We start from the raw sequence: 261,770 nt of genomic DNA, 5'->3' as shown, positions 1-261,770 counted from the left end.
GCATTAAATGTATAAAATTATAGCAAAGTAAAAAGTCTTGGTAGAACTTTTGTTTTCCAGTTCTGCATGTAGGAAATTAGAAGTAGCCACTGTGATCTAGCAACAAGTAAAAAGCAGAACACACTGAAAAAGCAACAGCTCTCCTCAGATCAATGAGGAAGGAGAGGTCCCAGGGCAGACTGATGCCTCCATGATTGGAGGGACAGGCAGGCAAATACCAGAGCAGAGACTCATGTGCAGAAGTTGCCATGGGAACCAGCACGGGTAGAAAATCCCAAACTGCAAGTGAAAATAGCTGGACACTCAGTGTGGACAGCTCTGAGTGTTTATAACTCCAGGGGGTGTATGGGGCATCTCTTTACATTCCTCTCAATATTGCTGTGAACCTGCAACTGCTCTAAAAATAAAATCCTTACAAAAACCAACTCTGCGGGACCCAGGCATGGAAGAGGGGCCCACATTATTGTGAGATTTACCTCCAGAAACTTGACTAGATTTCCATGTTAAATACCAGAGTATAATCTCCCCAGCTTCTGTCAGGGGCAGGAGAGAAGAAACCACTTAGAAATGTGTCTGATAAAGTTCTTCTTCTTAACAAGGCCTGCCCACAGGGGAAACTAAATAACAAAAGCCTAATCTGCTGGGGTATTATCAGAGCCTAACTGCCTTGTGGGAGGGGACATACCCAGTCCAGCCCCCTCCTGCCATCCTGTCCCACCCGAGGGAGGAGGAAATAAACCAGGAAGTCTTGCAAAGTTCACAGTCTATAGGCCCAGGCTCAACAAAAGACCAAGACCAAATCACACAGCCATAGAACCCTTCCTCTCACGCCCACACCCTCCACCACTTGACTAAAGGCCTATGTGCAGCAGTGTCTTTTACCCAGTACAGCATGAGTGTCTATTAAGAGAAAATTACAAGCTGTTCTAAAATATAACGAACACAACTTGAAGAGACAGTGAAAGCATCAGAACAAGACATGTAAGGAATGTTAGAATTATCAGACCAAAAATTTAAAACAACTATGATTAATAGGCTAAAGGCTCTAATGGATGAAGGAGCCAACATGTAAGAAAGATGGGAATGTAAACAGAGAGGCGAGAACCCTAAGAAAGAACCTAAGAGATGTGCTACAGATCAAAAACATTGCAAGAGAAATGAAGAATGCCTTTTATGGGCTTGTAAGTAGGCTTGACACAGCCAAGGAAAGATTACCTAAGCTTGGTGATAAGGCAATAGAAACCTCCAAATGTCAAAAGCAAAGAAAACAGACTGAAAAAAGTAGAGCATCCAGGGACTGTGGACAGCTACAGAAGGTGTAACGTGAGCATTCTGTGAATACCAGAAGGAGAACAAATAGAGAAAGGAAGAGAGGAAAGAGTCACAACAATAATGACTGAGGATTTCACCAAATTAATGTCAGGCACCAAATCAGACCCAGGAAGCTCAGAGAACACCAAGCAAGGAAGAATCAATAAAACTACACCCAGGCATGTCATCTTCAGACGCAAGAATATCAAAGGAAAGAAAGAATGCTGAAAGAAGACAGAGGGAAAAAATGCCTTACCTACAGAAAAACAAAGATGAGAATTCCATCCTACTCCTCAGAACACATGCAAGCAGGAAGAGAATGGAGGCAAAGATTTAGTGTTGAGACAGAAAAAGAAACAAAACCTACAGTTCTGTACCCTGCAAAGTTATCCTTCTAAAGTGAGGGAGAAATTGACACTTTCTCAAACAAACAAAAATTGAAGGAATGTGTTGCCAGTAGACCTGCTTTGCAATAAATGTTAAAAACAAGTCCTTTAGAGACAAAATATAACATAGGTCAGAAGCTGGGATCTACAGAGCACTGGAGAAGGAATAAGGGAAGTTAAAATGAGAGTTTTTTTCTTATTCTTAATTGATTTAACAGATAACAGTTTGTTTAAAATAATAATACCAGAAATCTATTTTTGTATACGTATATGTGTATATATGATATATATTATATAATATATCTGTGTGCATGTGTGGGTGGGTTTATGTACAACTGAAATGAATGACAGCAATGATACAAGGTAACAATTCTGGTCACAAATTCCAATATGCATTTCTGTGTAGGGGGTGTTCCCCACACCACCGAGCAATTCTTGGACACCTGCTGGGTGTCCTTCAATTCAACGCAATTCTGAATCTATTCACCTGGTAGGCATCAGATCCACAGGTTCGGGGCTCAGACCTACAAAACTGACCTCCACTTAAGATGTCAATCACAAGTCCAGACTGTCACCTGTGCTTCTAACCAACCACCTATAGATCAGAGGTCACAAAACACCAATTCAGAACAGCTCACAGAGCTCAATGAAACATTCTGCTTCCTGGGTTACCAGTATAATACCGAGAATGTAACTCACGAGCAGCCAGACAGAAGAGGCGCATAGGGCACCGTGTGGTGAGGGCCTCAGAGCTTCCATGCTCTCTGACCCTGCTACTGTCCTCAGATCTCCAGGTGTTCACCAAGCCAGAAGCTCTCCACATCCCATCCTTCTGGGTTTTTATGAAGGCTTCATTACACAGACATGATTGATTTAAAAATGTGCCATTGGTGATTGAACTCAATTGCCAGTCCCTCTCCCCTCCATGCAGGTCAAAGTTTAAGGGTTGGAACTGAATCTTCTAACCCTCTAATTACGTGGTTGTTTCTACTGGCAACCAGCCCCCATCCTTAGGTGATGCAAGAGCCTTCAAAATCACCACAGTAACTTTAAAAAAGACACTCCATTGTTCTCACCACTTAGAAATTTCCAACGGTTTGAGGAACTGTGTGCCAGATATGGGAATGAAAATCAAATATATATTTCTTACTGTAAATCACAACATCACACAAACGATGGGAGGGAGGAATTAGGAGAATATTATTATTATAAGGAACTCACAATACACAAGTGTTATGAGAGGTTCGGGGATTCTATCAGAGATGTAAAAGAAACTTTCCACTCCAAACAAATGGGCTGAAGGTATGTTTTATTATATAGAGGAAAGTAAAGGCAATAGTCTGCAAACAGATCTGAATAGGTCAAATAATAAGATGGAAATACATCAGCTCAACTGGAAAGGGAAAACATCCACATCAATTGAGATAGCAGCAGATTCGAATAGGTCATACAATGAGAGGGAAAAACATCAGCTTGACTGGAAACGGAAAACATCTACATCGACTGAAGGAAAATGACACAAATCAACCAGAAAGAGAAACACCAGATTGACCGAAAAGAGAACACATCAATTCGGTTACTCACAACATACATGCCCCACTGCTGGGGGGGAGTCCCTTCAATTGACGTGGCTGGGCGGGATTCCAATCATCAGAGGTCCTGGGCCAGTTGTCCCCTCCACAGGTGAGACTCTCACCAGGCCTCTGTTTCCAGCAGTTTATATAAGCCGTTACAGAGTTTACAGAGCAAGCATTCAATGTTCCCATGCATAAATGGTTATCAGTGTTGTATGTGCACCGAGCCTCTTGGCTATCGTCCCAGACCAGCTGTTGTGTGTGTGCATTGTTTTCCCTGGTTATCATCCCAGCACCGCACAGAAGGCCAGTCTGCCCCAGGCCATGATGCCCAAAGTACTTTGAAAGATTTAGAAATTGTAATTATCTCCATGGGAGAAAGGCCAGTTCCCGGGAAAAAGGCCAGATGCCACCACACAGAAAGCAGCGTTGTATTTCTTTGTGTGCTGGTGGCTGTAGGTCAATGGAGTGGCCAAATATGGCTGCACTCATGTCAAGACAGCATGAAGTGGTATACTGTTATTTGAATGTGGACTTATATTAGCAATAAATGTATATTGCAAACTCTATAGCAACCACTAAAAAAAAAGGAAGAAAAAAAGAAGAGGAAAAGCAGTACATTAATAAGAGACAGAAAATAGTATCATATGAAATGCTCAGTTAAAACCACAGATGTAGATAAACAGTGCAAGACAAAAATAGGAACAAAGAACAAAAGCAACAAATAAAACAGCAAGGACTATGGTAGAAATTAAACCAAATGTATAACAGTAAATCACTTTGAGCATCAACAGTCTAAATGCACCATAAAAAACACAGAGATTATAAAAGTGGATCAAAAAATAAGACACAAAATTTGTTGTCTACAAGAAACCCACTATAAATAGAAAGACAAATATGGAGTAAAAGTAGATGGATGGTGTAAGATATTCCATGCTAACACTAATCAAAAGAAAGCAGGAGCAGCTATATTAATTTCAGTTACAGAAGAGATCAAAACAAACTTATCAGGGATGAAGAATGATCAAGGGTCAATTCTCCAAGCAGACACAATAATCCTTAGCTTGTGTGCACCTAACAACAGAGAATCAATATATGTGAGGCAAAACACAATAGAATTTCAAAGAGAAATATGATAATGCTTCCATAGCTGGAGACTTCAACAACCCTCTCTCAGAAAGGGTTATATCCAGTAGACAGAAAATCAGGAAGGATATAGTTGAGACGAATGACACCATCAATTAACTGGATATAACTGACATCTTCAGACAAGTTTATCCAACAAGAGCAGAACACACATGCTCGTCAGCTCACATGGAACATCCACAAATAGAGCACACCATAACACATGCAAAAGAGTAGAAATCATAGAGTGTCTTCTCTCAGAACACAGTGCATGACACTAGAATCAATAACAAAAGATAACTGGAAAACTCCCAAAACACGTGGAGAGTAAACAACACGTTCTAGTTAACACATGGTAAAATAAGAATTCTCAAAATAAATTTAAATTTGGAGTAAATGAAAATGAAAACACAATTTATCAAAAAATGTGGAACGTGGCAGAAGCAGTGTTTGAGGTAAATTTATAGCATTATATGCATATATTAGAAAAGAAGAAAGTTATAAAGTTAATAATCTATGTTTCCACCACAGAAAACTCGGAAAAGAAAAGCAAATACTAAGTAAGGTGAAGAAAAGAAATAATAACAATAAAAGAACAGAAAGTAACAGAAGTAAAAATGATAAATCAACAGAGAAAAATCCACAAACCAAAATTTTGTTCTTTGGAAACAACAATGAAATTGAAAAACCTCTTGCTGAGCCACCTAAGAAAAAAGAGAGAGGACGCATATTATTGTTATCAGAAATGAAAAGGGGACATTGCTACAGATTCTGTGGATATTAAGAGGGTAATAAGGGAATATTTTGAATGTCTCTATGCTCCAAATTTGTTAACCTAGAGGAAATGGACCAAGTCCTCTAGAGACACAATCTGCCAAAACTCACGCAAGAAGAAATGGACAATATTAACCAAACTATATACATTCAAGAATTGAATCAATAATTCATAACATTCCAAAACAGAAATCATCAGGCCCACATAGTCTTTGATGAATTTGGCCAAACGTTTAAGGAGTAAATTATACCAATTCTCTACAATCTCTTCCATGACAGTAACAGAGAGAATACTGGCTAACTCATTCTACGAGGCCAGGATCACCCAGCACCAAAACCAGACAAAGACATTACAAGACAAGAAAACCACAGGCCAATATCTCTCATGAGCATAGATGCAAAAGTTCTCAACAAATATTAGCAAACTCACAATGTATAAAAAGAATTATCCACCAGGACCAAGTAGGGTTTCTATCAGGTCTACAGAGCTGGTTTAACATTTGAAATAAATTAATGTAATCGATCAATACATAGTAAGACATCAAATGATCATGCCAATAGAGGCAGGAAAACTATGTGACACAATCTAACACCGCTTCAGGATAAAAATTCTCAGTAAACTAGGAATAAAGTAAAAATTCATCAACTTGAAAAGAAGATCTACAAACAACCTACAGCTAACGTCATACTTAATGGTGAGAAACTAGAGCTTTCTCTCTAAGGTCAGGTGATATGCAGGGATGTCCACTCTCACTAATCCTCTTCAACACCGTCCTGGAAGTTTTCACTAATGCGGTAGGACATGAAAAGGAAACAAAAGGTATACGGATAAGGAAAAAGATTGTGAGGTTTTCAAATACATTAAAAAACTATCTGAGTACATAAATCTAATTTTTGACACAGTAAGAAACAATAGAAACTGACGTAGTAGAAAAATCACAGAGAGATTTTGAATGCTGTGTTGCAGTGACTAAGGCATACAGAGGTGTCGTCCCAATAATGACCAAAATACTTAAACTTGTTTGAAAAAGAAAAGGTCACTATAAAATTAACAAAAAGTCGGTGTAAAATTAAGAAAGACATAATGCACATGTACTCACTATTGATCAGGGAAATACTAATGATGATAACACATGTACCCGTCACATAAAGAAAGACATAAAATAAATGTATAAATAGAACTCCGTCAATAGAGTGTAGGATTAGGAGCTTTATGTTTATTTCTGAACAGATATGTATTTTGTCACCTTCATAGATGTTCATTTGACATTATCTCCTCAAATAAATATTAAAAATTTAGGTTGTAATACTATCATTCTCAGAAATCTATTCCATAAGTTCTCATGACTTTTATTTTTGAAGGTGGTCTCTACGTATTACACACTTTTGATTTGGAATAATTACATGTTTACAGATAATTGTAAAGAAAATACACAGTGTTCCCATATACCTATCTCCAAATTCCCTACTGTTAACATCTTACATAAATAAGGTACATGGTAATAACACATTTACATCAGTGCATTTCCTACTAACCCCCAGACTAGATCTGAGTAGCATGTTTCAGTGGAGATGAAGACAGTAGGAGAAGGCAGTGGAGTACCGGTCCCAGTCTGACCCCACAAGGGTCCAGGAGTGCCTGGGTTGTGGTTCTGTCGGGACCCAAGAAGCCCAGATGCCCAGCCTCAGGAGCAGGCATGGGGGAGGCTGAGGAGGGAGTTTCCTCTCAGTGTGGGGCTTCCTTTCTCCCTGCACGTCCACTGCCTCAAGATCTGGGGTGACTTCTTGTCTTTCAACTCAGGACTTTGATGCTTTAGAGTGACCATCTCTCTCCTGTGGGCAGAGGACAGTGTCAAAAAGAAGTTAGACACCGTGACTTTCCCTCTGGACTCTGGTCAGTGTCCTGGGAGCCCCTGGAACACCCCAGTGTATTTCCATCAGAATCAGAGAGCTGATGGAGATTGCTGAACACTGTGACTGTTGAGTTTCGGGAAAGAACAAAGAGATGTTATGTGGTGGATTAGAGACATCAAAATGGTGAAACATCCTTTCTGTTGACTTTAAAAATCTCTCCTCTTCATTCAAATCATCCAGATGGTGTCCAGAGGTTACCATGAGAAACATGTGCTTTCCCTTTTTCTACTCACCTCTAGTCTTATGTTTCTAACAGCTCCTTCTTCCCCTGTTTCTAGTTCTTCAACCAGAACAGAGGTGGACGGCTCTCCCAGGTTCATGGGGCTGAGATCTAAGCACCAGCCCAAGGCCTGTGTAACCTGGGCTCAAATTCTGTTCATCTCCCTGAGCAAGGAGGAGTGAGACCTGGCTTAGTCCTGTCCTAGGATGAGGTCACTGCTCTCCACTCCATGTTGGGAATAGCTGTGGTGATGCACTGCCAACAGAATGGATCCATATAGACAGTGATCAAATGAGGACCGGGCTGTATCATCATGAAGCATAAACCAGTGAAACTCAAACAGCCTCATGTCCACCTCCCCAGAGTCCCTGACTTCCAGGAATGGTATCACTTGTCTTTTGTTTCCATCAGCAACAAAGGATGGAGAGACCTAAATCCTCAGAATAGGATGTGTGCTGCCTGGTACCTACAACAATGGTTGAGATGAAACAAAGATTCCATCTGCAGCCCTTCTCAGGGCCCTCCAGAAACACATTCCCATCAACAGGTTTTGTCATTTTTAGATATTATTGAAGATCTTGTAAAAGTTGGAAGACAGTTATTATATAGCTAAAATAATTAGGACCATGGGCATTGGTGGGGAGATAGAAAGATCAATGGAACAGAATATATGTGACTTGGATAAGCCTAGTGTTTCTTAGATATGACACAAAGAGCACAGATCTTCAAAAAACGATACACTGATTTCCATGCAAACTAAAAACAATGATTGAAATTTGAAAGTTTATTTTAAGAAAATTGATATAATGTAACAGATTAGAAGAATATGAGTAAAGCAAATATAGTTTATAAGGAATTTGAAACAGACTATATAATTAACATTTACTACACAATAAAAATCAACAATCCTCAATTATTAAATTTAAACATCCATAATCAAGCGTCTCTGAGCCTGCCTATGATTTGAAGATAGGTACTCAGATAAAAGTAAAGCCGTTAAGTTCTTAAATTAAAGTAAATAGAAGCTGGGAAGAACTGTCTTTCAGTTTGCAATTTTATTTACAAGAACTTGATATCAAAATTTGTATATGAAATTACGACTATAAAATTTGGTAATCGTGGATATCTTTTGTGTTGGGTTTCAGAGGGAACTTGGGCATAATGCTGATCTCTTGTAATATCTACTTGAAAAATGCAAACATTAAAATATGTGCAGTCTACTCATCTAGTCCCGTGTTTATTCTTATGCTCAGAAAGGCAGGGTTGTCCTTTGATCTGGTTCCAATGCATCATATAAGCTAAGTGCTCTCCCGTGTCAGACTTACACACTGCTTGTGTTCAAGAGAGGGGAACCCATTCTGGCCCCTTGGAACTCCGGGAGCCTGACCTCAGTCCCACCTCCACTTATAAGGACAGGGCTCCCCCACATGCAAATTTCTCTTCATGTTCTGGGGTAAAATCCACTCTTGGGGTGTGAGAGCTCACAGCTCTCTCGTCACACAGGGCAGAGGTCTCTGGGGAAGGCAGAGCTGTGGTCTAGAAGAAGATGAGACTGTTGGGTCTTCTCCTTTGCCTGGTGACGGCTCCCCAAGGTGAGTGTCTCAGATGTCAGACCTGGGTCTGTGGGGACGGACGTGACTCCATGTGATTGACAGAGACTGATTCTCCTTGTCCTCAGGTGTCCTGTCCCAGGTGCAGCTGCAGGAGTCGGGCCCAGGACTCGTGAAGCCCTCGCAGACCCTCTCCCTGACCTGTGCTGTCTCAGGTTACTCCATCACCAGTGGTTATGGTTGGAGCTGGATCCGCCAGCCCCCAGGGAAAGGGCTGGAGTGGATAGGGTGCATAAGTTATAGTGGAAGCACTTACTACAGCCCGTCCCTCAAGAGCCGCACCTCCATCTCCAGAGACACCTCCAAGAACCAGTTCTCCCTGCAACTGAGCTCCATGACCACCGAGGACACAGCCGTGTATTACTGTGCAAGAGACACAGTGAGGGGAAGTCAGTGTGAGCCCAGACACAAACCTCCCTGCAGGAGACAGGAGGGGCTGGGCTGCAGGGGGCACTCAGGACCCACCAGGCACAGAGACCAGACCCAGGCCCAGGTGCAGAGGAGGATGTGGAAGTGGCTTCCTGTGGGATCAGGGATTTCCTCTCCAAGCTCTCAGCTGCCCCCAGGGACAATTTGTGTGTTTTTTTTTTTCCTGACTCTAATTTCTCATATTTTCAGTGCAGCCAACAAACAAGGAAGTAACATTGTCTGTTTGCAGATGTGATAATACCAGTGAAGAGGGAACTTTCCATCAAGTTCCTATAGGTTCTGTTTTTCTCTCTTGACAAAGACAACACACTGAGGATTCTCATCGTCCCTGAGAAACACCAGCACATTCCAGGCACTCGGTGTTCTGAGCTCATCTTCTCTGCCCTCAGATAGGCACACACTGACTCCACAAGTTATGAGCATCCCCCTAGGACATCTGCCCTGTGGGGTTCCTTGTTCTCCCTATTACAGGTTAAGCTCTCACTCCTGTTCCACTTCGGTGGACACTGATGATCAGGGATTATCCCCTCTGTATCTGCCCCTCCTTCTCCTGGATGGAAAAGCAGCCCACCTTAAGGGAATGCAGCTCTCACATTTCCCCATGAAACAAGCAGGAAGATACACACAAAGATAGGAACCCATCACAAACATGTTGGGTCGTGTTCTGGGTGGGTCTCTGAAGGCAGCCGCAGGGCCATGTTTCAGCTTCCACAGTAGAATCCACCTGGATAATGAGAACCACCTGGACAGAGACCTGATCCCTGCCCACCCTCTGCTTCCTTCCAGTTTCCCACAGAAACCCACCCAACCATCACCATTGTTTTATTTTCCTCAATTCTACCAGTGTCCTAGATCCTTATTCCATCTGGATGGAGCCCTGATCACTCTTCCCAGATCCCCCACCAAGTGCCAGACACAGAGTGAGGCTCAGTAACAGAGCTCAACAATGATGGCGGAGACCTGCAGTGGGACTGAAAGGGGATTCTGTAGCTACAAATATGTTTCAGAAGAAAAATGAAATATCAAACAGAAATATGACGATGAAAAAGCATGAACCTTGAAAGAAACGTTAAGTTGGACTTAAAAGTTAAAGCTGTTGCTCTGGAAAAGACACTGTAAGGAGGATGAAAAGACACACCATAGTCTGAGCTAGTATGTCCTCTGTGGGGGTTTCCTCTGTTCCTTTCCCAGTAACTACTGGTTTCCACTAGAGCCTTACGATGCTGGTTTGGTGGCTTTCTCCCTGCAGATTTATTACTTAGTACTTAGTGGTGATCGATGAGGTGGCTCTGGGTGCATCTCAGCAGTAGGTGCTGTTCCTCCCTCCCAGACAGAACAATCTTGGGGGAGGAGCTCTGTGGGATGTGTCTCCAATCTCGGGGGACAAAGCTTTAACGGGAATAGATATCTCCCTAATTATGTGGCCCTGAGAATATCACACAATAGCACCTTCTCCAAACTCTGCTTCAAGTAATCCATTAAATATTTCTCATTTATTCTTGTATTCATACAAATTAGTAGAAAAGATGTCTTACAAAAGGCGTCTGGGGGTCTCTGCCCCAGATAAGTTGTTGTTCCCAGACTGCTTCTCCTGGAAACCACTTGATTCTCTCCAGATTTCAGGTTTCTTGTTTGCACTATAACGTCAATTATCTGATGTATTGAAAAAAGGTCAGTAATTTGCAGTTTATCCAGTATAGTTGTTGTTGGTGTAGTTGTAATAAGAGGAACAACTTTTCCTCAGCTGTGTACATCTCAGAGCTGAGCAGCAGTTATGTTTGTAATTCCCAGAATCTGGAAACAATCCCAGTATCGATCAGAAGATTAATAGACAAACACATTGTGGCACAATCACTAATTGGAATACTTACCCTCACTACAATCTATCAACACCTCACACACACAACAGAATGGTTATATTCACAAGCCTCATGAGTGAAAGAATACAGACAAATAAAATACATATTATAGGATTCATTTATACACATTTCAGTAATTGATAACTAATCTAATGTAACACAAAGATCAGGAGTTGACTGTCTACAAGTTGGGCTAAACGAAGACGTGGGAATCATACCTCCTTAAAACTATTACAAATAAATAAATGGATAATTAGGAGGGAAAGAGGGATAGAGACGTGGATAACCATCCATGACATCTTCCTCACACTTAACATGAGGGAGGTCAAGAGAGGGTTCCCACTCAATAGATCCCACACTTTCCAGGTGGATTTGGGGAACGAGCTGTGGGGGAGGATGCTGGTATGACTGCACAATTCTCTCCACACCACTTCAACTCTCTATTTTATTCTCTGCTGTGAGTTTCAGGTAAAAGGATGGTTCCTAAGCAAGAAACTCTAACATACTTTTAAACCTTCATGTCAGAAGTCCTAACCTCCTCATGGGAGGTGTTGCTCCTTCACACTGTCTGACAGAATTGATGTCACCAGTGAATGCAGCTCCACTGCCTAGTGGTCAAGATAGCCCACTCCTTCCGTTTCTGTGTAATTCTACCCCATGTGGATGGAATGGACGTAGTGGGAAGATCTTGCTAGACTGGAAATGCTTCCAGTGGGTGTCTGTACCACCTCTTCCAAAGTTGGAAACTTGGGGTTAAATTCCACGACAAATCAAGAGAAAGGGAAATGGTGGCTGAGGGTGGACACATGAGTGGATGTGTTACACAAGGAAGGAGACCCAGTGCTATGTTGGTGCCTTGAGAGAGGCACAGAGCAAGAGGACATTGTCTCTTAGCACAAGTAAAGCTGATACCACAGGGTGAATCAACATTTCTCCAGACCATCACTGATTTTAGTAGCTGACTCAGCTGAATGGAATCCAGCAAACCCGACTTGGGAGAAATCTTGGTCACATAAATGATGGTGAAATATATCACTGTGTGATGACTGAGAGGAATTCTAGCAACATACTAGCATCTTTTAACTCTAGCAATTTTTTATTTTTCAGTTTACTTTTACTACAAAGGAAATCCTCAGGGAAAAAATTTCTGAGAGTTGCTTCCCACAAGGCCACGGGACCCTGCATTGTACAGTCAGCCGACTATCAGTGTACAAGTGTAAATATTCACGACTGAAGGCTGAGACAATTCTCCAGTTATACTGGAGGAAACATAGCCACTGCATGCTCAGCATGACGCAGTGTCCCGTTCATAGACTCAAACACATATCACCATTATTCTTCTGGGCGGAAACCTATTAAGCAGGGTAAAAAAGATACCAAATTTATTTAGTCTTCCAATACAGAGATTTGGTGTGTCTCTCTATTATTTCCATATATTTTTTTAATCTTTCATCACTGTTTTTTTTCCAAAACAACTTCATAAAGAGTATGCTCTCCCAGTGAGACCAGCTTGCCTTGTGGGATAAACAAAGGGATACCCTACAGGGACTCTGGAAGGACTGTGCACGCTGACCTGAGTCCCTCCCCACTTACAAGAACAGGGCTCCCCACATGCAAATTTCTCTTCAAGCTCTAGGGTAAAATCCACTCTTGGGCTGTGGGAGCTCACAACGCTCTCCTCAGACAGGGCTGAATCTCTGGGGAAGGCAGAGCTGTGGTCTAGAAGAAGATGAGACTGTTGGGTCTTCTCCTTTGCCTGGTGATGACTCCCCTAGGTGAGTGTCTCAGATGTCAGACCTGGGTCTATGGGGATGGTTGTGACTGCACGTGATTGACAGGGATTGATTCTCCTTGTCCCCAGGTGTCCTGTCCCAGGTGCAGCTGCAGGAGTCGGGCCCAGGACTGGTGACCCCCTAGCACACCCTCTCCCTCACCTGTGCTGTCACTGGTGACTCTGTCACCAGTGGTTATCTTTTGAGCTTGGTCCGCCAGCCCCCAGGGAAGGGGCTGGAATAGCTGGGAGGTGGTTACTATACTGGATCATCATGGAATACAAACTACAGCCCCTGAACCCAGGGCCACATCTCCATCACTGCTGACACATCCAAGAACCAGTTCTCTCAGCAACTGAGCTCCGTGACCACCAAGGACAGAGCTGTGTATTACTGTACAAGAGACACAGTGAGAGGAAGTCAGTGTGAGCCCAGACACAAACCTCCCTGCATGACACAGGAGGGGCTGGGCTGTATGGGGATCATGACCAACTGAGTGCAGGGCTGACCCCAAGAGCAGGTGTAGAGGGAGGCTGGGAGAGGTTTCCTGTTAGAGTCTGTGGTTTCCTCTTCCCACCCAGGAACTCCACCAGAGACACTCTTCTAGGTCCTATTTTGTCAATGTTGTGTTTTCTGTTGTCTTCCTAAGATAATATTTTTTTCTAAGTAATTAAGTTGGGCTGTTTCCCCTTATTTATCTTCTTCTTGAAGGAGCTACATGCAACACTAAGGTAAACATACTTTCCAATTTGAGTCTGAAGTCTTGGAGCTTGGTGAATGTCCTGAGAAGCCTACGGGATTTTACATCCCATGTAAATTGTTCTTCGTTTCTGTTTATGTTCATGAGGAAGGAGGGTCCACACCCTCCAGCACTGTGAGCACTGCACACATAGGTTGACAATTGTGCAATATGCACTGTCACAGACTTGTAATGCCAGAGTGCCCCCATATCGGGTACACAATCAGCCTCGATATTCACAAGTCCCATATTTGAAGTGACCACTTCACTAAAATCCGTTTGCTCCCCTAAATGAAAACTGTCCTTGTTTCTGCATCATTCATGGCCATCTACAGTGTGGACAGCATTGTGAGTCACTCAGCACACATGTTCCCAGCTGAGGTCACACAGCGTGGTCTCTGCCTTCTTGTTTCAGCTCCATCGTGAGCTGAGGAGTTGGCTGCTGGTCCTCAGCACAAGTGGCCGTGAAGAGCCTTAAGGAGAAAGTGTCTGCGATAGACATGCCCCATCCAGACATGAGTTATGCTGCCCTTGGTCGTGAGCTCAGTGCCAATGTATCAAACAGAAACCACATCTCCACAAAGGGAAGACAACACTCACTGAAGGGGCTGTGAGGCCGCCCTGAGAGTCCTAAGGTAACATCTCAGGTGTGTGATGAAGCTACGGAAGAGACGGAAACGGGGCCAAATCTGTGGATCGTGAGGTGATGACCACACAGAAGTGCAGTGGGCAGCACTGAGTGACACTGAAAGATGAGGAAACGTACAGTCGTGTCACCCCAGGTCAGGACAGTCTTCACCCCTTTTGGCTGGTGCTGGGTGGTTCACACATCTCAAAAGGTGAAACAGTGAGAAAAATGTGAAACTTGCAGCTGAGGCAGGTTCTGCAGGTCAGGAGGCTGTGGAAGCGTTTTTGAAGCATCTGCTAAGAGAGGAACAAGAAAATTAGTACGTGCAAGAGCCAGTTCCTAACCTCCGAGGACACTGGCTTGCTTTACACGGGTGTCGGCAAGTGAGCACATTTAATGCAAGCGGCCTGTTGTGTGAAGAAACTGTGGTGACCAGAGGCTGACAAGAGCCTCACCCTGAACTTCCACCAGGAGCAACAGTTCAATATTCGCTAATACAGTGCTCACAGCAACTCTACAGGAAAGGACCAGTGTTAACAAAGAGAATGAACTGTGTACTTCACTTTGTGCATTCTGTTTATGTCATAGTGAAAATCATTTTATTTCCCGCATCTCATTTTCCCCATCATAAAAAGGAAATATAACATTCATGTGTAGAGCTGGTGACTCATTCCATCTCACTTAAATACAATTTCTGATAGTTTTCAACATAAGATCACTTCATGAATCCACTGTGTAAGTCACCTCTCACTGTGACGATGACGTAAAGGAAGGAGACCTCCAGCCCCATCACGCACACCAGCCTGCATTACCTGCCACCTGGTCTGCAGCTGCACTGGCTCTGCGGCTCTCGGCTGGGGTTAGCAGGGCTTAGCTTTGGGCTGCAGGGTAGTGCAGGGTCTGCCTCCCGGGATTCTCACTCTGGATTTGGCACTAAACCTGACCACAGCCCCCCAGTGTGGGTCAGAAGTGTAGAATCAGTGAGTGGAGTCTGTCCCCACATGGACTCTTGGCCACTTCTGCTCACATGTGTTACTAATGACAGTCACCTTACACAACATGATCAGAGGGTGGAAGGAATAAAGAGGGTCACCCTGCAGGGAGTCCCAGACACCTCTGTGCCCTGTGGCCCACTCTCTGGTGTGTCCTCTGGATGGGTTCTGACCCCTAATCTCAGATGAGACGTTAGATTGAAGTATTCATGAGAAACTAAAGGAGGGCTGTGGTTCTCTGCTGTTAACACTTGGTTTGGTTTCAATATTTTTAAATTTATTATGAATATTTTGTGTCCCGATATTTACTAGGAATAGACTATGAACTGGATACGGCTCCCATGACAGTACAAGGACAGGAGAAGGGGCAGCCAGGCAGGCCAGTGTCAGGGAAAAGGCACTCCAGGTGTGGGGGGGTCCATGAATCTGTGGAAACCAGGGAGAACTCTGTGAAGGACAGTCTCCTTCTGAGGGCGTATGTCATCAGCTCACGGAAGAACCTTTAGTTAAGTGGATTTTGACTGTGAGGAACACAAGAGGAGGCTCCTAGACTTGAAAGCTCAGAATGGAGGACCATGTTGGTGTTGATGCAGGACCCGAGGCTCACTATGGCACCATAACAGGTGGCTGTAGGTGACCCAGAACACAGCTTGTTCGTGATGGGACAGTGATGCTGGCGTGTTGGATAAAAGCTTCTCTGAAGTTTGTTTGCCCTGATCAGGAGAACTGCCCTTCCCTTTCCCTAAACTCCAACTGGAACTCCCAGATGAAGAAGCTAACACTCTGTGGGTGTAGCCCTGCTGGACTGGCTCTGTGATGGCCAGGATGCCTGTCACTCCATGTGCCCCTTACCCAGGTCATTGTGTGCATGGTCACAGGGGCAGCTTTTGCTTGGGCACCTGCCTCACTGCTGCAAATCAGGCAACTTTGTGAGAAGTTGTAGACGATTCGTCGTCTCAGCTTCTCCTATAGGTGTTGGGGATGGTGAGAAATTACAGTGGTTCACAGAGAATGGAGAAAGGAAGAAGGAATTTTCCAGGAACTCCTCCAGTGTGGTGGAAGCCTTTACATGGTTATTAAGGAATGTTGATTGTGTCAACATAATGGTCCTAATTCAGCACTATCAGATGGTGAGTGGATCAATAGGGAATGCTTCTGTTTCTCACATTTTTAAGACACTTGAGAGCACATGAATGTGAACAGCCAGAAATTTTAAGAGGAGAGATTTAAGAATGCATTTTGCAGTCCTTACTTTTAAAATTATGTTTTTGTTCCTAGTATGTAGAAATAGAACCATTTTGTTTTTTTCCACTTTATACCCAATTTTCCAAAATACATTACTAATTCTTATATATTCTACATTTTATTATTTTGTGGTGAGAAAACACATGTCACATCCGAATAATGTGAGTTTGATTTACTCCACTAATTTATTTTATCTATTTCCCCTTGTCTCATTGAAAACATTGAAAGGAAAGCATGCTAGACCATTCTTGTCTCATTCACCATCTCTGTGGGATGCTTTCATAATTTACCATTAAATGGAATGTGCTTTATCTGGAGACAGTCTTTATTTGATTAAGTAAGCTTTCTTTTTGAGTAATTATTATAAGAATTTTCTCTTCTTTAGGAAAATTGGATTGGTTGAATTTTGAAACGATGATTATCTCATTGTCTGAATAAACAGCACTCAATTGTAGTACATAGCCTTCTATATATAATTGCATTTTGTTGGTCAGCATTTCTTTAGGAAGTCTGCATGTGTCTCCATCAGACACACAGGTCTGTAATTTCTTATTCTTATGACACATTTGCCAGTGTTTGGAGTCAGAGTAACACTGGACACAGGAATGTTCCCTTTATCACGCCTCCAACACAGGTCTCAGCAATGATCTGCCAAATGCGGGAGTGATTCCAGGTGGACTGTTCCCAGGAGATCAGGGTGTCCTTCATCCCTGGTACCACCTGTCCCTGCAGGAGGGGACACAAGTGGCAGCAGCATAAAGGGCAGGTCACATCTTTGTCACCAGGATGCCTCAGATTCTTCTCACAGACATGTTGACCCTTCATCACCCATGTAACACACGGCACTGGGAGCAGTGCAGAGAGGCACATTAGGGTGGCCTGACTCTGTGACATCTTGTGAGACAAGATGACAACCTGAGCTCAGGACACTTAGAATCATGTGTTCCAGCCCTCACCGTGGTCAGACCTGCATTCCTTTCATTCTAACAGAACTCTGACCTCATGAAGAAGACGGTGGTTTACAACCCCAACCAATATCCTGTCAGGCATCCATTTCCTCTGGAGGAGTTTACATTTAATGTCCTTACTGGATTTCACTGTGCTAAGAGTCCATAGCGTGAAGATACCAGACAGTAGGTCCATCTTAGGAAAAAGTAAGATGTGATGGACAGAGAACCCCTGAGCATCCGGTCCCAGGAATATTTTCCACCCATCCTCCTCACAATCCAGGGCAGGGGAGTTATAAGCCCCATTGGGCAGCTCACAATGGGCACAGGGGGAAAGACATGCAGGTGCGCCCCCTCCTCTGCTCATGAAAAGCAGCCCCTCTCCAGTCCCTGCAGATGCTGATGAGGAGCCCTCCCCCTCTCTGTGTCCTTCCTCCGTGTCCACACCATGGGGTATGTGCTGACCTGGGCTCCCCTTCTTCTCACTGTCAAAGGCAACGTCCCTCTTGCATCAGGATCAGCTGAGACTGCCCGACATGGGGCTGTCCTCAGTCTGTCTTCTCTGTTTTTTCAGGAGTCCTGTGTGACGTTCAGCTGGTGGAGTTGGGGAAGATGTGTGACAGACATGGGGCTTTTCTGAGATTCTCCTGAAAAGCCTGAGGATTCACCTTCACTGACTGGAGCATGCACTGGATCTGCCAGGCTCCAGACAGGGGCTGGAGTGGGTGGAAGCAGTGAGTAAAACAAGCAGAAGCAATAGGGTGTGCTCCTTCAGTTCAAGGAAGATTCACAATCTCCAGGGACAACCCTGTGAGCACAGTCTCTCTTAAAATCACCCAACTGAAATCTGAGGACAAGGCCGTGTATTACTGTGTGAGCCACTGTGAGGAGAAGTCAGTGTGAGCCCAGACACAAGCCTCCCTGCTGGAGACTGGAGGGGCTGGGCTGCAGGGGGTGCTCAGGACCACTAGGGGGCACTCAGGACACTAGGGGGCACTCAGGACCACCAGGGGGCGCTCAGGACAACCAGGGGGAACTCAGGACAACGAGGGTCATTCAGGACCACCAGGGGACACTCAGAACAACGAGGTGACGCTCAGGACAACCAGGTGGCACTCAGAATAACCAGGGGGCCCTCAGGACAACCAGGGGGCACTGAGGACAACCGGGGGCGATCAGGACAACCAGGGGGCGCTCAGGACTACCAGGAAACGTTCAGGACAACCAGGGGACACTCAGGACAACCACAGGACACTCAGGACCACCCGGGGACTCAGGACCATCAGGTTTTTTCATTCCTTTTTAATTCAAAACCAAGAACTAAATGCTTGTATTTGGCAATGGCTTCTGTGCAACCCCCAGAGATTTACCCCTTGAGGGTGTAGACGGCTCTATATCCATGTCAGGGCTGCACATTTGGGCTCAGGATGTGCTGCAGCATTTCCTTAGCTTCCACATTGGCTCTTTTAGCGTGGGTGTTGTCTTGTGTATCAGCCACACGTCTAGGAAGCAGGCACGCATCTAAAAGCTTCTTAACTTGTTGTCCATCACTGTGTGTGTTCCAGAAGAGGTGAGATATCACTTTGTTTACAAAACACCACAATGCCATGCACTCCTCCAAAATGTACCTGCTCTCAGCATACGTGTTCACTGTTTGGCCTTTAGCTACGTTCAAGCTCTAGTAAATACAATAAGTCCTGCAATCTGGGGCACTTTACCTCAGGTCAAGGACTGTGCACAAATCAAAACCTGAATGACTCATAATTGATAACTTTCCCTTTCAATTTTGAGGTATGAGCCATAAAACATAACTTTATGTTATGAGATGCCATAACTGGGCATCTCTAATAGATTTGAAGGATATGCAGAATGTCGCATTACGAAGATAAGACAATGTGAGCACAAGCTTAGCATTTGGTAATTTCCACTGCTCCCCTCACATCTAAACACACACTCATTGAATGCCCCCTGCCAATTGTGACCAAGTTAAAGTGAAGGAGGTTCACCTGCTTATATTAAAGCATCGGCCTTAGACACTCCACACTCTGGGACTCTGCCCTTTATGTGGGTGTCCAGACCCAGAGCCTGCTGCATAGTCAGAGGACATGCAAATAGCGCCATCCCTCTGCTGATGAAAACCAGCCCAGCCCTGACCCTGCAGCTCTGCAGAGGAGCCCCAGCCCCGGGATTCCCAGGTGTTCCCATTCAGTGATCAGGACTGAACACAGACCACTCACCATGGAGTTTGGGCTGAGCTGGGTTTTCCTTGTTGCTATTTTAAGAGGTAATTTATGAAGAACGAGAGACATGGACCATGTGAGAGGATGTGAGTGAGAGAATCAGTGGCTGTGTGAGAGTTTCCTGACCAGGATGTCTTTGTGTTTGCAGGTGTCCAGTGTGAGGTGCAGCTGGTGGAGTCTGGGGGAGGCTTGGTGAAGCCTGGGGGGTCTCTGAGACTCTCCTGTGCTGCCTCTGGATTCACCTTCAGCAGCTATGCCATGAACTGGGTCCGCCAGGCACCCAGGAAGGGGCTGGAGTGGGTCTCAGTTATTAATTATGATGGTAGTAGCACATGCTACGCTGACTCTGTGAAGGGCCTATTCACCATCTCCAGAGACAACTCCAAGAACACGCTGAATCTGCAAATGAACAGCCTGAGAACCGAGGACACAGCCGTGTATTACTGTGCAACAGACACAGTGAGGGGAAGTCACTGTGAGCCCAGACCAAAGCCCAGGAGGGCCTGGGCTGCAGGGGGCACTCAGAGCTCAATGAGCACATGACCAGCCCCAGGAGCAGGTGCAGGAGGTTAAGGGCTGGGTTCTGTTGTGGTCTGCGGCTTCCTCTCTGTATCACAATTTCTTCAGCGAACTTCTCTAGGTTTGTGATTCTGTGCCTACTATTAAAGTCTCTGAATACAAAATGTTTTCTGTTGTGGTTGCAACTGGAAGACACATTCTCACCTGCACAAAATTCAGAGTGTCCCCTGTGGGGGCAGAAGTGACTCTGCCAGTGGTCCCCAGGATCTGAATCTTGAGGACAGGGAGTACAATGGTGAGTCTCTTCGAGCTTGACTCAGGACAGAGACCTCAGTGGGATTCTCTGTTGGGACACTCACTGGGATTCAGGCTGGAACCAAGGGAGAGACCAGGATGCTGACAACCCGTATAGCCTAGTGACTCCACCTCTGTCCCTCCTCCTCATGCAAAACTGTGCATGTCACACTCAGCACTGATCAGTCCTCTGTTTCTGCTAATTCATATTCTTGCTTTCTCCCCAGGCTTTATTCTCTCTCCTCCCTTTACTTCTTATGCTTCCAGAAAAGGGAGGATGTGGTTTCTATCATCTAAATCCCAGGTCTCAGGTCCTTTACCTGGAGCTCAGTTGTGGCTCAGGCTGTGGCTCCTGCAGCACCTGGGAAAGGCTGATGGGACTTTCTCACTCACCATTGACCTGGACCCTCCCCCTGTCCTCTGTGTGTGGACTCCTCTGGGAAGTGCAAGTGCACATGAGTAGCCCAGGGGACAACGTTTTTTTGTTCAGAATGGGGTGTGGATGTAGAACTGATCTTGCTTTGCTCACATTGTCACAGAGTCGTCTCCCTCAATTCTAACTTTGGGGAGGGCTGCTAACGGGCACTCCAGTGGGCTGTGAGCACTGGGGGAGATTATTATAGGGCTGTCCAGTCATGTCCTGTGTCCACAGAGTCGGCCATCATGGAGGTGAGGCTGGAAGTTTGGGAAGAGCTGAATCTGCTGTCCACCATGTAATTCCATATTCTCCCGTTCTCTGCTTGAATCAGGCCCAACCAGGTTATCTAGGACAATCTGCCTGACATGAAGTCAACTGATGACATACTTGGTAGCATCTTCAGAAGATCTTCAGGGTAACACCTAGATTAGTGTTTGACTGAACAACTGTAGACTATCGCCCTGCCATTGACACATGAAACTGACCAGTGGCATCATTATTTTGTACTTCAACTTTGCCAATAGAGGCAAGTTCACACTATCAACAACTCTGCTGAAATGTTGCCTCCATTAGGGCCTTCTGGAGAAGCAGACATGGGGATTGTATTAAGTCTCTTTGGAATTTTTTTTAAGGAATACACCTGTTCTTTGTGTATGTGTGTGTGAGCAAGACTAGCCATGAGCTAACATCTGTTGGTATTCCTCCTCTTTTTGCTGAGGAAGATTGGCCCTGGGATAACATCCATGCCCATCTTCCTCTACTTTATATGTGGGACACCTGCCACAGTATGGCTTGATAAGTGGTGTTTAGGTCCACACCCGGGATCTGAACCTGGGAACCCAAGGCTGCTGAAGTGGAGCACACGAACTTAAGCCACTATGCCACCGGGCCGGCCCCAGGAATACACTCATTCTTGTGAGAGCAAATACAAGAGGCCAGGTGCAGCTGTGGAAGCTGTTATTCAAGATGCAAGTCTGACCCTGGTGAAGGAGAGAGGGAGGGAAGGTTGCGTGGAACATTCTGAGACTTCCATGCTGACCAAGGAAGGTCCAGGATGACCATGGGATTGTCCTGGAGACAAAGGTACCCAGCAGGGGACCCCACATGTACCAGCAATGACCTGCCTCAGTATCCCTGCTGACCTCAGTCACTGTCTGGATGTCCCCCCAGGACGCCCGTCTTCAGCACAAACCAGGTGATGGATCAGCGAGCATCATCTGGGAGCCTGGTCCATGGTGGCCCTGCAGTTGGAGGTGAGGGAGGTGCATGCTCAGGCCTGACACACTGCTTATGGGTTTTATATAAGAAAACATGCTTCTACTTGATTCTCTCGGCATAAAGAGATAAACACAAAGACTGCAAACAATTGTAATTCCCACATTAACCCCAAATGCATTACTCGTTAATCTGTAGCTGGTCCTGGACCCTCAGAGCCTGCACAGACCCCAGCTGCAGTGACACCTGTCACTCCCCCTCCCACTGCACCCCACCCACTGGCTGTGCATGGCCACTGCCCCACATCCCCCAGCGTGGCCCCTTCTGCTTTGGTTCTTGGGAACACCACTGTCCTGGTTGATCTCATGGCTCTGGTCTGCGTGCCGGTCCCTCCACAGCCTGTCAGTAGACCTCCTCCAATCCATGCAGGGCCCTCTTGGATCCACCCTTGTCCATCTCTTCTCTCTCCTCTCTCCTGAGACGGACACCCACTCTGACAGCCCCACTGCCATGTCATCTGGACTTCTGTGTGAGCGAGTCTTAACACAGCAGACCTGGGTTGGTATAACTGTAAAAGTTCCAAAGAAAGGGTTGTGTTCACTTCTGGCCCTTGGTCAGCTCCTGGGAGGTGACCTCTGAAGCCTCAGAACAGCTGCCTTTTAAGGGTCTTTTTTTTTTTTTTTTGAGGAGATCAGCCCTGTGCTAACATCCGCCAATCCTCCTCTTTTTTTGCCGAGGAAGACGGCCCTGGGCTAACATCCGTGCCCATCCTCCTCCACTTTATATGGGTCGCCGCCACAGCATGGCTCGCCAAAGCAGTGCGTCGGTGCGCGCCCGTGATCCGAACCAGTGAACCCCGGGCCGCCGCAGCGGAGCGCGCGCACCCAACCGCTTGCGCCACCGTGCCGGCCCCTAAGGTCTTTTTTTTTTTTTTTTTTTTTTTTTGTGAGGAGATCAGCCCTGAGCTAACATCCGCCAATCCTCCTCTTTTTTTGCTGAGGAAGACGGCCCTGGGCTAACATCAGTGCCCATCTTCCTCCACTTTATATGGGACGCCGCCACAGCATGGCTTACCAAGCAGTACTTCGGTGCGCGCCCGGGATCCGAACCAGCGAACCCCGGGCCGCCGCAGCGGAGCGCGCGCACTTAACCGCTTGCGCCACCGCGCCGGCCCCCCTAAGGTCTTTTTAATGCTGATACCTTGGGGCATTTTGTACCAGTGTGATCATAGGATGATCTATAGTGAATGCCTGATTGTTCTCTGGGGAGCTTGAGTCTGGTTATCAGAGGGCATCACACAGTCTCTAAATGCCTACATGACCCTGGAAATCAAGGCTCTGGTTGGCTATAAGTGATATACCAAAAATGCTTATATTTAATTTATGCAATTTCATGAGTTTGCACATAAGCATACACCGGTGATACCATCATCACAAACAAGATACTAAACATAACCATAACTTCAAAAATTTCCTTATGTTCTTTGGTGAGTATGTGTGTGTGTGGGGGGGTAATAACACTTAACATGAGATTTATCCTCTCAACATATTTTAAACTGCTCAATACCGTGTAATTAACTATAGGTACCACGTTATACAGCAGATCCCTAGAATGGATTTATATTTCATGACTGAAACTTTATCCACAATGAACAACAATTCTCCATTTCCCCTTCTGCCCAGCCACAGGCAACCACCATTCTATTCTCTGCTTCTATGAGTTTGAGAATTTGAAATGATTATTTCTTTCCTTTTGTTAACTTTGGGCAATTTTTTTCTTCTGAGTCCTTGAGGTGTAAAGTTAGGATGTGTATTTGAAATCTTCCTTCTTTCTTAATGCAGTCATTTATCACAAAATTTAACTCATTGTTCTGCTTTTGCTTCTTCAGAAAAGTTTTGGTATGTGTTATTTTATTTTCATTTGTATCCAGATTTTTTTTCAATTTTCATTTTTATTTGTTCTTTGACCTATTGATTATCAGGATGTGTTGTTTAATTTCCACATATTTGTGAATTTTCCGGTTTTTCTCCTGTTATTTATTTCTAGTTTCATACCATTGTGTTTGGAAAAGATACTTGATATGATTTCAATCTTCTTAAATGTGTTAGGATTGGTTCTGTTCCCTAAGACGTGATCTAGGCTGGGGATGTTCCATGTGTGCTGAAGAAGAATGTATAAATGTCTGTTAGGCCACCTGGTCTCAAGAATAGTTCAAGTCTAAGGTTCCCTTGTTGACTTTCTCTCTGCATGGTGTATCCATTGTTGATGGTGGGGCATTGAATTCTCCTATTATCACTGTATTACTGTCTATTTCTACCTTCAGTTGTGTGAAAATTCACTTTATATCTTTAGGAGCTCCAATATTGTGTTCATACATATTTGTAGTTATTATATCTTCCTTATAGATTGATTAATTTTTTATTAAATAATGATCATCTTTGTCTCTTGTGACAGTTTTGACTAAAATTTTTGTGTAAGTATAGACAACCCTGCTCTCCTTTGAATACCATTTACACAGAATATCTTTTTCTATTCCTTGAATTTCAGCTTTGCTGTATCCTTGAATCAGATGTGAGTCTCTTGTAGACAACATATGATTGCATCTTGTGTTTTTCGTTTTCTTGTTGTTTTTAATCAATTTGAACACTCCATGTTCCCTTATTGGGGAATTTAATCTATTTCTATTTAAAGCAATCATTGACATATAAGGACTTACTCTTGCCATTTTGTTAATTGTTTTCTGTCTGTTTTGAATTATTTTGAGGGCCAGTCCGGTAGCATAGCGGTTAAGTTCGCATGCTCCGCTTCAGTGGCCCAGGGTTCGCAGATTCAGATCCCAGGTTCAGACTGATGCACCACTTGTCAGGCCATGCTGTGGCAGAATCCCACATAAAGTAGAGGAAGATGGGCACGGGTGTTAGCCCAGGACCAATCTTCCTCAGAAAAAGCGGAGGCTTGGCGATGGATATTAACTCAGGGCTAATATTTCTGCCCCAAAAAAGCAAAAAATGTATTTCTTTTGTTTCACTCTACCTCTCTTGCTGTCTTCCTCTGAGGAAGGACGATTTTTTTGGGAGTGGTATGCTTTGATTCCTTTCTGTTTACTCTTTTGTGTATTGAATTCACAGTTTTTATTTGTGATTGCCATGAGGCTTACATAAAGCATCTTTAGCAATAACAGTCTATTTTAAGCTGATAACGATTTAACTTCACTTGCATACAATAACTGTAATCTCACCCCATTATGTTACTGATGTCATAATTTACATTTTTGTATTGTTTATCCATTAACTAATTATTGTAGTTGTTGCTATTCTTAGTAGCTAATTTTTTTAACATTTGTACTAGAGTTAAAATTGATCTGTGCATAATTATTACAATAACAAGATACTCTGTATTATTTACATATTTACCTTAACCAGTGAGTTGCATACTTTCACATGCTATGTTGAAATTAGGACCATTTTGTTTCAACTCGAAGAACTACATTTGGCATTTCTTGTCAGTCAGATCCAGTAATGATGAACTCCCTCAGCTTTGTTTATCTGGGAAACTCTTTGTCTCTCCTTCATTGCTGAAGGTCACCGAGGCTGGGTGTAGTATTCACAGTTGGCAGTACTTTTCTTTCAGCGTCTTGAATATATCATCCCGCTCCCTCCTGGTCTGCAGGCATCTGCAGAGAACTCTGCTGTTCCACTTACGGGGAATCCCTCTGCGTGATGACCTGACCTCCTCTTGCTTCTTTAAAAATCCTCGTTTCGTCTTGGATTTCTGACAATTCGATTATAATGTGTCTCATTGGAGACTTCTTTATATCCATCTCATTTGGGAATCTCTGGCCTTCATGTCCCTTATGTCCACTCCCCTCCTCAGATGTGTTTAAGTAGGCTTTGTGTCCCTTTCCCTTTCTCTTCTCCTTTGAGACCCCCTTAATGTGTGGGTTGATTTGCTAGATGGTGTCTCATAATCCCCTTAGACTTTCTTCACTCCTCTTCAGTGTTTTTTGTTTTTTTCTTTTCTTTTCTGGTGGAATAATGTACATAACTTCTCTTCAAATCTACTTATTCTCTTTTCTGCATGATAATGTTTTCAGTTGAACCCCCCTTCTCAAGTTTTCACTTCAGTTATAGTATTCTTTAGTTACAGTATTGTTTTTTTTTGTTCTCTTTTCATAATTTTTATCTTTGTTGAACTTCTTATGGTGTCCCTGTATCATTTTCAGGATTTGGCTTAGTTGTCTATCAGTGTTCACTCGTAACTCACCGAGGTTCTCTAAATGCTTACTTTGATTTCCTATCAAGCAAATCATAATCGCCATTTCAGGCTCAGCTTTGTAGGCTTGTATTTTTCCTTTGCTTGTTTCACGTCTTCTTGATTCCTCGTGTTCCTTGTTGGCTGCCTGGGTGCCAGTGTCTGTGAAGAAACAGCCCCTTTCCCAGCCTCAGTGCTGGTTGTAGGAGGATGGCCTCCCCTCCTTTGCCCCCAGGTTTCCCAGGCCTCTGGGCTCTGCTGGTCCATATGGGGAGATATAACCACTGGCCCTGCTCGTAGCTCACTGGGAGGGTGCAGGTCAGGCACTGTCACTTCCCTCCCTGTCTTCCTCTCCTTTCCAGTCTCACAGAGCAGTGTCAGGGTAGAAGGGCCTCCAAGCCTTTTCTTTGTTCTTATCTGACCCAGGCATCCAGGATCCAGCAGTCTTTCAGTGCGTAATATGAGATGAGAGATGATGCAGCCCCTCAGGGAGCACATCAAAAGGTCAAGAGGATGGGCAGACAGATGAACACTCCCAGACCACAGACAGGCCGTGTGTCAAGATGACACTCTTGGCTCTGAGCTAAGCTAGTTTGAAGCAGAGTCTGATGTGGACAAAGTGAGTTTTCTCCTCTCACCTATATTGGTGTTCATTTCCTCTACTTTGTACTCATCCTGGCTGCTGCAATTTTTTTAACTGGAATCTGGATTTATGATAAAGGTATTCTGTTCTGAGTTTTTTATGTAACTGTTTTCTTTATATCAGTGTTTTTTATATCAATGTTGCTGTGAGAAGCAAGGGTTAGGACTCCACAATCTGCCACTCTAATGACGTCACTCCCCCTGCAGGGCTGCTCTCTGCACGTGTCATCACTTGTCATTGCTGGGAGATTAAAACACGTCCATGAGACTCCACTGGGAGAGGAGACGTGGAAGCTTGTGCCTTTTTTCTCCTGGATTTCACCCCCTGTGTCTTTTCTCGTTTCTGGTTTAATTGTGTCATTTTTCTGTAACACCCTATAGCCCTAAACATAACAACACTGCATGAATTCTGTGTGTGTTTCTATTAGTTCTTGAGCCTGAGTTTTGTCTTGATCCATCACCTCAGTTACATCAGAAGCGGTGATTGTAGAAACATCCTGACTTCCTGAAACATGGATAAACTGTTGGTTGGAAAAGAATGAGGAAGTGGGGATGGTGAACTCTAGATATTTGGATGGAATGAGGCACAGGCTGCCCTGGAACAAGTTTCTGTAGGGAAAGGTACGAATGGAGTTTAGAAATAATAGGTGCCTTAGTCAAATGTGGTAAATTGAATAAAATATACAAATATTGTGACATTTTATAAAATCCATATTTTTTCAAGTTTTAAAAATTCTTATTTTTTCATTCAAGTTTCTCCAGGGAAACAGAATCAATAGGAGACATATGCACTACATAACTATATGTATTTTTCAATGAGTTGGCTTAGATACTTGTGAGGTCTGGATAGTTCAGAATCCGTAGGTCAGGCCAGCGAGCTGGAAATTCTCAGGCAGTCGCTGATGGTGCAGTCTTGAGACATATTTCTCCCTCTCCAGAGAAACTTCAGCCTTTCCCCTGAGACCTTTTACCTAATTGGATGAGATCCAGCCACATAACCCAGAAGAATCTCCTTCATTCAAGGTCAGCTGATGTAGGTGTTAACCACACCACAAAAGGTCTTGACAGAAAGACCTAGACTAGTGGATAGTTGAATAAATAGGTACTACAGCCCAACAGCTGACTCGTAGAAGTGACCATCAAGATGCACCCCTTGTTGACTGGGGACCCATATGCGTGTCCTTAAATTACACCTAATATCCTGATAAACACAATAACAAAGTTTTACTTCTGCCTAACATGATAGAGCCATCCACCATACAAGCAAAGATATGCTAAACCTTTCCCAATAAAAGGATGTAAATTCCGTGGGTGTGACCACTCTTCTCCTTGATATTTTGTCACTTACTCACTGTGATGTGAGCTTAACAGCTTTTATTTACTTATTTGTTTATTTATTTGTGAGGGAGATCAGACCTGAGCTAACATCCATGCTAATCCTCCTCTTTTTACTGAGGAAGATGGGCTCTGAGCTAACATCTATTGCCAATCCTCCTCCTTTTTTTTCCCCCAAAGCCCTAGTAGATAGTTGTATGTCACAGTTGCACATACTTCTAGTTGCTGTATGTGGGACATGGCCTCAGCATGGCCGGAGAAGCAGTGCGTCGGTGAGCGCCCGGGATCCGAATCCCGGGCCGCCAGTAGCAGAGCACGCACACATAACCACTAAGCCACGGGGCCAGCCCCTTAACTGCTTTTAATACAACTTCTGTTAGGTGGTAAGTAAATAAGAGAAGGAAGGAAATACAGATTTATCTTCCTATTCATTAAGAATTGATAAATATAGTTTGAGAAGAGTTGTTTACGTATATGAGCATATTAGTAACAAAATAAGAAAATATATTCCTATCACTTACAATCCTCATTTCTATAACTGGTCACATGGTTGTAACTTGTATGGATAACTACTTCCTTTCACTATTCAATCCATGTTCTCTCTGCCCTCAGCAGACATCTCAGTGTCTTGGCTCTTTATCTGTAGGGTTTAGGCCATAACTCATCCTTCCTGAATTGGGTTGTCATGGTTTTCCATTGACTTTAACTACAGGGCATAGTGATACTAATAGATGCCCTGAGAGATCTCCTGTATTCCAGACACACTCTTTCTTACCTTCATGGTGGAACAATGGTCCGATTCTCTCTTGATAGGTAGAATCAATTACTCCTGCCAACACTGTAACTCCATTCTTTTCTTGTTGATTCACAGACACTAGGAGCTCAAAGTGGCAATCTTAACTTCCAGTTACACGGAATTATTGTTGTGTGTCCAGGTGGAAATATCTCTCCCTTTGGAACTAAGAACTCTAGATCAGCAGAACAAAAGTCTGCAGAGACAGGAAGCAAGGATTATGCTAAATGTCCACAAGGGGAGATAGTAAGTGTTTCCTTTCCCATGTCCACCCCATGATTCCTTGGCCTGTGAATCCCCCCTATGGGAGAAAGAGCACTATATATTGGACACTGATTTAGAGCATATGCAGCCTCTGGAGAACCTTGCCCCAGCCATGTAAGCTTTTCTCACTTTGTGGTCACTGTAACTGAGTCTCCAAAGGGCCATTTCAAAGTTCCATCAAGCCTACTGCTTCACGATGGTGGAGAACATGGTAAGACCAGTGAGTGCCATGACCATGGACCCATTACCACATTTCTTCTGCTGTGAAGGTAGTTCCTTGATGAGATGTGATATGTGTGCAGTACATATTGCACATGGTGGATAATGAATTCTCTAAGTTCAGGGCTAATAGTTTTAGCAAAAGCATTACAAGCAAGGAAGGCAAATCCATGTCCATAGTAAATATGTATTCCAATAAAAGGAAAACACTGCCCCTTCCATGATGGACACAGTCCAGTGTAATCAACCTGCAACTAGACAGCTGCTTGACCACCCCAGGAAATGGTGGCAAACCAGGGACTCAGAGTTGGTCTCTGTTGTTGGTAGATTGGGCCCTCAGCCATGGTAATATGTAGGAGGACTTAGTCAGTGGAAGTCCATGTTGCTGAGCCCACACATAACCTCCATCCCTGCCACCATGGCCACTGTGTTCATCAGCCCATTGGACAACGGCAGGGGTGGCTGGGGAAAGAGGCTGACTGCTATCTTCAGAACTGGTCATCCCACCCACTTGATTAATAAAATACTCCCTTCTTGAGGTCGCCCTTTAAAGAGCATTCTCATGGGACACCCATATCTTCACGTTTTCTGTGTATTTAGAGATCTCTCCACATATCTATTCCCTAAATATGGTCAGATGTGTGTGAGCTAAAGTTATGTAAAGAAACATGAAGCAGGACTGAGACTGGAATCTACGACTGAATGTATCTTTATCAGAAAATTTATTAAATACAGTAAAAACAATTGAGCTAAGTGCATTTAGGAAGTTGGATAGTGAATAAAAAATAACTGATTACTATTCTTATAGAAATATTTTAAAAATATTATTTTCTTCCTTTTCTTTATGCTCACTAACATGCTCAAAAAATATTAATCAATTTGATGGTACCCATAAGGAGCTAACTGCACAAAAACTTGCACACGTTGAATCAACCAGCTATCCTCAAATTTTTCCAATTAAAAAGGACGTTGTAAATGCTGCAAGGTGTTCGCGTTATACATCCTCACATTCCTGTTCTCTTCTTAGAGCAAAACGCTGACATTAAATGTGAGCTCTTTCCTCCCCAAGTCTTTGATGGATGGAAGGAAATCTCGATGACTGTGTCACAGTCATGCAGCCTGAGTGGCTCCGAGTGACTAGTAGGGAACACACCACTTCCACAATCCCTAACCAGGATATCTGACGGGATGAGGCCTAATTTGGTATTACAAGAGAAAAAGAAAACACTTTCTTATTGCAGAATTAGGCTAAAGACTTGGAAGTGTTTTAAGGCCATTCAATCAAAGAGAATTCAAAAACAGGAATTGTGCCTTACTTAGAAGTGTGATGTTCTGCTCTTACTGTCATTAAATTCTTAATTTTTTAGAATGGACCCTCTGGACAGGCCCGGTGGTGTGGTGGTGTGGGTTCATGTGCTCTGCTTCTGCAGCCCGGGGTTCACAGGTTTGGATCCTGGGCACGGACCTGCACACCAGTCCTCAAGCCATGCTGTGGTGGCGTCCCACATTTGAGATGGAGGAAGATGGGCATGGATGTTAGCTCAGGCCCAATTTCCTTACAAAAAAAAAAAAATATGCACCTTTCCTATTTATTTTACACTGGGCCCTGAAATTGCATAGTCAGTTCTTCTGGTAGTTTTAGCTTTAGATCCGTTAAAAGAATCTTTGATGTAATGCCTTGTTGTATTTGAGGATATATGCATTCAAAGAGCTAGAACCAGTGTGTGTGATGAGAAGGCTTGAGATTTATAGTTTAGGTAACCCCATGTGTGTGGATTTCTCTCTGAGTTGGAAAGAATTAGGAGCTTCTTGAACTTCCCACAAAAGCAGCCTCCTCTTTTATTCTGAAGAACATTTTTATATCCACTGCTTGTGGGGATGGTCCGGGATCCCTACTCCAAGATGAACAGGGTAATTCACTATATCATGTAAGCCATATCACCTGTTTAGAAGTTTTTTATAGAAGCTAGCATACTCTAGTCCGCTCACATTATGTCTTTGATAAATATGAGTTTATCTATGGTATCAAATGAAAAAAGATCATATGGAAGTCTAGAAGAATTCAGACTAGATCCACTAATTTATAGATGCCATCAGACAGCACACAGTGATGCAGTTCCCCAAAATCAAAGCCTGAAGCCTGATCCAATAATAGACGGTAGCTGAACCCAGAGTCTAGTGAGGAATGTTGGTGCTCGTGTCCTGGTTGCTCAGGAGTTCTGAACAAGGAGCTCCCTGTGGTAGGACGATGTTTTACAGGCATCCCCATGATTTGTACAAGAGGATAAAGGATGTAATCATTTCCCTCATATAAATTAGGGACTAGAATGTGGCAAGGTGTCGCTGGTGGGCATGCAAAGAGGCCCCCCACTTTAGGAAAGTCTGCCCCTTTCTAATAAGATATAACATGCATATTCCATGTGACACAACCATTGTTATTCTTGTTACATAACTGGGAAATAAGAACTATGGTGCATATAGTTAACAATACTGCACTATATAGCTAAAATTTCCTTAAGAGGATAGTTCTTATGTTAAATGTTCCTTTCACAAAAAAAGGAGAGAAGGAGGAAACTTTTGGAAGTGATGATTTTCTTGATGTTTTTGGTGGAGGTGATGGTTCCATGGTGTATACTTACCTCCACCCCATCAAGGTGTAGACATTAACTATGTAAATTTTGGAGTAATTCAATCATATCTCAATAAAAAAACTTAAAAATTATGTTTAAACAAAAACCTGTATGCAGATATTAACAGCTGTCTTAAGAAAAAAATGATACATGCAAGAGCATGGATGAATCTCATGTGTAGTACCCTACATGAAGGAATCCGAGTTCAGAGTCTACACACTGTGTGTCTCCATCCATACACTATGGGATCTGCAAAACTAAAGTGATATACAGATCATCGGTGGTTGCCAAGTATCGTCGAATTGAAAAGTGATTGACTAGGAGTGGAAATAATGTATTTGTTGGGGTGATGGAAGAACCCTCTAACTTCATTGTGACGTCGGTTACATGACTGCTTTTACTTACCATATTATTGTTATACTTTCCTAAAGGACTAATTATCTTGCTTATACGATAAATATGTTTTGTCTCAACACGATATTCTTGTCAGTATTACCTTGGTGATTTTTCAATGACTATGGATACGGTATTCTTCTATAATAGATACATATTTAGTTCAGTTAATGAAAACAACAATTTCTTATGTAGGACTATAGGGTTGAGTGGGTGAGATGGTTAGAACTTACAATCATTAAGAAAATGTAATCAAGGTTATTGATGGCTATATTTTGGAAAATTTTATCTGTGTAGTTTCTTTAGTCTTTACAAATTATTAGGAGTATTGTTGACCAAAGGACAGCGGACTCGTTGGTAAATCCTCAAGGAATGACAGGGACTTACCTGAAGGAGGACCACGGATGATGGACACAAGGACGCTCCTGGATGGCAGAGGGTTGCCTGGCATGAGATTTAAAGGAGCCGTAATATTCAAGTAGAGGGACAGTGATAAGGACACACAAGGACAGAGCTCTTGCTCTGGAACATCCCAGAGCCCAGGACACTCTGTGATGTAGGACCCTGAGACCACCTAGCAGAGGAAGCAGCAAGAAACTTGGAGGGTGGGATATGAGTCATGTGCAGGAGACACCTGACTCTGTGACCACAGGGATCTGACTGAGGGGCAGCAGCAAAGGGAAGCAGGGGAGTGAGGGGTCTGCTGTCGGGGTCTGCAGTCTCCTTTCTTATAAGCAAATCAACGCCTTGAGCCTGTCTCTACTTTCTTGCCTCAGAGACACAATCTCTCATATAACACTAGAAACTGAGGGTATGGGGCAATTACTACCGTGCCGTCATCATTCAATTTTAGGAAGATGTTCAGTTTTACAATAGTCCTTGTTTTTATTTTTATTTTTTTATTGATGTTTTAATGGTTTTTAACATTGTGAAATTTTGGGTTGGGCATTTTTGTTTGTCCATCACCATATATATGACTCCCTTCACCCCTTGTGCCCAGCCCCCACCCCCCACCCCCACTGCCCCTGGTAACCACAGTACAGTTGTCTCTGTCCCTGTGTTGGTTTATATTCCACATATGAGTGAGATCATACAGTGTTTGTCTTTCTCTTTCTGGCTTATTTCACTTAACATACGCTTCAGGCCCATCCATGTTGTTGCAAATGGGACGATTTTGTCTCTTTTTATGGCTGAGTAGTACAATACAATGGAATTCTACTTGTTTTTATTTTTATATCCTTGTTTTTATTTTTATGTGTTCTCCATTTAAAAAAGTGTGATTCTTTCTGTCAAAACTAGTTAGGGTTCCCTGACATATGGTGTGGGTTGTCTTAAGGGAAGTGTGTGCACAGAGCCGTAGACAAAGTTATACAGACTCCAACTTCTAGAATGAGGCATCTCTCAGTCGCCTATGTGGAAAATGTAGCTGCTCAGATAAAATTACTGTCACAGCACTCAATACGAGGGGAATACAGTCATGAGGACTCTCTGCTTTTTCACAATTATGTATACATATTTGCCAAAGTTGACACTGAAGCATCCATTTCTGTGTGAAAATATGACTTTGAAAAATGTAGTGATTGTGGATATCTTTATGCATTTCTATGATTTTGATGAAGTGATGAATCATAATACCAAACCCCTGAACTGTCTTTGCAATGACCCTTAAATGTGTTTTCACGAGTATGTGGATTCTACACATCTAGCTCAGCATTTACCTTATCAGCCTGTGCCCTTCAGGACTATGAATGTTGTCTGGGCAATTTCTCGTTAGATGCCTAAAGTTATATTGCAATACCTTTCAGTGTAGCCCCCATTCATCTTTGACAAGGCAGTTGTTTGAAAATCATCCCCTCCCTGCATAGTTACCAAAGGCCTGTGTTGCATCAAAATAATCGTTATGAAGATTTCCTACTGAACAATTCCCTCCAGCCCACTTCCCCGCCCTCTGTTAATTGCCTTGTGTCCTGGGACAATTCTGAGTTGCAGAATAGGAGAAATTGATTCTTGTCCAACCAATTTACAAAGATCGCTCCCAGTAGAAACAGTCAAGGATGTGAGGCCAACAAGGCAGGTGAGTGGAGGGAGATGAACACAGGTGTCATGTCTACAAATCCCCAGAGAGGAGCCTCAGCCTGCCCTGCAGAGGGGCTCTGGGGGTGAGGAGGGCTCAGGGTTTCCATGCCTGAGACAAGGGAGCTGGGGATTCACATTGCTGCTCATGTGGCTAATAGTGAATGAATGCTGACCCTGGGTGGGGCATATCCCACTGAGTGTGTAAAGAACATACACTGAGCTCAGGTGAGTGATGGATCGAGGATACCCGCGGGTCCACCTGAAATTTGCAACATGTGGCGTCTTCTCCACTCACAAGTGCACAAGACGGATGGAGCACAAGGCTCACCTGGAACTCACATGTCACAACAATACAACAAGGTAACAAACTTTCAGTGTGACGAGAACCACATCACAGAGGAGATTCCAGGGAAAGAGAGCAGGAGCTGTGCTGGGCTCAGTACGGGGGAGTTGAGACGTGGATCCTGAGTGGATGGCGGAGGGTTAGGCAGGGGCCAAGGTGAAGATGGAGGGGCAGAGGCATGAAACAAGGCAGCTCTGGCCTCGGAAAGGTGGGGGTCTCCTCAAATCTGTTTAAAAAGAACTTCAACGACCAAGTTTCCTCCCATCCGAGACACAAAAAACAGCTAAAATCAGGAGAAGAGTTGCCCACAGAGTCCCTGGAAGGACTGTGGACACTGACCTCAGTCCCTCCCCACTTATAAGGACAAGTCTCCCCACATGCAAATTTCTCGTCATGCTCGAGGGTAAAACCCACTCTCGGGCTGGGGGAGCTCACAGCTCCCTCCTCAGACAGGGCTGATGTCTCTGGCGAAGGTAGAGCTGTGGTCTAGAAGAAGATGAGACTGTTGGGTCTTCTCCTTTGCCTGGTGATGGCTCCCCCAGGTGAGTGTCTCAGATGTCAAACCTGGGTATGTGGGGATGGTTGTGACTGCATGTGACTGACAGAGACGAGTTCTTCTTGCCCCCAGGTGCCCTGTCCCAGGTACAGCTGCAGGAGTCAGGCCCGGGACTGGTGAAGCCCTCGCGGACCCTCCCCCTCGTCTGTGCTGTCACTGGAGTCTCCATCACAACCAGTGGTTATGAGTGGAACTGGATCTGCCAGCCCCCAGGGAAGGGCCTGTAGTATATGGGGTGCATAAGCTTTAGTGGTAGCACTTACTACAACCCATACCTCAAGAGCCGCACCTCCATCTCCAGAGACACATCCAAGAACCAGTTCTCCCTGCAGCTGAGTTTCGTGACCACCGAGGACACAGCCGTGTATTACTGTGCAAGAGACACAGTGAGGGGAAGTCAGTGTGAGCCCAGACACAAACCTCCCTGCAGGAGACACGAGGTGCTGGGCTGCAGAGGGCACTCAGGACACTAGGGGGCACTCAGAACCCACAGAGCACAGAGACTAGACCCAGGGCCAGATGCAGAGGATGGTGTGAAAGGGGCTTCCTGTGGGATCAGGGATTTCCTCTCCAAGCTCTCAGCTGCCCCTAGGGACAATTTATGTTTTGTTCCCCTGGCTCTACTTTTTCATATTTTCAGTGCAGCCAGCAAATAAGAAAATAACATTGTCTGTTTGCAGATGCGATATCACCAGTCATGATGGACATTTTCATCAACTTCCTATAGGTCCTGTTCTTCTATCTTTACAAAGACAACACCCTGAGGGATTCTCATCATCCCTGAGAAACACCAGCACAGTCCAGGCACTCTGTGTGCTGAGCGCATCTTCTCTGCCCTCAGCCACGCCCAGGCAGCTCCCGGTGCTCCTTAGAGCACCTTGCTGCAGCTGCAAACCACCCACCCTCTGGCGCCTTTTCTAGGTGCTGCAGACGGGACTTTCCACCTCACCCACACCCTTCTCCTTGTAAAGCAGGGTGGGCACCTGCTGCACATGGTGCCCCCTGGTACGCAATGTGGGGGTCCCTAGTGATCTGATCCCGAAGTAGAAACCCCTCGTGTTCTTTTTGTGTGTGTGTGAGGAAATGGCCCTGAGCTAACGTCCATGCCCATCTTCCTCCACTTTATATGGGACACAGCCACAGCATGGCTTGACAAGTGGTGCATCTGCGCGCGCCTGGGATCCAGACCTGCGAACCCCAGGCCACCGCAGCAGAGCGCCGCGCACTTAATTGCTTGCACCACCAGGCCGCCCCCCACCCACCCGTATTCTTGCAAACTTTCAGACCTCGCTCTAGCAGGTCTCAGGAGTGAACGTGTCCTGGAAATCCTAGACTGATTCCAGTTCCCTGTTGCTGGACGTTCCACACCACCCGGGACTGCTGACACTAAATGACTTCTTATACTGAAAACTCTTGCATAACCATTCCATCTAGAAAATCAACTGTTTAACCTGGAAATATTCTATGCTCACTTTATGAAAGTTACAGTGTGCTGATTCTACTAATAAAGAATGAAAATTTTTCAAGTGGAGATTTGTCTCACCAGTTATTAAATGTATTAATGTCACATATTTGGCAACTATTCTGATGGCTTTAATGTGAAATTATCCAACACACAGCAGAGAAATAAATACTCTCACATCAAAATAGTATATTTGGAGAGACTGACATTTACATTCAGTTGTTCCAATCATGGGTTATATATATTTGTTTATTGAGATTGGAATAGAAATACACATGAAAGAACATAATTTTGGAGCTCTACTTGACACTACAAGCATAAGAAAGAGATGCCACATTAATATCTATGAATGGATGTATGTATTAATGAATACCTAATAATTAATGTCTATGAATGAACAAAACACATAAATTTGTTTGAAAAAGACATACACTTGACAACGTCACTATAAAATTAATTAAATATTGGTATGAAATTGAGAAAAGCATAATAAACTCATACTACTATAGATCCAGGTGATTCTACTGATGATAACTCATTTCCCCCATCATCTAGGAAAACTAAAATAAATGTGTAAATATGACTTCTACCAATGCAGATTAGAATTAGGGGCTTCACAATTATTTCTAACACAAGTGTACATTTTTGTCTCCTTTTTATATGGATATTTGACAGTATCTCCTCAAATCAATAATCATAATCATCGCTGAAATACCATCATTCGCAGACATATGGTTCATAAGTTCTTGTGATTTGTATTTTTGACAGTGTTCTTTTACCTTTTGTAAACTATTGATTTGCAATAATTTTAGATTTACAAAAGAATTGTAAAGAAAATGCAGAGCATTCCCAATTACATCTTACATAAACGTACTGCGTGGTCCTAACACAGTTACACTCGTGTATTTCTGCTTTCAAGTTCCAAACTTTAATCTAATTTTACCACTAATCTTCCAAGGTGTTTTGTTCTCCCAAGAACTTGTCCAGGACACTACATGGCTTTTAGCCATCGAGTTTCTTTAATCTCCTCTGGTTGGTGACAGTGTGTGCATTCTGCTGTCCCCCAGCTGAACGTTCTATAAAGAGCAGGCAGTTAAGCTGGTTGACAGTATTATTCAGGTCATTCATATCTTTACTGATTCTCTCTTGACTCATTCAATCAGTCACAGTGAGTGGAGTGTTGAATTATCCAACTACAATGTGGGATTGTCTATTTCCTGTTTTAGCTCTATTTGTTAGTCATTTCATGTCTTTTCGGGTAAAGGACACCTTTACCCTCTGTAATATCCCTCTTGATTCCTAATCGACTTCCTTTTTTATTGATGTCTACTTCCACTGAAAGTAACATGGCTACGTAAGTCGTTTCTTGTCTGTTTCTGTGGTACATGTTGATACATTATTTCTTTAATTCTTCTAATTACTTCTCTCAAAATTGGCCTTCTTATAGGTAGGATATGCTTGTGTTCTGGCTTCTTACATCTAGTGTATTTTTAAGTGGTGATTTTTGTTCATTCCCATATATTATTTTGGTAAAATTGATGGAAATTTACCCTCTTGCTAGTTGTTTTCTATTTGTTGTGATTTCTCTTTGCTCCTTTTTTCCACTAATTCTTGTCTAATTTACCATTTTTATCATAGCATTTATCTCCTCTATTGACTATTATTTTTTTTAATTCTTCTTTGATTAACAATTTGTTTGCTGTAAGGTTTACAACATGAATTTTAAGTAATCTGATTCTACCTCAAATATTATACCCCTTCATCAGTAGTGTGAAGACCCTATAATGTTACCCCTCCACCTCCCCACTCCATTCCATTGTCTTTGTCTAACCTCCAGTCAGTATCACATATGCTATAAAATACAACATGTGGTTATTATCATCACTTTACACAGTTATATTTGGAAAGATTACATGTACACAAATATTAAATTTCACCTTCAGTTTCCCATTTTAACACTCTTCATTTCTTTCAATAGATTCAAGTTCCTGATGTATATCATATCCCTTCCGCCGCCAAACATGTTAAGTCATTTATTGAAGGAAAAATGCGCTGACAGTAAATACCTTGAGGATCTGTTTTCTGGTTACATATTTCTTTGTTTTTGATTTTAAATAATTTCAGTGGGTATCAAATTCTGTTTTGACTTTTCTTTTGGTCAATACTTTCAGGATATCATTCTATTGTTTTCAGGCTTGCATGGTTTTGACAAGTAGTTATTTTCCTAATCTTTTGTAAGGAATGTATCCTCTTCTCTCCATAGGGTGCCATCAAGATTTTCTCTTTGGCTTCAACTTTCAGTACTTGTAAGATGGTTAGTCTAGGTGTGTGGCTGTAGTTACCATGTTTTGTGTTCTCTGAGATTCTTGGATCTGTGCTTTGGTGTCTATCATTAAGTCTAAAGCGTTATTGACCATTATTTTTTCAAATATTTATTTTTCCCTCTCTGTATTACTTCTCCTTTTGGTATTTCATTTACTTCTATATTACGCTCTGTGATATTGTTATTTTTCACGTTCTTCTCTCTCTCTCTTTTTCTCTTTGTAGTTCAGTTTTAGTAATTCCTGTTGGTCTAAATTCAAGTTTGTGGTTTCCTTTAACAGCTGAGCCAAATCTGCTGCAGAGCCTGCCAGAATCACTGCTCCGTTCTCTTACCCTGTTGCATTTATTTCCTGCATTTCCACAAGAATCTTTCTTATAGTTCCCATTTCTCATCTGAAGTCATGTGTCTGGTCTGCATTCTGTCTGCCTTTTCTTCTAGGATTTTTCCATATTAATCATAGTTTTTAAATTTTCTATTGAATTGATAGATTCAGTGTCTGTGTAATACACAAATATCATTCTAATAATTTGTCCATTATAACATTTGTCTTTCTCCTTGGTAGGCCCCGTAACTTTTGTTATTTGTCAGGTGTGTTGGATTTCACAGTTGATATTGGCTTATTGTTCTATTTTATGCATCTATTCTTCCTGTAGATGATCACACCCTGTCTTTATTAGGTCTTTGTTGGGGAAGTCTGTGTGAATCTGGTCCTGCCTGCATTTGAACCTTATATTTGCAGTGGCTTCCCGAGGGGAAGTGTGTCTCTGCTGTGGCCACCAGAAAGTTCAGATTCCTCCAGTGATTTTTGTTTTCTGCTAGGATTTGTGTCATCATCTTGCCCTCTCTTACAGAGAATCTATTTCAGCTCTCTCCAGTACACCTCAGGGCCATTTTAACTTGAGTTTGACAATGTGGTGCACAGGGCTGGAGGAAAGTCATCTTCTAGGGCCATCTGACAAGACCTTATTCCTGGTCAGGCACTGTGGCCCTGGGTCTGAGGTGGGGCCTTGCACTTCTTCTTGTTCCTCCTCCCGAGGTGACGCTGGTCCTTGTATTCTCCCTCCCTCTCCTGGAGAGAGTGTCTTTGTTTCCTTCCCAGGTGTTCACTCCCACGGCTGCCATGGTGTTCTGAATGTGTGCTTAAATGACTTCAAAATTTGGTGCTCCTTCTGCATGTTTAGACTTTTATTCCTTAGGGACAAGGAGTGAGAACTCAGCACAGAGCTGTGGGAGTTTCCTCTCTTCCTCTCCCAGTTAATATTGGTTTCCACTAGAGCCTTAGGATACGATTTTGGTGCTTTTGTACCTGAGGATTAATTACTTAGTTCTTAGTGGTGATGGGTGAGGTGGGTCTGGGGGCATCTCAGCAGTAGGTGCTGTTCCTCTCTCCCAGACAGAACAATCTTGGGGGAGGAGCTCTGTGGGATGTGTCCTCAGTCCTGGAGGACCAGGCTTTAAAGGGAAGATATATCTCCCTAATTAAGTGGCCCCTGAGACTATCACACTATAGCACCTACACCACACTCCACTTCAAGAAATCCATTAAGTGTTTCTCATGTAATCTTTTACTAGTTCATAAGCCATCTGGTAGTCTCTGTCCCAAATAAGCTATTACCTCCATAGTGTTTCTCCTGGCAACCATTTGTCTGTCTCCAGATTTCAGTTTTGATATTTGCACCATAATTTCAATATTCTGAATTCTTGAAGAATGGTCACTAATTTAAAGTTTATCCATTATAGTTGTTGGTTTTGTAAGAAGACGAGCAAATGGGGCTGGCCCGTCGTGTACCAGTTAAGTTCACGCATTCCTCTTCAGCGGCGCGGGGTTCTCCAGTTCAGATACTGGGCGTGAACCTACTCAGCACTCATCAAGCAGTGTTGAGGTGGCATTCCACATCGAAGAGCTACAACCGTACGACTACGAAACACAACTATGTACCGGTGCTTTGGGGAGAAAAATGCAAAAGTGGTATATTGGCAACAGATGTTAGCACAGGGCCAATCTTTGTCAAAAAAAAAAAAAGCAAAGAAGAGGAACAACGTTTTCCTCAGCTGTGTACATCCTGAATCTGAGTAGAAGTTATGCTTCTAATACCGAATCTGGAAAAGCCCAATATCAAACAGAAGCTTAACAGATGAACACTGTGTGGCATAATCATTCACTGGAATACCCCCCATAGCTACAATCTATGAATGCTGCAAACACAGGAAAAAATGGTTGTATTCACAAGCAATGAGGTGAGTGAAAGAATACAGACAAAAAGTTCACACTATATCATCCATTTATACACATTTTAGCAATGAAAACTCATCTAATGTAACAAAGATCAGGAGTTGGCTGTCTACAAGTTGGGTTAAGGGTAGAAGTGAGAGGGAGGAATTACAGAGGAATAAAGAGAGACTTTTAATGGTGATGGGTTCCTTCACAACTTTGGTTATGATGATGGTTGCACAGGTGTGCACATATGTCAATACTCATCAAATTGTACACTTGACATATATGCAGGCTATAATATACCAATTACACCTCCTTAATACAATTACAAATAAACAAATGGATAATTAGTAGGGAAAGAGGGATAGAGTCATAGATAGTGACTCCAGATATGTTAGAGCCTCCGGGGAATACACACACACATGAACCCTGGTTCTTTCCAAGCTCTCTCAGTAAACACTAGAATGCAGCAAAATCACACCACATTCTCATCACAGGAAGTGGTTCTGCAAACCTCGCTGGGCACATCCAGCTCTGTCATGGAGCTGGTTCAGGGGAGCTGTCAGGTTCAGTGAGGAGCACAGACCCAGAGACTGGGCTCAATCTGACCTGATGTGAGCTCTGTGACACATCACACAAACCATCTCGTGTTGCAGTTTTTCGTCTGTGAAATGGAGGTAAAGTTGAGAGCAACATCATGTTTTGTGTGTATATTTAAAAATGAATGAGAATAGATACTAAGGGTTTGTCACAGAACAATCTAATAATAAAATACTATATTTTCCAAAATGTTCTCATTGAAACCAAATTCCCTCAGGACACTCTCATCTTCTGTGAGGCACTGTCCTCTCTTAGATGTCATACCCCAGGGCTTCATATATATTCAGAGGAAATGCAAATAGGGCCCTCCCTCTGCTGATAAAAACCAGCCCAGCCGTGACCCTGCAGCTCTGAAGAGGAGCCCCAGCCCCAGGATTCCCAGGTGTTCCCATTCAGTGATCAGGAGTGAACACAGACGACGCACCATGGAGTTTGGGCTGAGCGGGATTTTCCTTGTTGCTATTTTAAGAGGTAACTTATGCAAAACAAGAGACACTGAGTATGTGACAGGATAAGACTGAGAGAGACAGTGGCTGTGTGAGAGTTTCCTGACCAGGATGTCTTTGTGTTTGCAGGTGTCCAGTGTGAGGTGCAGCTGGTGCAGCCTGGGGGAGGCTTGGTGCAGCCTGGGGTCTCTGTGACTCTCCTGTGTATCCTCTGGACTCACCTACAGTACCTATGCCGTGATCTGGGTCCGCCAGGCTCCAGGGAAGGGGCTGGAGTGGTTCTCATCCATTATTAGTATCGTTGGTAGCACATACTACGCTGAATCTGTGAAGGGCCAAATCACCATCTCCAGAGACAGCTCCAAGAACACGCTGTATCTGCAAATGAACAGCTTGAGAACCGAGGACATGGCCATGTATTACTGTGCAACAGACACAGCGAGAGGAAGTCAGTGTGAGCTCAGAAGATGATGGAATAGGAGCTTGTGAGGAAACCATCTGGAGCAAATCAGTACTATTCTCTATCAGTTAAAGGAAGAGTGACTCTTGTCAAACACAAGCTTAAGAGGACACTGTCTCTTAAATTGACCAAACTGAAGAAGAGAACATGGGTCTGCACTACTCTATGAGAAACACAGAGAGGGCAAGTCCGTGAGAACCCAGGCACAAACCTCCCTGCAGGGAGACAGGAGGGGCTGGGCTGCAGGGGCACTCAGGACACCAGAGGGAGATCAGGACACCAGGGGGCACTCAGGACACTGGGAGCACTCAGGACAGCAGGGGGCGCTCAGGACATCGGGGGCGCTCAGGACACCAAAGGGAGATCAGGACACCAGGGGGCACTCAGGACACAGGGGGCACTCTGGACACTAGGGGGGACTCAGGACACTAGGGGGCGCTCAGGACACCAGGGGGCGCTCAGGCCACCAGAGGGAGATCGGGACACCAGGGGGCACTCAGGACACAGGGGGCGCTCAGGACACCAGGGGCGCTCAGGGCACCTGGGGGCGGTCAGGGTACCTGGGGGCGGTCAGAACCCAAGTGGTGCTCCGGACTCCAGGGACACTCAGGATACCAGGGACACTCAGGACACCAGGAGGTGATGAGGACACAAGGGGCACTCAGGACCACCAGGGGGTGCTCAGGACCCACCCATAGAGGGGACCAGCCCCAGGGCAGGTGCAGTGCAGGTGAAGAGCTGGTTTCCTGGCAGCATCTGGGGCTTCCTCTCGTCTAACAATTTTCCCAGAGAAGTTTTCCAGATTTATGATTCTGTGCCATCCACTGATGTCTCTGAATTCAAAAAGCCTTGCTGTAATAGGATGAAACATCTCAAATGCGTAAAAGGCAGAGTGTGACTAAGAGAGTCATACATACGTAATTAGGTTCTCTTTTTCTTTTTAATTCTATTTTATTTCCTTTTTGATGGTTCCTGGTTGGATGCCTCCATCTCCTCCCCCCTGCTCTGCCCTCCACCTGGGAAACAGCTTTCTCAAGGGTGTGTCTTGTGTTTGACAAATGAGAGTCTCTGTTCCCAATTGTGAGGTTCCAGGTGCACCTACTGGGACCCTCCAGGGGCAGGGATGCCCTTCCAGACCATGGCATCACCTGAGACTTACCTGGCTCCTCGCCTGTTGGGCTTGCTGAATCCCAGCTTCCCGGGAGAGGCTTGAGATCACTGAGACTTTCCATGATTTGATGTCCAGTGATGTCTGTCCAGAATCCACTTACACTTGGGGAGGTTAGATTCCTGCATCTGGTAACAGGTCAAAGATGACCTCTGAGGGGACTTCCTCCGACTGTCCAGCCCTCCTGGTGGTGGGAGTGAGTCCCAGAGCCTGGCCTGGGTTTGGGGCAGAGACACAGACCCCACATCTTGATGGAGGGGCTGTGAGACCACCTTGCCCAGTGCTCTGTGTATGGGATGGAGGATGGGACACTGTTGCAATAATCTGAGTCCTCCCCAGGTCACAAGCAGCACATCCTCATCCCCCGGGGAGTTCCACGAGACCCTCCACGGGCAGCATCAGGCTTAAGTCTGGAGTTATTTTAACCAGGCCAGGAAGGGGATGCATCTCCACATCTGAGGGTTTTTAAGTACAGTTCCTTTATTCCAGAGACCTGAGAGCTAAAAAGATAAGTCAGTGCCCCCATGGAGCCCACCTGCACAGGTGAGACAGGGATTTGATGACCAGGAGAGATGCCCCCACTGGAGAAGGGGAGCAGCAGAGGCCTACCCCACACACTGGTCCACAGGGACTCTGAACCCCCAAGCTCGCTTTTCTGGGTCCTTGTTCCTGCGTCAGCCCCTGCTTCTGCTCCTGGGGAAACTGCCCCGTCCAGTGCCCTCCATGGCCCTGCCTTCGGGGCTCCTGGCTGTGCCTTCTGAGAACGGGGACCAGCTGGGTGTGTAGGTCTAGTGAGACCCTCCCCACATGTCGGGGGCTCAGTGTTGGCGGACCTGACTGAGCTGATTTGGCCCTGGGTCTGACCTTCCAGAGAACAAGCCTGGACCCTTCTCACTACAGCACGTGCAGGGTTCCAGGTGCTGGGAGAACAGACAAACCAACGTGTGTGCACTTTCCAGTCTCCACTGGCATTGAGTCTCTTTTGTTCTGTTTGTCAAAGCAGGTCACATACCCAGGCCCAGGTCAGTGTGGGCACTGCCCATGTGCCAGGGACAGGGAAGAAGGGCAAATTGGAGGCCATTACCACAAATATCAGCTACAGTGTGTCTGTGTGTGTGTGTGTGTGTGTGTGTGTGTGTGTGTGTGTTGTTGGATAGTGGGTGTGGATTGGACAGGGAGCCCCACGGTTTCTATGAGCAAGTACTCTCTGATGTGATGATCAATCAGAGGAACGTAAAGCAGATGTGAGGCTACTCCAAAATCCCCCAGGGTTTGAGGACTCACAGTGAATGTGGACTGTGTCAGGGCATCTGGCAGCTCCAGGGAAGGGGCTCCCTAGTGTTTTCATAATATCTTTGTTTGGGGTCTCACTGCAGAGCATGTGGGTTTAGTAAGACCAAGTCACTATTTCAAGAGACAATGTCAAATAATGCGGTGACACTGAAGGAGCATCTTGCAGTCAGGGCACAGCCACTAACATGGGACTAGAGACACTGAGAGGTAAATGCCCTGTGAGCTCAGATAGGACCCTCCTTGCAGGATGGGGGCTGGGCTGCAGGGGGCACTCAGGACCACCCAGCACAGGGCTGGTCCTGAGGAACTGGGTTTTCTTTTTTTCAAATAAAAAAAATATGTCTATACAGAGAATTTGACAAGGACTGTTGCTATGTCTTCAAATATGGTATATTATTGAGAGCGTTTACCTAACTCCATATGTCAGTGAAAACAAGATTCAAATGGAGAATTCTAGGGATTCTAGATATTTGAATAGTAAGGATCTGGAGGACAGAGATGGCTTTATTTATTCATTGGGTGCTGCATTTTTGGAGACACTGTGATCCCAGGAATAAGACATTCAGATATCAAAGCCCAGAACAGATTCAGGTGGTCTCTGTGCCATTGAAAGGTTCACAATGAGGAGCACGTCATGTGGGGACTTGTTCCTCAGTGTGAGGAACGCTGTCTGAACAGAGTTCAGGGACCCGGCAGGCGACACATACCCTTAACAATGATTAGGACTTGGACCCTCCAGCATCCCACTGAGCACAGTCCCTGTGCCATCGATCTTCTCTCAGGTTGGTCAATGTCGAGTGTGAAATATTTAGCCTCATGAATGTGCAAGTTAACTGAGGTGTACTAGGTTAAATATGTCTGTGTCCTATGAGCATCACCCAACAACCAGCCCCTCCTCAGAAGCCTTGAGAGCACAGCCCGTCACCATGGATTGGACCTGAAGAATCCTCTTCGTGGTGGCAATGGGTAGAGGTAAGGGCTCCCCTGTCTCTGGGGTGAGGAGGAGACCAGAACCAGTGAAGAGGCATTCTATCCACTCCAGTCTCCTCTCCACAGGTGTCCACTCCCAGGTCCAGCTGGTGCAGTCTGGGGCTGAGGTGAGGAAGCCTGAGGCATCAGTGAAGCTCTCCTGCAAAGCATCTGGATGCACCTTCACTGCCTACTATATGGACTAAGTGTGACAGGCCTCTAGCTAAAGGCTTGAGTCGATGGAGGTGGGCCAACCCAAGCTGTGGTGCCACAGCTGTGCACAGAAGTTCCAGAGTTGAATCAGCATGTCCATGGACACGTCCACGAGCACAGCCTACATGGAGCTGAGCAGTCTGAGGTCTGAGGACACAACAGTATATTATTTTGTGAGAGACACAGTGTGATAACCCACATCCTGAGTGTGTCAGGACCCTGAGGGAGAGGGCAGCTGTGCTGGCTGAGGAGATGCAGGGACCATGATTCTCCTGACTCCTCAGCCCAAAGAGTCAGAAAACTGTGACAAAGGACAACGCTCTAGTCCTAGTCTTTTTTTCCCTAAAAGACACTAGTTTTTTAGGGAAAGGTTTTAATATCATAGATGCTCTTTCAGCAAGATCCAGGAAGATGATTTTGTCTCAAAAGACCCTTGTCATTTATTCTTGCTTTCCAGTGGGGATAATAAGTCCTTTTCTTTCTTGGAAGTGCTAGTTGAGGGATCATCTGGAAGTATTTGGTTGGTGTCAGATTTGGAATTCCTGGACAGTAGAGCTCCCCCTAGCAAGTTCTCTGAGTTTCACACTATTTTTAAAAACTGGCATTGTGCTTGGGTAAAGTAAGTCCAGGATGGATTTCTGTTTCCAGCCTTTGGCCAGGCATCACTCACATGACATCCTGGTAGGATAATCATGAACACATGGTGACAACATCATGGGTGGACAGGTGTGCCAGGTTCAAGCACAGTCTATGTCAGCACGTCATTCTTTCAGTCCTCTCATTCAGCGATGAGTCCCTGGAGAGGTGCGTCCACACAGACCACAGCCGAGAGTATCCCTATCCCTGGGGCAGTGCTGATGATCACCACAAAACAGAGAGCAGCATGTAGAGAATGGTGACAATGTGAGACTCACCTCCCACCTGTACCACTTCCCCCTGATCACTGTGTCAAATCACCACACACTTGTGGTCAAGTCAAGACATTTCTTCTCTTACAGTCTGGAGGTCAGAGCCTGAAATTAGTTTCACTGGGTTGAAATTGAGGGGTTTGCAGAGCTATACTCACTCAAGAGGCTCCAGGGGAGTGCTGTTGTCTGGATATGTGTGTCCTCCAAAATCTGATACGCTTAATCTTTACAACCAAAGCTGATGGTTTTAGTAGGTGGGGTCACTGTGAGGTGCTTAGGTTGTGGGAGTGGAGCCCTCATGAGTGGGATCAGTGCTTTTCCAAGTGAGGCCCCAGAGACCTCCACTGCCCCTTCCACCACATGAGGACACGGCAAGAAGGTGCTGACTGTGAACCAGGAAGAGGGCCCTCCCCAGAAGGTGAACATGCTGACAATTTGATCTAGGATTTCCCAGCTTCCAGGACTGTGAAAAATAAGTGTTTGTTGTTTTTAAGCTACCCACTCTGTGGTATTTTGTTATAGCATCCCAAATGGACTTATACAGGGAGAGTCTTGTTTTTTGGCCTCTTGCAGCTTCTGGAGCTGCATTCCTTGCATGTCCTGGGCCATGGCCCTTTTCTCCATCTTCAGAGCCAGGAGTTAATTTCCTTACATCAGTGGTCTCACTGTTTTCTTATTCTGCCATCTAGTCTCCCTGTGCCTCCCTCTGACACAAACACTTGTGAGTATATTAGGTGTCAACTAATAACCATGAAAAATTTTTGGAAATGAAGAATTGTATATTATACAAGTATTTCAAAGTTCATTTTCCCATACAGAATACCATCCACAGATTCAAAGAAAGACTCAGACACCCACAGTCCACGCTCAGCCCTCAAGGAATCATATCCACTTAACAGTCCAGTTACATATAGCTCATCACAGCGTCTCCCCGAATGCCAACCCTTTAAAGTGTTATCTCAAGAACAAATCTACCAAATACCATCATCTCAGAAGCTTCAAATCTAATCATCTAAATCAAGTGAGGGTGAGAATTTGGGTACCATCCATGCTGGGGTAAATCCTCTCCATCTGCAGACCTGTGATACTAGAAGACAAGTTATCTTCTCCTAAAACACCACTGCAGGGCAGGTGTTTGATCACAGTTATGGACATTTCCATCTGAAAGAGAAGAAATGGGAGTTAGAAGGAATCAGCAGCCTGAATCAACTTTGAAATCCACCCAGGCAAACTCTATGAGGTTTCAGGGCTCGGGGATAATCTTCTGTGGTCAGACTACAACCCTGGGCCTGTTGTTCTCACCTTGGCTCTAACTTCATTTCTCTTGAAGGATGGCACAGGTTGACGCTGAGCACTTTCACCAGCATGTTTCCCATCAGTGGAATTTTGAAAGTTCAAAAACTTTCCTTCAATTTATTTTCTCTGTTTATAAAGAAAAAGTTCTTCTGGCAGTGGGTAAAAAGGTGAGGAAGACTTTCTTCAAGACTCGTGCAATAGGGGTCCTGCAGTCAGAGAGAAAAATAGACATCACCTCTGAATACAGCAAAGACAGCTGGAGATTTATAGCCAAGGAGCAGAGGGAGGGGTCAGTTGATGGGAAATAACTAAGGGGAGACATCCTTTGAACAGGAATGCATATAGTGCTTATGCTGATAGTGTCCACCATCGTATGTTGGGTGAAGGGGAGGGGGCAAAAATGAGTGTTATTTCTCTCCAGGGGACTTAGGAAGCAAACAGTGCACTCAGGAGCACCAGGTGGCACACAGAAACAGCTGAGCTCCTGTCTTCCTTGAGGAGGTGGGTTAAGGGCTCATTTCCTTTCAAGGGATTTTATCTCCATGCTCTGTAAACCTCTTCCTGACATGCGGACAATACAAACAATTTCCTAAAAGCTATGGAAACACAGAAGTGTCCTCACTTTTTAGAATAAACTCTCATACTTGTAATAACCCAACTGGCCAAGGACCAGGAACTAGGATAATTTTAACTTATATAATTGTGATAATAACTTTATGAATTTAGAAGTGCATTTATCTCCATTTCATGGATGAGAAAATTGACCTTAACAAAGAGCATTTTTACTGATCTTATGTATTCTAAATTTAATTTAAGTAGTCATTCTATTATTTTATATTCTTTAACATTTACCCGTGATGTCTATGTGGAGAGATCATGTGTAAATGGCCCTTGTGGTTGTTGAAAGCCCACAGCCTCTCCATCAGCTCCATGTCTCTCTCTCAAGGCTTCTCAGTATCTCCAAGTTCCAGTGACAGGAAAGAATGGTCTCAACACTTCAGTCCTGTTGGTCTTCTTGAAGGCCAGAGCACACTCAGGGGCGAGGGCACCAATGTCAACATTTACACGGGATCCACTCTTACAGGGTCTGCAGCCTGTGGGCCCTTTTCCAGGTGCATCTTTGTCTCCAGACCCTCGTGCTCATCCACCCCATGAAGAAGAGATCATCCCCCGTCACTCCACCCAGCTGCTCAGGTAGCTCAGCATCTGCAGGTTCAGGAGAGGGACACACTGGGATCTGGGACTGAAGGAGATGGAGGTGAGGTCAGGTGTCTTCTCCTCAGCATCTCATGATGAGGATGCAGTGGAATATTTCCACTGGGGGACGTGGTGTGGAGATGCTGCAGCCCGGGTGGGGTGGATCATGTGGTTGTGCTGAATTGACATCTATTTTAAAATGAATTAGGGGTCTATTTTGGAATAATGGAAGGTTGGAGCTTCTGAGGGATTGGCAGTTGGCAGGTGACAAAGAAGAGAAACAAGAGTTGGTTTTAGTTTTCTTATCCTAGGACCATGGTGTATGGTCATTTCATTAAATATCGTGTGAATGACGACATAGACTTGCATTTAGCTTTGCTGTGTTCACACAGCAATATATGTGATTATCATTCACTCAGTTATGTATTCAGGTTTGAACTTGTGCATATGTTATCAAATTGAGCAGTTCCAAAGATACCCTAGTGGGTTTACACAGAGTTAAATATATTCTTCCTTCTCCATAATGAAATCACAGCCCCATCCTAGTTGTATAGTGCGTTGTCCCAACCAGGAATGTGGTTCTTTGCTTCTCTGCTCCTCACTTACATGAGACCCTACATGAGCTGGGCTGCACCACAGGGTCCTCAAGTGGGTCACAGGGCATGACGCCAGTTAGAGGGGAAGTGGGTGGGGCTGTCCCTACTGTGCTTCTTGCTTCCAGGACCATAAAATGCCTGTAGATTTAGATAATACCTGCACATTGTTGTAATGTGCAGTTTACTACATGTCATTTATTCTTCACTAAAGCTATTACCTGTAAAAAAATGGATCATTAGTTAGTAAAGTTTATATGCAGATGGGGCCGGCAGGGTGGCATACCAGTTAAGTGCGTGCGCTCTGCTGTGGTGGTCCGGGGTTCAGATCCCGGGCACGCACTGAAGCACGCTTGTCAAGCCATGCTGTGGCAGCATCCCATATAAAGTAAAGGAAGGTGGGCATGGATGTTAGCCCAGGGCCAGTCTTCCTCAGCAAAAAGAGGAAGATTGGCAGCAGATGTTAGCTCGGGGCTGATCTTCCTCACACACACACACAAAAAAATTTGTAGGCAGATGGATAATAATGTGAAATTTCAGGAACTTCTGAAAATACGTCTCCATTGCTTCAGTATACATTCTTAGGTAAATAGTAGGATGCATAAAATTCACACGTTCTCCTTACAGGAAAGGGGTTCTCCAAACCCCAGTAAGCCTGCCCAACTCTGTCTTGGAGTTTGTTCAGGGGAGCAGTCGGGTCCAGGATTGAGGAGCAAGGGCCAGATAACGGGGCTAATTCTCACCAGATATGTGCCCTTGGATACATCACACACTGGGACTCTGCCCTTTATGTTGAATTCCAGCCCCAGAGCCTGCTGCATAGTCAGAGGATATGCAAATAGGGCCACCCCCTGTGCTGATGAAAACCAGCCCAGGCCCAACCCTGCAGCTCTGGAGAGGAGCCCCAGTCCCAGGATTCCCAGGTGTTCCTATTCGGTGATCAGGACTGAACACAGACCACTCACCATGGAGTTTGGGCTGAGCTGGGTTTTCCTTATTGCCATTTTAAGAGGTAATTTGCGGAGAAATTACCGTATGTGAGTATGTGAGAGGATATGAGTGAGAGAATCAGTGGCTGTGTGAGAGTTTCCTGACCAGGATGTCTTTGTGTTTTCAGGTGTCCAGTGTGAGGTGCAGCTGGTGGAGTCTGGGGGAGGCTTGGTGAAGCCTGGGGGGTCTCTGAGACTCTCCTGTGCAGCCTCTGGATTCACCTTCAGCAGCTATGTCATGCACTGGGTCCGCCAGGCTCCAGGGAAGGGACTAGAGTGGGTCTCATACCTTAATAAAGATAGTAGTAGCACAAACTACGCTGACTCCGTGAAGGGCCAATTCACCATCTCCAGAGACAACTCCAAGAACACCCTGTATCTGCAAATGAACAGCCTGAGAACGGAGGACACGGCCGTGTATTACTGTGCAACAGACACAGTGAGAGGAAGTCAGTGTGAGCCCAGACAAAAACCTCCCTGCAGGAGGGGATCGGGACCACCAGGGGCGCTCAGGGCCTGCACACAAGGACCATCACAGAGGCAGGTGCAGAGGGAGGTTAAAGGCTGGTTTCTTGTCGTGGCTTCCTTTTCATATAAGAGTTTCCTCAAGACAAACTCTCTGGATTTGCAATTCTCTGCTTAACTCTGTATTTTCTGAATCAGAAAAGTCTGTTGTAATAGAAGGAAAACAATCTCACATGGAAGGAAGGCAGAGTCTCTTACAGACTCTCTTGTGTCTAAATGCCAATTTATTACCAAAGTTTCTGATAAAATCCATCTAAGTATATTAAAGGGGCTCACTTGGACCCCACAATGCAGCTCTGCACAGCAAAGCTCAGTGCACAACCAGCCAGCAAGCAGCAGCATACAGTGCAGGCTGGACATCAGGCAACAGAGGAATTAGAATCCAAAGCAATAAAAGAAAGAACCCATGTAGCGATGGTCCTTGACTTACCATCACTCTGATGGCACCGACAGCAGTTGACACCATGAAGGACAGAGGGATGCCCACCAAACGTTGCATAGGTATCTGGGATAATAATTAAACAAACACGCGTAGAAAATATGAAAAATCTACCATCTCCATAATCGGGATGTGTGTTGAGAGCAGGGCAGCCCTTTCAAGCACATCAGAAAGGGTTCATAGAGACTGGGCAGGAGACTGGCTCGGGGTTTCCACTGTATTTCAGTGGTGGGGGAGGGGATTGTCCTGCTCACAGGAGAGGCCTGTGTGGTTTCAACCTCCCGCCACCACCAAAGGATGGAGAACCTATACTTTCTTATAAGATGTCCCATATATGGTCAGAAGGAGAACAGGAAGGGGATGAGCCTTAATATATCAGCATCAAACATCAAAAATTAGTCTGACTGCTTATTTCACTTAACAGCTATCAAAATGAATGAAAAAAGAGATAAATAACAATTATAAGTAGAAATCAATTTGAATCCATAGAACATGAGAAGAACGATTATTTGTAATCAAGCTGAGTAATGATAAAATAACAGAAGGAAACAGAGATCTCAGACCAATGTCGTGGGTGGAAGCTGTCCGCCATCCAAGGTCGTCAGCTTGTTCTGAAGGTCTTGGGTCTGCTTTCTCCTCCAAGGATCAGAAGCTTCTCCAGGATCTATGAGAATTCTGTTTGAGGTGCTCTGTTGGAGTAGGCTTCCAAGCGTGTGGAATTATGAACTGATTCTTTAGTTGCTACTATGGCTGAATGCTTGTGTCCCCAAACGTGAGATGTTGAAACCTAATGCCCAGTGTGATGGTATTAAAGGCGGGGCCTTTGGGAAGTGCTTGGTCATGAGGTGAAGCCCTCATGGATGGGATTGCTGCTCTTACAGAAGAGGACGGAGTAAGCTCTCTTGCCCCTTCTGCTGTGAGAGGCTACAGTGAAAACACAGTTGTCCAGGAAGAGGGTTCTCACCAGACACCAAATCTGCTGGAGCATTGATCTGGGAGTTCGCTGCATCCAAAACTGTGAAAAATAAATGTCTGCTGTTTATGAGCCACCCAGTCAATGTAACTTGTTATGGGAGCCCACGTGGATTAAGACAGTTGCCTAACATGAATGCATGGATTGACTCCTTGGAGTTCCACTGCTGCATCTGTTGTATAAAAATACATGATGAGATTCTATCCATGATTCATGGACAATTTTATCTAATATGTCTTGCAATAGACAACAATTCCTGGTTGGAGATTGTAGGAGCCTATCAAAGAGAGGCACTGGATGACAATCTTAATCTATTAGTGATAGGAGTGCGTACAATTCATAAATCCTTTTCAATATCTTACCACTTCTGCATGCAACAGTGCAGAGGGAGTATTTCTCTAAGTATTCTGTTTTCTTTGGTTTGGTTCTGGGGTCCGCTTTGCTGAATCTAATCTTCTGAACTAGTATTAAACTATACTTGAGACCTTCCTGGTGTCTCCAACCCTAATCCGACACCACAGGGACCTCTCCAGACTTCCTCTTTGTCGTCTGAAATGTGCTACTCCAACAGCAAGAAATCTGGCTTCCATAATAAGCCATTACTTTCCTATTCGTCTTTCTATATCTGACTTATTTTCTTAGCACCATGCTCTCAAGTTCTCTGTATGTTGTTGTAAATGACAAATCTGTATCTTTTTTATGGCTGAGTAGTATGCCACTGTATACATATACACAAACCCTTGCCTTTGAGAATATTGCTTCAATGAACATGGACGTGCATATATCGTTTTGACGTATCACTGTCATGTTCTTTGAATAAATATTCAGACGTGGAATAGCTGGATCATGTGATATTTCTAATTTTAATTTTTGGATGAATCTCCATACTGTTTTCCACACTGGCTGCACCAGTTTGTGTTCCCACCAACAGTGCATGAGGATTCGATTTTCTCCACATCCTCTCCAACACTTGTTATTTCTTGTCTTTTTAATAATAGCTATTCTGATGGGCAGCTTGTTAGAAACATCTTGGACAGAAGTGTCTTTGTACATCTTATTGCCTGCATGGAAAAATTACTATAACTTAGTTTCACTAAAATAAGTCTATGTTGAATGGCTCTAGCAGGTAGCTTGTCAGAAACCTGTTTATTACTATGGTCTTTAAACGTGACACTACACGCCTGACTGAGTGAGTTTTACTTAGATTCCTGAAATAAGGCAGGCCAGAGTGTGTCATGGAAGTAGCTTGTGAGTTGAAATCTCACTGTAGTTTGGATTTGCATTTCCCTACTAATTAGTGATATGGAACATCTTTTTGTGCGCCTATTGGCCACCTGTATGTCTTCTGTGGAAAAATGTTTGTTTATATCCTTTGGCCATTTTTGTTCATTTTTTGTTGTTGAGTTGTATCAGTTCTTTATATGTTTTTCATATTAAAATCATTTTAATATCTATTTGAAAAATACAAGATATTAGAATAAATTGTGATTTACTCATCTGGTCCAAAACTGATACTTACGCTTAGAAAGGTGACACCATCTTTGGACCTGTTTCCACACTGAGTTCATGAATAATGTCCTCCCTCATTGAGACCTACATGCTTTGTGGGTTAAAAAAAGAGATAGCCTACAGGGGCGCTGGAAGGACAGTGGACCCTGACCTAGTCCCTTCCCACTTATAAGGACAGGGCTCCCCACCTGCAAATTTCTCTTGAAGCTCAAGGGTAAAATCCAGTCTTGGGCTGTGGGAGCTCACAGCTCTCTCCTCAGACAGGGCTGAGGTCTCTGGGGAAGGCAGAGGTGTGGTCTAGAAGAAGATGAGACTCTTGGGTCTTCTCCTTTGCCTGGTGATGGCTCCCCAAGGTAAGTGTCTCAGATGTCAGACCTGGGTCTATGGGGATGGTTGTGACTGCACGTGACTGACAGGGACTGACTCTCCTTGTCCCCAGGTGTCCTGTCCCAAGTGTAGCTGCAGGAGTCGGGCCCAGGACTGCTGAAGCCCTCACATACCCTGTCCCTCACCTGTGCTGTCTCTGGATTCTCCATCACAAGAAGCAGTTATGGCTGGAGCTGGATCCACCGGCCTCCAGGGAAGGGGCTGCAATGGCTTCCAGGTGGTTACTATTGTAGATCATCGTGGAATAAAAACTACAGTCCCTCCACCCAGGGCCGCACCTCCATCAATGCTGACACGTCCAAGAACCAGTTCTCCCTGCAACTGAATTCTGTGACGACCGAGGACACAGCCGTGTATTACTGTGCAAGACACAGTGAGGAGAAGTCAGTGTGAGCCCAGACGCAAATATCCCTGCAGGAGGGGCTCAGGACCACCAGGGGGCGCTCCGGACCCACAGATCACAGAGACCAGACCCAGGAGCAGGTGCAGAGGAGGGTGGGGAAGGGGTTCCTGAGGGATCAGGAGTTTCCTCTCCAAGCTCTCAGCTGCCCCCAGGGACAATTCATGATTTGCTCTCCTGACTCTAATTTCTCATCGTCTCAGTGCAGCCAACAAACAAGGAAGTAACATTGTCTGTTTGCAGATGTGATATCATCAGTGACGAGGGACCTTTCCTTCAAGTTCCTATAGGCTCTATTTTTCTGTCTTGATAAAGACAACACACTGAGGATTCTCATCGTCCCTGAGAAACAGCAGCACATTCCAGGCACTCTGTGTGCTGAGCTCAAATTCTCTGTCCTCAGACGAGCACATGCTGACTCCACGTGTCATGAGCATCCCCCCAGGACATCTGCCCCATGGGTTTCTTTGTTCTCCCTGCTGCATTTTAAGCTCTCACTCATGATCCAATTGGGTGGACATTGATGGTCAGGGATTGTCCCCTTCTGTAGCTGCCCCTCAGTGTCCTGGATGGAAAACCAGCCCCCTAAGGGGATATAGCTCTCATATTCCCCCATGACACAGGCAGGAACATAAGCAAAGAGATAGGAAACCATCACAGACATGTTGGGTCATGTTCTGGGTGGGTCTGGGTAAGTAGCCCTGGGGACATGTCTCAGCTTCCACAGTAGAATCCACCTGGATAATGAGAACCAGCTGGACAGAGCCCTGATCCCTGCCCACCCTCTGCTTCTCTCCAGTTTCCCACAGAAACCCAGCCAACTGTTGCCTTTGTTTTATTTTCCTCAATTCTCCCAGCGTGTCCTAGACCCTGATTCCCTCAGGATGGAGCCCTGGTCACTCTTCCCAGATCCCCCACCCAGCGCAGACACAGAATGAGGCTCAGTAACAGATCTCAACAATGATGGCAGAGGCCTGAAGTGGGACTGAAAGGGGAATATGAAGCTTAAAATACGTTTCAGAAGAAAAACGAAATATTAAGAAGAAATATGATGATACAAAAGCATGAACTTTGAAAGAAACATTAAGTAGGACTTAAAAATTTTGCTCTGGAAAAGACACTGTAAAGAGGATGAAAGGAAACATCATACTCTGAGGTAAAATTTCCTCTGGTAGTTTCCACTGTTCCTCTCTCAGTTCCTATTGGTTTCCACTAGTGCCTTGGCATACTGCTTTTGGTGGCTTTCATCCTGCAGATTAATTACTTGGTACTTAGTGGGGATCGGTGAGGTGGATCTGGGTGCATCTCAGCAGTAGGTGCTGTTCTTCTCTCCCAGACAGAACAATTTTGGGGGAGGAGCTCCGTGGGATGTGTCCTCAATCCTGGAGGAGCAGGCTTTAAAGGGAATAGATATCTCCCTAATTATGTGAACCCTGAGAATGTCACAATATAGCACATTCACCACACACCACTTCAAGAAATCTATTAAGTATTTGTCATTTATTCTTCTACTAGCTTATAAGCCATCTGGAGGTCTCTGCCCCACATAAGCTATTATTTCCATGCTGTTTCTCATGAAAACCACTTATTTCTCTCCAGATTTCAGGCTTGTTCTTTGCACTACAATTTCAGTTATCTGCTGTGTTGAATTAGGTCACTAATTTGCGGCTTAGAGTTGTTGTTGTTGTTGCTGTAAAAAGAGGAACAACTTTTTCCTCAGCTGTGTACATCCCAGAGCTGAGCAGCAGTTATGTGTGTAATTCCCAGATTCTGGAAACAATGCAAATGTCAATCAGAAGCTTAATAGACAAACACATTGTGGTATAATCATTCACTGGAATTTCCCATCATTACAATCTGTGAATGCTTGACACACACAACAGAATGGTTGTATTCACAAGCAGTGTTGTCGAGTGAAAGAATACAGACAAATAAATTTCACACTACATGATCCATATGTATACATTTCAGTAAATGAAAATGAATCTAAAGTAACACAAAGATCAGGAATTGACCAAGTATAAATTGGCTTAATGGAAGTCGTGACAATTATACCTCCTTAAAACTATGACAAAAGACAAATGGAGAGATAGACAGACTGAGACATTGGTAATGATCCATGATATTGTCCTCATCACTACATGAGGGAGGTCAAGAGACGGTTCACACTCAATAGATTTCTTCATTTTCAGGGGGATTTGGGGAAGGAGGCTTTGGGGAGGATGCTGGTATGACCACACAATTCTCCCCACACAACCTCAACTCTCTCTTCTCTTCTCTGTTGTGGGTGCCAGGTAAAATGATTGTTCCTAAGCAAGAAGCTGTAATGTACTTTTAAATCTTCATGTCAGAAATTCTAGCCTCCTCATAGGAGGTATCGCACCTTCACACTGCCTGACAGAAGTGAGATCACCACTGACTGCAGCTCCACTGTCTAGTGGTCAAGAGAGCCCACTCATTCTGTGTCTGTGTAACTCTACCCCATGTGGATGGAGTGGACAGAGGGGGAGGAACTTGCTAGACTGGAATTGCTTCCAGTGGGTGTCTGTCCCATCCCTTCCAAAGGTGGAAATTTGGGATTGTAATCCGTGTCAAATCAAGAGAAGGGGAAATGGTGGCTGAGGGTGGACACATGAGTGGATGTGTTACACAAGGAGGAGACCCAGTGCTATGTTGGTGCCTTGAGAGAGGCACAGAGCAAAAGAAATGAAAATCTCCTAGCACAAGTAAAGCTGATAACACAGGGTAAATCACATTTTTCCAAGACTATCACTCCTTTTTGGAAATTGATGAGGCTGAAAGACAGTGGACAAACCTGACTGGTTTTCCTCTCGGAGAAATTTTGGTCACATCCATGATGATGAAATAGATCAACGTGTGATGACTGAGGGGAATTCTAGCAATATGCCATGGTCTTTTAACTCATGGCTCCTTTTTCTCAGTTTACATTTACTAGAGAAGAAATTCTCTGGGAAGACATTTTTGAGAGCTGCTCCCCACAAGGCCATGGGACCCTGTGTAGTACAGTCAGCCTACTATCAGTGTACAAGTGTGAACATTCACGACTGAAGGCTGAGACAATTCTCCAGTTATAATGGAGAAAATATAGCCCCTGCATGCTCAGCATTACACATTGTGCTGTTCACAAATTCAAAAACACATATCACCATCTTTTTTCTCGGTGGAAATCTATCAAGCAGGATAAAATAGGTAACTTATCTTTATTTACTCTTCCAATGTGGAGATTCAGTATGCGTCTCCATTATTTACATTTTTTTAAATTTTTCATCACTGTTTTTTTTTTTCTTTAACTTTTCTTCATATGGATCCTGTACATGTGTCTTAGATTTCAGAACTAATTTTTTTGGTGTATTGTAAATGGCATGGCTTTTTAACTCAAATTCCAGCTATTCATTTCTAGTATGCTGCAAAGTAACTGAAATGGCAGCCTGCATCCTGGCTCATCTCCATGATTACTTTCAGGGTATTGTGGTAGATACTTTGGTGTTTTCTACAATGATAATCCTGTGGTGTGTAATGAAGACAGTTTCAGGTATTTCTTTTGTGCTCTTGAAAATTTACACTAGAGTACTAATTCAGGAGAGAATGTGATTACAACTTACAGCAAAAGACTGGTTTGCTGAGCAGACAGCTTTATCTGCACAAAACTCCATCTCAGGAGTGGTGTGGTCATCTAAGATTTTCTGCCACTTCCTGCCACACTGTGTCGGACATACCTGCCAGTTTCTCTGATATGTTTTCCTGACCTTAAGGTGGGGTGAAAATCTAGAGGCTCAGGAGGGTGGGACCTTTATGAAGAGGAGGGTCTGTATTCTCTGAGGCCTGAGCAAGGACAATCACCCCAGAGACGAGCCTCAGAGGCACAGGATCCCCTGTGGTTCCTTCCCCTAGTGAGGTGAGGGCTCCTGGAACAGGCAAATTCCTCTCCAGCTCTCTTTATATCACAGTAACAACGTGGAGTGTTGTCAGCCTCTCTCTGTCTCGATCTCTCTTGCTTTCCATCTTTGGCTGAATAACTCTAGGAAAGGTGTTACACTCTCCCTGGAGAAGATGAGATTATTATGTTTCCTCGTTCGTCTACTGACAGCTTCCCAGTGTTAGCAGCTCAGGAACATCTGAAAAGAGGTGATGGGGAAGAGTGTGCTCTGTGTGTGGCACACAGTGATGATTTTCCCTCATTCCATGTGTCCTGTCCCAGTCTAAGTTTCAGGACTCAGGTCCAGGACTGGTGAAGCCCACAGAGACCCTGTCGCTCACTTGCACCTGCTCTGGTTACTTTGTCGCCAGCGGTGAATCCTGGAGCTGGGTCCGCCAGCCCCCAGGGAAGGGGCTGGAATGGCTGGGACGTGGTTACTATAGTGGATCAACATGGAATAAGGATTACAGCCCTTCTATCAAGGGCCTCATCTCCATCACTGCTGACTTGACATCCAAGAGACAGTTTTCTCTGCAGCTGAGCTCTGTGACCACGGAGGACACGGCCGTGTATTACTGCTCAAGACACAGTGAGGGGAAATCAATGTGATCCCAGACACAAACCTCCCTGCATGTAGACAGGAGGGGCTGGCTTCAGTGGGTGCCCAGGAGCACCAGGGGGTACGCAAGACCTACCAAGTAGAGGGGACCAGCCCCAGGGCAGGTGCAGTGGAGGGTAAGAGCTGGTTTCCTGCCAGCATCTGTGGCTTCCTCTCATCTAACAGTTTTCCCAGGAAACCTTTCCAGATTAACGATTATGTGCCTTCCCGGATGCCTCTGAATTCAAAAAGATTTTTCATAACTCATTCTCAAATGCACAAAAGGCAGAGGGTGACTGAGAGGCATAAAGTAGTGGTCACGTTTCCTTTTTCTGTTCTCACTTCTTTTTTATTTCCTTTTCTGGTGGATCCTGGTTGGATGCCACCATCTTCTCCACTCTGCTCTGCCCTCCACCTGGGAAGCAGCTTTCTCATGAGTGTGTCTTGTGTTTGAGGAATGAGAGCCTCTGTTCCCAACTGTGAGGTTCCAGATGCACCTACTGGGACCCTCAAGGGGCAGGGTCGCCCTTCCAGACCATGATGTCACCTGAGACTTACCTGGCTCCTCGCCTGTTGTGCTTTCTGAATCCCAGCTTCCCGGGAGAGGCTTGAGATTGCTGAGACATTCCGTGATTTAATGTCCAGTGATGTCTGTCCAGGGTCCACTTACACTTGGTGAGGGTAGATTCCTGTATCTGGTAACAGGTCAATGGTGACCTCTGAGGGGACTTCGGGTTCCTGCTCTGACAAGTAAGATCTTGGAAATCATCACTCTTATTCTCACATACACAAAAATATCTGGAAAAACTGAAAATTGGTGACTTTTCCTTTACTGATCACAGTAATTTCAGGGAAACCTCCACCTCAATTACTGGGAACACAGGCTCATTCAGAACCCCAGGTGAGATCAGCTTCCTGGGACAGAAGCTGCTGGAGGCACAGACAGGGGGAACGCTTGCAGGGTAACTGTGAACGGCTGGAGGACAAGGGTGGATGGTGTGAGGGTGAGAGGTCCTGGGGCCACACCCCACACTTTTGTGGGTTTTCTGTCCAGAAACCTCCAGGTTTCAAGGTGAGGATCCATATATAGCCACTCGTGGCTCTGACCGGGGGAAGGGAGGACTAGTCACTGAGAAATCCACCCAGAGCCTTCTCTAGGCAGACTTTCCAGGGGAAGGACTTTTCCAGAACTTTATCCTGCATGGGGGAGGGAATTATTTAACTTTCCACACCCACCCCTCAGGATTTCTGTATCACCTAATGGGTGAAGGATTGTTAACAGGGTCAAGAGATTCAAGGACAAAGACTCGGGACACTGCAGCCTGGGAAGGGAGTGTGGGAGGGGAAATGTCCTGCACCATTGGAGACCCTTGTGAAGGTAACAGGTTAGAGACTCAACACCACAACATCACCGAGAGTTTGTCCAAACAATACATTACACCTCCTCCCCACACACGACCACCACATCTGGATCATGAGAGTGGATGAAGTCTGCAAGTACTACGAGATGCAGAATCTCCGAGGAGGAGAACTGAGGGACGCTCAGGGACGTCAGAGGAGACAAGACGGGCACAGGAGAGCAGTTGAGCCTCTGATGCCTACGTCCAGAAAAGCTCAGGACGGCTCTCTTGGGGACCAGACTGTTCCTTTCTTTTCCTTAGTGCCTGTGACAAAATGTCCCTCTTTCTCTTGAAGTTTTTGTTGTATCCAGTTGTATCCCTCAGGATTCACCTAGAGATGCAGATCCAGGAGGAGACAGGATGTCCCACAGGGAACTGGCTGGCGTGGGAGTGGGTGACTGAGCAGTGGGTCTGTCTCCACGTGGGATGTGGGGCCTGAGGACCACGGGCAGATGGTCAGGAGGGACGATGACCAGCAGGATTGAGCCCTGAGGATGGGGATCCCAAGTGAGTACTGGTGACCAGGTGTCCTGCGAAGGCCAGGGCACCCTTCACAGGACTGACCTACTCACCTGCTGGTTGCCGCCCCGCCCACGAGGAGACTGTGCAGAGAAGCCTCACCTGAGTCCACTGACAATGGCACTGCCTCCTCCTCCTCTGTGTTCTCAGGTCTCCCCTCCTGCAGGTGTAGTGTCTCCAGGTGACCCCCAGTTGCAAACCCGAGACTGGTCGGTGGGTGACTCTGTCTGACTGTGTTCAGACCCAGCCCCAGGCTCAGGCACCTGGTGGTGTCCACAGTGTCCCAGGAAGCAGCAGTCACAGCCCAGAGTCCCTGAACTGTCCATCCCTCACACTTGGTTGGAGTCTGTCCCAGGGCCCAGCCTGGGTTTGGGCAGAGACACAGACTGCAACTCTTGGTGAAGGGGATGTGGGGCCACATTGCCCAGGGCCCTGTATATATGGTGCAGGGTGGGACCTTGTTGCAATCATCTGAGTCCTCCACAGACCACGCACAGCATGTGCTCATCACACAGGGAGACCCAGAAGACCCTCCACAGGCAGCATCAGGGATCATGTCTGGAGTTATTTTAACCAGGCCAGGAAGGGGATGCATCTCCCCACCTGAGGCTTTTTTAAGTTCTTTTCTTCTGTTACAGAGACTTGAGAATTTAAGAGACAAGTCAGTGCCTCCACTGAGTCCACCTACACAGGTGAGACAGGGACTCGACGACCAGGAGAGATGCGCCCACTGGAGAAATGGAGCAGCAGAGGCCCAGTCCACACACTGATCCACAGGGACTCTGACCTCCCAAGCTCGCTTTTCCAGGTCCCTGTTCCTGCGTCAGCACCTGCTTCTGCTCCTGGGGATACTGCTCTGTCCAGTGCCTTCATGGCCCTGCCCTCAGGGCTCCTGGCTATGCCCTCTGAGAACAGGGACCAGCTGGGTCTGTAGGTCTAGTGAGACCCTCCCCACGTGTCAAGGGCTCAGTGTTGGCAGCACTGACTGGGCTGATTTGGCCCCGGGTCTGACCATCCATGGGACAAGCCTGGCCCCTTCTCACTGCAGCACGTGCAGGATTCCAGGAGCTGGGAGAACAGACAAACCAACGTGCGTGCACTTTCCAGTCTCCACTGGCATCGTGTCTCTTTTGTTCTGTTTGTCAAAGCAGGTCACATACCCAGGCCTAGGTCAGTGTGGGCACTACCCATGTGCCAGGGACAGGGAAGAAGTGCAAATCTGGCGCCGATGCTGCAAATACCACCTCCAGTGTGTGTGTATGTGTGTGTGTTTTATTGGATAGTTGGTGTGGATTGGACAGGGAGCCCCGTGGTTTATATGTACACGTATCTCTCATGTGATGATAAACCAGAGGAACCTAAAGGAGATGTAAGGCTCCCTCAAAGCCCCCAGGGTTCCGGATTCACCGTGAGTGTGGACTGTGTCAGGGCATCTGGCAGCTCCAGGGAAGTGGCTCCCTGGTGGTTTCATAAAATCTTTGCTTGGGGTCTCCCTGCAGAGCATGTGGGTTTAGTAAGGTCAGTTCACTATTTCAAGAGATAATGAAAAAGCATACGGTGACACTGAAGGAGCATCCTTGAGTCAGGGCACAGCCATTAACACTGGACTAGAGACACCGAGAGGGAAATGCCCTGTGAGTCTAGACAGGACACTCCCTGGGTCTGGGTTGGGGCTGGGTTGCAGAGGGCGCTCAGGACCACCCAGCACAGGGCTCCACCCCAGGAGCATGTGCAGCAGGGGCTGGGAAGGGGCTTCCTCATACGGTCTTAGTCTCTCATTTTCAAAAAACAATCTAAATTAGGAGTTGGACAAGTACTGCTATGGTTTCCTTCATTACCTTAATCTATTTAGAGAATTTATCTAACTCAAGGCAGTGAAAACCACATTTAAAAGGAGGTTAGCAGGACTCATGAATAATAAGAACCTGGAGGACACAGATGAATTTATTAATTCACTGGGCACAAGATTTTGGGAGACACTCTGATCCCAGAAATGAGACATTCAGATACCAACACCCAGAACACGTTAACGTGGTCTCTGTGCCGTTCAAAGGTGGGTTCACAATGAGGAGCACGTCCTGTGGTGCCTTGTTCCTCAGTGGAAGGAGCTCCGTCTGTACAGAGTTCAGTGATGTCGCAGGGGACACATATCCTCAAGCAAGGATTAGGACGTGGGCTCCTAGCATCCCACTGAGCAAGGTCCCTGTGTCATCTATCTTCTTCTCTCAGGATGGCCCATGTTTGACTATGAAACATTCTGCCTCATGAATGTGCAAATGACAAGTGGAGTACTTGGTTAAATATGAGCATGTCTGTGTCCTGAGAGCATCACCCAGCAACTGCTCCCCCTCCCCTAGAGAAGCACTGAGAGCACAGCCCCTCCCCATGGACTGGAGCTGGAGAATCCTGTTCTTGGTGGCAGTGGCTACAGCTAAGGTGCATCCCATTCCCTGGGTTGAGAAGGGGACCAGGACCAATGAGGGGAGACTTTATCCATTCCTCTCTTCTCTCCATGGGTGTCCACTCCCAGGTCCAGCTGGTGCAGTCTGGGGTCGAGGTGAGGAAACCTGGGGCATCAGTGAATGTCTCCTTAAAGACATCTGGATACACTTTTACCAAGTACTATACGAACTGGGTGTGACAGACCCCTAGACAATGGCTTGAGTGGATGGGACCAACCAACCCTGAAGATGCTGATACAAAATACTTACAGAAGTTCTGGGGCAGAGTCACTGTCCGGTACTACGGACACATTCATAAGCACAGCCTGCATGGAGCTGAGAAGTCTGAGATCTGAGGACACGGCCGTGTATTACTGTGCGAGAGACACAGTGTGATAACCCACACCGTGAGTGTGTCAGAACCCTGAGGGAGAGGGCAGCTGTGCTGGGCTGAGGAGATGCAGGGATGATGCTTCTCCTGACTCCTCAGACCAAAGAGTCAAGAATTCGAGACAAAGGATAATGCTCTCATGGGCACGCTACTCTTTTCCACAAAGGTTTTAAGATTCCAAGTGCTCTTTGAGCAAGATCCAGGAAGGTGATGTTATCTCAAAAGAATCTTGTCATTTATTCCTGTTTTCCAGTAGGGATAATGAATTGCTTTGTTATTTGGAAAGGCCAGTTGAGGCATGACCTGGGAATATTTGGTTGGGGTCATATTTGGGATTCTTGGACTATAGAGCTCTCCCTAAAAGTCCTCTGACTTTCACCCTATTTTTGAAAACTGGCATTATGTTTCGGTAAAGTAAGGACATGAAACTCAAGAATGGGTTTGTCTCCCAGTCTCTGGCCCAGCATCACACACACGACATTCTGGTAGGACAATCATGAACACATGGGGACAAAGTCAGGGGTGGACAGGTGTGCCAGGTTCAAGCACAGTCTATGTCAGCACATCATTCTTTCAGTCCTCTCCTTCAGGCTGAGTCCCTGGAGAGGTGCGTCCACACAAACCACAGCCCTGACAGTGTCCCTGTCCCTGGGGTGGTGCTGATGGTCACCACACAACAAGGAGCAGAATGTGGAGACCCTTGATAATGTAAGACTCACATCCCCTTGCATCCACTGGCTCACGGCCCCTTTCTCCATCTTCACAGCCTGGAGTGAACAACCTCACATCAGTGGTTACACTCTTTACTTCTTATTCTGTAGTCTAATCTCCTTCTGTCTACTTCTGATATAAACACTTGTGGCTACACATCAAAATAACCCAGGAAAAATTTAGATCTCAGGGTCTCTATAGTCATCAAATTGGGCGAAGATCCTTTTGCCATCAAAACTACCATCCACAGATTCAAAGAATAACTCACACACCAACAGTCCACCCTCAGCCCTAAAAGAATTACATCCACTAAGAGGTCAATTACATTTAACACATCAGACATCTCCCAAAATGCCAACTATTTAAATCATTAACTCATGTCCAAAATCTATCAAAACATCATCATTTCCAAAGTTGCAAATCTAATCACCCAAATCAGATATGTGTGAGATTGACCACAATCCATCCTGGGGTAATGCCCCCCATCTGTAGACCTGTGTTACTAGAAAACAAGTTATCTTCTAAAACAAAACTGCAGGGCAGGCATATAATAACAGTTACGGAGAATCCATTCCAAAAGAGAGAAAATGAGAGTTAAAAGGAATTACCATCCTGAATCAACTTTAAAATCCATCCAGACAAATTCCATGTAGTTTCAACATCTGAGGATAATCTTCTGTGGATCAGAACATAACCCCTGGGTCTGTTCTAAACTTGGATTCTCCCTTCCTTCTCCTCGGATGTTGCCACACGCTATAACCCGAGCACTTTTATCAGCCTGTGTTCTGTCAGCGGAGTTTTGAGAATCCAAAAACTTTCTTTCCTTTTCTGTCTGTGTTTATAAAGAAGTCCTTCTGACACTTCCTTTCAAGACTCTTGCAACAGGGGTTTTGCAGGAGGAGAGAGAAACAATGCTCACCTCTGAATACAGCAAAGACAGCTGGGGAATTATAGCCAAGGAGCAGAGTGAGGGGATCAGTTGATGGGAAGTAACTAAGAGGAGACATTCTTTGAACCAGGAAGGCACATAGTGCTTATGCTGGAGATGTCCACCATTGTGTGTTGGATAAAGGGGGAGGGGCAAAAAAGAGTGTATATTGCTCTCCAGGGGGCTTAGGAACCAAAAGGTGAACTCAGGACCACCAGGGGGTACTCACCACCAACAGGAGGCACGGAGGACAACAGAGGGCAGATTAAGAACCACCAGGGGACACTCAGGAACTACTGAGCTCATGTCCTAACAGAGGAGGTGGGCTAAGGGTTGGACTCCTGTCAAGGGTTTTTTATCTCCATGCTCTGTAAACCTCTTCCTGACATGCAGACAGTACAAACAGTTTCCTAAAAGCTGTGGAAATACAGATGTGACTTCCGTTTCTAGAATAAACTCTCGTATGTAATAATCAAACTTCCCCAGGAACAGAAACTAGGGTAATTTTAACTTATATAATAATGACAATAACTCTATGAATTTAGATGTATGTTTACCTTCGTTTCCTAAATGAGCAAATTAATCTTAAATAAGAGCATTCTTACTGATCTCAGGGATTTTGAATTAAATTTATTTGAATAAGTATTCCATTATTTTAATTTCTTTAAGCTGTCCCTTGATGTGTATGTAGAGAGATCTTGTGTAAATGACCCTTGTGGTTGTTGAAAGCCCTCAGTCTCTCCATCAGCTCCATGTCTCTCCCTCAAGGCTTCTCAGTATCTCCAAGTTCCAGTGACAGGAAAGAATGGTCTCAACACTTCAGTCCTGTTGGTCTTCTTGAAGATCAGGGAGCCAGATCACACTCAAGGGCGAGGGCACCAATGTCAACATTTACACGGGATCCACTCTTAGAGGGTCTGCAGCCTGTGGGCCCTTTTCCAGGTGCATCTTTGTCTCCAGACCCTCATGCTCATCCACCCCGTGAAGAGAAGAACATCCCCCCTCACTCCACCCAGCTGCTCACACAGCTCAGCATCTGCAGGCTCAGGACAGGGACACACTGGGGTCTGGGACTGAAGGAGATGGAGGTGAGGTCAGATGTCTTCTCCTCAGTATCTCATGATGAGGATGCAGTGGAATATTTCCACAGAGTGGACATGGTGTGGAGATGCCATAGGGCAGGTAAGGATGGATCATGTGGCTGTACAGAATTGACATCTAACAAGTAAATTAGAAGTCTCTTTTGTAATGATGGAAGGTTGGAGTTTCTGAGGCATTGGCACTTGGTAGGTGTCAAAGAAGACAAATAAGGGATGGTTTTAGTTTTCTTACCCTAGGACCACGGCATATGGTCATTTCATTAAATACCATGTGACTGACAACATAGACTTGCATTTTATCATTGCTGTGTTCACACACCAACATATGTAATTCTCATTCACTCAATTATGTATTCAGGTTTGCACTTGTCCATAGATCTTCAAAATTGAGCAGTTCCAATGATACCCTAGTGGGTTTACTGGATGTAAAAACATATTTTTCCTTCTGCATTGTGAAATCACAGCCACATCCTACTGATGGGGTCCATTGTCCCTGTCAGGAAGGTGGTTGTTTTCTTCCCTGCTCGTCTCTTACATGAGACCCTACATGAGCTGGGCTGCACCACAGTTTCCTCAAGTGGGTCACCGGGAATGATGCCAGTTAGAGGGGAAGTGAGTGGGGCTGTCCCTCCCGTGCTCCTTGCTTCAAGCTCCAAAAAATTCAAATAAATTTAGATAATACCTGCACACTGTTGTCCTGTGAAGTTTACTACGTGTCAATTATTCATCACTAAAACTATTACGTGTAAAACAATGGATCACTGATTGGAAAAAATTATGCGCAGATAGATACTAAAGTGAAATTTCAGGAACTTCCGAAAATACATCTCCTTTGTTTCACTATGCATTCTTAGGTAAATAAAAGAATGAATAAAATTAACACATGTTCTCATTACAGCAAGGGGGTTGTCCAAATTCCACTAGGCCTGCCCAACTCTATCCTGGTGTGGGTTCAGGGGGGAAGTCTGGTCCAGGATTGAGGAGCACAGGCCCAGATACTGGGGCTAATTCTCACCAGATATGTGCCCCTGGATACATCACTCACTGGGATTCTGCCCTTTATGTTCGTGCCCAGCCCCAGAGCCTGCTATATAGTCAGAGGACATGCAAATAGGGGCCTCCCTCTGCTGATTAAAACCAGCCCAGCCCTCTCACTGCAGATCTGGAGACTAGACCAGCCCCAGGAATCCCAGGTGTTCCAATTTGGTGATCAGGACTGAACACAGACCACGCACCATGGAGTTTTGGCTGAGTTGGGTTTTCCTTGTTGCTATTTTAAGAGGTAATTTATGGAGAACAAGAGACACTGAGTATGTGAGAGGATATGATTGAGAGAAACAGTGGATGTGTGAGAGTTTCCTGACCAGGATGTCTTTGTGTTTGCAGATGTCCAGTGTGAGATGCAGGTGATGGAGTTGTGGGAGGCTTGGTGCAGCCTGGGGGGTCTCTGAGACTCTCCTGTGCAGCCTCTGGATTCACCTTCAGCAGCTATGCCATGAGCTGCATCCGCCAGGCTCTAGGGAAGGGGCTGGAGTGGGTCTCATATATTAGTAGTGATGGTAGTAGTGCATCATGTGCTGAGTCTGTGAAGGGCCGATTCACCATCTCCAGAGACAACTCCAAGAACACGCTGTATCTGCAAATGAACAGCCTGAGAGCCAAGGACACGGCCGTGTATTACTGTGCAACAGACACAGTGAGGGGAAGTCACTGTGAGCCCAGACAAAAACCTCCCTGCAGGAGGGGCTCTGGACCACTAGGGGGCGATCAGGGCCCCTGCACTCAAGGACCATCACAGAGGCAGGTGCAGATGGGGGTTCAGGGCTGGTTTCCTGTCGTGGCTTCCTTTTCAGATAACAGTTTCCTCAAGACAACCTGTCTGCATTTGTGATTCTGTGCTTACCTCTGTATTCTCCGGTAAGAAAAGTCTGCTGCAATAAAAGGAAAACCTTCTCACATGGACAAAAGGAAGAGAGTCTCTTACAGGCACACCTTTTCCTAAATGCTAATTTATTATCAACGCTTCTGAAGTGTGTCAGCTAAATTTATAAATGAAGCTCTGTTGGACTCAACAATGAAGCACATCACACGTCATGTACAAGGCAGCCATCAAACAGCAACATAATGTGCAGCCTGGACATCAGACAAGGGAGGCGTTATGAATCCAAAGAAAGAGAAGAAAGACCCCATGTGGTGGTGGTCATTGACTTTGCAGCGCTCTGATGGCATCGACAGCAACTGACACCATGCAGAGACAGACGGATCCCCACCAAACTTTGTATGGTTGTCTGGGCTAATAACTCAACAAACACGCAGAGTGAGCGTGAACATTTTTATTACATCATTATTGAGATGTCCGTGGAGAGCAGGACGGCCCCCTCCACTCCCTGTAGCACATCAGAAGTGGTTTCACGGAGCCTGGGCAGGAGACTGGCTCAGGGGTTTATTGTGCTTCAGTGGTGGGTGAGGGGAGGGTCCTGCTCACAGGAGGTCTTGTGTGGTTTGAAGCTCCCACCAGCGTCAGAGGAGGGAGACCCCGTGCTTTCTTATCAGATTCCCCATATGTGGGGAGAACAAGAAGAGGAAGGAATGAGACTTTGTGTATCCACAGCCAAATATCAAAAAGTAGTATGTGACTACTTTCCACTTAACAACTATAAAAAAGGAGTGGAAAAAAGGATAAATGGCCATTATGGGTAGATAACAATTCAAATCTATGGAAAATGAGAAGAATGCTCATGTGTAAGTAAGAAATAATAATAACAATAAGACAATAGTAGAATTAAAGCTGGATCTCAGCATGAGGTCTGGGGTAGAATCTGTCAGATCCAAGGTCATCAGCTTGTTCTGAAGGTCGTGGGTCAGCGTTTGGCTTCCCAGGAAAAGAAGCTTCTACAAGATCTATGAGAATTCTCAGTTTGAGGTTCTCTCTTGGAATAGCCTTCCAACTGTGTGGAAGTATGAAATGATACTCTAGTTGCTGCAATGGCTGAATGTTTGTGTCCTAAAAATGCATGTGTTGAAACCTAATGCCCAACGTGATGGTATTAGGAGGTGGGGCATTTGGGAAGTGCTTAGGTCCTGGGGTGGAGCCCTCATGAGTGGGATTAGTGGTCTTATAGAAGAGGACTGAGGAAGATCTCTCACTCTTCCTTCCGTGTGAGGTTACAGTGAAAAGGCAGTTGTCCAGGAAGAGGGCTCTCACCAGACATAAAATCTGCTGGCACCTTGACCTTGGACTTCTCTGCCTCCAAAACTGTGAAAAATAAACTTCTGCTATGTATAAGCCACCTAGTCAGTGAAAATTGTTATATGAGCTCACATGGATTAAGACAGTTACCTAATGTGAGTGCATGGATTCACACATTGCAGTTTCACTTCTGCACCTGTTGTATAAAAATACATGATGAAATCCCATCCAATGAGCTTCAAGGAGAGATTTTCTCTAACATGTCTTCCAATAGACAGCAGTGCCTGGTGGAGATCATAGGAGGGTATTAAACAGATGCACTGGATAGGCCGTCTCCATCTGTTGGTGATAGGAGTCGTTACAGTTCATAAATCCAATTCAATACTTTACCACTTCTGCATGCAAGAGTTTAGAGGGAGTATTGGACATAAAATCCCTAACTGCAAGGCCCTTTCTGTTTCCAAGTCACAGGGAGATAACTGATGTGTTCTTATAGTAGTGGACCGTTATGCCACCAGGGAGCACCTTATCCAAGGGAGTTAAAGGGTATCATAGAATTTTTTTTTAATTTTAATTTAAAGATATCCTTTTTTCAACTTTTCCAGAAGATTGTCATTGGTAATGACAGTGTAGGATTTGAGTAATGTTAATGCACTGTAGAGTTGTTTATAATTAGTCCTGTAAGGAGTGCCCCTCAGTCACTTGATATAAGACTTATTAAGCCATTGGGGGAGGAGGGGTGAATAGGCAGAGCCCAGAGAATTTCCAGGATGGTGAAAAAACTTTATATGTGTATATTCCTACTTTCCACTCTCTCTTCTCTGATGGACTCTCCATCCACAGAAGCACAATGGGAACCTTTTTTTTTTTTTTTTTTCTGGTGAGGTAGACTGGCCGTGAGCTAAAATCTGTGCCAATATTCCTCCATTTTGTATGTGGGTCACCACCACAACATGGCTTGATGAGTGGCGTATGTCTGTGCCTGGGACCAGAACCTGTGACCCTGGGCCACTGCAGGGGGCACACGAACTTAACCACCATGCCACCAGGCCAGCTGCCACAATGGGCACCAATTTAATCTTGAAAACACAAAAGATCAGCCCCTTCAGTGCCCGCTGCCCGCCAGCCCAGTATCCTTAAGATGATGATCAACCTCTCTGTGCATCCACACCCTGATGAGGACACAGGGAGGATGCATTCTGAGCTGGGCTACCATCTGGGAAAGTTGTTGTGTATGTGAAACATCTTCATAAATGAAAAACTTCTTTACTGACAGTGGTATTCAACACAACAATGACTGTACAACACATGGACAAAAACCCCCGCTATCATGGTGTGTGTCTTTGTCTATGTGAGTACAGGGAGGACCCTCACCCAGGGACTCCACTTCTCTGTCCCTGAGGGGAGGAGGACACGCAAATGGGGTTCCCCCTGTGCTGATAAACCCAGCTCAGCCCCTGTCCCTGAAGCTCTGCGAGAGCAGCCCAGCCCCGGGGGCTCTGCTGTTTCCATTTGTTCCAGGAGTTCACCCAGAGGAAGCACATGAACCTGGGCTGAGCTGGGGTCTCACTTTGACCACGTTACATGGTAACACGTGGAGAAGCTGGAGACTCGTGTGTGTGTGTGTGTGTGTGTGTGTGTGTGTGTGTGTGTGTGTCATTTCCTAAGCACTGTGTCTCTCAGTTTGCAGGGATCCAGTGTGAGGTGCAGCTGCTGGAGTCTGGGGGGCTCTGACACAGCCTGGGGGTCTCTGAGACTCTCCTGCAAAGGCTCTGGATTCTCCTTCAGTGACTGTTATACACACTGGATGCTCCAGGCTCCAGGAAAAGGCCTGTAGTGGGTAGGTGTTGTTAGAAACAAAGCTGATACTCACACGACAGATTACGCTGTGTCTGTGAAAGGCAGATTCTCCATCTCAAGAGAGGATTCCCAAAGCATCGCCTCTCTGCACATGGACAGCCTGGAATCCGAGGACAGGGCCATGTATTACTGTGGGAGAGACACACCGAGGGGCAGTCAGTGTGAGCCCAGACAGGAACCTCCCTGCAGGGAGACAGGAGGGGCTGGTCTGCAGGCAGCGCTCAGAACACCAGGGGGCGCTCAGGACCACCAGGCGCAGTGTCCTCCCCAGGAGCAGGTGCAGAGAATGTTCAGGCTGTTTTCCTGTCAGGGTCTGGGGCTTCCTCTTCTAATAGTTTCCTGGGGAAATTCTCTGGATTTGTGGTTCTGTGCTTATCATTTCTCTCTCAATAAGAAAAGTTTGTTGTAGTAGGAGAAAAACTTTATTATCTGCACAAAAGCAGAGTGTGACCTGGGGTGGGCAGCAATGACTCTGCCAGTGGTCACGAATATGAGAGTCCTGAGAGAGCTAAGGGGAAACTCATTCCCTGAGGTTTTCCATTCGTACTCAGAACAGAGACTTCAGTGGGAATTCCTGAAAAGGAAGTTCTCTGTGTGTCAGGTTACAGCTAAGAGAGGGTCTAGGCCAGGGTCAGTGACCTATAAAACCTGATATATGTCATACCCAACCCTCCTCCTCAGGTGAAACTCTGCATCTTAGACTCAGAGCTGATCTGGTCCCTCTTTCTGTGCTAATCCATTCTCTTCCTCCCTGGGCTTTGTTCTATCACCTCCCTTTGCTCCATCTGCTTCCCAAGATGGAGGATGTGGTTCCTGTGGTCTAAATCCTGGGGGCAGCCCTTTAACCTGGAGCTCAGGCGTGGCTCAGGCTGTGGCTCTTGCAGCACCTGGGAAAGGCTGGTGGGAATTTCTCAGTCTCCATTGACCAGGACCCTCTCACTCTCCCCTGTGCATGGACTCCTCTGGGAAAGCAAGTGATAGCAAACCCCTTAATCTCAAGTTCGTGTGTCCGATGCCCAGCAAGACAAACACTGAGACATCAGTGGTTGGAGAAGGAGAAACATTTATTCCAATTGGTCAAACAAGTAGGCGGGAGCCTGGGTTCACTCAAATCCACCTCCCCAAGAACATAAATCAGAGGAGTTTGTACAGCTGGGCAAGAGGGGGTCCAGGGAAACAAAGTGCACACTCCTGATACGCCTCTAGGCAATCTGACTTCAGGGCTTCAAGAGCTGCTGAGTGCTGGCCATCAGGTGATTGCAGCCGCCCCAAAGGCCTTCTCTTTCTCCTGCAAAACCCGCTGACAGATCCTCTGGAACCCTCAGTCACCCCTCAAGTTAAACAGGAAACAGAGTAAATTGATTTAATGTGTGCAGTTCCCCCCAGGTCCCCAGCTTCAATCCCCACTGTCTTTTTTTCCCTTCCTCCTTCTTGTAGGAAGTGGAGTGTGAATCATTCTAGGCAATTCCTGCATAATGGGGGCAAAGATGGGGAAACTGAGGAAGAAAACTTTTCAAGCTGAGATTGAAAATACTCTCTGGTACCGGGCAATATTTCGCAATTGGCATTATAATTACTTGATATTCCATATTTGATTAACCCCAATTTCCAGAACCGAAAATGCAAGAACTCAATTCATTTTACTTATCCCACTGTTTGGTGTTGGCTGTCTTAACCCAGAACAGCAGCTAAAGGTCTCTCGGTGGCTCACAGGACCAGTTTTTTCTTTTCAGTTTCTGAGTGTCCTGGTTGTGGGGGGGCAGGCCTCACTGGGGTGTGAGGAATCCATGGCTTGTCTCCAGCCAATTTGACTGATGAATGGGTGGTCAGGAGGACTTCACACGGCCCGGTCCCCTTGGCGGTTAGTTGATCCTCTGATCCGTGCTCCTTCCAAGACTTAAGGAGAACCTAGTCACCCGCCTTGATGTGGTGGAGAGGAGCATCTGACAGGAATGGGGACCTGTGAGAGGCAAACTCATGAACAGAAGTTAGAAACTTTTTAAATGCTGCCTGATCGCTATTTCCTTCTATTGTATATACTCTCCACCCATTTGTCAAGCCAAGAGGGTTCTCCCAAACATCATTTCAAAGGGGCTCAATTTAAGCCTGCTTTGGGGGGCTGCATGGATCCTCAACGGGGCAGAGGGCTACACCTTGTCTCAGGTTAAATTAGTTTCCTGACAAATTTTTGCAATTGTCTTCTTTACTTAATGGTTCATCTTCTCTGTCTTTCTTGTTGACTGGGGCTGTCATGAGGCATGGAGTCTCCAAATGATCACCAAGGCTCTCGATACTTCCTGGGTTAATTGGGAGACAAATGTGGCTCTGTTGTCAATCTGGATCAACAGTGGGAGTCCGTACCTGGGACTGATTTCCTTTAGTAAAGCTTTGCTCACCCCAGCGGCCTTCTCAGTGCTGGAAGGGAAAGCTTCAACCCACCCTGTGAAGGTATGTAGGAATACTAGGAGGTACTTGCCATTCCCAGAGGCTTGAGGCATCATACTAAAGTTCATTTGCCAGTCCTCACAGGGGGTTGCTTCTCAATGTTGAACCCCCTTGTTGAAGGAAGCTGGCCCTGTCCTGGGATGGTTTTAGGCACAGATAACACGCTGTTAGGTAACTTTCTGAATGGTGCAATGCAAATTTGGACCAATTAAATACCTTTGGATCCACTGCCAGGTGTCGTCCCTCCTATAGTGATTGCTCTGATGGATTTGATTAGCAATTTCGCCCAGAAGGGCTACATGTAGCAACATGAGTCCTTCTGTGTTACATTTCCAGCCAGGATGCTCCAGAGAGGAGGCGTCAAATCCCCATTCTCTGGCTCTCTCTAAATCTTTCTGGGTGTAGCTTGGCTAGAATACAGAAAAGTGAATTTGGGGAACTAAGGGAGCCAGGAGTGCCTCAAAACTCAGTGCTAGCAGCAGTCTTCACTGCCTGATCAGCCATTTGATGGCTTCTGGATTCCAAAGTGTCCCCTTTCTGATGTCCAGGGCAGTACATGATGGCTAGCTACTGCCTTGGGATCATTAAGGGCCTCTAATAAGGTCTGTACTTCCTGGGAATTTTTTATGTCCCACTGTCCAGAAGTCAAGAGTCCCCTCTCTTTCCATCTGGCCCCACGGGCATGGACCCCTAAAAAGGCATATTTAGACTTTGTACTCTTTTGCCTTTACCTGTTTGAAGAGCCCTATTTTGCGCTATAAGCTCAACCTTTTGAGCCTGTGGTTGACCTTTGGCTTCCATGGTGTCCTCTATGGTGACAGCTGCGTGCCCCGCTCGACATTGCCCCTGATCCATGAGGTTCTTTCCATCAGTGAACAGTTCCTAGTCCGGCTGCTCCACGTTTGGTCAGTCAAATCAGGTCTGCTCAGGAACAACTGTCCAATGATCTGAAGACAAGTGTGAAAGGGAGTCTGTTCCACATCGTTAGATAGCAGGATTATTGGTAGAAATAGCCTTCCACTTTACTTCTGGGTTGTCTAATAGCATAGCCTGACCCTGAGGTCAGCCAACATCCTCCCTTCTGTTCTATTAAAGAGAGGACACGATGGAGAGTGTGCACCAATGTGAACTTTTTGGCATCTTGTATTACGTCACAGGTGGCAGCAATGGCTTGGAGGCAAAGTAGCCATCCTTTGACCATCTGATACAAGTGCTTAGAAACATAGGCCACAGGCTTACGGGTGGGTCTGAGGTTCTGGGTCAGGATTCCCAAACTAAGGCCCTGTTTCCTATGTGCAAACAGATCAAGGGCTTTCTCAAATCTGGGAGTCTCAAGGCTGAGGAAGTTATTAATTTTTCTTTAACCTGATTTAACACATCCTGTCCCTCTCGTGTCCCCATCAAACACTAAAGGTCTCCTCCCTTTAAGGCCTCATATAGAGGTTTTATAATTAATCTGAAGTTGGGTATCAAATTTGACAGAACTTGCCATTCCTAAAAAGTCCCCACAATTGTCGACGGGAAGTAGGAATCGCAACTCGAGCGATTGCTTCCCTCCTATTGATACTGGCTCAAGACAAAGTTGACATGAGGAAAGCCAATGTAGAAAAGAAGCCCTGTTGTAACTTTGAAAGACCTCTGACCGACTAACCCATCTGGATGTGCACCCTCCAGAAGATCTACAGCTTTGTAGATTTTACGACCCCTGCCTGTGCATGTGCCTTCCAGCTGCGATAAGATGATAACTTTGTTCTTTTGAGCTCCTTAGGACTGTGATGACCCCTGAAAAGAGAGTCTATGCTGATAGCCATCATCAGTGAAAACTAAAAGATCTGGTGTGGCACTCCCAGTCTGTAACACCCAGGGGTCAACATTCAGAACCACTTTCTCTAAAAGCCACCAGCCTCTATAACTGCTCTAAGATTCTGTTCTGCTTAAGATGGTTCTTTCAGACATTAGAACGCCAGGTTTTCCATTATATTTTATTGCATATGTATTTTTATTGTTTTCCTCTCCTTCTTATGACTTTCACGGAAACGTTAAGAGAAGCGCCATACTCCTGATGGTTTGCAGTGATTTTCTGAACTGAGAAAATTCTCCTGGGACAGAATCATCCTCATCGTGAATAAATAAATAAATAAATAAATATCAATCCATTCATACTCTGACCTTGAAGACAGATTGTCTCTGGTGGAATAAATGTTTCTAAGTTGGGAATAATCCACACATTCTTTCCCACAGAGCTGAGAACATACAAACCCCTCTTCTTCTGGACTACTTCAGGGTTCCTTGTCACCAGGCTTGGCTCCAGCACCACGGACAGTGCCGTGTACTCAGGGGAAGCAGGAGGAAGAGGTGAGAGGCTGGCATGGCCTCTGGTGTAGCGTCCAGATTCTCACTCTGTTCTCTCCATCTTACGTGCCCAACAAGGACGAGGTCTCTATTTAAGGGCCTTATGAATTACGAGTCTATTAAGTAAAATGTTATCATTGTGCCATGCTCACACAGAGATTTTAAGGTATATACTAATACATTAGGGTAGATCATATTCTAAGATAAAAATATAGCAGTTTCTTAATGTTCTTTTTTTCCTGAAGAGATTTCTCTAACTATTTGTATTTATTTCACACGTTTCTTTATCTTAAGGTCAGAGAAATTCATCAATCACTTATCTGTGTTCTTTTCCAGTAAAGACATCAACTTTTCTTTATATAATAAATGATGCCAAGCTCTCCAGTTATGGATTCTCTGGAGCAGTAGGTTTAGCAGAAGGGGAAAGTAATATGCTGCAGGCAGAGCTGGTGTGAGGTCCTCACACGGAGACCAGAGCCCTCAGCTGTGATCTGGGACCTCATGTTCCAGCACATCCTGGAAGCCAAGGCCACCTCCATCTCCCCACCCTGCTCTGCTGCTCCAACTGGGAGACAGCTTTCTCAGTGCTGTGTCTTGTAAGGAATGGAATGCAGGGGGCGCTGAGGACCTCCCAGCACAAGGTTCCACTCCAGGAGCAGGTGCAGAGGGGTCTGAGGGGGCTTTGCTGTCAGTACTGGGTTTGCCTTTTCTCAAAAAAATAGTCTAAAATAAGGTGGGCAAAGATTGCTGAAGAGTCTTTAAGTATCTTATTCTAGTGAGAGAATTCACCACACACATCAAGGCAATAACAACCACATTAAAAAGGAGGATTCCAGAATGTCTAGATATATTAATAGTGACAAACTTGATGACAAAAAATGGAGTTATCGTTTCAAGTTTTCCAAAATTTCGAAGACACTATGATCCCAAGAAAAGGACATTCAGATATCAAAGCCCAGAGCAGGTTCAGCTGCATTAACAATCAGGAGCATGTCCTGTGGTGTCTTGTTCCTTGGTGGGAGGAGCTCTGTCTGCACACAGTTCTGCACATGTCAGGAGACACACATCCTGCAACAAGGATTAATACTGGGAGTATCCTCATCCTGTTGAACGTGGTCGCTGTATCATCTGCTCGGATGGGCCAGGAATTCAGCTATGAACTCTTCTGCCTCATTCCTTTTCCTTGAAGGGTGGCACAGGTTGGAAGCTGAGTAATTTTATCAGCCTGCGTTCCTGTCAGTAGAGTTTTGAGATTCCAAAAACTTTCATTTTCGGTTTCTGTTTATGCTGAAAAAGTTCTTCTGACACTTGCTAAGTTGGTGATGACGACTTCATTCAAGACTCTTGCAATAGGCGGTTTGCATTAGGAGAGATAAAGAGAGATCACCTCCGAATACAGCAAAGACAGCAGCGGATTTATAGCCAAGGAGCACAGTGAGGGAGGCATTTGATGGGAAATAACTGAGAGGAGACGTCCTTTGAGCAGGAAGGCACATAGTGCTTATGCTGGAAGTGTCCACCATTGTGTGTTGGATAAAGGGGAAGGGGCAAAAAAGAGAGTCTCTGTCTCTCGAGGGGGCCTAGGATCCAAATGGTGCCCTCTGGACACCAGGGGGCACTCACGACCACCAGGGGGCGCTCAGGACCTACTGAGCTCCTGTCCTCTCAGAGGAGGTGGGTTAAGGGCTGTTCTCCTGTCAAGGGTTTTCATCTCCATGCTTGTAAACCTCTTCATGACTAGCAGACAGTACAGTTTCCTAAAAGCTGTAGTAACACAGAGGTGTCCTCTCTTTTTAGAATAAACTCTCATATGTAAACATCAAGATTCCCACAGACTCTGAACTAGGATAATTTTAACTTATATAATCATGACTATATCTCTATGAATTTAGATGTACATTGATCTCCATTTCAAAGATGAGCAAATTAACCTTACATAAGAGCTTTATATTGATAGGAGTTACTCCAAATTTAACTTATTTGAATAATCATTCCATTATTGTACCTTCTTTAATGATTCCCCTTGATGTCTATGTAGAGACATCATGTATAAACGGCCCTCGTGGTTGTTGAAAGCCCACAGTCTCTCCATCAGCTCCATGTCTCTCTCTCAAGGCTTCTCAGTATCTCCAATTTATAGTGACAGAAAAGCATTGTTTCAACACTTCAGGCCTTTTGGTCTTCTTGAAAGTCAGCGAGCCAGAGCACACTCAGGGGCGAGGGGACCAATGTCAACATTTACACGGGATCCACTCTTACAGGGTCTGCAGCCTGTGGGCCCTTTTCCAGGTGCATCTGTGTCTCCAGACCCTCATGCTCATCCACCCCACGAAGAGGAGAACATCCCCCTCACTCCACCCAGCTGCTCACCTAGCTCAGCATCTGCAGGCCCTGGAGAGGGACACAATGGGGTCTGGGACTGAAGGAGATAGAGGTGAGGTCATGTGTCTTCTCCTCAGCATCTCATAATGAAGATGCAGTGGAATATTTCCACAGAGCGCACATGGTGTGGAGATGTTGCAGGCCAGGGAAGGAAGGATCATGTCGTTGTGCTGAATTGACATCTGTATTGAAATGAATTAGGGTGCCGGTCCCAGGGCTTAGCGCTTATGTGTGCACGCTCCACTACTGGTGACCCGGGTTCGGTTCCAAGGTGCACACCGACGCACTGTTTGTCCGGCCATGCTGAGGCTGTGTCCCACATACAGCAACTAGAAGGATGTGCAGCTATGACATACAACTATCTACTGGTGCTTTGAGGGAAGAAGAGGAAGAGGATTGGAAATAGATGTTAGCTCAGAGCCGGTCTCCCTCAGCAAAAAGAGGAGGATTAGCATGGATCAGCTGAGGGCTGATGTTCCTCACAAAAAAATAAATGAATTAGGGGTCTATTTTGGAATAATGGAAAGTTGGAGCTTGTGATCGACTGGCAGTTGGTAGGTGACAAAGAAGAGAAACAAGGGATGGTCTTAGTACTCTCCCTAGAACCACGACATATGGTCATTTCATTAAATACCACGTGACTGATAACATATACTTGCATTTTATCATTGCTGTGTTCACACAGCAATATATTTGGTAACCCTTCGCTCAGTGATTTATTCAAGTTTGAACTTGTGCATATGCCATGGAAATTGAGCAGTTCCAAAGATATCCTAGTTGTTTTACAAAGAGATAAATGTGTTCTTCCCTCCCCATTGTGCAATCACAGCAACATCCTACTGATAGGGCCCATTGTCCCTGTCAGGAAGGTGGTTCGTTGCTTCCCTGCTCATCTCTTACATGAGACCCTAAATGAGCTGGGCTGCACCACAGGGTCCTCAAGTGGGTCACTAGGCATGACACCAGTTAGAGGGGAAGTGGGTGGGGCTGTCCGTACCGTTCTCCTTGCTTCCAGGTCCATAAAATGCCTGTAGATTTAGATAATGCCTGCACACTGCTGTACTGTCCAGTTTACTACATGTCAATTATTCATCACTAAAGCTATTATGTGTAAAATAAATGTATCATTGGTAGGAAAAAGTTATAAGCAGATGGATAATAATGTGAAATTTCAGGAACTTCTGCATATACATCTGCTCTGCTTCACTATAGATTCTTTGGTAAACAGTAGAATGCATAAAATTCACACATGACCTCATTACAGGGAGGGGGTTCTGCAAACCTCACTAGGCCTGCCCAACTCTTCCCTGGAGTTGGTTCAGGTGGCAACTGGTTCCATTACTGTAGTGCACAGGCCCTGACACTGCGGCTAAATCTCACCAGATTTGTGCTCCTGGAAATATCACACTCTGGGATTCTTCTCTTTATGTTGAAGTCCAGCCCCAGAGTTTCCTGTATAGTCAGAGGACATGCAAATTGGGCCCTCGCTTTGCTGATGAAAACCAGCCCAGCCCCAACCCTGCAGCTCTGGAGAGGAGCCCCAGCCCTGGAGTACCCAGGTGTTCCTGTTCAATGATCAGGACTGAACACAGACGACTCACCATGGAGTTTGGGCTGACCGGGCTTTTCCTTCTTGCTATTTTAAGAGGTATTTTATGGAGAAGTACAGGCATTGAGGATGTGAGAGGATAAGAATAAGAAAACCAGTGGATGTGTGAGAGTTTCCTGACCAGGATGTCTTTGTGTTTGCAGGTGTCCAGTGTGAGGTGCAGCTGGTGGAATCTGGAGGAGGCTTGGTGAAGCCTGGGGGGTCTCTGAGACTCTCCTGTGCAGCCTCTGGATTCACCTTCAGCAGCTATGGCATGAGCTGGGTCCGCCAGGCTCCAGGGAAGGGACCACAGTGGGTCTCAGGTATTTATTATGATGGTAGTAGTACATACTACGCAGACTCCGTGAAGGGCCGATTCACCATCTCCAGAGACAACTCCAAGAACACGCTGTATCTGCAAATGAACAGCCTGAGAACCGAGGACACGGCCGTGTATTACTGTGCTAGTGACACAGTGAGGGGAAGTCAGTGTGAACCTAGACAAAAACCTCCCTGCAGGAGGGGCTCAGGACCACCAGGGGGCGCTCAGGCCCTGCACTCAAGGACCATCACAGAGGCAGGTGCAGATGGGGGTTAAGAGCTGGTTTCCTGTCGTGGTTAGCTTTTCCCAAACACTCTCCTCAAGACAACCTCTTTAGATTTGTGATTCTGTGCTTCCCTCTGTATTTTCCGGTAAGAAAAGTCTGCTGTAATAAAAGGAAAACAATCTCACATGGACAAAAGGCAGAGAGTCTCTTACAGACACACTTGTGCCTAAATTCCAATTAATTATCCAAGCTTCTGAAGCAAGTCAGCTAAATCTATGCAAGAGGCTCTGTTGGACTCAAAAACGCAGCTCTGCACAGCACAGCTCGGTGTACAACCATCCAGCAAGCAGCAGCATAAAGTGCAGTCTTTACATCAGGCAACGGAGGTATTATGAGTCCAAAGAAAGAGAAGAAAGAGCAGGTAGTGGTGGTCCCTGACTTGGCACCACTGTGATGGCACCAACAGCAATTGATAACACGCAAAGGCAGAGGGATCCCCACCAAGACTTTGTAGGGATGAACAGGTTGATAATGCAACAAACACTCATAGACAACATGAAAATTTTTATCACCTCCATTATCAAGGTGTCCATTGAGAGCTGTATAACCCCCTCAAGCACATCAGAAATGGTTTGATAAAGCCTGGGAAGGAGACCGGCTCAGGGTTTTATTGTGGTTCATGGTGGGGGAGGCGAGAGTGTCCTGCTCACAGGAGGTCTTGTGTGGGTTGAATCTCCTTCCACCATCAGAGGGGAGAAAACCCACGCTTTCTTATCAGATTTCCCAGCTGTAGGCAGACGGAGAAGAGGGGGGAACGAGCCTTAATGTATCAGCATCAAACACCAAAAAATACTCTGACTACTTATTGCACTTAGCACCTATAAAAAATGACTGAAAAAAAGAGATAAATGACAATTATAAGTATAAAGCAGTATGAATCTATAGAAAATGAAAAGAATGATTATTTGTAAGCAAGCTTAGTAATGATAAAATGATAATAGAAGTAAACAGAGATCTTGGACCGATGTCTTAGGTGAAAGCTGTCCACCATCCAAGGCTGTCAGCTTGTTCTGAGTGTCCTGGGTCAGCTTTCTCCTTCTAAGGAAGAGAGGCTTCTATAGGATCTATGAGAATTCTCAGTTTGAGGTGCTCTGTTGGAGAAGCCTTCCAAGCATGTGGAATTATGAACCGATTCTTTAGTTTCTACTATAGCTGAATGTTTGTGTCCTGAAAATGCATGTGTTGAAACCTAATGCCCAACGTGATGGCTTCAGGAGGCGGGGCATTTGGGAAGTGCTTACGTCACGAGGGTGGAGCCCTCATGAGTGGGATTAGTGCTCTTATAGAAGAGGACTGAGGAAGGTCTCTCACTCCTCCTTCCGTGTGAGGTTACAGTGAAATGACAGTTGTCCAGGAAGAGGGCTCTCACCAGACATCAAATCTGCTGGAACCTTGATTTTGGACTTCTCTGCCTCCAAAACTGTGAAAAATAAATGTCTGCTATTTATAAGCCACCCAGTCAATGAAATTTGTTATGGAAGCCCACAGGGATTAAGACAGTTGCATAACATGAATGCATGGAGTTCCATTTCTGCGTCTGTTGTAAAAAATACATGATGAGATCCTATCCAATGAGCTTCAAGGACAGATTTACTCTCATATGTCTTCCAATAGACAACAGTGCCTGGTTGGATGTCATAGAAGGGTGTTCAACAGATGCACTGGAAAGGCCGTCTCAATCTGTTGGTGATAGGAGTGGGTACAGTTCATGAATCCCTTTCAATATTTTACCACTTCTGCATGCACCAGTTTAGAGGAATATTGGACATAGGATCCCTAACTGCAAGGCCCTTTCAGTTGTCAAGTAACAGGGAGATAACTGATGTGTTCTTGTAGTAGTGCAGGACTGTGCCACCAGAGAATACCTTTGCCCAGGTGAGTTTAAGGGTCTCTCAAAGTTTTTTTGTTTTTTTTTTAGCTTTAATTTAAAGATATCCTTTTTTCAACCTTTCTAGAAGATTGTGGATGGTACTAACAGTGTAGTGTGTGAGTACTGTTAACGCCTTACAGAGTTCTTATATAAACACTCCTTTAAGGTGTGCCCCTTAGTCCCTTGATATAAGGCTTATTAAGCCATTGGGGGAGGAGGGATGAATAGGCAGAGCCCAGATATTTTCCAGGATGGTGAAAATACTTTATATGTGTATATTACTTCTTTCCACTCTCTCTGCTCCAATAGACTCTCCATCCACAGATGCACAATGGACAGTCATTTGTTTTCTTTTTTCTTTTGAGGATCATTGGCCCTGAGCTAACATCTGTGCTCATCTTCCTCTGTTTTGTATGCGGGTCATCACCACAGCATGGCTTGATGAGTGGTGTGGGTCTGTGCTTGGGACCCAAAGCTGCGAACGTTGGCTGCTGAAGGGGGCACACGAACAGAACCATCATGCCACCAGGACTGCACGCACAATGAGCACCATTTTAATCTTGAAAACACAAAAGGTCACCCCTTGCAGTTCTACTTCTAGAATATTTATTGGAAATATTTGCATTACTAACAGTATATTTAAACTAAAAACAGTTTACATTTTACGTTTAACATATGAATTTACTACCAAGATCATTTATCAAAACAACATAACTTAATCTGCTTTGACTTATTGTTTGACACATTATAAGCCCTTTTCCCAATGCTTTTATTATTTATAGAGTTGAGTATTCAATAATCCATCGCATAATAGTGACATTAAATGTAACGATTTTCCTCTATATTAAATATTTACAACTTCCTAACACTGATGGTTTAAGAAATTAATTTATTTATTTCAAATCTCTTGTGAATTATTTCAGAATTTACTTTGGAAGAGTAATTTATTCCATAATTCACTGTTAGAGTTAGGACACAGAAGTACATAATGAAATCTACACTTTGGTCGACATCTAGAATCCTTTTGTTTGTGGAGATCATCTTTCAAATTATACTATGTATCCGAGCTATATGCCATTTGTCTCAAAGACAGCTTATGACAGAAAATACTAGAACTTCATCAATGTCCATATTCCCTCCTCTTCCCGGACAGGCAGCTAATTGTAGTTTCCCCTCATTTTTTGAAGTTGAGGCCACGCCCTGTGTTCCAAGCAAGGACACATCCAGGAAAATCTATGACGAGAGGACAAGCTGCTGACCCAGTCCCCTGCCCGGGGTATCCCAGAAGAACAAGGAGTGAACGGCTGTGGAGTGTGAGCCCTTTCCTTGCTTAGATCCAAGTGTCACAGAAGCTGGCTACCCAGTCACCTGCATGGCGTGTCAGATACAGATGAGTTTATATTCATAAGGAAATATAATTGGATCATGTGGGAGATCAAGAATTCCCACACTAGATCTGCTAACTCACAGAAGTCTTCACACAAACACTCAGCAATGTGGGCTTTCAAAGTCCGGTTCTGAAGTCTGACCTGGACAGCAGACTGTGGTCGAACCTGGATCTAAAGAGGACTTTTGGAGCTGGGATGCCAAAGGCACAGGTGCAATGGCCAAGGTGCTTCCTCCAGGTGGAGTGTTTCCCAGTCCTGTCCACGTGATTCAGAGGTGATGGGGAAAAATCTAACAACACCCCCAGTATAGATGGGGGACTGAAACAGAGTGAGGTGCCACTACTGGGAATGCAAATGGCACCTCCACTTTCAAAAAATTTGGAACTTTTTTGTGAAGTTAGCCATACACTTACCATATGACCAGTCCCTCCAATTGTAGGCATGTAACTAAGTGAGGTTAAAACTAATGTTCACTCAAAACACATACACAGATATTCACAGGAGCTTCATCTACATTTGCTACACAAAGGAAGCAGCCAAGATGTCCTCCAACAAGGCAATGGATAAACAATGAAATACCGTTTACTGATAAAAAGGAGCAAGAACCAGTACATGCATGAATATGGATGACTCCCACATCCATTGTCCTGTGTGAAAGAAGCCACTGCCTCATGCTACACACTGCATTATCCCATCTCCATGGTATGGAATCTGAAAAACTAAAACCACAGAAAATTGATCGCTGTGAGAGAAGCTGTTGGATGGAAATGCTAATGATGAATTTCCTGAGTTGGGGTGACTGAATTGTCCTATAACTTGGTTTTGACGGTGTTTGCATGATTGTTTGTGTTTATACAAATCCATAGGACCTTAGACTTAGACTTAAGAGGGCCCATTTATCCATATCTAAGTTATACTTCCATAAAATTCTAATTATCTATCTTATTAGATAAAAATTTTAATAAAATTATATTCAAAAGTTTCTGTCTCAACACTATGCATTCTGTTCCCTTTTAGCTAGGCCGTTTTTCAATGACTATGTATAGTGGATGGATACCTAGATAGATAGATGATAGATAGATAGATAGATAGACTATAGATAGATAGATACAAAATAGAGAGACAGAGAGTGAGAGAGGCAGATTTAGTTAAATCAATGAAAATAACAAGGTTTAATCTAGGACTGTGGCCTTGAGTGGCTGAGATGAGATAGAAGCTAAAAACGTAAAGGGTATGAAATCAAGGTAATGATGTTTGTAAGGTTTCATGTCTGTAGTTCTTTTCATCATTGCAAATTATAATAATTTTTGACAAAATGGCAGCAAAACATGGGTAACTTGTCAGAGAATGAAAGGAAGTGACCTGAAGGTGGTGGACAGATGATGGACACAGGGAGGGTACCTGGGAGGCAGAGGGGTCTCTGAGCACAAGCTTAAAGGAGCCATAAATATTAGAATAGAGGTATGATTGTCTAGATCAAGGACAGTGCTTTTGTCTCTGAACATCGCAGACCCCAGGGCACCACAGGATAGGGAACTCTGAACCACCAGACAGGAGAAACAGAAAGGCCTGGAGTGGGGAGGGGTCTGGTTAGCAGGCGGTGCCTAGGACCCTCTGACCACAGGTCCCAGCCCCAGGGCAGGTGCAGAGGGAGGCCAGGAGGTGAGAGGTTTCTTGTCCGGTTCTGCAGTCTCAGTGCCTGTGAACAAAGCTATGCTTAGAGGCCCTCTGTACATTTTCCTGAGTCCCAATTCTCCTTATAATATCGGACTCTAGAAAACGGGTCAGTTACTCCTCTGCCATCAGGAGTGTAATAACTGGAAGGGGCTGGATTTATGTGGCTGCATTGTCCCTGTTCTTATCTGACCACTTCTCCACCTAAAGGTGTGATTCTTTCTGGTGTATGTGATTAGGTTTATCTGACACATTCCTTGGGTTATTGTAGGGAAGAGGTGGCACAGAGCCTTAGACAAGTTTATACAACATGAGGTGGCTTCTAGCCTGCCTATGTGAGGATGCAGTTATTCACAAAAAATCAAAGTCATAAGCATTTACCTTAAAGAGCATAGGAGCTCGGAAGGATTGTCCTTTGTTTTAGAAATATGCATATGCCAAATTTGGCATCAAACTATTCTTTAAACTATGAAAATATGACTTTTAAACAGTGGCAACTGACAAAATTTTAATTATTTATGTTTTTGAAGATGATGTCCATATTGCTAATAACTTCTTATGTCTTTTAAATTATTTATACAATTATCTGTTTTATCTATATATCTATGTATCTATGTATCTATCTATCTATATACCTATCTATCTATCTATCTATATCTATCATTTCCTTGGAGTTCACTCATCTAGCTCAGCATTTATCCTATTGGCACATGCCTTTCAGACTATGAACATCATCTGAGCAATTTCTCGTTACACCCCTAATATTAGATCCCAACAACTTCCAGTTTAGCCCGTCCAGTGTTTTTCATGAGGGTTATTTGAATATCAACTCCACGCGCAAGTTACTGATGATCTCTGCTGTTTCAACACAAAAGTTATATCTTTCCTATCAAGCAATTACTCCCACCCTCAGATAATAGCCTCCTGTCTGAGGTGGATTTCTCAGGGGAAGAAAGGAACTATAACTGTAGATGCCACAGAGAGTGGCCGTGTGTTGGTGTCTGTGCATTTGGGGATGTACACACATCTTCGAGTCTTTACAGACTGGTTTCTGCAGGCAAAGCCCTTCACCTGCAAACATCAGGAATCAGAGGAGTCCCAGCCTGTCTGTGCTTTAGAGTGTTGATACAATAACCTATCTATAGACAAGAAGACATTTAATGAGCTATGTGAGGAGTAGTCACTCTCTTCCCCAGGCAATCAACCACTCTGGGAATCTTGGCTTACAGTACTGTTTATATATATACGGTTTCAGAACAAAGAAGATGCATCAAGCATGACAGGAATATAATTTTTTTCCAAAGTCACAAGGATATGTTCTGTCAGTGTTTGGTATGTACACAGCAAAGCAACTTGGCCCTTGTTCTCTGACAAGAACTTCTTATCCTCAAAGAAGGACTGGTATCAGCATCAGAGAGAGAGGACATTCTTTATTTGGGAAAACGTTTGAAGCAGACGTACAATGCATATTTGGTGGTGCTGTAAGTCAGGCTTCTCTGTAAAATCAAGTTTTAGGTGAAATCAGACTTAAATCCATATGTCAAAACTTTTATTTAATCTTTTTTGAGTTATAATTGATGAATAACATTATATTATATTAGTTCCAGGCATACAACATGAAGATTCGATATTTGTATATATTGTGAAATGATCACCAAGTCTGGTTAACATCCATCACCAAACATAGTTACAGAAATTTTACTTGTGACGTGAAATTTTAAGATCTACTCTCTTGGCAATTTTCACATTTGCAATATGATATTATTAACTACAGTCACCATGCTGTGCATACATCCCCATGACTTATTTATTTTCTGTCCTTTTACTTTAATCTTCTCAGTAGCTCCTAAGCCGTCTGGAGACCTCTCACACGGGCAGCTACTGCTCGGTCCTCTTCTCTCTGCAGGCACCTGGGTCTCCAGATTGCAGGTGGGCAGTTTTGCCTGTGATGTGAGCTCTCTGACATGTTGAATTTGCAGTTTGTCCAGCTTTCTCGTTATTGATGTTGTGATTGTTGTAAAAATAAGAACATCTTCTCAGCTCTGTGCACAGAGGCTGAGTAGCAGGGTTCTTTGTAATAACCAGGAACTGAGAACCACGCAAACCCTCATCATAGGTGAGGAGAAGGACAAACTGAGGCACATCCATACATGGGAATAAGACTCAGCGTTAGATCCGTGTGGGTCTGATTCACACGTGATCCATTCCCAACAATGAGGCTTAGGAGATGGAGAATTAGAGTCCATGTCACATGACAGCGTTTGTATAATCCTAGAAGATGGAAACTCATGTGAAGATGCACAGAGAAGGTCAGGAGATGCCTGGGGACGGGGTGGGGGAGGGGTGGGGTGGGGGAGGAACTGCAGAGAAACAGCAGGAGCAGTGGGGTGAGGAGTTTGTTCTCCACGTTGACTGTGGTGATGGGTGACAGGTGCACACACGCCAGTGTTCATCAGATGAGATTGTTAAATGTGTGCAGTTTAGTACAGGTCAGTTATGTCACAAAAGGCTGTTACAACAAAAAGTGCAATATTGGTAGAGAAGAGAGTTGAAGACAGGCAATGCTGTATAAAATGTCAGCAGGCTGAAAACACATTGCATGAGTTCTAGCTGCGTTCATATTCTCTAAGTAAAAACTAGAATGCTGAAAATCACACCACATTGTCATTAAAGGAAGGGGGATCTGCAAACCTCGCTAGGCATGCCCACCTCTGTCCAAGACTTGGTTTGAGGGAGAAATCAGGTCCAGGGATGAGGAGCACAGGCCCAGACACTGGGGCTAATCCTGACCGTAGGGGTGCTGGACACATCACAAGCCCTCTGTGCTTCTGTGTGCAGTTTATGTCTGCCCAGCAGGGTGACACTGATGCCACACTGTGATGTGTGTGCACTAGTGAAATACAATCACACAATAGGTGTTAGTGTTTATACAGCACAGTCATCTACCAAGAAACCAAATTTTCATGAATGATCACATGACACCAAACTCCTCCAGGACTCTCTCATCCTCTGTAGCACTGTCCTCTCTGAGTCCTCCAACCCCAGAGCTTGCTATATAGTCAGGGGACACGCAAATATGGCCCTCCCTCTGCTGATGAAAACCAGCCCAGCCTGACCCTCCAGCTCTGGAGAGGAGCCCCAGCCCTGGGATTCACACGTGTTCCCATTCGGTGATCAGGGCTGAACACAGAGCACTCAGCATGGAATTTGGGCCGAGCTGGGTTTTCCTTGCTGCTATTTTAAGAGATAATTTATGGAGAACAAGAGACATTGAGTATGTGAGAGGATATGAGTGAGAGCAACAGTGGATGTGAGAGTTTCCTGAGCAGGAAGTTTTTATGTTTGCAGGCGTCCAGTGTGAGATGCAGCTGGTGGAGTCTGGGGGAGGCTTGGTGCAGCCTGGGGGGTCTCTGAGACTCTCCTGTGCAGCCTCTGGACTCACCTTCAGTGACTACGATATGAACTGGGTTCAACAGGCTCCAGGGAAGGGGCTGGAGTGGGTCTCAGTCGTTAGTTATGGTGGTGGTGGTAGCACATACTGTGCTGACTCCGTGAAGGGCCGATTCACCATCTCCAGAGACAACTCTAAGGACACACTGTATCTGCAAAGGAACAGACTGACAACCGAGGACACGGCCGCGTATTACTGTGCTAGTGACACAGTGAGGGGAAGTCATGTGAGCCCAGACACAAACCTCCCTGCAGGAGGGGCTCAGGACCACGAGGGGGCGCTCAGGGCCTGCACTCAAGGACCATCACAGAGGCAGGTGCAGATGGAGGTTAAGGGCTGGTTTCCTGTCGTGACTTCCTTTTCATATAACAGCTTCCTCAAGTCAACCTCTCTGGATTTGTGATTCTCTACTTACCTCTGTGTTCTCTGATTAGAAAATTCTGCTGTAATAGAAGGAAAACATTCTCACATGGACAAAAGGCAAGGAGTCTGTAAGGAGTCTCTTACAAACACACTTGTGCATAAACGCCAATTTATTACCAAATCTTCTGATGTCAGTCAGCTAAATGTATCAAAGAGGCTCTCTTGGACTCAATAATGCAGCTCTGTGCAGCACAGCTCACTGCACAACCAACCAGCAAGCAGCAGCATAAAGTGCAGGCTTGACATCAGGCAACAGAGGCATCATGAATCCACAGCCAGAGAAGAAAGACTTGACACCATGCTCACGGCACCAACAGCAGTTGTCACCCTGCAAAGGCACAGTGACCCCCACCAGGACTTGGTGTGGATGTCCAGCCTGATGACAAACACACACACCAAGGGAATATGAATATGTTAGGATCATGATTGCAGTCCCTATGAAAAGCAGAGCAGGCCTTTCACCAAGTGAGAAATGCGTTGATAGAGCCAGGAAACGAGGCCTGCTCAGGTTTTTTTTTTTTTTTTTTTTTTTTTTGTGTGTGTGTGTGTGTGTGTGTGTGGGGAAGATCAGCCCTGAGCTAACATCCATGACAATCCTCCTCTTTTTGCTGAGGAAGACCGGCTATGAGCTAACATCTATTGCTAATCCTCCTCCTGTTTTTTCCCCAAAGCCCCAGTAGATAGTTGTATGTCATAGTTGCACATCCTCTTACTTGCTGTATGTGGGACGTGGCCTCAGCATGGCCGGAGGAGCGTTGCCTCGGTGCGCGCCTGGGATCCGAACCCCTGGCCCCCAGTAGCAGAGCACTAGCACTTAACCACTGAGCCACGGGGCCGGCCCTGCTCAGTGTTTAAATTATGGTTCAGTAGTGGCTCCAGGGTGAGGGATTCCACTTACGGGAATGACTCTTGTGGTTTCAATCACCCAATGACAGTCAGTGTGAGTCCAGACACAAACCTCCCTGCAGGGAGACAGGAGGGGCTGGGCTGCAGGGGGCGCTCAGGACACCAGGGGTCGCTCAGGACACCAGGCACAGAGTCAGCCCCAGGAGCAGGTGCAGAGCAGGTTCAGGGCTGGTGTCCTGTCAGGGTCTGTGGCTTTCTTTCCTAACAGTTTCTCAGGGAAGCTCTTTGGATTCATGTTTTTGTGCTTATTACTTATAGCCTGTAGGGGCAGAAATGACTCTGCCTGTGGTCACCAGGATCAGAGTCCTGAGAGAGCTCAGAGGACCTGGTCATTCTTTTCCTTTCAGACTCAGAACAGAGATTTCAGTTGGATTCCCTGAATAGAATGGTCTTTGGGACCAAGTGACACCCAAGAGAGGGTCTAGGCCAGGGTCAGTGACCTATAAGACCTAATGTATTTCATACCTGACCCTCCTCCTCAGGTGCAACTACGCACATCAGACTCAGAACTGATCTGGGTCTCTCTTTTTCTCTTAGTCCATTCTCTTCTCCTTGGGCTTTGTTCTCTCATTACCTTTTGCCCCTTCTGCTTCCCAAGGTGGAGGATGTGGTTTCTGTGGTCTAAATTCTGGGGGCAGACCTTTTACCTGGAGCTCAGGTGTGTCTCAGGCTGTGGGTCCTGCAGCACCTGGGAAAGGCTGGTGGGACTTTCTCAGTCTCCACTGACCAGAACCCTCACCCTGTCCTCTGTGCATGGACTCCTCTGGGAAATGCAAGTGCACATGAGTAGCCTGGATATCATGATGGTTTGGTCAAACGGAAGGCGGATGTAGAATTGATCCTGTTCTGCTCCCACTGTCACAGTGTCACCTCCCTCATCTGTGGTTTTGGGGAGAGCTGAGGATGGTCACCCTGTGCTCTGAGCTCTGTGGGAAGGTGCCCAGGTCTCTTTGGACTGTGTCCTTGTGGCTCCAGCATGATGACACAGCACCCTGGGGCTGACTCACTGCTGCATGAAGTGACTGCCCCAGATGACCGTTTGTCCAGGAGCTGCCTGGTCCTCCCTCCACTGCTCTCCCTGACTCTCCTCTCACGTATATTCCCTCCATCACTGATGATGAAACCACTAAGATTTCATGTTATTCCATCACTGTGAGGAAGGAACACTTTTCATTTAATGAACAAGGATTTGGGTTTAAACCACATGTGCTTTATAAAACATCTCTTCCAGATTTGTATTCCTCTGTCATGCGGGATTGTTGTGGAGAATGAGGCACATCACTCACCTCCTGGAGAGAGGTCCCTTCTGGAGGATTCCCTGGGTCTGATGGAGACCCAAGAGACCTCATGTCAAGTAGGAAATCCTGGATTCACTCTGAGGGAGGCTCTGCTGTCCTCCACGAGCTCTACAGCTGTGTTGGCTTCAAAACGAGGTCATGAGTGATGGTGCCTCATTGTGTATCACCTGTTATGCAGGACAGAAAAGGACACCTCACGGCCAAATTTCCATATGGCTCTTTCAAGGGTTTTGGTTCTGTTGGGCTGCTTGCAATCCTTTATTTTTCCCTTCAAATTTCTTTTTCAGATTTAAATCACATTTTATTGCTATAAAACCCATGAAAGAAGTCAGCAGGTCTTGGCGAGCTCTCATGAAGTAGAGCAATCATTGTGCAGGATGCTGTGGGGGTTCCTGGGGTGACTTTCTGACTGTCCCAGGAAGTCAGAAAAAGAAGGTCATTCTTCTGCCTGGGAGAGAACAGGACACTGGTGACTGACTCCTCGAGGGCTGGAACACGGGCACCACAGTCCATAGGAGAACAACAGAGAATGCACTTGACCCGATGTGGTGAGAATTCTCACTAAAGCAACTAGCACATAAGTCAGCCTCACGTCTCCCAGGAGGGCTTGTTATGAGAGGAGGAAAGTCTGTTCCATGATCCAGCCCTCATCACAAGTGGAGGAGAATGAGATGGAGAAGGCCTCCTTGTGGGGCAGGTGCTGCTGGCATACCTGTTAGAGGAACTCTCCCGTGTATGGAGACAACACGTGTCATAGCTGCAAAAAATTAACAACATAAATGAATGTGATTGTATTTGTTTTTCATGGGAAATTACAAACATAAGAAAGTGAACACACTGGGGCTGGTCCCGTGGTGTAGCAGTTAAGTGCATGCACTACACTGGTGTCGGCCCAGCTTCGGATCCTGGAGGCACACCGACGAACCACTTGTCAGGCCATGCTGTGGCGGCTTCCCACATAAAGTGGAGGAGGATCAGTACGGATGTTAGCTCAGGGCCAGTGTCCCTCAGCAAAAAGAGGAGGATTGGCATGGATGTTAGCTCAGGGCTGATCTTCTTCCCAAAAAAAAAAAAAAAGTGAACACAAATCAACATAGAATTTAATCTTCACAACATCACAAAGTTTAATATTAATTTATTGAAGATAATGTCAATTTTCTCACGTTAATTGTTTAAACATAATTGTATAAGTTTCAACTAGATCACGGGTGCTTATATTTTATATTTGCTGATAGAGATCGATTTGTTTACAATAACTTTGTTAAACAGGGGATGAGAGAATATTGATGGGTGTAAAATTGAATACATTAACTAAATCTGTAATGGTCAAGTATTCGACAGATCCTAATAGAAAGGAATCGGTATTTCAACACAACCGGATGAGGGGCAAAATGTGTAGGACCACAGTAGTAGGTTGCAGTAAGAATGAATGAGACGCCTCTCATTCTTTCCAAATTTAAGCACAGCCTCAGTTGGGCTGTTAAATGGAGAAAAGCAGTGGGATAATCACCTCTTTTGTAAACAGTCCTTGTAAAATGAGTGTCAATCCTTGAAAGTCCTTTTTCAGTTTACATTGGTCTGGATTAACTCTTTACAATGGGGTATGGCCCAAGGGTCCTCTTTTGTCATGTTTATGTGTAAATCCCAAACAAAATTTATTTAAAGCCATTAGTCATCAGGTCTGAACAGCCATGATGAGTAATGGGGGTGTTTAAGGCATGGGTGATAGCAACATAGGGGATTCAGGAAAGTCCTAGTGGTTAAGTGGAAGCACACCTACCTGTCCCCCATTTTAGATTTGGAAACTCCCCTAAGGGCATAGGGAGCACATGGCTTAGGTTTTGTGTGATCCCCAGATATAACTGTACTTTGAGCCTCCTTATTGATTTAAATTCTGAATGGTGCATTTCAGCAACGTTCAAGTTAGATCATAACCCATGTAGAAGAGGCACAAAGCCAATCAGCACCATCTCTTCTTTATGGTATATATTCTTTTAGCAAGTTTTGGATTTAAATGTCCATCTGATTGTGAATTTCTGTTCAGTATTTTTGTTAGTATTATACATTTCCCCACAGAACCCAGTTTTATTTCATTCTTTTTCCTTTTCCTTTTGGGTGGTTACTGCGTATAATGCCAGTTAGTCTTCCCTTTGCTGCTCTTATTGATAAATCTCATGCTTCAAATAGCCTCAAATCAATATCAGTTAGGCGTGTCCTACAGGTAAATAGTTGACTTATCCCCTTGGCTGTACCCTAGGGTCTGGAGGGGGCTTTGTACTCCACCCCTAAGGATTCGGATGTCTTCTGCTTACAGAGGCACAGGCAGCAGCATCGATGGCTTTATGACTGATCCTAGTCCATCTGTCTGTAGACATGTGGACGTCAGAAACCCAAATCTTCTACTATGAGACTTGATAAGTGACCCACAGTGACCCATACAGGGCACAGGGCATGGTCTTTCCGCTGAGCGCTCTGCACAGCAGGGGGAGGAGGGGATGCCCGGCTAAGACACACAACCAACTAGTCATAGTGTTGAAATTATTCCCTGAGCACAGTGTCACAGATTAGACTGTGGACAACATGCACAATTTGTTCAGAGACATATTAAAAATCTGGGTTACAACTTATGCCAAGAGCCACTTGGGTGAGGGACACACTCCAATTTCTTGTCTCTTAGTGCTAATCAGTTATGCAAACTATTGACCTAGGCTGGCTGACTCTACAAGAGAGACCTGTAGCACTCTGTGGTGCAGCACAGAACAGCATAACTCAGAGAACAAGCCAGCAGCAAACAGCAGCTCCAAGTGCACACCTGCCATCATCTAGCAGAGCCGTGGTCAAGCCAAGTAAGGAGAAGAAAGGCCCCCGCTGGTGGTCATTGTCCCAGCTCCCTGCACACGACCTCAATTGACGTGGAATCTCCCCAAAGGTAGGAGGGGCTCCCGCCCACTCCAGGTTCAGATGTTGGGTCTGATGATGCCACACACACAGCAAGGGGACAAGACCATGTTTATTTCTGCATAGCTGAGCTCTCTGGGGATGGCAGGGCAGTCCTGTCAAGCAGGGTGAAATGGTTTCAGAGATGCAGGAGAGGAGACTGGTTCAGGGATGTTTTGTGGTTGGGAAGTGAGGCCAGTGTGCTGTCCTTCTGTGTGGGCAGAGTCTTGTGTGGTTTGACTCTCCCAACCATGTCAAAGAAGGGAGAGCTCAGGTTTCTTATCAGCTTCTCCGTATCTAGGGCAGATGTGGAGAAAGGAGGTGGGAAGTTTGAATGCTGTCAGCAGTCAAGCATCAAAAACTGGACTTGGAGTGATGTCACATCATGGCAGAGTGAGCCATTCCCTCTGCCTCCCTCTAAGTTACAAACGATCAGACATACACTGACCAACAGAGGATGCTCTACATAGCACAACAGTATGCCTAAGAGATCAATGCATCTATACATCTTCAGGAAGGGGAACTGCACCCCGAGGTGGAAGTGGAACAATGGCAGGAGCCCACTCAACTTTCCCCAGCAGCAGCAGCCAAGGAAGCAGACCTTCACACTGGTACATGCACATATGGACAGATTCACTAGGGGCAAAAATAACAGGCACATCTCGTTCCCACCCATCTAGCAGCAGATCCGGCATATGTGCCCCTTCCCCCTCCCCCAGCAGTCTCCAGATCTTTCCATCAGTAGGGACAATATACAAAACTCAGATTTCCCTGGCTGGGGTGGGGTGCCTTGACCTGAGTTTTCAAAACACACTGGCTAGCCAGAGACCAGATGTTGCATGGCAAACAGCAACAAAAAATCTCAATGATTAGCTCCTGCACCCCTTGAAAAGTGGGAGGTGGAATCTGCGACTAGTCTTCAGGAACCACAGCAGAACCTGTGACCCAGCCCCCAGTGGCAGCAACCCCATTACCAGCTCCACCAGCAGTGGGGGCTGCATATAAATCCCCAGGTCCCTGGAACCCTCTCAGTGACAGTGACTCCTGTGAATCTGGTACCCCTGGCAGTGGTGCAACAAGCACCCCTCGACAACCCAGCAGCAGCAGTGCTGTTGGTGCATGGCGCAGCAGGATTTGAGCCTGTGGAGAGCATTCAGAAAGCCAGTTGAGGAACACAAGCCTCACGTGACCTTAGAAGCAGTATAAGTGCTTGCAGCCTGGTGACCCCTGACAAGTGAGACTGCAGAGACATCCTAAGCTGCAAGGCACCAGCAACCTCAAAGACATGAGTGTCAAAACAAGGGGACTGATGATGCCAATGGCTGAGTCGGTAGAGTGTGGAAAGTGTAGGCCTTCAAATAAAACCAGAAATACTTCAGAATCGAAGTAACCAAACTGTACCTAAATAATAAAGGTAGTCACTAACTCAAATATTCCAGCAGAGGATCAGTTCATCAAAAATCACGAAGAACTACAGTAACAAAACAGAGAAGTATGAGAACGACAATTCTTCAGAATCCAACTTGAAGTCACAGAAGATTACTATCTAACTCACAGAGAATTAAAAATAACTGTCACAGGGGCCGGCCCGGTGGCGCAAGCGGTTAAGTGCGCGCGCTCCGCTGCGGCGGCCCGGGGTTCGCTGGTTCGGATCCCGGGCGCGCACCGACGCACTGCTTGGTAAGCCATGCTGTGGCGGCGTCCCATGTAAAGTGGAGGAAGATGGGCACAGATGTTAGCCCAGGGCCGTCTTCCTCAGCAAAAAAAAAAAGAGGAGGATTGACGGATGTTAGCTCAGGGCTGATCTCCTCACAAAAAAAAAAAAAATAATAACTGTCACAAAGAAGCTCAGCAAGTTACAAGAAAACTCAGAAAGACAGTACAATGAGTTCAGGAATAAAATTAATGAACAGAATACGTATGTCACCAAAGGAAGTGAACCCCTTAAAAAGAAAAAAACAGAAATTTTGGAGATGAAGAACACTATTAATGAGATGAATATAATGTAGAAAGCATTAAAATAGAGCAGACAATATGGAGGAGAGAATTAGCTCAATCGTAGAAACCTAGAAATGATTCAGGTGGAGGAGGATGGAGAATTGAGATTTAAAAAACAAAAATGAAGAAATTCTTTGATAACTATCTGATTCAATTAGGAAAAGTTACAGAAGAATTATAGGTATCCCAGAAGGAGAAGAGAGAGAGAAAGTAGCAGAGAGCTTATTCAAAGAAATAATAGCTGAGAACTTCCCAAACCAGAAGAATGAAAGGGACATGCAAGTATATGAAGCTAACAGAACTCCTAAACACCTCAGTGCAAAAGACCTTGTCCAATGCATATAATATTAAAACTGCCAAAAGCCAATGACAAATACAAAATATTAAGGGCAGCACGAGAGAAGAAAATAACCTACAAAGGAACCCCCATCAGTCTTTCAGCAGATTTCTCTGCATAACCCTTACAGACTAGGAAAGAATGGAATGTTATATCCAAAATACTGAAAGGCGAAAGCTATCACTGAAGATTTGTCTGTCCAGCACAATTATCCTTCAGATATGATGGGGAGATAAAAGCTTTCACAGACAAAGAAATGCTGAGGGAGGTCATGACCACCAGACCTGCCTTACAAGAAATTATGAAGGGAGCCCTCCCACCTGAAACAAAAACGCAAAATTTTACAAAGCTTGGAGCAAGGAGTTAAACAGACAGGCAAAATCAGGAAACTGCAACTCTATATCAGAACAGGTTAGTAAACACATAATTATAAAAAAAAGGTTAAAGAGAAATAAAGTATAAAAAATAACTATAACCACTTCAATCTGGTCACAAACTCACAACACAAAAAATAATACTGTGTCTTTTTTAATGGCTGAATAGTATTCCGTTGTGTGTGTGTGTGTGTGTATATATATATATATATATATATATGTATACACCACTTTTTCTTGATACAATCATCTGTTGAGGGACACTTAGGTTGCTTCCACTTCTTGGCTATAGTGAATAATGCTGCAATAAACATAGGAGTGCATATGCCTCTTTGGTTTGTTGATTTCAGGTTCCTTGAATAGACTCCAATAGTGGGATGGCTGGATCATTGGGCATCTCTATTTTTAATTTTTTGAGGAATCTCCATACCATTTTCCATAGAGGCTGTACCAGTTTGCATTCCCACCAGCTGTGTATGAGGGTTCCTGTTTCTCCACATCATCTCCTACATGAGTTGTTTTTTGTCTTGGTGATTATAGCCATTCTAACAGGCATGAGGTGATATCTTAGTGTTGTTTTGATTTGCATTTCCCTGATTATTAGTGATGTTGAGCATCTAGCCATATACCTATTGGACATCTGTATATCTTCTTTGGAGAAGTGTCTGTTCATTTCCTCTGCCCATTTTTTGATTGGGTTGTTTGTATTTTGTTGTTCAGTTGTGTGAGTTCTTTATATATTATTGATATCAACCTCTTGTCAGATGTATGTTTTGCAAAATCGTCCCATTTGCAACAACATAGATGGGCCTGGAGGGTATTATGTTAAGTGAAGTAAGCCAGAAAGAGAAAGACAAACACTGTATGATCTCGCTCATATGTGGAATATAAACCAACACATGGACAGAGAAAACTGTATTGTGCTTACCAGGGGCATTGGGGGTGAGGGGTGGGCACAGGGGTTAAGGGAGACATATATATGGTGATGAACACACAAAAATTGACAACACAAAATTTTACAATGTTAAAAACTATTAAGACATCAATAAAAAATAAAAAATGAATAATTTGTGACAACAAAAACATAGAAGGGAAAGAGGTGGGAGATAACATGGAAACTGCATAGGCTAATGGAGATAAGAGGCTATCATAAAATTGACTATCTCCTCTATGAGTTCTTTTTTTTTTTTTTTGTAAGGAAGATCAGCTGTGAGTTAGCATCCATGCTAATCCTCCTCTTTTTGCTGAGGAAGACTGGCTCTGAGATAACATCTATTGCCAATCCTCCTCCTTTTTTCCCCAAAGCCCCAGTAGATAGTTGCATGTCATAGTTGCACATCCTTCTAGTTGCTGTATGTGGGACTGGGCCTCAGCATGGCCACAGAAGCAGTGCATCGGTGCGCACCCAGGATCCCAACCCGCGCCGCCAATAGTGGAGTGCACGCACTTAACCGCTAAGCCACGGGGTCGGCCCTATGAGTTTTTTTGTACAAACCTCATAGTAACCACAAAACCAAAAATCAAAGCAGATACACAAGTCATAAATAAACAGAAAACTGTCACAGTAAACAATCAAACTGAAATGGTAGACAGAAATACAAAGGAAAATAAATAATGGAAATATTGAACAACTGGAAAATAAAAGATAAAAGGGCAGTATTCAAACTGCATATATAAATAATCCCTCTAAATATAAATCGATTTAATTTTCCAATAAAAAGACACAGAGTGGCTGGATGGATTAAATCACAAACCCCAACAATATGTTGCCTCCAGGAAACACATCTCAGCTCTAAACACAAATGTAGGGTCAGAATGAAGAGATAGAAGACAATATTCCAAGGAAATGGTAAGCAAAGAAAGCAAGTGTAGCCATATTTATATCAGACAAAGCAGACTACAAGATAAAAAAGACAATGAGAGACAAAGAGGGGCCGTATATAATGACAAAACGGATATTCCACCAAGAGGACATAACATTTATATATATATATATATATATATATATATACATATATATATATATATATATATGTACTTAATACAGGAGCACTAAAGTCCATATAAGAACTGTTAACAGACCTAAAGGGAAAAATTGACAGCAACAAAATAGTAATAGGAGAACTCAATATCCCACGTATGTCAATGGATACGTCATCCAGACAGAAAGTCAACAAGGAAACAGTGCCTTAAGTGAAACACTAGACAAATACACTTATTAAATATATATAGAACATTCCATCCCAAACAACAGAAGACACAATCTTCTCAAGTGCCTATGGAACAATCTCAAAGATAGACCATATGCTGGAAAACAAAGGAAGCCTCAATAAATTTAAGATTGAAATCATATAAAGTATCTTTTCTGTCCAAAATGATATGAAACTAGAAATTAAGTACAAGAAAAAAGCTGAGAAAGGCACATATATGTGGAGACTAAAATAATCTACTAAACGACTATTGGATCAATGAAGAAATAAAAAGGTGCCTGGAAACAAAAGAATATGAAAACAGAACACACCAAAACGTATGGGATGCAGAAAAAGTAGTGCTAAGGGGGAAATTCACGAATTCAGGCCTTGTCCTGGTGCACAATCACCCCTTTGAACCATAGGCTGAGCATGAACTTGCTGTCAAAAGCTGCTCCCCTCTGATCACCACGATCCAGGACAGGCTCTTGGCTGCTGGTGTGGAGGAATCACACCTCATTCTATGAGGCCAACATCACCCAGCAGCAAAACCAGACAAAGACATTACAAGAAATGAGAACTACAGGCCAATATCTCTCATCAGCGAAGATGTCAAAATCCTCAATAAATATTAGCCAATTGAACCCAAAAGCATATGGAAGAATTATACACAATGACCCAGTAAGATTTATGTCAGCTATACAAGGCTGGTTTTACACTTGAAATGAATTAAAGTATTCCATCAATACATACTAAAAACATTAAATGATCATGTCAATAGATGAAGAAAAACTATTTGACACAATCCAACACCAATTCAGGGTAAAAACGCTCAGTAACCTAGAAATAAAGGGGAACTTCATGAACTTGATAAAGAAGATCTACAAAAGACGTACAGCTAACGTCATACTCAATGGTGAGAAACTAGACACTTCCCCTCTAAGATCAGGAAAATGCAGGGGTGCTCCCTCTCCCCAGTCCTCGTCAACACTCTCCTGGAAGGTTTCACTAATGAAATAGGACAAGAAAAGGAAATAAAAGGTATACAGATTGGGAAAGAAGATTGTGAGCTTTTCAAATACATTAAAAAGCTATCTGAGTACATAAATCTAATTTATTGACATGATAAGGAAAAGTAGAAACTCACACAGTAGAAAAATCATAGAGAGATTGTGAATGGTGTATTCCAATGCCTAAGGCATTCAGAAGTGTCCTCCTAATAATGAACACAATACTTAAAGTTGTTTGAAAAAGGTCACTATAAAATTAACAAAATATTGGTATAAAATGGATATGAATACACACATTCTCACTATTGATCAAGTAAATACTAATGATAATAAAACATGTCATCCATCATGTAAGGGAAAAGAATAAATGTATAAATAGCACATCTATCAATGGAGTGTAAGATTAGGTGCTTCACATTTATTTCTGAACAGATATGTATTGTGTCACCTTTTTAGAAAGTCATTTGACATGTCATCAAACAAATATTCAAAACTATGATTGCAATAATAACATTCCAAGAAAGGTATTCCATAAGTTCTTGTGACTTTCTTCTTTTTTGCTGAGGAAGATTGGCCCTGACCTAACATCTGTTGCCAATGTTCCTCTTTTTGTATGTGAGCCGCCACCACAGCATGGCCACTGACAGACCAATGGTGTAGGTCCCTTCCTGGAACCGAACTGGGAAAGCCACATCAGATTGTGCCAAACTTAACGACTAGGCCTTCAGAGCTGGCCTCTGAGACATTTATATTAGATGGTGGTGTTTTTACCTATTCTACACTTTTTATTTGGAATAATTACATGGTTACAGATAATTGTAAAGAAAATACACAGTGTTCCCGCATACCCATCTCCAAATTCCCTACTGTTATCATGGTACATAAATACGGTACATGGTAATAACACATTTACATCAGTGCATTTCTTACTATCACCCAGACTAGAGTCTGGGTAGCATGTTTCAGTGGAGATGAAGACAGTAGGAGAAGGTCGTGGAGTCCAGACCCCAGTATCCCTGACAGGTGTCCAGGAGTGCCTGGGCTGTGGTTGTCTCAGCACCCAGCAATCATGGGGCCCCAGCCTCAGGAGCAGGCATATAGGGAGGCTGAGGACTGACTTTCCTTTTAGTCTGGAGCTTCCTCTCTCCCTACATGGCCCAGCTTCAAGATCTGGGGTCACTTCTGGTCTTTCAAACTCAGGAGTTGGATGCTTTGGAGTGAACATCTCTTTCCTGTTGGCAGAGAGCAGAATGTCAAGAGGAAGAAGTTAGACACCATGACTTTCCCTCTGGACCCTGGTCAGTGTCCTGGGAGCCCCTGGACCACCCCAGTGTCTTTCCGTCTGACTCAGAGCTGAGGGACATTGCCTAACAGTGTGCCTGTTTGGTATTCAGGAGAAAACAAAGAGATGTTATGTGGTGGATTAGAGAAATCAAAATGGTGAAATATCTTTCTGTTGACTTTAAAATCTCTCCTCTTCATTCAGATCATCCACATGGTGTCCAGAGGTCACCACGAGAAACATGAACTTTCCCTTTTTCTACTCGTCTCTAGTCTTGTATTTCTAAATGCTCCTTCTTCCCCTGTTTCTGGTTCTTCCACCAGAACAGGTGGACGGCTCTCCCAGGGTCATGTGGCTGAGATCTAAGCACCAGCCCAAGGCTGGTGTAATCTGAGCTCAGCTTCTGTGCATCTCCCTGAGCAAGGAGGAGCGAGACCTGGCTTAGTCCTGTCCTGGGATGGGGTCACTGCTCTCCACTCCATGTTGCAAATGACCATGGTCATTCAATCCCAACAGAATGGATCCATATACACAGCGAGGAAATGAGGATGGGGCTGTATCCTCATGAAGTATACACCCGTGAGACTCAAACAGCCCCAGGGCCACTTCCCGATAGTCCCTGACTTCCAGGAATGGTGTCACTTGTCTTTTGTTTCCAGCAGTAAGAAAGGATGGAGAGACCTAAATCCTCACAATAGGATGTGTGCTGCCTGGTACCTACAAGAATGGTTGAGAAGGAGACATAGATTTCGTCTGCATCCCTTCTCAGGACCCTTCAGAAACACATTCCCAACAACAGATTTTGTCATTTTTAGATTTTATTGAAGACTATAAAAGTTGGAAGACAGTTATTATATAGCTACAATAATTAGAGATATGGGCATCGGTGGGGAGATAACAGATCAATGGAACAAAATATGTGTGGCTGGGATAATACTAGTGTTTCTTACATATGACACAGAAAGCACAGATCTTCAAACAGCAATAGACAGATTTCCATGCAAACTAAAAAAAAAGGTTGGATATTTGAAAGTTTATTTTAAGAAAATTGATAGAATGCAACAGATTAGAAGAATATGAGTAAAGCAAATATAGCTTATAAGGAATTTGAAACAGATTATATAATTAACGTTTACTACACAATAAAAATAAACAATCTACAAATATTAAATTTCCAACGTCCACAATCAAAGATCTCTGAGCCTGCCCATGCTTTGAACATAGGCAGTCAGATAAAGGCAAAGACATTAAGTGCTTAAATTAAAGTAAATAGAAGCTGGGATGAACTATCTTTCAGGTTGCAATTATGTTTACAACATACTTGATATCAAAATTTGTGTATGAACTTGTGATCAGAAAAATTTGGTGATTGTGGATATATTAAATGTGTGGGGTTTCAGAGTGCTTCTGGACAGAATGCTGGCCCCTTGTCATCTCCATTTGAAAGATCCAAAAATTAAAATATGTACAACCTACTCATCTAGTCCCTTGTTTATTCTTATGCTCAGACAGAGATGGTTGTCCTTTGATCTGATTAGAATGCAGTATATAGGCTGGGTGCTCTCCCATGTCAGACTCACACACTTATTGTGTTCAAGAGAAGAGACCCCATAGGGCCCCCATAGAACCCAGTGAGCCTAACCTCAGTCCCGCCCCACTTATAAGGACCGGGCTCTCCCACATGCAAATTTCTCTTCAAGCTCTGGGGTAAAATCCACTCTTGGGCTGTGGGAGCTCACAACTCTCTCCTCAGACAGGGCTGAGGTCTCTGGGGAAGGCAGAACTGTGGTCTAGAAGAAGATTAGACTGTTGGATCTTCTCCTTTTCCTGGTGATGGCTGGCCAAGGTGAGTCTCTCAGATGTCAACCTGGGTCTATGGGGATGGTTGTGACTGCACGTGACTGACAGGGACTGATTCTCCTTGTCCCCAGGTGTCCTGTCCCAGGTGCAGCTGCAGGAGTCGGGGCCAGGACTGGTGAAGCCCTCGCAGACCCTCTCGCTCACCTGTGCTGTCACTGGTGACTCTATCAGCAGTGGTTATGTTTGGAACTGGATCCGCCAGCCCCCAGAGAAGGGGCTGGAATGGCTGGGAGCTGGTTACTATTCTAGATCATCGTGGAAAACAAACTACAGCCCCTCCACCAAGGGCCGCATCTCCTTCACTGCTGACACCTCCAAGAACCAGTTATCTCTGCAGCTGAACTCCGTGACCACACAGGACACTGCCGTGTATTACTGTGCAAGAGACACAGTGAGGGGAAGTCAGTGTGAGCCCAGACACAAACCTCCCTGCAGGGAGACAGGAGGAGCTGGGCTCCAGAGGGTGCTCACAACCACTAGGGGGCGCTCAGGACCCACCGAGTACAGGGCTGCGCCCAGGAGCAGGTGCAGAGGGAGGCTGGGAGGGGTTCCTAGTTAGAATCTGTGGTTACCTCTTCCTGCCCAGAACTCCTGCAGAGACCCTCTTCTAGGTTCTATGTTGTCAATTTTGTGTTTTGCATTGTTTTGCGAAGATGATATTATTTTTCCCTAAGTAATTAAGTTGGGCTGTTTCCCCTTATTTTTCTTCTAAAAGGAGCTACATACAACACCAGAGTGACCATAGTTTCCAATTTGAGTCTGAAGTCTTGGAGCTTGGTGACTGTCCTGAGAAACCTAGAGGATTTTAAACCCCGTGTACATTGTTCTTCGTGTCTGTTTGTGTTCATGAGGAAGGAGGGTCCACACCCACCAGCATGTGAGCACTGCACACACAGGTTGACAATTGTGCAATATGCACTGTCACAGCCTTGTAATGCCAGAGTGTCCACATATTCGATACACAATGACCCTCAGTATTCACAGATCCCGTATTTGAAAAGTGACCTCTTCACTAAAATCCATTTGCTCCTCTAAATGAAAACTGTCATTGTTTCTGCATCATTCATGGCCATCTACAGTGTGGACAGCATTGTGAGTCACTCAGCACACACGTTCCCAACTCAGGTCACACAGCGTGGTCTCTGCCTTCTTGTTTCAGCTCCATCGTGAGCTGAGGAGTTGGCTGCTGGTCCTCAGCACAAGTGGCCGTGAAGAGCCTTAAGGAGAAAGTGTCTGCGATAGACATGCCCCATCCAGACACGAGTTATGCTGCCCTTGGTCGTGAGCTCTGTGCTAATGTACCAAATAGAAACCACAACCCCACAAAGGGAAGACAACACTCACTGAAGGGTCTGTGAGGCCGCCCTGAGAGTCCTAAGGTAACATCTCAAGTGCGTGATGAAGCTACAGAAGAGATGGAAACGGGGCCAAATCTGTGGATCGTGAGGTGATGACCACACAGAAGTGCAGTGGGCAGCACTGAGTGAGACTGAAAGGTGAAGAAACGTACAGTCGTGTCACCCCAGGTCAGGGCAGTCTTCACTCCTTCTTGGCTGGTGCTGGCTTGTTCACATATTTCAAAAGGTGAAACAGTGAGAAAAATGTGAAACTTGCAGCTGAGGCAGGTTCTGTGGGTCAGGAGGCTGTGGAAGTGTTGTTCAAGTGTCTGCTGAGAGAGGAACAAGAAAAGGAGGATGTGCAAGAGGCAGGTCCTAACCTCCGAGGACACTGGCTTGCTTTACGTTGGCAAGTGAACATATTTAATGCAAGCGGCATGTTGTGTGAAGAAACTGTGGTGACCAGAGGCTGGCAAGAGCCTCACCCAGAACGTCCACCAGGAGCGACAGTTCAATATTCGCTAATTCAGTGCTCACAGCAACTCCACAGGAAAGGACCAGTGTCAACAAAGAGAATGAACTGTATACGTCACTTTGTGCATTCTGTTTATGTAATAGTGAAAATCATTTTATTTCCCTCATCTCATTTTCCTCATCATAAAAAGTAAATATAACATTCCCGTGCAGAGCTAGAGACTCATTCCATCTCACTTAAATACAGTTTCTGATAGTTTTCAACATAAGATCACTTAATGAAACCTGTGTGTATATCAGCTCTCACTGTGATGATGACGTAAAGGAAGGAGACCTCCAACCTCATCACACACACCAGCCTGCATTACCTGCCACCTGATCTGCAGCTGTCCTGTCGCTGCAGCTCTCAGCTAGAGTGAGCAGGGCTTAGCTTCAGGCTGAAGGGTAGTGCAGGGTCTGCCTCCTGGGATTCTCACTCTGGATTTGGCACTAAACCTGACCACGGCCCCACAGGGTGGTCAGAAGTGCAGAATCAGCTAGTGGATTATGGCTCCACGTGGACTCTCGGCCACTTCTGCTCATGTGTGTTACCAAATAAAGTCACCTAGACACGACATGATCAGAGGATGGAGGCAGGAAGACGGTCACCCTGGAGGAAGTCCCAGACACCTCTGTGCCCCTGCAGCACCCTCTCTGGGGTGTCCTCTGGATGGGTTCTGACGCCAAATCTCAGAGGAGGCGTTGGATTGAAGTATTCATGAGGAATTAAAGGAGGGCTATGGCTCTCTGGTCTTGACACTCGGTGTTGTTTCAATCTTTTTAAATTTGTTATGAAAAATTTGTGTCCCGATATTTACTAGCAATAGAGTATGAACTGGACACTGCTCCCATGACAAGACAAGACAGTAGAAGGGGCAGCCAGGAGGGCAGTGTCAGGTAAAAGGCACTCCAGGTGTGGGGGGTCCATGAAACTATGGAAACCAGGGAGAACCCTGTGAAGGACGGTCTCCTTCTGAGGGTGTCTCTCATCAGCTCACGGAAGAACCTTTATTTAACTGGATTGTGACTGTGAGGAACACAAGAGGAGGCTCCTAGATTTGAAAGCTCAGAATGGAGGAGCATGTTGGGGTTGATGTGGGACCCGAGGCTCACTGTGGAACCATCACAGGTGGCTATAGGTGACCCAGCACACACAGGTTGTTCCTGATGGGACAGCGATGCTGGCGTGTTGGATAAAAGCTTCTCTGAAGTTTGTTTACCCTGATCAGGGGAATCGTCCTTCCCCTTCCCTAAACTCCAAGTGGAACTCCCAGATGAAGCAGCTGACATGCCGTGTGTGTAGCCCTGCTGGACTGGCTCTGTGATGGCCAGGATGCCCGTCACTCCATGTGCCCCTTACCCAGGTCCCTGTGTGCACTGTGACCAGGGGCAGCTTTTGCTTGGACACTCGCCTCACTGCTGCAAAATCGGGCAACTTTCCGAGAAGTCGTAAAGGATTTGTTGTCTCAGCTTCTCCTGTGGGAATCAGAGATGGTGAGAAACTGCGGTGGCTCACAGAGAATGGGGAAAGGAAGAGAGTGTTTTCCAGGAACTCCTCCAGCAAGGTGGAGGCCTTTAAATGGTTATTAAGGCCTGCAATGAATAAAGGAGATGCTGATGGTGTGGAGATAAACGTCTTAATGCAGCGCTATCAGAGGGTGAGTGGACCAAGAGGAGGCCCATCTATTTCTCAAGTTTTTAAGACACTTAAGAGTGCATGAACGTAAACAGCCAGAAATTTTAGATGAGAGATTTAAAAATATATTTTGCTTGCTTCCTTTTAAAAGTATCTTTTTATTTCTAACACATAGAAATACAACTATTTCCTTTTTTACACTTTATACTCAGTTAGTTTTCCAAAATAAATTACTAATTATTACATATTATGTGTTTTATTATTTTCGGTGAACACACATCGTCATTCAGTCATATCTGAATCATGAGAGTTTTATGGACTCCAGTAATTTATGGTATCTATTTACCCTTGTCTCATTGAAAATATTGAATGGAAGCCACGCTAGGCCATTCTTGTCTTATTCACCCACTCTGTGGGATGCTTTCATCATTTACCATTAAAGGAAATGAGCTTTATTTGCAGATAGTATTTATTTGATTAATTAAGCCTTCCTTTTGAGTAATTATTATGAGAATTTTCTCTTCTTTGGGAAAATTGGATTGGTTGAATTTTGAAACTTGATGATTATCTCATTGTCTGAATAAACAACACTCAGTTGTGGTATACTACCTTCTATATATAATTGCATTTTGGTTGCCAACATTTCGTTAAGATGTCTGCATGTGTCTCCAGCAGACACACAGGTCTGTAATTTCTTATTCTTATGACACATTTGTCAGTGTTTGGAGTCAGAGTAATGCTAGGCACAGGAGTGTTCCCTTTATCATGACCCAACACTAGTCTCAGTGGTGATCTGCCAAATGTGAGGGTCATTCCAGGTGGACTGTTCCCAGGGGATCATGGTGTCCTTCATCCCTGGTACCACCTGTCCCTGCAGGAGGGGACACAAGGGGAAGCAGCATAAAAGGCATGTCACATCTTTGTCACCAGGACACCTCAGATCCTCCTCCCAGACACGGTGACCCTTCATCACCCACGTTCCACACGGCACGGGGAGCAGTGCAGAGAGGCACCTCAGGGTGACCTCACCCTGTGCTGTCATGGAACAAGATGACAACCTGAGCTCAGGGCACTTGGACTCATGTGCTCCAGCCCTGACCAGGGACAGACCTAATTCCTTTCATTCTAATCGAACTCCAACCTCATGAAGAGACGATGGTTTCCAACCCCAACCAATGTCCTGCCGGGTGTCCATTTCCTCCAGAGTAGTTTACATTTAATGTCCTTACTGGATTTCATTGTGATAACAGTCCATACCGTGAAGACACCAGACAGTGTCTATCTTAGGAAAAAGTAAGATGTGATGGACAGAGAACCCCTGAGCATCCAGTCCCAGGAAAATGTTCCTATCATCCTCCCTGGAATAAAGGCAGGGGAGGGATGAGCCCCTCTGTTCATCTCACAAGCATGCACAGGGGGAAAGACATGTGGATGTGCCCCTTCCTCTGCTCATGAAAAGCAGCTCCTCTCCTGTCCTGCAGATCCTGGTGAGGTGCCCTCCCCCTCTCTGTGTCCTTCGTCCGTGTCCACACCATGGGGACTGTGCTGATCTGAGCTTCCCTTCTCCTCACTGTCAAAGGCAACGTCCCTCCTGCACCAGGATCAGCTGAGACTGCTCCACGCGGGGCTGTTCTCAGTCTGTCTTCTCTGCGTTTGCAGGAGTCCTGTGTGATGTTCAGCTGGTCGAGTTGGGGTAGATGTGAGACAGATCTGAGTTTTTTCTGAGATTCTCCTGAAAAGCTTGTGAATTCACCTTAATTGACTAGAGCGTGCACTGAATCTGCCAGGCTCCAGACAGGGGCTGCACTGGGTGGAAGTAGTGAATAAACCAAGTGGAAAAAGTCAGTGGTGTGCTCCATCATTTCAAGGAAGATTCACAATCTCCATGGACAACCTACCAGCACGGTCTCTCTTAAAATGACCAACCTTAACTCTGAGGACACGGCCGTGTTTTACTGTGTGAGACTCAGTGAGGGGAAGTCAGTGTGAGACCAGACAGAACCTTCTTGGCAGGGAGACAGGAGGGGCTGGCCTGCAGGGGGAGCTCAGTCCACGAGGGGGTTGGTCAGGACCAACAGAGGGCACTCTGGACAACAAAGGGGCAGTTGAGACCACCAGGGGGAGCTCAGGACCAACCAAGTCTGTGCTTCAACCCCGGCAGCTGGAACAGATGCAGGTTAAGGGCTGGTTTCCTGTCAGAGTCTGGGGTTTCCTCTCCACATAACAGTTTCCTCCAGTTAGCCTCTGTGTCCTCAAAATTCTGTGTTTATCACTCCAGTCTCCGAATTACAAACCTTTTTGTAACAGGAGAAATCATCTACATGCACAAAAAGCAGAGTCACTTACAGCCACTTTCACTCTCACACCTACTCCCTAAATGCCAATTACTTGTCAAAACTGATGTCTGTCAGTTAAATCTATAAAAGAGGCTCTGTTGACTCAACAATGTACACAGCTCAGTGTACAAATAGCCAGCAAGCAGCACATAAAGTGCATGCTGGACATCAGGCAACAGAAGCATTACAAATCCAAAGCCAGAGAAGAAAGACCCCATGTAGTGGTGGTCCCTGGCTTGACACCACTCTGATGGCACCAACAGCCATTGACACCACGCAAAGGCAGAGGGACCCTATCAAAACTTTTGATGGATTTCTGGGCTAATAATTCAACAAACATACAGAGAGATCGGAAAATATTTATCATCTCCATTAGTGAGATGTCTGCTGAGAGCAGGGCAGCCCCGGAAAGCACATCAGAAAGGGTTTGATAGAGCTTGGACAGGAGACTGGCTCAGAGAATTTATTGTGCTTCAGTGGTGGAGAGGGGAATGTGTCTTGCTCACAGGAGGTCTTGTGTGGTTTGAATCCCCCTTTAGCATCAAAAGAGGGAGAACTCATGCTTTTTTTTGGGGGGGGGTGGGGGAGGAGATCAGCCCTGAGCTAACCTCCACCAATCCTCCTATTTTTTTGCTGAGGAAGACGGCCCTGGGCTAACATCTGTGCCCATCTTCCTCCACTTTATATGGGACACCGCCACAGCATGGCTTACCAAGCAGTGCGTCTGTGCGCGCCCGGGATCCGAACCAGCGAACCCCGGGCCGCCGCAGCAGAGCACGCGCACTTAACCGCTTGCGCCACCGGGCCGGCCCTTGAGAACTCATGCTTTTTAATCAGGTTTCCTATTGTAGAAAGAAGGAGAAGTGGGGGGAATGAGACAATGTATCAGTTGCCAAACATCAAAATATAGTCTGATAACTTATTCCACTCAACAACTATAAAAATGAGTGAAAAAAGAGATATACAACAATTATAAGTATAAAGCAGTTTGAATCTACAGAAAATGAGAAGAACGATTATTTGTAAGCAAGCTTAGTGACAATAAAATAATAATAGAAGTAAACAGAGATCTTGGACAAATGTCTTGGGTGGAAGCTGTCCACCATCAAGGCCGTCAACTTGTTCTGAAAGTCTTGGGTCAGCCTTCTTCTTCCAAGGAAAAGAAGCTTCTACGGGGTCTATGAATTTCCTCAGTTTGAAGTGTCCTATTGGAGTAGCCTTACTAGTGTATGGAAGTATGAAATGATATTCTAGTTGCTGCTGTGGATGAATGGTTGTGTCCCCTCATAATTCCTGTGATGAAACCTAATGCCCAGTGTGAAGGTATTAGAGGTGGGGCCTTTGGGAAATGCTTAGGTCATGAGGTGGAGCCCTCATGGATGAGATTGTTGATCTTAAAGAAGAGGACGGAGGAAGCTCTCTTGCCCCTTCTGCCACGAGAGGCTACAGTCAAAAGACAGTCGTCCAGGAAGAGGGCTCTCACGAGACACCAGATCTGCTGACACCTTGATCGGGGACTTCCTTGCCTCCCGAACTGGGAAAAATAAACTTCTGCTGTTTATAAGCCACGCAGTCAATGTAACTTGTGAAAGGAGCCCTTAGGGATTAAGTCAGTCGCCTGACGTGAATGCAAGGACTGATACATTGGAGTTTCACTGCTGCATCTGTTGTAAAAAAATACATGATGAGATTCCTCCAATGATGCTCAAGGAGAGATTTTCTCTAATATTTCTTTCAATAGACAACATTTCCTGGTTGGAGATCATAGGAGGCTATTAAATGATGCAGTGAAAAGGCAGTTTTAATCTTTGGTGGTAGGAGTGGGTACAGTTCACGAATAACTTTCAATGTTGTACCACATCTGCATGCAACAGGATAGAGGTAGCACTGGACGTAAAATCCCTAACTGCAAGTCACAGGCAGATAACTGAGTGTCCTTATAGTAGTGGTACATAATGCCACCAGAGAGTACCTTAGTCCAAGGAAGTTTAAGGATTTCTTGAGGTTTTCATAGTTTTAATTTAAGTATGCCATTTTTTCAACCATCCCAGAGGATTGTGGATGGTACACACAGTGTAGGATTTGAGTAACATTAATGTATTACACAGTTGTTTATAATCATTCCTGTAAGGAGTGCCTCTCAGTCTCTTGACATCACAGTTGGTAACCCCTTGTGGGAGGAGGGATGGGTAGTCAGAGCCCAGAGTATTTCCAGAGCAGTGAACATATTTTATGTGGATATATTCCTTCTTTCCTTTCTCTCTCTGTTCTGATGGAACTCCTACCACAGAAGCACAATGGGCACCATTTTAATCTTGAAAATATACAAGATCCCCCTGGCAGTGCCTGCTGCCCACCAGCCCACGATGTCACATATGATGATCAACCTCTCTGTACATCCACACCTTGACAAGGACATGGGGAGGATGCATTCTGACCTGGGATACCAAGAAAGTTGTTGTGCATGTGAAATGTCTTTGTAAATTTAAAACTTCTTTAAATGCTGATAGTGGTATTCACCATGACGATAATTCTACAGCACAGGGACAAAAAGCCCCCTATAGAACTCTCACTATCATTAGGAGTGTGCTTGTCTATGTGACTTCAGGGATGACCCTCACCCAGGGACTCCACTTCTCTGACCCTGAGGGGAGGAGGGCATGCAACTGGGGAGCCCCCTGTGCTGATAAATGCAGCCCTGCCCATGTCCCTGCAGCTCTGGGTGAGCAGCCCAGCCCCAGGGTCTCTGCTGTTTCCATTTGTGCCAGGAGTTCACCCAGAGGAAGCACCATGAAGTCTGGGCTGAGCTGGGCTCTTGCTTTGACCACGTTACATGGTAACCTCTGGAGAAGCTGGAGACTCGCATATGTGTGTATGCGTCTGTGTGTGTGTGTGTGTGTGTGTGTGTGTGTGTGTGTGTGTGTCTCCTTTCCTAAGCACTGTGTCTCTCTGTTTGCAGGGATCCAGCGTGAGGTGCAGCTGGTGGAGTTTGGGGGGACCAGAGACAGCCTTGGCGGTCTGAGACTCTCCTCAAAGGCTCTGGATTCTCCTTCAGTGACTGTCATATACACTAGATGCTCCAGGCTCCAGGAAATGTCCTGGAGTGGGTAGGTGTTGTTAGAAACAAAGCTAATAGTCACACGACAGATTATGCAGCATCTGTGAAAGGCAGATTCACCCGCTCAAGAGAGGGTTCCCAAGGCGTCGCCTCTCTGCACATGGACAGCCTGGAATCCGAGGACACGGCCGGGCATTACTGTGGGAAAGACACAGTGAGGGGCAGTCACTGTGAGCCCAGACAGAACCCTCCCTGCAAGGACACAGGAGGGAGTGGGCTGCAGGGGACACTCAAGACACCAGGGGTCGCTCAGGACAACCAGGCGCAGAGTCCTCCCCAGGAGCACATGCAGAGAATGTTCAGGCTGGTTTCCTGTCAGGGTCTGGGGCTTCCACTTCTAACAGTTTCCTGGGGAAACTCTCTGGATTTGTGGTACTGTAGTTATCATTTATCTCTCAATTAGAAAAGTTTGTTGTAGTACGAGAAAAACTTTATTATCTGCACAAAAGCAGAGTGTGACCTGGCGGGGGTTGGTAGCAATGACTCTGCCAGTGGTCACTAAGATCAGAGTCCTGAGAGAGCTCTGGGGAGCCTCGTCCTTGTCCATTCGTACTCAGAACAGAGAATTGAGTGGGAATTCCTGAAAAGGAAGTTCTCTGTGTGTCAGGTTACAGTTAAGAGAGGGTCTAGGCCAGGGTCAGTGACCTATAAAACCTGACATATGTCATACCCGACCCTCCTCCTCAGGTGCAACTCTGCATCTTAGACACAGAGCTGATCTGGTCCCTCTTTCTCTGCTAATCCTTTCTCTTCCTCCCTGGGCTTTGTTCTATCACCTCCCTTTGCTCCGTCTGCTTCCAAAAATGCAGGATGTGGTTCCTGTGTTCTAAATCCTGGATGCAGACCTTTTACCTGGAGCTCAGGCGTGGCTCAGGCTGTGGCTCCTGCAGCACCTGGGAAAGGCTGGTGGGCAATTCTCAATCTCCATTGACCAGGACCCTCTCACTCTCCCCTGTGCATGGACTCCTCTGGGAAAGCAAGTGATAGCAAGCCTCTTAATCTCAAGTTCCTGTGTCCGATGCCCAGCAAGACAAACACTGAGACATCGGTGCTTGGAGAAGGAGAAAGATTTATTCCAATTCTCCAAACAAGTAGGCGGGAGCCTGGGTTCACTCAAATCCACCTCCCCAAGAACATAAATCAGGGGGGTTTGTACAGCTGGGCAAGAGGGGCTTCAGGGAAACAAAGTGCACCCTCCTGATACGCCTCTAGGCAATCTGACTTCAGGGCTTCAAGAGCAGCTGCGCGCTGGCCATCAGGTGATTGCAGCCGCCCCAAAGGCCTTCTCTTTCTCCTGCAAAACACGCTGACAGATCCTCTGGAACCCTCAGTCACCCCCCAAGTTAAACAGGAAACAGAGCAAATTGATTTAATGTGTGCAGTTCCCCCCAGGTCCCTAGCTTCAATCCCCACTGTCTTTTTTTCCCTTCCTCCTTCTTGTAGGAAGTGGAGTGTGAATCATTCTAGCCAATTCCTGCAAAAGGGGGGCAAAGATGGGGAAACTGAGGGAGAAAACTTTTCAACCTGAGATTGAAAGTACTCTCTGGTACCGGGCAATATTTTGCAATTGGCATTATAATTACTTGATATTCCATATTTGATTAACCCAAATTTCCAGAACCCAAAATGCCAGAACCCATTTCGTTTTACTTATCTGACTGTTTGGTGTCGGCTGTCTTAACCCTGAACAGCAGCTAAAGGTCTTTCAGTGGCTCACAGGACCAGTTTTTTCTTTTCAGTTTCTGAGTGCCCTGGCCGTGATGGGGCAGGCCTCACTCGGGTGTGAGGAATCCATGACTTGTCTGCGGCCAGTTTGACTGATGAATGGCTGATCAGGAGGACTTCACAGGGAACGGTCCACTTGAGGGTTAGTTGATTCTCTGATCCGTGCTCCTTCCAAGACTTAAGGAGAACCTAGTCACCCGCCTTGATGTGGTGGAGTGGAGCGTCTGACAGGAGCGGTGACCTGTGAGAGGCAAACTCATGAACAGAAGTTAGAAAAAATTTAAATGCTGCCTGATTGCTACTTCCTTCTATTGTAAATACTCTCCCACCATTGATCAAGCCAAGAGTGGGCTCCCAAACATCATTTCAAAGGGAATCAATTGAAAGCTGCTTTGAGGGGGCTGTGTGGATCCTCAACAGGGAAGAGGGCCACATCTTATCCCGGGTTAAATTAGTTTCCTGGCAAATTTTGGCAATTGTTTTCTTTAAGGGGTGTTTCATCTTCTCCGTCTTTCTTGTTGACTGGTGCTGCCATGAGGCGTGGTGTCTCCAAATGATCACCAAGGCTCTCGATACTTCCTGGGTTGTTTGGGAGACAAGTATGGCTCCGTTGTCAATCTGGATCAACAGTAGGGATCTGCACCTGGGAATGATCTTTAGCAAGGCTTTGCTCACGTCAGTGGACTTCTCAGTAGTGGAAGGGAAAGATTCAATGCACCGTGTGAAGTCATGTATGAACACTAGGAGGTACTTGACATTTCCAGAGGCTCGAAGCATCGTAGTAAAGTTCACTTACCAGTCCTCTGAGGTGGCCACTTCTCAAGGTTGAACCCTCTTGTTGAAGGAAGCTGGCCCTGTCCTGGGATGATTTTAGGCACAGATAACATGCTGTTAGGTAACTTTCTGAATGGTGCATTGCAAATCTGGACCAATTAAATACCTTTGGAACCACTGTCAGGTGGCGTCCCTCCCATAGTGAGTGCTCTGATGGATTTGATGAACAATTTCTCCCAGAAGGGCTACATGTAGCAGCATGAGTCTTTCTGTGTTACATTTCCAGCCAGGATGCTCCAGAGAGGAGGAGTCAAATCACCATCCTCTGGCTCTCTCTAAATCTTTCTGGCTATAGCTAGGCTGGAATACAGAAAAGTGAATTTGGGGAACTAAGGGAGCCAGGAGTGCCTCAAAACTCAGTGCTAGCAGCAGTCTTCACTGTCTGATCAGCCATTTGATGGCTTCTGGTTTCCAAAGTGTCCCCTTTCTGATGTCCTGGGCAGCGCATGATGGCTAGCTAATGCCTTGGGGTCGTTAAGGGCCTCTAATAATGTCAGTATTTCCTGGGAATATTCTATGTCCCACTTTCCAGAAGTCGAGAGTCCCCTCTATTTCCATCTGGCCCCACGGGCATGGACCCCTAAAAAGACATATTTTGAGTTTGTACTCTTTTGCCTTTACCTGTTTGAAGAGCCCTATTTCGGGCTATAAGCTCAGCCTTTTGAGCGTGTGGTTGAGCCTTTGCTTCCATGGTGTCCTATAGGGTGACAGCTGCGTGCCCTGCTCGACATTCCCCCTGATCAATGAGGCTCTTTCCATCAGTGAACAGTTCCCAGTCCAGCTGCTCCAACGTTCGTTCAGTCAAATCAGGTCAACTCAGGAACACCTGTCTAGTGATCTGAAGACAAGTGTGAAAGGGGGTCAGTTCCACATCGGTAGCTAGCAAGGTTTAAGGTAGAAATAGCCTACCACTTTACCTCTATGTTGTCTAATAACATAGCCTTATCCTGAGGTCAGCCAACATCCTCCCTTGTGTTCTAATAAAGGGAGGACACAATGGGGAGTGTGCACCAATGTGAACTTTTTGGCTTCTTGTAGTATGTCACAGGTGGCAGCAATGGCTTGGAGGCAAGGTGGCCATTCTTTGACCATCTGATACAACTGCTTAGAAACATAGGCCACAGGCTTACTGGTGGGTCTGAGGTTCTGGGTCAGGACTCCCAAACTAAGGCCCTCTTTCCTATGTGCAAACAGATCAAGGGAGTCCCAAGGCTGGGGAATTTATTAATTTTTCTGTAACCTGATTTAACATATTCTGTCCCTCTCGTGTCCCCATCAAAGACTCAAAGTCTCCCCCCTTTAAGGCCTCATATAGAGGTTTTATAATTAATCTGAAGTTGGTATCAAATTCGACAGAACTTGCCATTCCTAAAAAATCCACACAATTGTCAACGGGAAGTAGGAGTAGCAACTCGAGCAATTGCTTCCCTCCTATAGATACCAGCTTGAGACAAGGTTGACGTGAGGGAAGCCATTGTGGAAAAGAAGCCCTATGGTAACTTTGAATGACCTCTGGCCAACTAACCCAGCTGGATGTGCAGCCTCCAGAAGATCTACTGCTTTGTAGATTTTACGACCCCTGCCTGTGCATGTACCTTCCAGCTGCGATAAGATGATAAGTGTGTTCTTTTGAGCTCCTTAGGACTGTGATGACCCCTGAACAGAGAGTCTATGCTGATAGCCATCATCAGTGAAAACTAAAAGATCTGGTGTGGCACTCCCAGTCTGTAACGCCCAGGGGTCAACATTCAGAAGCCCCTCCCCATAAGCCAGCCGCCTCTCTAACTGCTCTAAGATTCTGTGCTGCTTAAGATGGTTCTTTCAGACATTAGACAGCCAGATTTTCTGTTATATTTTATTGCATATAGATTTGTATTGTTTTCCTCTCCTTCTTATGAGTTTCATGGAAATGTTAAGAGAAGAGTCATACTCCTGATGGTATGCAGTGATTTTCTGAACTTAGAAAATTCTCCTGGGACAGAATCATCCTCATCGTGAATATATAAATAAATAAATAAATAAATATCAACTTCATATTCTCACCTTTAAGATAGATTGTCTCTGGTGGAATAAAAGTTTCTAAGTTGGGAATAATCCACACATTCTTTCCCACAGAGCTGAGAACATAAAAATCCCTCTTCTCCTGGGCTACTTCAGGGTTCCTTATCATCAGGCTTGGCCCCAGGACCATGGACTGCGCCCTCTCCTCAGGGGAAGCAGGAGGAACAGGTGAGAGGCTGGCATGGCCTCTGGTGTAGCGTCCAGATTCTCACTCTGTTCTCTCCATCTTATGCGGCCAACAAGGACCAGGTCTCTATTTAAGGGCCTTATGAATTACGAGTCTACTAAGTAAAATGTTATCATTGTGCCACGCTCACACACAGATTTTAATGTATATACTAATACATTAGGGTAGATCATATTCTAAGATAAAAATATAGCAGTTTCTTAATGTTCGTTTTTTCCTAAAGCGATTTCTCCTACTATTTGTATTTATTTCATGCATTTCTTTATCTTAATGTCAGAGAAATTCATCAATCACTTATCCGTGTTCTTTTCCAGTAAAGACATCAACTTTTCTTTATATAATAAATGAAGACAAGCTCTCCAGTTACGGATTCTCTGAAGCAGTAGGTTTAGCAGAAGGGAAAAGTAATATGCTGCAGGCAGAGCTGATGTGAGGTCCTCACACGGAGACCAGAGGCCTCAGCTGTGATCTGGGACCTCAAGTTCCAGCACATCCTGGAAGCCAAGGCCGCCTCCATCTCCCCACCCTGCTCTGCTCATCCACCTGGGAGACAGCTTTCTCAGTGCTGTGTCTTGTAAGGAGTGTGAGTTCCTGTTCCTGGAGTGAGGGTGCAGGTGCAGTTACTGGATCCAGACCAGGTGAGGAGGTGCCCTTCCAGAACCTCACGTCTCCTGGGATGTTACCAGCTCCTCCCCTCTTGCACTTTCTGAATTCTAGCTTCCTGGGCAGAGGCTGGAAATCTCTGAGACTTTATCAGTGTCTTGCTGTGTCTTTCATCCATGACTTTCTGTGTTCATTTATGTCTGTCCAGGATCCAATTACATTTATAGACGTTAGATTCCTGCCTCTACTAACAGGATGGACCCCTGAGGATGCAGGGACCTGAGTCTGTACTGGTGACCGTGTGTCCTGCAGAGGCCAGTGTCTCTTTCACAGAGCTGACCCTGCTCACCTGCAACAGCTTCCCTGTACCAGAGATGACCCCGCAGAGCAGCCTCACAAGAACCAGCTGACACCCGTGCAGCCTCCTGCTCCTATGTTTTCTCAGGGTTTCCCCTCCTGCAGGTCTAGTGTCTCCAGGGCACCCCCAGTTTCAGGCACGAAAGTGGTCAGGGGGTGACTCTGTCCATGTCTGTCCCCAGCCCCATGCTCACACACCTGGTAATGTTGGCAGTATCCTGCGCAGCAGCATCCTGAAGCCCGGGCACAGCTATTAATACTGGACGAGAGAAGCTGAGAGGTAAATGCCCTGTGAGTCCAGACAGGACCCTCCCTGCAGGATGGGGGCTGGAATGCAGGGGGCGCTGAGGACCTCCCAGCACAAGGTTCCACTCCAGGAGAAGATGCAGAGGGGTCTGAGAGGGCTTTGCTCTCAGGCCCGGGTTTGCCTTTTCTCAAAAAAATAGTCTAAAATAAGGTGGGCAAAGATTACTGAAGAGTCTTTAAATATCTTATTCTAGTGAGCGAATTCACCACACACATCAAGGCAATAACAACCACATTAAAAAGGAGGATTCCAGAATGTCTAGATATATTAATAGTGACAAACTTGATGACAAAAAATGGAGTTATCGTTTCAAGTTTTCCAAGATTTCGAAGACACTATGATCCCAAGAATAGGATATTCAGATATCAAAGCCCAGAGCAGGTTCAGCTGCATTAACAATCAGGAGCATGTCCTGTGGTGTCTTGTTCCTTGGTGGGAGGAGCTCTGTCTGCACACAGTTCTGCACATGTCAGGAGACACACATCCTGCAACAAGGATTAAGACTAGGAGTCTCCTTGTCCTGTTGAACGTGGTCGCTGTATCATGTGCTCATCCTCAGGCTGGGCCAGGAATTCAGCTATGAACTATTCTGTCTCATTCCTTTTCCTTGAAGGTTGGCACAGGTTGGAAGCTGAGTAATTTTATCAGCCTGCGTTCCTGTCAGTAGAGTTTTGAGATTCCAAAAACTTTCATTTTCGGTTTCTGTTTATGCTGAACAAGTTCTTCTGACACTTGCTAAGTTGGTGATGACGACTTCATTCAAGACTCTTGCAATAGGCGGTTTGCATTAGGAGAGATAAAGAGAGATCACCTCTGAATACAGCAAAGACAGCAGCGGATTTATAGCCAAGGAGCACAGTGAGGGAGGCATTTGATGGGAAATAACTGAGAGGAGACGTCCTTTGAGCAGGAAGGCACATAGTGCTTATGCTGGAAGTGTCACCATTGTGTGTTGGATAAAGGGAAAGGGGCAAAAAAGAAAGTCTCTGTCTCTCGAGGGGGCCTAGGAACCAAATGGTGCTCTCTGGACACCAGGGGGCACTCACGACCACCAGGGGGCGCTCAGGACCTACTGAGCTCCTGTCCTCTCAGAGGAGGTGGGTTAAGGGCTGTTCTCCTGTCAAGGGTTTTCATCTCCATGCTTGTAAACCTCTTCATGACTAGCAGACAGTACAGTTTCCTAAAAGCTGTAGTAACACAGAGGTGTCCTCTCTTTTTAGAATAAACTCTCATATGTAAACATCAAGATTCCCACAGACTCTGAACTAAGATAATTTTAACTTATATAATCATGACTATATCTCTATGAATTTAGATGTACATGGATCTCCATTTCAAAGATGAGCAAATTAACCTTACATAAGAGCTTTATACTGATATGAAGTACTCCAAATTTAACTTATTTGAATAATCATTCCATTATTCTACCTTCTTTAATGTTTCCCCTTGATGTCTATGTAGAGACATCATGTATAAACGGCCCTTGTGGTTGTTGAAAGTCCTCAGTCTCTCCATCAGCTGCATGCCTCTCCCTCAAGGCTTCGCCGTGTCTCCAAGTTCCAGTGACAGGAAAGAATGGTCTCAACACTTTAGTGCTGTTGGTCTTCTTGAAGGTCAGGGAGCCAGAGCACACTCAGGGGCGAGGGCAACAATGTCCACATTTACACGGCATCCACTCTTACAGGGTCTGCAGCCTGTGGGTCCTTTTCCAGGTGCATCTTTGTCTCCAGACCCTCATGCTCATCCACCCCACGAACAGGAGATCATCCCCCTCACTCCACCCAGCTGCTCACGTAGCTCAGCATCTGCAGGCTCAGGAGAGGGACACGCTGGGGTCTGGGACTGAGGAGATGGAGGTGAGGTCTGGTGTCTTCTCCTCAGCATCTCATGAGGAAGATGCAGTAGAATATTTCACCAGGGGGACGTGGTGTGGAGATGCTTTAGCCCAGGTAAGGAGGTAACATGAAGTTGTGCTGAAGTTACATCTATATTGAAATGAATTAGGGGTCTATTTTGCAATAATGAAAGGTTGGACCTTCTGATCGATTGGCACTTGGTAGGTGACAAAGAAGAGAAATAAGGGATGGTCTTAGTACTCTCCCTAGAACCACGGCATAAGGTCATTTCATTAAATACCATGTGACTGATAACATATTCTTGCGTTTTATCATTGCTGTGCTCACACAGCAATATATTTAGTTATCATTCACTCAGTGATGTATTCAAGTTTGAACTTGTGCATATGCCATGGAAATTGAGCAATTCTAAAGATACCCTAGTGGGTTTACACAGAGTTAAATGTATTCTTCCCTCCTCATTGTGAAATCACAGCCCCATCCTACTGATGGGGTCCATTGTCCCTGCCAGGAAGGTGGTTCTTTGCTTCCCTGTTCGGCTCTTACATGAAACCCTAAATGAGCTGGGCTGCACCACAGGGTCCTCAAGTGGGTCACTGGACCTGACACCAGTTAGAGGGGAAGTGGGTGGGGCTGTTCCTACCGTGCTCCTGGCTTCCAGGTCCATAAAATACATATTGATTTAGATAATACCCGCACAGTGTTGTAATATGCAGTTTTCTACATGTCAGTTATTCATCACTAAAATGATAACGTGTAAAAAAATGGATCATTGGTTGGAAAATGTTATAAGCAGAGGGATAATAATGTGAAATTTCAGAAACTTCTGAATATACATCTGCATTGCTTCACTATACATGCTCAGGTAAACAGTAGAGTGCATACAATTCACACCTGACTCATTTCAGGGAGGGGGTTCCCCAACCACCACTAGGGCTGCCCAACTCTGGCCTGGAGTTGGTTCAGGGGGAAATTGGGTCCAGCATTGTGGAACAGAGGCCCAGACACTGGGCTAATTCTTACCAGATTTGTGCTCCTGGAAATATCACACTCTGGGATTCTTCCCTTTCTATTGAAGTCGTGCCCCAGAGCTTCCTTTATAGTCAGAGGACAAGCAAATGGGGCCCTCACTCTGCTGATGAAAACCAGCCCAGCCCCAACTCTGCAGCTCTGGAGAGGAGCCCCAGCCCCGGGATTGCCAGGTGTTCCCATTCGGTGATTAGGGCTGAACACAGACCACTCGCCATGGAGTTTGGGCTGAGCTGGGTTTTCCTTGTTGCTATTTTAAGAGGTAATTTATGGAGAACAGGAGACGTAGAGTATGTGAGAGGATATGAATGAGAGAAACAGTGGATGTGTGAGAGTTTCCTGACCAGGATGTCTTTGTGTTTGCAGGTGTCCAGTGTGAGATGCAGGTGATGGAGTTGTGGGAGGCTTGGTTCAGCCTGGGGGGTCTCTGAGACTCTCTTGTGCAGCCTCTGGATTCACCTACAGTAGCTGCTCCATGTGCTGGGTCCACCAGGCTCCAGGGAAGTGGATGGAGTGTGTCTCATACATTAGTGATAGTGGTAGTAGCACATGCTACGCTGACTCTGTGAAGGGCCGATTCACCACCTCCAGAGACAACTCCAAGGACACGCTGAATCTGCAAATGAACAGCCTGAGAACCGAGGACACGGCTGTGTATTACTGTGCAATATACACAATGAGGGGAAGTCAGTGTGAGCCCAGACACAAACCTCCCTGCAGGAGGAGCTCAGGACCACCAGGGGGCGCACAGGCCCTGCACTCAAAGACCATCACAGAGGCAGGTGCAGATGGAGGTTGAGGGCTGGTTTCCTGTCGTGCCTTCCTTTTCATATAACACTTTCCTCAAGACAATCACTCTGGATTTGTGAATCTGTGCTTACCTCTCTGTTCTCTTATTAGAAAAGCCTGTTGTACTAGGTCCTGTTGTACTGTGTCATTTAAGACCATAACAAAAAATTAAAAATTAAATAAAAAATTAAAAAAAAAAAAAAGAAAAGCCTGTTGTAGAGGCCGGCCTGGTTGCACAGCGGTTAAGTGGGAATGCTCTGCTGAGGTTGTCCAGGGCTCGTAGGGTTCGGAACCCCAGGCGTGCCCCAACATCGCTTGATAACCATGCTGTGGCGGCGTCCCATATAAAGTAGAGGAATATGGGCACGGATGTTGGCCCAGGGCCAATCTTCCTCAAGAAAAAAGTGGAGGATTGGCATCGGATGTTAGATCAGAGCTCATCTTCCTCACACAAAATAATAATAATAATAATAATAAATATATAAATGAATAAATAAATAAGTAAATAAATAAAAAGTAAAATCTGTTGTAATAGAAAGAAAACATTCTCACAAGGACAAAAGGCAGAGTCTCTTACAGACACTTTCTTTGTGCCTAAATGTCAACTTATTACCAAAGCTTCTGAAGTCAGCTAAATCTATAAAAAAATCTCCATTTGTACTCAACAATGCAGCACAGCACAGCTCAGTGTACAACCAGCCAGCAAGCAGCAGATAAAGTGTAGACTGGACATCAGGAAACAGAGGAATTATGAATCCAAACACAGAGAAGCAAGAGCCAGGTTGTGCTCACTGACTTGGCACCGTTCTCATGGCGCCCGCAACAGTTGACACCCTGCAAAGGCACAGGGACCCCCACCAGGTCTTGGTGTGGATGTCCAGGCTGATGACAAACACACACGCTAAGAGAATATGAAGCATCTATTAGGTTCATGATTGCAATCTCTGGGAAGAGCAGGGCAGGCCTTTCATTATGTCAGGAAGTCATTGATAGAGCCAGGAAAGGAGGCTTGCTCAGGGTTTTAATTTTGGTTCAGTGGTGGGAGCAGAGTGAGGGATTCTCCTTACAGGAGGGACTCGTGTGGTTTCAACCCCCAATGACAGTCAGAGTGAGTCCAGACACAAACCTCCCTGCAGGGAGACAGGAGGGGCTGGGCTGCAGAGGACGTCCAGGACACCAGGGGGCGCTCAGAACACCAGGGGGCGCTCAGGAGCTCCAGGCACAGAGTCAGCCCCAGAAGCAGGTGTAGAGAAGGTTCAGGGCTGGTTTCCTGTCAGACTCTGGAGATTCTTCTTCTAACAGTTTCTCATGAAAGATCTCCAGATTCATGTTCCTGTGCTTATTACTTATCAGTCAATTAGAAAACTTTGTTATAATAACAAAAAAATTAATCATCTGCATAAATGCAGGGTGTCTTGTGGGGGCAGAAATGACTCAGCAAGTAGTCAGCAGGATCAGAGACCTGAGAGAGGTCAGGGGACCTGGTCATTCTTTTCCTTTCAGACTCAGAACAGAGACCTCAGTGGGATTCCCTGAATGGAATGGTCTCTGGGTGTCAGTTTGCACCCAAGAGAGATTCTGGACCGGGGTTAGAGACCTATAGAACCTAATATATTTCACACCTCACCCTGCTCCTCAGGTGCAACCGTGCAGGTCAGACTCAGAACTGATCTGGTTCCCTCTTTTTTTATAATCCATTCTCTTCCTCCCTGGGCTTTGTTCTCACATCTTCCTTTGCTCCTTCTGCTTCCCAAAATGGAAGATGTGGTTTCTGTGGTCTAAATCCTGGGGGCAGACCCTTTACCTGGAGCTCAGGTATGCCTCAGGCTGTGGCTCCTGCAGCACCTGGGAAAGGCTGATGGGACTTTCTCAGTCTCCACTGACCAGAAACCTCCCACTGTCCTCTGTGCATGGTGTCCTCTGGGAAATTCATGTGCACATGAGTAGCCTGGATATAATGATGATTTGGTCAAATGGAAGGTGGATGTGGACCTGATCTTGTTCTGCTCAAACTGTCACAGTTTCACCTCCCTCACCTGTGGTTTTGAGTGGAGCTGAGGATGGTCACCCTGTGCTCTGAGCTCTGTGGGATGGCGTCCAGGTCTCTGTGGACTGTGTCCTTGTGGTTCCAGCATGATGACACAGCACCCTGGGGCTGACTCACTGCTGCATGAAGTGACTGCCCCAGATGACCATTTGTCCAAGAGCTGGCTGGTCCTCCCTCCACTGCTCTCCTGGACTCTCTTCTTATGTACAGTCCCTCCATACCTGACGATGAAACCACTAATTTTTCATGTTATGCCATCACTATGAGGAAGGAACACATTTCATTTATTGCACAAGAATTTGGGTCCGAACCTCCTGTGCTTTATAAAATATATCTTCCAGATTTGCATTCCTCCATCATGGGGGATTGGGGTGGAGAATGAGGCACATCCGTCACCTCATGGAGAGATGTCTATTCTTGAGTATCTCCCGTGTCTGATTGGGGACACACGTGACCTCATTTCAAGTAGGAACTACTGAATTCACTGTGAGGGAGGCTCTGCTATCCTCCACGAGCTCTGCAGATGTGACGGCCTCAGGGCCAGGGTCATGGCTGATGGAGCCTCACTGTGTCACAGGTTAGGATGAACAGAAGAGCACATCTCAGGGTCAAATTTAAATATGGCTCTTTCAGAAGCATTTGCTCTGTTTGGCTGGTTGCAATTATTTCTCTTTCCTTTCAAATTTTTTCAGACATAAAACACATTTCACTTTTATAATCCCATGAAAGATGCCAGCGGGTCTTGGAGAGTTCTCTTTAGGTAGAGTCATCATTGTTCAGTGTGCTGTGGGGTCCTGGGGTAACTCCAGGATGATGACAATTGGCATGTGGCTGAGTATTATGGACATTCAGACAAAGAAGGTCATTGTCCTACCTGATGGAGAAAGGACACAGGTCACTGAGTCTTCAAGAGCTGTTGCATGGGCACCACAGTCCACCCAACAATGATGGAAAGTACACTTGACCTGATGTGTGAGAATTCTCACTAAAGGAACTAGTACAGAAGTCAGACTCATGTCTCTCAGGAGGGCTTGTAATATGGGGAGGAAAAGGCTGCTCCATGATCCAGCCATCGTCACAAGTGGAGGAGAAGGAGGTGGAGAAGGCTGCCTTGTGGGGCAGCTGCCCCTGGGAGGACCTGTTAGAGGAACTGTCCTGTGCATAGAAACAGCATATCTGTCATAACCCCACAAAATTAACCACATAAATGAATGTGATTTTATTTATTTATCATGAGAAAGTACAAACATAAGAAGGTGAACCTAAATCAGCATAGAACTTCATCCTCACAGCATCACTTTTAATATTCATTTATTAAAGGTAACAATATTTCACTATTCTGATAACTGTTTAGGGTTAATCGCGTAATTTCAACTAGCTCGTGGGTGTTTATATTTTACATTTGTTGATAGAGATGGGTTCATTTTTCAATAACTTTGTTAAACTGAGGTTGAGAAAATGTTTATGGGGCACGGAACAGAATACATTAACTACATCTATAATGGTAAAATATTTCCCGGTTGCTAACTGAATAGAGTTAGTATTTCAACACAATTGGATGCGGGGACTTAATGTGTAGGACCACAGCAATAGGTTGCAGTAAGAATGACGGAGACACCACTCATTCCTTCCAAATTTAAGAACAACCTCAGTCCAGCTGTTAATTGGAGGAGCAGTGGGATAATCACGCCTTTTGTAAACAGTTCTTGTAAAATGAGTGTCAGTCCTTGGAGTTGGCCAGACAGCCAAGTGATTCAAGTTCTACATGCTCTGCTTCGTCAGCCCAGGTTCTTGGGTTCAGATCCTGGGTGTGGACCTACTTCACGTGTCAGCCATGCTGTGGAGGCATTTGGTATAGAAAATAGAGGAAGATAAGCACAGGCGTTAGCTCAGCGCTAATCTTCCTCAAGCAAACAACAAAAAAAGGAAGATTGCAAACAGGTATTAGCTCAGGGAGAATCTTCCTCATCAAAAAAAAAAAAAAGAAAGAAATTGGTGTCAATCCTTGAAAGTCCTTTTTCAATTTACATTGGGCTGAATAACTATTTACAATGAGTTATGGCCCAACAGCCATATTTTGTCAAGTCAATTTTTAAGTGCCAAAGAAAATTTAATTAAAGCCATTGCTCATCATGTGGGAACATCCATGCTGATTTGGTGTTTTAAGGCAATGGGTGACAGCAACATGGGGGATTTAGGCAAGTCCTAGTGGTTAAAGGGAAGCACACCTGCTTGTCCTCCATTTTAGATTTGGAAACTCCTCTAAAGGCACAGGGAGCATGTGGCTTAGATTTGGTGGGATCCCCTGATATAATGGTAGTTTGAACCTCATTGTTGATTAAAACCTTGAAGGCTTGTCAACTGGTGCATTTCAGCAACGTTTAGCTTAGTTCTGAACTGGTGTAGAAGAGGCGCAAAGCCACTCAGCTCTGTCTTATCTTTATGGTATAAATTCTTTTAAAGTATGGAATTTAAAATTGGCTCAAATTGTGGATTGCTTTTTAGTTATTTTTTATTCTCCCCCTGCCATCAGTATCCCGTTTCCTTTCTTTATTTTTGTTTTAGGTGGTTACTGGATATAATGCTGGTGGGTCCTCCCTTCATTGCTCTTGTTGATAAATCTTATCCTTCAAATAGCCTCAAATCAATATCTGTTAGGGGTATCCTCCAAGTAAACAGTTTAAGTATCCCCTTGGCTGTCCCACTGGGGTTCTGAGGGTGCTGGTCCACACCCCTGAAGATCAGGATTTCTTCTGGTGACAGAGGCATAGGCGGCAGCATCAAGGGCATTTTGAAGGGTCCTAGTTCCATCTGCCTGTAGACATGTGGACGTCAGAAACCCAAATGTTCTTCTCTGAGTCCCCATAAGTGACCCCCAATGGCCCACACAGGGCACAGGGCATCATCTCCTCTGAGGACTCTACACAACATGGGGAGGAGTCTGGTAAAAGAGCCAACCACCTGGTCACCGTGTAGGAGTCATTCTCTGAGCCCAGTGTCAGTCACAGATCAGGCTGAGTCAACAGGCACTATTCATTGTAAGACATAAAAATAAGTCTAGGTTGACACTCACAACCAAGTGCCACACTGGTGATGGACACATGAAATATCCTGTACTTTCATGCTAACTAATCATGGAAACATCTGACCTAGGCTGGCTGACCCTACAAGAGAGACTTGTAGCACTCTACAGGGCAGCACAGAACAGCTCAACTCGGAGAACAAGCCAGCAGAAAACAGCAGCTCCAAGTGCTCACATGCCATCAGCCAGCAGAGTAGTGGTCAATCCATATCAGGAGAAGAAAGACCCCAGGTGGTGGTGGTTATTGTCCCTGCACACAACCTCAATTGATGTGGGCTCTCTGCAAAGCCAGGAGGGGCTCCCACCCGAAGCAGGTTCAGATGTTGGGTCTGATGGTGCTACACACACACCAAGAGTACAAGACCAGGTTTGTTTCTCCATAACTGAGCCCTCTGTGGAGGGCAGGGCAGGCCTCTCAAGCAGGTGTGAAATGACCTCAGAGAGCCAGGAGAGGAGACCAGTCCAGAGACTTTTTGTGGTCATGGAGTGAGGCCGGGGTGAGTGTTCTTGTGTGTGGGCAGGGGCTTGTGTGATTGACTATCCAAACAGACACAAGGAGAGAGCACCCAGTCTTTCTTATCAGCTTGTCCAGATGTGGCGCAGATGTGGAGGAAGGAGGGAGAAGGCTTGAAAACTGTCAGCAGTCAACCATCAAAACCTGGAGTTGAACTCCTTTTTAAAACTAAAAATTGTAATAATAGGGGGGAAAACGAGATACAGGGTCATTATGGGTCAAAAACAATCCGATTCTATAGCAAATGATAAAAATGAGTATAAGTAATCAAATAATAATAATAATAATAATAATAGGAATAAAAATAAAGCCCTTGGAGAGAGTTCCTGGTTTGACATCTTGGGTGGAAGTTTTCCACTGTCTGAGTTCCTCTGCTTGTTCCAAAGCTCGTGGGTCAGCTGTCTGCTTCCAAAGCAGGCTTCCGTCTAGAGGATCTCTGAGAGTCCTGAGTTAAGGTCCTGTATGGAGGAGCCTCCACAGGAGTGGAATTCTGAGTTGCTTCCTCTGTTGTAAGATGTGAACTCAGGGGCTGATTCTGGAGTTCCACTGCTGCCTTTGTTGATAACACGCATGATAAGATCTCTTCAGTGAGGTTCAGGAGGTTTTTTTTTTTTGTATTATGTTTCTTTCAGTAGAGAAATCGCCTGGTGGTAGATCATGAAGAGACTGTTTAGCATGATGTGGGAAGGCAGCCTGAATCTGTTGGTGGTAGGAGAGGGTGCACTACACGGCTCACGTGATGGTCAATGTTATGTATCAACTAGACTGGCTCATACAGTGCACCTATATTTGGTCAAACATCATTCTGGGTGTGTCTGTGAAGGTGTTTTTGGATGAGATTAACGTTAAAATTGGTGAACTGGAAGAAACAGATTTCCCTCCAGAAGGTGGATGGGCCTCAATACATTAGTTTATGGCCTGGGTAGAACAAAAGGGTGACCGTCCCCAGAATGAGAGAGGATTCCTCCTGCCTGACTGCCTTTGAGCTGGGACATGACATCGGCTTTGTCCTGCATTTTGACTCTAACTGAAATATCGTGTGTTTCGGTGGAGAAGAGCAATCCCATTTATATCCAAAGTCTCGCATTTCTTCAAGACACACCTGCTCTCCATATATGTGTTTACACTCTGGTCTTTGGCTGGTTTACAATCCTTAGGAAACACAATAGAATCAGGCATCTGTGCTAGGTTTACCACATGTAGAGGAATACATTCAAAAGAACACTTAAATTAGTGGTAGAATATCCTCTCGATAACCTCCAGTTTCAGTTTTTGTGTGTGAGTGAGAGGAAGATTAGCCCTGAGCTACTGTCTGTTGCTAATCCTGCTCTTTTTGCTGAGGAAGATTGGCCCTGGGCTAACATCCATGGCCATGTTTCTCTACTTCATATGTGAGATGCTTGCCGCATAAGAGCTTGATAAGCAGTGCATAGGTCTGCGCCCGGAATCTGAATCTGCAAACCCTTGGCCGCCGAAGTGGAGCATGCGAACTTAAGCGCTACACCACTAGGCCGGCCTCAGTTTCAGTGTTGAGTTGTGATCCATCCACAGTGATATTGGGTCAAGGTTCTCCGTGGGAGTCTATAATAAGTCTGAGGGATGCACAGAGTGTGCCTGAACTTAGATGAAACAACTGTGAGCACAAGCTTGGTATTCAGCTTCCTGCATATTCAGTCCAACCACTCACCACACAATTGTTTTGTATTCTCATTATTTTGGGTTAAATATTATATCTGATTTTGTAATACCTCAACATTATTATGTATGGCTAGTTGAGTGGAAAGGAAGAAAAAGGCCACTTTTACTGCCTAAAAGTTGAAGAACTTTATGTGTACACAGAATGAGAGCAGTACCAAGAGTCACATGCAGATATGACGATGAGCTGGGTGAAGGGAGGGAACATTTCTTCTGAAGGACCAGGAATGTGCCAACAGACCCTCTCTCCCGCTGTCCTGATGAGAACTATGTCACGTGTCCACAGAGACAAGATCCCTGATGGGAAGAGTGAGATTTCATCCTTAAGGCTCACCATTTTCTAAATTTTTACCCTGAGATGGTTCAGAATCTATGAAGAGTAATTATTTGAATTATTCTGTGGTTTTAAGGAGTGGCTGAAGGGAATATGATGCTTATGTTATCACCAAGTATTTTTTTATATTCTGTTATTTTATATTATACATTTACATCCGCATTTCCAATCACACATTTCCATATCCTTGACTTGTACCCCCAGAGCTTCAGACACCAGTTCATTAGATAATGAGTGAGTTTCATTCATATCCCTTACATATGAGACAGGGCTTAATGTGGAGCTGTCACATAAAAATATGGGGATAGTGAATCTCCTGTATATCCAGCAATACCAAACTCTACTGAACTGAATGTTATCTACGAACAGTGTTGTGATTCCAGGGATAGTTCATGATTCCTTTCTTTTTTTCTTTATGTTATTTTGTTTTTACAATGATTCCCCAAAAGGTAGTAAATTGTCCTCAAATATCTGGCTTCAGCCTGCTATAGGTTCACACTGCCTTGTTAGTTGATACTGTCTCCCCTTTTCAAGCGGAAATACAGAAGCCATCAGGTGGACATTTCCTATCTCTCAACGTGAAACCACCACCATCTTTCCTCTCCCTCTCAACAAGTGATTGGTTCATTTTGACATGTGAATCAGGGTGACCTTCAAAACATCTCACTTTCAGCTCACAATTTTGGAGAAATGCCTACTCAAGTCTTCTGACCAACAGATAAATGAAAGGTGCTCAATGTCACTAATCATCAGGGAAACGCAAATCAAAACCACTGTGAGGTATCAATTCACACCTGTTTGGATGGCTATGACTAAAAAAAAAGGACTAGCAGTGTTGGGCGGAATGTGCATAAAAGGGAATCATTGCACAATGTTGGTGGGAATGTAAATCGGTACAGCCATTATGGAAAGCAGTGTGGTGTTTCCTCAAAAAAATTAAAAATAGAACTACCACTGATCCAGAAATCCCATTTCTGGGTATATAGCTCAAAGAATTGAAATCAGGGTCTCAAAGAGATATCTGCAGTCCCACCTTCATTGCAGCATTATTGACAAAATCTAAGATGTGAAAACATCCTTAATGTCCACTGATACATGAATGGATAAAGAAAATGTGATATGTTCACACAATGGGATATTATTCACCTAAAAAAGGAGGAAATCCTGTCACATGAGACAAGATGGATGGAACTTGAGGATGTTATGAGAAGTGAAAGAAGCCAGTCATAAAAGGACAGATATTGTGTGATTCCACTTACATGATGCATCTAAAATAGTAAAATTCATAGGAGCACAGAACAGAAAGGCAGTGAGCAGGGGCTGGGGGAGGAGTTAATACTAGCAGTTAATCAACATGGACAAAATTTCAGCTTTGCAAGACGAATAAGTGCAAGAGATCTGATGTACTACACCGAGCCCACAGACAACAATGTTGTACATACAAAAATTTGTTAGGAGGGTAGAACTTATATCAAGTGTTTTTACCACAAAAAGAAACCTCACTAATTCTCTTTTTTCTATGAGAAGTCAGTCATATCTATTCCCATCAGCATTATAACGTGATCTAGTTCCCAGGCATCCTGTGGTCAATTATCCCCAGAAAGGCCACAATCGCTTCTCAGTGCTGTTGATCTAATCCTATTTTTATTCCTATGGATAAACAGACTCTATGAACTCATTGCTCCCAACACAAACATATGCACAGCTATATATAATCTTCTCTGTGAGCAAGAAATTAGATCAGTATCTCTCCAGTTTCATCAGCCCCAAAGGGCCTGGACAGACCCTTCTGCATCTGTTCAAATCTCAGTGCCCAGGTGTCACCTGATGACTAAAGAGCTCTCCTGGTTCTTAATGTTTGGTTCTGTCTGTTCCCTTCCACTCTCCCACAGCAGGTCAGCTTGCTTGTCCAAGTCTTAAACAGAGGGACCATAATGGTCTCGATAATCTGGCTCAACCAACTTCTGTTGACTCTTCTGTTACCTACACTCAGGATGAGGATTATTTATTATTCAATTCACTCCAGTAATATTATTAAAGAGCCAATTGATAATACCCTGCATTCAAGGCTCTGTTCTCGTACTTATATAGAAGAAAGGGATTTTCGGAGACAACTGGATCTAAGTCTGTCCATGTTCATGTCATGACACTGGGTTGAGGGTGGGTTGAGCTGCCTAAGTGGCACGACTGTGACATGTTAGGGCAGGACCAGAGCAGGAGTTCTTTGTGCAATCTGAGATGAGGTTCTTTCTGGTACCCAGGGGAGATAATACCACTGATAATAGTGACGATAATATCTAACGGTGCTTACTCCCTACTATATAGTCCACTCATAAAGTTACTGTGATCCTCAAATTATTTCTTCAGACCTGAGACCAGAATGGTGAGGTTGCATCCCCAGGGTTGCACTGTGAGGAAGTCAGAGCTGAGCTCTGCACTCCACCACTACGTACTCATCAGATTTCAGCCATAATCCCAGGATGATTGACACAGGCACTCAGCGGGGCATCTCTCAGGGGGATGATCTAAGAAACCTACTTTCTGGAGTCAGGAGCTTCCTTCTGGCTGTGGTGAGCCCATCCATCCTGCAAACCACTCATTGCGCAGCTCTATTGTCAGGAATAATGAAGTTCTCTCCCCCGGTGTGGTGGGAACCATTTCAATAAATCCGAAAATGCCTGGTATTGATTAAAAAAATGGATGCTTATAGGATATATGAGTGTGTGCGTGGAGACCAGGTCACTGACCCAGCATTGGTGATCTCAGGCCCTCCCACCGGCTGTCTCTACTTCAAACCCTGAGGAGAATTCAAGCCGCTCAAAGTTCTCCCCCAAGGAGACAGGCTGCAGGTCCAGGTTATTCTCCTCAAAACTGAGCTTTCTACAAGATAAGCAGGATTAGGGGATGATTGCTATTTGGACTCTGTTCTTGGTGAAGGAGGACCCCAGAGAGAGCACTGAATGCTCCAAGGGCACAGCCAGCACCCTCCTCCCCATGGGGTGACAGAGCAGTGAGTCTGTCTGCATGTCATATTCAGGGCTTGAGGGCTACAGGACGGGATGTCAGGAGGGAAAGATGACCAGCAGAATGGATCCTGAAGGATGGGCAGCACCGACTCCATCCTGGAGACAGGGTGTCCCGTGGGTGCGAGAGCACTCTTCTCGGAGCTGACTTCATCCACTGCCGTCTGCTGCTCTGTCCATCAGGTGACCACGCAGAGCAGACTCACCTGAGTGAGCTGACAGCTGTGCTGCCTCCTCCTCCTCCTACTTTCCAGGGCCTCCACTCCTGCAGGTGTAGTGTCTCCAGGGGACCCCCAGAGTAATACCAAGAGTGGTGAAGGAGTGACTCTGTCCGTTTCTATCCTCAGCCCCGGTCCCAGGCCCACACCATAGTGGTGTGCTCAGTGCCCCAGGCAGCAGCATTCTGAAGCCTGTGCGCAGCCATTCCACACTGGACTAGAGGCCCTGAGAGGAAAATGTCCTGTGAGCCAGACAGGACCCTCCCTGCAGGGCGGGGGCTGGGCTGCGTGGGGCGCTCAGAACCACCCAGCACAGGGCTGCACCCCAGGAACAGGTGCAGGGGTGGCTGGGGAGGGCTCTCTTCCAAGGTCTGGATTTCTGTTTTATCAAAAATAAACAATCTAAAAAATATTTGGGCAAGGATTGCTGAAGAGTCTTTAAATATCCTAGTCTACTGGGAGAATTTACTGAACACAATAAGGAGATGACAACCACCTTAAAAAGGTTTCCAGCACCTCTAGGTAATTTAATAGTGACAGTCGGAATGACAAAGATGGTGTTTTTAATTCAAGGTTTCCAAAATTTTGTCAGATACTCTGATCCCAAGGACAAGACATTCAGATGTCAAAGCCCAGAACAGGTTCATGTGGGCTTATAGTGAGGAGCACGTCCTGTGGGGGCTTGTTGCTTAGTGTCTGCAAAGAGTTCTGGACATGTCAGGAGACAAACATCTTAAAAGAAAGATTAAGAATAGGACCCTCCTCATCCTGTTGAATATGGTCACTGTATCATCCATCTTCTCCTTCTCAGGTTGGGCCAGGTATTCAGCTATGAAATATGCTGCTTCATGAATATGCAAATTATCTGAGGTCTATTGAGGTAAATATAGATACGTCTGTGCCCTGAGAGCCTCATCCAACAACTACACCCTCCCCTACAGAAGCCCTGAGAGCACAGCCCCTCGCCATGGACTGGAGCTGGAGAATCCTCCTCTTGGTAGCAGTGGCTACAGGTAAGGGGCTCCCCAGTCCCTGGGTTGAGCAGGAGATTGGGAGCAGCGAAAGAGGATTCCATCCATTCCTGCCTCCTTTCCACAGGTGTACACTCGCAGGTCCAGCTGGTGCAGTCTGGGGCAAAGGTGAGGGAACCTGGGGTGTCAGTGAAGGTCTCTTGCTAGGCTTCTGGATACACTTTCACTAGCTAGTCAAGGCACTGGGTGCAACAGGACAAGGGTTTGGGTGATCGGATGGATCAACTCAAGCGGTGGTGGCACAGAAGTTCCAGGGCAGAGTCACCATGACCAAGGTCACATTCATGAATACAGCCTACATGGAGCTGAGCAGTCTGAGATCCGAGGACACAGCCATATATTGCTGTGTGAGAGACGCAACACGATAACCCACATCCTGAGTGTGTCAGAACCCTGAGGGAGATGACAGCTGTGCTGGACTGAGGAGATGCAGGGATGATGATTCTCCTGACTCCTCAGACCAAAGAGTCAAGAGTCTGAGACAAAGGATAATGTCCTCATGGGGACACTAGTCTTTTAGGGAACGGTTTTAATATCAAAAGTGCTCTTTGAGCAAGATCCACGTAGATGATTTTGTCTCAAATGACCCTTGTCATTTCTTCATGTTTTCCAGTGGGGATAATAAGTCCCTTTGTTCTTTGGAAATGCTAGTTGTGGGATCACCTGGGAATATTTGATGGTGTCAGGTTTGCAATTCTTGGACAGTAGAGCTCTCCCTAGCAAGTTCTCTGAATTTCACACTGTTTTTAAAAGCTGGCATTATGCTTGGGGAAAGCAAGTCAAGCAGGGGTTTCTGTTTCCAGTCTCTGGACAAGCCTCACACACGTGACATTCTGGTAGGATGATCAACACATGGTAACAAAGGCATGGGTGGGCAAGTGTGCCAGGTTCAAGTGTGCGTCAACACATCATTCTTTCCACCTTATCCTTCAGCACTGAGTCCTTAAAGAGGCATGTCCACACAGACTCCAGCCCTGTCAGTGTCCCTGTCTCTGTGGCAGTGCTGATGGCCATCAAACACCTGGGAGTAGCACTTGAGGAATCTTGATCATGTGAGACACATCCCAGCCTGTGTTACTTTTCCAAGATCACTGTTTCAAATTACCACACATTTGGGGCTCACATCAGTGCATTCATTCTTTTATAGTCTGGAGATCAGAGCCTGGAATCAATTTCACTTGCCTGAAATCAAGGTGGTGGCAGGGCTATACTCCCTCCAGAGTCTCCAGGGGAGTGATATTGTTCGGATATATGTGTCCCGTGAAATTCATATGGTGAGGCCTAACCTCCAAAGATGACAGTTTTAGTAGATGGGGTCACCGTGAGGCGCTTAGGTCATGGGAGTGGAGCCTTCATGGATGAGATTGGTGCTTTTCTAATGAGGCTCCAGAGAGCTCATTTGCCCCTTCCAACATATTAGGACAGGGTAAGATGGTGCCGTCTGTGGACCAGGAAGAGGACTCTCCCCAGAGGCCAACCAGACTGGTAACTAGATCTTGAACTCCCTAGCCTCCAGAACAATGAGAAATAAATGTTTATTATTTATAAGCTACCCAATCTGTGTTGCTTTGTTATAGCAGCCTGAATGAACTCAGACAGGGAGTGTCTGTTTTTTGCATCTTCCGGCTTCTAGAGCTGCGTTCTTTGCACGCTGTGTCTCATGGCCCCTTACTCCATCGTCACAGCCTGGAACAAATTTTCTTACATCGGTGAGCACACTGTTTTTCCTATTCGTTGGTCTAATCTGTCTCGGACTCCCTCTGATATAAACACTTGTGCGTATATTAGGAGTCACCTGAAAATCAAAGAAAATTTTTGAAACTCAAAATTTCTAAATTAATTAAATATTAAATCATTCCTTCGCCATACAAAATACCACCCGCAGATTCAAAGAATGACTCACACTACCACAGCACACCCTCAGCCCTCAAGGAATCATATCCATGAAACATTGCAACTACATTTAGAACATCCCAATGTCTCCCCAAATGCCAATCCTTTCAAACATTATCTCAAGGCCAAAATCTGCCTAAACACCGTCATCTCAAAAGCCCTAAATCTAATCATCTAAATCATATATGGGTGAGAATTTGGCAATGATCAACCCTGGGGAAAAATCCTTTCCATCTGTAGACCTGTGAAAATAGAAAACAAATTATCTTCTCCTAAAACACAACTGAAGGACAGCTGTCTGATAACAGTCATGGACATTTCCATTCCAAAAGAGAGAAAAAGGGAGTTAGAAGGAATCACCAGTCTGGATCAACTTTGAACTCCATCCAGGAAAACTCCATCATGTTTCAAGTTCTAGCGATAATCTTCTGTGTCTCAGAACTCACCCCCTGCTCCTGATGGTCTAGCCCTGGATATACCCTTCCTTTCTGTTAAAGACTGGCACCTGTTTGAATCTGAGCAGTTTTCTCAGCCTGTTTCCTGCAAGTAAATTTTGAATGTCCAAAAACCTACCGTCATTTTGTTTTCTTTCTATTTATAAAGAAAAAGTTCTTCTGACACTTGGTAAAATGGTGATGAGAACTTTATTGAAGACTCTTGCCGTAGGAGTTTTGCAGTAGGAGAGAGACAAGAGGTCTCTCCTGTGAATACAGCAAAGATAGCTGGGGATTTATAGCTAAGAAGCAGAGTGAGGGGGTCAGCTGATGGGAAGTAACTAAGAGGAGACATTCTTTGAACAGGAAGGCCTACAGTGCTTATGCTGGAGGTGTCCACCATTGCATGTTGGATAAAGTAGAAGGGGAAAAAAAAAGTGTTTATTTCTCTCCAGGGGGATATGTACCAAAAGGTGCACGCAAGACCACCAGGGGGCGCTCAGGACCACCAGGGGGAGTTCAGGAACTACTGAGCTCATGTCCTCACAGAGGAGGTGGGTTAAGGGCTGGTCTCCTGAGAAGAGGTTTTATCTGCATGCTCTGTAAACCTCTTCCTGACATGCAGACGGTATAGTTTTCTAAAAGCTGTGGAAACACAGAGGTGTCCTTCCTTTTTAGAATAAACTCTCATATGTAATAATCAAACTTTTCAAGGTCCAGGAAATAGGATATTTTCAACTTATATAATCATGAGAATAACTCTATGAATTTAGATGTGCATTGATCTCCATTTCATGAAAGAGCAAATTAACTTTAAATAAGAGCTTTATACTGATATCAGGTATTCTGAATTTATTTTACTAATTTTTGTATAATTTGACCTTCCTTAACTTTCCTTTGATGTCTGCGTAGAGAAATTATGTGTAAATGGCCCTTGTGATTGTTGAAAGCCCACAGACTTTCCATCAGCTCCATGTCTCTCTCTCAAAGCTCCTCAATATCTCCAAGTTCCAGTGACAGGAAAGAATGGTCTCAACACTTCAGTCCTGTTGGTCTTCTTGAAGATCAGGGAGCCAGAGCACACTCAGGGGCGAGGGCACCAATGTCAACATTCACACGGGATCCACTCTTACAGGGTATGCAGCCTGTGGACCTTTTCCAGGTGCATCTTTGTCTCAAGACCCTCATGCTCATCCACCCCACGAAAAGGAGAACATCCCCCCTCATTCCACCCAGCTGCTCACGTAGCTCAGCATCTGCAGGCTCAGGAAAGGGACACACTGGGATATGGGACTGAAGGAGATGGAGGTGAGGTCAGGTGTCTTCCCTTCAGTAGCTCATGATGAAGATTCAGTGGTATATTTCCACAGCGGGTGACATGGTGTGGAGATGCTGCAGGCTGGTTAAGGGTGGATCATGGAGTGTGGGCAGAAGGAGAAGAGGGGGGAATGAGCCTTAAGTTATCAGCTGTGAAACATCAGATGACAGAGTCTGACAGCTTACCCCAATTATCAACTATAAAACATGAGGGGAAAATAGAGATAAATGACCATTTTGGGTTGAAAATAACCCAAATTTTTAAAAATGAGAAGGCTCCCAGGGAGGAAACACTCTTTGCGGTGATGACAACATCTAATAGTGCTGCCATCTTATTACAGAGTTTACGTATAAAGTTGCCACTGCAATATCCAACCTATATCTTTTCAGACAGAAACACAAGGTGAGAGGCTACATCTTCACAGTCACACAGTGACCCAGTATATCAGTGATCTGTCCCAGCATTTCGGTGAGCTGAGGGCCCCCGCTAGCTGTCTCTGTGTGTGGTCTTCAGTGGAGTTTGCATTTATCAATGTTCTCCCTCAAGGAGAGTCCTGAGTCCAGAGTGTTCTTGCAGACACTCAGCTGTCTACAGAAAGAAGCAAGATTATGGGCAGCCAGCCATTTCAAAAATGGCAAGAATGATTACCCTATAGCAGAAATGTCTACCTTGTCTCAAAAATAAACCTCAAGACAGGTTTACAGGAGTAAATCCAGGTCCATGGTAGCATTGAACACGCCTGGTTGTGTAGCTGTTTCAGTGAAGTAGTGTTCACTCAAGTTAAATAAGCCAGTATAGCTGTTCTGCATTATCATAAACAGTGGTATGGACCCAGCTTTGTCTGAATTCAATGTGATTTCTGTATTTAGCTGCTGTCTCCTTACTTTTGAGTATCCAGTACATTAAACAGGAGATAATGGAGAAGGGACATGAACTCAAATGGTTATCTGACAATTTAGAAAAAGACACTCAGGACCTCAAAGGGGTGCTTAGGACCACCAGGGGTGGCTCAGGATCATCAGGGGGCTGTCAGGACACCAGTGGAGTGTCCAGACATAGAAGCAAGTGCAGAGAAGGAGGCTGATGAATGAGGGCTATCTTACCAGTGTCTGGAGGTTGCTCTCGTTTTAACAAGATCTAGTCCCCAGACACCCTCTACTGCATCTATTCAAATCAATGCCATGCTATATACAAGTTTCAAACACAGTACAGATTCTCTGTTAAATTTTCTTCCATATATATTAACATTCGTATTATCTTCATATCTTTCTTATGAATCTCACGGAAGTGTGAACAGAACTGTCATATACCTGACGGGATGCAGGTAATTTTCTGAACATAGGAAATTGTCCTGGGACTGTCCGAGAATTATCATCATCATTACAATAATAAATAAACAAACAAACAAATAAATATAAAACTGTTCATACTCTCAGCATGAACACAGACTGTCTCTGGTGCAATAAAAGTTTCTAATTTGGAATTAACCCGCACATTATTTCCCACAGAACCTGAGAACATGCAAACCCCACTTCTCCTGGGCTACTTCAGGGTTGATTGTCACCTGGCTTGGCCCCATGACCATGGACAGCGCCCTGTCCTCAGGGGAAGCAGCGGGAAGAGGTGAGAGGCTGGCTTGGCCTCAGGTGCAGCATCAGATTTTCACTCTGTTCTCTCCATGTTATGTGGCCAACAAGGACCAGATCTCTATTTGTTTTAAGGAGCTTATGAATTATGGCTACATTAAGTAAAATGTCATCGCTGTGCCATGGTCCCACACAGATTTTAATGTATATACTAATATATTAGTATAGACCATACTCTAAGATAAAAATTTAGCAAGTTCATGATCTTTTATTTCTAAAGCAACTTCTCAAAATATTTGTATATATTTCATGCATTTCTTTTGTCTTAATTTTTTTAAATTATTCATCAATCACGTATGTGTGTTCTTTTCACCTAAATATGTCAATTATATCTTATATAATAAATGATGCCAAGCTCTCCAGTTATGGATTCTCTGGAGCAGTAGGTTTAGTAGAAGGGGAAAGTAATATGCTGTGGGCAGATCTGATGTGAGGTGCTCACACGGAGACCAGAGCCCTCAGCTGTGATCTGGGACCCCAAGTTCCAGCACATTCTGGAAGCCAAGGCCGCCTCCATCTCCCCACCCTGCTCTGCTCATCCACCTGGGAGACAGCTTTCTCAGTGCTGTGTCTTGTAAGGAGTGCGAGTTCTGTTCCTGGAGTGAGGGTGCAGGTGCACTTACTGGATCCAGACCAGGTGAGGAGGTGCCCTTCCAGAACCTCACGTCACCTGGGATGTTACCAGCTCCTCCCCTCTTGCACTTTCTGAATTCTAGCTTGCTGGGGAGAGGCTGGAAATGTGAGACTTCATCAGTGTCCTGCTGTGTCTTTCTTCCTTGTCCTTCTGTGTTCATTTATGTCTGTCTGGGATCCAATTACATTTATAGACGTTAGATTCCTGCTTCTACTAACAGGATGGAGCACTGAGGATGGAGGGACCTGAGTCTGTACTGGTCACTGTGTGTCTTGCAGAGTCCACTGTCTCCCTCACAGAGCTGACCTCTCTCACCTGCAACTGCGGCCCTGTCCACCAGGTGGCCCTGCAGAGCAGCCTCACGTGAATCAGCTAACACCTCCTCTGTTTTCTTGGGGGTCACCTCTCCAGCAGATGGACTGTCTCCAGGGGAACCCAGTTACAGGCTTAAATGTAGTTAGGGGATAACTCTTTCCACGTCTGTCCTTATGCCCAGCCCCAGGCTCTCATTCCTGGTGGTGTTCACAATGCCCTTGGCAGCAGCATTCTGAAGCCGGGGCACAGCCATTAATACTGGCCTAGCGACACTGAGAGGTAAACACCAGACCAGTGAGTCCAGACAGGACTCTCCCTGCAGGGCAGAGGCTGGATGCAAGGGGTGCTCAGAACCACCTCGCACAGGGATCCAGCCCAAGAGCAGGTGCAGAGGGAGCTGGGAAGTGAGGGGTTTCCTGTCAGGGTCTGCAGTCTCAGTTTCTGTGAGCAAATCTGTGCTCATGGGCTCTCTGTGCGTTTTCCTGCCTCTGAGTCCCAACTCTCCTGATAACATCAGACTCTGGGAAAATGGGTCAGCTACTCCTCTGCCATCATCAATTCAGTAATTGGAAGCTGCTGGATTATACAGATGTGTAGTCTCTGTTCTTATTTGACCTCTTCTCCACCTAAAGGTGTGATTCTTTCTGATGTAAGTAAGTAGGTTTATTTATTTATTTATTTATTTATTTATTTATTTATTTATTTATAATTATTCTGTGGGCTGTGTAGCGAAGATTTGGCACAAGCCTTAGACAAAATTATACACCCTCCAACACCTCGACTGAGGCATCCTCTAGCCTGCCTATGCTGAGGGTGTAATTATTCAGATAAAATTAAGACCATAAGCTCATACCTTAAAGAGAGTAGAAGCTTCAAAGGGCTATCCTTTATTTTGGAATTTTGTGTATGCCAAAATTGCATCAAAATATTATTTTAAGAATGAAAATATGATTTTTAACTGTTCACAATTGTGGGTATTTAATTTTTTTGTTGTTGTTGTTTTTAGTTTGCCGAGAGGATGTCCATGCTGCTATTTCCCTATTGTGTCTTTTAACTATTTTATAAAATCTATCTATGTATCTATGTATCTATCTATCTATCCATTTCGAGTACACTCAACTGGCTCAGCATTTATCACATTGGCACATGTCTTTGAGGGCTATTATCTCCAAAATTTCTTATTAGACCTCCAATATTAGATCCTAGTAACTTTCAAGGTATCCCCTCCATTCTTTTTCAAGATGGTTATTTGAATATCAGCTCCATGCATAAGGTACAGATGAGCTCTGTTGTATTAACTGAAAAGTTATATCTTTTCTATAAGTAAATACCTCCACCCTCGGTAAACAGCCTCCTATGTGAGGTGGATTTCTCAGGGGAAGGGAGGACCCCTCCAACTGCAAGGATAATTTCTGCAGATCCCACAGAGAGTGGCCTCCCATTGGAGTCTGTGCAGTGATGACATAGGTGCTTCTCCCAGTCTTACAGCCTGGTCTCTGCAGGCAAAGCCCTTCACCTGTGAGACCTAAGATCAGAGTCTCCCAGGCTCCTGTGCTCTGGAGACAGTTGTTCAGACCAAGATCAGGTCAAAAGTGCAGAAATTAAAAGAAATCTTATCTTTGGAAGGACTGGCCTTTACTTGTCATTATATTTAAGCCAAAGTTGTCATGAAAATATTATTTTTCTATGAAATTATATTTTCATTAGTTGTTAATTTTTGTTATATTTAATCTTTAGATTTGAGAAGGTGATTGGTCAAAAAATTAATCTTTTTAAATATCTATTTGAAAGATCCATGAGATAAAAATAAATTGTGATTTACTCATCTGTTCCTTATGCTCAGGAAAGTGAGCCTGTTTTTTGACCTGTTCCTAACAAACTTTATAGACAAACTGCTGTCCCGTTGAGACCACCAAGTCTTGTGCATTAATGAAGAGACAGCTGCAGCAGGTTTCAGAAGGACCAGGGCTCTTACCTCAGTCACTCCCCACTTATAAGGACAGGGTTACCCACATGCAAATTGCTCTTCAAGCTCAAGGGTAAAATCCAGTCTTGGGCTGTGGGGGCTCACATCTCTCTCCTCAGACAGGGCTGAGGTCTCTGGGGAAGGCAGAGCTGTGGTCTAGAAGAAGATGAGACTCTTGGGTCTTCTCCTTTGCCTGGTGACGGCTCCTCAAGGTGAGTGTCTCAGATGTCATACCTGGGTCTATGGGGATGGTTGTGACTGCACGTGACTGACAGGACTGATTCTCCTTGCCCCAGGTGTCCTGTCCCAGGTGCAGCTGCAGGAGTCAGGCCCAGGACTGGTGAAACCCTCGCAGACTCTCTCCCTCACCTGCGCTGTCTCTGGATCCTCCATCACAACCAGCTATTCTAGCTGGGGCTGGATCCGCCAGCCCCCAGGGAAGGGCCTGGAGTACATTGGGTTCATATATTATAATGGGAACACATACTACAATCCTTCCCTCAAGAGCCGCACGACCATCTCCAGAGACACGTCCAAGAACCAGTTCTCCCTGCAATTGAGCTCCGTGACCGCCGAGGACACGGCCGTGTATTACTGTGCAAGAGACACAGTGAGGGGAAGTCAGTGTGAGCCCAGACACAAACCTCCCTGCAGGGACACAGCAGGTGCTGTGCTGCAGAGAGTGATTAGGACACCAGGGGGCGCTCAGGACCCACAGAGCACAGGACCAGACCCAGGAACAGGTGTGGAGGGGGTTTGGGAATGGGCTTCTTTGGATCAGGGATTTCCTCTCTAAGCTGTCAGCTGCCCCCAGGGACATTTTCTGTTTTCTTCTTCTACTTCTAATTTCCCATATTCTCAGTGCAGCCAACAAACAAGGAAGTGACATTGTCTGTTGCAGATGAGATGTCTCCAGTCACTAGGGACCTTTCCTTCAACTTTTATAGTTCCTTTTTTTTTTTTTTTGACTTGACAAAGACAACAAATTGAGGATTCTTATTGTCCCTGAGAAACACCAGCACAGTCCGGGCACCCTGTGTGCTGAGCTCATCTTCTCTGCCCTCAGATGGCACACACTGACCCCACGTGTCACGAGCATCCCCCTAGGACATCTGCCCCATGGGGTTCTTTGTTCTCTCTGACACGGTTTAAGCTTGGCTGGAGCTTAAACTGGGTGGACACTGGGTGGACCCTGATGAGTGGACACTGACGATCAGGGATTGCCCCCTTCTGTAGCTGCCCTCAGTCTCCTAGATGGAATAACAGCCCACCTGAGGGGATGCAGCTCTCAGATTCCGCATAAAACAGGCAGGAAGATAAGCAAAAAGAAACCCATCACAGCCAGGCTGGGTCCTGTTCCAGGAGGGTCTGGGAAAGTAGCCTTGGGACCCTCTCTCACCTCCACATACTGTCTCACTAGTTGATTTCTCTTTGTTGTGACTTCTACTTGCTCCTTTTTTTCTACAAAATCTTCCCTAATTTAGCATTTTTATCATAGAATTTATCTCCTCTCTTGACTACTATTTAATTCTTTTTTTATTAAGTTTTTTGTTGTTTGCTGTAAGGTTTGCATTGTGAATTTTACATAATCTAATTCTACCTCAAATAAAATTATATCCCTTCATATACAGAGTGAAGACCTTATAACATTACACCTCCAGCTCCTCACTCCCATTCGTTGTCCTTGTCTAACTTCCATTCAACATTACATATGCTATAAATACAGCATGTGGTTATTATCACTGCTTTGCATAATCAGTTATATTTGGATCAATTACAAGTATGCAAATATTAAATTTCACGCTTATTATTCCATTTTTGCACTATTCATTTCTTGGAATTGATTCAAGTTTTTGTTGTATATCATATACCTTCCTCCCCCAAAACGTCTTAAATCATTTACTGTAGGTTGAATGTGCGGACAGTAAATTCCTTCAGGATCTGTTTTCTGGCAGAGTACTTATTATGTGTCTTTGATTTTCAATATTTTCACTGGATATTGAATTCTGTTTTGACTTTTTTCTTTCATTCAACACCTTCAGGGTATGATTCCATCGTTTTCAGGCTTGCATGGTTTTGACGAGTAGTTGGCTGTAATGATTTTTCTATTCCTTTGTAAGGAAAGTATCGTCTACCCTCCACAGTTTGCCTTCAAGATTTTCTCTGTGGCTTTAGCTTCCAGTACTTTTAAGTTGGTAAGTCTAGATCTGTGTGTGTGTGTGTGTGTGTGTGTGTGTGTGTGTGTGTGTAATTATCATGTTTGGAGCTCTCTGAGATTCTCGAATCTGTGGTTTGGCATCTATCATTAAGTTTGGAACATCCTTGACCATTATTTGTTCAAATACTTACTCTTCTCTGTCTCTCTTACTTCTCCCCCTGGCCCTCCATTTAATCCTATATCACACTCTGTGATATTGATGTTTTTTGTGTGTTCTTCTCTCTCTTTTTTTTCTTTTTGTTGAGTAATTCCTGTTGATCTAATTCCAAGTTTGTAGTTTCCTTTAACAGCTGAGCCAAATCTACTGCAGAGCCTGTCACAGTCATTGCTCCATACTATTACTCTATCGCTGTTGAAAATTTCACGCATTTCCACTTGAATCTTTCTTACATTTCCCACCTCTCAACTGAAGTCACATATCTGGTCCCGCAGCCAGTCCACCCTTCCCTCTAGGATTTTTACATATTGATCATAGTTTTTGCATTTTCTGTTGAGTTGCATGGTTCCAGTATCTGTGTAATACATGAAAAAGATTCTGATAATTTGTCCATTATGACATTTCTTTTTCTCCTTGGTTTATCCCATAGCTTTTGTTGGTTGACAGATATATTGGATCGGACAGTTGATATTGGGTTATCATTTTATTTTTTGCATTTATTCCTCCTATAGATGATCACACCTGGTCTCTGTTAGGTCTGTATCGTGAAAGTCTGTGTGAATCTAGTCCTGCATTTGAGCCTTATATTTGCAGTGACTCCCAGAGGTGAAATGTGTCTCTGCCAAAAGAGAGTTCAGATTCCTCCAGTGATTTCCTGTGTTTGTTTTCTGCTAGGATTTGTGTCTTCACCTTGCCCTCCCCTACATAGAATCTATTTCAGCTTTCTCAAGGACACTCCAGGGTTATATTGACTTGAAGTTGTTAATGTGGTGCACAGGGCTGGAAGAAATTCATCTTCTAGGCCAGTCTGACGGGGCCTTATTCCTGCGCAGGCATCGTGTCCCTGGGTCTCAGGTGTGGTCTTGCACCTGTTCTTGTTCCTCCTCCCGAGGTGATCCTGGTCCTTGTATTCTCCCTCCTTCTCCTGGAGAGAGTGTCTTTGTTTCCTTCCCAGATATTCCCTCCCCTGGTTGCCATGATGTTCCAACTGTGTCCTTAAATGACCTCCAATTTTGCTGCTCTGTCTGCATGTTTAGGTTTTTATTCCTTAAGGACGAGAAGGGGAGCTCAGGACAGAGCTGTGGTAGTTTTCTCTGCACCTCTTCCAGTTACTGTGGGTTTCCACTAGTTCCTTAGGATACCGGTTTTGGTGGATTTCTCCCAGCAGATTAATTACTTAGTACTTAGTGGTGATGGGTGAGGTGGGTCTGGGTGCATCTCAGCAGTAGGTGCTGGTCCTCCCTCCCAGACAGAACAATCTGGGGGGAGCAGCTCTGTGGGATGTGTCCTCAGTCCTGGAGGACCAGGCTTTAAGGGGAATAGATATCTCTCTAGTTACACAGCCCCTGAGAATGACACACTGTAGCGACTTCACCACACTGCACTTCGAGAAATCCATTAGGTGTATCTCATTTGTTCTTGCACTAGTTCATGAGCCATCTGGTGGTCTCTGCCCCGGATAAGCTATTATTCCCATACCGTTTCTCCTGGAACCACTTGTTTCTCCCCAGATTTCAGGTTTGTGGTTTGCACTATAATTTCAAGTCTCTGATTTATTGAAAAAGGTCAGTAATTTGCAGTTTATCCAGAATAGTTGTTGCTGTAAGAAAATGAACAACCTTTGCCTCGGCTGTGCACATCCAGAAGCAGAGCAGCAGTTATATTTGAAATATCCAGAATCTGAAAACAATCCAAGATCAACAAAATCTTAATAGACAACGACATTGCGGTATAATCATTCACTGGAATAATTCCGATCATTACAATATATAAGTGCTTTGTACACACAACGGAATGGGTGCATTCACAAGCGATGATGTTGAGTGAAATAATACAGACAAATAAAATACACACTGTACGATCCATTTATAGACATTTCTGTAATGAAAACTAATGTAAAGTAACACGAAGATCGGGACTCGGATGTCTAGAAGTTGGGTTAAGAGAAAAGCGGGTATTATACCTCCTTAAATCTATACCAAATAAACAAATGGATAATAGGGAGAGAAAGAGTGATTATGACCCAGGATGTTTTCCATCACACTCAACGTGAAGGAGGACAAGAGAGGGTTCCCACTCAATAGATTCCCCCACTTCTCAGGGAGATTTGAGAAGGGAGGTTGGGGAGGATGCTGCTGTGACTGCACAAATCTCCCCACACCACTTCAACTTTCTCTTTTGTTCTCTGATGTAGGTCCCGGGTAAAAGACTGATTGCTAAGCAAGAAACAGTAATGTACTTTTAAACCTTCATGTGAGAAAGCTGCTCATGGGAGGTGTTGCTTCTACACACTCTCTGAAAGAATTGAGGTCACCAGTGAATGCAGCTCCACTGCCTAGTGGTCAAGATAGCCCACTCTTTCTGTATATGTGTAAGTCTACCTCATGTGGATGGAGTGGACAGAGGGGGAGGACTTTGCTAGACTGGAATTGCTTCCAGTGTGTATCTGTCCCATCCCTTCTGAAGGTGGAATTTCGGGGTTAATCTCTATGTCAAATCAAGAGAAGGGGAAATGGTGGCTGAGGGTAGACACATGAGTGGATGTGTTACACAAGCAGGGAGACCCAGTGCTATGTTGGTGCCTTGAGAGAGGCACAGAGCAAGAGGACATTGTCTCCTAGCAAAAGTAAAGTTGATAACACAGGGAGAATCCACATTTTTCCAAAACCACCACTGCTTTTAGAACCTGACGGAGCTGAATGGAAGCAGGCAAACTTGACTTGAGAGAAAACTTGGTCACATTGATGATGGTGAACTCAATCACTGTGTGATGACTGAGGGGAATTCTAGCAACGTACTACCACGTTTTAACTCTAGCATTTTGTATTTTTCAGTTTACCTTTACTATGAAGGAAATCTTCTGGGAAGAGTTTTCTGAGAGCTGCTCTCCACAAGGCCATGGGATCCTGCATTGTACAGTCAGCCGGCTATCAATGTTCAAGGATAAACATTCACGACTGAAGGCTGAGACAATTCTCCAGTTATAATGGAGAAAATATATACCCGGCACTGTCAGCATGACACAGTGTACTGTTCACAGACTCAAAAACACATATTACCATTATTTTTCTGGGTGGAAATCTGTTAAGCAGAATAAAATAGATATCATCTTATTTAGTTTTCCAATGCAGAGATTCAGTATGTCTCTCCGTTATTTACATGTTTTTTTAATCTTTCATCACTGTTTTTTGTTTCTCAAAATGCCTTCATGAAGAATATGTTCTCCCATTGAGGCCAACTTGCCTTGTGGGTTAAACAAAGAGATACCCTAGAGGGCCCCTGGAAGTACTGTGCACACTGACCTGAGTCCATCCCTATTTATAAGGTCAGGGCTCTCCACAGGAAAATTTCTCTTCAAGCTTGAGGGTAAAATCCACTCTTGGGCTGTGGGAGCTCACAGCTCTCTCCTCAGACAGGGATGAGGTCTCTGGGGAAGGCAGAGCCGTGGTCTAGAAGAAGATGAGACTGTTGGGTCTTCTCCTTTTCCTGGTGACAGTTCCCCAAAGTGAGTGTCTCAGATGTCAGACCTGGGTCTATGAGGATGGTTGTGACTGCTCGTGACTGACAGGACTGACTCTCCTTGTCCCCAGGTGTCCTGTCCCAGGTGCAGCTGCAGGAGTCGGGCCCAGGACTGGTGAAGCCCTCGCAGACCCTGTCCCTCACCTGCGCTGTCTCTGGATTCTCCATTACATCAAGTGGTTATGCTTGGAACTGGACCCGCCAGCCCCCAGGGAAGGGCCGGGAGAACACGGGGCAAATAGATTATGATGGGGACACACACTGCAATACTTCCCTCAAGAGCCACCACTCCATTTCTCCAGAGACACGCTCAAGAACCAGTTCTCCCTGCAGCTGAGCTCCACGACCACCGAGGACACGCCGGTGTATTACTGTGCAAGAGACACAGTGCGGGGAAGTCAGTGCAAGCCCAGACACAAACCTCTCTACTTGGGGACAGGAGGTGGAGGGGCTACAGGAGGGTCTCACGAACACCAGGGGGCGCTCAGGACCACCACGGGTCACACACAACCATCAATTCAGTTTTTCTCCCCAGGAGCAGGAGCAGATGGTGGTTAATGGCTGCTTTCCTTTCAGGGTCCAGGGCTTCCTCTCCATATAGCAGTTTCCCATTGGTAACTTCTCTGGGCTCATGATTCTGTGTTTACCTCTTCGGTGTCTGACCTAGAAACATTTATTTCAACAGGAGACAACTATACTCACAGGTATGAAATGCAAAGAGTCACTTACAGGTTTTAACTCCTGTCCATAAATGCCAATTGATTATCAAATCTTCTGATGCCAGTCTGCTAAATCTATACAAGCTACTCTGTTGACTCAGCGACAAATTTGGATAATTGGAAGCTCTAGTACATGAGGTAATTTCTGTCATCTGAGCTGATTTTAAACTAGATAGAGGAACACACTCTGAAGGAATGCTTAGATGAGTAATAATAATTGCTATTAATAACTTCTAGTTTTATTATTGAGATATGATTAATCAACAAATACTATTAGGTCAAAGTTCTCAATGATAGTCTCTAATAAATCTAAGGGCTGTAGGAATTTTCCCTCATGAAGATAAGCAATTGTGAGCACAGTCCTGGAATTCAGCCGCCTCGCCTGCCTGTCTCACTCTGCGTCAGACCCTTGGTTTAACCTCCCTGAAATTTTGATTAAGTTTCCAATCTTCTTTATCTTAATTATTAATTAGTGCTCCTTTGTCTTAATGACTAGATTATTGTGGGTGGCTCTTTCAGAAGGAAGAAAAGAAAGAGAACTTGAACTGACTAAACAACAAAGAAAATCACAACATGACTATTGGTCCTAGATGTGTGTGGCCCCAGGCTTGCTTCATTCAACCGCTCAAGTACCCAAGGAGTTTCTTTCCCCAGTTTTGCACACTGACACACCCAGAAAGTCAGCCTCATGTTTCAGGTGACTCCCATCAAGTGTGGACATGGTGACAGCATTCCCAACGGTCACATGCAGGTGTGAAAGGAGACTGGGAGAGGGAGGAGATGAGTCTCCTGAAATTAACTTCTGAAGAATCAGAAATGGACCATCAGAGCCTCTCTCCTGTCCCCCTGACTAGAACTGTCACATGTCCACCAAGACACAGACTCCTGATGTAGAAAGTAAGACCACATTGATGAGGTAAATATAGATATATCTGTGCCCCGAGAGCATCATCCAACAACCACCCACTCCCCTACAGAAGCCTGGAGAGCACAGCCCCTCACCATGGACTGGAGCTGGGGAATCCTCCTCTTGATGGCAGTGGCTGTAGGTAAGGGGCTCCCCAGTCCCTGGGTTCAGCAGGGATCTCGGGGCAGTGAAGGAGGATTCCGTCCACTTGTGGCTCCTCTCCGCAGGTGTCCACCCCCAAAAGCAGCTGGTGCAGTCTGGGGCTGAGGTGAGGAAGCCAAGGGCGAATAAGTGAGGGTCTCCTGCAAGGCTTCTGCATACACCTTCACCAGCTACTATATGAAAAGAGTGCAACAGGCCCCTGGACAAAGACTTGAGTGATGGGAAGGATCTACCCAAGCAGTGGTGGCACAAGCTTCACAAAGAAGTTCCAGGGCAGAGTCGCCATGACCAGTGACACATCCACGAGCACAGCCTGCAAGGAGCTAAGCAGTCTGAGAACTGAGGACACAGCCGTGAATTCCTGAATAAGACACAGTGTGACAACCCACATCCTGAGTGTGTCAGAACCCTGAGGGAGAGGGCAGCTGTGCTGGGCTGAGGAGATGCAGGGATGATGATTCTCCTGACTCCTCAGACCAAAGAGTCAGGACTCTGAGACAAAGGATGATGTTCTCATGGGGACACTACTCTTTTCCACAAAGGTTTTAAGCTCCCAAGTGCTCTTTGAGCAAGATCCAGGGAGGGGATTTTGCCAAAAGACTCTTGTCGTTTATTCATGTTTTCCAGTGGGGATAAAGAGTTTCTTTGTTCTTTGGAAGTGCCTGTTGTGGGGTCATCTGGGAATATTTGGTTGCTGTCAGATTTGGGATTCTGGGACTGTAGAGCTCTCCCTAAAATTTCTCTCTCACAGTATTTTTGAAAACTGGGATTGTGCTTGGGGAAAGTAAGGATATAAAAGTCAAGGATGGATTCTGTTCCCAGTCTCTGGCCCAGCATCACTCACATGACATTCTGGTAGGACAATCATGATCACATGGTGACAAAGTCATGGGTGAACAGTTGTGCCAGGTTCAAGCACAGTCTATGTCAGCCCGTCATTCTTTCAGTTCTCTCCTTCAGTGCTGAGTCCCTGGAGAGGTACATCCACACAGACCACAGCCCTGAGAGAGTCCCTGTCCCTGTGGCAGTGCTTATGGTCACCACACAATAGGGAGCAGCGTGTGGAGACTGTTGATCATGCGAGACTCGTTTCCAGCCTGTATCACTTTCCTATGATCACTGAGTCAAATTACCACACACCTGGGGATCAAATCAACACATTTATTCTCGTATCATCTGGAGGTCTGAGTCTGAAATCAGTTTCACTGGACTGAAATCAAGGTGTTGGCAGGGCTACACTCCCTCCAGAGGCTCCAGGGGAGTGCTATTGTCTGGAGATTTGTGTTCACCAACCCCCCTAGAATTCATGTCTTGAGTTTTAACCACTGAAGATGATGGTTTTAGTAGTAGGGACTGAAGGAGATGGAGGTGAGGTCAGGTGTATTCTCCTCAGCATCTCATGATGAAGATGCAGTGGAATATCTCCACAGGGAGATGTGGTGTGGAGATGCTGCAGCCCTGGTAAGGATGGATCATGGAGTTGTGCCAAATTGACACTTATTTTAAGATAAATTTGGGGTCTATTTTGGAATAATGAAAGTTTGGAGTTTCCGAATGATTGGCAGTTGGTAGGTGACAGAGAGGAGAAATAAGGGGTGATTTTAGTTTTTGGATACTATGTCCATGGCATATGGTCATTCCATTAAAGACAATGTTGCTGATAATCTATACCCGCATTTTACCATTGCTGTGTTCACACACAAATATCCTTATTTATCATTCACTTAATTATGTATTCATGTTTGGACTTGGACATATGTCTTCAAAATTGAGCATTTCGAAATATACTCTAGTGAGTTTACCACAAGTTAAACATACTCTTCATTCCCCATTGTGATGTCACAGCCCCATCATACTGATATGGTTCATTGTACCTGCCAGGAAGGTGGCTCTTTCCTTCCCTGCTCGTCTCTCACATGAGACCCTAAATGAGCTGGGCTGCACCACAGGGTCCTCAAGTGGGTCACTGGGTGTGATGCCAGTTAGAGGGGAAATAAGTGGGGCTGTTCCTACTGTGCTCTTTGCTTCCAGATCCATAAAATACCAGGAGATTTAGATAATGCCTGCACACTGTTGTTCTGTGCAGTTTACTACATGCCAATTATTAATCACTAATGGCACAGAGTGGAGGATCAGTAAAGTTTGACAGTCGGTGCACCTGACCCCCTTCACCCTCTAATGTCCATCTCATGTGTCCGTCCATGGACACACCAGGGCAGATCACAGACGTGGTCTGAAGCTGACATCAGCCTCCTGCTGAGGTCATGAATCACGCAGTCGTGGAATTTCAGGTCATGAAAGCTCTGGTGCAGACCAGGCCTGTGTCAGGTGGGGTCACCGTTGGCTCCTGACCTCAGGACACCTCTATTGGCCCACGCACCTTATGTCAGAGCTGTCCAGATGGCCCCACCATCATCAGAGCACCACAGTGGACATGTCTACGGACAGCTGGGGTCACAGTGATCAGGGAATGGACTGGGTGGACTGGTTACCTCCATGTCCTCAGGGAACGGAGCCCAGATACACAGGTAAAACTTCCAGGGCCACAGTTATATATGGAAGAGACCCAGAGCAGGACAGAGGAAGAATCACAGCTGAAAGTTCATTTAGGGGAAAATTGAAAAGTAGCAATCACAGGTGAGCTGAGTGTTCTGATTATGAATTTGCATACAGAGGGGAGAATATGTAATTACAATAAGTATTGTTCTTAGTACTCATATTTAAAGATAATGATTTCCTGCGATTTCTTTGCACTCATCCCCACTCTCTAAAAGTATCATTTAACTTCATTGTCCACTTCAAGGCCTAACTGCAAAATCTGCAAACACCAAATCACCCAGAGCCAGGCCCATTTCCGTCACTAATAAGGACATTGTAAGTGACGCACAACAGCCTCATCGTCCGTGTCCTCATGGTCGTCTCCTCTTCACAGAGTAAGAGCCTGACCCTGAAGGTGAGCTCCTCCAGCCCAACGTCGTTGCAGGATGGACACGATGCTGATAGGACACCAGGGTCGTGCAGGCTCCTTGGCTCAGAGCGACCAGTAGGGGACACCCTCACCTCTGCAGTCTTGGACCTGAGCATCCCCTGGGTGGTTACATTAGCAACTGCACTGGAGAACATTCCTTAAAATCCCACCACCCATTTAAGTGTAACGTGTCCACTGCTCTCCCAACACAAACTGAGTTACCTGATCACCCTCTACCTCTTCATGTCCTGCAAGGTCCATTCTCTATGTCACTTGTTCTGACGTTAACGCTACACAAACTCCTATACAAAGTGCTCTCACTGGAATAATTAACATTCTCGTGTCACTTCCAGTGGATCCTCTTTATGTCTCAATCTGCACAGCCTCTCTGTGGGCTTAGTCCTTGCCGGCCACTTTCATCTTCTTGAAATAACATCCCAGATAATTTCTTCTGGCATCTCTCCTTAGCACGTCCGTCACAGCCTTTGATGTTTCTTCATCATCTGCCTGATGTTTCAATGATATAATTTCTCAGGGATTAGTCTTATTATCTACGCTACCATACTCTAGGGCAGTTCACATCGTAAACTCCAAACAAATGAATTAACCTTTGAAGCAAATCAGTACTTCATGCAGGAAATTTGGTCTCCTGGTCAGAGGGCCACAGCAGATCAGAGTTCAATGACATGAAGGAATCCAAGCAATGTGGCTCTAACAGTGTTAGTGCCCCTTGTGTTCATATCGGTGTTCTCCATGCCCAGGACAGTGGAAGTTGACCATTTTCTTAGGTGCATTTAGATAAACATCAAATCAGGACTCTTTAAATAAAGTATTTATAAATTAGACTTTGTTAAAATTAAAAGCATTTGTCCCACCAAAGATACCATTAAGAGAATGAATAGACAAGTGTAAACTGGGGGAACATATTTTCAAACCACATACGTGATGAAAGTTTGTGTCAGCAATAGGTTAAGGACTTTATATATTATGTGGGGGAGCTCAGACGCTCTGACCACAGGGCTCAGCCCCAGGGGCAGGGCAGAGGGATACTGGGGACTGAGGGGCTTCCTGTCAGGGTTAACATTCCCTTTCCTTTGAGCAAATCTATGCCAGGAGCCCTCGCCATTTACCTACCTCTGAACCCCAACTTCATTGATAATACCAGGCTGAGAAAAGAGCTCAGTTAATCCTCTTCCATAATCATTCCAACATTAAAAAGATGCTGAATTCTACAGATGCACAGTCACTCTTCTTGTTTTCAGTCTTTTCTCCACGCAAAAGTGTGGTTATTCTGGAGGTAATGAGTTTGGGTTTTCTGCAACATGCCAGAGGATGACATTAGGGAAGAGGTCTCTCAGGGAGCCATAGACACAATGACAAGACTTCCAACATCAAGGATCAAGGGCCCCCCAGCCAGCCTGGGTTTGGGATGTGGTTACTCAGATCTAAGCAAAGTCATACGTGACTAAATTTAAATTATAAAATATTGAAGACTGTCCTTTATTTTCTGATTATTTTTACACCAAAGTAGACATCAAAATTTTATTCGTATATGAAATTATTGTTATAAAAATTTGACTAATGCCGATATATTAAAGTGTTGGGTAAAAGAAGGTAGCTAGAAAAATGCTGTTCCCTTTTAATATCTATTTCAAGGTGCATGAGTCTTATGATAGGTAGTCTACTCATGTCATCCACCATTTATCTTAACAGAAACCCGAGGATGTTCTTTGACTTGATTCCAATGCATCTTATCAACCAAGAGATCCCCTTCCCAGACTTACATGCTGAGTAATTTCAAGGGAAGAGATTCCCTACTGGGTCTCCAGAAGGAGCAGGGGATCCCGACTCTGCCCCTCCCCACTTATAAGGAGAGGGCTCCCCACATGCAAATTTCTCTTCAGGCTTGAGGGTAAAATCCACTCTAGGGCTGTGGGAGTTCACAACTCTCTCCTCAAACAAGGGTGAGGTCTCTGGAGCAGGCAGAGCCGTGGTCTAGAAGAAGATGAGATCGTTGGGTCTTCTCCTTTGCCTGGTGACGGATCCCCAAGATGAGTGTCTCAGATGTCAGACCTGGGTCTATGGGAATGGTTGTGACTGCTTGTGACTGACAGGGACTGATTCTCCTTGTCCCCAGGTGTCCCGTCCCAGGTGCAGCTGCAGGAGTCAGGTCCAGGACTGGTGAAGCCATCACAGACTCACTCTCTCACCTGTGCTGTCATCAAGGCTGCATCACAAGCAGCTATTACTACCGGCACTGGATCCACCAGAGCCCAGGAAAGGGGCTGGAATGGATGGGATACATCGGTTATAGTGGTAGTACATCATATAACCCATCCCACAAGAGCCACGTCTCCATCTCCAGAGACACATCCAAGAACCAGTTTTCTCTGCAGCTGAGCTCTGTGACCACCAAGGACACGGCCCTGTAATACTGTGCAAGTAACACAGTGAGGAGAAGTCAGTGTGAGGCCAGACACAAACCTCCCTACAGGGAGATGGGAGGGGCTGGGCTGTGTGGGGAGCTCAGGACACCAGGGAGCACTCAAGACCGACTAATTCTATGTTTATCCCCAGGAGCAGGAGCAGAAGGAGGTTAAGGGCTGGTTTCCTGTCGGGGTCGTGGGTTTCATCCCCTTATAGCACTTTCCCCCGGGGAACATCTCATGATTCTGTGTTTACCTCTTCAGTCTCTGAATCAGAAACGTCTGTTGTAACAGGAGTAAATTATACTCACATGCACAAAAGGATATGAGTCGTTTACTGTTGATCACTCCTGTCCTTAAATTCCAATTAATTATCAAAACTTATGATGCATGTCAGCTAAATCTATAAAAGAGACCCTGTTGGAGTCAACAATACAGCTCTGCACAGCTCAGTGTACAACCAACCAGCAAGCAGCAGCATAAAGTGCAGCCTGGACATCGGACAACAGAGGCATTACGAATCCAAGGCCAGAGGAAAAAGACCCTGGCGGTGGGGATCATTTATTTGACACCACACTCACAGCATCGCTTTTACTTGACACCATGAAAATGCAGAGAGAATCCCACCACAGCTTGAGATAGAATTTGAGTCAACTGAGCCCACTCATACACACACAGAGAATGTAAAATCTTTGTTACCTCTATTATGGAGGTGTGTGTTGAGAGCATGGCGAGTCTTTCACCAAGTCAGAAATGGTTTGACAGAGCCTGGAAAGGAGACCGGCTCAGGGGTTTTATTGTGGTTCAGGGTGGGGAGTGGGGAGTAAGTGTCCTGCTCACAGGAGGTCTTGTTGGTTTGAATCTTCCTCCAGCATCAAAAGGGGGGAGCCCATGTTTTCTTATCAGATTTCCCATGTGTGGGCAGAAAGAGAAGAGGGGGGGATGAGCCTTAAGGTGTCAGCAGTCAAACACCAAATGATACAGTTTGAATATTTACTCCACTTAACAACTATAAAACATGAGTGGAAAATAGAGATAAATGAACATTATGGCTAGAAAACAACTCAAGTTCCTGAAAAATGAGAAGGATCCCAGGGAGGTAACGCTATTGGTAGTGATGACAACATCTAACTGCACTGCCATCCTATTACATAGTTTACATATAAAGTTACCACCACCATCTCCAATGTATATCTTTTCAGACAAAAACACAAGGTGGGGGGCCACGTCTTCACAGTCACACAATGACTCCCCTTATCGGTGATCTGGCCCAGCATATCGGGAGCTGAGGGCCCCCACTATCGGTCTCTGTTTGTGTTCTGAGTGGAGTTTGCATTTCTCAATCTTCTCCCTCGAGGAGAGAGTCCTGAGTCCACAGTGATCTTGCAGACACTCAGCTGTGTAGAGAAAGAAGCAAGATTAGGGGCGACCAGCCATTTCAATGATGATAGTAATGACTACCCTCCAGCAGAAATGTCTGCCTTGTCACAAAAGTAAACTGCATGACGTGTTGACAAGAGTAAATCCAAGTCCATGGCCACATTGAACACACCTGGTCATAAAGCTGTTTCAGTGAAGAAGTGTTCACTCAAGTTAAGTGAGCAGGTAAAGCTGTTTTGAATTATCATAAACAGTGGAGTGGACACAGATTTGTCTATATTCAATGTTATTTTTATATTTAGCTGTCATCCTGAAACTTTTGAATATCCAATACTTTAGACATGAGATAATGGATTAGGGAAATGGACTAGAATGTTTGTGTGAGAGTTTGGAGCCCCTGGGTTTGTGGCGGGTGTTTGATAAATGTATCAACATCCCTGTGGGTAGAGGGAGGATGGGGCTGTTCTCAAAGCAGTCCCCATCCTGCCCACATCGGGCTTCCCTCACCAGCTCCTTCAGTACGTTTCCTGCATGGGAAGAAGAGGACTCTGGTCTTGTTCAAAGGGAGCCTCAGAGAGAGGCTGAGTTCTCCAGGGGCACAGACAGGACCCTCTTCCCAGGGGGAGCCGCAGGAATAAGGAGCCCCGTGCACGTATCCCCATTTACGTGAAAGTCGGCTCCCACATGGAAGTCCCCACTTGGGCAGCCTGATGAAACCACAGCTCTCAGTTACTCACAATCAGGGTCCTCCTCACCCAGGAACATGTGTATTTTCTCATCTGCTGAATGTGGCTGGAATTGTGAACCGAACCCACACACAACTGATGTTATGATGACAACTTTTTGATCTGAGATCGCTGCTGTCATAAGAGCCAGGCACAATGGAAATGACAACGATATTAAACACAACAATAACACCTGAAGTCAAACCCCACCTGCTCCTTTATTCACCAGGAGGACAGGTTGCTTCATGGAAGAATAAATGGTGAGTGGAAATTAAATCCCTGGCATTCTTTTCCCACAGAACCTGAGGACCTATAGATCCATCATCACACAGGCTTCTTCAGGGGTCCCCGTCCCCAGGATCAAACCCCACCATGCAAACCCCCATTCCTCACGGGAGGGAGGAGGAAGGGGGAGGCAGACACGGCCTCAGTGCTTCAGGCTGTTTTCTCCATCCTGCGTGGTCCTCAAGTACCAGGTTCCTATACTGATTTAAAGACTTTATGAATTATGAATACGCTATGTAAATGTCATCATTGTTTCTCTCACACACACACAGGTTTCAATATATATGTCAGCACGAGATCTATTCTCATGAGGATAGAAATTAACAGGCTGTCAGTGTTTGCTTTTTTATTTTCCAAGGAGAACTCCTGAGGTCATTTCTATTTATTTAAATTTTATCATTTTTGAATTAACCAATCCGTATCTCTATATTCTTTATTCTCTAAAATCATCAAACACTTTTATATAATTAGTAAAGTCAAGCTCCGCATTTGCAATTTTCTGTGAAGCAGGATGGGTGAGCAGAAGGAAATGAGTCACATGCCTGGTTGTCCCACACGGCCATGGGCCCCGCAGGCAGAGCTGATGTGAGGTCCTCACATGGAGACCAGAGCACTCAGCTGTTATCTAGGGCCTGTGCTCTGCTCACTATTAGCTTCTTATGTGATCGCAGCTGGGGTCACATACTATTTACTTATATGACCCAGGGACTTGGGCAAGCCGCTCTCAGGTGGAATTTTCAAAGAACTTGCTTCAGGAAAACTGCTTGATTGATTATTCTGGCCATATGAGCCTTTCCTTTCTGTAAGCCAGTCACGGTGAGGGTGAATTTCTGAGGATCATGCGTGTTCTCTCACCCAATGTAGTGGGAACCATGTTCACTGAATTCAGAATTCACTGGAAGTGACACAGAGAGCAAGCAATAGATACATCTAGAATGCATGAGACTGTCCCCTGAGACCAGGTGCTGGCCCAACATAGAGAGTGCTGAGGAGCTTCACCAGCTGTCTGTATGTGGTCCTAAGAAGGGCTGAGAATTCTTCAGTGTCCACCCCAAGGGACAGAGTCCTGAGGCTCACGGAGTTCTTGCAGACACTCAGTTGTGCACAGGAAAAAAGCAGGATTGGCTCCCTACTGGCCATGACAACAGTGCTGGGAAAGATGACCATCTCATCAGACATGTGTACCTTGTCCCAATAATAAACTGCATGGTTAGTGTTATGAATAAATCCACTTCCATAGCAACGATGGAATATACCTAGGAGTGAAGCTGTTTCAGCTGAAGAAATGTTCACCCCAGTTAAATAAGCCAATAAAGCTGTTATGAATTACAATAAACATTGGAATCTACCCAGCTTTGTATGAATACAATGTGATAATTACATTTAGCTGATATCCCTGAATTTTGAATATCCATTAAAGAAACACGAGATATTGCAGAGGGGAAGTGGATTGGAATGGACGTCTGACAATGTAGAGGACCCTGGATGTGAGGTGGGTATTTGATAAATGAAGATACACACATTCCATGGGAGTAGTGGCACAGTGACTCTGTTCCCAAAGCTGCCGTTCACCCCTGGCCTCATCCAATCTCCTGAGCAGCTCCTCCAGCGCATTCCCTGGCCTGGAAGAAGAGGCCCCGGGCATGGTGAGGGGCAGCCCAGAGAGGAATGAGTTCTCTGAGGGCAGAGTCAGCATCCCCCTCCCCGGGGAGCCCCAGAGACAAGGACTCTCCTACTTTCTTTCTCCTTTTCATAGAAAGCCACTCCCTTATGGAAATCTCCACTCTGTCATCAGATGAAAACAAAGTACACAGTCACTTAAAGTCGGGCTCCTCCACACCCTTGAACATATTGTCTGGATCATGGATTTCATCTGCAGGAACACGAATCACCTGTGGTTCTTCCTCTTTCTGGAGGCAGATCCCAGATGTGAGCGACTCCGGGACTCAGACATGGAGATATGGGGACGGTGCGTCTGAGCACTTGACTCACTGTGTTTCTCTCTGTCCCCAGGTGTCCTGTCCCAGGTGCAGCTGCAGGAGTCGGGACCTGGCCTGGTGAAGCCCTCGCAGACCCTCTCTCTCACCTGCACTGTCTCTGGTTTCTCCTTAACCAGCTATGGTGTGGGCTGGAATCGCCAGGCTCAAGGAAAGGAACTGGAGTTCATCGATGTTATATGGAGCAGTGGAAGCACATACTACAGCCCGACTCTGAAGTCACGACTCAGCATCACCAGGGACACCTCCAAGAGCCAAGTTTATTTAACGCTGAGCAGTGTGACAGGCGATGACACAGCCGTGTATTACTGTGTGAGACACAGTGAGAGGAAGTCACTGTGAGCCCAGACACAAACCTCCTGCAAGAGACAGGAGTGGCTGGGCTGCAGGGGCCGTTCCCTATATCAGGGGGATCACAGGACCCACCAGTTCTGTGTTTCAGCCCCAGCATCAGGAGCAGATAGAGGTTAAGTGCTGCTTTCCTGTCAGGGTGTGGGACTTCATCACTGTATAGCAATTTCTCCTGGGAACTTCTCTGGATTCGTGATTCTATGTTTACCTCTTCAGTCTCTGACTAAGAAACATCTGTTGTAACAGGAGAAAACTATACTCACATGCAGAAAAGGCAGAGAGTCACTTACAGTTGATTACTCCTGCCCATAAATGCCATTTATCATAGCTTCTTGTATCATCCAGCTAAGTGTGTAAAAGAGACTCCGTTGGACTCAACAATGCAGCACAGCACAGTACAGTGCAGCTCAGTTCAGTGTACGAGCCAGCTAGCAAGCAGGAGAATAAAGTGCAGGCTGGACATTCGGCAACAGAGGCATTAGGAATCCAGAGTAGGAGAACAAAGACCGCCAGTGGCAGTGACTTAATTGACATGACACTCATGGCACCAACAGCAGTTGTCACCCTGCAAAGGCAGAGGGACCCACACCAGGGCTTGGTGTGGATGTCCAGTCTGATGACAAACACACACACTAAGGGAATCTGAAACATCTATTAGGTTCATGATTGCAGTCTCTGGGAAGAGTAGGGCAGACCTTTCAGCGAGTCAGAATAAATGCATTGACAGAGCCAGGGAAGAAGGCCTGCTGAGGGTTTTAATTTTGGTTCTGGGGTGGGAGCAGAGTGAGCAATTCCACTTACAGGAGGGTCTCGTGTGCTTTCAATCCCCCAATGACAGTCAGTGTGAGTCCAGACACAAACCTCCCTGCAGGGAGACAGGAGGGGCTGGGCTGCAGGGGGCGCTTAGGACACCAGGCACTGAGTCAGCCCCAGGAGCAGATGCAGAGAAGGTTCAGGGCTGGTTTCCTGTCAGGGTCTGGGGTGTCCTCTTCTAAAAGTTTCTCGGGGAACCTCTCTAGATTCACGTTTCTGTGCTTACTACTTATCCCTCAATTAGAAAAGTTTCTTGTAATATGAGCATAAAAGCACAGTTTCACCTGTAGGGGCAGAAATGACTCTGCCTGTGGTCACCAGGATCAGAGTCCTGAGAGAGCTCAGGGGACCTGGTCATTCTTTTCCTTTCAGACTCAGAACAGTGACCTCAGTGGGATTCCCTGAATAGAATGGTCTGTGGGTGTCAGGTTACAGCCAAGGGAGATTCTGGACCAGGGTCGGTGACCTATAAAACGTAATATATGTCATATCTGACCCTCCGCCTCAGGTGCAACTGTGCACGTCAGACTCAGTACTAATCTGGGTCTCTCTTTTTCTGCTAGTCCATTCTCTTCCTCTCTGGTCTTTGTTCTCACATCTCTCTTTTCTCCTTCTGCTTCCCAAATTGGAGGATGTGGTTCCTGTGGTCTAAATCCTGGGTGCAGATCCCTTACCTGAAGCTCAGCTGTGGCTCAGGCTGTGGATCCTGCAGCACCGGGGAAAGGCTGGTGGGACTTTCTCAGTCTCCACTGACCAGAACCCTCCCCCTGTCCTCTGTGCATGGACTCCTCTGCGAAATGCAAGTGCACATGAGTAGCCTGGATATAATGATGGTTTTGTCAATACAGAAGGTGGATGTAGAACTGATCCTGTTCTGCTCCCACTGTCACAGTGTCACCTCCCTCACCTGTGGTTTTGGGGAGAGCTGAGGATGGACACCCTGTGCTGTGAGCTCTGTGGGGTGGCGTCCAAGTCTCTGTGGACTGTGTCCTTGTGGCTCCAGCATGATGACACAGCACCCTGTGGCTGACTCACGGCTGCATGAACTGACTGCCCCAGATGACCATTTGTCCAGGAACTGCCTGGTCCTCCCTCCACTGCTCTCCCTGACTCTCCTCTCATGTATATTCCCTTCATCCCTGATGATGAAATGACTAATTTCGTGTTATGCCATCACTATGAGGAAAGAACACATTTCATTTATTGAACAAGCATTTGGCTCTAAACCACATGTACTTTATAAAATATTTCTCCCAGATTTGTATTCCTCCACCACGGGGGATTGGGGTGGAAATTGAGGCACATCTTTCACCTCACAGAGAGATGTCCCTTCTTGAGGAGCTCCCGAGTCTGACTGGAGATACACAAGCGTCCTCATTTCAAGTAGGAAAACCTGGATTCTCTGTGAGGGAGGCTCTGCTGTCTTCCACGAGCTCTGCAGATTTGTTGGCCTCAGAACCAGGTTCATGGGTGATGATGCCTCATTGTGTGTCACAGGTTAGGAGGGCACAATAGGACAACTTAGGGCCAAATTTTAATAGGGCTCTTTCAGAGGTTTTTGTTCTATTTGGCTGCTTGCAATCTTTCCTTTTTCCCTTCATTCTTTTTCAGAATTAAAACACATTTCATTCATGTAAAACCCATGGAAAATGCCAGCAGGGCTTGGTGAGCTCTCATTAGGTAGAGTCATCATTGTGTAGGATGCTGTGGGGTCTTGGGGTGACTCCAGGATGATGAACCCTTGTCATGTGGGTAGACATTGTGACAAAGAAGGTCATTGTCCTGCCTGATGAGGATCAGGACACTGGTGACTGAGTTCTCAAGGGTTTGTGCCTGGGCACCACAGTCCACCCAAGAACAATAGAGAGTGCACTTGACCTGAGGTGGTGAGAATTCTCACTAAAGGAATTAGCACAGAGGTCAGCCTCATGTCTCCCAGGAGGGCTTGTCACGTGGGGAGGAAAAGGCTGTTCCATGATCCACTGTCATCACAAGTGCATGAGAATGAGGTGGAGAACGCTGCCTTGTGGGGCAGCTGCCACTGGGAGGACCTGTTACAGGAAGTCTCCTGTGCATAGAGACAGCACATCTGTCAAAACTGCACAAAGTGAACAACATAAATGAATGTGATTGTATTTATTTGTCAAGAGAAAGTACAAGCATAAGAAGATGAAGACAAGTCAACACAGAATTTAATCTTCACAATCTTCACAAACATCATAACTTTTAATATTAATTTATTAAAGAAAATAACATATCAGTTTTCTCATGATAATTGTTCAAGGCTAATAGTGTAATTTCAACTACATAATGAGTGCTTATAGTGTATATATGCTGATAGGGATTAGTTTGCTTTTCAATAAATTTGTTAAACTGAGGTTGAGAGGATGTTGATGGGGCACAGAATAGAATACATTAATGAAATATATAATGGTAAAATATCTGACAGTTGCTTATTGAATAGAAACTGTATTTCAACACGATTGAATTGGGGACTTAATACGTAGGACCACGGTAGTAGGTTGCAGTAAGAATTAATGAGACACCATTCATTCATTCCAAATTTAAGAACAGCCTCCTTCCAGTTGCTAAATAGAGAAGCAGTGGGATAATCACCCCTGTTGTAAACAGTTCTTATAAAATGGGTGTAAATCCTTGAAAGTCCTGTTTCCATTTTCCTTGGGCTAAATTAACTATTTACAATGGGGTATGGCCCAAGAACCCTATTTTGTCAAGTCAATGTGTAAGTGCCAAAGAAAGTTAATTAAAGGCGTTACTCCTCAGGTCAGAACACCCATGCTGATTATGGGGTGTTTTAAGGCAATGGGTGGAGAGAGAAGTCAAGATGGTGGCGTAGGTGGATTCTGAACTCCCCTCCTCCCACAGACACAGCTGATTTACAACTACTCTTCAAAAAATTACCCCTGAGACAGAAGTGAAAACTGGATAAGAGGAACTCCTGCAGCCAACAACAATCCTAACTAAGGTGGAAGAGGCAGAAACTCCCCTCTGGAGAGAAAAACACCACCTTCACAAGCTGCAACGCAGGCCTTGTGTAGAAGAGGCACAAAGACAATCAGCACCCTCTTCTCTTTCTGGTATAAATTTTTTTAGTAAATTTGGGATTTAAAATTGGGTCAAATTCTACATTGCTTTTTCGTTATTTTTTATTCTCCCCCCCGACCAGTATCCAGTTCTCTTTCTTTCCCTGAGCCCAGTGTCAGTCACATGTGAGGCTGAGTCAACACACATAAGTCATTCTAAGACATATTAATAAATCTGGTTGTGCCCGATGATCCTTCCTCTAGTGTGTAACAGATCCATAACACCACGCCCCCCTATTTCATACTACAAACACGTAAATCCTTGATTTTCACACCTAGATCATGTTTGGTGACTCCATATTCATTCTACAATCTTGCCTTCCCTCCTGCTATGCCTACCCTCAGGAGAGACTATCTATGAAAAGCACAGGCCCGCTGTGGAGAAATGTCCAGGACACAGTGTGTACGTGGATGTCGTGTCTAACCCCACACGGGCCTCCCTTGAGCTCCATTCTCTGCCTCTGCGAGCAAAAGCGAGAAGATAAGACAGGCTGGAAACAACAGCTAACCCAGAATTCACGGCATATGCTGTGTGCTGGTGGTGTTTGAGGTGCTATAAAGTCCAGCTCAAATCACAAATGCGCAGAATGAGTGGAGCACAAAGCTGGCCCATGTCTCACAGAACAACCACAGTGTAACAACGCCTAGAGGGGATGAGGACCCCACCACAGGAGAGTGTACGGGGAAAGAAGGCAGGAGCTGTGCTGGGCTCAGCACTGAGGAAGCGAGGCCCAGTGCCTGAGTGGATGTGGGAGAGTCGAGCTGAGATCAAGGAAGGGCAGGAGAGAGGAGGGTCTGGAAGGAGAGAAGCTCTGGGCTCAGAAAGTGGGACCAAAATTGACTTGTTTCCAAGGATGCTCAAATACCAAATACCAAGGACTCTCCCTTCTCTGGGTTACACAGAACATGAACACAAGAGACGAGACACATGCAGGGGCTCTGGGAAGACCAGGGTGAGCTTGATATCGGTCCCACCTCACTTATAAGAACAGGGCTCCCTACATGCAAATTTCTATTCAATCTCTAGGGAAAAGTCCACTCTCGGGCTGTGGGAGCTCACAGCTCTCTCCTCATCCACAGCCAAGGTCTCTGGGGAAGGCAGAGCTGTGATCCAGAAGAAGATGAGACTGTTAGGTCTTCTCCTTTGCCTGGTGACGGCTCCTCAAGGTTAGTGTCTCAGATGTCAGACCTGGGTCTATGGGGATGGTGGTGACTGCACGTGACTGACAGGGACTGATTCTCCTTGTCTCCAGGTGTCCTGTCCCAGATGCAGCTGCAGGAGTCGGGCCCAAGACTGGTGAAGCCCTCGCAGACCCTGTCCCTCACCTGCTCTGTCACTGGATTCTCTATCATCAGTGGTTATGATTGGAACTAAATCCCGTAGCCCTGGGGAAAGGGCTGAAATGGATGGGACTATATAAGTTATGGTTGTAGCACACAGTACTGCCCATCTCTCAGGAGCCACATCTCCATCTCCAGAGACATGTCCAAGAACCAGTTCTCCCTGCAGCTGAGCTCTGTGACCACCGAGGACACGGCTGTGTAATACTGTGCAAGAGACACAGAGAAGGGAAGTCAGTGTGAGCCCAGACACAAACCTCCCTGGAGGAGGTGCTGGGCTGAAGGGGGCACTCAGGACCAGCAGGGGGCGCTCAGGACTCAGCGAGCACACAGATCAGGTGCAGGAATCACGTGTGAAGTGGATTCTTCCTGGAATCAGGGAATTCCTCTCCAAGCTCTCAGTTGCCCTCAGGGATGATATGTGTTTAGCTCTTCCTCTAATTTCTCATTCTATCACTGCTGTCGCCAAACGAGGAAGTAACAGTGCAGATGAGACATCACCAGGGACTGGGGACCTCTCCTTCCCCAACTTTCTGTAAGTCCTGTTTTTCTTCCTGACAATGAAACATTCTGAGGACTCGCGTCTTCCCTGTGATTGGGCTGCATTTCCCACAACCAGCGGCACCAGCACAGACCATACACCTGTGTGCTAAGCTCAGGTTCTCTACTCCCATGTGCACACACTGCCTCCACATGGGCCCTTCGTTCAGAGGGGCACCTATTGACCCCACGGGGTTATGATCAGGGTCCCCCAGGACCTCTGCCCCACAGGGTCTCTGTCTCTCCCACAACACTAACCTCTTGCTCCTCATTTACTCGGGTGGTTGTGGAAACCCACCCTAACCTCACCCTCGGCCTTCTACTGTCTAAATCCTCACTGAGTCTGTGCTAGACCCTGAGCTCCATGGGGCTGGATCCCTGCTCACTCTTCCCAGCTCTCCCCACAGCACCAGGCTCAGAAGGGAGGGTCAATAGAGATCTGGGCATTAATGTGCCCCATTCCTCTCCTAGCACCTGTCTAATGTCTCTGTCCATTCATGGGCGCCCAGTGCAGGCTGCACTTGGGTGGCGTGAGGCTGGCCTCATCTGCCCTGCTGAGTCCATGTGTCACATACCGTGATTCACGGTCACACAGGCACCACTGCAAGACAGGCCAGTATCGGGGGGGCACACCGACTACTCATGTACCTTATGACAGAGGACGTCCAGGGGACTCACCAGCTACAGAGCATCGTCTTTGACCCCACATGAGTGGACGTGGTGAGAAAGGTCAGGGAATGGAGTGGGTGTGCTGGTCACCACTCCTGCCTCAGTGCCCAGCCCCGATGTACAGTCCAGTATTTGTGGGCCAAATTTATGGAAAAGACATGAAGTAAAACTGGAGAGATATCTACAACTGGAATATATTTAGGAAAAAAAATAATATAGTAAAAGTAAAAGAGTTAGGTGTACTACTTAAAATACCGGATACAGAATAGAGAATAATAGAGTGTTACTCTCAGTATAAACATGTTAAAAATATTATTTTCTTTATACTCAAATTCTCTAAAAAGTATTAATTTGATTGTACACTTAAGAAGCTAACCACATAAAAACTTGCACACATGGAATCATCAAGCTATATTCTGATATTGACACTTAAAAAGGACATTATAAGCACTCCACCGTGCTCTCATTGTCTGTCCTCATCTTTCTGTTCTCATCTTAGAACAAAGCACTGACATTAAATATGAGCTCTTCCTCCCAAAGTCGTTGAAGGATGGAAAGAAAACTTGATCATGTGCCCGTCATACAGCCTGCACGGCTCAGAGTGACCACTAGGGGGCATGTCACCTCCACAGCCCTTACCAGGACATCTGATGGAATCAGAACCAATGGGGTATTACAAGAAAAAACAGGCACTTTCTTGTTGCAGAATTAGGCTAAAGATTTGGGAGTCTTTTAAAGCTACTCAACAGGAAAGAATTGAAAAACAGGAATTGTGCCTTAGAAGGGTAATGCTCTGTTCTTACAGTCATTAAATTCTTAATTTGTAAAAGTGGACACCAGATTTATTTTACACGGGGTCCTGAAATTGTGTAGTCGGTTCTGCGGGTGACTTTAGCTTTAGACCCATGTAAGGGGTCTTTGATGTAATGCCTTTCCATATTTGAGGATATATGCATTAAAAGAGTTAGAAACAGAGTAGATGCGATGAGAAGATTAGAGATTTTAGTTTGGTAACCTCACGTGTTAGAATTTCTCTCTGGGTTGAATAGAATAAGGAGCATTTTGATCTTCCCACAAAAGTAGCCTCCTATTTTATTCTGAAGACCATTTTTTTTATTTATTTATTTTTGTGAGGAAAATCGGCCCTGAGCTAACATCAGCCCATCCTTCTCTTTTTGCTGAGGAAGACTGGCTCTGGGCTAACATCTGTGCCCATCTTCCTCCGCTTTATATGGGACGCCGCCACAGCATGGCTTGACAAGTGGTGTGTCGGTGTACGCCCGGGATCTGAACCAGTGAACCCCGGGCCACCGCAGCAGAGCGTGCACACTTAACCGCTTGCGCCACCGGGCCGTCCCCTGAAGAATCTTTGTATATCCACTACTCATGGGGATGGTCCAGGATCCTACTGAAAGGTGAACAGGATTAATTCACTATATCATGTAAGCCACTTCACCCATTTATATGTGTTTTATAGAAGCTAGCAATACCCTAGTCAACCCACATTGTATCCTGGATAAACATCAGTTTGTCTACTATGTGAACGAATAAAAACAGATCAAGTGAAAGGTGCAGCAGAATTCACAAACTAGATCCACTAATTTATAGATGCTGTCACACAGCACACAGTGATACAGCCTCCCAAAATCAAAGCCTGAAGCTGAGCCAATAACAGACAGTAGCTCAACCCAGGGTCTAGAGAGGAATCTTGGTGCTCGTGTCCTGGTTGCCCAGGAGTTCTGAACAAGGAGCTCCCTGTGGTATGATGATGTTTTCAAGGCATCCCCATGATTTGTACCAGAGGATAAAGGGTGTAATCAATTTCCCTATATTAATTGGGAACTAGAATGGAGCAAGGTGCTGCTGCTGGGAATGCAAAGATGACCCCCACTTTTTGAAATTGTGCCCCTTTCTGGTAAGGTATAACATACACTTGCCACATGACCCAACCACTCCAAATCTTGTTACATAACTGGGAGGAAGAGAACTGATGTTCGCTGCATACGCTTAACAGGACTGTACTGTTTACATCAAGTTTCTTTAAGAGGATAGGTCTTATGTTAAATGTTCTTATCATGAAAAAGGAGAGAGGGAGGAAACTTTTGGAGGTGATGATTACGTTGATGTTACTGGTTGTGGTGATGGTTTCATGGGTGCTTACTTATCTCCAAACTCATCAAGGTGTACACGTTAAGTATGCATAATTATTGGCAAGCCAATCATATCTCAATAAAAATCCTTAAAAGATATCTTTATGCAAACACCTGACCGCAGATATTTACAGCTGCCTTAAGCAAAAAACAATACATGCAAGACGTGGGTGACTCTCACGTGCATTACCCTGCATGAGGGAATCCAACCCCAGAGTCTACACACTGGTTGTTTCCATCCACACACTGTGGGATCTGCAAAACTGAAGGGACGTAAAGACAAGCAGTGGTTGCAGAGGGCTGTGGAACTGAAAAGGGATTGGCGAGAAGTGGAAACAGTGTGTTTCTTTGGGGTGAATGAAGTATCCTCTAACTTGACTATGACATTGCTTACATCACTGTTTTTGCTGACCATATTAATATTATACTTCCGCAAGTCTCATTGTCATGTTTATATGTTAATATTAATAAAATTATGTTCAAAAAGTTTTGTCTCAAAACTATGTATTCTAGTCAGTCTTAGCTTTGTGATTTTTCAATGGCTATGGGTAGTGGATACTTTCTAAAAATAGACAGATAACTTAGTGTAGCTAATGAAACTGAAAATCTAATGTAGGACTCCTGGGTTGAGTGGCTGGGGTGGATTAGAGGTTACAATCTTTAAAGAATGAAATCAAGGTAGTCGATGCCTCAAGTTTGGGAAGTTAATGTTTGTAGGTTCTTTAGTCAATACCAATTGTACTGAGTATTGTTGACCAAAGGACAGCAGACTCGTTGGTAAATCCTCACGGAAAGACAGGGATTTACCTGAAGGAGGACCGCGGATGATGGACGCAAGGATGATCCTGGAAGGCAGAAGGGCCACTACATGAGATTTCAACAATCACAAATATTTGAGTAGAGGAACAGTGATAAGGACACACCAGGACGGACCTCTTGTTGCTCAACATCCCAGACCCTAAGACACCTTGAGTTGTAGGGCCCTGAGACCACCAGGAAGAGGGAGCATCAAGACCATTGAGGGGTGTGTGGTCCGCAGGGGGTTCTCTGGACGCTCTGAACATAGGACCCAGACTTAGGGGCAGGTGCAGAGGTGGGCTGGGGAGTGAGGGGTTTCCTCTGGGAGTCTGCATTCTCCTTTACTATGAGCAAATCAATGTCTTGGTCCCATCTTTACTCTCCTGCCTCTGAGCCCCAATTCTCATATAACACCAGATACTGAGAAAATAGGACAATTTCTCCTGTGCCATCCTCATTTCCATTTTGGAAGATGCTCAGTTTTAAAATGCATAGCCTTTGTTTTTAATTTTACATTTTCTCCATTTAAAAGTGTCTTTCTGATGAAATTAGGGTTCTCTGACCTATATTGTAGGCTGTCTTAAGGGAAGTGTGTGCACAGAGCTTTGGACAAAATTACACAGTCTCCAACTTCTAGCACGAGGCATCTCCTAGCTGCCTATGTGGAAAACGTAGATACTCAGATAAAATCAATGTCACAGCACTCAATGGGAGAGGAATACGGTCATGAGGACTCTCCCTTTTTCCACAATTATATATACATATATGCCAAAGTTGCTATGAAAACATGGATTTCTGTATGAAAATATAACTTCAAAAAAGGTAGTGATTCTGGGCATTTTTATGCATTTCTATGATTTTGATGAGGTGATTAACCATGATGCAAAACCCATGACATGTCTCTGCAGTGGCACCTCAATGTTCTTTCATTTGTGTGTGGAGTCTACTCGTCTCACTCAACGTTTACTTTATCAGCCTGTGCCTTCAGGACTGTGAATGTTGCCTGTGCAATTTCCAATCAGACAACTGAAGTTAGACCCCAATACCTTCCGGGGAAGCCCCCGTCATTTTTGACAAGGTGGTTGTTTGAATGTTGTCCACTCCTTGCCTAGTTACAAAAGGATTCTGTGCTATATTAAAATAATCGTTACAGCATTTTTCTATAAAACAATTCCCTCTGGCCACAATCCCTTCCTCTGCCTATGTCTTAATACAACTCTGAGTTGCAGAATTGGAGAAATGGATTCTTGTACTAGCAACTTGTTAGGACTGGTTCCCAGTAGAAAAAATCAATGGTGTGAGGTCAACAGGGCAGGTAAATGGAAGGCGATGAGCACAGGTGTCATGACTACAAATCCCCAGAGAGGAGCCTCACTCTGCCCTGCAGAGGGAATCTGCAGGGTGGACATGGCTCAGAATTGTCACCCCTGAGACAAGGCAGCTGGGGTTTCACATTCCTGCTCCTGTGCTAATGGTAAATAAATGCTGACCATGGGTGGGGCACATCTCATCGAGTGTGTAATGATATGCTGGCTTCAGGTGAGTGGTGGATCAAGGACACCTGTGGGGCCACCTGAAGTTTTCAACATATGGTGTCTTCTCTGATTCCAAAAGCACAAGATGGATGGAGCACAAGACCCACCTGGAACTCATGTATCACAACAATACAACCAGGTAACAAACTCTCAGTGTGATGGGAACCACATCAGAGAAGAGATTACAGGGAAAGAGAGCAGGAGCTGTGCTGGGCTCAGTATGGGGGAGGCAAGACTCAGATCCTGAGTGGATGGTGGAGAGTTAGGCTGGGGCCAAGATGGGGAAGGAGGGGTGCAGGCCTGGAAGAAGGTAACTCTGGTCTCAGAAAAATGGGGAGTCCTCAAATCGGTTTAAAAAGAGCCTCAAATCCCAAGTGTCCTCACATCACAGACTCAAAAGTCACCTACAGTCGGGAGAAGAGATGCGCACAGCGTCCCTAGAAGGACTGTGAACACTAACCTCAGTCTTGCCCCATTTATAAGGACAAGTCTCCCCACATGCAAATTTCTCTTCAGGCTCGAGGGTAAAATCCTCTCTTTGGCTGTGGGAGCTCACAACTCTCTCCTCAGACAGGGCTGAGGTGTCTGGGGAAGGCAGAGCTGTGGTCTAGAAGATGAGACTGTTGGGTCTTCTCCTTTGCCTGGTGACAGCTCCCCAAGGTGAGTGTCTCAGATGTCAGACCTGGGTCTATGGGGATGGTTGTGACTGCTCGTGACTGACAGGGACTGATTCTCCTGTCCCCAGGTGTCCTGTCCCAGGTGCAGCTGCAGGAGTCGGGCCCAGGACTGGTGAAGCCCTCGCAGACACTGTCCCTCACCTGCACTGTCTCTGGAGGCTCCATTACAAGCAACTATTATGGTTGGAGCTGGATCCGCCAGCCTCCAGGAAAGGGTCTGGAGTGGATAGGTGTAATAAGTTATAGTGGTAGCACTTACTACAACCCATCCCTCAAGAGCCGCACCTCCATCTCCAGAGACACGTCCAAGAACCAGTTTTCCCTGCAGCTGAATTCGGTGACCACCGAGGACACAGCCGTGTATTACTGTGCAGGAGACACAGTGAGAGGAAGTCAGTGTGAGCCCAGACATAAACCTCCCTGCAGGAGACAGGAGGAACTGGGCTGCAGTGGGCGCTCAGGACCACCAGGGGTCGCACAGGACCCACAGACCACAGGGCCAGGCTCAGAAGCAGGTTCAGGGATGGAATGGGGAGGAGCTACCTGTTGTGATCGGGGATTTCCTCTCCTCTCAACATCTCTAGTGCCTCCAGGAACAGGTATCAATTTGTTCTTTGTGGCTCTAATTTTTCACATTGTCACTGCAGGCGAGAGAGGAGGGAGTACATTTCTTTGTTTGCAAATGAGGTGCAACCAGTCACTAGGACCTTTTCTTCACCGAGTTTCTATTTGACTTATTTGTCCATTTTGACAAACAAAATATCCTAAGGATTCTCGTCATCCCCTGATTTGTGTTCTTGACTGAATTGGGTCCCACACTCAAATGCATATGTTGACATTTCAAGCCCCCATGTGACCCAATTTGGAGATAAAGCCTTTAAAGAGAGAAATAAAGCTAAAAGCGGTCATGAGATTGGGGTCCTAATTCGATAGGACTGTTGTCCATACAAGCAGAGGAAGAGACACAAGATCTCTCTCTCTCTTTCCATCTGCACAAAGAGGAAAGTCCACGTGCGGACACCACAAGAAGCCAGCCATCCACACACCAGGGAGAAAGGTCTCACGAGACTCCAACCCTGCCAGGACGTTGGCTTGGAACTTCAGCCTCCAGAACTGTGAGAAGATAAATGATGTTCCAGCCACTGGGTCTGTGATGTCTTGTTAGGGCAGCCTGAGCTGACTCATACAATTGGGAAAGGTCTCCCCCAAACACCAGCTCAGTTCAGACACACGGTGTCCCTACTGGGCCTCTCCCCTCAGACGGGCAAATATCTGTCCCCAGGAAGTTATGAGAGAACAATGCATAGGACTAGTCTCCATGCCCTAGACCCAAGAATTGGAGTTCAAGGTCAGAAAAAAAAATCCTTGAGTCGAGGACGAATCTTGCATGGGAAGATGAGCAATCCAGGCCATTTCTGAATAATACGTTTCCCATCACCAATACAGGCCCCTCCTCACAAGTTCCACCCTGCCACACCCTGAGATCTCCACTGGTCTGTGCAGGAAAGAACAGACACCCTGGGGTAACAGTCCTGGTCTCTACTCTCTGGATGAATGTGAAGTCATTCCATTTACAACAAGTCTGCCTGCTCTCTGCTCCCCTGCCCTTCCCTCTGTAGACCCACCACTCTTCCTGCTTGTCTGGAAATTGGAAGACCAGGCAGAGACTGTCACGGAGGCTTTGTCCCCTAAGGCGAATAAGAAAAACACTCTCCCCTGGGGCAGGGCAGATAGAGACCTCCCCTACACTCCCCCACGTATGTCCTCAGCGCCACCTGCATGCAAAGCAGACCCCAGTCTCAGGCTGAAAGGCCTGCCCTGGGCTGAGTTGCCCATCTCCTTCCCACAAGAGCCCTTCACAGGAGCTTGGCTGTGCTGGGGTGCTCCTCTGCCTGGCGGCAGCTCCCAGCTGGGAGTGTCTGAGGGATTTCAGGAATGGGACCTGGTCAGGTGGTTCATGGTGTGTTTTACTGAAGATGATCCCCCTTGTCCCCAGGAGGAGCTGCAGGAGTTGGGACCCAACCTGGTGAAGCTCTCACAGACCCTCTTCCTCTCTTGCTCTGTGTCTGGATTCTCTTTAATCAGCTATGGTGTGAGCTGGACCATCCAGGTTCCAGGAAAGTGGCTGGAGTCAGTAGGTATGATATAAGGTGATGGAAGCACAAGCTGTAACCCAGCTCTTAAATCCTGAGTCAGCATCATCAGAGACATCTCCAAGAACCAGGTTTGTTTAATGCTGAGCAGTCTGAGAAGCAAGGACACGGCCGTTTATCACTGTGTGAGACACAATGAGGGGCCGTCAGTGTGAGCTCAGACACAAACTTCCCACAGGAGACAGGAGGTGCTGGGCTGCAGGGAGTCTTCAGTACACCAGAGGGTGCACAGGACCCACCAATTCTGTGCTTCTCCCCAGGAGCAGGAGCAGATGGAGGTTAAGGGCAGGGTTCCTGTCAGGGTCTGGAGTTTGCTCTCCATATAGCAGTTTCCACGGGGGAACTTGTCTGTACTCATGATTCTGTGTTTACATCTTCAGTCTCTGAATTAGAAATATTAGTTGCAATAGGAGAAAACATAATCACACACAGAAAAGACAGAGAGTCACTTACCGTTGATAACTCCTGTCCACAAATGCCAGTTATGACAGCTTCTGATGTCAGTCAGCCAAATCCATAAAAGTGACTCTGTTGACTCCACAGTGCAGCAGAGCACAGCTCAGTGCACAACCAGCCAGCAAGCAGCAGCATAAAGTGCAGGCTGGACATCAGGCTACAGAGGCATCATGAATCCACAGCAAGAGAACTAAGACCCTAGTGGTGGGGGTCACTGACTTGACACCATGCTCATGGCACCAACACCAGTTGACACCGTGCAAAGGCAGAGGGACCCCCACCAAAATTTGGCATGCATGTCCAGGCTGAGAATGACACAAACATACGTAGAGAATATAAAACGTTTCATCACCTCCCTTACTGAGGTGTCTTCCGAGATCAGGACAGCCCTCTCGAGCACGTCAGAAATGGCTTGATGGAGCCTTGAAGGAGACTGGCTCAGGGATTTTACTGTGGTTCATGGTGCGGGAGGGGTGACTCTCCTGCTCACAGGAGGGGCTTGTCTGGTTTGAATCTCCCACCAGCATTGAAGGAGGGAGAACCCAAGCTTTCCTATCAGATTTCCCAGGTGAGGGCAGAAGGAGAAGAGGGGAAATGAGCCTTAAGGCGTCAGCAGCCAAACACCAAAAACAGTGTGTGACTACTTATGCCACTTAACAACTATAAGAAATGAATGGAAAAAAGGGTAAATGGCCATTATGCGTAGATAACAATTCAAATCCATAGAAAATGAGAAGAATGCTTATATGTAAGCAAGCAACAAAAATAAGAATAACAACAAAAAATAGAATTAGACAGAGGTCTTAGTCCAATGTCTTGGATAGAAGATGCTCACTATCCAGATCATAAGCTTTTTCTGATAGTCTTGGGTCACATTTCGGCTTCTAAGGATCAGAAGCTTCTCCAGGATCTGTGAGAGTCCTCAGTTTGAGGTTCTCTGTTGGAGTAGCCTTCCAAGTGTAGAATTATGAACTGACTATTTGGTTGCTGCAATGGCTGAATATTTGTGTTTCTCCAAAACTCATGTGTTGAAACCTAATGCCCAGTGTGATGGTGTCAGGAGGTGAGTCCTTTGGGAAGTGCTGGGTCGTGACAGGGGAGCCCTGATGAACGGGATTAGTGCCCTTATAGAAGGGGACTGAGGACACTCTTTTGCCCCTGGTGCCATGTGAAGTTACAACAAAAGCACAGCTGTCTATGAAGAGGGCTCTCACCAGACACCAAATCTGCCGGTACCTTGATCTGGGGACTTCCAGCTTCAGAACTGTGAGAAACAAGTTCAGTTGTTCATCAACAACGCGCTCTACAGTACTCTGTTAGAGCAGTTGGAACAGAATTTGTGAAACACCAGCCCAACGCTGACTCTCTGGAGTTTGCCCTCCTTCATTTTTTGTCAAATGTTCTTGATGAGAGTTCTTCAGTGACGTTCAAGGGCAGTTTTTCCCTGTGTTTCTTCAATAGGTAGAATTAACTGATTACCATAGGAAGCTGTTACACAGATGTAGTATAATGGCAGTCTTAATCACTTGGTGATAGGAGTGAGGTAATCCCTGAATCCTTTTCACTATTTGCCTTGTCTTAAGGCAATAGGGCAGAGGCTAGTATTGGAGGAGACATCTCTAATGCGTGGTCCTTCCAGTCACCATGTCACTGGGAGACAACTGATGTGTTCTTGAGAGACCCAAATGACATAAGTGCTGGTGGAAATTCCACTGGACAAGGGAGTTCAAGGATTTCTGAAGGCTCTGATAATTCTAATTTAGGAATGCTATTTTTTCAGCCCTTCTAGACGATTGCAGAAGGCAATGACAGTGTGGTATTTGAGTCGTAGTTAACACCTTAGAGAGCTATTTTACAATGATTGCTGTAATTAGTAGCGATTGCCATGAAGGTTGTCAAAAACAAAATTTCTGTAACCTAAAATTAATTACTCCCAAATCTTTATTCACATATTCAGTGAAAAATGCCTAGTCTTAACTGAGTTTCTTCTATAGTCCCAATATTTGAAACTGATCATCCAAGAGAGACTAGAGAATGAAAACTAAAAAATCAGTGCAATGAAACTCCTTTATATTCCTGACAGCAAACTTATCCGAACTAAATGTAGCCCAGGAGCACTGCTCTGTTTCTCGGTTCAGATCAGGCTTCTATTTCCACAATGACTCAACACAGACCCTCCACTCTCCTCAAATATATAACCTCCACATGCTCTAAGTTCACACTCTGTTCTGAGTTTATCCTCTGAATGCTTCACAGGGGAATCAATCCAGTGTCCAGCCATAGTTGTCATTCATAGTGTCCACAAATGTCACAAACTCCTTTTGGCCCCACATACCTATTTCTTTCTTTCCTGGGGATAGGCAACCCCTAGCAACCCACCTACACCCACAGAAACCTATGCAAACCTCTTATATTTTATTCTGTGTGAGCAATAATGTATATCAGCCTCTATCCAGGTCCACACGCCCCCTGAAGGCCAGGATGGACCCTTCTCATCTCTCTGATCTGGTTAAAGGACCAGAGAACCCCTGGTGAGAAACAGCCACACCTATTCCAGGAGGTTGGGTGCTGTCTCCACCCCTCTGCTGTCCCAGAGCAGCTCAGCCCACTTTTCTAGACCCTAACCAGAGGGTCCATATGTATCCTGTTAATTCAGCATTCCCAACTTCTGATGACTCTCCTATCATCTGCATACAGGCATGCAGGTGATTTATTATTTAATTCACTCGAATAAAATATGGACTAGCTGGGAGAGAGTATGCTGCATTCAAGGATCCACATGAAGCATATGGAAGGGCTCAAAGACAAGTGGATCGGGCCGGCGCTGTGGCTTAGCGGTTAAGTGCACGCGCTCTGCTACTGGCGGCCTGGGTTCAGATCAAGGCGCACAGCGACGAACTGCTTCTCCGGCCATGCTGAGGCGGTGTCCCACATACAGCAACTAAAAGGATGTGAAACAATGACATACAACTATTTACTGGGGCTTTTGGGGAAAAAAAAAGGACGAGGATTGGCAATAGATGTTAGCTCAGAGCCGGTCTTCCTCAGCAAAAAAAAAAAGAGGAGGATTAGCACGGATGTTAGCTCAGGGCTGATCTTCCTCACAAAACAAAAAAAAGACAAGTGGATCTAAGTCAGTAAACACAGTGCTGAGGACACTGCATGGAGAATGGGTGACCTGCCCCAGTCACACAGGTGTGACATGTGGGGCAAGAGCAGAGCAGGTGTTCCTTGTGTAAATGTGTCCATCAGAGATGAGGACTCACACAGACCCTTTCTGGCTCCCAGGGAGGGAACAGTAATTGCAGTGATGACAACATCTAACAGCACTGCCATCCTATTACACAGTTTACGTATAAAGTTTCCACTGTAATCTCCAATCTATACCATTTCCGACAGAAACACAAGGTGGGAGGCCACATCGTCACAGTCACACAGTGACCCCACATATCAGAGGACTCAGCATATTGGGGAGCTGAGGGCCCCTACTAGCTGTCTCTGTTTGTGCCCTGAGTGGAGTTTGCATTTCTCAATGTTGTCCCTCAAGGAGAGAGTCCTGAGTCCAGAGTGTTCTTGCAGAGACTCAGATGTGTACAGAAAGAAGCAAGATTAGGGGCTTCCAGGCATTTCAACAATGATAAAAATGATTACCCTTCAACAGAAATGGCTTCCTTGTCCCCAAAATAAACTGTATGACAGGTTGACACAAGTAAATCCAAGTCCATGGCAGCATTGAACATACCTGGTCCTGAAGCTGTTTCAGTGAAGAAGCGTTCACTCAAGTTAAGTGACACAGTAAAGCTGTTCTGAATCACCAAAAACAGTGGAGTGGCCCAGCTTTGTCTGAATTCAATGCAATTTTTACATTTAGCTGCTGCCCTAAAACTTTTGAATATCCCATACTTTAGATATGAGATAATAGTGAAGGGAAATGGACTGGAAGGGTTATCTGGAAGTCTAGAGCAGGGCGATCAGGATCTCCAAGTGGTGCTCAGGACCACCAGGGGGCACTTCAGGTTTTTTCATTCCTTTTTAATTCAAAACCAAGAACTAAATGCTTGTATTTGGCAATGGCTTCTGTGCATCCCCCCAGAGATTTACCCCTTGAGGGTGTAGACGGCTCTATTTCCATGTCAGGGCTGCGTGTTTGGGCTCAGGATCTGCTGCAGCGTTTCCTTAGCTTCCACGTTGGCTCTTTTAGCGTGAGTGTCCTCTTGCGTATGAGCCACATCTCTAGGAAGCAGGCACGCATCTAAAAGCTTCTTAACTTGTTGTCCATCACTGTGTGTGTTCCAGAAGAGGTGAGATATCACTTTGTTTACAAAACACCACAATGCCATGCAATTCTCCAAAATGTACCTGCTCTCAGCATACGTGTTCACTGTTTGGTCTTTAGCTACGTTCAAGCTCTAGTAAATGCAATAAGTCCTGCAGTCTTGGGCACTTTACCTCAGGTCAAGGACTGTGCACAAATGAAAACCTGAATGACTCATAATTGATAACTTTTACTTTCAATTTTGAGGTATGAGCCATAAAACATAACTTTAGGTCAAGGTTGTCAATGGGCATCTCTAATAGATTTGAAGGATATGCAGAATGTCCCCTAACGAAGATAAGACAATGTGAGCACAAGCTTAGCATTTGGTAATTTCCACTTCTCCCTTCACATCTAAACACACACTCATTGAATTCCCCCTGCCAATTGTGACCAATTTAAAGTGAAGGAGGTTCACCTGCTTATGTTAAAGCATCGGCCTTAGACACTCCACATTCTGGGACTCTGCCCATTATGTGTGTGTCCAGATGCAGAGCCTGCTGCATAGTCAGAGGACATGGATATAGGGCCCTCCCTCTGCTGATGAAAACCAGCCCAGCCCCGACCCTGCAGCTCTGGAGAGGAGCCCCAGCCCCGGGATTCCCAGGTGTTCCCATTCGGTGATCAGGGCTGAACACAGACCACTCACCATGGAGTTTGGGCTGAGCTGGGTTTTCCTTGTTGCTATTTTAAGAGGTAATTTATGAAGAACGAGAGACATTGACCATGTGAGAGGATGTAAGTGAGAGAATCAGTGGCTGTGTGAGAGTTTCCTGACCAGGATGTCTTTGTGTTTGCAGGTGTCCAGTGTGAGGTGCAGCTGGTGGAGTCTGGGGGAGGCTTGGTGAAGCCTGGGGGGTCTCTGAGACTCTCCTGTGCAGCCTCTGGATTCACCTTCAGCAGCTATGCCATGTACTGGGTCCGCCAGGCTCCCGGGAAGGGGATGGAGTGGGTCTCAGTTATTAGTAGTAGTGGTAGTAGCACAAACTACGCTGACTCCGTGAAGGGCCAATTCACCATCTCCAGAGACAACTCCAAGAACACGCTGAATCTGCAAATGAACAGCCTGAGAACCGAGGACACGGCCGTGTATTACTGTGCAACAGACACAGTGAGAGGAAGTCCCTGTGAGCCCAGACACAAACCTCCCTGCAGGGAGACAGGAGGGACTGGGCTGCAGGGGGCACTCAGGACTCACTGAGCACATGACCAGCCCCAGGAGCAGGTGCAGGAGGTTAAGGGCTGGGCTCTGGTGTGGTCTTCGGCTTCCTCTCCGCATTACAGCTTCTTCAGGGAACTTCTCTATGTTTGTGATTCTGTGCCTACCATTGAAGTCTCCGAATACAAATTTTTTTCTGTTGTTATTGTAATTGGAAGACACCTTCTGACCTGCACAAAATGCAGAGTGTCCCCTGTGGGGGCAGAAGTGACTCTGCCAGTGGTCCCCAGGATCCGAATCTTGAGAACAGGGAGTACAATGGTGAGTCTCTTCGAGCCTGAGTCAGGACAGAGACCTCAGTGGGATTCTCTGTTAGGACACTCACTGGGATTCAGGCTGGAACCAAGGGAGAGACCAGGATGGTGACAACCCATAAAGCCTAGTGACTCCACCTCTGTCCCTCCTCCTCATGCAAAACTGTGCATGTCACACTCAGCACTGATCAGTCCTCTGTTTCTGCTAATTCATATTCTTGCTTTCTCCCCAGGCTTTATTCTCTCCCCTCCCTTTACTTCTTATGCTTCCAGAAAAGGGAGGACGTGGTTTCTATCATCTAAATCCCAGGTCTCAGGTCCTTTACCTGGAGGTCAGGTGTGGCTCAGGCTGTGGCTCCTGCAGGACCTGGGAAAGGCTGATGGGACTTTCTCACTCACCATTGAACTGGACCCTCCCCCTGTCCTCTGTGTGTGGACTCATATGGGAAGTGCAAGTGCACATGAGTAGCCCAGGGGACAACGTTTGTTTGTTCAGAATGGGGTGTGGATGTAGAACTGATCTTGCTTTGCTCACATTGTCACAGAGTCATCTCCCTCACTTCTAACTTTGGGGAGGGCTGCTGACGGGCACTCCAGTGGGCTGTGAGCACTGGGGGAGATGACTGTAGGGCTGGCCAGTCATCTCCAATGTCCACAGAGTCGGCCATCATGGAGGTGAGGCTGGAAGTTTGGGAATAGCTGAATCTGCTGTCCACCATGTAATTCCATCTTCTCCTGTTCTCTGATTGAATCAGGCCCAGCCAGGTTAGTGGGACAATTTTCCTGACATGAAGTCACCTGATGAGATACTTTGCTAGCATCTTCAGAATATCTTCAGGGTAACCCCTAGATTAGTGTTTGACTGAACAACTGTAGACTATCGCCCTGCCATTGACACATGAAACTGACCAGTGGCATCATTATTTTGTACTTCAAATTTGCCAATAGAGGCAAGTTCACACTATCAACAACTCTGCTGAAATGTTGCCTCCATTAGGGCCTTCTGGAGAAGCAGACATGGGGACTGTATTAAGTCTCCTTGGAATTTTTTTAAAGGAATACACCTGTTCTTTTTGTGAGTGTGTGTGTGTGTGTGTGAGCAAGATTAGCTGTGAGCTAACATCTGTTGGTATTCCTCCTCTTTTTGCTGAGGAAGATTGGCCCTGGGATAACATCCATGCCCCTCTTCTTCTACTTTATATGTGGGACACCTGCTACAGCATGGCTTGATAAGCAGTGTTTAGGTCCGCACCCGGGATCTGAACCTCGGAACCCCGGGCTGCTGAAGTGGAGCATACGAACTTTAACCACTGTGCCACCAGGCCGGCCCCAGGAATACAGTCATTCTTCTGAGAACAAATACAACAGGCCAGGTGCAGCTGTGGAAGCTGTTATTCAAGATGCAACTCTGACCATATTGAAGGAGAGAGGGAGGGAAGGTTGGGTGGAACATTCTGAAACTTCCATGCTGTCCAAGGAAGGTCCAGCAAGACCATGGGATTGTCCTGGAGACAAAGGTGCCCAATAGGGGACCCCACATCTACCAGTCATGACCTGCCTCGGTATCCCTGCTGCACTCAGTCACTGTCTGGATGTCCCTGCAGGACGCCCGTCTTCAGCACAAACCAGGTGATGGATCAGCGTGCAGCAGCTGGGAGCCTGGTCCATGGTGGCCCTGCAGTTGGAGGTGAGGGAGGTGCATTCTCAGGGCTGACACACTGCTTATGGGTTTTATATAAGAAAACATGCTTCTACTTGATTCTCTTGGCATAAAGAGATAAATACACAGACTGCAAACAATTGTAATTCCCACATTAACCCCAAATGCATTACTCGTTAATCTGTGCCATGTCCTGGCCCGGAGTTGCCTTTCTCATGAGGAACTGTACGTGTGGGGTGATAATTTTCCTTCCACACACTCATTGGTTTCTCTCATATGCAGAGACCTTGACTAGAACAGTACTGGACCTCACCCGCACTTTCCCTTGTCCCCATGTTGGAAGAACTGAGATGCACATGACTGCAGAATGGGAGGTGAGAGCTGGTCCTGGACCAGCAGAGCCTACACAGATCCCAGCTGCAGTTTTATAGAGTCAGGTGTTCCTCAGAGGGGGCAGACCTTGAGCTGCCTCCCTACCAGTGAATGTTGCTCAGGTCTGAACATGGGTGCAGAGTTAGGGTACAAATATTCTCTCATTATCAGCTCCATTCTGCACCTCACCATCATCAGAAATGTGGGTAACAATTCAGTCTACGTTATCCTGATATATTTTTCTCATCTCTTCAGTTTTAATTCTGTTCAGAGAAAAGTGCTGCCTTTTATGTGTCACAATCTATCGTTGCATTTTCCTGAATTTATCAAGGAAACTCAGGAAATGGAAAATTGTGGGGTTCTCCATTTTTACTCTAATATGCAGATGTGGGAATTTGAATCTCGTGTTCAGAACTCGGAGTGCCGACAGTCGCGTTGTCTCTCTACGCCTTTGGTGATGAAAGTTAAGAAAGCCCTCCCAACATAGGTAAGTTGGTGAGACTTCCCTTTCAAAAACTGTTAATGCCTTTGATTTCCTTCATTTACTGTAAAGGTTAGTGAATACATTGTTGAGAAGTAGACGGAGAGCTTCTTGGGAAATGCCAGATTCACTGCAGATTTCACTAAGTGAGTCAGGACATCTTAGGAACCTGTGAACTGGGCACAGCTCCCACTCCAGAACACGGACTAGATCCTCCAAGCTTTGGGGACAGAGGACAGGCACGGCAGCGTGAGGGCGAGGAGGTGTTAGTGTCATGTCACTATTTTCTCTCCTAGGAACCCCCCACCTCTTCCTCACTCTGGGATTCAGTCAATTTGTCAGGGTGGGAAAAATCACTCAAATTGTTCTTTATGGCATTGATGGAAGCCCAGGCAGAAGACATGGGAAAGTTTGTTTCTGAAGCAGCTTCCTGTGGGAATGCCCACATTCCCTGCCCTGTCCCGAGTCTACACACCTGTCATTCTCCCTCCCACTGCACCCCGCCTACTGGTGGTGCATGACCACTGCCCCACATCCCCCAGCATGGCCCCTTCTGCTTTGGCTCTTGGGAACATCACTGTCCTGGTTGATCTCATGGCTCTGATCTGCGTGCCGGTCCCTCCACAGGCTGTCAGTAGACCTCCTCTAATCCATGAGGGGCCCTCTTGGGATCCACCCTTGTCCATCTCTTCTCTCTCCTCTCTCTTGAGACAGGCCCCACTCTGACAGCCGCACTGCCATGTCATCTGGACTTGTGTGTGGGCGAGTCTTAACACAGCAGACCTGGGTTGTTCTAATTGTAAAAGTTCCAAAGAAAGGTTTGACTTCACTTCTGGCCCTTGGTCTGCTCCTGGGAGGTGACCTCTGAAGCCTCGGAACAGCTGCCTTTTAAGTGTGTGTTTAAGGCTGAGGGCTTGGGGCACTTTGTACTAGTGCGATCATAGGATGATCTGTAGTGAATGCCTGATTGTTTTCTGGGGAGCTTGAGTCTGATTATCAGAGGGCATCACACAGTCTCTAAATGCCTACAGGACCCTGGAAATCAAGGCTCTGGTTGGCTGTAAGTGATATACCAAATATGCTTATATTGAATTTATGCAATTTGATGAGTTTGCACATAAGCATACACCTGTGATACCATCACCACAAACAAGATACTAAACATAACCGTAAGTTCAAAAATTTCTTTATGTTCTTTGGTGAGTATGTGTGTATGTGTGGGGGTAATAACACTTAACATGAGATTTATCCTCTCAACATATTTTAAACTGCTCAATACCGTGTAATTAACTATAGGTACCATGTTATACAGCAAATCCCTAGAATGGATTTATATTTCATGACTGAAACTTTATCCACAATGAGCAACAATTCTGCATTTCCCCTTCTGCCCAGCCCCAGGCAACCACCATTCTATTCTCTGCTTCTATGAGTTTGAGAATTTGAAATGATTATTTCTTTCCTTTTGCTAACTTTGGGCAAATGCTTTTCTTCTAAGTCCTAGAGGTGTAAAGTTAGGTGTAAAGTATTTGAGATATTCCTTCTTTCTTAATGCAGTTATTTTTCACAAGATTTAACTCATTGTTCTGCTTTTACTTCATCAGAAAATTTTGGTATATGGTGTTTTATTTTCATTTGTATCCAGAATTTTTTTTTCAATTTTCATTTTTACTTGTTCTTTGACCTATTGATTTTCATGGTATGTTGTTTGATTTCCACATATTTGTGAATTTTCCAATTTTTCTCCCGTTATTAATTTCTAGTTTCATACCATTGTGTTTGGAAAAGATACTTGATATGATTTCAATCTTCTTAAATGTGTTAGGATTGGTTCTGTGCCCTAAGACGTGATCTAGGCTGGGAATGTTCCATGTGTGCTTAAGAAGAATGTGTAAATGTCTGTTAGGCAACCTGGTCTCAAGAATAGTTCAAGTCTAAGGTTCCCTTGTTGACTTTCTGTCTGGATGGTGTATCCATTGTTGATGGTGGAGCATTGAATTCTCCTATTATTACTGTATTACTGTCTATTTCTACCTTCAATTGTGTTAATATTCACTTTATATCTTTAGGTGCTCCAATGTTGGGTTCATATATATTTGTAATTATTATGTCTTCCTTATTGATTTATTATTTTTTCATTACATAATGATCATCTTTGTCTCTTGTGACAGTTTTGACTAAAATTTTTGTCTAAGTATAGACAACCCTGCTCTCCTTTGAATACCATTTACAATGAATATCTTTTTCTATTCCTTGAATTTCAGCTTTGCTGTATCCTTAAATTGGATGTGAGTCTCTTGTAGACAACATATGATTGCATCTTGTGTTTTTCGTTTTTTTCTTGTTTTTAACTCATTTGGACACCCCATGTTCCCTGATTGGGGAATTTAATCCATTTCTATTTAAGGCAATCATTGACATATGAGGACTTACTCTTGCCATTTTATTAATTGTTTTCTGTCTGTTTTGAATTTATTTTGAGGACCAGCCCGGTAGCATAGCAGTAAGTTTGCGTGCTCCGCTTCAGTGGCCCAGTGTTCGCAGGTTCAGATCCCGGGTAAAGACTGATGCACCACTGCCAGGCCATGCTGTGGCAGCGCCCCACATAAAGTAGAGGAAGATGGGCACGGGTGTTAGCCCAGGACCAATCTTCCTCAGCAAAAAGAGGAGGCTTGGCGATGGATGTTAACTCAGGGGTAATCTTTCTGCCCCCAAAAATCAAAAAATGTATTTCTTTTGTTTCACTCTACCTCTCTTGCTGTCTTCCTCTGAGGAAGGACGATTTTTTTTTTTTTGGAGTGTTATACTTTGATTCCTTTCTGTTTACTCTTTTGTGTATTGAATTCACAGTTTTTATTTGTGATTGCCATGAGGAATACATAAAGCATCTTTAGCAATAACAGTCTATTTTAAGCTGATAATAATTTAACTTCACTTGCATACAATAACTGTAATTTCACCCCATTGTGTTACTGATGTCATAATTTACATTTTTGTATTGTTTATCCATTAACTAATTATTGTGGTTGTTGCTATTCTTAGTAGCTAAGTTTTTTAACATTTGTACTAGGGTTAAAATTGATCTGTGCATAATTATTACAATAATAAGATACTCTGTATTGTTTACATATTTACCTTAACCAGTGAGGTGCATACTTTCACATGCTATGTTTAAATTAGAATCATTTTGTTTCAACTTGAAGAACTCCCTTAGCATTTCTTGTCAGACAGATCCAGTAATGATGAACTCCCTCAGCTTTGTTTATCTGGGAAACTCTTTGTCTCTCCTTCATTTCTGAAGGTCAGCGAGGCTGGGTATAGTATTCATGGTCGGCAGTATTTTTCTTTCAGCCTCTTGGATATATCATCCTGCTCCCTCCTGGTCTGCAGGCATCTGCAGAGAACTCTGCTGTTCCACTTATGGGGACTCCCTCTGCGTGATGACCTGACCTCCTCTTGCTTCTTTTAAAATCCTCTTTTTGTCTTGGATTTCTGACAATTCGATTATAATGTGTCTCATTGGAGACTTCTTTATATCCATCTCATTTGGTAGTCTCTGGCCTTTATGTTCCTTTATGTCCACTTTCCTCAGACTTGTTTAAGTCGGCTCTCTGTCGCTTTCCCTATCTCTTCTCCTTCTGGGTCCCCCTTAATGTGTGGGTTGATTTGCTAGATGGTGTCTCATAATCCCCTTAGACTTTCTTCACTCCTCTTCAGTGTTTTGTTTTACTTTTTTCTTTTCTTTACTGATGGAATAATTTAAATAACCTCTCTTGAAATTTACTTATTCTCTTTTCTGCATGATGATGTTTCCAGTTGAACGCTTCTGCTCAAGTTTTCACGTTGGTTATGGTATTCTTCAGTTACAGTATTATTGTTTTGTTCTCTTTTCATTTTTATCTTTGTTGAACTTCGCATTTTGTTCCTGTATCGTTTTCAGGATTTGGCTTAGTTGTCTATCAGTGTTCACTTGTAACTCACCAAGGTTGTCTAAATGCTTAATTTGATTTCCTATCAAGCAATCCATAATCTGCACTTCAGGGTCAGTTTTGTAGGTTTATATTTATCCTTTGCTTGTGTCATGTCTTCTTGATTCCTCATGTTCCTTGTTGGCTTTGTGGGTGCCAGTGTATGTGAAGAAACAGTCCCTTCTCAGTCTCCGTGCTGGTTGTGGTAGGATGACCTCCCTTCTTTTGCTCCCAGCTTCCCCAGGCCTCTGGGCTCTGCTGGTCGTTCCCAATCTCACAGAGCAGTCTCAGTGTAGAAGGGCCTCCAAATGTTTTCTTTGTTCTTATCTGACTCAGGCATCCAGGATCCAGCAGTCTTTCAGTGCTTGGTATGAGATGAGTGATAATGCAGCCCCTCAGGGAACACATGAAAAGGCCAAGAGGAAGGGCAGACAGATGAACACTCTCTGACCACAGAGGAGGCCATGGGTCAAGACGACCCTCTTGGCTCTGAGCTAAGCTGTGTTGGAGCAGAGGCAAATGTGGGGAAAGTGGGTTTTCTCCTCTTCCCAATGTTGGTGTTAATTTTCCCTGCTTTGTGCTCATCCTGCATGCTGCAAATTTTTTTTACTGGAATCTGGATTTTCATAAAGGTATTTTGTTCTGAGGATAATGTTTTACATCAGTGTTCCTGTGGGAAACAAGGGCTCAGACTTCCCAATCTGCCACTCTAATGACGGCACTCCCCCTGCAGGACTGCTCTCTGCACATGTTGTCACCTGTCTTTGCTGGGAGATTGAAGCACGTCCATGAGACTCCACTGGGAGGGGAGAACAGGAAGCTTGTGGCTTTTTTCTCCTGGATTTCACCCCATGTGTCTTTTCTCATTTCTGATTTAATTTGTATCATTTTGCTATAACACACTGTAGCCATAAAGATAATGACATTGCAAGAATTCTGTGTGTGTTTCTATTGATTCTTGAGCCTGAGTTTTGTCTTGATCCATCAGGTCAGTTGCATCAGACGTGGTAACTGTGGAAAGATCCTGACTTTTGAAACATGGCTAAAGCATTGTTTGGAAAAACAAAGAATGATGAGGTGGGGATGGTGAACCCTAGATACCTGGATGGAATGAGACACTGGCTGCCCTGCAACAAGTTTCTGTAAGGAAAAGGTACTAATGGAACTTAGAAATAACAGATGCCTTAGTCAAAAGTGATAAATTGAGTCTAATATATAAATATTGTGACATTTTATAAAATCCATATTTTTTCAAGTTTTAAAAATTCTTATTTTTTCATTCAGGTTTCTCCAGAGAAATAGAATCAATAGGAAATATATACACTACATAATTATGTATTTTTTTTCAATGAATTGGCTTAGATACTTGTGACATCTGGATAGTTCAGAATCCGCAGGACAGGCCAGCGAGCTGGAAATTCTCAGGCAGTCACTGACGCTGCAGTCTTGAGGCATATTTTCTTCTTCCTCAGAGAAGCCTCAGCCTTTCCCTTAAGGCCTTTCACCTAATTGGATGAGACCCAGCCACATAACCCAGAAGAATCTCCTTCATTCAGGGTCAGCTGATGTAGATGTTAACCACATCACAGAAGGTCTCGACAGGAAGACCTAGACTAGTGGATAGTTGAATAACTGGGTCCTACAGCCCAGCAGCTGACTCACACAAGTAATCATCACCATGTACCCATTGTCGACTGGGGACCCTTATACATGTCCTTAAATTACACCTCATATCCTGATAAACACACAACAACAAAGTTTTACTTTTGTCTAACATAACACAACTCTCTACCACACAAGTAAAGATACGCTAAACCTTCCCAAATAACAGGATTATAACAGGATGTATCTTCCGTGGGTGTGACCACTCTTCTCCATGGTATTGTGTAACTTACTCACTGTGATTTGAGCTTAACTGCTTTTAATACATCTTCTGTTAGAGGGTAAGAGGATAAGAGAAGGAAGGAAACACAGATATATATACCTACTTGTTAGGAATTGTTAAATGCAGAGTGAGAAAACTTGTTCATATATGTGAACATATTAGTAACAAAATACCTTCCTATCAATTGCAGTCCTCATTTCTATAACTGGTCACGTGGTTGTAACTTGTATGGGAAACTACCTCCTTTCACTATTCTATTCATGTTCTCTTTGTCCTCAGCAGACAGCAGAGTGTCTTGGCTCTTTATCTGAAGGGTCTAGGCCCTTAGTCCTCCTGCCTGAATTGAGTTGTCATGGTTTTCCATTGACTTTGACCGCAGGGCACAGCGATACTAAGAGATGCCCTGAGATATCTCCCATATTTCAGACATGCTCTTTCTTACCCTCATTATGGAACAGTGGTGCGATTCTCCCTTTTTAGGCAGAGTCAATCACACCTGCCAACACTATAATTCCCTTTTTTGACTTGTTGAATAACAGGCACGAGGAGCCCAAAGTGGCAATCTTAACTTCCAGTTACATGGAATTATTGTTGTGTGTCTGGGTGGAAATATCTCTCTCTTTGGAATGAAAACCTCTAGATCAGCAAAACAAAAGTCTGCAGAGACAGGAAGAAAACATTGTGCTAAATGTCCACGAGAGGTAATAGTGAGTGATGCCTCTCCCACGTCCACGCTTGATTCCTTCATCTGTGAATCCTGACTATGGGAGAAAGAACACCATATATTGCACTCTGATTTAGAGCATATGCAGCCTCTGGAGAACCTTGCCCCAGCCATGCAAGGTTCTCCCACCTAGTTGTCACTGTAACTGAGTCTCCAAAGGGCCATTTCAAAGTTCCGACAAGCCAACTGCTTCTGGATGGTGGAACAGGGTAAGAACAGTGAATGCCATGACCAGGGGCCATTACCACACTTTTTCTGCTGTGAAGGTTTTTCATTGATGAGATGTAATACGTGTGCAATACATACTCCACATGGTGGGTAATTCATTCTCTAAGTTCAGGGATAATTGTTTTAGCAAAAGCATTGCAATCGAGGAAGGAAAATCCATATCCAGAGTAAGTATCTATTCAAGTAAAAAGAAAGCACTGCCCCTTGATGGACATAATTCAATATAATCCACTAGCAACCAGACAGCTGGTTGACTACGCTTGGGAATGGTGACACACCAGGGACTCAATATTGGTCTCTGTTGCTTGCAGATTAGTCACTCAGCCATGGTCATATGCAGGGGGACTTGCTGAGTGGAAGTGCATGTTGCTGAACCCATGCATAACTTCCATCCCTGCCACCATGGACACTGTGTTCATGATACCATTGGACAATGGCAGGGGTGGCTTTGGAAAGAGGCTGACTGGTATCTACAGAACTGGTCATCCTACTGACTGTATTAACGAATACTTCTGTCCTGAGGTCGCCCTTTAATGAGCATTCTCATGGGAAGCCCATAAATTTAGGTTTTCTGTCTACTCAGGGATCTAACTGCCTACATTTTTTGCATATATAGTCAGATACTTGTGAGCTAAAGTTGTGCAAAAAACATGACGTAGGACAGAGAGAAGGATCCACAAGTGAAAGCATGTTTAGGAGAAAATTTTTAAAATATAGCAAAGGCAAATGAGCTAAGTGTATTTAACAAGTTGAATAATGAGTGAAAAATAGTTGATTATTATTCTTAGAAAAAACATTTTAAAATATTATTTTTTGTCTTTCCTTTATACTCACATTCTATAAAAGTATCAATCAATTTGACTCTACACCTAAGGACCTAACCATATAAAAAGTTGTGCACATCAAATCAACCAGCTATCCTCTAATTTTTGAACCTAAAAAGGATATTGTAAACACTGCAAGGTGTTCTCATTGATGGTCCTCATATTTCTATTTCCTTCTTAGAGAAAAGCACTGACCTTAAATATGAGCTCCTCCTCTCAAAGTCTTTGGTGGATGGAAAGAAACCTTGATAATGTGCCACCACCACACAGCCTGCATGGCTCAGAGTGACCGCTGGGGGACATCTGATGGGATTAGATCCCACTTGGTCTTACCAGGAAAAAAAGACACTTTCTTGTTGCAGAATTAGGCTAAAGACTTGGAAGTCTTTTAAAGCCATTCAACCGAAGAGAATTCAAAAACAGGAATTATGGGGCTGGCCCTGTGGCTTAGCGGTTAAGTGCACACGCTCCGCTACTGGCGGCCTGGGTTCGGATCCCGGGTGTGCATCGATGCACCGCTTCTCCAGCCATGCTGAGGCCACGTCCCACGTACAACAACTAGAAGGATGTGCAACTATGACATACAACTATCTACTGGGGCTTTGGGGAAAAAAAGGAGGAGGATTGGCAATAGATGTTAGCTCAGGGCTGAACTTCCTCAGCAAAAAGAGGAGGATTAGCACAGATGTTAGCTCAGGGCTGATCTTCCTAAAAAAAAAAAAATAAAATAAAATAAAAAAAAAAAAAACAGGAATTATGCCTTAGAAGTGTAATGCTCTGTTCTTACTCTCATTAAATTCTTAATTCTTAAGGATAGAACCTTCAATCATTTTACACTGGGCCTCAAAATTGTATAATTTTTTCTACTGGAGATTTTATCTTTAGACCCATGTAAAGAGTCTTTGATGGAATGCCTTGTCATATTTGAGGATATATGCATTAAGAAGATGAGAAACAGGATGGGTGTGTGGAGCAGGTTGGAGATTTTTAGTTTAGGTGACCCCACGTGTTTGGATTTCTCTCTGGGTTACATAGAATAAGGAGCATTTTGAGCTTCCCAGAAAAGTAGCCTCCTCTTTTATTCTGAAGTACATTTCTATATTCAGTACTCGTGGGGACGGGCCAGGATCCCTACTCCAGGGTGAACAGGAGTAATTCACTCTGTCGTGTAAGCCATTTCACCTCTTTAGATCTGTTTTCTATAGAAGTTAGCCTCCTCTAGTCAGCCCACACAGTGTCCTGGACAAATATGGGATTATCTGTGTGATGATATAACAACAGATCATACGGAATGTCCAGAAGAATTCACACACTAGATCCACTAATTTATAGATGCTGTCACACAGCACACAGGGATACAGCCCTCCCAAATCAAAGCCTGAAGCCTGATCCAATAATAGTAGTAGCTGAACCCAGAGTCTAGAGAGGAATCTTCGTGTTCGTGTCCTGGTTGCTCAGGAGTTCTGAACAAGGAGCTCCCTGAGGCACGACTATGTTTTCCAGGCCTCACCATTATTTGTAGCAGAGGATAAAGGACGTAACCATTTCCCCCATGTCAATTGAGGGCTGGTAAGGGGTGAGGTGCTGCTGGTGGGAATGCAAAGAGGCCCCCCGCTTTGGGAAAGTCTACCCCTTTTTAATAAGATCTAGCACACAAATTCCGTGAGGCCCAAGAGTTCCAATTCTCCTTACATATCTGGGGAGATAAGAACTGGCATCAGTGCCTGTGGTTAACAATACTGTACTGAATAGGTAAAACTTCCTTAAGAGGATAAGTCTTATGTTAAATGTTCTTATCACTAAAAAGAGGGAGGGAGGGCACTTTTGGAGGCGATTATTCTGTTAATGTTATTGGTGTGGTGATGGTCTCATGAGTGGACACTTATCTCCAAGCTCATCAAGGTGTACACTTTAAATATGTACAATTTTTGGTAAGTCAAGCAAACCTCACTAAAAAAAAAAAAAACTTACAAACTATGTTTACACAGAAACCTGTATGCAGATGTTTATGGGAGCCTTATTTATAAGCAACGCAGAGTAGAAGAAACCAAGTTGTCTTCCAATACATGAGTGAATAAACGATGGGATGTTATTTAGTAGTAAAATGAGCAGAAGACGATACATCCATGAGCACGGATGACTCTCCATGCATTACCCTACATGAAGGAGTCCAGCTCCAGAGTCTACACACTGTGTGTCTCCATCCATATACCATGGAATCTGCAAAACTAAAGGGACATGCAGATGATCAGCGGTTACCAGGTGCTGTGGAATTAAAAAGGATTGACTGGAAGTGGAAACAATGTATTTCTTTGGGGTGGTGGAAGTATCCTCTAACTAGATTTTTGCTCTGCTTATATGACTGCTTTTGCTCAGCATATTTATATTATACTTCCCTAAAATCTAATTATCTTCCTTGTATGTAAATACTAATAAAATTATATTCAAATGTCTTGTCTCAACACTATGTATTCTGGTCAGTCTTAACTTTGTGATTTTTCAGTCACTATGGATAGCAGATTTTTCTATAGATAGATAACAGATTTATAGATATATAGATATTCAGTTAATGAAAACCACAATTTCTAACGTAGGACTATAGGTTTGTGTGGCTGAGATGTAATAAACGTTAAAATCACTAAGAGAATGAAATCAAGGTAGTTAATGGCTAGAGGGCCACTTCACAGTCTCCAGAGATAATACCAAGAACACGCTGTATCTGCAAATGAACCGTCTGAGAACCGAGGACACAGCCACGTGCTACTGTGCAACAGACACAGAGAGGGGAAGTCAGTGTGAGCCCAGACACGAACCTCCCTGCAGGAGGGGCTCAGGACCACCAGGGGGCGCCCAGGACACGCTAAGTAGAGGGAAGAAGCCTCAGGAGGAGGTGCAAGTGGATGATTAATGGCTGCTTTCTCCTCAGGATCAGGGCCTTCCTCCCCATCTAAGCGTTTTCCCGGGAACTTTCCAGATTAAGAATTCTGCGCCTTCCAGGTATGTCTCTGAATCTCAGAAGGCATGCTGTGCATTAGCTGGCATGACAAAGTCTCAGGTTTCCTTTTATTCTTCCTCTGTTTTTTCTCTTGTTTCCTGATTGCTCTTGGGAGAAGGGGGCTGTGCTCCCTCCCTGCTCTTGTTTCTGACTTTCTCCTTCCAGAGAGCCTCAGACCAGTCTCATCAGGGTTGGAGACCTCTCCATGACGTTAGAGGAAGTAGTCGCCTGGCTGTCCCACAGGGTTGCTGTGGGTGCCTTGTCCCCTAACACTGACTGTGGAATTTTGTGTGTGTTAGAAACATAAGCAGCTCCTCCTCCTCCTCCTCCCTCCTCTTCCATTCCTAGTTATACTTGAAGCTTTCTCTCTACCCCAATTATTTCTGTAAGATTTTCCTTCCAGGAAGCACCAGTCAATATCATCAAGGTTGGGAGGCTCCGCATCACAATAGATGGCTCAACCCCATGTCTGTCCCTCAGGGATGCCTAGTGGGCTTTGCCCTTAACCCCGATGATCAGGATTCCTTGGCATCAGGGGCAGATGCAGCAGCAGCAGCATCAGAGGCATTTAGAGGCTCTCAGTGAGCCATCTGCATTAGGAGAGTGGACCACAGAACTCAACCTTCAGTCAGCAATGACTCTTCACGTGGCGTTTGCTGTTCCTCCACACAGGCAACACCCAAGGCAGCACCCACTGTGCAGGGCATAGACTCTCCCTTGAGGGCCCTATAGAAGGGGCATCCATACCTGGTTAACACAACTCATTGATTATATGGTAAAAATTATTCCCCTGAGTCTAGTGTCCATCACAGTTTAACCTTGAATGAGACAGATAGACCAGGGCAGAGCCACATGACCAATGGTCACTCTTACAGGGACACTCATCAATAATCTTGTATCAAAAAGATTACCACTTATTGAAACTCCTAATTTAGATCGGCTAAATCTACAACAGGGGCACTGTAGGACACATCAATGCCACATGGCACAGCACAGCTCAAAGCACAAGACCCAAAGCTTCTGGATACGCCTTCAGCAGCTCTGCTATGACCTGGGTGGGGCACGCACCAGGCCAGGGCCTGCAGTGGGTGGGGACCAACACAGTCACTGGAAGCCCACTGTGCCCAGGGCTTCTCAGAAGAGTTTGTCTTCTCCGAGGACACCTCTATCAGCATAGCCTATCGACAGATCAGTGGCCTGAGGTCTGAGGACACAGCCACATACTACTGTGTGAGACACAGTGTGAAAACCCATGTCCTGAGTGTGTCAGAAACTATGAGGGAGAGGGAAGCTGTGCTGGGCTAAGGCAGTGACAGGGCCAAGGTGGCGCAACCTTTCTTTGACTTAGGGTCTCCTTGTAGGAACCTTCACCGACTCTCTGGGCTTCCCCACCTCAGGCCAGACTGCTCCAGGGGGACTCAGAGTGGACATCTGTGGAGAAGACCCAGGGAAGTTGGGGACCCAGGAGTTTCCCCAGCTTCCTCCTCATCCCTGGGTTCTGGGGCTCATTTCCTCAAGCAGCTGCCAGCAGGCCAATGTGCCTGCCTCACTCCATGGCCAGTGAGATGTGGACTCAGTGGTTTCTGTGTGACTGATGGGGTGATGCCCTTGTTGCTGTGTCAGGGAGAGAACCTCTGCTTCCTACTCTGTGGGCTACTTGTGATTGGCATGGGAGTTGGGCTCCTTAACACCCCTGGTCTAGGTTACTTATGAATGGCCACATGCCATGGAGGATAAAAAAATATTAACGAACATTATGTAAAAATATTCACGCCTCAACATTATTCATTCTGTTCCCTCTTATCTACATTTTTTTCAATGACTAGGTATAGTAGATAGATAGATAGATGGATAGATAGATAGATAGATAGATAGGGACAGGGAGAGTGGATTTAATTTAATTAATGAAAATGACGAGTTCTAACGTAAGACTGTGAGGTTGAGTGGCTGAGATGGGATAGAAGTTAATAGCATCCAGGGAATGAAATCAAGGTATGATGTTCGTGAGGTTTCATATATATAGTTCCTTTATTCATCACAAATTATAATGAGTTTTTTTTTAAATGGCAGCAAATCTAAGCATAACTCCTCAGAGGATGACAGGAAATGACCTGAAGGAGGTGGACAGATGATGGACACAGGGAGGGTGCCTGTAGGCAGAAGGGTCCCTGAGCACATGTGTGAAGGAGCCATCAGTATTAGAATAGAGGGACGATGCTCCAGATCGAGGTCAGAGACCTTGTCCCTGAATAGCCCAGAGTCCAGGAAACCCCAGGATATGAGACTGAGATCACCAGGAACAGGAAACAGCAAGAGCTTTGAGTGGGAGGGGTCTGGTCTGCAGGGGGCACTCAGGAGTATCTGACCACAGGTCCCAGCCCCAGGGCTGGTGCAGAGGGATTCTGGGGAGGGAGGGCTTTTCTTTTGTGGTCTGCAGTTTCCGTTCCTGTGAGCAAATCTATGCTTAGGGCCTCTCTGTACATTTTTCTGTCTGAGTCCCAGTTCTCTTTACAACACCAGATTCTGGGAAAATGGGTCTGTTACTCCTCTGCCATCATCCGTTCAGTAATTGGAAGATGCTGGGTTACACGGATGCATAGTCTGTTCTTACGTGAGCTCTTCTCCCCCTAAAGATGTGATTCTTTCTGATGTATGTAATTAGGTTTATTTGATGTATTACATGGGCTGTTGTCGGGAAAACTTGGCACAGAGCCTTAGACAAAATTATACAACACCCCACTCCTTGAAAGCAGCCTCTTGTAGCTTTCCTATGCCAAGGGTGGAGTTATTCAGATAAAGTTAATGTCATAAGCTCTTACCTTAACAAGAATAGGAGCTTAGAGGGACTATCGTTTGTTTCATAATTATGCATAGGCCAAATGTTGGCATCAAAGTATTACTTGAAATATGAAAATATGATTTGTAGATAGTGGCAATTGTAGATATTTTAAGTATTTGAGATTGTATAGGTGATGTCCCTGTGGCTAATTCCATGTAATGTCTTTTAAATATCTGTAAAGTTATCTATTTATGTAGCTATCTATTATCTCTGAAATTTCTTATTAGATCCCTAATATTAGCTCCCAATAACTTCCAAGTTAGCGCCTCCATTATTTTTCAAGATGGTTATTTGGATATCAACTCCATGCATAAGTTACAGGTGATCTCTGTTGTATCAACAGAAAAGTTATATCTTTTCTATAAAGCAATTACCGCCACCCTTGGTAACTAGCCTCCTGTGTGAGGTGGATTTCTCGGGGGACGGGAGGACCCCTCCAACCACAGGGATAATTTCTGCAGATCCCACAGAGGGTGGCCTCCCATTGGTGTCTGTGCATTGAGGACTTAGGCGATTCTTCCAGCCTTACAGCCTGGTCTCTGCAGGCAAAGCCCTTCACCTGTGAGACCTAAGATCAGAGTCTCCCAGGCTCCTGTGCTCTGGAGACAGTTGTTCAGATCAAAATCAGGTCAAAAGTGCAGAAATTAAAAGAAATCTTATCTTTGGAAGGACTGGCCTTTACTTGTCATTATATTTATGCCAAAGTGACATGAAAATATTATGTTTCTATGAAATTATGTTTGTATTTGTTGTTAATGTTTATCATTGTCAATCTTTATTTAGATTTGGGAAGGTGTTTGAACAAAACGATAATCCTTTTTAATATCAATTTGAAAGATACGTGAGACTAAACTAAATCATGATTTACTCATGTATTGCAACACTGATGATTATGCTCAGGAAGGTGAGGCTGTCTTTTGACCTGTTCCCACACTGAATTCACAGAGAGACTGCTGTCCCATTGAGACCACCACGTCTTGTGCATTAATGAAGAGACACCTGCAGGGGGTCACAGAAGCACCAGTGAGCCTGACCTCAGTCCCTCCACACTTATAAGGACAGGTCTCTCCCACATGCAAATTTCTCATCAAGCTCTGGGGTAAAATCCAGTCTTGGGCTGTGTGAGCTCACAGCTCTCTCCTCAGACAGGGCTGAGGTCTCTGGGGAAGGCAGAGCTGTGGTCTAGAAGAAGATGAAACTGTTGGGTCTTCTCCTTTGCCTGGTGACAGGTCCCCAAGGTGAGTGTCTCAGATGTCAGACCTGGGTCGATGGGGATGGTTGTGACTGCATGTGACTGACAGGGACTGATTCTTCTTGTCCCCAGGTGTCCTGTCCCAGGTGCAGCTGCAGGAATCGGGCCCAGGACTGGTGAAGCCCTCGCAGACCCTCACCCTCACCTGCACTGTCTCTGGAGTCTCCATCACAACCAGCTATTACTGCTGGAGCTGGATCCGCCAGCCACCAGGGAAGGGGCTGGAGTGGATTGGGGGCATATATTACAGTGGTAGCACTTACTACAGCTCATCCCTCAAGAGCCGCACCTCCATCTCCAGAGACACATCCAAGAATCAATTCTCCCTGCAATTGAGCTCCGTGACCACTGAGGACACGGCCGTGTATTACTATGCAAGAGACACAGTGAGGGGAAGTCAGCGTGAGCCCAGACACAAACCTCCCTGCAGGAGACAGGAGGGTGCTGAGCTGCAGGGGCGCTCAGGGCCACCAGGGGGCGCTCAGGACCCACTAAGTGCAGAGACCAGACACAGGAGCAGGTGCAGAGGTGTGTTTGGATCAGGGATTTCCTCTCTAAGCTCTCAGCTGCCCCCAGGGACATTTCCTGTTTTCTTCTTCTAGTTCTAATTTCTCATAGTCTCAGTGCAGCCCGCAAAGGAGGACGTGACATCGTCTGTTGCAGATGAGATATCACCAGTGACTAGAGAATTTTCCTTCAATTTCTTATAGGCCCTGGTTTTCTGCCTAGACAAAGACAACACACTGAGGATTCTTGTCGTCCCTGATAAACAGCAGCACAGTCCAGGCACTCTGTGTGCTGAGCTCACCTTCTCTGCCCTCAGATGGGCACACACTGACTCCACGTGTCATGAGCATCCCCCCAGGACATCTGCCCTGTGGGGTTCTTTGTTCTCCCTGCTACAGTTTAACCTCAATATTTTTTATTTTGGTAACACTGGCTTATAACGTTATGTAAATTTCATGCGTACATCATTACATTTCAATTTCTTTGCAGATTGCATCGTGTTCACCACCAAAAGACTAATTACCATCCATCACCACACACATCTGATCATCCCTTTCACCCTCCTCCCTCCTCTCTTTGCCTGTGGTAACCACCAATCCAGTCTCTGTCTCTATGTTTGTTTGTTGTTGTTTTTATCTTCTATGTATGAGTGAGATCATCCAGTATTTGACATCTCCCTCTTACTTATTTCCCTTAGCTTAATACCCTCAAGGTCCATCCATCTTGTCACAAATGACCAGATTTCATCCTTTCGTATGGATGATTAGTATTCTGTTGTGTATATAGACCTCTTCTTATTATCCATTCATCCCTTGATGGGCATCTAAGTTGCTTCCAAATCTTGGCTATTGTGAATGATGCTGCAATGAACATAGGTGTGGGTATATTTTTACACCTTCATGTTTTCATGTTCTTTGCATAAACGCCTAGCAGTGGAATAGCTGGATCATATGGTAGTTCTAGTCTTAAATTTTTAAGTTATCTCCATACTGTTTTTCATAGTGCCTGCACCACTTTGCACTCCCCCCAGCAGCCTACGAGAGTTTCTTTTTTTCCACATCCTCTCCAACACTTATTATTATCTTGTTAATTATAGCCATACTGATGGGCGTGAGGTGATATCTCATTGTAGTTTTGTTTTGCATTACCCTGATAATTAGTGATGTTGAACATCTTTTCCTGTGTCTGTTGGCCATCTGTATATCCTCTTTGAGAAATGTCTGTTCAGATCCTTTGCCCATTTTTAATTGGGTTGTAAGTTTTTGTTGTTGTTTATGTGTATAAATTCTTTATATATTTTGGATATTAACCACTTACCAGATGTATGTTTTTCAAATATCTTTTACAAATTGTTAGGTTGTCTTTTCGTTTTTTTGATGGTTTCCTTTGCTGGGCAGAAGAATTTTACTTTGATATAGTCTCATTTGTTTATTTTTTCTGTTGTTCCCCTTGCCTGGCCAGACATGGTGCTTGAAAACATGCTGCTGAGACTGATGCGGAAGAGTGCACTGCCTATGTTTCCTTCTAGAAGTTTCCTGGTTTCAGGACTTACATTGAAGTCTTTGATCTGTTTTGAGTTAATTACTGTATGGTGTAAGATAATCGTCTACTTGCATTCTTTCGCATGTGGCTGTCCAGTCGTCCCAGCACCATTTTTTGAAGAGACTTTCCTTTCTCCATTGGATGTTCTTGTCTCCCATGTTGAAAATTAGCTGTCCATAGACGTGTGGGTTTATTTCTGGGCTCTCTATATAAATACATTTTAGGATTCTTTGTTCTATTTCCATGATGAATGTCATTGGAACGTTGATAGGGATTGGGAGGAATCTGTAGATTGCTTTAGGAAGTTTGGGCTTTTTCACTATGTTACTTCTTCCCGTCCAAGAGCACAGAATATCTTTCCATTTCTTCGTGTCTTCTTCTATTTCTTTCAACGAGTTATAGTTTTCGGTGTACAGGTCTTTCTCCTATTTAGTTAAGTTTATTCATAACAATTTACTCTTTTTGTTGCAATTGTAAAGGGGATTGTATTCTTAATTAATCTTTCTGCTACTTCACTGTTTGTATATAGAAACTTAACTCATATTTGTATGTTGATTTTGCATCCTACAACATTACCATACTGATTGATTATTTCTAAAAGTATTTGGGTGGATTCTTTAGGATTTTCTGCATATTAAATCATGACGTGCAAATAGTGACAGTTTCACTTCTTCCTTTCCAGTTTGGATCCCTTTTATTTCTTTTCCTTTCCTGATTGCTCTGGCTGGGACTTCCAGTACTGTGTCAAATGAGAGTGGTGTAAGCGGGCATCCTTCTCCGGTTCCTGATGTTAGAGGGACAGCTTTCAGTTTTTCTCCATTGAGAATGATATTATCTGTGGGTTTGTCATATCTGGCCTTTATTATGTTCAGGTACTTTCCTTCTATACCATTTTATTCAGGATTTTTCTCATAAAAGGATGCTGTTTCATGTCAAATGTTTTCTCTGCATCTATTGAGGTGATGATGTGATTTTTATTCTTCATTTTGCTAATGTGGTGTATCATGTTGATTGATATGTAGATGTTGAACCATCCCTGCATCCCTGGAATAAATGCCACTTGATCATGGTGTATGATCTTTTTAATGTATTGTTATATTCAATTTGCTAGTATTTTTTTCAGGATTTTTGCACTGATATTTTTCAGTGATATTCGCCTGTAATTTTATTTTTTTGTGAGTGTGTTGTCCTTGTCTGGTTTTGGTATCAGTGTGATGTTGGCTTTGTAGAATGAGTTAGGAAGCTTCCTGTCCTATTTGATATTTGGAAGAGTTTGAGAAGGATAGGTATTAAGTCTACTTTGAAGCTTTGGTAGAATTCACCAGGGAAGCCGTCTGGTCCTGGACTTTTATTTTTTGGCAGGTATTTGATTACTCTTTAAATCTCCTTACTGGCGATTGGTCTATTCAAATTCTCTATTTCTTCTTGATTCAGTTTAGGAAGGTTGTATTGTTCTAAGAATTTATTCATTTCTTCTGGATTCTCCAATTTGTTGGCATACAGCTTTTCATAATATTATCTTATAATCTTTTGTATTTCTGAAGTGACCATTGTAATTTCTCCTCTTTCATTTCTTTTTTTTTTGTGTGTGTGTGAGGAAGATCAGCCTTGAGCTAACATCTATTGCCAATCCTGCTCCTTTTTTTCCCCAAAGCCCCAGTAGATAGTTGTATGTCATAGTTTCACATCCTTCTAGTTGCTGTATGTGGGATGCAGCCTCAGCATGACTGGAGAAGCGGTGTGTCAGTGTGCACCCGGGATCTGAACCCGGACCGCCAGTAGCGGAGTGCATGCACTTAAGCCACGGGGCCGGCCCTCCTCTTTCATTTCTGATTTTATTTATCTAGGCTTTTCTCTTTTCTTATTGGTAAGTCTAGCTATAGGCGTGTCATTTTTCTTTATCTTTTCAAAGAACCAACTCTTATATTCACTGATTTTTTTTCTACTTTATTTAAATCTCTATTTCATTATTCTGCTCTGACTTTTATTATTTCCTTCCTTCTAGTGATTTTGGGCTCCGTTTGTTCTTATTTTTCTAGTTCTTCTATGTACACTGTTAGATTGTTTATTTCAGATTTTTGTTGTTTGTTGAGGTAAGCCTGTATTGCTATAAACTTCCTTTTTGAAACCGCTTTTGCTGTATCCCATAAATTTTGGCATGCTGTATTTTCATTTTCGTTTGTCCCCAGATACTTTTTGATTTCTCCTTTGATTTCTTCATTGACCCAACTTTTGTTGGATAGCATTTTGTTTAATTTCCAGAAAATTATGGATTTTCCAATTTTCTTCCTGTAGTTGATTTCTAGCTTCATACTGTTGTGGTCAGAAAAGATACTTGGCATTATTTCAATCTTCTTCAATTTATTGAGACTTGTTTTTGTGGCCTAATATGTGATTTATCTTGGAGAATATTCCATGTGCATTTTAAAAGAATGTGTATTCTTTGGTTTTTGCAAGGAATGTTCTGTATATATCTATTAATTCTAACTTGTCTAATGTGTCATTTAAGGCCTTTTTCCTTGTTGATCTTCTGTTTGGGTGATCTATCAGTTGGGTTAAGTGGAGTGTTAAAGTACCCTACTAGTATTGTGTGGCTGTCTGTTTCTCCTTTTACGTCTGTTAATAATTGCTTTATATATTTAGCTGCTCCTATGTTGGGTGCATAAATATTTACAAACGTTGTATCCTCTCCTTGGATTGTTTCCCTTATCATTATGTAGTGCCCTTCTTTGTCTCTTCTTACAGTTTTTGTTTTAAAGTCTACTTTTTTCTAAGATAAGTATTTCTACCCCAGCTTTCTTTTCAATTGCATGGAGTATTTTTTCCATCCTTTCACTTTCAGTTTGCAAGTTTCTTTAGGTGTGAAGTGTGTCTTTTGTATGTAGCTTATTTATGGACCTTGTGTTTTTATCCAATCAGTCACCCTATGCCGTTTAATTGGAGCATTTAGTCCACTGAAATTTAAAGTAGCTATTCATATGTATCTACTTATTGCCATATTGTTACTTTTTTTCTGGGTGTTTTAGTGATTCTTCTCTATTCCTTTCTTCTTCTCTTCCTGTGTGGTTTGATGGCTTTTTTTAGTACTAACGTTTGGGTTCCTTTCTCTTATTTTTTGGTGTATTTATTATTGGTTTCTGGTTTGTGATTACCATGAGGTTCATATATAATAACCTATGTATATAGCAATCTACATTAAGTTGATGGTTTCTTAAGTTTGACCTCTTGGTGATGCATATATTTTTCAGATTTTGCTACTCCTAGAATATTTATTGGAAATATTTACATTACTAACAATATATTTAAACTGAAAATAGTTTACATTTTAAATTTAACATATGAATTTAAAACGCAATATCATTTATCAAAACAACATAATTTAATCTGCTTTGACTTATTGTTTGACGTATTATAAACCCTTTTCCCAATGCTTTTATTATTTGTAGAGTTGTATATTCAATAATCCATCTCATAATAGTGACATTAAAAGGAATTGGTTTTCCTATACATTAAATATTTACAACTTCCTAACGGTGATGATTTAGGAAATTAATTTATATATTTCAAATCTCTCATGAATTATTTCAGAATTTACTTTGTAAGAGGAATTTTTTCCATAATTCACTGTTAGATTTAGGATACCGAAGTACATAATGAAATCTACAGTTTGATCTACCTCTAGAATCCTTTTGTTTGTGGAGATCGTCTTTCAAATTATACAATGTATCCGAGCTATATGCCATTTGTCTCAAAGACAGCTTATGAGAGAATATACTAGAACTTTATCAATATTCATATCCCCTCCTCTTCCAGGACAGGCAGCTAATTGTAGTTTCCCCTCATATTTTGAAGTTGAGGCCATGCCCTGTGCTCCAAGCAAGGACATCCGGGAATGTCTATGCAGAGAGGACCACCTGCTGACCCAGTCCCCTGCCCGGGGTATCCCAGAAGAAAAAGGATTGAATGGCTGTGGAGTGTGAGCCCTTACCCTGCTTAGATCCAAGTGTCACAGAAGCTGGTCACCAAGTCACCTGCGTAGCGTGTCAGATAAAGTTGAGTTTATATTCATAATGAAATAAAATTGGATCATGTGGGAGATCAAGAATTTCCACATTAGATCTACTAAGTCACAGGAGTCTTCACACAAGCACTCAGCAATGTAGGCTTTCAAAGTTCGGTTCTGAAGTCTGACATGGACAGCAGACTGTGGTCAAACCTGGATCTAAAGAGGAGTTTTGGAGCTGGGATCCCAGCAGGCACAGGTGCAATGGCCAAGGTGCTTCCTCCAGGTGGAGTGTTTCCCAGTCCTGTCCACGTGATGCAGAGGTGATGGGGAAAAATCTAACAACACCCCCAGTATAGAAGGGGGACTGACACAGAGTGAGGTGCTGTTTGTGGCAATGCAAATGGCACCCCCAGTTTCAAAATCTTTGCCACTTTATGGATGAATCTTACATCCATTGTCCTGTATGAAAGAAGCCACTGCCTCGGGCTACACACTGCATTATCCCATCTCCAAGGTATGGAATCTGAAAAACTAACACCACAGAAAATTGATCGCTGTGAGAGAAGCTTTTGGATAGAAATGCTAATGATGAATTTCCTGAGTTGGGGTGACTGAATTGTCCTATAACTTAGTTTTGATGGTGTTTACATGATTGTTTGTGTTTATACAAATCCATAGGACCTTAGACTAAAGAGGGCCCACTTATCCATATCTAAGTTATACTTCCATAAAATTCTAATTTTCTTTCTTATTAGATACAAATTTTAATAAAATTCTACTCAAAAGTACTTCTGTCTCAACACTATGTATTCTGTTCCCTTTTATCTAGGCTGTTTTTCAATGACCATGTATAGTGGATGGATACCTAGATAGATAGATGATAGAGAGAGAGAGAGAGAGAGAGAGAGAGAGAGAGAGAGAGAGAGAGAGAGAGAGAGGCAGATTTAGTTAAATCAATGAAAATAACAAGGTCTAATCCAGGACTGTGGGGTTGAGTGGCTGAGATGAGATAGAATCTAATAACATAAAGGGTATGAAATCAAGGTAATGATATTTGTAAGGTTTTATGTCTGTAGTTCTTTTCTTCATTGTAAATTATAATAATTTTTGACAAAATGGCAGCAAAACATGGGTAACTTCTCAGAGAATGAAAGGAAGTGACCTGAAGGAGGTGGACCGATGATGGACACAGGGAGGGGGCCTGGTACACAGAGGGGTCTCTGAGCACAAGCTTAAAGGAGCCATAACTATTAGAATAGAGGTATGATGGTCTAGATCAAGGACAGGGATTTTGTTATTGCAGAGCCCAGGGCACCACAGGATATGGGACCCTGGACCGCCAGATAGGGGACACAGAAAGGGCCTGGAGTGGGGAGGGGTCTGGTTAGCAGGCGGTGCCTAGGACCCTCTGACCACAGGTCCCAGCCCCAGGGCAGGTACAGAGAGAGGCCAGGAGGTGAGAGGTTTCTTGTCCGGTTCTGCATTCTGAGTGCCTGTGAACAAAGCTATGCTTAGAGGCCCTCTGTACATTTTCCTGCCTGAGTCCCAATTCTCCTTATAACATCGGACTCTAGAAAACGGGTCAGTTACTCCTCTGCCATCAGCAGTGTAATAACTGGAAGGTGCTGGATTTATGTGGATGCATTGTCCCTGTTCTTATCTGACCACTTCCCCACCTAAAGGTGTGATTCTTTCTGGTGTATGTGATTAGGTTTATCTGAGGTATTCCTTGGGTTATTGTAGAGAAGAGGTGGCACAGAGCCTTAGACAAGTTTATACAACATACAACACCTCGAATGAGGTGTCTTCTAGCCTGCCTGTGTGAAGGTGTAGATATTCACAAAAAAATCAAATAAACAAAAAGGATCCAAATTGGAAAGAAAGAAGTGAAACTGTCACTATTTGCAGATGACATGATTTTATGTATAGAAAACCCTAAAGAATCCATCAGAAAACTTTTAAAAATAATAAAACAATACGGTAAAGTTGCAGGATACAAAAATCAACATACAAAAATCACTTGCATTTCTATACACTAACAACGAAGTAGCAGAAAGATAAATTAAGAATACAATCCCATTTACAATTGCAACAAAAAGAATAAAATACCTAGGAATAAACTTAACCAAAGAGGTGAAAAATCTCTTCGGTATAGTATACTGAAAACTATAAAACATTGCTGAAAGAAATTGAAGAAGACACAAAGAAATGGAAAGATATTCCGTGCTCTTGGATTGGAAGAATTAGCATAGGTAAGATGTCCATACTTCCTAAAGTAATCTATAGATTCAATGCAATCCCTATCAAAGTTCCAACATTTTTCACAGAAATAGAACCAAGAATCCTAAAATTTATATGGAATAACAAAAGACCCCGAATAGCTAAAGGAATCCTGAGAAAAAAGAAGAAAGCTGGAGGTATCACACTCCCTGATTTCAAAATATACTGCAAAGCTATAGTCACCAAAACAGCATGGCACTGGCACAAAAACAGACACACAGATCAATAGAATCAAATCGAAAGCCCAGAAATAAACCCACACATCTATGGACAGCTAATCTTTGACAAAGGAGCCAAGAACATACAATGGAGAAAGGAAAGTCTCTTTAATAAATGGTGTTGGGAAAACTGGACAGCCACATGATAAAAAAGGAAAGTAGACCCTAACCTTACACCATACACAAAAATTAACTCCAAATGGATTAAAGACTTGAATGTAAGACCTGAAACTATGAAACTTCTAGAAGAAAACATAGGCAGTACTCTCAAAGATCTTTTTAACAAAGTGAAAAGACAAGAATAGGCTGGGAGAACATATTACCATCACGTACCCTATTGAAGTTAGTATCCACAACAGAGAAATCACTGCACATTTTGCAGGGGGCCCAGGACCCCCTGACCACAGGGCCAGCCCAGGGGCAGGAGGGGGCCTGAGAGGAAGGGGATCGTCACTCTGCTAAGTCATCCCTCTACTTTCCTGCATCTGAACCCCAATTTCCATTTCAACAACTGATCCCCAGAAAATGGTCAGCTATTGCTCTGCGTCATCACTTAGATATGTGACGCTGCTGGACTTACAGATGCACAGTCGCTGTGTTTGTTTTCACCTGTTCTCCAGATAAATGTGTGAATCTTTCTCTCACCATTTGCTAGAGTTCTCTGTGATATGCCTGGGCTGGCTCAAAGGAAGTCTTTGCACTGAGAGCCTTAGACACTGACATAAAACCTCAAACACCAGGAGTCAAGGACGCCCCAGCCGACCTGTGTGTTGGAGGTGCTCAGTTACACACAAAGTCCTCACTGCCTCAGCTAAAGGATGTAGGAGCTTCGGAAGGACAGTCCTTTACTTTGGGATTTGATTTACACCAAATGTACCATCAAAATATTATGTTATATGAAATTATGATTATAAAATTTGTCAATTGTGAACATACTTAAAGTGACTCTTTGGGTTTGGGAAGATGTTTGGACATAATTAACTATCTTTTAATATGTATTTGAAAGGCCCATAATGATAAAAAGCACGAACAAACTTGGGATAGACACATCTAGTTAACAGCCTCATCTCTTGGGGTGGTTTCCTGGTAGAGGAACAGGCGATGTGGAATCATGAGTAAGCTGGTTATGAACTAAGGGATGTCAGTGTGTCCAAAGAAAAGGTGGGCTTCAGGTGTGCGATGGAATGGGGATGCCTGTGGAGGAGCTGACGTTTTCACCACACGACATCCTCTCCAATCACAGATGCGCAGGACGGGTGGAGCACAAGGCAGGCTGGGACTCACATACCAACACTGATGCACAGCGTACAAGCTCTCGGGGGATGAGAGCCGCATCTCAGGAGAGGGTGCAGGGAAAGGAGGCAGGAGCTGTGCTGGGCTCAGCACTGAGGAAGGGAGACCCCGTGCCTGAGTGGACTGGGGAGAGTTGGGCTGAGATCAGGGAGGGGCAGGAGGGAGGAGGGGCTGGAAGGAAGGAAGCTGAGGGCACAGAAAGTTGGGACCGTCCTTGGACCTGTTTCCGGCGCATTGCCTAGACAAAGTTCTCTCCAATCCTACATTTTTACACCAGGTGAGTTCAAGAGAAGGGACACCCACAGGGGCCCCACAATCAGCAGGGTTACTGTGACCACAGCAATTCTGACTTATAAGGACAGGGCTCCCACATGCAAATTTCTCTTCAAGCTTAAGGGTAAAATCCACTCTTGGGCTGTGGGAGCTCACAGCTCTCTCCTCAGACAGGGCTGAGGTCTCTGGGGAAGGCAGAGCTGTGGTCTAGAAGAAGATGAGACTGTTGGGTTTTCTCCTTTGCCTGGTGATGGCTCCCCAAGGTGAGTGTCTCAGATGTCAGACCTGGGTCTATGGGGATGGTTGTGACTGCATGTGACAGACAGGGACTGATTCTCCTTGTCCCCAGGTGTCTTGTCTCAGGTGAAGCTGCAGAGTTGGGGCACGGAACTTGTGAAGCCCTCACAGGCCGTCTCCCTCTCCTGTGCTGTCTATGGATCCGATATCACCAATGATCACTGTTGGTATTGGATCCAACAACCCCCAGGGAAGGGGCTGCAGTGGCTATCAGCAATATGCTATAACGGTAACACGTACTATGCTCCATCTCTGCAGAGTCGGCTCTCCATCTCGAGAGGCACGTCCAAGAACCAGTTCTCCGTGCAGCTGAGCTCTGTGACCAGTGAGGACACGGCTGTGTATTACTGTGCAAGAGGCAATTATGAGAGACACAGTGAGGGGAAGTCAGTGTGAGCCCAGACACAAACCTCCCTGCAGCAGACAGGAGGAGCTGGGCTGCAGGCATCACTCAGGACCACCAGGGGGCACTCAGGACCACCAGGAGGTGCTCAAGACCACCAAGGTGTTCAGGACACCAGGGGGCATCAATACCAGAGGAATATGGAAGCCTAGTGCCAGAGGCAGGTGCAGAAAGGCCAGAGATATGCTTTCTGTTGGGATCCATGATTTGTTCTCCACTCCACGCTGTTATCCACCCTAGGTGCACTCCATGCCTTGTTCTTGAAGCTCTAATTTCTTACATCCCTGCTGGGGGCGAGGAGGGAGGAGGTAACACTGTGCATTTGTAAATGAGATATGAATAGTCACTGGGGACCTACCTTTCACCAATTTCCTATATGACTAGTTTTGCCTTCTTGACAAACAGATCATCCTGAGGATTCTCATGGTCCCTTGATTAGGAAGACACTCCCACAAAGAGAACCACAACAATGTCTGTGCAATCTGTGTTTTAAGCTCACCCTCTGCCCTCAGACTGATACACACTCTCCCTGCACGGGCCCCTTCCATCTGACAGCACACCCCACCCCTGTTGATGTTGAATAAAGATTTAGCCATCAGTGCACCCCACCCCGCTTTATCTCCTCATTTCTGTGTCTATGCACCCATGGACACCCCGGGCAGGTCCCAGACAGGTGGCCTGAAGCTGACCTCAGCCGCCCTGCTGAGCCCCCATGCCATGCACAAGTAGAACACCAGTGATTCAAGTGTTGCCCCAGGACAGGCCTGGGTTCGTGTGGGCACATCCAGCCCAGACACTCCACCACCTGAAGGACATCACAGTCAACAAGCCCGAGGGTCAGACAGCATCCAGGGAATGGGCTGGGTGGGCGGGGGTGCCTAGAGTCACGGAAATCCCCAGGGGCCAGAGCTTCTATAGACAGTCAACTACCTGTGATTGCTCAAGTCATGTAACTGACATGAAGCAAGACAGAGAGAGGAATCCACAACTGGAATAATTTCAGGGAAAACTTAAAATAAAGTAAATGAAAATAACCTAAGTGAACTACTTAAGAAATTGGACAAAGGGCAGAGAATGTGTATTTCAATTGAGTATAATTCTTAACACGCAATTAAAACTAATGATTTTCTGACTTTTCTTTATACTCACACTCTCTAAAAGTATTAATTAACTTGATTACACATGCAAATTGATGACCACAAAAAATTGCAATATCAAAGTGACCAGATGCCTCCCATTTTTGTAATTAATAGTGAAATTATAAATTTGCGCGATTCCTCAGGTTTTGTGTCCTAACGATTCTCTCCTCTTCACAGACTGAACACTGACCCTAAATGTGGGCTCTTCCAGCCAGTCTTTGCTGGACAGGAAGGAATGGGGGAAGGCAGCAGGGTGGTGCAGGCTGCGAGGCTCAGAGTGAACGCCAGGGACACCGTGACCTCCAAAACCCTGTACCGGGACATCTGAGTGGTTCTATTAGAAACCTGCACTGAAGAATCTTTAAACAACCTACCACCTACCAGGTGTAACCCATCCATGATCCTTCCTAGACAAATTGCAAGGGTTGAATGCCCTGCGTGTCCTCAGGTCTTGCACGTTCCTTTCTCTTCTTAGTTCACTCTGCTCTTTGGTCTACACAGAAAACTCCTCAGGCTGCTCTCCCTGGTACAGTTAACACTCTGCATTATGAAATCCAAACGTTCCTCTTCACGTCACATTCTGAACAGTCGCTTCATAACCTTTGTCCTCACTGGCCCCCTTCATCTTCTTGAAATAATCTCTTCACTTTGTTTCATCGCATCTCTGCTTGACATCCCCATCACATCCTTTGATGTTTCTTCCACGTCTTCCTGAACATTTAATATTACAAATTCTCTAGGACTAGTTTGATTATCTGTGTTATAAAACTGCAGGACAATTAACACTGTAAACTCTAGTCAATGCATTAATCCTTTAAGCAAATCACCACCTCCATGCAGGAAGAGTTGTTCAGCTGGGTCAGAGGGTCCAGGGAAATCAGTGACCTTACAGTAAAATCAGTGTTGCTCTAAATGCTCTTGTGCCCATTGTGTCCATATCAGCCTGGACCTCGGAGGCTGACCAGGGCTGCCTCCCACTGAGGAGGACCTAGTTCCTGACAGGGTCTCTCCTTGACCAAACGTTAGTCAAGCTACTCTGAATCTCTTTCCAACCAGGCCCCTTGTCTCATTTTTAAATTATTTTCCTGATGCTCTTTGTGGCTGCTATCCGTAGGAGTCTCCTCTCAGAATCCCAGATCTTTGAGCAGATGCAGAGTTGAGGTCCTGTCCTCTCTGCAACACAGTGTCCAACTTCTCAAGGTGACACCTCCTCCTTGATTCCCTCTGACATGTGGAATCCCTCCCTGAGCTGGGCCTGACCTCAGCCCTCAGTAACGAGCATGTGGAGTTCGAGATGGATGTGGAAATGATGATGGTGCTGTACTAAGACCGTTACTGAAGGGCAAACCCCAAAAGACTCCCAAGGGATAAACTGAAAGGCATCAGCTGAGATGGGGCTCAGGGCACGGTATCCCAAAATACGTCATTTTGGCATATTGAGTATTTTGAATTAAAGTTGCTTAAGAAACAGCCAGGGCAAGGAGAACACTGTGACCCACATTTGTCCTCCTGTAAGCAAGAAATAAATCTCCCATGAGAAAGGCATCCTCCCTGTGCCAGGAGAGAGAGAGACATCGTAATCACCAGAGGTGGAGAATTCAGGGCCAAGTAGGTTGTGTAAACAAACCTTGATAGTTCTTTACTAATTTACTACACCAAGCCCCAAGCCCTTTGTCTTCTCAATTCTTGACAAATTTACGGTTTCTTTGTCTAAAAGGTGTAAAATATGCTTGTTTTGGTCACTTCTTTTAGTCTCATTTTTTATGAACTCTTGTACATCTGAAATTATATTTGTTTTTCTCTCCTGTTTATATATAGCGTTGTGCCAGGGGTAAGGATTATGGCTGGACGGTGTCTCAAAACACCCTGATGGCTGGTTTTGTGGTCACCTGGAATTCAGGAGCCTCTCAACTACTTTCTAGATTTTTCAGAAATGGAATCTGTCATCGACTTGTTGTTTATTGATGCGTTTGCAGGGGGAAGAAGGGTCCGGGGATTCCTGCTCTGCCATCTTGCTGTCATCACTCTGGTTTTCTGGTATGTTGTTGAAGATTTTTCCCTCTAAGCTCATCAGCGATATTGGCTTGTAATCTCCTTTTTGTAGCGTAATTGTTTAGATGTGGTATCAGGGAAAGGCTGCCCTCATAAAATGATTTTGGATGTGTCCCTTCTTCAATTTTTTGTAAGAATTTGAGAGGCATTGGCATTAATTTTTGAAATATTTGGTGGAATTCACCAGTGGAGCCATCTGACCCTGGGCTTTTATTTTTGGAACTTTTTGATTAATTATTCAATCTCCTTATTTATGATTGATCTGCACATATTTTCTATTTCTTCATAAATATGTCTTTGCAGGTTGTACATTTCTGGGAGTTTATTCATTTTTTCTAGGCTACCCAGCTTGTTAGTGTGTAATTTTTTATAAAAATCTCCTGATTCTTTTTATTTCTGTGGAATCCATTGTAATGTCTCCTCCTTCATGTCTGATTGTGTTTATTTTAGACTCCTCTCTCTTTACTTATTTATCTTTTTTGTTAGCCTAGCTAAGGATTTGACAATTTGTTTTATCTTAAAAAAAATGAGTTAATAAATAAATGTACCACTCAGTTTTGTTGATTTTTTCTGTTGTTTTCCAAGTCTCAATTTATTTTATTTCTACTCTAATATTTATTTCCATTCTTCTGTTAAATTTGGGCTCAGTTTATTCTCTTTTTTCTAGTTTGTTGAGGCATAAATTTAAGATATTTATTTCAGATCTTTCTTATTTCATAACGTAGACATTTACCACTATATAATTCCCTCTTAGTACTTTGTTTGTTGCATAACATTAAGTTTTTAAATCTTGGGTTTTCATTTGATTTGTCTCAAGATATCTCTCAATTTACATTTGTATTTATTCTTTGACTCCTTAGTTTCTCAGTAGTGTGTTAATTTCTACATATTTGTGAATTTTCCTTTTGTTATTGATTTCTCATCTCATTTCCTTGTGGTCAGAACAGATATTTGGCATTATGTCAAACATATTAAATTTCTTAACACTGCTTCATGTGACCTAATATGTTGACTATCCTGCAGAATGTTCCATGTTCGCTTGAGAATAGTGTGTATTCTGCTTCTGTTGAGTAGAATTTTCTGTGTGTCTGTTCTACTTGGTATATACCTTCTATGTCTGTTGTTTCTTTATGAATTTTTTATCTAGATGTCATCCTTGCTGAAGGTGGAGTATTGAAGTCTCCTACTAATTTTGTACTGCTGTGTATTTCTCCCCTCAGTTCTGTCAAAGTTTGCTTTATATATGCACGTTGTCTCGTGGTGGGTGCATATATATTTATCTTTGTTATATCTTCCAGGTGAATTGACACTTTTATCATTACATAATGACCTTCTCTGTCTCTTGTGACAGTTGTTGACTAAAGTCTATTTTGTCTAAGTGTAGCCACCAATGCTTGTTTTTTTGACCATTTGTATGGAATACATTTTTCCAACCCTTCACTTCTACCTCATGTATTTCCTTAAATCTAATGTGAGTCTCTTGTCGACAGCATATAGTTGAGTCTTTTTCTTCCATTTTTCTTTCTTATATTTGCTTTGCCATGCTGTGTCTTTTGACTAAGGAGTTTAATATATTTACGTTGAAGGTGATTGTCGCTAGGGAAGGACTTACTATTGCAATTTCACTAACTGTTTTCCATCTGTCTTTTATCTCTTTTGTTTAGTCTTTCCTTTCTTGCTGCCTTCCTTTGTGTTATCTTCATTTTTTCTAGTGATTTTTTTTTTTATTTTTATGTCAGTATCCTCTATAGGAATATACTTTGTGGTTATCATGAGGCTTAAATAAAACGTCTTATAGTTAGAATATTAGTTTAAGCTGATAACTACATGACTTAAATTTTATAATAAATCTCTAAGTGTTTTCTTCTCCTCCCAAACTTTATGTTACAGATGTGACAACTTACATACTTTATATTGTGAATAGATTTAAAAATGTAGTAATAGTTATTCTTAATACTATTGTCTTTTATTTTTTTTTCTGATTTTAGAATTGATTTACCCGCCACCATCACACCTTCTAGTATTCTGCATTTGTGTATATTTTTACCTTTATCATGAGTTTGTGCTTTCATATGCTTTTGTGTTGCTGTTGAGTGTCCTATCACTTTAGGAGTTGCCTGAGGACAGGGTAGGAGGAGAGGTGGAGTGGTAGGGAGGAATTGTAGGGGAACAACAGGAAACATTTTGTGTGAAGGATTCAATATCTTGATTGTGGTGATGATTACACGGGTATACAAACATGTTCATAATTATAAAATGTAAATATCAAGTATGTGCATTTTATTACATGTCAGCTACAGCTCAATAAGGTGGATAAACCTAAACAGATGCATATGTCAATGGAGAAGAACAGATAGAGACGTAGATAACTCCATGGACAATGTCATAGACTCCTGATAATACATCTGCATGAATTCTGGTTCACTATACACTCATTAGGTAAACACTAGAATTCAGCAAAATCACAAGATATTCTCTTTTCAGGGAGGAGAGTTCCTCAAACCTCAACAAGCATGTCCTACTGTGCCCTAGAGTTTGTCTAGGGGAGCAGTTGTGTCCAGTAGTGAGGAGCACAGGCCCAGAAACTGGGCTCACCCTCTCCACACATCTGTTCTTGGCCACACCAGACAATCTGTGCATGTTTATTTTTTAAAATTAATCTATTTTTTATTGCGGTAACATTGGTTTATAACATTGCATAAATTTCCTGTGTACATCATTATACTTCTCCTTCTGCATAGATTACCTCATGTTCACCACCCAAATACTAATTATAACCCATCACCACACACATGTTCCTAACCATCCCTTTTGCCCTCCTCCTTCCACCCTTCCCTTCTGGTAACCACCAATCCAGTCTCTGTCTCTATGTGATTGTTTGTTGTTGTTTTTATCTTATACTTAAGAGTGAGATCATATAGTACTTGACCTTCTCCCTCTGAATCCTTTTGCTTAGCATAATACCTTCAATGTCCATCCATGTTGTCACAAATAGCTGTATTTCATCATTTCTTATGGCTGAATATTATTTCATTGTGTATATATACCACATCTTCTTTATCTCTTCATCTCTTGATGGGCACTTAGGTTGCTTCCAAGTGTTGGCTATAGTGAATACTTTTGCAGTGAACACAGGGATGCATGTATCTTTATGAATTTATGTTTTCATTTTCTTTGGAGAATCCCCCAGCTGTGGAATACCTAGATCATATGCTAGTTCAATTCTTGATTTTTTGAGGAATCTCTATACTGTTTTCCATAGTGGCTGCACCAGTTTTTACTCCCACCAGCAGTGGATGAGAGTTCCCTTCTATGCACATCCTCTCCAACATTTGTTCTTTCCTGTGTTGTTAATTATAGCCATTCTGAAAGGCATGAGATCATATCTCATTGTAGTTTTGATTAGCATTTCACTGATAGTTAATGATGTTGAACGTCTTTTCATGTGCCTATTGGCCATCCGTATGTCTTCTTTGGGGAAATGTCTGTTCAGGTGTTTTGCCCATCTTTTACTTGTGTTGTTAGTTTTTTGTTGTTGTTGAGATGTATGAGTGCTTTATATATTTTGGATATTAACCCCTTATCAGATATATGGTTTGCAAGTATCTTCTCCCAATTGTTAGGTTGTCTTTTTGTTTTGTTGATGGTTTTCTTTGCTGTGCAGAAGATTTTTAGTTTGATGTAGTCCCATTTGTTTATTTTTTCTTTTGTTTCCCTAACCCGGTCAGACACAGTACAAGAAAATATATTGCTAAGACTGATATTGAAGAGTGTACTGCCTATGTTTTACTCTAGAAATTTATGGTTTCAGGACTTACATTCAAGTCTTTAACCCATTTTGAGTTAATTTTTGTGTATGGTGTAAGATGATGGTCTTCTTTCAATTTTTGCATGCAGCTGTCCAGTTTTCCCAACACCATTTATTCAAGAGACTTTTTTTCTCCCCTGTAAGCTCTTACCTCCCGTGTCGAAAATTAGCTGTCAATAGACGTGTGGGTTTATTTCTGGGCTCTTGATTCTGTCTGCTTTTGTACTAGTACCATTCTTTTTTGATTTCTATTGCTGTGTAGTATATTTTGAAGTTAGGGAGTGTGATACCTCCAACTTTGTTCTTTTTTCTCAGGATTTCTTTGGCTATTTGGGGTCTTTTGTTGTTCCACATACATTTTAGGATTCTTTGTTCCTTTTGCGTGAAAACTGTTGTTGGGACTTTGATAGGGATCCCATTGAATCTATAGATTACATTGCGTTGTATGGATATTTTAACTACGTTAATTCTTCCAATTCAAGAGCACGGAATATCTTTCCATTTGCATCTTCTTCAATTTCTTTCAACAATGTTTTATTGTTTTCAGTGCAGAGATCTTTCACACCTTTGGTTAAGTTTATTCCTAGGTATTTTATTCTTTTTGTTGTAATTGTAAATGGGATTGTATTTTTAATATCTCTTCTTGCTACATCGTTGTTAGTGCATAGAAATGCAACTGAATTTTTAATGTTTATTTTGTCTCCTGCAAAATTTGTTGTACTCATTTATTATTTCTAAAAGATTTTTGGTGGATTATTTAGGCTTCTCTCTATATAAAATCATGTCACCTGCAAATAGTGAGTTTCCCTTTGTCCTTTTCATTTTGGATCCCTTTTATTTCCTTTTCTTGATTGATTGTTATGGCTGGGACTTCTAGTTCTGTGTAAAATAAGAGTGGTGCAAGTGGGCATCCTTGTCTGCTTTCTGTTCTGTGAGGGATAGCTTTCAGTTGTTCACCATTGAGGATAATATTAGCCTTGGGTTTGTCACATATGGCCTTTATGATGTTGATGTACTTTCCTTCTACACACATTTTATTCAGAGTTTTTATCATAAATGGATGCTGCATCTTGTCAAACGCTTTCTCTGCATCTATTGAGATGGACATGTGATTTTTACTCTTCATTTTGTTAATGTGGTTTATTACATTGATTGAGTCACAGATGTCGAACCATCCCTGCATCCCTGGAATGAATCCCACTTCATCATGGTGTATGACCATTTTAAGTTATTGTTGTATTCAATTTGCTAGTATTTTGTTGATGATTTTTGCATTGATGTTCAACAGTGATATTGGCCTGTAATTTTCTTTATTGGGTTGTCCTTGTCTTGTTTTGGTATCAGGTTAATATTGGCTTCATAGAATTATTTAGGAAGCGTCCCCTCTTCTTGAAGTTTTTGGAAGAATTTGAGAAGGCTAGACATTAAGTCTTCTGTGAAGGTTTGGTAGAATTCACCAGGGAAGTCATCAGGTCCTGGACTTTTATTTTTTGGGAGGTTTTTGATTACTATTTCAATCTCCTTACTGGTGATTGGTCTATTCGAATTCTCTATTTCTTCTTGTTCTTCAGTTATGGAAGGTTGTATGATTCTAAGAATCTACCCATTTCTTCTAGATTATTCAATTTGTTGGCATAATTTTTCATAGTATTCTCTTATATTCTTTTGTATTTCTGAGGTGTCACTTGTAATTTCACCTCTTTCATTACTAATTTTACTAATTTGAGCCTTCTCTCATTTTTACTTGGTGAGTCTAGCTAAAGATTTGTCAATTTTGTTTATCTTTTCAAAGAACCATCTCTTGGTTTCATTGATTTTTTTCTTTTTATTTTTTTTTTAGTCTCTATTTCATTTATTTCTGCATGACTTTTACTATTCTCCTCCTTCTACTCATTTTGCACTTTGTGTATTCCTCTTTTACCAGTTTCTTTAGGTGCCCTATTCCATTGTTTCTTTGAGATTTTTCTTGTTTGTTGAGATAGGCCTGTATTGCTATAAACTTCCCTCTTAGAAACACTTTTGCTGTATCCCATTAATTCTGGCATGTCATATTTTCATTTCCATTTGTCTCCAGATATTTTTTTTTATTTCACCTTTGATTTCTTCATTGATCCAATCATTCTTAAGTAACATTTTGTTTAATCTCCACTTATTTGTAACTTTGTTTATTTTCTTCCTCTAGTGGATTTCTTGTTTCATATCATCGTGTTCAGAAAAGATGCTTGGTATTATTTCAATCTTCTTAAATTTATGGAGACTCGTTTTGTGGCCTAATATGTGATCAATCTTGGAGAATGTTCCATGAGCATTTGAAAAGAATGTGCACTATTCAGTTTTTGGCTGGAATGTTCTGTGTATATCTACTAAGTCCATCTGGTCTATCCCGTCATTTAAGGCCAATGTTTCCTTAGTGATTTTCTGTTTGGATGATCTATCCATTGGTGTAAGTGGAGTGTTGAAGTCCCCTACTATTATTATGTTGCTGTCTATCTCTCCTTTTATGTCTGTTCATAATTGTTTTATATATTTCGGTCCTCCTATATTGGTGCATAGGTATTTATGAGTGTTATATCCTCTTGTTGGATCGTTCCCTTGAAAATCATGTAACACCCTTCTTTGTCTCTTCTTACAGTTTTTGTTTTAAAGTCTGTTCTGTCTGATATGAGTATTGCTACCCCAGCTTTGTTTTCATTGCCATTTACATGGAGTATCTTTTTCCATCCCTTCAATTTCAGTTTGTGAGTGTCTTTAGGCCAGAAGTGTGTCTCTTGCATGCAGCATATATATGGGTCTTGTTATTTTATCCAATCAGCCACCCTATGCCTTTTGATTGGACCATTTAGTCTATTGAAATTTAAAGTAGCTACTGATAAGTGTGTACTTACTGCCATTTTTACTTTTTTTCTGGGTGTTTTAGTAGTTCTTCTCTGTTCCTTTATTCTTCTCTTGCTCTCTTCCTTTGTGGTCTGATGGCTTTCCTTACTATTATGTTTGGGTTCCTTTCTTAGTTTTTTTGTGTATTTATTTTAGGTTTCTGGTTTATGATTACCATGAGGTTCATATATAATAATCTAGTATATGGCAATCTATATTAAGTTGATGGCTTCTTAAATTTGACCTCTTTATAAAAGTCCTACTCTTTTACTCCCCTCCTCCCACGTTGTATGTTTTGGATATCATATCTAAGTTCTTTTTTGTAGTGTGTATGTATAAATTACCCTCTTATGGAAGTAGATAATTTTTCCTATTTGTGGTCTTCTTTTTCCCCTTAAATAAGTCTCCTTAGCATATCTTGTAGGACTGTTTCTTGCTGATAAACTCCTTTAATTTTTGCTTGTCTGGGAAACTCTTTGTCTCTCCTTCCATTCTGAATGATAACCTTGCTGAATAGAGTATTCTTGGCTGTAGGTTTTTTCCTTTTAGCACTTTAAATATATTGTGCCACTCTCTTCCAACCTGTAAGGTTTCTGCTGAGAAGTCACCTGATAGCCCTATGGGGTTTCCTTTTTATGTAACTTGTTGCTTTTCTCTTGTGGCTTTTAGGATTCTCTCTTTATCTTTAATTCTGAACATTTTAATTATGATGTGTCTTGGTGTGGGCCTCTTTGGGTTTTTATTTTTTGGTACTGTCTGTGATTCCTGTGGCTGGATGTCTGTTTCCTTCCTTAGATTAGGGAAATTTTCAGCTATTATTTCTTCAAATACATTCTCTGCCCCTTTATCTCTCTCTTCCCCTTCGGAGTCATCTACGTCATGGTGTTTGTGTGCTTGATGTCCCAGAGGTCCCTTAGACTGCCCTCACTCTTTTTAATTATTTTTTTTCTTTTATCTGTTCAGCTTGGGTGATTTCCTCTAGTCTTTCATCCAGTGCACTGATCCGTTCTTCTGTTTCCTCTACCATGCTTTTTAGTCCCTCTAGTGACTTTGTCATTTCCGGTATTATATTCTCCATTGTTGATTTGTTCTCTTTTATATCTTCCATGTCTTTGTTGACCCTCTCACTGAGTTCATCTGCTCTTTTCCTAAGATCAGTGAGCATCCTTATGACTCTTTGTTCGATTTCTCTGTCAAGTAGTTTGCTCATTTCTGTTCCATTTAGTTCCTTCTTTTGGGTTTTGTCCTGTTCCCTTACTTGGAACATATTCCTTTTTCTCCTCATTTTGCCTCTTTCTCTGTGCTTTAGGTAGGTCAGCTATGTCCTCTGATCTTGGAGAGGTGACATTATGTAAGTGATGCCTTATGAGGCCCCAAAGTGTGCTTCCTTCTTGTCACCAGTTCCAATTGTTCCAGGAGTGTCCCCGTGTGGGCTACGTGTGTCCTTCTATTGTGACATGGTTGCTCTTTCTGTATGTGCCCAGGGAGGCTGAGCTATGTCCCTGTCTGGCTGGTTGTAATGCTCAGCTACGTGTAGTTGTTGTGGACCCTCCAGTCTCTTTATCAAGTGTGGGGAGCACCAGAAGAGTTGGCTGCAAGGTCTAATAGCACATTGCTGTTGCACTTTTTCTGTTAAGTTAGTGGGACCCCAGTGTGGCTGGTTGTTGGGCTCAAGGATTTACAATTGCTATAGGTGTCCAGGCTATAAGTCACTTGTCAGCTGTGTGAGGATTGCTGTTGTGTGGGGCTGGCCGCAGGCCTGGGAGCACTCAGTTGTTTCAGGCTTTGGAAGGTGGGGCTGATGCTCTATGTGGCTGTTTGAGAACCACAAGTCTTCTGCAGCTGACAAGCCCCACCTCCCACGGGGCCACACACACAGTCCTGTTCTGTGCGCACATCCCAACCCCCTGAAGCACACTCACTTGCCCCACAGCAGATGACCCACACTCTCCATCTGCTCCCTGTGCAGGCCCTGCGTCACAGAGGTGGACTACTCACCAGGCTGCAGAGAGTCCAGGAACCACAAGCCACAAGAGGGCTTATTGTTGAGTGGGGCCTGTCCCTAGGGTGGGGTGCTTTCCTTGGCTGAGCTGGATTAAATCTATGCTCTAGTGGATGGGGCAGACCCTGGGCTAGCAGGCCACAGGGAGAGCTCCAAAGGCATCTGCCAACATCTGTGTCAGCACACCCACACCAGGTCACAACAATGGCTGCTGCCAATATCCCAGTCCCTGGAGAGGTCTCAACCTTCACCAAGATGCACCCAGATCCTATCAGGTGAGTCACTTTTCATCAAAGGACTGTGCACATTTCTTTCTGGAGATTTTAGCTTGCTTTCCAAAATTGGTGAATTTGTGCATGGGCCCTTTAAGAGCCAGCTTTAATTTCTTTATGATGCAGCTTTTCTGCGAGTAGTCGTCATTGTTGTTAGTGGCCAGTAAAGCCAGATATTATGACCCTTGTCTCGGTTGTGCTGGGTCCAAAAGTGCTTATAGAGCCAACGCTCCCTGGCTCAGGTACCCCACTCCTCCGGGGAAGGCAGTGCACCTTTGGACTGCTCCTGGGCAGCCATGAAGCGTTGTGGCTTGTGAAGGTGGGTTTTTTTCTCTCTAGAAGGGAATTGTGGCCTCTTCCGTCTCAGTCAGGACTGTTGTATGTTGCAGGGGTTCCTCTTATCCACTTTTTAGTTCTCTCTCAGGGGTAATTGTTCTAAGAGTAGCTGTAGGTCTGTTGTGTCCATGGGAGGAGGTGAGTTCGGAGTCTGCCTACACCACCATCTTGACTCTCCCTCTCATCTCTGTGCATGTTTCTGAGTATAGAATTTCTACAGTACAGCGGATGCAACATTGACGCCTACATTACACAATTTATATACATATGTAAATACTAAATAAGGTAATAAGTGGTAAGCTTTTATCTCAGCACAGTCTCTAATAATAGTTTATATTTTCTCAAGTGCTTTCATTGTCACCTTCCTCCCCAGGACACTTTCATCTTCCCTGGGGCACTGTTTTCTTTGACACATACAATGACAGAAGTTGATACATAGTCAGAGGAGAAGTTAATAGGGCCCTCCTTCTTCTGATGAAAACCAGCCCAGTTCCAACCCTGCAGCTCTGGGAGAGGAGCCCCAGCCCTGGGATTCCCAGGTGTTCCCATTCAGTGATCAGGACTGAACACAGATGACTCACCTTGGAGTTTGGGTTGAGCTGGGTTTTCCTTGTTCTTATTTTAGGAGGTAATTTATGTAGAACAAGATACACTGGGTATGTGAGAAGATATGAGTGGGAGAATCAGTGGATGTGTGACAGTTTGGTGACCAGGATGTTTGTGTTTGTGTTTGCAGGTGTCTAGTGTGAGGTGCAGCTGGTGGAGTCTAGAGGAGGCTTGGTGAAGCCTGGGGGTCTCTGAGACTCTCCTGTGCAGCCTCTGGATTCACCTTCAGTAACTAGTGGATGGGCTGCGTCCACCAGGCTCCAGGGAAGGGATCGTACTGTGTTGGTCAAATTAGTACAGATGGAAGCAGCACTAACTATGAAGACTTAGTGAAGCACCAATTCACTATCTCTAGAGACAGTGCCAAGAACATGCTGTATCTGCAAATGAACAGCCTGAGATCCCAGGACACAGCTCTGTGTAGTGCGGAAGACACAGTGTGAGGAAGTCAGTGTGAACACAGACACAAACCTCCCTGCATGGAGACAGGGAGACTGGGCTGCAACGGGTGCTCAGGACCACCAGGGAGCACTCAGGACCCACAGAGCATACAGACCAGACCCAGGGGCTTGTGCAGAGGATGTTGGGGAAGGGGTTTCCTGTGGGATCAGGAATTTCCTCTCCAAGCACTCAGCTGCCCCCAGGGACAATTTGTGTTTTGTTCTCCTGGCTCTAATTTCTCAGAATCTCAGTGCAGCCAGAAAACAAGGAATTAACTTGGTCTGTTTGCAGATGTGATGCCACCGGTGACCAGGGACTTTTCCATCAAATTCTTGTAGATTCTGTTTTCTGTGTTGATAAAGGCAACACACTAAGGATTCTCATCATCTCTGAGAAACCCCAACACAACTTCTCTGCCCTAAGATGGGCACACACTGACTCGACATGTCATGAGCATCCCCCAGGACATCTGCCCCATCGGGTTCCTTGTTCTCTCTGCTACAGTTTAAGCTCTCACTCTATCCACTTGGGTGGACATTGATGATCAGGGATTGCCCACTTTGGTAGCTGCCCCTAAGTCTCCTAGAGGGGAAAGCAGTCCACCTAAAGAGATGCAGCTCTTAGATTTCTCCATTAGACAGGCAGTATTATAAACAAAAAGAAACCCATCACAGACAGACTGGGTGGTGTTCTGGGTGGGTCTGAGTCAGTATCCCTGTGGCCGTCTCTCAGCTTCCACAGGAGAATCCACGTGGATAACGAGAACCAGCTGGACAGAGCCCTGATCCAGGCCCACCCTCTGCTTCCCTCCAGTAGCCCACAGAAACCCACCCCGCCATCGCCCTTGTTTTATACTCCTATATTCCAACAGAATCTGTCCTAGCCCCTGATTCCATCAGGATGGAGTCCTAATCACTCTTCCCAGATCGCCACCAGGTGCAGACACAGAGTGAGGCTCAATAACGGATCTCAAGAACGATGGCAGAGGCCTGAAGTGGGACTGAAGGGGGAATATGAGGCTTAAAATATGTTTTGGAAGAAAAATGAAATGTCAAACAGAAATATGACGATGCAAAAGCACGTCCTGTGAAAGAAATGTTAAGTTGGACTTAAATCTTTTGCTCTGGAAAAGGCATTCTAGAGGATGAAAAGACATGCCATAGTCTGAGGTAAAATTTCCTCTGTGGGGGTTTCCTCTGTTCCTCTCACAGTTCCTATTGATTTCCAGGAGATCCTTAGGATACTGACTTTGGTGTCTTTCTCCCTGCAGATTAGTTACTTAGTACTTAGTGGTGATTGGTGAGGTGGTTCTGGGTGCATCTCAGCAGTAGGTGCTGTTAGTCTCTCCCAGACAGAACAATCTTGGAGCAGGAGCTCTGTGGGATGTGTCACCAACCCTGGAGGACAAGAATTTAAATGGTGAGCTATCTCCCTAATTATGTGACCCCTGAGAATATCACACTATAGCACCTTCACCTCACTCTGCTTCAAGTAATCCATTATGTATTCCTCATGAATTCTTCTACTAGTTTCTAAGCCATCTGGTTTCTCTGCCCCAGATAAGCTATTATTTCCATGGCATTTGTCCTGGAAACCACTTGATTCTCTCAAGATTTCAGGTTTGTTGTTTGCACTATAATTTCAATTATCTGATGTGTTGAATTAGGTCACTAATTTGCAGTTTATCCAGTAGAGTTGTTGTTGTTGCAGGAAGAAGAACAACCTTTTCCTCAGCTGTGTACATCCCAGAGCTGAGCAGCAGTTACATTTGTAATTCCCAGAATCTGGAAACAATCCAATAACAATCAGAAGCTTAATAATCAAACACATTGTGGTACAATTATTATTGGAATACTTCCCAACATTACCATATATGAATGTTCAGGCACACAACAAAATGGTTGCATTCACAAGCAATGATGTTGCGTGAAAGAATACAGACAAAAATAATACACACTATATGATCCATTTGTATACGTTTCAGTAATGAAAACTAATCTAAAGTGGCACAAATATCAGGCTTATCTGTCTACAAGTTGAGTTAAGGGAAGATGTGGGAATTATACCTGCGTAAAATTAATATAAATAAACAGATGGTTGCTTAGGAGGGAAAGAAGGATAGAGACGTTGGTCAGGACCCATGGTATGTTCCCAGCTTCAACATGAGGGAGGACAAGAGAGGGTTCCCACTCAATAGATTCCTCCACTTCTCAGGGGGATTTGTGGAGGGAGGTTTGGGGGAGGAGGCTGGTATGACTGCACAATTCTCCCCACACCACTTCAACTTTCTCTTCTGTTCTCTGATGTGGGTGCCAGGTAAAAGGATGTTTTCTAAGCAAGAGATTGTAATGCAATTTTAAGGTTAGTGTCAGAAGTTCTAAGCTCCTCATGGGAGGTATTGCAGCTTCACACTATCTGACAGAATTGAGGTCACTATTGAATGCAGCCCCACTGCATAATGGACAAGGTAGCCCACTTGTACTATATCTGTGTACCTATAATCCATGTGGCTGGAGTGGACAGAGGGAATCGACATTGCTAGAGTGGAATTTCTTCAAGTGGGTATCTGTTCCATCCCTTCCAAAGGTGGCAACTTGGGGTTATAATCCTTGTCAAAGAAGGGGAAATGGTGGCTGAGGGTGGACACCTGAGTGGATGTGTTACACAAGGAGGAGACCCAGTGCTATGGTGGTGCCTTGAGAGAGGTGCAGAGCAAGAGAACATTGTCTCCTAGCACAATTAAAGCTGATGTCCACGGGGTGAATCCACTTTTTACCAAAACCACCAGTGCTTTTGGAACCTGATGAGGCTGAATGGAAGCTGGCAAACCTGACTGGCTTTCCTGTGGGAGAAATGTTGGTCATATGAATGTTGATGAAATAGATCAACGTTTGATGACTGAGGGGACTTCTAGCAACGTGCCGGTGTCTTTTAACTCCCATGATTCTTATTTCTCAGTTCACATTTACTACAGTTTTCTTACATTTGTACTAGGATTAAAATTGATTTGTGCATCACTATTACAATAATAGGGTATTCTGTATTATCGTACATATTTACTTATCCAGTGAGTGGCCTGCTTTCACATGCTGTGTTGAAATTAGCATCCTTTTGTTTCAACATACAAATTATGTTTACTTAGGAAACTGTGTGCAGATGTTTATGACAGCCCAATTTATAAGCAATACAAAGTGGCAGCAACCAAGATGTCCTCCAATATAGGAATGAATAAACAATGGGATGTCATTGAGTGAGTACTGAACACAGACCGTTCACCATGGAGTTTGGGCTGAGCTGGATGGACTAGAAGTGGAAATACAGTATTTCTCGGGGTGGTGGAAGTGTCCACCAACTTGACTGTGGTCTTGGTTACAGGACTATTTTAGCTTCCCATATTTACATTAGACTTCCATAAAAATGTAAATGTCTTGCTTATATACAAGCATTAATAAAATTATATTCAAAAATTTTTATCTGAAACTATGTGTTCTGCTCAGTCTTAGGTTTGTGATTTTTCTTTGTGTGTGTGTGTGTGTGTGTGTGTGTGTGTGAGGAAGATCAGCCCTGAGCTAACATGCATGGTAATCCTCCTCATTTGGCTGAGGAAGACCGGCTCTGAGCTAACATCAATTGCCAATCCTCCTGCATTTTTTAGTTCCCCAAAGCCCCAGTAGATAGTCGTATGTCAGAGTTGCACATCCTTCTAGTTGCTGTATGTGGGACATGGCCTCAGCATCGCCAGAGAAACTGTGCGATGGTGTGCATCGGGGATCCGAACCCAGGCTGCCAGTAGCGGAGCGCGCGCACTTAACCGCTAAGCCACTGGGCCAGCCCAGGTTTGTGATTTTTCAATGACTATGTACAGTGGATTTTTCTATGAGTAGATGGATAGATGATAGATAGATAGATAGATAGATAGATAGATAGATAGATAGATAGGTATTCAGTTCAATTAAAGAAAGTCAAAATTTCTATCGTAGGACTAGAGGGTTCAGCGGCTGAGATGGAATAGATGTTACAATTATTATGAGAATGAAATCAAGGTAAACGATGGCTAGAGTTTGGGGAGTTTTATCTATGTCGGATCTTTAGTCATTACAAATATTACCGAGTATTCTTGACTGAAGAATAGCAAACTCATTGTTATATCCTCAAGGATTGACAAGGATTTACCTGAAGGAGGACCACAGATGACGGACACAAGGATGCTGCTGGTCTGCAAAAGGGTCACCTGGCATGAGATTTAAAGGAGCTGTAAATATTAGAGTAGAAGGACAGTGATAAGGACACAGCAGGGCAGAACTCTTGTTCCTGAATGTCCCAGAGCCCAGGACACCCCGAGATGTAGGACCCTGAGACCACCAGGAGGAGGAAACCGCAAGAACCCTGGAGCGAGGTCGAATCTGCAGGAGGTACTCAGGACCCTCTGATCACAGATCCCAGACTGAGGGCATGTGCAGAGGGAGGCTGGGGACTGAAGGGTGTGCTCTTGGGGTCTGCAGTTTCCTTTCAGTCAGCAAATCAATGCCTTGGGCCCACGTCCACCCTCCTGCCACTGAGCCACCATTTCACATGTAACACCAGATACTGAGAAAATGAGACAACTACTGCTGTGCCATCATCAGCTCTATATCAGGAAGATGCTCAGGGTTACAATCCACAGTCTTTGTTTTTATCCTTGTTTGTTATCCATTTAAAAGTGTGATTTTATTCTGATGAAATTGGTTAGGGTTCTCTGACATATGTTATGGGCTGTCTTAAGGGAAATGTGTGCACAGAGCCTTAGACCTAATTACACAGCCTCCAACTTCTGGAAAGAGGCATCTACTAGCTGCTTACACAGAAAATAGTGCTTCTCAGTTAAAATTAATTCCCCTCAATATGAGGAGAATAGTATTGTGAGAATTCCTCTTTCTGTTTTTAAAATTATATATACGTATTTCCAAAAGTTAACATTAAAACATCTATTTCTTTATGAAAATAAGACTTGGAAAAAGGTAGTGATTGTGGATATCGTTATCCATTTCTATGATTTTGATGAGGTGATTAACCATGATGTCAAACCCCTGAACTGTCTTGGCAATGATGCCTAAATGTACTTGCACATGTGTGTGGAGTCTCTTCACCCAGCTCAACATGTACCTTTCAGGACTATGAATGATGCTGGTGCAATTTCCTGTTAGAACTAGACATCAAATGTTATATTACAGTACTTTCCACAGTAGCCCCCATTCATTTTTGACAAGGCAACATTTGTTTGAACATCATGTCTTCCTTGTCTAGTTACTGAAGAACTGTGTGTAGTATCAAAAGAATTGTTATGAAGTTTTTATATACAACTATTCCCTCCAGCCCACATCCGCTCCCTCTGTTAATCTCCTTGAGTCTGGGGACAATTCTGAGTTGCAGAATTGGAGAAATGGATTCTTGTACTAACAATTTTGTAAGACTTGTTCCCAGTAGAAACGGTCAAGGATGTGAGGTCAACAGGGCAGGTGAGTGGAAGGAGATGCGCACAGGTGTCGTGTCCACAAATCCCCGGAGAGGAGCCTCAGCCCGCCCTGCAGAGGGGCTCTGGGTGTGAACCGGGCTCACGGTTTACACACCAGAGACAAAGGAGGTGGGATTTCACGTCCCTGCTCATGTGGCTAATGGTGAATAAATGCTGACCCTGTGTGGGGCACATCCCATCCAGTGTGTAAAGGAGACATGCTGGGCTCAGGTGAGTGATGGATCAAGGACCCCTGTGGGTCCACCTGAAGTTTGCAACATGTGGCGTCTTCTCCACTCACAAGTGCACAAGATGGATGGAGCACAAGGCCCACGTGGAACTCACGTATCACAACAATACAACAAGGTAACAAACTCTCAGTGTGATGACAACCACATCACAGAAGAGATTACAGGGAAAGAGAGCAGGAGCTGCGCTGGGCTCATCATGGAGGAGTCGAGACGTGGATCATGAGTGGATGGTGGAGAGTTAGGCTAGGTACAAGGTGAGAATGGAGGGGCAGATGCCCGGAGGAAGGTAGCTCTGGGTTGGGAAAATTGGGGAGTCAATAAATATATTTAAAAAGAGCCTCAAAGACCAAGTGTCCCCTATCCCAGACTAAATAAAAACTCTACAGTCAGGAGAAGGTATGCCCACAGAGTCCCTGGAAGGACTGTGGACACTGATCTCAGTCCCTCCCCACTTATAAGGACAGGCCTCACCACATGCAAATTTCTCTTCAAGGTCCAGAGTAAAATCCAGTCTTGGGCTGTGGGAGCTCACGGCTCTCTCCTCAGACAGGGCTGAGGTCTCTGGGGAAGGCAGAGCTGTGGTCTAGAAGAAGATGAGACTTGTAGGTCTTCTCCTTTGCATGGCGATGGATCCCCAAGGTGAGTGTCTCTGATGTCACAGCGGGGTCTATGGTGATGGTTGTGATGGCACGTGACTGACAGGAACTGATTCTCCTGGTCCCCAGCTGTCCTGTCCCAGGTGCAGCTGCAGGAGTCAGGCCCAGGACTGGTGAAGCCCTCGCAGACCCTCTCCCTCATCTGCACTGTCTCTGCAGTCTCCATGACAACCAGCAGTTACTACCGGACCTGGATCCGCCAGCCCCCAGGAAAGAGCCTGGAGTACATGGGGTACGTAACTTATAGTGGTAGCACTGACTACAACCCATCCCGCAAGAGCCGTATCTCCATCTTCAGAGACACGTCCAAGAACCAGTTCTCCCTGCAACTGAGTTCTGTGACCACAGAGGACATGGCCGTGTATGACTCCGCAAAAGGCATAATGAGGGGGAGGCAGTGTGAGCCCAGACAGAAACCTCTCTGCAGTGAGACAAGAGGGGCTGCACTGCAGGTGGTGCCCAGACCACCAGGGGTTGCTCAGGACCCACCGAGCACAGGGCTGAGCCCAAGAGCATGTGCAGAGGGAGGCTGGAGGGGTTTCTTATTAGAATCTGTGGTTTTCTCTTCCTGCACAGCAACTCCACCAGAGACTCTATAGATTGTATTTTATCAATGTTGTGTTTTATGTCGCTTTCTGAAAATATTATTGTTTTTTATTTAGGAACTAAGGTGTTTCTTTACCACCTATTTTTCTTCTTCTCAAAGGAGTTACATATAACATGAGGTACCCCATAGTTTTCAATTCGAGTCTAAAGTCTTGGAACTTGGTGAATGTCTTGAGAAGCCTAGAGGATTTTAAGTCTCGTGTAAATTGTTCTTCATGTCTGTTTGTGTTCATGAGGAAATAGGGGCCACACCCTCCGGCATTGTGAGCACTGCACACGTAGGTTGACAATTGTGCAACATGCACTGCTAGAGACTTGTGATGCCAGAGTGCCCCCGTATCAGATATACAATGATCCCAGTATTCACGGATTCCATATTTGAAAATTCACCTCCACACTAAAATTTATTTGCTCACCAAAAGGAAAACTGTCGTTGTTTCTGCATTATTCATGGACATTTACAGTGGGGACAGAATTGTTAGTCACTCAGCACACACACGTTCCCAGCTGAGGTCACACAGGGTTGTCTCTGCCTTCTTGTCTCAGCTCCATCAGGTAAACAAGTTCCTTATGGGGTCAACTTGGTGCCATGTTTTTCACATTTTTGTGCTTTTAATTGGCAGTTTTCCTGTTTAAAGTGTCACCAGTGTATAGTGATGAGGTGCTGTTTAGTGTTCCTACACACACAAAGGCTGTGAAGTGCCTTAAGGAGAAAATATATACAATCAATGAACTTCATTTGGGCATGAGTTATACTGCCCTTGGCCATGACCCCGGTGCTAATGTATCAAATAGAATTACCTCCTAATAAGAGGAAGACCAAACTCACTATGAATTTGAGGCAGCATTGAAAAATTAGCTTGATGCCAACACAGCAGGGACAAGTGACATTTCTGGTCAAGGAGCAGGGAGGGGTGAGTGGATAGAAGGCGATGAAGAGGAGATATCAAGGCTGGGGATTCTGGCTAGATCGACTCCACAGAATTCTTGCTGAAGGGAGGCCAGGTTGTCAGATTTAACCTGGAAGATAGCAAGGATGATGCATCTGATTGATATGAGGGTGAGCAGATGTCAAGGGTAGGAATCCTTAGTATTTTGCTTAGCACGGTTCTTGATAAAACAGGCCATGAAAGATGGAGACAGAGCCCAAAGGTCGAGACCTAGTTGAGAAGAGCAATTCGAGGAGGATGACTGAAGTATGGTCGAGGAGTCTGCCACCTTGTAAGAAGAGGAACAGTGGACACAAAGACACCAGGTTGCACACGCACGGAGAAGAGTCCACCTGAGGACACAGTGACAAGATGTCCATGTGCAAGCGAAGGACAAAGGCCTTAGAGGAAACGAAACCTGATGACACCTTGACCTGGACTTCCACACTCCAGATCTGTGAGCAATAAATACATGTTGCTTAAGCCACCCAGTCTGCTACTTTGTAATGGCAACCCTAACAAACTAATACACAAGTGATATGGAACCAAAGACGACATCTATGAAGATGAAAGTATTAATTTGGATAATATTCCAGGATAAAATCTATAGTCTAAAGTACATAGATACAGGAAAAACAAAACAAAAAAGTAAATTAAATACTGAGAAAAAAAGACATTTGTTTTTCAGTCCTAGAAATAAAAGATAGAGATATCATTGAAAAACATACGGAAGACTAGAAATTTGTGATTTTTTTAAATGAAAATATACCAAGTAATAGATTCAAAGCATGCCTAGCCATTTTTAAAAACCTAACAGGGAATCAAATCCCTTTTGAAACCCATGTAGTTAGCAGAGCACAGCGATGTTTTACATTCACAGAGACACAGTAGAGCTGAGGTCTGACTGCTCGGTATAAATCAGAAAGGAAGTCATAGTCGATAGAATGGAACCGTTCCAATGAACGCGGTCATGTAGGCATTTCCAAGGTCATCTCCTCCACATAAATATACAAGACTCAAGCAAAACCATCAGAATCAACTTTGTCAGAACTGTAGAGAACGGTCAAATATTTACAGTAACCAAGCAAACACTGAATCAAGAAAGACCACTTAGAAGGTGTAGGAGTGGTTGTCCCAATGACGTGGTCATTAAGTTCACATGCTCTGCTTCGGCAGCCCAGGGTTCGCAGATTCGGATCCCAGGCATGGACTGCTGCATCGCTTGTCAAGTCATGCTGTGGCGGTGTCCTATATAATGTAGAGGAAGATGGGCACAGATGTTAGCCCAGGGCCAGTCTTCCTCAGCAAAAAGAGTATTGGCAACGGATGTTTCCTCAGAGCTAATTTTCCTCACCCACTCACAAAAAAACTGGTAGGAAAGGCGTGTGTGTGCATTTCCATTCATGCAACATATCCAGAACAGAAGAGCCAAAGACACAGAGAGAAGTGTGCTGGTGGCAAGGGACAGGGATGGGGGAGATGAAGAGTAAACGCTTACTGAGTGTGGGGTTTCCTTTTGTGTGATTAAAATATTTGTCTTAGATAGTGGTGATGGTTACACACCAGTGTGAATGCACTAAATGCTACTCAATTGGTCACTTTAATGGGATCGATTTTATGTTATGTGAATTTAACCTTAATATTGTTTTTTTTAAAAAGCGATGAAGTTGTTTTCAATGAATGACAGAAAGCAAAATTAACTATATGAAGCAAAATATCATTCAAAATAAAAGAAAATATACACTGATTGTCCCTCACTCATTTTTCATGTCCTCTGGAATTTCATCTGCTGTTAATTCATCCGTTGCATTTTTGTTGCTAACTTCAGATATCGTATTTCTTATATATAGAATGACTATTGGATTCCTCTTATGCAGTTTAACTACTGATTTACATGTCCATTCATTTATGTATTGTATTCACCAGTTTTTCCTATTTTCTTGAGTGCATTAAATGCATTTATAGTGCAGTCTTTGTCTTCTCCGTGTTGGAATCACCGTTGTGTCTCTTTTTTACATCTTTTCATTTGATTATTATTCATTTACCACTGTTTCTTCGTATGCCTTGTTATATTGGATTGAATGTGGGTCATTGTATTGTCAGAGGAATACAAGGCCCAGTAGTGAAAACTTCCCTCTAAAATGAATTCAGTTAAAATTATATTTCAGGTAAGTTTAGTTGAAATTAAAATAAATTGATAATTCCAACTCATACAATAAATTGTACAGAGGATAAGAAATGACTTGTCCTGGAATTTGTTTTATTTTATCTTCCAGAGTAACAATAATATAAAGAAAACTCTTGAGATATCATGGGTTAATCACTGAGAATCATTGACTAGATCTATAATCACAAAAGTGAATCTATGAACAATTTTGACATTTTTTCCTTCAACACTTGCAAATAGCTCTTGAAATGAGTGTGCCCGATCACTTTTCCTCTGGAGTGTAATAGATCCGTATCACTACGATCCCCTATTTCATATTACAAACATGTAAATCCTTGATTTTCACACATAGATCATGTTTGCTGACTCCACATTTAATCTAGAATCTTGCCTTCCCTCCTGCTATGTCTACCCTCAGGAGAGACTATGAAAAGCACAGACCTGCCGTGGAGAAGTGTCCAGGACACAGTGTGTATGTGGATGTCGTGTCTGACCCACAAGGGCCTCCCTCGAGCTCCATTCTCTGCCTCCGTGAGCAAAAGAAGGAAGGTAAAACAGGCTGGAAACAACAGCTAACCCAGAATTCACTGCAGATGCCGTGTGCTGGTGGTGTTTGAGGTGCTATAAAGTCCAGCTCAAATCACAAATGCTCAGAATGGGTGGAGCACAAAGCTGGCCAATATCTCACAGAACAACCACAGTGTAACAACGTAACAACAACTAGAGGGGATGAGGACCCCACCACAGGAGAGTGTACGGGGAAAGAAGGAGGGAGCTGTGCTGGGCTCAGGACTGAGGAAGCGAGACCCAGGGCTTGAGAGGATCGGGGAGAGTTGAGCTGAGATCAAGGAGAGGCAGGATGGAGGAAGGTCTGTAAGGAAAGAAGCTCTGGGTTCAGAAAGTGGCACCAACATTGACTTGTTTTGAAGGATTCTCAAATACCAAATACCAAGTACTCTCCTTTCCTCAGGTTACACAGAAAAAGAACACAAGAGAAGAGACACACGCAGGGGCTCTGGGAAGACCAGGGTCAGCCAGACCTCAGTTCTTCCCCACTTATAAGGACAGGGCTCTCCCGCATGAAAATTTCTCTTCAACGTCTAGGGTAAAGTCCACTCTCGGGCTGTGGGACCTCACGACTCTCTCCTCAGAAAGGGCTGACGTCTCTGGGGAAGGCCGAGCTGCGGTCTAGAAGAAGATGAGACTGTTGGGTTTTCTCCTTTGCCTGATGATGGCTCCCCAATGAGTGTCTCAGATGTCAGAGCTGGGTCTATGGGGATGGTGGTGACTGCATGTGACTGACAGGGACTTATTCTCCTTGTCCCCAGTTGTCCTGTCCTAGGTGCAGCTGCAGGAGTCAGGCCCAGGACTGGTGAAACCTTCGCAGACCCTCTCTCTCACCAGCTCTGCATCTGGTTACTCCATTCCCAGTGGCTATGGTTGGAAATGGATCAGTCAGCCCCTAGGGAAGGGGCTGAAATGGATGGGATACATCAGTTACAGTGGTAGCACAATGTATAACCCGTACCTCAAGGGCCGCATCACCATCTCCAGAGACACATCCAAGAGCCAGTTCTCCCTGCAGCTGAGCTCTGTGACCACCGGGGACACGGCCGTGTGTTACTGTGGAAGACACAGTGAGGGGAAGTCAGTGTGAGCCCAGGCACAAACCTCCCTGAAGGGAGGCAGGAGGAGCTGGGCTGCAGGGAGTGCTCATGATCACCAGCGTGTGTTCAGGGCCCACAAAGCACTGAGACCAGACACAGGAGCAGGTGTTGATTGAGGTAAAAGTTTCCTGCCAGAATCTTTGGTTTCTTCTGCATCTGTTTCCATAGAACCTCTCTACATTTATAATACTTTTCTAACTATGGATTTTTGATTTAGGAACTTTTGGTGTAAATGGAGGGCACATTCTCACATGCACCAAATGGAGAGTGTCACTTATGGAGGCATAATGACTCTGCCAGGTCCCCAGGATCAGAGATGTGTGGAAGCTGGGGGAGATCTGGTGGATGTTTTCCAATAAGACTCAGAAAAAAGATCTCAATAGGTATCCTAGATAAGGGCAGTCTGTGGTATTCTGAATACAGCCAAGACAATCGAGGCCAGGGCCAGTGCCCTAGGGAACCTACCAGATTTTAAATCTGACCCTCCTGCTCACCCAAAAGCATCCACATGACACTTATCATTGAACACAGAACACTGATCAGATGGTTTCTTTTATTCTGTGAATCAATTTTATTTGTCCCTAATCTTTGTTATCCCAAGACCCTTTGTCCTTCTGCTCCCTGAAAAGAGATGATGTGCCTTCTGTGTCTAAATCTCAGAGCTCAGGGTTTTTACATGGAGCTCAGGTGTGACTCAGACTGTGGAGCCTCCAGGTACCTGGAAAGGCTGATGGGAATCTCTCACTCACCATCACCCAGGACCACCCTGAGTCCTCTGTGAAGGGATTCATTGGGAAATGTAAGTGGACATTAGTAGTCAGGCTGTAACATTTGTTTGGTCAAAGTGGGATGTTGGTGTTGATCTGTGATGATCACACTATTGTGGAGTCACCACCCTCCCCCGTGACTTTGAATAGGGCTGATGATGGACACCTGGGGTGTTGAGAGCTCTGGAGGGTGGAGATTGTGGGGCTGTGTAGACACACCCAATTTCCATAGGACCCAACATCAGGAAGGCCAGGCTGGAGCTCTTGGGCAAGAGCTGAGGCTTCTGTCCACCAAGGAAATTCCTCTTCTTCAGTTCTGCTCTTATTGAATCTGCCCCAACCAGGTATCTGGGATAATTTCCTATCTTAGAGTAAATGATGATAGGCTTTAATAACATCTAGAAAACACCTTCACAGGAGCATCGAGATGAAGAAGCAGAGTCAACCTCTATGAAGATAAAAGTACTTTAATTGGAAAGGAAAAGTCATCCAGTCCTCAGAGATGGCAGGAAGACTAACCCCAAACCAACTACAAACACATTCTTTAGAATAATAGAAGGGCAGAGAATGATTGTGGATAAATTAACGTCCAAATTCTATTGTATTGGTGTAATTTGGAAATGAACAATATAAAATGTACTAACATTAAAATGCAATTTTTATTACCAACCAAAACTCAAAATTAGCAAAGAATATGTGTCTTATTGGATGTCCCAGAGTTGGGGAGATTGCCCTGTGAAGCTTGTAGACATTGAAGGAGAGCTGGAGAACGGAGGCATAGTACAGTGAAATAACAGAACGCGTGTTACTAAATGGCGTTCACTACATTTATAATAAAAATGCCCACACAGCGGGGTGGGATTTGGAAAGCTGGTCCTGTGACTAGTGAGAAAACTCACAGCACATGTTTAACAAGCAAGTCCAGAGTCAGCACAAGAGAAAGAGGAGGGCTGCAGGGAGCCGGGGAGAAGCCCAGGAAGCTGGGACGAGAGGAGAGGTGTAGAGACGGCCCGGCTCTAGCTGTTAGTGCACGGATGTGCCTTAACAGAGTTCTCACATGAAACATTGGCAGCGAATATGAGTCCTGCTCTACTTACTGTCACACTCTCATGCCCTGTACACTTCCCTTGAACAACGTCCCCTGTTCAGGAAGGAGAGGAACTGTGGTCATGGAATACAGAATCTGTGTCCACCCTGGATCTCAGCCAGCACCCTCCTCCAGAAGAGCCCCCGAGTGAGAGACCAGCCATGACTCTTCCCATCTTTATACACAAATGTGCCCTCAAATGCCAAAAGTGCCCTGGGCTCCTGGTGAGAACACAGCTGCTCTGCCACCCAGAGTCAGGAATCTCCTCTTCCTGGACAGAGCTCTCTGGTATTCAAGAGTTTTATCCTAAGGAACATGAAATCCTCTTGTGTTTCCTCATTTTAGTGGCAGATCTCAGAAAGAACCCCGTATTTCTTATCAGCTTGTCCAGATGTTTGGCAGGTGTGGAGCAAGGAGGGGTGAGACTTGAAAGTTGTCAAGAGTTGAGAATCAAAACCTGGAGTTTGAGACCTTTTACACCTAAAAATTGTAATAATACGGGGGAAAGGAAAAGGCAGGGTCATTATGGGTCAATAACAATCTGAGTCCATAGGCAGTGAGAGGAATGATGTTAGAACCTGATGCGGCTGAACGGAAGCTGGCAAACCTAACAGATATTCCCCTGGGAAAAATTTAGGTCACATCACTGGTGATGAAATAGACCAGCGTGTGATGACTGACGGGAATTCTAGCAACGTGCCAGCATCTTTTAAATCCCATGACTCTTATTTTTCAGTTCACATTTACTACAAAAGAATTCTCTGGGAATAAATTTCTGAGAGCTGCTCCCCACAAGGCCATGGCACCCTGCGTTGTACAGTCAGCCGACTATCAGTGTACAAGTATAAACATTCACCACTGAAGGCTGAGACAATTCTCCTGTTATATTAGAGGAAATACAACCCCTGCACGCTCAGTGTGACACATTGTGCTGTTCACAAACGCAAAAACACGTATCACCATCATTCTTCTGCGAGGAAATCTATTAAGCAGAATAAAATAGATATCATTTTATTTAGTCTTCTAATGCAGAGATTCAGTGTATCTCTCCATTATTTACATATTTTTGTAATCATTCATAACCGGTTGTTTTTTCCAAAACGGCTTCACAAGGATTATGCTCTCCCACTGAGACCAAATTGCCTTGTGGGTTAAACAAAGAGATACGCTACAGGGACCCCGGAAGGACTTTGCACCCTGACCTGAGTCCCTCAGTAAGGACAGGGCTTCCCACATGCACATTTCTCTTCAGGCTCCAGGGTAAAATCCACTCTCGGACTATGGGAGCTCACGACTCTCTCCTCGGGGAGGGCTGAGGTCTCTGGGGAAGGCAGAGCTGTGGCCTAGAAGAAGATGAGACTGTTGGGTCTTCTCCTTTGCCTGGTGACAGCTCCCCAAGGTGAGTGTCTCAGATGTCAGACCTGGGTCTATGGGGATGGTGGTGACTGCATGTCACTGATGAGGACTGATTCTCCTTGTCCCCAGTTGTCCTGTCCGAGGCGCAGCTGCAGGAGTCGGGCCCAGGACTGGTGAAGCCCTTGCAGCCCCTCTTCCTCACCTCTGCTGTCTCTGGATTCTCCATCACAACGAGTGATAACTGGTGGAACTGGATCCACCAGAGACCAGGGAAGGGGCTGGAGTGGACGGGGTGCATAAGTTATAGTGGAAGCATCTACTGCCACTCGTCCCTCAAGAGCCGCACCTCCATCTGCAGAGACACTTCCAAGAGCCAGTTCTCCCTGCAACTGAGTTCTGTGACCACCAAGGACACAGCTGGGCTGCAGGGGGCACTCAGGACACTAGGGGGCACTCAGGTCCTGCAGATCACAGAGACTAGACCCAGGAGCAGATGCAGAGTCACCACTGACCAGGGACTTTTCCATCAAATACTTATAGATTCTGTTTTTCTGTGTTGATCAAGGCAACCCACTAATGATTCTCATCATCCCTGAGAAACACCAACATATCTTCTCTGCCCTAAGATGGGCACACACTGACTCTACATGTCATGAGCATCCCCCCAGGACATCTGCTGGCGGGGTTCTTTGTTCTCCCTGCTACAGTTTAAGCACTCTCTCATGATCCACTTGGGCGGACATTGGTAATCAGGGATTTCCCCCTTCTGTAGCTGCCCCTCAGTCTCCTGGATGGAAAGCAGCCCACCTAAGGGGATGCAGCTCTCACATTTCCCCATGAAACAAGCAGGAAGATACACACAAAGATAGGAACCCATCACAAACATGCTGAGTCATGTTCTGGGGGAGTCTCTGAAGGCAGCCCTGGGACCATGTCTCAGCTTCCACAGTGGAGTCCATGTGGGTAATGAGAAGGATGGACAGAGACCTGATCCCTGCCCACCCTCTGCTTCCTCCCAGTTTCCCAGAGAAACCCACCCAACCATCGCCCTTGTTTTATTTTCCTCAATTCTACCAGAGTGTCCTAGACCCTGATTCCATCCTGATGGAGCCCTGATCACTCGTCCCAGATCCCCACCAAGTGCCAGACACAGAGTGAGGCTCAGTAACAGAGCTCAACAATGATGGCGGAGACCTGCAGTGGGACTGAAAGGGGAATCTGTAGCTACAAATATGTTTCAGAAGAAAAATGAAATATCAAACAGAAACATGACGATGAAAAAGCATGAACCTTGAAAGAAACGGAAAGTTGGACTTAAAAGTTAAAGCTGTTGCTCTGGAAAAGACACTGTAAGGAGGATGAAAAGACACACCACAGTCTGAGAGAGTATGTCCTCTGTGGGCATTTCCTCTGTTCCTTTCCCAGTAACTACTGGTTTCCACTAGTGCCTTACGATGCTGGTTTGGTGGCTTTCTCCTTGCAGATTAACTACTTACTACTTGGTGGTGATTGGTGAGGTGCGTCTGGGTGCATCTCAGCAGTAGGTGCTGTTCCTCCCTCCCAAACATAACAATCTTGTGGGAGGAGCTCTGTGGGTTATGTCCCCAATCCCGGGGAACAAGGATTTAATGGGAATAGATATCTCCCTAATTATGTGGCTCTGAGAATATCACACAATAGCACCTTCTCCAAACTCTGCTTCAAGTAATCCATTAAATATTTTTCATTTATTCTTGTATTAGTATAAATTAATACAAAAGATGTCTTACAAAAGACATCTGGTGATCTCTGACCCAGATAAGTTGTTGTTCCCATGCTGCTTCTCCTGGAAACCACTTGATTCTCTCCAGATTTCAGGTGTCTTGCTGCACTCTAACGTCAATTATCTGATGTATTGAAAAAAAGTCAGTAATTCGCAGTTTATCCAGTATAGTTGCTGTTGTTGTAGTTGTAATAAGAGGAACAACTTTTCCTCAGCTGTGTACATCCCAGAGCTGAGCAGCAGTTATGTTTGTACTTCCCAGAATCTGGAAACAATCCCAATACCAATCAGAAGCTTAATAGACAAACACATTGTGGTACAACCATTCATTGGAATACTTCACATCACTACAATCTATGAACGCCTCACCCAAACAACAGAATGGTTGCATTCACAAGCATGATGTGGAGTGAAAGAATACAGACAAATAAAATACATATTATATGATCCATTTGTACACATTTCAGTAATTGAAAACTAATCTAAAGTAACACAAAGATCAGGAGTTGACTGTCTACAAGTTGGGCTAAGGGAAGACGTGGGAATCATACTTCCTTAAAACGACTACCAATAAACAAATGGATAATTAGGAGGGAAAGAGGGATAGAGACGTGGATAATGATCCATGACATCTTCCTCACACTCAACATGAGGGAGGTCAAGAGAGGGTTCCCAATCAATAGATCCCACACTTTTCAGGGGCATTTGGTGCAAGAGCTGCACGGGAGGATGCTGGTATGACTGCACAATTCTCCTCACACCACCTCAACCCTCTCTCTTGTTCTCTGTTGTGGCTGCCAGGTAAAAGGATGGTTCCTAAGCAAGAAACTGAAATATACTTTTAAACCTTCATGTCAGAAGTCTGAAGCTCCTCATGGGAAGTGTTGCTCCTTCACACTATCTGACAGAAATGAGTTCACCAGTGAATGCAGCTCCACCGCCTAGTGGTCAAGATAGCCCACTCCTTCCATATCTGTGTAATTCTACCCCATGTAGATGGAGTGTATAGAGAGGGAAGATATTGCTAGACTGGAAATGCTTCCAGTGGGTGTCTGTACCACATCTTACAAAGTTGAAAACTTGGGGTTAAATTCCACGACAAATCAAGGGAAAGGCAAATGGTGGCTGAAGGTAGACACATGAGTGAGTGTGTTACACAAGAAGGGAGACCCAGTGCTATGTTGGTGCCTTGAGAGGGGCACAGAGCAAGAGGACATTGTCTCTTAGCACAAGTAAAGCTGATACCACAGGGTGAATCAACATTTCTCGAAGACCATCACTGATTTTAGAAGCTGACGCGGCTGAATAGAATCCAGCAAACCCGACTTGGGAGAAAACTTGGTCAAATCAATGATGGTGAAATCAATCACTGTGTGATGACTGAGGGGAATTCTAGCAACCTACTAGCATCTTTTAACTCTAGCATTTTTTATTTTTCAGTTTACTTTTACTACAAAGGAAATCCTCTGAGAAGAAATTTCTGAGAGCTGCTCCCCTCAAGGCCGTGGGACTCTGCATTGTACACTCAGCCAAATATCAGTGTACAAGGACACACATTCACAACTGAAGGCTGACACAACTCTCCAGTTATAATGGAGAAAATACAGCCCTGCATGCTTAGCTTGAAACAGCATGCTGTACGCAAATACAAAAACACACACCACAATTATCCTTCTGGGTGGAAATCTATTAAGCAGAATAAAATAGATAACAACTTTATTAAGTCTTCCAATACAGAGATGCAGTGTGTCTCTCCATTATTTCCATATTTTTTTAATCTTTTATCACTGTTTTTTCTCCAAAACAACATCATAAAGATTATGCTCTCCCATTGAGACCAGCTTGCCTTGTGAGTTAAACAAAGAGATAGCCTACAGGGACCCTGGAAGGACTTTGCACCCTGACCTGAGTCCCTCCTCGCTTATAAGAACAGGGGTCCCCACATGCAAATTTATTTTCAAGCTCTAGGGTAAAATCCACTCTTGGGCTGTGGGAGCTCACAGCTCTCTCCTCAGAAGGGCTGAGGTTTCTGGGGAAGGCAGAGCTGTGGTCTAGAAGAAGATGAGACTGTTGGGTCTTCTCCTTTGGCTGGTGTTGGCTCCCCAAGGTGAGTGTCTCAGATATCAGACCTGGGGCTATGGGGATGCTTGTGACTGCACGTGACTAACCTGGACTGATTCTCCTTGTCCCCAGGTGTCCTGTCTGACCTGACACTGCAGGAGTCTGGCCCAGGGCTGGTGAAGCTCTCTCAGACCCTCTCCCTCACCTGCTCTGTTTCTGGTGACTCCCTCACTTCCAAATATTCTGCCTGAAGCTGGATCCACCAGCCCCCAGGGAAGGGGCTGGAATGTCTGGGAAGTGGTTATTATTTTGTATCACCATGGGAAACAAGCTACAGCGCCTCCACCCACGGCCGCATCTCCATCACTGGTGACACTTCCAAGAACCAGTTCTTTCTGCAGCTGAGCTCCATGACCACCGAGGACACAGCTGTGTATTACTGTGCAGGAGATACAGTGAGAGGAGGTCAGTGTGAGCCAAGACACAAACCTCCCTGCATGACACAGGATGCGCTGGGCTGCAGGGGGTGATGATGACCAACTGAGTGCAGGGCTGATCCCTGGAGCAGGTGCAGAGGGAGGCTGGGAGCGGTTTCCGGTTAGAATCTGTGGTTTCCACTTCCCACCCAGGAACTCCACCAGAGACCCTCTTCTAGGTCCTATTTTGTCAATGTTGTGTTTTACGTTGCCTTCCTAAGATAATATTATTTTTTTCTAAGTAATGAAGTTGGGCTGTTTCCCATTATTTTTCTTCTTCTTGAAGGAGCTACATACAACACTAAGATAACCATACTTTCCAATTTGAGTCTGAAGTCTTGGAGCCTGGTGAATGTGCTGAGAAGCCTAGAGGATATTAAATCCCATATAAATTGTTCTTTGTGTCTGTTTTTGTACATGAGGAAGAAGGAGCCAAACCCTCCAGCATTGTGAGCACTGCACACGTAGGTTGACAATTGTGCAATATGCACTGTCACAGACTTGTAATGCCAGAGTGCCCCCATATTGAGTACACAATGATCCTCAGTATTCACAGGTCTCATATTTGGAAAGTCACCTCATCATTAAAATCCATTTGCTCCCCAGCATGAATGCTGTCATTGTTTCTGCATCATTCGTGGACATCTACAGTGGGGACAGCATTGTGAGTCACTCAGTACGCACACGTTCCCAGCTGAGGTCACACAGCGTGGTCTCTGCCTTCTTGTTTCAGCTCCATCATGAGCTGAGGTGCTGGCTGCTGGCCCTCAGCACAAGTGGCTGTGAAGAACCTTAAGGAGAAAGCATATATGATAGACCCACCTCATCCAGACATGAGTTATGCTGCCCTTGGCTGTGAGCTCAGTGCTAATGTACCAAATAGAAACCACATTCCACAAAGGGAAGACAACACTCACTGAAGGGTCTGTGAGGCCGCCCTGGGAGTCCTAAGGTAACATCTCAGGTGTGTGATGAAGCCTGGAAGAAACGGAAACGGGGCGAAATCTGTGGATTGTGAGGTGATGACCACAGAGAAGTGCAGTGGGCAGCACTGAGTGAGACTGAAAGGTGAAGAAACGTACAGTCGTGTCACCCCAGGTCAGGACAGTCTTCACCCCTTCTTGGCTGGTGCTGGCTGGTTCACACATCTCAAAAGGTGAAACGGTGAGAAAAATGTGAAATTTGCAGCTGAGGCAGGTTCTGCAGGTCAGGAGGCTGTGGAAGAGTTGTTACAGTGTCTGCTAAGAGAGGAACAAGAAAAGGAGGACATGGAAGAACCAGTTCCTAACCTCCGAGGACACTGGCTTGCTTTACACGGGTGTCGGCAAGTGAGCATATTTAATGCAAGTGGCATGCTGTGTAAAGAAACTGTGGTGACCAGATGCTGGCAAGAGCCTCGCCCTGAACTTCCACCAGGAGCAACAGTTCAATATTCTCTAATGCAGTGCTCACAGCAACACCACTGGAAAGGACCAGTGTTAACAATGAGAATGAACTGTATACTACACTTTGTGCATTCTGTTTATGTAATAGTGAAAAACATTTCATTTCCCGCATCTCATTTTCCCCATCATAAAAAGGAAATATAACATTCCCCTGCAGAGCTAGTGACTCATTCCATCTCACTTAAATATAGTTTCTGATAGTTTTCAACATGAGATCACTTCATGAAGCCTCTGTGTAAATCAGCTCTCACTGTGATGATGACGTAAAGGAAGGAGACCTCCAGCCCCATCACACACACCAGCCTGCATTACCTGCCACCTGGTCTGCAGCTGTCCTGGCTCTACGGTACTTGGCTGGGGTGAGCAGGGCTTAGCTTTGGGTTGCAGAGTACTCCGGGGTCTGCCTCTTTGGATTCTCACTCTGGGTCTGGCACTATACCTGATCACGGCCCCACAGTGTTGGTCAGAAGTGCAGAATCAGCGAGGGGAGTCTGGCTCCACGTGGACTCTCAGCCCCTTCTGCTCACGTGTGTTACCAAAGACGGTCACCTAGACACGACATGATCAAAGGGTGGAAGGAAGGAAGAGGGTCAAACTGGAGGAAGTCCCAGACACATCTGTGCCCCTGCAACCCTCTCTCCGGTGTGTCATCTGGATGGATTTTAACCCCAAATCTCAGAAAAGATGTTGCATTGAACTATTCATGAGAAATTAACGGAGGTCTGTGTCTCTCTGGTGTTGATACTTGGTGTGGTTTCAATCTTTTTAAATTTATTATGAATATTTTGTGTCCTAATATTTACTGGGAATAGACTATGAACTGGACATGGCTCCCATGACAGGATAAGGACAGGAGAATGGACAGCCATGCAGGGCGGTGTCTGATAAAAGGCACTCCAGGTGTTGGGGGGTCCATGAAACTGTGAAAACCAGAGAGAACACTGAGCAGGACGGTTTCCTTCTGAGGTTGTTTGTCATCAGCTCCCTGAAGAACCTTTAATTAAGTGGATTGTGACTGTGAGAAACACAAGAGGAGGCTCCTAGATTTGAGAGCTCAGGATGGAGGAGCGTGTTGGGGTTGATAGGACTTGAGCCTCACTATGGCACCATCACAGATGGATGTAGATGACCCAGCACACAGGTTGTTCCTGATGGGACAGTGATGCTGGCGTGTTGGATAAAAGCTTCTCTGAAGTTTGTTTGCCCTGATCAGGGGAATTGTCCTTCCCCTTCCCTAAACTCCAAGTGGAACTCCCAGATGAAGCAACTGACATGCTGTGTGTGTAGCCCTGCTGGACTGGCTCTGTGATGACTAGGATGCCTGTCACTCCATGTGTCCCTTACCCAGGTCATTGTGTGCACTGTGACCAGGGGCAGCTTTTGCTTGTACATCTGCCTCACTGCTGCCAAATCGGGCAACTGTCTGATGACGTAGAGCATTTGCTGTTAAGCTTCTCCTGTGGGAATCAGAGATTATGAGAAACTGCAGTGATTGACAGAGAATGGGGAAAGGAAAAGAGGGTTTTCCAGGAACTCTTCTAACAGGGTGGAAGCATTTAAATGGTGTTGAAGGAATGTGACCTATAAAGGAGATGCTGATGGTATGGACATAAGTTCTTAATGCAGCACTATCAGAGGTTGAGAGGACCAATAGGAGGCCCTTCTGTTTCTCAGGTTTTTAAGAAACTTGTAAAGATTGCATTAACGTAAACGCCAGAAGTTTTATGAGGAGAGATTTTAGAATACATATTGCAGTGCTTCTTTTTAAAGTTATCTTTTTGTTCCTACTACATAGAAATATAACCATTTCCTTTTTTACTCTTCATACCCAGTTTTCCAAAATACCTTACCAATTCTTATACATTATTCATCGTGAAAATATAAATGAATAAATGAATACCAGCCCATTCATATTCTCACCATGAAGACAGATTGTCTGTGGTGTAATAAAAGTTTCTAACTTGGAAATAACCCCCACATTCTTTGTCATGGAGCCTGACAACGTAGAAACCCCTCTTCTCTTGGGCTACTTCAGGGTTCCTTGTTACCAGGCTTGGCCCCAGAACCACGGACAGCGCCCTCTCCCTCACCTGCATTGTCTCTGGATCCTCCATCACAAGCAGCAGTGATGCTTGGAGCTGGATCAGGCAGCCCCCAGGGAAGGGCCTGGAGTGGAGGGAGTGCATATAGTCTAGTGGTAGCACCTACTGCAACCCGTCCCTCAAGAGCCACACCTCCATCTCCAGAGACACCTCCAAGAACCAAGTCTTCCTGCAGCTGAGCTCTGTGACCACCGAGGACACGGCCATGTATTACTGTGTGAGAGACACTGCGAGGGGAAGTCAGTGTGAGTCCAGACACAAACCTCCTGCAGGTGACAGGAGGAGCTGGGCTGCAAAGGCCACTCAGGACCAGCAGGGGGCGCTCAGGACTCACAGAGCACAGAGATCACGTGGTTGAATCAGATGTGAAGCGGATTCTTCCTGGAATCAAGGATTTCCTCTCCAAGCTCTCATTGCCCCAAGGATGATTAGTGTTTTGTTCCTCCTCTAATTTCTCATTCTATCACTGCTGTCAACAAATGAGGAAGTAACAGTGCAGATGAGACATCACCAGGGACTGGGGACCTCTCCTTCAGCAACTTCCTGTAAGTCCTGTGTTTCTTCTTGACAGTGGAACGTCCTGAGGGCTCGCATCTTCCCTGTGATTGAGCAGCAATTCCCACAACCAGCGGCACCAGCACAGACCATACACCTGTGTGCTGAGCTCAGGTTCTCTCCCCCCGACATGCACACACTGTCTCCACAGGGTCCCTTCCTTCAGAGGGGCACCCATTGAACCCAGGGAGTTATGGTCAGGCGCCCCATGACCTCTGCCCCACAGGGTCTCTGTTCCCCCCACAACACTTTAACCTCTTGCTCCTCATTTACTCGGGTGGCTGTGGAAACACACCCCAACCTCACCCTCGGCCTTCTACTGTCTAAATCCTCTCTGAGTCTGTCCTAGGCCCTGAGCACCACGGGCTGGAGCCCTGCTCACTCTTCCCAGCTCTCCCCACAGCACCAGGCTCAGAAGGGATGTTCAATAGAGATCTGGGTATTAACGTGCCCCATTCCTCGCCTAGCACCTGTCTAATGACTCTGTCTGTTTGTGGACGCCCAGTGCAGGCTGCACTTGGGTGGCGTGAGGCTGGCCTCATCTGCCCTGCTGAGTCCGTGTGTCACATACCATGGTTCAAGGTCACACAGGCACCACTGCAAGACAGGCCAGTGTCATGTGGGGGCACACTGTCTGCTCATGCACCTTATGACAGAGGACGTCCAGGGAACTCACCAGCTGCTGGACATCATGTTGGACCCCACATGAGTGGACGTGGTGAGAAAGAGGTTAGGGAATGGAGTGGGTCACGCGTGTCTCAGTGACCAGCCCCAATCTACAGTCAGGTATTTGTGAGCTAAATTTATAGAAAAGACATGAAGTAAAACTGAGAGAGGGATCTACAACTGGAATATATTTAGGACAAAAATAATAGAGTAAAAGCAAAAGAGTGAAGTGTAGCACTTAAGAAGTTGGATAAAGAATAGAGAATAATAGAGTATTACTCTCAGTACAAACATTTTAAAAATATTATTTTCTGACTTTTCTTTATACTCACTCAAATTCTCTAAAAGGTATCAATCAATTTGATTGTACGCTTAAGAAGCTACCCACATAAATACTTGCATACATGGAGTCAGCAAGCTATATTCTGATTTTTACAATTTAAAAGGACATTGTAAACACTGTCAGGTGCTCTCATTGTCTGTCCTCATAGCTCTATTCTCATCTTAGAATAAAGCACTGACCTTAAATATGAGCTCTTCCTCCCAACGTCTTTGGTGGATTGAAAGAAATATTGATAATGTGCCAACATCATGCAGCCTGCATGGCTCAGAGTGACCGCTAGGGGACATGTCTCTCCCACAATCCCTTACCAGGACATCTAATAGGATCAGACCCAATTTGGTATTACAAGAAAAAAGTAGACACTTCCTTGTTGCAGAATTAGGCTAAAGATTTGGGAGTCTTTTAAAACTATTCAACAGAAAAGAATTGAAAAACAGGAATTGTGCCTTAGAAGTGTAATGCTCTGTTCTTATAGTCATTAAATACTTAATTCTTAAAAGCGGACGCCTAACTAATTTTATACTAGACCCTGACATTGTATAGTTGGTTCTGCGGGTGACTTTAGCTCTACACCCATGTAAAGGGTCTTTGATGTAATGTCTTACCATATTTCAGGATATATGCATAAAGATATTTAGAAACAGGTTCGATGTGATGAGAAAATTTGAGATTTTCAGTTTGGTAACATCATGGGTTGGAATTTCTCTCTTGGTTGAATAGAATAAGGAGCATTTTGAGCTTCCCACAAAAGTACACACCTCTTTTGTTCTGAAGAACATTTCTATATCCACTAGTCATGGGGATGGTCCAGGATCCCTACTCAAAGGTGAACAGGATTAATTCGACTTATCGTGTAAGCCGTTTCACCTGTGTAGATCTGTTTTTTGTAGAAGATAGCCTACTCTAGTCAACCCACATTGTATCTTGGATAAACATGAGTTTATCTACTATGTGAACAAATAAAAACAAATCAGGTGAAAGTCCAGCAGAATTCACATACTAGATCCACTAATTTATAGATGACTTCACATAACACACAGAGATACAGCCTCCCAAAAATCAAAGCCTGAAGCCTGAGCCAATAACAGACAGTAGCTGAACCCAGGGTCTAGAGAGGAATCTTTGTGCTCATGTCCTGGTTGCTCAGGAGTTCTGAACAAGGAGCTCTCTCAGGTACAATGATGTTTTCAAGGCATCCCCATGATTTGTACCAGAAGATAAAGGATGTAGTCAATTTCCCCATATAAATTGGGAACTAGAATGGGGCAAGGTGCTGGTGGTGGGAATGCAAACATGCCCCCCACTTTGTGAAATTCTGCCCCTTTCTAATAAGATAAAACATACACATGCCACATGACCCAACCACTCCAATTCTTGTTACATAACTGGCCGGATAAGAACGGATGTGCAGTGCATACAGTTAACAAGACTGTACTGTTTACATAAAGTTTCTTTAAGAGGATAGGTCTTATGTTAAATGTTCTCATCATAAAAATGGAGAGAGGGAGGAAACTTTTGGAGGTGATGATTATGTTGATGTTACTGGCTGTGGTGATGGTTCTATGGGTGCTTACTTATCTCCAAACTCATCAAGGTGTACACATTAAGTATGTATAATTCTTGAGAAGCCAATCAAGTCTCAATAAAAAAACTTAAATGATATGTTTACGCAAAAACCTGTATGCAGATATTTACAGCTGCCTTAAGCAAAAAACAATACATGCAAGAGCACAGATGACTCTCACGTGCATTACCCTGCATGAAGGAATCCAACCCAGAGTCTACACTGTGTGTCTCCATCCATACACTATGGATATCTGCAAAACTAAAGGGACATGAAGATGATCAGTGTTTGCTGAAGACTGTGGAATTCAAAAGGGATTGACGAGAAGTGGAAATACTGTATGTTTTCATGGTGATGGAAGTATCATCTAACTAGATTGTGATGTTGGGTGCAGGGCGGCTTTTTCTTACCATATTTACGTGATACTTTCATAAAAGTTTAATTTTCTTGATTACATGATAAATATTAATACAGTTATATTCAAAAATGCTTTGTCTCAATACGATATTCTGGTCAGTCTTACCTTGGTGATTTTTCAAAGACTAGAGATAGTGGATTCTTCTATAAATACATTGATATTCAGCTCAGTTAATGAAAATGACAATTTCTAAAGTAGAACCATAGGGTTGAGTGGGTGAGATGGATTAGATGTTACAAACGTTAAGAGAATGAAATCAAGGTTATTGATGCCTAGATTTTGAGAAGTTTTGTCTGTGTAGGTTCTTCAGTCTTTAAAAATTATTAGGAGTATTGTTGACCAAAATGACAGCAGACTCGTTGGTAAATCCTCAAGGAATGACAGGGATTTCCCTGAAGGAGCACCACAGACGATGGACACCAGGATGCTCCTGGTAGGCAGAAGGGTCCTCTGGAATGAGATTAAAGGAGCCGTAAATATTAGAGTAGAGGGACACTGATAATGACACAGGAGAACAGAGCTCTTGTCCTGAACATCTCAGAGCCCAGGACACCCTGAGATGTAGGACCCTGAGACCACCAGGAAGAGGAAGCAGCAGGAACCAAGAAGGGGAGGGGACTGGTCTGCAGGAGGCACTTGACCCTCTGACAACAGGGCCCAGGCTGAGGAGCAGGTGCAGAGGGAGACTGGGGAGTGAGGGGTCTGATGTTAGGGTCTGCAGTCTCCTTTCTATGAGCAAATCAATGCCTTGGACCTGGGTCTACTCTCCTGCCTCTGAGCCCCAATTTCTCATATAACACCAGATATTGAGAATATGGGACAATTACTACCGCGCCATCATCATTTCAATATTAGGAAGATCCTCAGTTTTACAATAGTCTTTGTTTTTATTTTTAATGACTTCTCCATTTAAAAGTGTGATTCTTTCTGACCAAATTAGTTAGGGTTCTCTGACACGTGTTGTAGCTTGTCAAAAGGGAAGTGTGTGCACAGAGCCTTAGAGAAATTTACACATCCTCCAACTTCTAGAATGAGGCATTACAGGGAGGGGGTTCTCCAAACCTCACTAGGCATGGCCAACTCTGTCGTGGAGTTGGTTCAGGGGGGCAATCGAGTCCAGTATTGAAGCACAGACTCAATTATTGGGGCTGATTCTTACCCGATTTGTGATCTTGGTTACATGATACACTCGGACTCTACCCTTTATGTGGGTATCCAGCCCCATAGCTTGATATATAGTCAGAGGACAGGCAAATGGGGCCCTCCCTCTGCTAATGAAAACCAGCCCAGCCCTGACCCTGCAGCTCTGGAGAGGAGCCCCAGCCCCCGGAGTCCCTGCTGTTCCCATTCGGTGATCAGGGCTGAACCCAGAAAACACACCATGGAATTTGGGCTGAGATGGGTTTTCCTGGTTGCTATTTTAAGAGGTAATTTATGCAGAAAAAGAAACAGTGAGTATGTGAGAGTATATCAGTGAGAGAAATAGTGGATGTGAGACAGTTTCCTGACCAGGATGTCTCTGTGTTTGCAGGTGTCCACTGTGAGTCGCAGCTGGTGGAGTCTGAGGGATGCTTGGTACAGCCTGGGGGGTCTCTGAGACTCTCCTGTGCAGCCTCTGGATTCAACTTCAGTAACTATAGCATGTACTGGGTCCATCAGGCCCCAGGGAAGGGGCTGGAGTGGGTCTCATGCATTATTAGTAGTGGTCATAGCACATACTACATTGACTCTGTGAAGTGCAGAATCAGCGTCTCCCGAGACAATGCCAAGAACACGCTGTATCTGCAAATGAATAGTTTGAGAACCGATGACATGGTCATGTATTACGGTGAGGGGAAGTCAGTGTGTGCCCAGACACAAACCTCCCTGCAGGGGAAGGTACAAACATAAGAAGGGAAACACAAATCATCATAGAATTTAATCTTCCAACATCACAAATTTTAATATTAATTTATTGAAGATAACATGTTAATTTTCTCGTGATAATTGTTTAAGACTAATAGTATAACTTTCAACTAGAGCATGGGAGCTCATATTTTATATTTGCTGATAGAGATCGGTTTGTTTATAATAACTTTGTTGAACAGGGCTTTAGAGAATGTTAATGGGGTGCAAAATTGAATGTATTAACTAAATCTGTAATGATAAAGCATTTGACAATTCCTAATAGAATAGAGTCAGTATTTCAACACAATTGGATGTGGGGACTTAATGTGTAGCACCACAGTAGCAGGCTGCAGCAAGAATGAATGAGACAACACTCATTCTTCCCAAATCTAAGAACAGCCTCAGTGCAGCTAAGTGGAGAAGCAGTAGGATAATCATATATTTTGTAAATAGTCCTTGTAACATGAGTGTCAATCCTTGAAAGTCTTTTTTCAGTTTACACTGGTCTGAAATAACTCTTTACAATGGGGTATGGTCCAAGGGCTCTCTTTTGTCAAGTTAATTTGTAAGTCCCAAAGAAAATTTAATGAAAGCCATTACTCATCAAGTGTGAGCATCCGTGCTGATTACGGGGTGTTTTAAGGCAATGAGTGTTAGCAACATGGGGGATTTAGGCAAATCCTAGTGGTTAAGGGGAAGCACACCTGCCTGTTCCCCATTTTAGATTTGGTAACTTCCCTAAGGACATAGGGAGCACATGGCTTAGATTTTGTGGTGTCCCCTGATATAACTGTAGTTTGAGCCTCATTAGTCACTAAAATACTGAACGGTGTATTTCAGCAACATTTAAGTTAGTTCATAACCCACGTGAAGAGGCACAAAGCCAATCAGCACCCTCTTATCTTTACGATATATATTCTTTCAGTAAGTTTTGAATTTAAATTTCTGTCAAATTGTTGGTTTCTGTTCAGTATTTTATTATTACTATTATTCTTTTTCCCCCAATACCCAGTTTTCTTTCATTCTTTTCCCTTTTGTTTTGGGTGGTTACTGGATGTAATGCCAGTAGGTCCTCCATATGTTGCTCTTATTGATAAATTTCATCCCCCAAAGAGCCTCAAATCAATATCAGTTAGGCATGTCCTCCACATAAATAGTTGACTTATCTCCTTGTCTGTCCCACAGGGTCTAGAGGGGGCTTTGTACTACATCCCTGAGGGTTAAGATCTCTTAAGGTGACAGAGGCACAGGCAGCAGCATCACTGGCTTTTTGACGGATCCTAGTGCCATCTGTCTGTAGACATGTGGACATCAGAAACCCAAATCTTCTACTATGAGTCCGGATAAGTGACTCTTAATGGTCCACACAGGAAACAGGGCATCATCTTTCCTCTGAGTGATCTGCACAGCATGGACAGGAGGAGCTATTTAGTTAAGACACACAACCAGCAGGTCATAGTGTTGAAGTTATTCCGTGAGCACAATATCAGTCACAGATTAGACTGAGGACAACATGCACAATTTGTTCTAAGACATATCAATAAATCTGGGTTAACACTCACATCAAGAGCCATTTTGATGAAGGACACACTCCAATACCTTGTCCCTAATGCTAATCAGTTATGCAAACTGCTGACATAGGCTGGCTGACTCTCTAAGAGAGACCTGTAGCACTGTATAGTGCAGCACAGAACAGCACAACTCAGAGAACAAGCCCACAGCAAACAGCAGCTCCAAGTGCACACTTGCCATCAGCCAGGAGAGCAGTGGTCAATCCAAGTCAGGAGAGAAAGACCCCAGGTGATGATGGTCATTGTCACAGCTCCCTGCACACGACCTCAATTGACTTGGCCTCTCTGCAAAGGCAGGAGAGGGTCCTACCCAGAGCAGGTTCAGATGTTCGGCCTGATGATGCCACACACAAAACAAGGGGACGTGTTTATTTCTCCATAATGGAAGTCTCTGGGGAGGGCAGGGATGTCCTGTCAAGCAGGGGTGAAATGGCTTCAGAGAGGCATGAGAGGAGACTGCTTCAGGGAATTTTTTGTGTTTGGAGAGTGAGGTCAGTGTCCTTCTGTGTGGGCAGAGGCTTGTGTAGTTTGACTCTCTCAACCGAGTCAAAGAAGAGAGTACTCAGGTTTCTTATCGGCTGGTCCATATCTAGGACAGATGTGGAGAAAGGAGGTGGGAGACTTGAACGCTGTCAGCAGTCAAGTACCAACAAGTGGACTTGGAGTGTCGTCAGCATCATGGCAGAGTGAGCCATTCCCTCTGCCTCCCTCTAAGTTACAACCAATCAGACATACACGGACCAACAGAGGATGCTCTACATAGCACTATAGGATGCCTAAGAGATCAATGCATCTATACATCTGCACGTGGGTGAACTGGACCCCCAGGAGGAAGTGGAGCAAGAGGAGCCCCCTCATCTTTTCCAGCAGCAACAGCCAAGCAAACAGACTCTCACACTGGTCCATGCAACTGTGGGCAGTTTCAGTAGGGGCAAAAATAAAAGGCACATCTTGCTCACACATCTCCCAGCAGATCCAGCACAAGTGCCCCCTCCCCCTCGCCCAGCAGTTCCCAGATCTTTCCATCAGTAGGGACTATATACAAAACTCATATTTCCCTGGTTGGAATGGGGTGCCCTGACCTGAGTTTTCAAAACACATTGGCTATCCAGAGACCAGAGGTTGCATGGCAAACAGCAACAGACACTCTCTCTGATTAGCTCCTGCACCGCTCGAACAGTGTGAGGTGTTCCAGAGTCTTCCAGAACCACAGCAGAACCTGTGACCCAGCCCCCAGTGGCAGCAACCCCATTACCAGCTCCATCAGCAACGGAGGCTGCATATAAGTCCACAGGTCCATGGGCCCCTCTCAGTGACAGTGACAATTGTGAACCCAGTAGCCCTGGCAGTGGGGCAACTTGCTTCCTTAGACAACCCAGGAGCAGCAGTGCTACTGGTGCATGGGGCAGCAGCATTTGAGCCTGTGGAGAGCCTGCAGAAAGCCAGTTGAGGAAAACATGACACAAATGTCCTTAGAAGCAGTATAAGTGCTTGCAGCTTGGTGAGCCCTGACAACTGAGACTGCAGAGACATCCTAATCTGCAAGATACTAACAACATCAAAGGGATGAGTGTCAAAACGAAGGCACTGATGATGCCTATGGCAGTTGGTCGAGTGTGGAAAGCTTAGGCTCTCAAATAAAACCAGAAGTAGCTCAGAACCAAAGTAACCAAACTCTACCCAAATAAGAAAGGTATTTACTAACTCAAACGTGCCAGAAGAGGATCAGTTCATCAAAAATCATGAAGAACTACAGAAACACACAGAGCAGTAGGAGAATGACAATTCCTCAGAAACCAAACTTGAAGTCACAGATTACATTCTAACAGGTAGAGAATTAAAAGTAACTGTCAAAAAGAAGCTAAGCAAGTTACAAGAAAACTCACAAAGACAGTTCAATGAGCTCTGTAATAAAATTAATGAACACAATATGTATGTCACCAAAGAGAGTGAACCTCTTAAAAAAAAAACAGAAATTTTGGAGATGAAGAACACTATTAATGAGATAATAATATTGTAGAAAGCATTAAAATAGATTAAAATAGTGCAGGTCATATGCAGGAGAGAAGTAGCTCAATAGTAGAAAACTAGAAATGATTCAGGTAGAGGTGGAGGGAGAATTAAGGTTTAAAAAAAATGAAGAAATTATTTGATAACTATCCAATTCAATTAGGAAAAGTAACAAAAGGATGATAGATATCCCAGAAGGAGAAGAGAGAGAGAAAGTAGCAGAGAGCTTATTCAAAGAAATAATAACTGAGAACTTCCCAAACCAGGGGAATGAAAGGGACAAGCAAGTATATGAAACTAGCAGAACTCTTAAATACCTCAGTGCAAAAGACCTTGTCCCATGCGTATAATATTAAACCTGTCAAATGGCAATGGCAAATAAAAAATATTAAGGGCAGAAAGAGAGAAGAAAATAACCTACAAAGGAACCTCCATCAGTCTTTCAGCAGATTTCTCTGCAGATACCTTACAGATTAGGAAAGAATGGAATATTATATCCAAAATACTGAAAGGCAAAAGCTATCACTGAAGAATAGTCTGTCTGGTGAAATTATCCTTCAGATATGATGGTGAAATAAAAGCTTTCCCAGACAAAGAAAAGCTGAGGGAGGTCATTGCCATTAGACCTGCCTTAGAAGAAATGATGAAGGGAGCCCTAACACCTGAAACAAAAGTGCAGCAGTTTACAAATCATGGAGCAAGGAGTTAAATAGTCAGAAAAATTCAGAAAACTGCAACTCTATATCAGAACATGTTAGTAAACACATAATTATAAAATAAAGGAGAAGGGAAAGAAAGTATGAAAAATAACAATAACCACTTCAATTTGGTCACAGATTCACAACACAAGAAAGAATAATTTGTGGCAACAAAAACACAGAAGGGAAAGAGTTGGGAGATAAGATGGAATCTGCATAGGCTAATGGAGATAAAAGGCTATCAGAAAATAGACTATATTATCTATGAGATATTTTATACAAACCACACAGTAACCACAAAACCAAAAATCAAAACAGATATACAAGTCCTAAATAAAGAGAAAATTGTCACAGAAAACAATCAAACTGAAATGGTAGACAGAAATACAAAAGAAAAGAACGATGGACATATTGAACAACTGGAAAATAAATGATAAAATGGCAATATTAAACCTGCATGTATAAAAAATCCCCCTAAATATAAATTGATTGAATTTTCCAATCAAAAGACACAGAGTGGCTGAATGGATTAAACAACAAGACCCAATGATATGTTGCCTCCAGGAAACAGAGCTCTAAACACAACCATAAGGTCAGAATGAAGGGATGGAAGATGATACTCCAAGGAAATGGTAAGAAAGGAAAGCAAGTGTAGCCATATTTATATCAGACAAAGCAGACTTCAAGATAAAAAAGACAATGAGAGACAAAGAGGGGACATATATAATGATAAAACGGATATTTCACCAAGAAAACATAATATTTATTAATATATATGTACTTAATACAGGTGCACTAAAGTATATACAACAACTATTAACAGACCTGAAGGGAAAAATTGACAGCAACTCATTAATAGTAGGAGACCTCAACATCCCACTTATGACAATGGATAGATCATCCAGCCACAAAGTCAACAAGGAAGTAGTGCCTTAAATGAAACACTAGACCAAATACACATTAAATATATATAGAACATTCCATCCAAAAACAGCCAAATACACATTCTTCTCAAGTGCCTATGGAACATTCTCAAAGATAAACCATATGCTGGGAAACAAAATAAGCCTCAATAAATTTAAGATTGTAACCATATAAAGCATGTTTTCTTACCAAAATGACGTGAAACTAGAAATAAAGTTCAAGAAAAAAGCTGAGAAAGTCACAAATATGTGGAGACTATAAACATTCCACTAAACGACTATTGGATCAATGAAGAAATCAAAGGAGAAATCAAACAGTACCTGGAAACAAAAGAATATGAAAACAGAACACACCAAAACTTATGGGATGCAGAAAAAGCAGTGCTAAAGGGGAAATTCATGGATTCAGGTCTTGTCCTGCCACACAATCATCCCTTTGAAACACAGGCTGGGCCTGAACTTGCTGTCAGCAAGCTACTCCACTGATTCCTCCACACTAGCAGCCCAGAGCCTGTCCTGGGTCCTGGTGAGCAGAGGGGAGCAGCTGGTTGACGGCAAGTTCTGCAATAAGTAAAGGCCTGTAGTTTACATATGTTCTCTTGCTGAGAGTTTTGGTTGCCAACAGCAGAAAACACGAGATGGTCTCTTTTCTTGTATGATTATTACGTGTGAATGCAGTGAATGTAATGACCATGAGCCCGTTATCAGACTTCTTCTGCTGTGAATGTAGCTCCTTGTTGAGATGTAATATGTGTGCAACATACATTCCACATGGTAGATATTGCTTTCTCGAAGTTCAGGACTAATAGTTTTACCAAAAGCATTATAAGCAGAGAAGGCAAATCCATGTCCAGAGTAAGTGTCTATTCCATTAGAGAGAAAACAATGCATCTACCATAATGGACACAGCCCAATGGAATCAACTTGCAACCAGGCATCTGGTTGAGAACCACAGGAAATGGTGGCAAACCAGGAACACAGTGTTGCTCTCTGTTGCTGGCAGATTGGTCACTCAGCAGTGGTCATGTGCTGGGTGAGTTGGTGAGTGTAAGTCCATGTTGCCGAGCCCTTGCATAACCTCCATTCCTGCCCCCCTGGGCACTTTGTTCATGAGCCCATGGGACAATGGCAGGGGTGGCTGGGGAAAGAGGCTTACTGGTATCTATAGCACTGGTCATCCTACCCACTGGATGAATAAAATACTCCTCTGCTGAGTTCACCTTTAATGAGCATTCACATGGGACACCCAATCTTCACGTTTTCCATATATTCAGAGATCTCTACATGTATCTCTTCCCAAATAAGGTCAGACGTTTCTAAGCTAAAGTTATGGAAAAAAACATGTAGCAGGAAGGGGATTGAATCCATGACTGAGTATGTTTAGGAGAAAATGTTTAAATATAGCAAAAACAAATCAGCTAAGTGTATTTAAGAAGTTGGATAATCAATAAAAAATAACTATTATTCTTATATAAATATTTTAAAAATATTATTTTTTGGCTTTTCTTTACACTTACATTATCTGACAGTGTCAATCGACTTGTTTATTAAAGGAGCTAACACAAAAAAGCTTTCATACATTGAATCAACCAGCTATACTCCAATTTTTGCAATTGAAAAGGACAATGTAAATGCCGCAAGGAGTTCTCAGTGTATGTCCTCATATTCCTAAGGCACTGACCTTGAATGTGAGCTCTTTCCTCCCAAAGTCTTTGATGGATGGCAGGAAATCTTGATATATGTGCCACAATCATTTAGCCTGAGTGGCTCTTAGTGACCACGAGGGAACACACCACTTCCACTATCCCTAAGCAGAAAATCTGATGGGATGAGGCCCAAATTGTTATTACAAGAGAAAAAGAAGAGACTTTCTTGTTTCAGAAGTGGGTTAAAGATTTGAGCATCTTTTAAAGCCATTCAACTGAAGAGAACTCAGAGAGAGGAATTGCCCCTTACTTGGAAGTGTAATGCTCTGCTCTCACTGTCATTAAATTTTTAATTTTCAAGAATGGACCTTTCCTATTTACTTTACACTGGGTCCTGATATTACATAGTTGCTTCTTCTGGTGGCTTCAGTCTGTGATGTAATGACTTGACATATTTGGGGATATATGTATTAAAAGGGTTAGAAATAGGTTAGGTAGGATGAGAAAGATTGATATTTATAGTTTAGGTATGCCCATGTGTTTGGATTTCTCTCTAGGTTCCATAGAATAAGGAGCATTTTAATCTTACAACAAAAGTAACTTTCTTTTTTATTCTGAAGAACATTTCTATCTCTACTACTCATGGGGATGGTCCAGGATCCCTACATCAAGGTGAACAGGATTAATTCACTCTGCCATGTAAGCCGTTTCACCTGTATAGATTTTCGTTCTTTATGGAAGCTCTTCTACTCTAGTCAACCCACGTTATGTCTTGGATAAATATGAGTTTATCTATGGTATCAAATAACAACAGATCCTGAGGAAGTCCAGAAGATTCTCATACTAGATCCACTAATTTATAGCTGCCTTCACACAGCACACTGTGATACAGCTTCCCCAAATTGAAACCTGAAGCCTGAGCCAAATATAGATGGTAGCTGAACCCACAGTCTAAAGGGGAATCTTGGTGCTCATGTCCTGGGGTGCTGAGGAGTACTGAACAAGGAGCTCCCTGAGGTACAATATGTTCCAGGCATCCCCATGATTTGTAGGAGAGAATAAAGGATCTTATCATTCCCCTCATACAAATTGGGAACTGAAATGAGGTGAGGTGTTGCCTGGGAAATGTGAAGATGAGCCCCACATTGGGAAAACCTGCCCATTTATTCTAAGATAGAGAACACAGTTGCCATCTGACCCAGCCATCCCAAATCTTGTTATGTAACTGGGGAGATAAGAACTGAAGTTCAGGGCACATTTTTAAAAATACTGCACAGTGTAGTTAAACTTTCGCTAAGAGAATAGGTCTTATGTTAAATGTTCTTATCATGAAAAAGAAGAGGGAATCTTTTGGAGGTGATGATTACATTGATGTTATTCGTTGTGTTGATGGTTTCATGGGTGCATACTTATCTCCAAACTCATCAAGGCATATACTTTAAATATGTACATATTTGCTAAGGCAATCATACCTCATTAAAAAAATAAATACCTGAAAACTATGTTTATACAGAAATTTGTATTCAGATGTTTATGGTAGCCTTATTTATAAGCAACACAAAGTGGAAGCAACCAAAATGCCCTCACACATAGGACTGAATAAACAATGCGATGCTATTTAGTAATAAAAAGGAGAAATAAATATACATGCAAGTTGATGGATGACTCTCAAGTGCATTACCCTACACGGAAGACTTCAACTCCAGAATCTACACACTGTGTCTTTCCATCCGTATACCATGGCATCTGGAAACTAAAGGGACATACACATGATCAGTGGCTGCTGAGGGCTGTGTAATTGAAAAGGGATGGACCAGCAGTGGACATAGTGTATTTCTTTGGGGTGATGGAATTATCCTCTAACTTGATTATGGCATTGCTTACATCACAGTTTTTTGTTGTTGTTTTTGCAGAGGAAGATTATGCCTGAGCTAACATCTGTGCCAGTCTTCTTCTATGTTTTTATTTTGTCACTGCCACAGCTTGGCTGACAAGTGGTGTAGGTCTGCACCTGGGCTCCGAACCTGTGAACCAGAGCTGCTGAAGTGGAGCATGCCAAACTTAACCACTAGATGACCAGGCCAGCCCACTTACATAACTGTTTTTGCTTACCATATTTATATTATACTTTCATAAAAGTGAAATTATCTTGCTTATATGTAAATATTAATCAAATTATGTTTAAAATTTTTGTCTAAAAAGTATATATTCTAGTCAGTCTTAGCTTTGTGAAATTTTCCATGACTATCGATAGTGGACTTTTTTGTAAAAATAGGCAGATAGATAACTTAGTGCAGTTAATGAAAATGAAAATCTAATCTAGGAATCCTGCATTGAGCAGCTGAGAAGGAAGAGATGTTACAATCTTTAAAGAATAAAATCGGGGTAATTGATGTCTCAAGTTTGGGAAGTGTAATCTATGTAGATTCTTTAGTCATTACAAACTATACTGAGCACTGTTGGTCAAAGCACAGCAAACTCGCTGGTAAATCCTCAAAGAAAGACAGGGATTTACCTGAAGGAGGATCACTGATGATGGACACGAGGATGCTTCTGGTTGACAGAAAGGTCACCAACATGAGATTTAAAGGATCATAAATATTTGAGTACAGGAACAGTGATAAGGACACACGAGGATGGACCTCTTGTTCCTCAAGATCTCAGAGCCCAATACACCTTGAGAAGTAGGGCCCTGAGACCACCAGGAAGAGGGAACATCGAGACCAAGGCGGGGGGGAGTCTGGTCTGCAGGCGGCACTCTGGATGCTCTGACCACAAGGCCAGACTGAGGGGCATGTGCAGAGACAGGCAGGGGACTGAGGGTTCTCCTGTCAGTGTCTGCAGTCTCCTTTCTACAAGCAAATCAATTCTTGAGCCCATATCTACTC

At 44.5% G+C, this 261,770-nt stretch overlaps 1 pseudogene and 4 gene segments (V, D, J or C); all 5 read left to right on the top strand.

Moving 5' to 3' along the window:
* The first annotated feature begins 8,850 nt into the window (after nt 1-8,850).
* LOC131421224 (immunoglobulin heavy variable 4-38-2-like) lies at nt 8,851-13,119 on the top strand. The segment is given in 3 exon segments: nt 8,851-8,896; nt 8,983-9,303; nt 13,064-13,119. Coding segments are annotated over 3 exon segments (423 nt in total).
* Nucleotides 13,120-19,724: 6,605 nt separating this feature from the next.
* Nucleotides 19,725-20,308, top strand: LOC131421223 (immunoglobulin heavy variable 3-23-like). The segment is given in 2 exon segments: nt 19,725-19,809; nt 19,914-20,308. Coding segments are annotated over 2 exon segments (441 nt in total).
* A 15,310-nt stretch (nt 20,309-35,618) lies between these two features.
* On the top strand, nt 35,619-46,855 carry LOC131421222 (immunoglobulin heavy variable 4-30-4-like; annotated as a pseudogene).
* A 4,928-nt stretch (nt 46,856-51,783) lies between these two features.
* Nucleotides 51,784-53,705, top strand: LOC131421221 (immunoglobulin heavy variable 3-74-like). The segment is given in 3 exon segments: nt 51,784-51,868; nt 51,974-52,389; nt 53,691-53,705. Coding segments are annotated over 3 exon segments (477 nt in total).
* A 1,918-nt stretch (nt 53,706-55,623) lies between these two features.
* On the top strand, nt 55,624-205,458 carry LOC131421220 (immunoglobulin heavy variable 4-30-4-like). The segment is given in 3 exon segments: nt 55,624-55,644; nt 199,502-199,831; nt 205,331-205,458. Coding segments are annotated over 3 exon segments (471 nt in total).
* Nucleotides 205,459-261,770: the final 56,312 nt, after the last annotated feature.

This window comes from Diceros bicornis, chromosome 24, assembly GCF_020826845.1.
Source record: "Diceros bicornis minor isolate mBicDic1 chromosome 24, mDicBic1.mat.cur, whole genome shotgun sequence".
NCBI lineage: Eukaryota > Metazoa > Chordata > Mammalia > Perissodactyla > Rhinocerotidae > Diceros > Diceros bicornis.
Note: the sequence above shows the minus strand (reverse complement) of the source record. Positions and strands in the feature narration are given on the sequence as shown.